This window comes from Micromys minutus (genome assembly GCF_963924665.1).
Source record: "Micromys minutus genome assembly, chromosome: 1".
Lineage (NCBI taxonomy): Eukaryota > Metazoa > Chordata > Mammalia > Rodentia > Muridae > Micromys > Micromys minutus.
The window spans coordinates 143,678,325-143,966,682 of NC_137969.1; the positions used below are offsets into that span (position 1 = coordinate 143,678,325).

At 42.4% G+C, this 288,358-nt stretch overlaps 6 protein-coding genes and 1 pseudogene across 10 annotated transcripts; 6 read left to right on the forward strand and 1 right to left on the reverse strand.

Annotated features, from left to right (window-relative positions):
• Positions 1–11,743: 11,743 nt before the first annotated feature.
• AFP (alpha fetoprotein) lies at positions 11,744–27,575 on the forward strand (the record flags this gene model as incomplete). Its single annotated transcript, XM_080933144.1, has 14 exons — positions 11,744–11,828; positions 12,473–12,524; positions 13,435–13,555; positions 16,721–16,932; positions 17,980–18,112; positions 19,066–19,163; positions 19,675–19,804; positions 21,377–21,591; positions 22,729–22,861; positions 23,459–23,556; positions 24,070–24,208; positions 25,615–25,838; positions 26,899–27,031; positions 27,531–27,575. 14 exons carry the CDS (start codon positions 11,744–11,746, stop codon positions 27,573–27,575), a joined length of 1,818 nt encoding a protein of 605 aa, XP_080789270.1.
• Positions 27,576–36,857: 9,282 nt separating this feature from the next.
• AFM (afamin) lies at positions 36,858–57,242 on the forward strand (the record flags this gene model as incomplete). Its single annotated transcript, XM_080911204.1, has 14 exons — positions 36,858–36,945; positions 38,634–38,682; positions 38,889–39,021; positions 40,323–40,534; positions 41,317–41,449; positions 42,032–42,129; positions 42,811–42,940; positions 47,226–47,440; positions 51,000–51,132; positions 52,639–52,736; positions 53,783–53,915; positions 54,964–55,187; positions 56,024–56,156; positions 57,195–57,242. 14 exons carry the CDS (start codon positions 36,858–36,860, stop codon positions 57,240–57,242), a joined length of 1,827 nt encoding a protein of 608 aa, XP_080767330.1.
• A 4,012-nt stretch (positions 57,243–61,254) lies between these two features.
• On the forward strand, positions 61,255–100,290 carry LOC308416280 (alpha-fetoprotein-like; annotated as a pseudogene). Its single transcript has 14 exons — positions 61,255–61,339; positions 64,748–64,799; positions 65,584–65,714; positions 67,762–67,957; positions 70,880–71,037; positions 73,096–73,193; positions 74,757–74,886; positions 80,660–80,874; positions 83,374–83,439; positions 85,603–85,680; positions 86,198–86,241; positions 87,336–87,564; positions 95,849–95,981; positions 100,222–100,290. The product of its transcript is annotated as an alpha-fetoprotein-like (transcript).
• Positions 100,291–104,866: 4,576 nt separating this feature from the next.
• On the reverse strand, positions 104,867–135,066 carry RASSF6 (Ras association domain family member 6; the record flags this gene model as incomplete). Of its 4 annotated transcripts, none has more annotated exons than XM_080910225.1 (10): positions 104,867–104,942; positions 105,055–105,152; positions 105,244–105,362; positions 108,268–108,319; positions 108,611–108,712; positions 110,068–110,261; positions 110,989–111,083; positions 117,363–117,505; positions 119,801–119,879; positions 135,002–135,066. In XM_080910225.1, the coding sequence occupies 10 exons, from the start codon at positions 135,064–135,066 to the stop codon at positions 104,867–104,869; spliced, it is 1,023 nt and encodes a 340-aa protein (XP_080766351.1). The 4 variants fall into 4 exon arrangements, with proteins under 4 accessions (XP_080766351.1, XP_080766352.1, XP_080766350.1 ...); XM_080910226.1 differs by having other exon boundaries at positions 110,068–110,222; positions 110,989–111,086; XM_080910224.1 differs by having other exon boundaries at positions 110,989–111,086.
• Positions 135,067–256,460: 121,394 nt separating this feature from the next.
• Positions 256,461–257,407, forward strand: LOC308416288 (C-X-C motif chemokine 5-like; the record flags this gene model as incomplete). The annotated part of the gene is made up of 4 exons (XM_080911226.1): positions 256,461–256,569; positions 256,692–256,827; positions 256,966–257,049; positions 257,347–257,407. 4 exons carry the CDS (start codon positions 256,461–256,463, stop codon positions 257,405–257,407), a joined length of 390 nt encoding a protein of 129 aa, XP_080767352.1.
• Positions 257,408–264,847: 7,440 nt separating this feature from the next.
• LOC308415596 (platelet basic protein-like) lies at positions 264,848–265,688 on the forward strand (the record flags this gene model as incomplete). Its single annotated transcript, XM_080910648.1, has 3 exons — positions 264,848–264,968; positions 265,296–265,425; positions 265,557–265,688. 3 exons carry the CDS (start codon positions 264,848–264,850, stop codon positions 265,645–265,647), a joined length of 342 nt encoding a protein of 113 aa, XP_080766774.1. The 3' UTR covers positions 265,648–265,688.
• A 2,948-nt stretch (positions 265,689–268,636) lies between these two features.
• On the forward strand, positions 268,637–269,536 carry LOC308436498 (platelet factor 4). The gene is made up of 3 exons (XM_080937442.1): positions 268,637–268,819; positions 269,056–269,188; positions 269,318–269,536. Exons 1-3 carry the CDS (start codon positions 268,723–268,725, stop codon positions 269,403–269,405), a joined length of 318 nt encoding a protein of 105 aa, XP_080793568.1. The 5' UTR covers positions 268,637–268,722; the 3' UTR covers positions 269,406–269,536.
• Positions 269,537–288,358: the final 18,822 nt, after the last annotated feature.

The following is a 288,358-nucleotide window of genomic DNA, read 5'->3' on the forward strand; positions in this document are numbered from 1 at the left end:
CATCCATCCATCCATCCATCCATCTATCTGTCCATCCAACCACCCACTCTTCCATCCTTCTTTCTTTCTTTCTTTCTTTCTTTCTTTCTTTCTTTCTTTCTTTCTTTCTTTCTTTCTTTCTCTCTCTTCTCTCTCTCTTTCTTTTTTTCTGAGTCACTTATTTATCATCTATCTATCATCTATCTATCATTTATCTATCTATGCACATTAGAGTTTCAACTGATAATTCTAACTCTTTCATAGCCACAAAGCTCAGTCTAACTTTCTTCTTCCTGATATATACATCTCTTTTTGGTAGTGAGGACTTGTGTCCCAAGTAAAAAACTACCTTCAATTTATATATTTGTTTAAACCCATGGATACATGTTAAGGAGCTTCAGAATTATTGGCCTGTATATCCATAAGAACTATTAACAACTAGAACACAGTACTTACATGAAATTTATTTTGTCTTTAACCTTATAGTTTTTAGGTAAAATATTGTTTTCCAAAGTTAGTTGGGCTAATTCTGTGTTTCTTTTCCTCTATGTTCTTCAGTGAGGTATGGGATGGTTTAATTTGAATCACATATGCATTGAATACAAGACAAATTTAGGCTCTGTCTTTTGACTGTGTCTTTGACTTGTACTGAACAGATAGGCCCATTGTGTTTCTCTCCTGTATTTCAGTAGAAAGGCCTCTGTTGAAAGGATTTAAGGTGGCAGAGAGCATAGCAAGCATCCCTTTCCCAGTGCACTCTCTCATTCCCATCTCTCCACAAACTCCACCTTACTTGTCTCTCAGTCACCAGCAATGGCATGCCTACCTATGTTATATATTGATTCTGGAGTTAAATACACATAACAGCCTCACAAGATAAAAACAGCAGTGAAAAAATTCCTTTCACCTAGCAATATAACTGTCACAATGCCATAATATAATCACACAGGCTAAATGTCACAGGATCCTGACTCACCCTAGACTCCCAAAACAGAAAATAGAGCGAATTGTGAACTTACATGAATTTGAGTCATGCAAACTTTCCCTCTATGATGGTAAGAATTCATTTCATTTTAAAATGTGAAATAACAAGAATTATCCCCAAATTAGGTACATCAAAAATGTCATAGTCAACAATGACGAACCTAGTTACTTTTTCATCCGGGTGAGCCACTGTGTCTCAACTTATTTGATCCAGGATTATCTGGCTTGATTTGTCGTGTGACCAACTGATTAGCAAAGGGGTGAATACTTGCGAGCATCAGTATCTTGAGATATGTGGAGAAAGGAAGAATTACGCTTTGGTTAATGGAAGACTTACCATAATGCTACATATCATGGTTGGTGAATAGGTAGATTAATAACTCTTTTGTTCAACTTATTACATTCACAGAAACCTTGTTTAATTTCTTCAATTCTAGATTGTAAACTTTAGACTAGACAATAATTTAAAGATATTATATGCAAGTGATGATCATTTATTCACATTTATTTTATATATTAACTCAGGTAACTACAGTTTCCCTAAATAGAGTTGACTGATTTCTTAAAAAAATTGATCTCAAGAATCTCTAGCAGAGTCTCCAAGTAATGGAGGGTACAGAGGCTGAACCGACCAGCTATCCTTTGTAACCACCAGACAAGTAGAGGGATTAGGGCACCAAACCAGCTGTAGAACCTTCTGACTTATAGTTTGTTCTGCTTGCAGAGTGTTCTGGTGTGGGAGCCTAGCAGAATGGTTCTCAGAGAGACCAGAGAGACTTTCTCCACCCTCTGATGGCAGTACACACAGAGTACCACAGCCAAACATTAGACATTAGGCAGAGCTTGGTGAGTCCTGTGGAGGAAGAGGAGGAAGGTTTAGAACAGTAAATGCTAAAGACATTTGACAAGTTATTAAGCCGCTGGGACTTTGTTCTTTTAATTATTTTACTTATTTTCATTCCAAAGATTGCCTTCCCTTCCTTCCTGCCCTCTGTCCCAGAGTTCTTCACCCCATCCTGCCTCCCCTTTGTTTCTGAGAAGATGCCTCCTCCCTCCGGGCATCCCCCTTCTTCAGGGCATCAAAAGTCTCTACAGGATTAGGCACATCCTCTACCACTTAGGCCAGAGAACACAGTCCTCTGATATATATTACACACTACTCCCTCTCTTTCTGCCCCTCTTCTCTCCTCTCCTCCCCTCCCCTCCCCTCCCCTCCCCTCTCCTCTCCTCCCCTCCCCTCCCCTCCTTTCCCCTCCCCTCCTCTCCCCTCCCCTCCCTTCCCCTCCCCTCCCCTCTTCTCCCCTCCTCTCCTGTTCTCTTCTCTTTTCTTCTCTTCTCTTCTCTTCTCTTCTCTCCTCTCCTCTCCTCTCCTCTCCTCTCCTCTCCTCTCCTCCCCTCCCCTCCCCTCCCCTCCCCTCCCCTCCCCTCCCCTCCCCTCCTCTCCTCTCCTCTTCTCTTCTCTTCTCTTCTCTTCTCTTCTCCCCTTCCCTCCCCTCTCCTCCCCTCCTCTCCCCTCCCTCCCCCCCCCCTCTCTGGGAGCTCCCAGGGGCCTGGGTTAGTTGCCACTGTTGGTCTTCCTTTGGAGTTGGCATTGCCTTCAGTTTCTTCAATCCTCCCCCTAATGTTGGCTGCATCTGCATCTGTCTCAGTCAGCTGCTGGTAAAGCCTCTCAGAGGACAGCCATGCTGGGTCTTGTCTGCAAGCATACTGTATCAGTAATAGTGTTAGGGTTTAGTGCCTGTCCATGGGAAATCCCAGGGTGGGCCACTTACTATTTGGCCATTCCTTTAGTCTGCTCCATTTTTGTCCGTGTGTGTGTGTGTGTGTGTGTGTGTGTGTGTGTGTGTGTGTGTGTTTTAAGATAGGAACAACTCTGGGTCAAAAAATTTGAAGGTGGGTTAATGCCTCCATCCCTCTACTGGGACCCTGTCTGGCTACTGGAGGTATCTCTTCAGGCTCCATCTCCCACTGTTAGACATTTTGACTAAGGTCATCTCCATTGAGTCCTGGGAGCCTCTCATGTCTCCCACATGAAATTCTCTGGGACTTTCTAGAGGTTCCCCCAACCTCCCACCCCACACAGCTTCATATTTCCATTCGTTCTCCTGACCCCTGCAGTGGTCTCCTGTCTACCCCCATACCAGATCCTGCTTCCCTTTTCCTTCCCCCTCCTTTCTCCCACCCAGAGCCCTCCCCCCTTCTGCCTCCTGTGATTATTTTGTTCCCCTTTCTAAGTGGGACTTGAAACATCCTCACTTGGGTCTTTTTCCTTATTAAATTTCTTATGGTCTGGTGGGTTGTATCATGAATATTCTGTAATTTTTGGCTATTATCTACTTATCAGTGAGTGCATACCATGCATGTCCTTTTGGGTCTGGGTTATCTCACCCAGGATGATATTTTCTAGTTACACCCACCTACCTGCAAAATTCATGATGTCCTCAGGTTTTTTTTGTTTGTTTGTTTTTGTTTTTTAATAGCTGAATAGTATTCCATTGTATAAATGAAACAATTTTTTTATATTCATTCTTTGGCTGAGGGACATCTGGGCTCCATCCAGTTTCAGGCTATTATAAATAAGGCTGCTATAAACATGGTTGAGCATGTGTCCTTGTTATATGTTGGAGCATCTTTTGGGTATATACCCAGGAGTGGTATAGCTGAGTACTCAGGTAGGACTATGTCCAGTTTTCTGAGGAACCACCAGACTGATTTCCAGAGTGGTTGTACCAGTTTGCAATCCCACTAGCAATGGAGGAGTGTTCCTCTTTCTCCACATCCTCACCAGCATCTGCTGTCATCTGAGTTTTTGATCTTAGCCATTCTGTCTGGTGTGAGGTGGAGTCTCAGGGTCATGTGATTTGCATTTTTCTGATGGCTAAGGATGTTGAACATTTCTTCTTGTGTTTCTCAGCCCTTTGAGATTTTTCTATTGAGAATTCTCTCTTTAGCTCTCTTCCACATTTTTTAATTGGGTTATTATTTTTTTTTTGTAGTCTGACTTCTTGAGTTCTCTAAATATTTTGGATATTAGCCCTCTATTGGATGAAGGATTGGTGAAGATCTTTCCCCAACCTGTAGGTTGTTGTTTTGTCCTAATGACAGTGTCCTCTGCCTCACAGAAATGTTTTCTTTAAAGACAACAAGTTTTTATTCAAACATACCAAGTATAAAAAAATAAGATCTCTTTTTTCTCCTGTACAGTATTTCACTCAGATAAAACCAACAGGCTACATGCTGCTCAAAGCACAGCCCCAGAGAGGATCCAGAAGGCACACCACACCAGAACTGCCTTTCTGTCTTATGTACACAGTCAGCAGAGCCCAGACCTGCTCCAGCAAGCAGGCCAGGGACCCCACAGAAGGGAGCCACAGCTGTCCCACCAGAGGCCCAACACCCCAGCAAGCATTGCAGCCCTCCCCAAAAAGTCAGGAAGAGGAAAAAGGAAAAAAAAAAAAAACCCTCAGGGCAACAGTGGTTGCTTGGAACAGGAGGGTAACCAAATACATACATACATAAATAAATAAACAAATAAAACATTGACTTCCAGGCTAGAATGTGCTATCTTTCAAAAAACAAAACAAGCAAGAAATAAAAATAAAAAACCCCAAAAAACAAAAACAAAAACAAAAAGCCCCCAAAAACAACAACAACAACAAAAAAAAAAAAAAAAAAAAAAAAAAAAAAAAAAAAGAAGAAAAAGAAAAATGTGGGGAAAAAAAAAAACCCTGAACAACAAACCAGACCCCTAACACATAAAATAACCTACAGGCATTTTTTCTTTAAGATTGTTATCTATAATCTGTTAGTAGGCTACCATGCAGGACTCTACACACATTCATAGCTTGTCTGCTTGTTGCATTGGTTGCGTGTTCTGGGTGACGTCTTGGTTTTGAGATGGTTACATCAAAACCAAAAAGGAAGACCGGTTCACGTGGGAATTTTAGTGAAGGAGGCAGCAAAGGCACAGGTGGGTCAGTGACTCGCCCTGCAGCCTCTCCCATGGCACCCTCTGTAGGAAGTGAGGGGGATGGGAAGAGGGAGGGAGAAGGAGGAAGCAAACCCAGGCAGAATCTGAGAAGCAGCAGGCATGAGGTAAGGTCATGTATCTCTTCCAGCACCGGCGGGGTCCTCACAGCAGGCACTCGGAGGAGCAGCTTATAGAACAGTTAAGTTTCATAAGATCCAGTTTATCAATAGGGGGCGCTGTTCTTATGGGTAGATTTGTACTTCTGTTTTAAGAATCACTCTCAATATATAGCTCAGGTTGGCCTCAAACTTGTGGCTTTCCTCTTGCCTCAGCTTACTGCATTCTGGGATCACAGGCATCTGCTGCCTCGGCCAGTTGATTAGTATCCCAGGACAGAAACTAAGAGACTTTCTTAGTCTTGTTTCAGTTTCTGTCCCTCCTGCTATTTGTGGCATGAAACTTGAGGAATGGGCCTATGTCTGTCAGACATTGAGCCTTGTGATATTGAATCTCTAAGTCTTCAGCACAGAAAAATACATTTATATTATCTGTAAATTTCTCCATCCCTGGCATTGTGTGAGAGCAGAGAAAAGAAAAACACATCAGAAAAGAGTGCCCAGCAGTGAGTCGGGCACAAGGCTGAGAATCTGTTTGCTCTTTCCTACATCTGGCCATTGCTGCTGCAGCTGGGAAGAGGCAGACTGTCTGAAGACATCACCACCACACAAGTATTTAGGCAGTTTTTCTGCGCACGTCATTGTTCCAGACGAGGTGTTTTACTCAAGTGGTTTATAGTTTGACTGTGTGGACCAACTTTCCGTTTTCAGTACCCCTACCCAACCTGTCCACAGCAGCTAATCCAGAGAGAGGGGGAGGGAACTCTGCACGTAGAATGTGCATTTCTGTGGAACTGGTTTTCAGTTGACCCTCCATTGGCATTGTTACTGCCCTGCTTGACCTGCTTGACCTACATCGATGCCCAAGTGCACCTTTATTGACTGTGACATATTTCTATCCTTTTAAGTTCAATAGGCAGCTCGGTTGCCCAATTTGTCTCTGAACTCTCTCACTTTGTTCCTGTGTGGGGGAAGAAAAAAAATATTTTCTCCTCTAAACAACAAAGATCCAAAGATAAAATTCCTTTGATGAAGGAAAACAGCCCCCTTTCCCCATTTTGATTTTTTTTTTTTTTTTTTTTTGAGCAAAATCATGTTCAAAGCAAATGTTGAGGGTAAAGGATTTTCCCCTAGATTAGCTCAAACTAAATAAGAGAGAGGGAGAGGGAGAGGGAGAGGGAGAGAGAGAGAGAGAGAGAGAGAGAGAGAGAGAGAGAGAGACAGAGAGAGAGACAGAGAGACAGAGAGACAGAAACTGAGAGAAAGACAGAAAGAGACAGAGACACAGAGAGAGACAGAGAGAAAGGCAGAGACAGAGAAAGACAGGGAGAGACAGAGACAAAGAGACAGAGAGAGACAGAAACAGAGAGAAAGATAGAGAGGCAGATAGAGACAGAGAGACATAGAGAGACAGAGACAGAGAGAGAGGGAGAGTGAGAGAAACAGAGAGACAGAGACAGAGAGAGAGAGAGGGAGAGTGAGAGAAACAGAGAGACAGAGAGAGAGAGTGTTAGTTGGCAGAAACAAACCAAGGGGACAGTTATGTGACATCTGGGACTAAATGTGATAAGATCAAGGAAGAATGAACAGAGAGGACATTAGTTAGGTTTGTCACATGGTGTTTACATATCTTCACCCACAGCAGGAACATCTTTCCATGTTTGACGTCTGGCTCCTTGATGAAATCATGTTACAGGTTCACTGAGAGAGTGTGCGGAGGGTCTTCATATGCTGGCTGGAGAAACATGTATAAAATAAGTGGAGAGAATTTAACGGCCCCAGGGAATGGAGAGCATATCCAGGCCAAGTGTGAGCTGCCCTTTTAACCAGTGCATTCCAGCCACGTGGAGACTCATAGCCATGAGTCTGTAAGAGGACCAGATAAATGGAACAAAATCTTCAGAGTGAGGAGGGCCATAGTGGTCTGAGGCACTCCCTGTAGTTGGAGTGTGTGTGCTTTGCCGGGTTCACTTTAAAATCTGAAGATGGCAGGCATTGGCTTCCTCTCAGGATGCCAGATTCCACACTGTTCTCACATATGCTCTTGTGCCCGTGGACTCCCAGCCCTAGATGAGATAACATATGAATATTTCACTAACATTCTGTTACCAGAGAGCATGAGAGGTATGTGAGTCATTTGACGGCATACATGCTCACTACCATTTGATTCAATGACATTTGACTTCTGTTTGTGAAGATTGTGCTGAGCACAGTGGGAAATCCGAGAAGTTAATCATCTGGGAAGAGTCACATGGCTCACAGAAGACTGGCATTTAAGGGCATATAGGAAGTTCCAGGAGAAAACAATCTAAAAAGTGTGAGAAGTTGTCAGAGAGGGACCTTTTCTAGCGAGTGCTAGACACTCACCGACAATCATATGGTTTATACCTTGAAAGTGGTGGTAAGTTATTAGAAGCATTGATGGGTAAGGCACTAGAAATGTAAGAACTGTGCTTTTAGGAACACACACACACAGATACAGACCGATAGACACACACAGATACTGAGACACACACACACACACACAGAGATACAGACAGACACACAGACACACACACACATACACACACACACAGATAAAAGGATCCCGAAAGAGTGAAAGTCATTTTTTGCCAACTCACATTTCAGTTTAATTGTGTAGTCTAAATATACCAGTCCTAAGAGCAATGATATTTATTCTCATCTTTTCTAGAAACATTTGTAGCCGTCCAGCACTTAGGATACATCATTCCCCCTCCACACATTCCTCCTCTACACACGAGGAGAAGTATTATTTTTGTGAGATAGAAGATAAAACCCAGAGTCGATCATACTAAATTGTTTGCTGGATGTCATACGGCTAACATGGCTCAGGAAGATTAGCATCCTTTTGATGGCAGAGTGCAGGTTACTGGGTCACATTGCATCTGGGAGGATCCAAGGATTTATGGAAAAAGTCAACAGAACAAGAATCAGAGCATCCAGAAAGCACTGGCTGTGAACTCTGTACTTAGGACTAAGCTTTGAGCAATGGCCCAGCAAGGCTTAGCACTGTTTGCTGTCAGCACACAAACCGTGGTTCAAAGCTCCCCTTTATGTCCTCTTGCGGCATTTGCTGTCTCTGGTTCTGCTTTGCCACACAGTTTCTCACCGACTCCCACGCCTGCACTAACCCCCGAGAAGCTGGAGATATTCCAATATCCATTCTCTCTGTACAGGTCTGGGGATAGGAAGCAGTAAGTCAATGCCTGTCAACTTCATCAAACTGCAAATCAGGGTGTTTTGCCCACAGCATTCCTGGTGTGAAAAACAAGCTTGGCTTACATTAAGTGACCACATACTAACCAGAACCATTAGGGTAAACCAGTCTCTGTCTCTGTCTCCCTCCCTCTTTCCCTCCCTCCCTCCCTCTCTAAGACTCAGTATGTGTGAACTTAGCTTTTAATTATTTTTTTAAATTTTACTTCCTTCACATTCCAGAATTTTATGTGAGCTTCATTTCCTATCAGTAACACTTTCACCCCTGTGGCTTTTTAGATGACACATGGCAGCAGTTTCTTAATTGGTCTTGTCTCCTTCGGCGGCAGCAGAGACAAAGATGATTTTTTAAAATCATCTCCCCTTTGTGGTCCTCCATCTGTGGTCTTCAGATGAAGTGGGAGTATGGTGGGTAAAGATACAGCCTCTGCCAGCCTCATGGAAAACATGCCCCCTACTAGGATGCTGACAGATAAAAGCACTTAGCTTCCTAAGCTCAGCAACCTGAGGTCCATCCCCAGAGCTCACAGAAAAGTGGGAAGAAAGAACAGAGTCTACGGGGTTTGCCTTCTGATGGCCATGTGTACGTGCCAGCCTTTGAGTTGAACCCGGGGTCTCACACACACTCGAGGAGCTACAATTCACTGAGTCCTGCCGTTTCTGAACGCCGTGCTTCACAGACATTGCCTTTTGTCCCATTCCTGAAATATGCTGTTCTTTTCATAAATGAATGGGTTTTCATTGCCTTCTACATTCCTCGAGTTAAGAGTCTTGTTATTCAGCCTACCTTCCACCTTTTCTTCGGGTCTCTTTGAAATGTGACTTCCTCCAAAAATGCCTCACCCGTACAAAGATGCTAGGGGCTCTTTTCTTTCCACATAGCATAACGTCATCATAGAACTTGGGTATAATGGATGCAGACATTTGTCCAGCCTATAAGATATGATCTCAGTCAGTCAGTCTGCCTAATTCCTACTGCTGACTCCTTCCTTCAACATCTCATATACAGATTACATTTTTTTTTGTTGTTGTTGAATGAATAAATAAAACCACCATCTGTTGAGTTCTATTCTGTGGCAGGCCTTATTCCGAGTTACTCTCTTACTAGTTTATCTAACCCTCATTTGTTAAAAAGGTACTAATTTCTCATTACTTTATACATGGATATGTTGAGAGTAAAACCGTTTTGAGCTTTTTGCCTAATGTCACCAGACCGACAGTTTGAGTAGTCAAGGGTAGAGAGCCTTCCATAAGCTAAAGTCCAGTTTGTTTAACCATATTGCTTCTGAGGGGTTTCAAGGGCTCAGGAAGTAACAAATAGAACCAGACATCGAACTATGAAAGGTATGTGGTGTGAGCTCAGCATTTGCGACAAAGCTTTGAGCAACAGCACACGTGGGCTTTGGGTTGTTTGCAGTTGGTATTAGAGACCTCCCACAAAGTCATGTGGCAGATAACCTGGAGGGCAAAATTCAAACCCTGTCGCCATATGCTTGTGTTTAACTGTGACCCTGTGCACCGCTCTGATCACATGCTTTGGAATAGCAGAGATCACCCCACAAGGCAGAGGGCAGGAGGGAATTAGGATGACAGGCCTGTAGCCCTGGGCTGATCTGGGCTCTCCTCCTGGCTTAGGTGCTGAAGCACGTCAATGAATTGGTGGCTGAATTAAGGTGCCTCTATCTTGATGTGTACATATTATCTGTAGTTTGTGTGTGTGTAATGTGTATATATATATATATATATATAATATTTACACGTGATTCATCTAGCCTTTCTGAAAGAATGATGAAACCAGACATTAGCCCTGCAGATTACATACATACTAGCATAAAACTTAAAATAGAATCTGCCAAGGCTGGAAGATCTCAGAATGGTCAAGGAGGGGTGTGGTACACCTGTAACCCAGGACCCAGGAGACTGAGTTAGGAAAATCAACTGTTCACAAACCAACCATCCAAAGGATTGACCGGCCAAACAACCAAACTAAAATGGAAACTCTGATTTTGTTTTAAACCCTTGTCATTGGATAAGTACATTCATTACCCACTCAGCAACAGTTGGGCCCTGTCTCAAAACTCGATATGCTATGCATAGTGTAAAATATACTGTTTTCTATTACTAATATGTTATGAGGATCTTTCCATTACATTAAGTATTACTCCACAAAATCAGTTTGATAACAGCATTGCTCTTCATCTTATGAACATGCTGTATTTATTTCTAGTGTAAGTCATTTGTTTTTATAATCATATCTTTAAAATAGCTGCTCACAAGCTATGCAGATGGCTCAGTAGTTAAGGGAACTTCCGGCTCTTCTAGAGGACCTGGGATCAACTTCTAGAGGACATGGGTGCCCACATGGCAGCTCACAACCATCTGTAACTCCAGTTCCAGGGACCCAATGCCCTCTTCTGACCTCTTCGGGAATCAGGCATGCACACAGTGCACACGTATGTATTCAACCAACACAGCGAAGCACATAAAAACGTTTAAAGAATGAGTTTAAAACATAAAAGATAAACTCAACCGCATATGAAGTCTTAGCAAACATGTCTGGACCTCTAGACCCACAGATTCTGACATGCCAAAGTCTGAGTTATAGTTTAGATATGCACTGGGAATTTTAAGTTTCCCACTCACTCTAGTGTGTAGAGAACTTAAAATGTATCATGGAATCTGTGACATCGAGGGTGAAGGTATGAGACAAGACACTCTTAGGGCCAGAGTGTATCAGTGCCCGTTAGTGTGTTAGCATCACCATCCTGAGGACCTGAAAGGAGGCAGCTGGCCCATGTACCTGTGACATGCATACCTAATTATTCTTAGTCACATAAAATTAGAATGAGAACTCATCCATCAGGTTTCGTGCTGTAAGTTTTCAATGGTAAGCCAGACACGACTAAATAAAATATACCCACTTGACCAATGGTTTTGATCTAAATAATAACTGGATAACTAAAAAATACATCCACCAATGAAGAGTCTGAATTACTCAAACAATACGTTCAGTGGTTAGCATACAATATGCATTTTATTATTTTTAAAAAGAATCAACATATTTGGAATTATATAGTAAGTCTTCTACATTTTCTTTATGACTATATCAATGTTTTATGCTGAAATAAGTTATTCTTCAGCTTAGGAGAAATTATCTGTTTGAACAGTTTGGTTGGTGAAGAACATTTGCAGAAGAACATTTGCAGCATTTGCAAGATTTTGTTTTTTTTTCCACTCTGAAGTGGTCTTTGTCCTTGAACATAAGATACAGGTGACCCCAGGGCTGTTAATTATTGGCAAATTGCCTAACCTCAACATAAGGAACTAGAGTAATGTGTTTGCCCACTGAAGGTTACTAGTTAACAGACATCACTGAAAAAGGATATAAAAGAACTTCTGCAGGGCTGTTCTGGGTATTGCGCTTCCACCACTGCCTGCGATGAAGCAGCCAGCAGCCATGAAGTGGAGTCTATCCGTTTCCTTCCTTCTCCTGCTGAGCTTTGCTGAATCCAAAGTGCTGCACACTAATGAGTTTGGGATAGGTAAGATGCTTTACGGGGCGGGAGCTATTTTCCTATAACAAAATTCTTAACAACTCTTATATTTGCATCTCCAGGTACCTTGATTTAGAGCATTATAGTTACTGTTGTGGACAAGGAAGATATTTAACTGGTAGATGTACTTAGATGAAGGATAAATGTAATTTTGTATAAGGGGCTTACAAAATAACAGCAGTGTTTAACACAATCAATTTTTGGTGCAATCCGTGCTCAATTTTTTTGATATTACTTATTTAGTGGGGCCACATGTCTAGTTCCTTCAGATTGGCAAAAATGACATTTTTATTCTCCATCCTTTTAAAAGCACTAACTGACTCTCCGAAAAGCATAAATGTGAACGGGCTGACTGCAGCATGATTGTGTCAAAGGCAGTTCGAATAGTTTGCTGCTAGGGAGCCGTAGTAAGGGAGACTCAAATATGAGTTTTAGTGTTAAGCCTGCAACTAATCATTGTGGTTAACTTTGTTCCTTAGTTTTTTAGTTTTTCCAAGTATAAAATTAAGACGTCTGGACAGGTGGTTCCTGATAACTTCACAGTTCTAAAATTTATGGCTTGGGTTTAAATTCAACAGTGGTTGCTTCTCAGTTGAAATCATCAATTGTCAAACACCTGTTCTCTTTTCCAGCTTCCACGTTAGATTCTTCCTCGTGCTCGACAGAGAAAAATATAGTTAACACGTAAGTTTTGCTTCCACAAATGTGCCACAGACATGGCATGCAACGATAAGCCTAGATAACTGAATGTAAGTTTTTAAACCACAGGAGCAAAGTGGGCAGTTTTAAGGCTCTGCTGATGTTGAATATCAGACTGATATGCAAAATGTTTAACTTCAGCCAATGCTTAAGATCTTAGCCTTTGCATTGTCTGGAATTCCACGAAGCAAGCCAAATCAGATTTTCAAAATTCTGATCAGTCTCTCTGTCATCAGTAACAGCTCTGTCTGGGCTCAGGAGTGTGTCTTAAAAGAACCAATAGGAAGACATTGCAACATTTTCTATCATGTAAACTGCTGAATATCAAGTCATAGGAAGCAGAATATTCTTATTTTGTTATTTATGGAGACTACTTTATTCCTTTAAATACTGTCTCTTTTCTACCTGCTTGAAGTTTATAGTGAGGAATTTAAACGTGTGTGCTACTGGTGATGTCTGGATTCAGAAAGCCTATCACTCTGTATTAATCTGAGGCTAGCACAATCATTGGGGTTGAGTTAGGCGATGAGCAAACCCAATGGAAGGTTCAAAGACTTCATCTTTGCTTAACTTTAGTAAGAAAAAAATAATGTTAAGAATGTAGGCCTTCCCAGGTATAGATATTCAGTGAGCAGTGATCAAAAAAAAAGAGGAAGTACATTTTGGGGAAATCCATTTATTTTGACTAAGAGTTGCATCTGTGTTTATGGGTGAAGATGCTAGAAAGAAGGCTGACACTCCCCTTTGAGCGATTAGAACCCAGTTTCCCATAGATCTTTAGCAAAGGGCGCAGTCTAAACCGATAAACAGAAAGCCACCCACAGACAGAGCTGTACTTGGAAGGAAAGCCTGACTGGGTCTGGCCCTTAAGCCTCTGCATGTGGTCCTGTTACAGAGCTACAGTCGCCTTTTCCCAGTTCGTTCAGGAAGCCACTGAGGCGGAAGTGAACAAAATGACGAGCGACCTGCTGACGGCACTGAAGAAAAAAACTGGCGATGGCTGTTCAGGAAATCAGGTGAGTGAATAGAAAGAAAGCCACTCGACACTGAACCAAAATCTAGGCTGCAGAAGAGAAGGTGCCAGGAAGAGGTGCGTTCAGTTAATCCCAAACGGTCTTCTGAAAGCAGGGTTCAGTTAGTTCAATTAGCAGAGCAAACGGCCTCTAAAGGAGCGGAGATGAGTATGTTAGATCCATTCGGAGTTGTCATGGAGATTTAGTTGATGATGAATGGCAGTATATTGTCCCTTAGGCAGACAGTGTGGCTGACAGCATTCTAGAGATCAACACATTCATAATCAAAACACTGTGTGGAAGGTGATGTCCACACAAAGTCTGTCCAGTCAACTAAGAGAACTTGGCTGCAGCTTATCAGAATCCTTATCTTATTTATAAATGTTAATTTATTAAATGATGTTATATATTTATGTTTTATACATACATTACATACTATATTATATATCCTATCATATATTATATATGGAGACAAATTACAGTATATTATATTGTATATTATATATTACATGTACAATACATACTTATTTTATAGTTATAATTTTATATCATTATAATATACAATTAATCGACTGATTAATTAAATCTCTATGATAATCCTGCAAGATTGAGGACAATTTTCCCATGAAGGGAACTTAGGCACAGAGAAATCACTCCTTTGGGGAACTATAGTTTGGTATAACTGAGGATTAAATGAAGTTTTCTGGCTCCAGAAATTGGGTTCTTAGCAGGGTGCTCACATTGTTCAGCATAGCACAGTGAGTGTGAGGCTCACAGCGGTTGTTCAGGTTGTTGGACAGAACACATACACAGACAGCATCAATGTCTGATATCCAGCTAAGTCAGAACTTCAGAAAAACAATCAGGTTGAAGTACCCAGTTGTCCTGGTATACACGCTCAATACAAAATAGTCAGTGTTCTTTAGTTTACTCCTGTATAGAAATGAACTTTATACTTGTTGGAGTTACTTAAGTATGGAACAAATACATTGTCACAGTGGAGTTAAAGTGGCCAAAATGTTATGTGTCTGGCCACTGTGAAGAAGATCTCCTTTAAAAAATGATAAAAATGTATTCTTTGAGACTTTCATAAGAGTATTTTAATCTGGACGGCTTCCTCAGACCCTTCCAACTCACCCAGACTGCTACATTGTTACTGCAGACTCTGTTTTTTTAAACTTATGCTAATTAATGCTTGCAATATGTGCATGGGCACAGGGCCTTCCAATGGTGCATGTGCCAAGGGTTGCACCCTAAAGAAAGCCTCCTTTTATCTTCCAACTGCCAGGACCCCCTCTGCCAGGGCTGGGGCGTGGTGAGCTTCTGTCCACCTAGCTGGCTCTTTGGCTATCTTGACTTATGAAGGTCTGTGCAGACCTTCACAGTAGATGACATGTCACATGTGCAACAGCCCTGTCGTGTATGAAAAGGTCTTGCTGCAGACTTCCTGCAATCTCTGGTCCCTAAAATCTTTCCCTGTCTTCTCCGATGGACACTGCCTCTTGTGGAGAGAGCCTCTCCTCTCTGTGGATGTCCTACTTGGGGCTGAGCACATCCCAGCCACCTATCTTCTGTATTTTGGCCAGTTGTACATCTCTGCATTCATTACCGTCTACTGCAAACAGACTCTCCTGGGACAAAGACTAGGGGCCACACGTAGCTCTGCCTCTCTGTGTTTAGAAGGCAATCTGGTACTATGTCCAGGAAAAGAAACAGAAGTAGGTTTGCTCTTAGGGGCCTATACCATACTCAGTCATGGGTTCTTGGCCCAGTTTACAGTGCCAGGCAGGCCTCACAGGGTTTGCAGCTGGGTTAGGCTATACTGTAGATGACTTTTCTCCCCTGGCAGCTTGTGCAGCCCCTTCTGGAATTAGTAAATCTAGACAGTGAGAAGGCAACTTTGGATGCCTCCAACTCTAACATGTGTGAGTTAATAAGAATATCCGGTTTGCATCTTAGTTTTTGGTCGTTCTTTGTTGACCACTTAAAAAGGCGTAAATTATGCCCAATGCACTTCGTATTGTGCCTTTTGTATTCAGTTGGTGTTCAGGGGATTTTGCAGGCGGGGTGACGTGTAATATAAATTCAAAGGTTTCTTTACAAAGAAACATGGTGGGACGCCTCTGTGACCTCAGGCCTTGGGAGGCTGAGGTAAGTGGGTCTGAATTTAGGGCCACTCCTGTCTACATAGTGAGTTTCAGGCTAGCCATGACCCCATCAAGAAGAGAAACTACCTCAACCAGCTAGAGAACGTCACAAGCCAGAGGTGAATATGGAGAATTAGAGGCTTAAGGAGGACTGTCAAGATTTTAAAAATATTAGCAGTTGTAATAGTTAATAAAGATTTTCCTGAGGCAGGTGGCTTCCTTCAAAATACTGGTCTTGTCCAATCTCAGTGGATTTAGGTGCTAAGCAAGAAAGCATTGTGAAATGTTTTAGCTAAATCACCAATTATGACTAACAAAGGGTGGTTCTATATTTAGTGCGTTTAAAGTATTTTTTATTTTTAACTAAAAATAATATCCAGTTTTTTATTATTATAGTGTTGTTTAAAGGACAAAAGGACTGAGTATCTAAACATTACATAACAAAACAATGGTTATGTAAAAGGAAGAAAGTTTCTATTATCTTGGGGCCAAACTTTTCATGAAATAAGAGTGAAATTCACTTAACTTAAAACAAGATACAAAAGGTAAACTATTGCATGACCCCTTTTACTTTTAAAATAAGTATAACTCACACACAGAATGTGTGCTACCCAAAGATATAGGTTTAAAGCCCTTGCTCTAAAAGCTACCAAAGGAAGTCCTCACCTCAGACTGAGAGGAAATATACTGAACATGTATGGGGAGTTTGCTTACTTTACTGGTCTCATTTTGGACATTACAAAACTTTATACACTTGTTCCAGAGGAGTTAGATAGTCACCTTTCTTTTTTCTTTTTAATATTTATTTATTTATTCTATTTATATGAGCACACTGTAGCTGTCTTCAGACACACCAAAAGAGGGCATCTGATCCCATTACAGATGGTCGTGAGCCACCATGTGGTTGCTGGGAATTGAACTCAGGACCTCTGGAAGAGCAGTCAGTGCTCTTAACCACTGAGCCACCTCTCCAGTCCCAATAATCGCCTTTCCCTAACAACCAAAGATTTTCTTTTCCCAGATGTCTGTGTTCCTGGATGAAATTTGCCACGAGACAGAAATCTCTATCAAGTATGGATTCTCAAACTGCTGCAGCCATACCGGGGCAGAAAGACACCAGTGTCTGCTGGCACGCAAGAAGACCGCGCCAGCCTCGGTTCCACCCTTCCGCTTTCCAGAACCTGCAGAGAGCTGCCAAGCATACGAGGAAAACAGGGCGAAGTTCATAAACAGGTAAGGGCCATCCAGTGGCCAGTCAGTGCTTCTGCAGTCTACGCAGTGTACTCCAAACTGCGTACAAGTAAGAAATGAGCCAGAGGACATTTGCTGAGGTCTGTGCAGCTCCTGTTGGACATAGACGGTGAGGTGCAGAGCAGAGCGCATGCAGATTCAGCCTCTGGCCCTCCAGCCTCCGGAAACACAGCTCTTTCTCTCACCTTTGAAGTTTTGATTTTACTTCCCACAAAAATACATCAGGATTTCGGGGAATGACTCCTGAGAGCCAGGCATTCTTGTACACGTAGGAAACTGATAATTAAGATTGTGGAATCAGATGGTGTTGGAATAAATGTGCTTGGCACAAATGGTTGGATAAATGCTCTCAAGCTTTGAGGTCATCCTCTTCCTTTTTCCTTTAAAAGTATTTCATTTTATCTTTGAAACTGGGTCTCAAGAAAGCCATGTTGATCTTGAACTAAGAATGTAGTTAAGGATAGGTTTGAGCTTCTTATCCTCCTAACTCTACCGTACAGGGAGACATATCTACATACACACAAACAATATATATTTATATGTCTGTTTATACTGATCCACACATGCACATGTATGTATATATATACACAGACAGAGAGAGACAAAGAGAGACAGAGACAGGAGACAGAGACAAAGAGACAGAGACAGAGAGGACTCCCTAGGATCTCACCTTCACTTACAGAGCTGTCTTACTTAGAAGCTTTCCCGGCTGATTCCCCAAACATGTCTGACAAGATTTTTACTGAAAAAGACATCTCAGTAAGAACCATAGCATCTTTGTTTTCATAAAAGACTCTGAAACAATTTTTTGGATCTTTTCTTTTATCCTGGGGTTGACATGTAGGAACTTTTCGACAGTGTCTGAGACAAGCATGCACATGTCCCCATAACAGCACAGTAAAGAAATGTCATTGCTTTTGCCCTTACCGATCTTTAAATAAATGCCAGAGCCCAGTTGAGGCAGGCACAGGGCAGTCGCAGCCCGTTCCTCAGACATTTGCAAATCTCCACGCGTTCTCCATCCCACAGCTTCATCTATGACGTGTCCAGGAGGAACCCCTTCATGTACGCCCCTACTATTCTTTCCTTGGCTGCTCAGTATGACAAAGCAGTTTCAGCGTGCTGCAAAGCTGACAACGTGGATGAATGCTTCCAGACAAAGGTGGTATTTTTGTGAAGCTCTTTGAAACCAAATGGGATCTGGCTATGGCTTCTGGGGGTAGAGGGCAGAATTAAAATTGGAAATATTCCTCCCTGTGGAGAATGTCATCTTCAGAAGAGAGCTTAATTCTATCTTCTCCTAAATGAAAGTCCTTTTTACTTGACCTCTCTAATTTTCAATGACATTTCATTTTCTATTTATAGTTAGAAATGATACCCATAATAGATAGGACGGGACAACTTTAGGCTGAAGTAAAAATGTGTGTATTTTGTGGTTTCATGAACCAGCATCTACTGACTTTTTAAGGAGAGCAGAGGCAGGAACAATGGCGGCTTCGTGGCTATAACCTGTCAGAGTGCTGGGATTGTGCTTCTTCTGTAGGGCAGATAACGGTGTTGGTACAATATAACCAGCCCTACAGTAATTGGCACTTGGAGAGTACACTAGTTCAACCAGAGCCAAGGAGGCTGGCAATTGGTGGGTCTGTTCACGTGTGGGCAAAATGGAACATGTTCCAGCTTCCGCCCTTAGTTTGCTCATTTTACTTTGATTTTGAGACAGACTCTTGTTATATGGCCCCAAACTCCTAAGAGTCATGACCATAGTGCAATTTCCCTTTTCTCCCTTTCTTATCTTTTTCTTTTTCTTTTTGTAGCAGAGCAGGAGCTAACAGGCTTTCCTTTGCCTGGAGGCAAGACAGGCCCAGTTGTCCATGTGGCCCCAATATCAAAATTATGACTTACTGTTTCAAAGAATTTTAAATAAATCTTGGCATATATACATAAGAATTAATCTAAAAGTCATAAAAGTAGTATGATATGGTTAAACATCCTGAGCTGTAAGTTTAGTAAGAGCTATTTTATACTTTCATGGGTCACCTGTACTGAGCTTTTCTAGTCCCTAGATCTTAGAATGAATGGGTTTCCTTAATATTTCATTTCTTCTGCATCTAGAGAGCAACAATCACAAAGGAATTAAGAGAAGGAAGCATGCTAAATGAGCATGTATGCTCAGTAATAAGGAAATTTGGATCCCGGAACCTCCAGGCCACGTAAGTATAAGCGTCTAAGGATGTGCTCTGATAGGCTCAACAGTAATCCTCCAGAGTAGAGTCTCCTTTGCAGAGGTAGTCTCTGGTTAGAGTCATGCGATCCCAGGAGCAGACTGGAGCAGCGGGTTCTAAGTGCCGCCCCTGTGAGGCCTGTGTATTGTGCACAGCAGAGGCCCAATACACAGTTTCAGTCCTGCAGTTTCTTCCAAAGACTGGCTGGCCCTTACTCCTGGAAGAGGTCAAACGTATTCTACAATTAACCCCCAATTCTACTAGAAACTTAGCATCAATTCATAAAGAACTCTAAAAATCTGTCTTAATGGTAAAATAGAAATGAAGTCACAATTACAGAGCTTGTGCTTTTGGGGGCTGAAGCTGATGAGACTTAAGAAATGTTTCTTTTGAGACATCTTGTTCTTTCCCATTGGAGCTAGTGCCCCAGATACTCTGTAGATGATTCGATTTTATTCTGATAATCAAGGTGATCTATTTTTTAATCTTCCTCTCCCAGAACCCTTATTAAGCTAAGTCAAAAGTTTCCCAACGCAAATTTTACTGAGATTCGGAAGCTGGCCCTGGATGTGGCCCACATCCACGAGGAGTGTTGCCAAGGAAATGCGCTGGAATGCCTGCAGGATGGGGTAGGAGTCTCCTCTTGCCCTCTCTACTCTGTCTCATTCTCACCATTTTACGGTGCCTGACTTGGCTGAGGCACAGTGAATTTACAGACTTCCTAAGAGTAAAATTTAAGCAACACCAGGATCGCTTTTGGGTCTCACCTCAGGCATTAGCAATACCTGCCGCCTTCTGTGAGACTAAGGACCATTCAATTCTTCATTTGACTGAAATATAGTGAGTCTCTCCTACTAGCTCGCTAGGTGCTGGTTTACAGTGAGTGCCACTTGTCAGGAAAACTTATAAATCAACATCAAAGAATATATAGTTTAACCAGAGAGATAAGACAATAGCCTTCTTGAAGTTACAGACTGTCTTTTGTTTACCATTGTCTCTACTGGACAATGTCTGGCACACTGAAGGATTCTGTCATAGTTTAATGACAGACTTATTAGTAAAAATAATGCAAGAAACTGTTGCATGAGGGAAAAAATGTCCATTTATGGTAAGCAGAGATGTGAATAAAGGGATAGAAAAGAATTAAACTCCTAAGCTTTTAGCAACAGATTATAAAAGAACTGGTAATATAAATGATGTGGCTATTTGAGCTAATCTAAATAGTGAACGTGATGTCTGTATACCAAATCACTCCCCCTTTCATCCCTGTGGCGCCTACGACCACTTTAAAAATGTCTCTGTAGTTACAGGCTCAAATGATTTTGAAAACAGGGGTAGGAAAGACTCACTTCAACAGACTCCAGTGTCATTCTTTGTAGAGGTAGTCAGGGAAGGTGGGAGGATTTCCAGGGGTCAAAGTAGGGCAGTAGGGCAGCTGGCACACTCCTGTGGTGAGGAGTGGATGAACCGTGAAACATTTGATTACTTATTTTGGATTTGATTACTTATTCTCACATTAGGAATTCATCAGACCCTTAGGAATACTGGAAAAAATTGTTTGTTTGTGTTTGAGGTCATATATATATATATATATATATATATATATATATATATATATATATATTAGCTTTAACTTTTGGAGCTCATAACTACTTTTTCATTCATTAAGAGTAGAAAAATAATTTCAGTACTTTACTGGAAGGTTTTAACAAACTGAATAGTAAGTTTCAAGGGTCACCGTTAAGAACGCAGGTCTCTGAGCAAAGACAAAGTTGTCTGTAGCATTTTTGCACAGCCAGTTTGTCTTCTAGACTGCCCTCTGGAGGGCAGAGTGAGTCACTGCATAGCCTTCTGATCAAGATGGAAAGGGCCAGCAAGGTAAGAATGCCAGCCTGCCGCAGCGAATATTGCACACTGGAAAATTTCAGTAACCATCAAAAGCTGCTGTCTTGTTTGAGCAACAGATTTCTGTCTTTTCTTGAAGACTTTTACTAAAATAGGACAGTAGGACTTAGATGGAAGCTGTGCAAAGCGAGGTGAACAAAACAAAAAGAGAAAGGCGATAGGAAGAGGCAGAGGAGAGACGAGGCACCTCTTCCTTTTCATCCTGCCATTTTCTCCTTCCACTTCCTTTAAAGGCTCTAAGTTCCCACCTCAAAGGATAAATCTTTGAGATTTGTTTTTTACTTTACTCATTACAGGAAAAAGTCATGACATATATATGTTCTCGAAAAGATATTCTGTCGAGCAAAACAGCAGAGTGCTGCAAATTACCCATGATGGAGCTTGGCTACTGCATAATTCATGCAGAAAATGACGACAAACCTGAAGGCTTATCTCTAAACCCAAGCGAGTTTTTGGGAGACAGAAATTTTGCCCAATTTTCTTCAGAGGAAAAAATCATGTTCATGGCTAGGTAAGATGCCCTGTAAATGAGCATCTACGGTGATAAAGATGATGTGATTGGGAGTGGGGGCTATAGGTTTTTAGCTCATTGGAGGCTGTCTGTCTAGATGCTGTGACACGTAGGAGCTGTAAGCACAGAACTCATAACTGGGGAGTGAGACCCAGCATGGCGTGATGAAGATCCCACAGTTACTACTAATAATTGGCTTGCTTATGAATCTATATTTTGTTTTTGATATTTTTTTCTGAAATGAGGCAATCCGTCCTGTTTAAATATCTCATATGAAAACCACCATGACCTTGCAAAGATAATTTATATATTTTAGTAATGAGGAGGCTGCCAAGTCAGCTGAGTCAGTGGGTAAACTCCGCACAAGCCTGACTACCTGTGCTCAACTCAACGAAATGGACATGGGGCAGTTGAACAGATTTCTAAAAGTGGTCCTTGACAACATATGCATGCTGTGGCAAACGTGCTCCCCTCCAGTAGTAATAAATAAATACAATTAAATTTGAAAATAAGAAGTGCCCAAGGTCAAGAATAAAATGACCTGCAATACGTGCTTTAAAAATAAAGAACATGGACTGGAGAGATAGCTCAGTGGTTAAAAGCACTGACTCAAAAAGAGTCTGACGGTAATGCAGCAATGAAAGAAATGGCTCAATTTTCTCACCAGTATTCCCCCAACGATGTGGCTCTTCTGTTTCATTAAAATCAGGCAATCACAGCCCGTTTGCACTGCTAAATAAAGTTATGTGAACTGAAACAAAGACTAGATTTAGGAGACACATGTAGGCATCTTATTGCTGGTGGAAGTGAATGCTACCCATGCCGACGACCCTGGAGCACAGTTAATATTAAAAAGCGATCACATGTAAGAGCTAATAGTGTGCTTCATAGAAACAGGCCTCCAGTGGAAAGAACACTACAGGAGACATTTTTCTCAGCTGAGAATGGTCTATACATACATAGCCTGATTTAAGTTTTTTTGGTCATAGATTTCAAATTATGTTTGTTTTTCTGCTTTACTTGCTATTTGATTTTTAATGTCTGTACGCTTTGACTGTTCTATAGGAACCGTCAGGGGATTAATAGTGTAATTTTGTCTTAGTTCTAACAGCTTGATATTTTTCCTATATATTTAAGCTTTCTTCATGAATATTCAAGAACTCACCCCAACCTTCCTGTCTCAGTCATTCTAAGAATTGCTAAGACATACCAGGAAATATTAGAGAAGTGTTTCCAGCCTGAAAGTCCATCTACATGCTGGGATAATCTGGTAGGCTGCACTGGAATTGGGGGGGTGTAATCTGCAAAATTGCATTTGATAGAAGCCTTTGAGAATACTGTTTGTAGGCCAGTGAGTGGAGACTTATTAGGTAAAGGTACTGTTGTGTGAGCTGGATCCTTGGGTACCATGTAAAGAGAGAAGAAAAAGAATTCCACTCTACAAAGTTGGAGTGGCACCCACACACGTCCTTTGGTAATGCTCCCCACCTGATGATCAAAAAAAATACATAAAAATACTAGTTATCTAGCAATTAACTAGTTATACTTATGAACTAGTAATCTAGGAATTAATTAGTTATTCTAAATAGTGACCAATGGCTTGTGTAAGAAATGAAATGTTGGTTAAAAGCGTTACAGTGAATAGAAGAGAGATAATATTCATCTTTGCTGACTGCAGGAAGGCAAAATCCAATGGTTACATTCTCAAGAGTTCATTTGTTTTAATTCTTAAAAGCCACACTTTATCATCTCCAATATTTCATAAAGGCTTCTAAGACTTGTTTTATAATGTAATAAGATACTGGCATATAGAAAATGGTGTGTCTGGGAGGAGAGAAAAATGCATGTAATAATGTCTCTATTTCAGGAAGAAGAATTGAAAAACCACATCCAGGAGAGCCAGGAGCTGGCCAAACAAAGCTGTGGGCTCTTGCAGAAGTTAGGACCCTACCACTTGCAAAACTTGTATGTTTTTTGAAATGTTTTCAGTGACTTAAGATTATTAATAGGTGAAGGAAACATAAATTTAAAGTCTCAAGCCACAGCTTCTCTTAACTTCCGTGCCCAACTGGGTCAAAGTCTGTATAAATGTGATTACATGATTTCTCCCCTGTTAAATATTATCAAGAGCAGCTCATGAAGTCTGATCTTTTAAATTGACTGTGGGTTCTCCAAGCTCTGTAGATTTTTGCAGAAGACATATCAATTCTGCGCTTGGTCAGTCAGGGTTCCAATACCCCAAGTTCACCATTAAAATCTAGGGAAGTGCTGTGGTTGATAAGAAACCAGATTGTGGGGCAATCTGTAACCCGTAGTGACACGTGGGGAAGATGGGGGTATGTGTAGTGACTGACAGAATTAAAAGCTTCTTGGTTGTGGGTAACCACATGCCTACTGTCTTCTGACACCAAAAGTAGGCCCTGGAGAAAGAAGAAGGGCTAAACACTCATGATAACGTGGTAAAAATGCTTCTTCAAGGTTCCTCTTTGGTTACACGAGGAAAGCCCCTCAGCTGACCTCCGCGGAGCTGATCGAACTCACCGAGAAGATGGTGGGCATTGCTTCCGCGTGCTGCCAGCTCAGTGAGGATAAATGGTCCACCTGTGGCGAGGGATGGGTGAGTGCCTACCGCATTCCTGTTCTGTTTGACTCGGAGCTGCTTCGCATCTCCATGTGGGAGAGATAGTGGAGCTGGTGTGGAGGTGCTGCTCCTTGGTTTCTTTAGTAAGTTCAGATGGAGGGTGTGTGGGAGAGCTGTCTCTCAGTGGTCTGCCTTTGGCTTCCTGTCCTTCTTGAATGCTTAGGGTAAGAGCAAAGGCTTTATTCAACAACATAAAGGCAAACTTTATACATAGGAAGGATAATGCCCAATATATTATCCCATTTATTTCTTCTTATTCTTTAAATTCTCACTTTCATATGGGGGGAGGGAGAAGAAGCACAAAATCTCACTTCTAATAGATCAGATTAGTCATTTTATTTTAGACATACTTAAGAGTTCTGCCTTTTGCAGGCCAGTCTCATCATCATAGTGCTATTTGGGGTAGTTTGTTACCAAGCACAGCACAGGATTAAGATCCATGTTCTGGATAGTCACCCCCTTCATCTTCAGGTCACACTGAGAGGGGAGCAAAGCCCCACTAAGCTTGAACTGTTTGCATTTGACATTTGAGAATAATGATAATAAAGGTACCATTTTTTAGGGTGACTGTCTTCGATTAGGCGCCCAGGCTTAGCCCGAGAGTAGTAACCACACAAACATTCTAACAACCATTAAAATTTATATCTTGGTGTTTGATAGATATCTTTACAGTAAGGGGGCTTGTGGGGGATCTATATGAAAGCTTTAAACATACGCACACACATTCACACATTTATTTTCTACTAGTTTTGTGTATGTGTATAGAAAAAAATTTGTAAAGGTAGATTTGCCCTGTTCTAACTTTCAGAAAGGAATTCTCTGTACCAAAATGCAAATGCAGGGCTTGAAGGGTTAAAAGTGTGTACTGCTCTTTGTGAGGAGCCAAGTTTGGTTCTTAGCCTCCACTGAAAATGGCTCTCAGACACCTTTTACTGCAGTTCCATGGAGGGCTGACGTCTTTAGCTTCCACAGGGATCTATGCCCACCTGTGCACACTAGTTACACATAATTTAAAATAAAATAAGCATTAAAAAAAGCAAAAGTCAGCCAGATACGCACAGAAAACAACCTACCAATGGATGTTTCCTTTCTGAAAGTCCTTTCTACAATAAGAAGCATATTTCAAATAGCTAAAGGTCTTTTCTCAAAACTTAGTGTGTCCACATTGTCACTACAAATTGTTTTATCCCAAGCAGATGGCAAATGGCAAAGTCCATAACAAACCATTACTAAGGCAATAACACTGCATAGAAAAATCTCCTGTACTATTATTGACAAACTGCAAGACTTTGAGAACCCCTGCATGAGATTTCTGGAAATGTGAGCCAACTTGGTGGCTAATTCTGTCTCCCTGCTCTCTTCTTTCCTTTTCTTTTAACCAGGCCGACATTTTCATTGGACACTTGTGTATAAGACATGAAACCAACCCGGTGAACTCTGGAATCAACCACTGCTGCAACTCCTCATATTCCAACAGGAGGCCATGTATCACCAACTTCCAGAAGGATGGAACCTATGTCCCCTCACCATTCTCTGAAGACAAGTTCGCCTTCCACAAGGGTCTGTGCCAACCTCAAGGCAAAGCCCTGCAGACCATGAAACAAGAGTAAGACATTGTTATTTTCTGTCATGGAGAACATCAGCATAGAGGGAGGGGCTGAGAATCCTGCCTTACATGTTGAGAGCTACTGGGCTCATTAGAGCGCTCCCAGTCTCAAATTCGTTCTGTCTCAGTTTTCACACAGCCTTATGGGGGAAGTTAGTTTGAAAAAAATCCACTGAGGCAGACAATTTTCTGGTTATGAAAAATTGTCTCTGTCATGAAAATTGCAATATATTGTAATTGGAAGGAAGAAGTAGGAGGAAAATGGGTGATACATTTTGAAAAATTAGGAGAGATCTTTGTTGTGAGTCTGGGCACTTCTAATTATAGGAAATGTGTGACTGTGTCTATAAGCAGTGTAATTACATATGACTCAACCATGTGTTTCAAACAACAACAACAACAACAAAGGAAACAAAAACACCATTCAGGGTGAGACATTCTGGAATGGTAATGGGGTGAAGCCAGGGGGAACTTACATTCTGAAATATTCATGTATTTTAATTTAAATTTAACACTCACTGGCTTTGTACAGGAGCTTCCTACATTGGGAGATCCATTCTCCTGTTTTTCCTCACCCCGGTCAAAGGTGTGTTCAAGAGATAACAGGAAATGTGCTTCCTTCCCACGCTTTCTAACGGCCTTGCCAACTTTAACCCCGATACACAGTCGCCGCTAAGAGAGTATTATAGGCCGCCGGCGCTCCTCAGGTTAAGCTATGATGGTGGCAGGTGTCAGCATCCGGACATCTGGGCTCCTGTGCATGAATAGCCAGATTGCAGAAGAGCAAAGAGGCAGGAATCACAGTCCACTCTCTGTAAAAGCACAGAGAATCCTGAGTTTCTCCTCTGTAACCTGCACCAGGGCGGGGCAGCAGCGTGGCATGCTTCCAATCTACTTCTTTTTGATGAAAAGGGTGAGGACTAACCTTGGCAATGAGCAAACAGAGAGATAGCCGAGGTTGGCTGTTAGAACTCTGAAAGTCTTCTACTAAAAAATGATTTCGGAAAGTGCCTTCTGCATGGCAGACTCTCCAGTATTTTCTTTGGTTTTAAAACCGCAGGCTTCTCATTAACCTGGTGAAGCAAAAGCCCGAAATAACGAAGGAGGAGCATGCCGCTGTCACCGCCGATTTCTCTGGCCTTCTGGAGAAGTGCTGCAAACACCAGAATGAAGAAGTCTGCTTTGCAGAAGAGGTGTGTGCAAACGTCTCATCCCCCAAAGTCCTGGTGTGGCCTGTCCTGCAGTAAGGAACAGAAAGAGTATCCTACAAATCCATCACTTAAAATAATGACAAATTTAAATGTCTTTTGAAAAATCTTATGGGGTTTAAAAGATAATAACGATTTTTTTCTAAGTATTAGGGAGAATTAAAAGTTTATTCTGTATCAAGAGAATTAGCAATTTTGATTTATTTCCTAATAGAGAGAATGACTAAATATAAACATAATTGATAACATAGAAGACTTTCTGAGCTAAAGTTAATCGAGTTTCATGAAGTGGATCAGAGGAGCTCCCTAGTTAGCATATTAATTAAATGATCAAGAGAGTATTTGTAGGAATTACTCCTGACCCCACTTAAGGGTGAGCACACCTCTGCACGCCCACAGTGGGGACAAGGAACTGAGCTGACATCTGACCGGCACAGTCCTTTGTCTCTTCAGCTCAGCATCTCTGTGTGTTCTTCACTTCCAGGGTCCAAAGCTGATTTCCAAAACTCGTGAAGCTTTGGGGGTTTAAACATCTCCAGGTAAGAAAAAGTTAAATGCAGCCCCAGATAAATAATAACGTTGATTCTCTCTGTATATCAATCAATATGAGTTATGGCTGTAAGAAATATTAATTTTTAAAAAATGACTATAATGCAATAGAGGTTTGTTTGTTTTTAAAACACTGAAACAGAACATTTCAAAGGCTTCAGAAAATGTCATCAGAAGGCTTTCCTATGTTCCTATTATCAAAAATAAATAAATAAATAAACAAATGCCTTCTCTTTCTACTTACTAATAAAACTATTTTCTTTTTATATTGCAGAACGAAGAGAGGACAGAAAATGTGTTGACACTTTGGTTTGAGCTGTTCAGTTTAATTGTAACTGACAATACTTTAACAACATGGTGAAGACTTTCATGTGAGATTTCTATGCCTTAAAAATAAAGACTTTTCAACTGTTTCTCTTCTTCTAGACTGCTTATTTATAAAAAAATAAGTTTTTCCATTTATTTTTTCTTAATTCTCTTTACATCTGGAGTGCAGCCCCCGCCAGTTCCTACCTTATGTGGCTCCTCCCCCACATTTCCTTCTACTCCTCTGAGAAGGGAGAGTCCCCCTCTCCTCCGTGCCAACTCACCCTAGCATATCAAGCCCATAGTACTGGGCACATCTTCTCCCACTGAGGCCAGACAAAGCAGCCCAGTTAAAAGAACAGGGTCCACAGGCAGATAACATGGTCAGGGACAGTCCCCACTCCAGTTGTTGAGGGTCCTGTATGAAGACCAAGCTGCACATCTGTTACATATGTGCAGGGACCCTAGGTCCAACCCATGTGTGCTCTTGGTTGGTGGTTCAGTCTCTGGGAGCCCCCAAGGGTCCCTGTTAGTTGACTTTGTTGTCTTCCTCTGGAGTTCCTGTCCACTCCAGGTACCCCAGTCTGTCCCCCAGCTCTTCCACAATACCCCCTGAGTTCTGTCTAAATTTTGGCTATGGGTCTCTGCATATGTTTTGATCAACTGCTTGGTAGAGCCTCTCAGAGAACAGTTCTGATAGTCCTTAATAGTGTCAGGGATTGATGCTTGCCTAATGGAATGGGTCTCAAGTAGGGCCAGTCACTGGTTTGCCATTCCTCAGTCTCTGCTCCATCTTTGTCCCTGTACAAAGATGTGCCTTCTTGTAGGCAGGACACATTTTGGTTGGAGGTTTTGTGGGTGTGTTGGCATCCTTATCCCTGAACTGGGAGTCCCACCTGGCTACAGGAGATGTCTGCGTCGGGTTCCATCATCCCTGCTGCTAGATGTCTCAGCTAGAGTCACCCTCATGGACTCCCTGGAGCCTTCCCCATCCCAGGCCTCTGGTGCATCCTAGGGACCACATCCCTACCCCACCCCCACACCCTGCAAGAGTTTTACATCATTGCCTAAAAGTCATGAGTAGCAGTTAATGTAGAAGTCACCCACAATGGATCTACCACAGTAGAAGTGGGATGCCTTAGTGACCTGTGAAAACATTCTCAGGATATTGTGAGGTTCTGCCTGGTCCTCTTGCTCCTTATGTGTGCTAGTAAGAAATGTAACACAATGAGACACAGAATCACCATTTTTCACAGGATACATGAAAATTCTACATGATTTGCACTCTCTGGCTGGCAGGTCCTGTCCCAGAAATAGTCACACTCTGGTCACTGATTCCCAGTTGCCTTGGCAGAGAATTTGGTAGATGAAATTGCCACCATTGTTGAGGAAGACCCTAGGAGATTTTCTGGTGTCCCTCAGTACCAACCCAGAGAGAAGGAAACCCAGCTCCTGGGTGTGACTCTTACACTGAGAAGCAGGTACTATAAAAATGTCACCTTGTACAAAGTTCGAATCCAAGTGGGTCAAGAACCTCCACATAAAACCTGATGCACTGAAAATAATAGGAGAGAAAGTGGGGAGCCTGATACACTGAAAATAATAGGAGAGAAAGTGGGGAGCCTGATACACTGAAAATAATAGGAGAGAAAGTGGGGAGCCTGATACACTGAAAATAATAGGAGAGAAAGTGGGGGAGCCTCCAACATGTGGGCACAGGGAAAAGCCTCCAACATGTGGGCACAGGGAAAAGCCTCCAACATGTGGGCAGAGGGAAAATTTCCTGAACAGAACACCAATGGCTTATGCTCTAAGATCAAGAGTTGACAAATGGAACCTCATAGAACTGCAAAGCTTCTGCAAGGCAAAGGGCACTGTCAAAAGGACAAAATGCCAACCAACAGATTGGGAAAAAATCTTTACCAATCCTACATCTGATAGAGGGTGGCTAATATCCAATATGTACAAAGAATTCAAGAAGTTAGACTCCAGAAAAATCAAACAGCCCTATTAAAAATGGGGTACATAGGTAAACAAAGAATTCTCAGCTGAAGAATATTGAATGGCTGAAAAGTACCTAAAGAAATGTACATCCATAGTTATCAGGGAAATGCAAATCAAAACAATCCTGAGACTCTATCTCACACAAGTAAGAATGGTTAAGATCAAAAACTCAGGTGACAGCAGATGCTGGTGAGGATGTGGAGAAAGAGGAACACTCCTCCACTGTTGGTAGAATTGCAAACTAGTACGACCACTCTGGGAGTTAGTCTGGTGATTCCTCAGATAATTGGACATAGTACTACCTGAGGACCCAGTTACACCACTCCTGGGCATATACCCAAGAGATGTTCCTAAATATAACAAGGACACATGCTCCACTATGTTTATAGTGACCTTATTCATAATAGCCAGAAGCTGGAAAGAACCCAGATGTCCTGCAGCAGATGAATGGATACAGAAATTGTGGTGCATTTATATAATGGAGTACTACTCAGCTATTAAAAACAATGGCTTCGTGAAACTCATAGGCAAATGGATGGAACTAGGAAATATCATTCTGAGTGAGGTAACCAAATCACAAAAGAACACACATGATATGTACTCACTAATAAGTGGATATTAGCCCCCAAACTCAGAATACCCAATACAAAATTCACAGACCACCTGAAACTCAAGAAGATGGAAGACCAAAATATGGATATTTCAGTCCTTCTTAGAAGGGGGAACAAAATACTCACAGGAGGAAATAAAAAGACAAAGAGTGAAGCAGAGACTGAAGCAAAGTCATCCAGCGGCTGCCCCATTTTTTGATCCACCCCATATACAACCACCAAACTCAGACAACATTGCTGATGCCAAGAAGTACATGCTGACAGGAGCCTGATGTAGCTTCTCCTGAGGGGCTCTGCCAGATCATGACAGATACAGAGGCAGATGCTCCCCACCAACCACTGAACTGAGAATGGGGTCCCCAATAGAGGAGTTAGAAAAAGAACTAAAGGAGCTGAAGGGGTTACCCATGTCCAGATGATATTAACGAACCCTCAAGATCATGAACAAATAAGCAATGCAGTTTAAAAAAAAAAAGAAAAAAAAAGTAACTAAATGACCCCTTCATCCAAGGTTTATCAAGAGGGAATAAGGGTAAAACCAACCAAATAAATATACAAAAGCACCAAACAAACAAACAAACAAAAAACCAAAAACACGTCAAGCATCACTAGTTCAAAGTAAATTGAGACACATGTTAGAATGGTTGTATTAAAATACTATTTATATCAATTGTCAAAAGGCTTAGAATTCACACATTACTAGTGGAAATGTAAAATGGTTCATCTATTTGTGAGACAATTTCGTGCTTGCTTATAAACACACATACATTATATACAGACATTCCGTCCCTAGATATGCATCCCAAAGAAGATGTTTATGTTCATACAAAGACATGCACACAAATGTTCACGCTTCATCTGGAATGACTGAAACCGACAGCAACACAGTTGTACAATAAGTGATCTGTCCACAGAAATGCCACTTAGGAAAGAGGGCTAACATGCATCAGATAGCAGGACTACAACTCTCTAGTACCAGAGTGAACATTTCATTACTCCATTGATACAAAAGTATAGAGAATATAGATCATTGTCTAGCCAAAGGATGCAGATCATGGTTTGTCTGGGGGAGGGAGAAATAGTGAGGTTGGGCAGAGAGATTACAAAAGGGCCTGGGTGCTTTGGGAGGTGCTGGATATAATATTGCCATCTTGACTGTGACAATAGTTTTACATAAACCTTCATCACTTTAAATAATGTGCACATTATTTAAATAAATAAAGTTTCACTATGTGCCGACTACAACGATTCAACCTCACCATGTCCACTTGAAATATTGCATAGTTTAAATTGCATTTTTATTATCTCTTGTAGACTGAACATTATATTACAGAAAGAGAGAATCCTAACCTGGCCGAGTCAGCTCCAGCATCCGGCCCTAGGTCACACCCCAGTGTCCTCTGTGTGAATTACTACAGAGCATGAGGTATTACCACACTCAATCTAGAAATAGAAATGCCAACTTAACTAAGCTCCACAGGCCACTCCAGGGCACGGAAGTGGGCTGCAGATGTGACTTCTGTGGATGGCAGTTTCTGTTCTTCTCTGTCTGATATGGAAGCCAGAATTCAATCCTCCAGATGGACAGAATAGAAACAGCCATCCCAGCTGGCTTGGCATATGACTTACAGCTCTGTGGCAGGACACCTGACAGTAGCGATGGGAGGGAGGATTTGTTTTGGCTCGGGGTACGAGGGCTCAGAGTTTATCCCCCTGGAGAAGGCGTGGCCAAACGTTCACTCTACGGGGCAGGAGCAATAATAGCTACTTGCTGCACAATGTTGACCAGAAATTAAAACTGAAGACCCAGAAGAATGACCAAGCTACAACCCTCAAGACACACACACACACACACACACACACACACACACACTGATGCTAAGAGCTAGAGACCAACTGTTCAAACCTGCGAGCCTGCAGGGCATAAAGACTGCAGTCTGCTAGAGAAGAGAGAATTGTAGTTAGTACCCAGATAGCAGCAAATCTGCTTGGTTTCAGTGACCACCAATGGTCTCCCTAAACAGTGGGCTCAGCCAGCACCTCTACCCGTTTTTACCTGTTCATAGCCCCACTAGAGGACCTGACAGCAAACACTGCTGACTGAAGAAATTACCAAATGCCTCATCCCCAGCCCCAATGCTCCCGATACTGCTCTGGGCTAACAACAAAACTGAAGCTCAATTCATGTACAAGGATACTCAAGAGTCTGGGATGGTGCCTCTCCCTTGAGTACACAGTAACAGTTTGAAAGGAGGAATGATTACATCACTGTAGAAGCAACTTTTAAGTAATTGTAGTCTCCAAGGCTTACTGCCTCTGTGTGCTAACCTTGGCCTCATCCTGGACGCTTGTAGCTTCCGTAAAATATAATCTAGGCCTAGAATATTTTCAACCTCTGATACTTGCTGCTGAATCAGCTCACCCCTTCCTAGTTCTGAACTCTGGCTGGCTGGTTCAACTCAGCTGTGCCGGCTCAAACCCCTCTCCAAGCTGACTGATTCAGTCTGGCTTCTCTCAGCCTCTCCTGAACTACTTGGCCTCAAACTAACACTGGCAATCTGTTCCAATCTTCTGGCTCCTTCTCACTCTGGCTCATTCTGTCTTCACCTGTGTCTAGATTGTTCTCTCTTCAACCTGTCTCTGTAAAACTGTCTAGGTAAAACTGCCTCTTTGTTCTCCTCTCTCCTCCTCCCTCTCCTCTCCAGCCCTCCCCCTCTCTCTCCACTGCTCTCTTAAATACCTTCCCCCTCTCCTCAAGAGAGTTGGGCATATCTTCTGTCAAATCTTTCTCTGATTCATCACTTTTCCACCACTCAATTAGATGCCCACATTCAAATAGGGGTGCTTCCTTCTACATAATAACGTCATCTTCACTGTTTGGGATTAAATGCATGTACTAAGCTCACATCTGTATTCCATCCAAAGGGATTAAAGGTATAAACTAAGGGATGAGCCACACCGCAACTAGAAACAGCTTTTCTCCCCCAGGAAACAACACAATCTCAGTGTGTAATCTGGCAAATTGTGACCAAATATCCCAAAACACATCACCAAAGACAGAAAGATTCAGTTACTGCTGTCTGTTCTTAAAGAGGAGATCATAAACCAGAACTTTTCATTTAGTCGCAAAAGCTAAAACAGATTAAAAAAATAGCATTTCAGAAAGCCATCAGTCTGCAAAGGAAGGCAATCAAATAAGAAAGTATTTCTAAGTGGACCAGCGAGCAGCGAGTGAGACTGCAGTATCTTCTTGCCTTTGAATAATTAATTATGTTTAATGTAAATAGATTCAATTCAACTGAAGGGGTTGGTGATTTAGCTCAGTGGTAGAGCGCTTGCTTAGTAAGCGTAAGGCCCTGGGTTCGGTCCTCGGCTCTGAAAAAAGAAAAAAAAAAAAAAAAAGAATGATAAATTTAAATTTTAAATACAGACTGGCTATCTGGATTTCAAAAGGAGCCGAGTAAACGCTGTTTGTGAGATTCACTTCCGGTATGAGAGCCCAAGAACAGAGGGATGAGAACAGATATTCCACACGGATGGAACCAAGTGAGCAGAGACAGCACTGCAGGGACGGATAGTCTTTAAGTCAAAAGCGAAGAGAGAGCAACCGTACAACGAACAAAGAGATGGGAACAACGTCTCACCCCAGGGAGGGCACTGGTGACAAATCTAAGAGTCTAGCCTTACAAGGCATGGGAGAAAGTTTACTTAGTGGAAATGGCAGATCCCAAACAGCTGCGCCACCACAGACGCACCGTCGGGATGATGTCCCATGGTATCCCTAGAGGGAAGGCATGCAAATTATAAACACACCATAGCAAATTAGTGGGTCTGAGAGAGATGGGCTTCAGCTTCCCACCTTCTGACAGAAAGCATCCTTTTAGCTTTAGAATTAAATTACACTTCAGACTAAACAAACTCAAGAGGAATGCAGGGAACACTCTATTGACCAGCGCTAGGGCACCTGTTGTGCCTGCACAGCTGGATTTTAGCACAGACTAGTGCCAGTCCCTCTCACAGGTCCACAGAACCCATGCAGGGCGAGGACATTTATAACGGGAAGCTCCCAACAAAGAAATTGCCTGAGTTAGAGATGCCGCAAGGCTGACTGATGATCTGAACCATGGCTGTGAGCTGCCCTAGGCATCGACATCCCCTGCGTCAGACCTGACAACACCGGGGTTGACCGGTAAAATTCTTTGGGGAATAGCCAAGCAGAACCCTCACCTCGACCACCCCAAAAGCTAAGTATCTCATCAGTTAAAATCTGAGGCTCATCAAGGACACTGGGACATTTCACTGTAACATGCCTGCCTGCTGTTTCCATCACAAACTTCAAAAAATACCTTTATGAATTATGGCTTTCTTTGGTCTGTTACAATGAAAACTTCATAAAGGCTCTATAACACTGGAATGTGTTTAGGGTAAAATCTATGTGCCCAGACCATTTTCATATTGTGTCTGGAGTCAATCATCTCTGATTCCCTTTGGGATGTAAGCTGTTTTATCATCTGTCTGTCTGTCTATCTGTCTATCTGTCATTAACTCATGTGTGTGTGTGTGTGTGTGTGTGCATGCACATGAGTGTGTGTGTGTGTGCACGCACACGAGTGTGTGTGTGTGTTTGTGTGTGTGAACACTTACAGACTCATTGTATTCTATTTTGCTAAGACAGTCTCAATTATATCGTTGGCTGGAACCCACAGAGAACCTATCTCTGCCTCCCAAGTGCTGTGATTAAAGGTCTGTGCCACCATCATGCATGACTATTTTTTATGTTTTGTAAGACCCACATGAGCCCAGTACCAAAGCCACTGAAGGGCACTGGAAAGAAAAGAAAATTCTGGCCTGGTAATCCTGTGAGGAAAGAAACATCCTCAGTATGGTTCCCGAGGAAGGGGATTTCAACAGCATGTCAAAAGGCTCAGTCACTGTGATCAAGAGAGGTTTTCTTTTTGTTTGTTTGTTTTAAAGATTTATTTATTTATATGTGTACACTGTAGCTGTCCTCAGACACACCATAAGAGGGCATCAGATCCCACTACAGATGGTTGTGAGCCACCATGTGGTTGCTGGGATTTGAACTCAGGACCTCTGCAAGATCAGTCAGTGCTCTTAACCACTGAGCCATCTCTCCAGCCCAAGAGAGGTTTTCTTATAGTGATGAAGAATGTCTGAATACATACACAGTAACTAACATGACAGGCCACATTACAAAATAAAGAACGCAGTCCATGTGATCATCTCAAAAAGTACAGGGAAAGACTTGACGAGTTTAAACATCCATTTCTGACCCAAAACTTCAGATCATTTGTGAGGAGGATACACCTCAGCACATGAAGGCCAGACATGACCATACCACAGGTAGTACTATGCACTGGAAAAGATTTCAGCACGCAGGACTGAGATCTCAATATAGCCCCAGCAGTCAAGGAATTGGTTCACCTGGCACAAATATTTTAAGATTATCAACCCTCACTAAATGCTTCTTTTCTAAAATCTCCAGTTATATAATCACTTATTTCTCTATATATTTCCAGAGGTCAATGTTTCCGGTGTCGTCTTTGTCCTGTTTCTGTAGATTTGGAAAACTTATTTTAATTTTCTTTGATTACAAGCAAGTGACTGTGTTTTGTGCTTGTGAGTTTGCATAGGCACACCCATTTGCGTCCATGTGCATGTGTGTGCACCTGCATGCATGTGTATCCTTGTGGAAGCCAGAGGGCAACTTCTAGTTCTGTTTCTCAGTTGTGCACTGTGTGTGTGTGTGTGTGTGTGTGTGTGTGTGTGTGTGTGTGTGCATGTTAGAGTCTCTCAGTGGCCTGAAAAATCATCAAATGGTGTATACTGGCTAGCCTGAGAGTCACAGGGAATTTCCTAGCTATGTTTCTCAGTACTGGATGAGGGTGTGCCTGTGTTTTGCACAGTTTCTGGAGACCAAACTCAAGTCTTTCTACATACTAGACAAGCATTTAATGTTTTTAGATTGCATTTTCTTTTTGATGTGTTAACTAGTCAATTCTTTTTTAACATTTGGAGTATTATCTGATTTTGGGGGTAGGGTTATTGTTATCCTGTGGACTGTTTTGTTGTTGTTGTTGTTTGTTTTTTCCTTGCAACTCAAGAGATTTTTTTTCTTCCAGTGAAACACAGCATAATTTTTTCCCTAGTTAATAATTACCAAGAAATTTGCACCATGACAAAAAAAGCCTATGTATTTCAGAAATAGATTAATAGGTTACTTTTTAACAAATGTTAGGTCAAAGAAACTATAAAAAAAAAGTTAGTCTTGCCCTAGTCACATTGCTCTCTTGAATGTGGCCTCTTTTTAAAATTTAAACATGAGACACTTAAAACTTACAGGTTTTATTTTTTTCCTGTTGTCTTTGACTGAATCCCTAGCCCTACCCACAAAGCCTCAGGATGTAGGTAAGAAATCTACTTGTATATTACCAGGGACTACTAAGTTAGGGAAATTACTTTTCTTTAGCCTTTTAACACTTTCATTATTTCTGTGGTTTTATTTATTTAGTCTTTCTTTTCTTAGTATGTGTATATGGCTCAGTGATTTCAAACAGCCCAGGGCAGATTTTCACTTTGGCTGTCCTATTGCCCATTCTACAGGGTGCTTGCAGTTAGAAATGGCCAACAATCTGGATAGTGTTGTCTTGAGATGTAATTTGGGCTTCAAAATATTAGATTTTTTGTGGCAGATAGATGTAGTCTAACAGAAGAACATAGATGCAGTATATATAAATATACATACATATATACACACATATGTACACACACAAACACATGTATAAACATTTATGTACAATCTTTAAAAATATGTCTCCCAACTAGATGATAAATACCCTCAGGGTATATGAGACCCTGCTTTCTCCTTCGTAAGGAGTAAGGGGTGTCAACCTGAAGGAAGGAACAATTTTAACATTTATCAAATGAGGAAACGTTGAAATTTTCCTATCCAGAGCAAGGTCTTTTTAAATTCTTCTGGCCAGAAAGCCACATTCTCTGTACATGAATGTAATTTGCTTAATATCAGCCCAGAAAACCTGTGCTCAAGTGATACACAAACCAATAAGGTTGTATCTATGTATCAAGAATATATACGTATTTACAATATATATACAGAAACAATTAGTCAATTAATGAAAAAGGCCATGTATTTGCAGGAGAACAGGTGGGGAATGAAGAGTGAATGTAATGACACTATAATCCTAAAGAATAAATTAATAAGTAATTACAATGTGTACAAGCATACTCAGCATGTGGGCCTGGCCTGTGCTGTATCCTACACATAAAGGCTTGTTGAGAAGCCAACGCTTGAGCTTTTCCTCTGCTTTCCTCATGTATCAGCACATTTCAGATCCTAATGCTCTTTGCCCATTTAATGTGTTGTGCAACTGTGCTTTCTTTCCTTTGTATTACTCCCAGCACAATCCAGATCCTACCATTTTCTTTTCCAATAGAACAGTCACTACGATCCCCTAATGGTCTTTCAACTAATTGCCACGGTCCCCTAATGACCCTCCAACCATATCCTATCTGATCATCCTTCTTTCTACTTGACAAATAGTTCCTATTGCTTTCTATTTCTTTGGCACCGAGGGAGGGCCCAGCACATAGAAACATCATTGCCTGGTGTTTCTTATTGTGTGAGCATGGTCATATTACTATTCCCTATGAAGATCTCAAGGGCTTCCAGCTGAAGCCCACACCTCTTGGTTTTACATGCAAGATTCTCATAAACCAAACTCTAAATGAGGCCCTGTTCTTCATAGGAAATGGGTTGTGCCTCCCCAAATTTGTCTCAAAGTTTCTTGGTTTTGTGCTTTTTCTTACATATTTTCTCTACACATAAGACTGGGCATCTTATTCTCTGAATGGTAAATGGCAAATGTGTGTGTGTGTGTGTGTGTGTGTGTGTGTGTGTGTGTGTGTGTGTGTTTGTGTAGGAGATCGAGAGACTTTCACATTCTTTATTAAATATGTTAAAATATTTCCACCATAAGCTTTTTGTAGTTTCAAACTTGAATGCCATGAAAAGTTACTTATTAGGAAAATGTGAAAATATAAAGGTATATAATAACTCAAATATCCTTGATTTTCAGATCATTTCAACGCTACCCAGAAATTCATAGATGAGAACACTGCATACCTGTGAGTTGTTCTGGATTCCCTTTGATGACAACGCTTATTGTATTGTTATCTGCTATGTTCTGGGAAGGAAAATGCTCCTCAAAGATAACCTAATTCAATAGCAGCTGTAGGGAGAGTAAATATATTAACCGTTTCCATGAGTTATTTTTAGACATAAGTAGAAATTCTGCAGAAGATCACTATGTACCCTCTACGAACCCTTGCAGGACCATCATTGCATTTGCCCAGTATGTTCAGGAAGCATCCTTTGATGAGGCAGAGATGCTGGTGAAAGTCATGCTGGATTACAGGGATAGGTGCTTGGCTGACAGCTCACTTCCGGAGTGTTCAAAGATAGCCGTAAGTAAACTGTGTGCGATTCTCCTCTAAACAATATCTAAAACTGGTGCTCTAGACACACAGGGTTTAGCATGTGTGGCTCAAGAGGGTGTCTATTTCCTGAAGCCATAGTTACAGGCAGTTGTGAGCTGAGAGCTTGGGTGCTGGGAAGCACATGTGGGTTCTCTACAATAATTATTTTGCTTAGTGTCAGTGTTTAGGATAAGGTGCTTTTCTCAAGGGAAATACAGTTCTGTCTTATGATACATAGAAAGACTGAGCTGTGCACTTTTGATCTCTATGTCTATGACTTATTGACACTCGGTCATATCCGCACAGGAAGGGGTGATGTTCCGAGATACAGGGCTCTTACTTCTCTTACTGTCTCATACTGTGCTCTCACATTTTTCTCTTCTGGGCTAATTCCAAATGGAATTCCAATAAAAAAACTGTTGAAAACCATAAGCAAAGCCACATAGAGGTTTCAGCCTTGGGAGATAAGAAGAAAACCCACAGAGTTGTTTGGTACTGAGACTAATCGATAATGGCCACTTTCAGTTTCAAGGGGGAGAGTCTACCAAGCACTTAGCAAGCCATAGCACAAACAAACAATGGAACAAACCAAGTAGCAAGGAGAAGCAGCATAGAGATAGCCAAACATCAAACCAGGCGCTTAACAGCATCTAGTATAAGTGACTGGAACCACCCAGTTGAAGAGAACAAGCAGAGATGACTTCAGGCTGGACACTTAAACTACTCGGTGGAATGGCAGGGGAGGAAGATGCTTTGTCAGCGCTCCCAACTGGAGTTTATCAGGAGGTCAGCGTGCTCTGTCAAGGAACAAGTATGTAGCTACTCAACCCATCGCAGATGTTTTAATATCATGGGTCAAACAATAATAACCTCTATTAGAAGGGGCACGGCGTTGTTAGTACTCTCAGCTGTTTGGTGGTCTCCTCTCTCCCTGTCATGGAATTAGATGGACAGCCTGCCCCAGACAGGGATTTTTGGAAGACACTTAAAATAAACGTCCTTGCGTCTGAGACAAGGGAGAGCTTCCTCATTTCTAGGATCCAGTTTTAAGAGGCTTAAAGAGCATGTGACAAGTAACTGACACAATGTCCCTTACGGAATTGCAAAGTTGGTGTTGCAAAAATATTAACAGGTGAAGGAGGCTTTCTGTTGTTGGATGATGTTTCTCAATGTGGGGGATACTCTCCAAAGGCTTTAGGTAAAGACATTCTGTCGGTAGCTGTGTGGACACGGTAACCCTGTCACCAAAGGTGACAACTATCCCTCACATTGTCTCCTCTGTTGTTCAGAATGACGCCATCCAAGACATGTTCTGTGATATGGAGGGGCTGCCGCAGAAGCCTAACTTTTCTCATTGCTGTGGGAAAGCAGGCTTTCAAAGAAGACTTTGTTTCTTCTTCAACAAGAAAGCTGACGTAGGATTTCTGCCCCCTTTCCCTACTCTGGATCCAGAAGAGAAATGCCAAGCTTATAAAAATAGCAGCGAATCTTTTCTAAACCTGTAAGTTTAATTTTGGTATCAAAGGCTTTGAGGTATTGTTCTTGTTGGGCTAAAAATCTGTTCTTTTCTGAGCTTCATAGTTTTATTTTCCAAACAGCTTCAGGCCCTGTGCTCAGTGAGGCTGTAGCTCGATGGACCCTGCTTTTAAGACTTCCGCATCAGTATGGTGTGCCTTCTCATGTGATAATCTGCAGAACAGAGCTGTGTGCCCATCACTGAATATCTAGGGAACATGGAGATGGGAGTATTTTCTGCCCAAGGGAAGTTGCAAGTTTTACCTTGGGAAGACTTAAATTACTGAGCATGTAGTCTCCAATGTCTTTGTAATAGTGTAGTGAACGCCAAAGGAAAGTTGTTTCCCTTCCACGACACCTCTGGAAGGCTATTGAATGTTGAAACAATCACAAGTTTGCCTAAATTTAATGATGTTCTTGAATCTTGGGTATAATGTTTAGATGACATTTTTCTTTGATATGATGGGGAGAGGGAGACAGGCTTCCTACGTCACAGGAAGGGAAGGAAGAATATACACTGTGTTCAAGATGAGAGCTGCCCTTGTCATCCTTAATATGGAGTTAGCAGCTCTAACTTTAACTGCTGGAAACTGGTTCAGCTTCCCAATGAATGTTGCTGCAATGGAAATCCTTTCTTACCTTCTCCTTCATCTTTGTAACTTGTTTTTCTTGCCATCTTCTTCCCCTTCCCCCTTTCCCTTGTCAACCCTTCTTCTCCGGCTTCCGTTCCCACCTTCTTTCTTTTGAAAAAGACTTAATGTTTTATAGCTATATGTATGAGGTTGCCAGAAGGAACCCCTTTGTCTTCGCCCCTGTTCTTCTAACGGTCGCTGCTCGGTTTGAGGAGGCAGCAGCTACGTGTTGTGAACAGCAACAGAAAGCCACCTGCTTTCAAGCCAAGGTGGGTACCACACTTATTTTACCAAGAGGGACAAGGAATCACGCAATGCCATGGCTCTGGATCTTCGCTTAAAATTAAAAATTACAAAAAGCATGTCTGCCATGTTCAATATCATATTATTAATGCACTCTCTGATAGGCATGCACTGTGTACCTGAAGAGATTTACTAATTATCAGGTTCTCACTTTTGGTTTTGTTTCCAATTGCAAGAAAGCCCAAGCGAGTAGATTATCTAGGGTAAATGCCGGTGTGATGCTTTCTGTCCGTGACAAGCTCTCTCTAGGCATTAGTAAGGAGGTGGAATCATGCCAGTAGTGACAGCCATGTTCAGGGGACATACTGCAACAAACCCTGTCCTACTAAATGCAGTTCTGCCGTGAGGAATACTGGCTCAGCCCTTATAATGTGCCAAGCATATGCACAGTTTTCTCAACACGAAAATTTACTAAGATAAAAATTGTATTTTCTAGTATTTTCTGTAGCTGGAAATTTTCAGAGTAGTTGATATACACGTAACTAAAAACTCAGAAAGAAAGTGAGTTTGGCCTTTTTTTCCAACAGATGTTTTTTCTTTTCTTTCAGGCAGCCCCCATCACACAGTATCTAAAAGCATTATCTTCTTATCAGAGAAATACTTGTGCAGCCTTTATAAAATTCGGACCCAAACTCTTAAACTCTATGTGAGTTTTGTGCTGTTTCTTGTATTTTTTCTTTGCTTGTGACATACATTATTATTGTTGTTGTTGATGATGTTAAATAGCTAGTGATGCTATTTGTAGCCTTCCTGATTCTTCAGGACATAGGGATGGGAGATGCCAAATGAAAAGAGATACATTGCAAAAATGCATGTGATGTTTTTCTCTGTAACTGAAACCAGCTTACACAGTATGTTTGGCTGTAGTAATTACCACAGACAGAGCCGCTACCAAGCCATTTCTACTTGGAATCCAGAACTGGGGAGGTGGGTGTGGCACAGAGGCAATATACAACCCTGTGATTTTTCCAGGAGAACATATAGACTAGCAGTTCTCAACCTGTGGGTCACAACCCTTCTGGACCTAAGGCCATAGTCAATAACTCTACTCATATTATGATTCAGAGCAGTAGCAGATATGTACAGTTGTGAAGGAGTAATGAAAATAATTTGGGGTTCATCACAACATGAAGAACTGTTTTAAAGGGTAGCAGCATCAGGAAGGTTGAGAACCACTGGTATAGATCATGTAACAACACTCTCAGCTATTGATAGGAATTCTGTATAAAAACTCACAGCACCCTTCACTTTGTGTAACATAGGTAAAGACCCTCCCTATCTATTATCTATTTAAATTATTTTAGTGGCCTATCAATCATCTTTTCAGAAACATTGCTGTAGTCAGTAAAAAGTTCCCCAAGATTGGATTTAAGGACCTTACTTCCCTCTTGGAAGACGTCTCTTCCATGTACGATGAATGCTGTGAAGGGGATGTTGTGCAGTGCGTCCGAAGTCAGGTACATTTCCTTTAGAAGGGTTACCTTAAAAAAAAACCTATGGAAAAAAAATCAAAGCAAAAGCCAGTGATTTCTAATATTTACTTTTAACTTTTACCTTCTATGATATGAAATTCCCATAGTTAGGAGATTTGTACAATACTGTGATACGTTCATGTGTGCACTGGGACCTGGTCACCTTGTCAGTTCTTTGTGTAGAGACTTCAAGGTGCTTCTCTTCTGGCTCTTCCTAAAGTGTGTCACAGTAACTGTGGACAGAGACTATACTAGGCTAGACCTCCTGTTCTCTACCATCCCTATCTCTTCCTGTCCATTAGTAATTGTTTCCTTTTGTGTCAGAAGCCCCCAGGAAACCTCAGAAAATGGCGTTATTATTAAGTTTTTAAAAGCTGCTTTCTTTGATTTTTCTAAGGTCTTTTCAAATAATTTCGAGTAATCCCTCTCCCCTCCCATCTTCTCTCCTCCCCTCTCTCTCTTTCTCTCTCCCCTCCATCTTTCTTTCTATCTGGAAAATATATATTATGTGTATGTATATATATTTTGATGGCATGAAGCATATTTTAATATGTATACACTGTAGTACATTAAATCAAATGACTTAATACAGATTTCTGTATTATTCTCACATACTTATGTTTCTGTGGTAAGAGTACTTTCAATTTACTTCCTAACAACTTTCAAATTATATGACATGCTGTTATTAACTATGCTCACCATGACCTGCAGTAGAATTCCTGAAACTATTTCTCCTATAGATCTGAAATTTTGTCTTTGACCAACATCTTCCCACTCCTGGGTTCTATTCCAGCATCTGATAACCCTTAAAGCAATTTTTTTAAAGGAATGTACTGGTAAACATATTGTTGTAGAGTTAAAATTTTCAGGCACTTTAAAGTCAATATGATTTCATTAAAAATACACAGATTTCTTCTTAGTTAAAATTAAGCTTCATGGTGATGGTTTTACATTTGTTTTAATTACAGCAAAGACAGTATATTACTTAACTGACTTGAATTTTAGGTATTGGGAAATATCTGCTTTAAATTAAGCAGTGGACAGAAGATGTCCCTGGAATTATTTTATTCTCAAATGTAACCCAGTAAAGGGATGCCACTCATAATTTATTTCTGTGGTATTTGGTTGTTTATGAGAATGTGGGTTTAATAATGTTAAATTGGATTTACTGACCTAGTGTAATAATTTAAATTCTCTATGGCTTGAAGCTGAAACTAAGGGATCGTATTGTATTTCAAATTTTCCCCCTTTAATGTCTTTACGGAGAAATGCAAGAAATCCAATTGTCATTAACTGAAAATAGGAATGAATTCTTGGGAAATTAGAATGTGCTGGGCCTAGAACAATGCTGGCTTCAGATGAGCTATGAATGCTGGTAACGTGGTAGCAATCCATACCCCATTTCTTACCTCAGCCTTAGTCTCATCCCATCTTTTGCCCCCAGAATTCACCAGAAAAGTCCAGATAGTGGGAATATACTGAATTAAGTTAGGGAGACCTGAAGTACCCAGAGAGTGTGGGGCAGGGTAGGGTGAAGGCACAGGAGAAGCTGGGGAGGGGACTGAGAGCCAGGATGTGGAGGGGGAGGGGCACCTCGGGTCGAGGACAGCGATGGCTGCTCCACAGAAGGCTCTGAGTATGGTCTAACTGCAGGGTGGAAAGATGGATGCATGCATTCATTTCAGACCTCCTGTGTGAGCAATAAGCCTTGTTCCCTCATCCCCAAGCTTTATGTAGAGGTAAGAGGGTGACAAGGTGAGAATGGGGGCAGGGCAGGGGTTTCTCCCTCTATACTGCATCGTTTGACCCTTTGAGTAGCCTCAGATTTATAGTAGCCACATGGAAAAGATTAAATGAATAAGAAAGCATCTTCTTCTTTGGAGAAGTCTTCACTGGTAGTTTCTGCACTGGTTAATTTCCTAATCAGTCTTTGGTTCTCTTGTATTGACATTTCCAGCCCTACAGTCCACTCTGATCACATTCGTTCCCCTCCCCAACCATATCCTCCCCCTCATCTCCCTACCCACTCAACTTCATGTCCTTTATTCCTCTCAGGAAACACACACACACACACACACACACACACACACACACACACACACACACAGAGTTTACTCTGGGTTGGCTAACAACTGCTCAGGGGTATGGTTGACGTAGCCAGTATCAGGGTGCTGGAGAAAACCGGTTGCTCTCTCCCTGCAGGTGTCAATTGTAAACAGCTTCTTGGTTAGGGCTGGAACTGTGTCCACTTTCCTCTGTTGTATCCGGAAGATGCTGTTGCCTTAGAAACATTCGCCACCTCTGGCTCTTAGAGTCTTTCCACATCCTCTTGCACATAGATCCATGATCTCTGAGGGGAAGGGTTTGATTAAAAACATCCCATTCAGGACCCAGCATGTTCCAAAGCCTCTCACTCTCTACACATGGTCCAGTTTTGTGTCTCTGTTACTTACTGTATGAAGAAGGCTCTCTGATGAGGACTGTGCAATGCACTGAGTTTTGGGTGTACAATATGCCATTAAGAGTCATTTTGTTGCCATGTTTATTTTTACCAGAAACATAGTAGAGGTTTCACCCTAGGCCCATGACCTGTCTAGACCTCATCTCGGCCACTTCCTTAGTGTCAAGTGTGAGTTCCATCTCCTGGAGTGGGACTCAAATCCAATCAAAATAGATAAACCAGAAGAGGTTGATGACTCCCATAACATTTGTGCATTATTAAAGAGTATACCTAGGCAGGTTCGTACCATAGATTAGAGGTTTGTAACTGGGTCATATTGGCAAGTGCTTTTCTCCTTTGATAACATGCACAGTACCTACCAGCACTATAAATACCAGTCAGTGGGGGTAAAGCTTCTCGTTGGGCACTAATTAGATCTCTCCATGTTCAGTGACATAAAGAACCGGTGTCTTCAGCAACTGGGCCTGACAAACAGGCTGTGGAGGGTCACTCCTAGAACTGCCAATGGCCTGTGTTTGGGGAGGTCTTTGGGACACCTCTGGCCAACAATTCAACAAGATGTAACCCATTCATATTACTGGGGGGTTTTACTTGTTAGTCTAAGATTTCTAGCTGGGGCATCTTCTCCCTTGTTACATGGCAACACCATTTAAATTCCTTGCATAGCTGTAAATATGTTTAGGGAGCTTCTGCAGCAGTGGGTCTCACATGGCTCTTCAGGGGCCCTTGTGTGAGTCATCCCTTCCCACATTCCTTCCACTCTCTGTTCTGCCCCCTCGTCCTCCTCCTCATTTAAGCCTCTAATTCTAGTTTCTCCTTCGTCTCTTTATAACACTACAGTCTAATTCCCCTTCCTTGGAGGATCCCCTCTTTCCTTTAAAAATGAGATTATATATATATATATATGTGTGTGTGTGTGTGTGTGTGTGTGTGTGTGTGTGTGTGTATGTGTGTGTGTGTGTTTCTGCACCACATCTGTATGAGTGCTTACCGAAGCTGGGGACTTCGAATCTTCTGAACAGAAGTTACATACAGGCAGCCATAGTCCACTATGTGGGTCCTGGGTCCTATTTGAGATCAGTCAGTCAGTGTTTATAACCTTCGAGCCATCGCTCTAGCCCCCAGGCCAGTTTTTCACTCACCAGTCAAATCTTTGTGGTTTTGCCGTGTGCTCGGAGAGACATTTTAGTTCACAGGGGGATCTCGGTTGGCAGAGATGTATTGCTTTATAGTCAGTCACCACCACAGAACGCAGACACAGTTCTCATGGTGTGTAAGGACATTAGAAAATGAGGTGACAGTAACACCAGAGAGAGGGATCCGTGGGTAAAAAGTAGAGACACTCGCTTTCAAAGCTCAGGACCTGGGTTTGGTTCTCAGGACCCTTATGGTGGAAAGAACCAACTCCCACAACTCTGACTGCTACGTATGCATGGCAGGTGTGAGTGGCCACTTCCTTAAAACTCAATGGATAAATACAATTTATTTTTAAAAAGTCAAGATATCAATGTAGGAGAGAACTCGGGGGAAGTAATATTTATTTATGTTTATTTAAATAAACTAATATTTAAAAATGGCTGTAAGTTTGGGTTTTTTTTTTCACAGTTACATAACCTAAAACCCTAAGTGAGAGAAGACAGCTGCAGTAATATGAAATTTCATGAATATTAAGTCAGTGTGAAATGTAAATGAATATATTATCTCTCTAATGAGTTGATGCATGGACACTGAAAGGCCACCCCGTCCTACCTAAATCTGTACGTGACGATAATCTAAAAGTCACAATTTTCTTGTTCTCATTTGATGCAGAGCCAGGTTATGAACCATATCTGTTCCAAACAAGACTCCATCTCAAGTAAAATCAAAGCGTGCTGTGAAAAGATGACACCGGACCGTGAAGACTGTATCATTAACACGAATAAAGATGACCGACCGGAAGACTTACCTCTGAGAACACCCCAATTTACTGACAGAGAAAATGTGTGTCAAGAACGAGACTCTGACCCGGACAAGTTCTTTGCTGAGTACTATAATTCTTCATTAAGAGCTTAGAGGGCAGATGGAAAATCAGACTCCCCTGTGCTGGGTACTTGTGTCAAAGGATAAGGCTTGTGACTCACCAGCTGTAAAGATCATGGCGTGTACATGAGCTAGCCTGTGCATGAGCTAACCTGTGCATGAGCTAACCTGTGCATGAGCTAGCCTGTACATGAGCTAACCTGTACATGAGCTAACCTGTGCATAAGCTAGCCTGTGCATGATCTAATCTGTGCATGAGATAACCTGTTCATGAGCTAGCCTGTGCATGAGTTAACCTGTGCATGAGCTAACCTGTTCATGAGCTAGCCTGTGCATGAGCTAACCTGTACATGAGCTAACCTGTGCATGAGCTAACCTGTACATGAGCTAACCTGTGCATGAGCTAGCCTGTGCATGAGCTAGCTTGTGCACTCTGAAATGAAAGCAGTGCTGGTCATAATTCCGACATTAACTGGATACCTTATATGTGTCAGGCAAGAGGCTGACTATATCATTCCATTTCTCCATTTTGAAATCTAAAACCAAATGCAGAGTAAGTGCCGGTTCCCTCAATACTTTGAGTGATCGGGATGAGAGGTAAAGAAGTTAAGTGACTTGTTCAAGATTCTCAGGTAAAAATGAGAGTTAAGTCACATTCCTGACTCTCCAGCTGTGTCCCGAGGGAACGCTTAAAGGACTGGCAGCCACAGGACTAAACCTGAATCCTAGTTGTCAATGGGACATGTTAAACTATCAGCCTTATTGTTTTTAACGTCAGTGCAAAGCGAAGGGGGTTCATTTCGGTATTTTCCCATTTTCACACCTCCGGAATTTGTTCTTTCTCATTCCATTGTCTCATTGCCTCCTCCTATGCCTCCTGGTTTTCCCAGTTTCTTCCCTACAATTCTTCTCCATCCACTTTAAAGTCATGTGGGTCTCACTGTCCTTTCTTCTCCCCCCTTTCTCCTAAGATCTTCCATGAGTGCTTCTGGTTTTATCACACACACACACACATACACAAAAATACTTGGATTTAGATTTTCAATCCACCCAACTAGTCTCTGTGTCTTTATAGGTGAGCTTACAGTTAGGATTATAGTTGACAGGTTTTTTTTTCTCCAAATTCTTGTAATTTTGTAGGGCTGTTTTGTTGGTTGGTTGGGTTGCAACTTGTCCTTACCTTTCTCTCCAGTTAGTTCTGGAGATTTGCTGTTTCACAGTGTTGGACAGGACAGGTTCTTTCTTAGCTCTTTGCTTATCAGTCTTATGGATTTACTTCTTCCTGTCCTTTAGTACTTGAGGTGTATTTCCTCTTCCATATGTGTAATGTCCCTTTAGATAGGAACTGAATTGACCCTGAAATGCCCCCCATCAATTTAAACGTCGTTTTCCTGTATACAGCAACCGTGTTTGTCAGTTACTTTCATGACTTGGAGTAGATCATCCCATGGTCTCCGGGCTTTTAAGATTTCTGATGAGAGGCCTGGCGTTACAATGAGTTTGTATTCATGAGTGGGGCCTTTTCTTTGTGACACCTGGACTACGCTGTTGTCAAGGTTCTCTGGTCTTGTCTATCTGGGGTTCCAACTACCTCTTGCACTTGAAAGTCTGTTTCTTTTTCTAAACTCGGGGATTGGGAAGCAACTCTTTCTTTTACCCAGGAGTTTCTTGATTATTTACCCAAGTGCTTGGGTATTGTGGTTGTGGTGTTTGTTTGTCCTGTTAGTGTTCTGATGTTGGAGTGTTATATTTTTGCCTGTTTTATTAACTCTATTGGTGGTGCTTTCCACAGGTTTTTAAAAATTTTGATTGACAGTTTTTTTTTTTTTCCATTTCCAACTCTCTTTTTGCTCCTTTGCCTACTTGCTGAATGCACCCTGCTCTCTGCTGTCTTCCCACCTCATGGCTGGCTGGCTGCTCTGTTTTGCTGGCTTCTCCATATCTTTTTCTACTTTCCCTGTCAGTCCTGGGCAAAAGTCATCTGTGCTTGCTTATCTTTTTTTCCTTTTCAAGGCATTGATTGATCTTACCAGAAAACCTTTGAAACCTGCTTTTTATGTAATCCAGCGACTTTGGGTTCATTAGTTGAAAGGTTATGATCTTTTGGAGGACCACAGTGCTCGGCCTCTCACGCTCTTCTCTTTCTGGGCTGTGATTTGTGCCCAGGGAGGAGAAACAAATTGCTCTCGGAAGTGACTTCTGTCAGGCAGGCCTGCGGCTACGCCTGTTTTCATTTTTACATTGTATACATACGTGTGTACCTGTGTGTGGGTATGTGCACATGTGAAGTCAGGTGTCCATAGAGGCCAGAGGTCATCAGCTCCCGGATGAGCACAGGCAGCTGTGAGATTTGACTATGGCAGGAGAAGTACAAGCTCTTCACCACAAGCCGTCTTTCCGGCCCCGTTGCTTACGTTTGATCGGGGCTCCCACCATCGTTTTCTCTGGTCTAGGTGACTCTGCATTTCTTTGTAGATCTCGGACACTCTAGCTCACTTTCCACCCTCGGAATACCATCCTTCCCTATCACCCTGTCTCCTTCCGCAGCTCACATACAGACGGTCTCTCTCCCACCATCTTGCAAAAAAAAAGTCTCTTGAATGTTTTTTTTTAATTCAGATTTAAACAAAATCTGAGATATTTACATTTACACAATGAGATATGTTGAGGATGGGACCCTAGTTTAAACATCAAACTCATTTATCTTCCATATACATTTTATGTGTATAAGTTAAATTAAATAAAAATGTATAGCTGATTTTTAGCATGCCTACATTTTGGTCTTAGCCTGTCATGTGAGATTGATTAGGTGTACAAATTTTCACTTACAATATCATATTGGCATTCAAATAGTTTTGGATTCTGAGGCATTTTTGGCATCCAGATTCCAGAAATGGGGAAATTTAACCTGTGACCGTGTGTGTACCCAACTTAGGGGCTCAGCGCCTTCTGATTGAAGGTGCGAGTAAAGCTCACTGAGGAAGTATGTCCAGGAAGTCTTTATGACTGGTTTGATCCAGCGTACAGCACCTACCACGGCTTCACCAATGTCCCTCCATCCGTCTCCCTCCCCTCCGCCCATCGTGGCCTGCACACCTGCACAGCCTCTGTGTTTTTCTCCGAGAAGGCGGAAACCGCAGTCTCTGATTTGGAGTTAAGGAAACCGTAACTCCCATATTTGGCAAGTGGCAGGAGGGAGCAATGGGCAGAGCCACCCTGTGTCTCACCAGGCATGCGCCGGGAACGAGTCTGAAGTCTGGAGGTGTTTTTCCAAGTGTATCATGTAGTGCCCACGGGGCTTCATATGTGCGGTAGTCTAAGAATTCTTTCTAGATAATTCTAACAGTTCTATACTCTTTGATGAAGAAAGACTGTTAGTCTGCAACAGGATATGGGAAAGGTGTTTTTTAAAAAAGTGCTGTAAAGTGTTCTATGAACAGCCAAACTCCACATCTAGCTTTGACAGTAGACACAGTGTAGGGCCTTACTAGAGCCAATGAACGTGGAGTCTGGGTTTTTTTCTTTGGATGAGTTCTAACGGTGTGAATATTTGGCACACCTCAGGTTTACTTACGAATACTCCAGGAGACACACTGAATTGTCTACACCAGAGCTCCTAAGAATCTCCTCGGTGTATAAAAATCTCTTGGAAGATTGCTGCAGCCGAGAGAACCCGGCAGGGTGTTACCGCCACGCGGTAGGTGCCGTCAACATAGATTCAGAAAACTATAGTTGGTTTTTATTAAAGCTTTCTGAATATAATATGATATAATAATAAAATAATATATTATGTGTAATATATACTTGTTATAATATTACATTACGCATTTTCTTTCATGTTTCTTTCTCTATATTTGCATATGTTTTTAAAAATAAGATTGGAGAGGTACATTTCTTAGAAAATGTTTGGAGCTTCTGTCCTTTATTATAATAGGAAACCGTTCTGTGCTGAGTGGTGTTATATTTGATTCCTATCACAACCACAGAGTCTGACTTAAAAGAACAGAGATTTGTTCTCTCCATATTTCAGGCCAGTGTATGAAATGAACCATACAGGGCTGAGTGGTAAAATGGCTGTGTCCCCCACAGGCTCCTAACAGAGAGAGCCTTCCTGTTCCTGAGCTTTTGCTCTCTCAGAATGTGAAGTCATTTACTTATGAGCTCTCTTACTGTGTGCGCACACTGAGCGTGCTGGTTATGTGTTTATAATTTTGAGTGTGCTTCATAGGTGAGAATCTTCTTCTATACATTAAAAAAAAATATTTGTAGTGTTTTCCTCAGGACAGATTATTGGGGGAGGGGTGATGGGGTCAAAATATGCAGACCTTTTAAAAACACTTGACACGAACTACTAAGTCAACTTCTGGGGGAAAAGTTGCCAGAGCAGTGGGTGTGCTTGGATGAATGGTGGTACTAGGAAATTCTCTTTTATCATGGAGACACATTTGTCTCCCATGGCAACGTGTAGAACGATTCTCTTACATAGCTCCAGAATGTTCAGTTTATGCTCTAAGAACAGCAACAACAAAAAGTCCATCAAAAAATTGAAGACAACTCAGGAGGTTTTAAATTGCAAACCTAAATGATGGGAAAACATACAACTAAAGATAAACACACCACAATATTCTACAATAATGCTTATTGGCCGGGTCACCCTGGGAATTGGCTTAAGTTCAGGATGCTATGTTCCTTTACTAGTTTCTCTGGCCACTTCTAGACAAAAACCAAGTACATGTCTTGTCATGACAAAATTCAAATCATACCTCGTAAGTGCTAATCTCTAAAATGTTATGAGATGTTTTAATTGTTTATTGAAATTGAATACCTCAAATTCTTGCACATACATATAACACTGTACTCAATTTGGAGAAAAATGCATAATCTGTAAACAAGAACAGCAACAACAAAAAGATGCACAGAAAGCTGAATGTGGCCTCATTCAGTTTTCGATAAGATACTCGCAGTGATGGTTTTGTCTCACTTACTGTGAAAGTCAGCTTATAATCATTCACATTTAGGTAATGCGGTAAGAAACCTGCTCCCCCTACAGTCACGTTCTGTTACCGTCTTTAACAAGCCACGAGTTTCTCACCCATGGTTGAATCCAGGGTACTACAAAATTCTCGTTATTTTATGGAGACACATGCCTGTGTGTTGCAGTGTGGTTTCCTCCCAGAGCCTCACGATCACTTTTAACTTCCAGGAGGATAAATTCAATGAGACAACTGAGCGAAGCCTTGCAATGGTCCGGCAAGAATGCAGACACTTCCAGGAGATGGGAAAGGATGCCCTGAAAGGCCAGTAGGTTGTCTGCATTACTTGGGCTAAAACTATGACCAGGAGTAAATCATCTCTCAGATACAGACTATTACTGCATTATTGTAGGCCAGTCTTTCAGTTATGCCAGCTCAACTCCAGGAAGGAACAAAGATATAAAAGTTAAGCATTCACGCCAAGCCTTTCCATGACTCTTTGACTAGAAATGAGGCCACAAATGGGAAGAAATATGGGAGGTCTGGAGAGATGGCTCAGTGGTTAGGAGCACTGGCTGCTCTTCTAAAGGTCCTGAGTTCAAATCCCAGCAACCACATGGTGGCTTACAACCATCTGTAATGAGATCTGATGCCCTCTTCTGGTGTGGCTAAAGATAGCTACAGTATACTTAAGTATTTATATATAGTAAATAAATAAATCTTTAAAAAAAGAAGAAATATGAGGTTCTAGACCCTGTTCCTGTGAGATTTAGTGTCTGTGAAGCTGAGTTTCTGGCCCCCAAAATCAGGACCCTTGTATTCTGTTCTATGTAAGGAGAATGGAGAGAACTTCAGGTGTCCCAGGAGATGGATGAGTGGCCCAGGAGTTCAGTAATAATGACAGAATTGTCACCAGACCTGCTTCACTTTATAGTATCTATTCTTTTGGTGCTTTAATGAGAATTCAAGATTAGTAGACTGTTAATTCACATTGATAAATAGCCATCACTCTAGTGCTGGCTTTATTAAAGCTCAACGTCTTCAAGTCAAACAGCACAGTTCAAACGTGATTTCATTACTCCTGCTGTCAGCCCTGATCTCAACCTCGGTCCCTCTAAGAATTTTGGTTTTTTTCATCTTATTCCTAACATGGCTGCCAAATACTCCTTTTAAACAATTTAGCATCAACACAAAACATTTCAAGAACATTACTTACTGGACAAGGTCATTCCTGCCAAGGCTTTTCTGTCACAGCATGAGGGTCATACTGGGCGCTGACCATTATTCCTGTCTCTCATGGGTTTGGTGGTAGTCGTTTTGGGGACAATGGGTCTCTGCCTTCATCCAGAGACAAACACAATTGTGTTCTCTCAGTTTCCTTGTGAAGTTCACCAAGGCAGCCCCTCAGCTCCCCATGGAAGAACTGGTCTCCCTCAGTAAGGAGATGGTGGCAGCCTTGGCCACCTGCTGCACTCTCAGTGATGAGTTCGCCTGCGTTGACAACTTGGTAAGTATGGCTCTGTGCGCCAGACTACGCTTCTGTTTGTTTTACTTTGTGATTCTTCAAATCGAAATATAATGCTGTCATTACCCTCACCCCTCTCTCGAATCCATGGCCTCTTTTTCTGTGTCTATGATAGCTAAAGGCAGGTGTATTCAGATAATATACAAATTAAACATTATGAGTCAGTTCAGTGTTATTCCTGCGCGGTGCTTTTAGGCCCGCCCCGTTGGTAGCTTTCCTGGGAAGACTAACTATAGCAATTGCCTGCAGCTCAAGAGGTTGGTCGGGTGAGGGCTCCCCGGTCCACACTGTCTGTCAGTGTTCTGTCAGTCATCCGGTGCTCCTGTGTTAGAGACGATCTCCTTGTACAGTCCTAGCTGGCCTAGAACCGTGTAGGTCAGACTGGTTCCACCTCTCCAGTGCTGGGATTGCAGACCTGGTATTTGACTTTTCAGATGCCTTCCCTTGCACTGTTCATTCATACAAATTATCTACTTTCCTCTGTTCTCAACATTTTCCAAGCAAGAAATATTTTATTTTTGGTTGGTCATATAAGTCTGTAAAAACAAAACAACAAAAACAACAACAACAACAACAAAAAACCAGATAGAGTTCAGAAGAGAAATGCTACTTTCTGCCCAGTCTTTTAGGAATGGGTGGAGAGTATGGGTGAGGGGCACACCCAGAAACCCACGTTCCATTGTCACTCTGAGGCCACAAGTCTCTGCACAGAATAGGAACTTTGTGTCTGTAACATGAAACATCAATCCATAGGCATTTACAACTTAGCTTTTACATTTACTCGTTAGCTTTTACAACTCTTGCTACCCAGTATGGCATCAGGGATACCTGTGTTTTCCTAAGCAAGGCTGCTGGTGATCTCACAACTAGCTCTTCGTGTGTGTGTGTGTATGTGAGTGTGTGTGTGTGTGTGTTTGTGTGTGTGTGAATATATATATATATATATATATATATATATATATATATATATATATTAAAGTGTCCTTGGCATTTTAAAGTCATACCAGCATTCCCTTTATCATTGGTATAGGCAGATTTAGTTCTTGGTGAATTATGTGGAATAAACAGGAATCGAACGATCAACCCCGCTGTGGATCACTGCTGCAGGGCAGACTTCGCCTTCAGAAGACACTGCTTTGAGCATCTGAAAGCCGACACAACCTATGCGCTCCCCTCAGTCTCTGCACTTGTGTCGGCTTTGCATGCTGACTGGTGCCAACCTCTGGAGGGGGACCTTCAGAGTAGGAAACACAGGTACGAAGCGCAAAGGCACATCTGTCTCGAGACTCACCGAGATGTCTAGGGACCTCGGCTGAGACGCTTTGTTTAGCTCAACAGCCCTGCTTCCCTGTTGCTGTTGTCTGTAAGCAAACATCTGGTTTATCTTTTTCCTTATTTGTAAAGTTTATTCCCCAAGCTGTGGTTTGAAAAGATGGGCCAGGCAGTTAGCCAGAGTGCATGGCACCCACCGTGGATGTGAGTTGAGAGCTCAGAGAATAACATTTGGCAGTTTTTTTATTTTTTTTATTTTTTTTATTTCTTTTGTCACATGGTCTTGGGGACGGAACTCAGGTCATCAGGAGTGCTGGCAAGGAAGCATCTTCACCCTCTGGGCCGTCCCACCATCTCCAATGACACGTACTTTGCCTTCATATACTACTTTCAGTATTTTAGAGCAGAGATACAAAGAGGCAGAAATTTTCCTTTTATTCTCTTCTGTAATGTTTCAAATGTCAAGAATAAGACAAGAATAAGATTCTGGATCCAGTCCCTTGTCTGTCAGTACCAAGTGGGATAAAAACAGCATTTAGCCACCGAGGGAAGGGAATTATTGATTTGGGAAACGATTCCCTTCTTTTAGAAGGTCTACTATTCTCAACAGGGTCCAATTTTGTCTGTGACTGTATAGTCCTCAAAAAGTCCACTTGGTGAATGAGAAAGTTTGTAAGACCCTTGAGGAAATGGAACATTTAAACTTCTCACACTCACCAAATATGAAACGTAGGGTGTGTGCTTGCATAACAACACGTGGAAGAAAAGGGACTGCAGGGGAGTCAGTCACTGATTCTGTTGGGTGTCTCTGGGCACAGGTTTCTGGTCAACTTAGTGAAGTGGATGCCAGAGATCACGGACGAGGAGCGCCTGTGTTTGTTCACGAAGTTCACCGCTGTTGGGGAGGAGTGCGGAGAAGTGGAGACGCCTGAGGCCTGTCTCAGTCCAGAGGTAATTATTTCTTGTTTCCCCATGGAAGGTCTACTGCAATCTCTGCAAGTAAGAACACAATAGAATTCACTATGAGATTTTCCTCTTCTCTACAAGTCTAATAGTCCTGTGTCTGAGAGCTCAAAGCGAAACATTAGGCATCCACAATATCTTTCCCGTGTGAGAAAAACTGTCAAGCAAATGCTGTTCCAACCTTGCTGTCTTGTCTGAAATTTACACAAAATTACATCCACCGTCCACAAATAAATGAAGGCAATAACTATAACATTACATCATTGCTCCTAACTCCTTGACCTTGACTTTAAGGAACTCACGGTCAGATGACGGGGAGAAGGCAGGAACAAGGGCTAGGAAGGAAGGCATTTAGGTGGCTGTTTCCTCCTTCTGGGTCCTCCCAAGGTCACTCAGAGGACAGAACATGAGGGAGATGAGGGGAAGGGAGAGAGGTCGTGGCAGAGCTGTCCTTGCTCCCTTTACTCCTGTGGCGTCTGTAGTAACCTGTTGTGTGTGACTCCGGAACCATGAGTGTCTGTCTGTCCCGGTGGGTGGCTGTGATGGAAGGCGTGATGAAGTCTCCAGGTTGCCTTCTCATACTTTTTTTCCCCAGCAGTCCATGACGCCCTTTCCTGCTCATACACACACACGTCCACACACGCACAACTCATACGGTTTCCTTCCGCTGGAGAATTCTCTATTTTACTGAGTGACTTAGTCTTTGAAAATACTGAGATAAAAATGATTAGTTTGCTTCAATATACTAATTAAATATACTTTAATCAGAGACATTATCCTCCATCCACCAGCTGTTCAAGTGTGTCCTTAAGGCCTGAAAAAAAGGATAAATGAATTTATTTGTAGTTCATAAAAAGACTTCAGTGTCTTTCCTCAAGATTGTTCCCATCCCCAATTTATATCTTCATTCAATATTCAAATGAGCATCTTTCCCCAAACTTAAACATGATCATCTCAAAATTTTCTTCCTGTGATTGTTTTTTTTTTTTTTTTTTTTTTTTCTCTCTCTCTCTCTCTCTCTTCTAGAGATCAAAAACTGGTAATGAAAGCCAGGCTGAGGAGAAACAAGGATAAATGACCAGAGGTGAATAAACATTTCTGTTTCAATCAAATGTCCAAATGTCATGTGAATGCCTGGCCTACATGGCTCTTTCCTTCATGTGTGTCAGATTCTGCTTCAGATTCAGCCATTCACCTAGGAGCTCAGAGCTTCCCGGCTCAGACCCTCATGTGTGCCTCTGGATGCCAGTCATTATACACGGGGCAGGAACGCTGCATTTGTGCCAGGGCTATCTAATTTCTCAGTAACACAAGGGGACCCATGTCTCTCTGCCTTTCTGTTTTCTTTTGTCTGAATCAGCAAGAGAGATAATTTTGTTTCTGGAGAGGTAAACCTGGTGTGTAGTACATTTCTGGAACCACAGCCCTTGGGGTGCTGGATCAGGAAGAAGGGTGCAAGTTCAAGGCCAGCCTGGGCTACATATTGAGTTCTAGGCCAGTCAGGACTACAGGGTGCAACAGTACCTCAGAGAGCTAAGGTGAGGGAGGAGAAAGAAGTGCTAAGTTCTCAGGGGGGACTAGATAGACACATGACCTCCGGAGAATTCTTCTGAAAGTCTCTTTTGATAATGTCATTGAAAATCACTGTAGTGAGGCATGGTTGACACATGAACAAGGAACCTTGTACACAAAAATATTTTTGTAATTTCAAAAATATTCCTAAGATGCCCAGGGTCGGGGGAGAGAGACCCGGACACAGGAGAGGGCCTATTTGTAACTCAATGTACAACTCACAGGTCACGCTAGTAACATCTTACTACATATATGACTGCTACCTGAGTTCAGGTTCTTCCACTTCATGGTTTGTTTTTTTCCTTTACAGCCAGTACCAGATTACAGGATCGCCTTCCATCCTGTGACAAAATTCAGCTAAAGAAGAATGGAATAGAAGGTCCTTTTGTAACCCTTTCTTGAATCATGTTCCTACAAAAAAAAAAAAAAAAAAAAAAAAAAAGCAATAAAAAGAGAGGGTAAAATTTCTCTGCAGACTAATGGTTGTCTACCAACATGATCACAAAATTAGCTGACTGAGGTGCAGTTGGCAAAGTGCTTGCTGCGTGCCTTCATTTGGATTCTTTTGCTGTGACCGACACCATGGCCAAAAGTGACTTGGGAAGGAAGAGGCTTGTTTTACCTGTGCGTTATAGTACTTCACCGAGGGAAGCCAAGGCAAGAACTAAAGACAGGAACCTGGAGGCAGGAAGGGAAGAGACCAGGCTCGCATTCAGCTACTCTCTAACACAGCCCAGGTCTAGTTGTCCCAGGATGGTAGCACCTGCCCTGTGCTGGGTCCTCCTACACAAATTACCCATCAAGAAAGTGCCCAACATACATGCCCAGCGGCCAATCTGATGAGGGGACAAGTTCTCAATTGAGAGCTCCTCTTCTCAGGTGTGTTAACTTGGCAACCAAGATTAGCCATCATACTGTGTATCACAGGGACCTGAGTTTGATCCCCAGGACCCACATAAAAGTCAGGCAAGCTGGTATACACTTTTAATCCTAAGCCTGGGGAGGCAGCAGAAACAGGAAGATTCCTTGAGCTCCCTGGTTAGTCAACCTGTCTTAAAGAACAATGTTGACAGATCCTGAGGAACTGTACCCAACAGGGTTGACTTGTGGCCTCCACATGCTTAAGCACACAGGTGAAGCTATGCTTTCACACACACACACACACACACACACACACACACACACACACACACACATAGACACAGACACAGGCACAGACACATAGACACACACACAGACACAGACACACACACAGATATACACACACAGACACACACACATAGATACATACACAGACACACACACACATAGACACACACACACATAGACACAGACACAGGCACAGACACATAGACACACACACAGACACACACAGATATACACACATATAGACACACACACATAGATACATAGACAGACACACACACACAGACACACACACATAGACATACACACACAGACACACATACATAGATACATACACAGACACACATACACATAGACACACACACACATAGACACAGACACAGGCACAGACACATAGACACACACACAGACACACACAGACACACACACAGATATACACACACACACACACACATAGATACATACATAGACACACACATACATAGACACACACACACACACACACTCACAACTCAACAGTCTTGATTCAGTTATATTGTCAGAATATTTTTTTTTATACTGTTGAAACTGCCTTACTCTCTGGAGGTCAGAACTCTGTATATCCCTTTGTGGGGAGAAGGATTCTAGGTCCCCTTGTCACTGAGAGAAGGAACCAGGGAGCTGAGGGCTTGAACCTATGTTAGCACCCCATGGATAGTCCTCACAGCCAACTTCTACAAGTTGTATCAAAGCCTGTTTCCAGTACTTTATACCAGCCATTTAGTTCTAACAATTCCCTGAGTATATACTTCTATTCCCATCTTGCAGAGAAGCAACGTTCTGTTCAGTAGTGTATACTGAGTCACTGGAGAAAGGACGGAGACTTTTGTCTTGTAGGATAATATGGTGAATACCATTTCATAGGTTCATCCATGTGGTGTACATTAGAAACCTTCTGTTCAGGGATGGCAAGAAGGCTCAATGGATCACAACATAATGAACGGAGTTCAACCCTGGGACCCAGATGCTGGAAGAAGAGAAACAACACCTGCGAGTTGTTCTCTGACCTCCACACACATGCGCCTATCCATGTAAATAGAACACATTCTTTTGGTAATCTCTTATGCTGAGGTCTGAAGGACGTTTGTGTCAGCAGTATCAGGAAAGCTTGCTCTGTGTTCCACACTGAGACTCCTGCCAGAGGTGTGAATGCTCAGGAAATGAAGACAGCTTCTGAGCCTGCTTGTCCTGACTTTTCTGCCTTGAAAGCCTCATGGCTGCCAGGATTATGTTCGCAAAGTCATTCCGGCACAGTGCTGTGCTGTGGATACAGACTCTCTGGATCGTACTCATCTCGGTGTGTGTCCGACATAGTGGATGTGATTGTGGGTCAGATGTGCGCAGCTCCTGAGTCTTTCTGGAGTGGGGGAAAGACACAAAGTCAGCAGGAGGTGGGGCTACAATGGACAGGGCTGGGCAGGAGACAAGACCCCTCCATCTTCCAGAGCACTGTGATGGCTGATGGTGTGTGTACGGAACCTAAAGGTGCTTCAGATTTCTACTCATGAACTTGATGAGGCCTCAGAGTCAGTCTCTCTCTCTCTCTCTCTCTCTCTCTCTCTCTCTCTCTCTCTCTCTCTCTCTCTCTCTCTCTCTCCTGTTTCCTACATCCTGGTCATCACATGTATCCAATGCTTTCTCTTCTCCTATGGGCTACCTTTTTGCTTGCCCAAGGACTAAATGAACTGCCAAGCAGGCAGCTGTGGGCCCTAAAAGTAAACAGACCTGATGCGCAGTGTGTGAGTCCAGGAGCACATGATAAGCACGGGTCTTAATTTCCATTCAGGCCATGATGAAGTGTGAGTGAAGGTCCTGTGATGATCCTGATGGACAACCAGCACCCAGGGATAGGTGTGTTTCCTTTGCCTTTGTGCTTGCTGGTACCGCCCACCTCTCCTCTCCACAGGGTCTTGGCAATGCCTATGTTTGACAGTAACACCAAGTCCAGACCATTTGCCCAGCCAAGGGTAGAGCATGTTTGCTTTCTCTTTCCCTCCTTAGAACTTTGCACATGTAAACAAGAGTTTCTATGAAATGAGAAACCGTAGACCAGCATTTACCAGTCACGTGGATCAGTTGTTTTCACGAGGCCTGTGTGTTGTAATCTTGAACAAATCATAGGTTGACATTACCTGCTTTAAAATCCTGTTTTCATTAATGAACACGGACATTTCCTCACTGTCCTGAGTTTGTCCAGTTTTGTGAGAGTCCACGGGAGCCTGAAAAAAAAAATTTACTAGAAAAGCTAATGGTTAACCATAATTGCTTCAAAAGAACATACAAATCTTTGTTTCTCTCAAACGGGGGGGGGGGGACTCCATCGGAAACAATGGAGATTGTAAAAACACTGTCTTTCATTGTTCTCTTCAGTTACAGTAAATGTGAGTCTCTCCAAACAAGTTTACCACACGCAGGTAGGAAATCCCATGTGCAGCCTCTATACCAATGTGTAAGGACTATGAGTGTAACCAAGACAACCACTAGCGTGTGGAGAGCCTTATCTTTCTCAGTGGTCATCGCTGTCAAAAGAGCCATTGAAACCTGCTCGGCACCAGTGAGTGGCATGAACACAGCAAAGGGCCTGTAGGCTGAAGCCACTCATCTGGGACCGTCTCAGCTTAGCTTCCCTTCTTTGGCCCCAAGCTACGTGAAAGAACACTACACAGAAACCAGTGTTTGAAATTGGCTAAGTGAACTCAACTAGAGCAAAAATGGGAATGACTCAGGAATAGAAACTCTATCATTTAGTACCTGTTATTACTAGGCAAATGTGCTTACAACTTTACACGTGTTTTTGTGTGATAATCTTTTACATCTGTGCATGTGCATGCATGTTTCTGTGCATACACATTTGTGTACATGAGCATATGTGTGAGCACATGCCCATGTGTATAGACTTGACATAGGGTGTCTTCCTCAATTGCTCCTCAACCCAAACTTTTTGGGACAAGACCTCTTACTGAATCTGGAGCTTGCTGGTTGGCTAGCGTGTCTGACCAGTGAGCTCCAGAGATCGTCCTTCCCCAACACAGGACAACAGATACAAGCCACCGCGCTGGGCTTATAAAGAAGGTTCCTGGGATCCACATGCTTATGACGTACAGCGAGAACTCGACTGACTGAGCCATTTCCCCAGCCCTCATTCAGTCTTAGCACCCACACAGAGCACCAAAACTTACATTTCACACATAAATGCAAAGGGGCCATTTTCTTTCTACTTTTTATAAATAGGAGCCGAATCTAAAGAGCTGTCTTTAAAATATTTACTTTTTGTGTAGCAGTAGTAATTGTTAATGATTGTTTGCTTACTTAACAGAAAACTGCTCAGTTCTTTAGAAACTGTTAGGGTAAGAAGGAAGACACAGCTCCATTGAGGTGTGTGTGTATGTGTGTGTGTGTGTGTGTAGTGAGTGGTTGATAGAGAGGGCCACACAGAGTGTGGGAGACTCATTCTTTGCCAAATCAAGAGCCACCAATTGTTAATGTCTGGGATTTTGTTCCCAAGTGCTGACATTTATTTTTGAATGCGCCAATTGCTTTTAATGAAATGACCAAAGAGCTTAACCGAGTCATTAAGTTTACAGAATTCGGGAACACTGGGTGTTTCTGTGCCATGCAGAGGACAATCTTGTATGTACTTCAGACGCCACCCATCTTGATATTTTTAAAAATGTTTTCCTTTCTTTTTGAGATTATAATGCAATTACATCACTTCCTCTTGCCTTTCTTTTCTTCAGACTCTCCCATGTGAGTCCACTCACCTGCTTTCAAAGGTATGGCCTCTTTTCTTTAATTGGTGTGTGTGTGTGTGTGTGTGTGTGTGTGTGTGTGTGTGTGTGTGTGGTATGGGTGTGGTGTGTGTGTGTAAGGGTGTGTGTGTATGTGTATGTATGTGTGTGTGTATGGGTGTATGTGTGAGTGTATGGGTGTGTGTGTGAGTGTATTTATGTGTGTGTATGGGTGTATGTGTGAGTGTGTGTATATATATATGTGCATGTATATGTATGTGTGTGTATATTTATGTGTGTGTATATATGTGTGTGTATGTGTGTGTGTATGTATGTGTGTATGGGTATATGAGTGTGTATGGGTGTATGTGTGTGTGGGGGGTGTATATGTGTGTATGGGTGCATGTGTTTGTGTGTGTGTGTGTGTGTGTGTGTGTGTGTGTGTGTGTCAATATACTGCTCAGTCAGCATAATGCTACTTATATGTATGTGTTTTCAGAGCTGACCATTTGATGCTGGATAACCAGTTGGTGTGTTCTTCCCTGGGGAAGATCATTTCTTCTACTCTCAGCTTTCCCTAGCTTCTTTATCTAGGGATGAGGCCTCATGATTGTCTCCTTCTTGTGTGGTTTTTTAATTGGATATTTTCTTTATTTACATTTCCAATGTTATCTCCTTTCCAGGTCCCCCTCTGAGAACCCTGTATCCCACCCACTTTCCCTTTGCTTCTATGAGGGTGCTCCCATTCCCTCCCACTCCCTTCTCCCTCCCTGTCCCGGCATTCCCTACACTGGGCAATGAGCCTTCACAGGACCAAGGGCCTCTCCTCCCATTGATGTTGGACAAGGCCATCTCGGCTACATATGTGGCTGGAGCCATGGTTGTTTCAAGTGTACTTTTTGATTTAGTCTCTGGAAGTTATGGGGGGGGGGTGGTTGGCTGGTATTGTTTTTCCTATGGATTGCAAACCCTTTCATCTCCTTCAGTCCTTTCTCTAGCTCCTTCATTGGGGACCCCATGCTCAGTTCAATGGTTGGCTGTGAGCATCCACCTCTGTATTTGTCAGGCTCTGGCAGAGCCTCTCAGGAGACAGCTATATTAGGCTCCTGTCACCAAGCACTTCTTGGCATCTGCAGTAGTGTCTGGGTTTGATGTTTGTATATGGGATGGATCCCCAAGTGGGGCAGTCTCTGGATGGCCTTTTTTCAGTCACTGCTCCACACTTTGTCTCCATGTTTAAAATGTCTGTTGATATCCTCTTGTTTCATTTGGGTTTTGGTTGCCTTGGAGCTTGCCAATAGGGTAGACCAGCTAGCTCGTGAGGCCTAGGGACCACTTACCTCTTCCTCGTCAGCACTGGGATTACAAGCCTTCACCAACATGTCCAGCTCCTTTTAAAGCTTTGAACTCCAGTCTTTATGCTTAACATGCAAGAACTTTACTGACTGAGCCATTTCCCCAGGGCCTCATTCAGAACTTTGAATTCAACTGCATGCAATTTACTTGTAACCAGCGATTGAGTTCAGTTCTATTCTAATAGTAGAAAAATCATTCACAGGAAACAGTTTAAACCCAAAAGAAGATATACCCTGTGAAATTGTTCTAATCACTACAGCTGATGAAAACAACTCTAGAAATCTGTGATTGGGTAAGTGTGGATTGTACAATTTAAAGGGGGTTTTCAAGTTGGGAAATTTCCCCATTCGACAAATGTCTTAGTCCATCTGAGCTTCTGTACCAAGAATTTGGCATGGTGGGAGGGTTATAAACATGAGAGGTTTAGTTCTTGTGGTATCTGAGGCTGCAAAAACGCAAGCAGATTCAGTATCTGGTGAAGGTCCTTGAACTGGGTGTCTCTGTACGAACCTGTTTTCTGGCCAATGACTGATGTCCTTTTGATATATTTACATGTGGCAGAAAGAATGAATGACTGCCCATCAGCCTCTTTCATAAGGACACTAATCCTATGGACGAGGGCTTCTCTCTTAAGACTATTACAAGTTCCTACCTTAGGTTAGGATTTCTACATGTGAAAGTCAGGGGCATAAAAGCATCTAAATCATAGAGCTAAGTGAAAAAATATTTTTTCCCTAGCCAGGCAGCATGTGAATGGATGGAACTACCTGGAGGAGAACTTAGGGGTTAGGTGAGTTTGATTATCCATATTCTTTTCTTTTTTTTTTAATTTGAAAATAAATCATTTTGGGGAGAATAGAGTGATGATGATGATGGTGATGATGGTGAGAATGGTGGTGATGATGGTGATGATGGTGGTGATGATGGTGATGATGGTGGTGATGGTGGTGATGATGGTGAGAATGGTGGTGATGATGGTGATGATGGTCATGGTGATGATGGTGGTGGTGATGATGGTGATGATGATGGTGATGGTGGTGATGATGGTGAGAATGGTGGTGATGATGGTGATGATGATGGTGATGATGGTGGTGATGATGATGATGGTGGTGATGATGGTGAGAATGGTGGTGATGATGGTGGTGATGGTGATGATGATGGTGATGGTGGTGATGATGGTGAGAATGGTGATGATGATGGTGATGATGATGGTGATGGTGATGATGATGGTGATGATGATGGTGGTGATAATGATGATGGTGGTGATAATGGTGATGGTGATGATGGTGGTGATGATGATGATGGTGGTAATGATGGTGATGATGATGGTGGTGATGATGGTGATGGTGGTGATGGTGACGATGATGATGGTGGTGATGATGGTGATGGTGGTGATGGTGATGATGGTGATGATGATGGTGGTGATGATGGTGATGATGGTGATGGTGGTGATGGTGATGGTCATGGTAATGATGATGGTGATGATGATGGTGATGATGATGATGATGATGATACAACCAAGAAATGAGAGGGCAACATCTTTGCACACTCAACACACAAATCTTACATTTCAGTGTCAGCATTATGGTGCCTCAGTTTCTTCAGGATGCAGCTTATGACCATAGCTCAAGAGGTGCTGGATCTTGCTGAGAAGTGCAAGCGTCTCAGACTACATGAGTTGCCCTCGGAGTGCGCTCATCAGCTGGTAGGTGGATCAGGTGCTGTTGCTTTGTCCCCTGTCTGAGCAAACAAAAGGTGTCATTATAACAGAACTGGTTGAATAATTAGGCAGGACATTGCAAAGCAAGAGTATGCATATGAACCACACGCCAGATATAATATCTGTAGACTTCTAAATCCACATGTAACCCAGTTCTCTCTGGAAGTCCAGGTTCTGAGGGTCAAGCACTCGAGAGAATGAATCAATGCGTCACAGCTCTGAAGAGCAACAAGCTTATTGATATTAATCTGTCTGCCAGAGTCACCAAAATGCTGCTGTTTAACATCTTCCTAAGAAGAGATTTAATTTAAAGTTAATTAAAGAAGTATCATTAAGAATGTGAAAAAGAAACAAATATTTTTTACAGAAAATTAGGAGTATTATTATTGCTTCATAAAATAGGAATTCCTTGGAGACATATTTTTACTTTTTTAATTGAGTGTGTGTGTGTGTGTGTGTGTGTGTGTGTCTGTGTTCAGCTTGTGGAAATTAGTTCTCTCATTTAACTATGTGGGTCCCAGGGATTGAACTCAGGTCGACAGACTTAGCAGCAAGTGCCTTTAACCATTGGGCCTTCTCATACCCACCCCCAGAAGCTCTTAATTAAAACCAACATTCTCTTAGGATACAGAGTTTCAGGATCAGATTATTTTCATGCTAAATAATGTAACCTATTCATGAGGAGTAACTTTTCCTCTTTCTTGGTGGAGTTTCCTGCTTCATCTCTTGGGCTAATGCCTGTGCGTATCCTGTGCTATGCTCTGAGCAATGAAGGGATGTCATGGGTCTACATTTTGGATGAAAGTTCTGCCAGTGGTTGTATTGGTTCTTAGAACAATCCTCTTTCAAAAATTCCCATTTCAAAGATGACTTTTTCTGTATTTATTTCTCATGTAGGAAACACACTTGCCAGCCGAGGTTTACCAAACTCCACGTGTTCCCTGCCACCTGAAAACATTTGAAAACATTGAAATGATTCCATTTCCAGTTGTGAGGCTGACAGTAAGCACACACTGACTCAAAGTTCAATTCTTAAAATACGTTCCCATGGAAACAAAACTAAAAACGACTAGGAAATAAACCAAATTAGCAGCTTTTTTTTTTTTTTTTTTTTTTTTTTTTTGATGGACTGTTCCCTTGTTAGAAATATATTACCCTGGGTATTCTGGATTATATCTAGTTATTTTTCAGAAGCTTTTCAATCATTTGTGAATGAAACAGTGCCATAGGAAAGGGAAAATGGTAAATTCTCTGTGATCAACAAGGAGCAGGTATGAATCTAGACTTTAATACCCAAGAGGGGCTGGAGAGATGGCTCAGTAAAGACTGCTAACTCTGACAGCCCGTGTTAGGGGCTGGAGAGATGGCTCAGTAAAGACTGCTAACTCTGACAGCCCGTGTTAGGGGCTGGAGAGATGGCTCAGTAAAGACTGCTAACTCTGACAGCCCGTGTTGGGGCTGGAGAGATGGCTCAGTAAAGACTGCTAACTCTGACAGCCCGTGTTAGGGGCTGGAGAGATGGCTCAGTAAAGACTGCTAACTCTGACAGCCCGTGTTAGGGGCTGGAGAGATGGCTCAGTAAAGACTGCTAACTCTGACAGCCCGTGTTAGGGGCTGGAGAGATGGCTCAGTAAAGACTGCTAACTCTGACAGCCCGTGTTAGAGGACGGGAGTGGGGAAAAGGGGATACATTTGAAATGTAAATACAGGAAATACCACCCCCCAAAAGAGACCTCATCTGAGAACTAAGATGGACAGTGATTGAGAAAGATACTCAGCCTTGGCCTCTGCCTTTGCACATGTGTGTGCACACACTTACAGGCATGCTCACAGATGTATACACAATGTACACTGAATAAACAAAAAAATTTAAAAATATACCTGTACACATGGAATAAATCAACAAATAAACTTGAAGTCTCTGTGTCCAGAGGTTATTAGATCCAACGCTCAGCATAGCATGCCCAGTTTAACTTTCCCACGGTGAGGATTGTTACTGAGTCTTCTCACTTCCCCTGTCTCCCTTCAATAGATGGCTACCTTCCTCACACACGTTTGCAATAACCATGGACGGGTGGCTAACCACGTGTTCGCTGGCTGTTGTAAGATGAAAACTGCAGCGAGACTCAAGTGCTTCCTGTCCTACAAGAAAGACGAGGCAGACAACCGGGATACGCCCTGATTCCAAGGCCTGAAGTGATGTGTGAGCTGGCTAAGAATAACCATGTGTCCCCAAGGGCGAAAGAATACTTCTTACAAAGGATATTCTCCAGTTTTTAAGACAGACCCTTTTGCACATAAAATGCTCTGAAAGCAACATTTTATCATATAGAATTAAAATGGAAAATTGAGCAATGATTCCCACCCCTTCTAAAATGGATGCCAACGGATCTCCTCTTCGATAAGTAAGGCCTGGAGGTGTCTGCTGTGGATGGGGAGAAATGACTAGGCCCTGTATTGGGCTTGCCTCTCTGACTAGAAAGAGCAGTAGACAGCAGTGTTCAGTGTTGCCATGACAAACAATGTTAGTGCTAAACAAACACCGGGGTGAACACAGCACCTGGGAAAGTAAGAAAAGAGACCAGGCGGCTCCGTACCAAACAGCCAACCTGAATGAGTAAGAAGACAGACAAGGCTCTGGGAAGATGGCAAAACCACTCTAGGCAGGCTCTTGCTGACTCCCACAAAGCCCACCTGTCCCCTGTGAGGAACACAGAGGGTGTCCCGTCCTTGCCCCTCATGAACTTCCTAGCACATGGAGAGATACACTTCATACATGTTTTGCATCTAAAGCATCAGATTGTAAAGGGTTTAAACTGGAGCTAAGACTGGCTTCTGAGCAGTGGCTACCTGTTCAGGAAGGAGGCCATCCTGGGCCACCCTAGCGATGACCCAAGGGAGGAGAAATGGTGGACTAAGATGTCAATCCAGATTCTAGGGCTGTGCTTTGCCTGTGCTGCTTGGCTTGGTCCTCCTGTCCTGTGGACGGATGTTTGTGCTTCTGTATCCTTGCATGCTGACATAGCTGTGCTGACGAATTATTGTTCCAGTGAGTGTGAGCTCATCTTCTTTGGAAACATAAGAATCAAGATTGCTTCAGCGTTTGTGTTATGAGGGAATTCAGAAGGCACCATATCCATCTCTCCATGTACAACAAAGGGTCCAGTTGACGAGGCTAACCTAGGGAAGCCATAGAGCACTGGGGATAGAGGTCAGTAACGGGCCTGGTCCTAGTGAGGTGCATCAATAGACAGCAGACAGAGCATCTGTCGTTTGAGCCAAGAAACAGCAATAACTGCAGATTAAACAGAGGTGAATTTCCAGGTAAAAATGGACTGTGTAATCCCAGGGTGAATGATGGTACTGTGGTATTATCAATATCACAGTCTGAAATCCTGATTAGCATGGACTTGCATTGCTGAGAGTCAAGTGCTAACAAGTAGTTAGGGTTCAGAGCCAGGAAAGGACGAGGGGACATGACAGTGGCTCTCAGGGAATCCAGCTAGGGTCCATATTGCTTGAGTCAGACACAGACATGGGGACTAGCTCTTGCTGCTGGGTGTGGAGCCTGGGTGTAATCTGATGACAGATTACACACATGCTAGTCCAGAGCAGGGGCAGTGGGGGAGACTGCAGGACAACCCGTTCAATTCACGCTTATGGGACAGAGCTGACCTCAGAAGGTTCTGAGTGTCATGAAAGAATTGTATGGCTCTAGACTAGGGGGCCGAGTGTCACACAAGTCCCAAAATGCCTGGCATTAAGGACAAAATATAAGCATAGCTACTGGTGTGTTCAGGGTTCTGAGCATGCTGGTGCTTATCACAGGCTTCAGACAGCCCCAGAGCATCCCCACTGCAGACGAGGCACACCGAATTTATTTTCTAATTGAAAAGTTACTGGGTGAGAGTGTGTATATGTATGTGTATATGTGTGTGTATGTATGTGTATGTGCGTGTATGTATATATGTGTGTATGTGTGTGTATTTTTATGTGTGTGTATGTGTTTACATGTGTGTATGTTATGTGTGTATGTGTGTGCATGTATATGTGTGCATGTATGTGTGTATATCTGTGTATGTGTGTGTATGTGTGTGTGTATGTATATGTGTTTGTGTGTCTGAAAGGATAATTTTGTGGGATCATTTTCTCCTCTTCCCTTGACATGAAACTCACCTGTCCAACTGGCCACCAGCTGGAACTGAGCCATCCTGTTAACAGGTTGATCCCTATGACTGTTCACTGGCCTGACTTGAAGACCTGGCCTTCTCCTGTTAGCTCTTCCCTTCCCGACAACTGCAACTTTGAATTTCTTCTTTTGGTTTCCCTCCGTACTTGGCTATTTTGACATCTGGAGGCTCTGGGTTTTTTTGTTTGTTTTTCCCAGCTCAGCACAAATCCTGATGATTCTTCTCTAATGACTAACTGGATCTCAGATGCTCTGCCTTGGGTTACAGCATCAGGAACATGTGTTTATGAAAACAAGATGACTGAGGGTTTTGTAGAGAAATAAATGGTCAAGCCTAGAAGCAAGGCGAAGTATGCCCAGCCATCTTTCATTGGTCAAAGCTGCCAACCTCAGTACCAGAGTTGGGGAAGTAGCGCTCCTCGATACCCAGGAAAAGGACATGGATTCGTGTGAACACTCGAGTTTTGGTCTATAGTGTCCACCTGTGCAGGGTGCATATTCATCTTATACATGAGTCTGGTTTTTTGATGTGCTCTACGGGCAAATGTGAGGAGACATGATTTCAGAGAACTTAGTAACATGCAGAAGTACGGAATGGCAGGTCTCCGTGGACAACGGCACTGACTGTGCCAGCCTAGAAAGAACTTCCGGATGCTGGAAGAGACTTCTGACCACCATCCTGCGTACCAGTGCAGCTTAGACTTGAAACTTCCCACATGCCTGTCTCCCTGAGGAACTGGAGAGATCTAATTACCCCTCATGTTTAACCCACTGAACACAGCCTCTCCATGCACACCTGGAGAATGATCCTGGTGATTTGTTCACAGTGAACATCTGGTGCTTTTAGGCAAAATTCTACCAAATCTCAATCCCTGGAATTTCCAGAAGTCTCAGACAGGCTCAGAATGAACAGATACTATGTGTTTGAAATGATGTTGGTGTGTGAGCCTCAACGGGAAAGCTCACCTTTGCGCTTGTCGAACCACAGGTACAGCTACGAAGTTTCTAGAAGACATCCATTCTTATATGGACCCACTATTTTGGCCATGTCTGCTTGCTACGAAACAGCTGTTTGGTCATGTTGTCAAGGAGAAAATGAAACAGTGCCTGCGGACGACGGTATTGTATACGTAGCTCGGTTGTTTAAGACGTTGTGGTAGAACTGGTGGATTGCAGAGAAACAGTGTGACATCACCCTGCAGTGTGCCAGAGATGCAGAGATGCTCTTCTCTGGACCTAGTATATGGAGTGCATTTTTTAAAAAGAAAAGTCTTGCAATATGAGAAGCATGACAGTTTTGAAAATAAACATTTAATCATTCCAGACACTGTTGCTACTTAATTAAACAATCCAAAATTCAAAAATGTGAAAAATGATTATTTTATTCCCATTAGCATCTGTGAATCAGGATCTCGGGAAGTAACTCACCTGGGGTTTTCTGGTTCATAAACTTTCATGTAATTTTAATAAGATAACATCTGGATCTAGGATTCAGGAGGGGCTGGAGTCCCCAGGCATTAGCACACCATCTTGTCTCTTAGTGTACAATCTCAAGTACATACTTGTAGTATTCTTGCCTGGGTTACTTTGGGCTGTTTCACAGCATGGTGGCCAGGGGGCAACTGGATTATTTACACGTAGCCAAAAGCTTCAGGAAGGAATCTTCTCTTAGACAAAGATGAGGATGTGTAGCCATTTGTAATCTTGCCTCAAGTGATTTCTACCAGGTTCTCCTGTTTGAAACACTGTAAGATCTCACTTCTTGTAGAGGTCTGGTACAAGACCTCACTTCTTGTAGAGGTCCGTACAAGACCTCACTTCTTGTAGAGGTCCATACAAGACCTCACTTCTTGCTGGGACAACAACCAGTCCCTTCTCAGAAAAACATGAACAGGAGATAGTCTTTTGACCATCACTGGATAGATGCAAACCAGTGGTTCGTTGTGTGTGTGTGTGTGTATGTGTGTGTGTGTGTGTGTGTGTGTGTGTGTGTGTGATGGTGTGGTGCTCAGGGGCCACCAGGCAGATTTCTACATGTCATGCCAAAAACTAATGAATATTTGATAATGATTGTGGTAAATAATTCAAGGCTAAGTAAGGCTGATTTTGTCTTGATGTCTTTAATGTTCTGAGTAAGAAACCATTCAATTTTCTCTAAAATTCATAGAACTTTATCTCTTTCTTCTACCTAGTTATTTCTTGTGTATTAAAGATAAGGGTATCTGAAGGGATCCTGCCATAGGCTAAGAACTCTGTGATTACATTATTCTCCTTCAAAGCTGTTTCTTTGTGTCCCTGGCCTCCCATTATTATCCTGGTGGATTCTGGTTCCTTTGGAAGCAGATTCTCAGTTTCTAAGCAGGCGGCCATTTCTCTTTCCTCTTGGTTTCACTTTAATTAAAGCCTGAAAGCCAATGGTTATATACTGATGTCTGTCTCAGTGTCTAGCATTTCAGAATAAAATACAAATAAGTTTTCCCATTTTCCCAGGGCCTCTGAGGCTTCATCATGCTCTGAGCGCAGGCACAGTTAATATGCAGTAGAATTGATTATGTAATTTTCTCCAAGGACAGAAAAGAGGCACTTAGCACAGACACCGCAGCAACACCATGAGTGTCGCAATGGGAAGACCCCTTGTCTGGATCATTGGACCTGCTGACGTTAACACTACAGGAGCTATGTTGCACAGGTAGGAAAAATTCCCAGTGAAGAAACTGAACGTGGAGAAAACATTGTGACTTGTATGTCATCCTTTTCAGGAGAAATCTAGGGTTAAAGAGAAGAAGCATTTGGAGGCAAAAGAAGTTAACGTGCGCTGCAGAATCGAAGCATCTCTTTCAGCTGAGTGGTTCGAGACACGTCCAGGATAAAATGGTTAACGGCTGGACAGAAGGAGGCACAGCCGTTGAGTAGTTTTTGAGCCTCTTCTGGTGGCCCTCCAGGCATTACTTTGGTTATGAAGCCTTGCGACAAGTGATTTCTGGGGAAGAGTGGGGTGTCATTTCTGCAAAAGCCTTGCCATGTGATTTCTGTGCAGTTATCCCCCCTAAAGTCAGTAGGTCGAAGATGTTCAAATGCCGAGGACATCAACAATTTCTAATTTTCTTTCTTTTCCCATGGTGCTGTTAATTTTCCATTACAAAGACATTTCTTTAATGAGTTGTTTTCCATTTGCAGATAGAGCCCATCAGAAAATATATCAGTGGAATATCAGAGAGGCATCATCATTTATGTGAAATTGGCTCCAAATTCAACGCAAAAGTAGCAAGTGTGGTGTGAGTCTCCTGCCTGGATCTGTGTGCTCTGCTGCTATGTTGTCTGCTTTGACCAAACTATCTCGAAAAGTCATTTACTTGTTTGTCAATATAACCCCGGAATCCTTCTGCCTTAGTTTGGGTTCCCATGGCTATGAAGAGACACCATGACCTAGGCAAGTCTCATAAAAAACAACAATTAGTTGGGGCTGGCTTACAGGTTCAGAGATTCAGTCCATTATCATCCTGGCAGAATCCAGGCAAACATGGTGCAGGAGGAGCTGAGAGTTCTACATCTTCATCCAAAGGAAGCCGGGAGCAGAGCTCCTACCAGTCTAGGAGGAAGGTCTCAAAGCCCACCCTATAGTGACACACCTACTCCAACAAGGCCACACCTCCTAATAGTGTCAGTCTCAGGGCCAAAACTAGACAAACCATCAAATCTTTCTATATTTATGCTTTGCATCTGTGCAAACATGGCACAAGAGCTGTGTATGAAACCATGTGGTCCTCAGCTGCTCCCAGTACCTCCTCCACTAATTTATCTCATCTGTGCAAATCCCTCAGTGCTTGAGAGATTTTTGGCTTTAAGGCATTAAGGACTTAACACTGGAGTGATAAGATGTATTCTGTTCTTGCAGAGGACCTAAGTTAGGTTTCCAATAGCCACACTGAATGGGTCATAACAGCTCTGGGGGAACTGCTGCGCTCTTCTGGACTCCTTGGGTACCTGCACTCACACATGCACATTTTTATACACAGGCACACACATCCATATCCTTATAAATAAAAGGTAAGTTTAAAGAGAAGAGTTTGGGAGTTTGGCTGGCTTGGCCCCACATTGTAATTCTATCATTTGAGAGGTAGAGACAGGAGGATTAGGAGTTCAAGGTCATCTTGAGCTACATAGTGTGTTTAAGGCCAACTTGGGTTATAGGGGGTGGTGCTGCCGCTGCTGCTGCTGCTGCTGCTGCTGCTGATGATGATGATGATGATGATGACGATGACAATACAGAGACTAGCTGAGTCTCCCTTTATAGTAAAGAACAGAGAAATAAATACCCTCCTTTCTCTTGGAACTAAGGGATGGCCTTAATACCTTTTCTTCATGTATCTTCCCAAGTGAGTGACAACATCAGGGTTCCTGAAGGGCAGGGCTATTTCATTTCCAGAGACACCCCAGAGGCTTGACAATGGGCACAAAAGAGCCCTGTGGGCCCCGTGACCCTGCGCCTCATTGTTCTCTGGGAGAAGGCCGTATTCCTAAGGCTACCAACGTGCATGTTTCAATGTCTCAGCAACTCGGCTTCTTTACACAATGAGAATGACCGGATTTCATCTGACTGAGATCTGATCTTTGTGTGGGTCTTCGCATCAGCACCAAAGCGCTAGAAAACACATCCCAGTACTTACATAGACACTTTTGGTTCCTTAAAGTGGAAATTCAAAATATGGAAGAAAAGGATAGAGGAGATGTTTTAATTACATTATAATCCCCGAAAGAAAATAATCACTAAAAAACCAGAGTGCTGTGTTCATTCTAAAATAAAAATAATGTTTCAATATTTTTAATTTTCTTTACAGAGAATTGATTCTACTCACTAAAAAGCAACCTAGAGCTAATTTTTCTGAAATCGCCAAATTGACCATGGATGTTAAAAATCTGCATGAGACCTGTTGTGAAGGGAATACATTAGCATGTGCCCTGGGCAGGGTAAGACATCTCTTCTGTCTTGATAATGAAATTTTAAAATTAATTTGTTCTGTGGCAGTCTCATACACATAGAACACATACTGCCTGCTACCATCCTCTCCCATATTAACCTTTAAAGGATTAAGACACCTAAGCAACGATACACTTGTAAATAGTGAAACTAGAAAGGTAATGGGCACTTCTTTCTGTCAGTAGACAGACAAAACCAAAAATCAAAAATCACAGAAAGCCCTCACACGTAAACAGCGCGTACACCCAGCCAGATTTAGTTGTCTTGTCACAGACAAGCTTAAAGTAACTCTAAACTGTTCTGGATTTCCAGATGGTAGTGGGAATAGGGTAGTGGCTTGCCAAAGTCAGTTATCCATCCAAGGGGCTTCTGTTATGCTTAAGGGAGCTTTTGTTCTTCCGTTCTTAGGATGAACTTGGAACTTGGAACTTTGATACGTACAGTATGCACTGTCTTCTTATCTTTGCACAATCATTTTCTTTCTCTCTTTTCCTTTGTCACCAATGGATTTTTATTTTTATTTTTAAAGATCTATTTATTTTATGTCTGTGAGTACACTATGGTGGTCTTCAGACACACCAGAAGAGGCATCAGATCCCATTACAGATGGTTGTGAGTCACCATGTGGTTACTGGGAATTGAACTCAGGACCTCTGGAAGAGCAGTCAGTGCTCTAACCATTGAGCCATCTCTCCAGACCCTCAGGGATGGATCTTATAAATGAAAGTACTTGTCACACAAGTATGAGGACTGGCATTCTGATCTGCAGAGCTCATAACAAGCTGGATGTGATGGTACACATTTGTAATCCTTGTGTGTCTACAGGGAAAAGGGGGTGCCAGAGGCAGAAAACTTCTCAAATGCTCTCGGGTTGGTTAGTCCCTAGTCCCGCTAATATGGTGGCGTGCAACCAGAGAACCTGCTTCATACAAGATGGAAGGCTCAGGACAGGCAGTCAAGGTTGACCTCTGACCCCCACCTGTGCCCCGTGGCATTCATACAGCTGCATTCACAGCCACACTCACACACTCAAGTGTGCACATGCACGTGCTCACACACGCACGCACACTATATACAGCCATCAAAAAGACATAGTAAATGGCTGGAGAGATAGCTCAGTGGTTAAGAACACTCACTGCTCTTCCAGAGGTCCTGAGTTCAAATCCCAGCAACCACATGGTGGCTCACAACCATCTGTAATGAAAACTGATGCCCTCTTCTGGTGTGTCTGAAGACAGCTGCAGTGTGCTCATATACATAAAGTAATTATAAAAAAGCATAGTAAAAATATTTTTTACACTTAAACACTTTTTTGACTGTCATTATGGTGTACTTCGGGATTTTCTCCTTTAAGCTATAACAGTTTTATATGTGCATGTATGAATATATACATATATATGTATATAGTTTGGATAGTTCTTTATGCTCATTTCTAAAAATAATTAAATTTTTTTTTCTTTTAAAATTTCTAACACTGAAAAACTAGATTTATTTTATGTGCTTGTGGGTGTTTTCCCTGTATGTTCCGTGTATATGCAGCATTCAAGAGGGCCAGATGAGGGTCGGACCCCTGGGACTGGAGTTACAGATGATTGTTAGTTGCCAAGCGGGTGCTAGGAAAGGAATCCTGGGTCCCTGGAGGAGAGTGCTCTACCAGTGCGCGCTCCAGCCCCTTTGGCATTTTTCAAATAGGACTGAGGCTATGCATTATTTGAAGTATTTTGAGCTTCTTCATTGAACCTCGGGTTGAGGTGGAGACAGAAAACATATACTGCCTTTCCATTCCACATCTTCCAGTCTTAATGTCTTTCCAGCAAAGCCCCATTGCCTGTGAATTCTGTAATTTTAAACGCATCTGCTTTTCCAGATGCAAAGCCCATATTCACAGCACTTTCAGTGTTGTCCCTGGACTAACACATGCTTATGAGGTCCAACAAGGCTGGTCTGAATCCGGTTCAGCGCTCACACTGTAAACTAACGTTCTTTTTCTTACTCAACAGCAACCTTCTTGTTGGTAATTCTGATGCTCAAGGTTGTTCCAGATACAGCAATGTGCTGCTGTCCTAAGAAGATGGTACGCATCTTGTACAGAAAACGTGCAGATTAGATAATGAGTTTCTGTCCTACAGGGTTGTCTTGCTATTGGCTTTGAGTTCAACGGTTGAGAAAGCAACCGCTCCTCAAACAGCAAGAGACATGCACTGAGCAAAGCTGTATCTCGATTGGTTAGTGGATTGGTTAATGGTGTGGCTCAGGCGAGAGCGGCCTTGACTTTGAATGCACCAACTCAGTGTTTAGACTGGGGATCGACCGTTTACTTTGTCACAAATTTAATGGAATTCTTTTTCAAAACATCTCACTTACTAGCATTTTCTCAGTAAGGGAAACAGCTGTAGAGAGATAAAAACACCATCAGTTACCTACATGCTCCTTTTGTTATGTATTTAATCTCCTTCTTAATTAATTGGCTCTGGAAAAAAAAAAAAAGTGATGGTTTAGTTTATTGGTCTTCACCAAAACAAATTCTTGGACGTACTGGGTTTCTGCTTTTAATTATTTTTAACTATATTGATTCTCTTCTTAGCCCTGTCTGCTGCTTCCTGCCGCAGATGTTTTGGTTGTCTGCTTGGTGGCATTCCCATTCTGTTAAAATAACTGTGTTAATAACTATTTTATTTGAACAATAAGTTACCTTTTTTCCCCTTTCTGGTGCAGGGGGATTGACTTTAGGGTCTTGTATTCCCTAAGCTGCTGCTGCACCACTGATCAAAACTTCTAACCCCATCATTTTTTACATGCCATTTTCCACCATCCGTACCACCTTAATCTCTTTCCCTCTTGACTTCCGTACCGCACGCTGTGGCACTGCATGACCCCGAGCTCTGTCCACTGCTTCCGAGCCCTTATGATGTCTGACTGCACCAGACTGAGTCACAGCTCCATACGCCAGAGGAGTGTTGTTTATCCCCAACATTAATCTTGGACATTGTTGTAATTTAATATTCCCACGCCAATTGCTGGAACTCAGCAAGGTGTTCTCAGCTTCTCTGTCTCTGCAGCCCTGTGGGGACAATAATCTAAGGCTGTGTGGTCACTGCCACCATGCCCAGGCTCCAGTCTGACTCAGTTTTGTCTGACACTGAGAGCATCTACTCCATTATTGATAGATGATTCACTCATTTCCCACAGTCTTAGCAAGGATCGTTTTTAATCACCCATTTTGCAGACTAGAAAGTTGAGGCATGGGAGGTGAGGAAGTTCCCAAAATTGCAGTCAGGAGGTGGCAATCAAGGACGGTACTTGGCACTCCACCATAGCGGTAACTTGTTTCTCTGCAACACCAGATGGTGGAAAACCTTTCACCTTGTAACATCTAGGTCCTTCCAGTTTTGTCATCTTCTCCTCCATTTCCTTTTCTTCTGACCCTCTGAGATTCAGTATTCCAGGCATCTCTGTTCCCGTTCTCTGGCTGTGTGTGCACTGGCAGAGCTGAGGAGACACCCAGTAAGAACTCTCTTTTCTTCCTTCCTGTTTAATCCATCTCTGGTCATGCATTGTATTTCCTGCCGGTTTAAAACCCAGGTGGGACCACTTGTCTGAGTCGGGGTTAAAAGTTACTCAGGCCCTTTGAGTAACTCACATCTGTCTCTCGGGTTCCATCCTGCAGTACACGCGCATAATGTAAGGTATGTTCTCATCCCTCAGTGCCCAAAGTGAGGCAGCCGGGCCATAGTCCCTAGTAAAACTAACGCAGATGGTGTCAATCTGTTCTAATCTCTCAAGCGCTTTCTAACCCTGCCCATCTAGAGGGAATCCTTACAATAGCCCACAGGCAAAAGGAACCAGAGGGTACCTGTTGAGGTAATCTAGATTCCCAGGCCCCATGACAAAGGACACATGGTTAGAAATAGAAATGGACACCATTTATTAAGAACGGAGACAACTCCAGAGCATACGAGTTGGGTAGTGAGCTAAGGGGAAAGCATCCTCTCTACTCCCCCATTCCACCTTCTACCCCCACCTTCCACCTCTCCCACCTTCTACTCCTACCCCAAAGCATCAGGCCTGCAAGACATTTCCACATCACCGCCTCTCCCTCTTTTGCACCGTATGGACTTTTCCTTGGCACGCTCTGTTCACTAGATGAAGTCCAGGTGAAGAAAGACTTCCTGTTTGTCTTTGACAGCAGGTTTCTGTTAGGACAATCAAGTCCCTGTCTCTAATACAAGTTCTCCGGTGGCACTCTCATCCCAGTCACTTGTAATGCTAAAGGCAGTGCCACAGGGGGAGGTAACAAAAATGAACATCCTTCCTGGAACTGCTACCTGGGGGATATTCACCTCTCCTCCCTCACAGGGGGGACATGGGGCATGTGCTGAGCCACTGAGAGCACTCTAGCTCCCCAGAGAGCCAGCACACACGCGCGCAGGCACGCGCGCAGGCACGCGCGCAGGCACGCGAGGAGGCACGCAGGCACGCATGCGCGCAGGCACGCGTGGAAGCGCGCAAGCGCACGCGCAGGCACGCACGAAGGCAAGCACGCGCAGGCACGCAGGCACGCACGCGCGCAGGCAGGCACGCGCGCACGCGCACGCACAGGCACGCACGCGCAGGCACGCGCGCAGGCACGCACGCGCAGGCACGCAGGCACGCACGCAGGCGCGCACGCGCAGGCAGGCCCGCACGCAGGTACGCACGCGCATGCAACCTTTGGAGTCTCAAACTGCCCCATAATTAGCTTTTGCATGCCGTTCTCAGACTTTCAAGTTGATTATTCCCCAATTTTATCAGTTGTGGCTACTGCTGGGGGCACATCTCCCCGTGAGATCCTTACGGATGCTTGAAGCCATTCAGAAATCAACACCCACAGGAAATTCTTCAGTTTCTCTCTTGAGCAGCAAGCCTCATCTCTCTCCCATGAGCACAAGCTTCAGCGAATTCTACTTCCCTCTCTTAATCAAATCCTAGATCCTTTCTCTTCTGCCCTTCACTCCCTTTTGTTAAAAAAAAAAAAAAAAAAAAAATCAGTTCTGTCTTCCAGAAGCCCCGAGTCCAACCAAGTTAACCGATTTTCTCAATAACTTTCCTAACCATGCCCTGCTTTCTTACCTCTAAGATTTTATACACCTATGAGAACAAATCTAGAATTTTATGTGTTTTTCACTTGTTTCAAATTAACTTCTAATTGTCTTTCATCAATCTTTGAAGCCCATCCCTGTGATGGCTTCCTATCTGCACTATAAGTTTCTCTCATTTATTCTTAAGAATCACATTGAGCTTCTAAATATTATAATTTTGTTTTGTTTAGTTATTTGACTCTTTGAGTAGATCATGAGTTCCTTAAGTGTAGAGACTAGCTAATTCACACATATAAATGATTATCAGCGCATCTGAGCAGCTCTGGTGGCAGGGCAGTGACCTTACAAGACAAATGCTTCTCAGTCAGGGATTCTACAGAAAGACCACAAAAAGACAATAGAACCTTGGTTTATAGTTTTGGGGCTAAACGTGGAATCATTAATACAATCTGTCTCCTCCTATATTTTTAATAGGTAGGTAACAGTTTGAGACACTATGTAGGGTCAAATTTCCAAAAGGAGTTAATGATGAATGTCTCTTTGGGATTTTTCAGTCTGCTTCAGGTAAAGCAAGGTGTGTGTGTGTGTGTGTGTGTGTGTGTGTGTGTGTGTGTTGTCAAGTGTTCTGCTGCTAGACCAATGACAGCAAACTTAAGTTGAGGATACAGTAATCTAAAGAATGACTTCCCTTCTTATGAACTATACCTGCTCAAACCAGGCCACCTTATCCAGCAAGTTTGCTGTGTGCTGTGAAGAGCCAGAGCCATTCCGCAGGGAATGCATCATCAACTCAGAAAATGATGACAAACCCGACCTTTCACACCTGCCGCTCTCGAGGTTTACAGAGGACCAGTCTGTGTGTGAACAGTTCAGTGGCAACCGGGATTGCTTTCTACAAGAGTAAGGAAGTGGCACACCCTTCCTTCTAGTAACTTACACATTCATTTTGGGGGAGATGTCGAAAACTTGAACGTAAGTGGTGCTTTGGACGGCCAGTCTGGCCAAGAGGAGTCTGAAGTTATTCAGGTCCACTCATGATGCTGTGTGGGACTGTGAGTTTAGCTGCGTGGGAACAGTACATGAAAGAGAAACTAGAGGGCCCTTTATCCTCAAAGGCTGACAACTAGTGTAAAGGTTTTCTTAAAAAGAGCAAGGTGATAGTTCAGTGTTCCGGGCATTGGGATGAGGGACTTAGAGATAAAGAAGATTGGTTTTCCTGGTTAGCACTTCTGGCTGGTTTAATATGCACTATCAAGTAGAGGTAGCATTTGGGCATGAAGGAGTTGGGACATTAGCATCACAGGTAGTCATTCAGAAATGGACCTTAGTTTGTACATCACAGCAGAGTGATCACAACATGTAATATTAAGAGGGTGACACTGTGCAATTAAATTGCTTCCAGAGTCACGTGTGCAGCCTCGAGAATTGAGTTTTCCTCAAAGGTACATGACCTCACTTACATTTTACAAATTATGTCTGATCCTAGCTGATAAAATCGGATACTACTATCTGAACCGGCACTCATATAAACTCCTAAACTTGCATTTGGTCCTGAAAAGTCAATGGAGTTGTGCTGACTAGATCCAGGCGATGTGAGTGCCTGTCTCACTGCGCACCAGCTTCCCCAGGCAGTGTGTTCCAGTGGTAAACTGAGGCAGTCTGTGAGGAGGTATCAAAGATCTCATCTTCATCCTGTGTTTTGAAAACATTCTAGAATCTACTTTTATTTTCTTCTTAAGAAACTGTATTATTATTATTATTAATTGTGTGTATGTGTGTTTCTGTGTTTCTAAGGTTAGCAATGCCAGGTTCCCTGGACCTGGAGTTACAAGCAGTTGTGTGCTCCTGTGTGTGAAAGCTGGGAACTGAACTCTGGTCTCTGGAAGAACAGTGTGTGCTCCTAACCACTGGGCCACCTCTGCAGCCCCCATTTTATTTTAATTTTTTTGGTGAGCCAGATGAGTGTGTAGATTATGACAGGACTACTTACACTTGATAGCTTATTTGAACGGGGACAGGGGAGATGGTGGTTTAATGCCTCAAAAAGACATTCATAGGAGGTCTTTTTTTCTTTTTTCTTTTTTTAAGAAAAAAAACTCAGCCCCAAAGGTCATTGGAAAATACATCTTTCCATACAAATACTTGAAGCTGATCTCACATGGAAGTCTCAAGGCTCCGAGTAAGAGCCTTCTAGTCAGCCAATGTGTTTCAGGTTCAAATCTGCCATCCAGTACCACATGCCTTTGGGAGATCACAGGACCTTATTGATTTGCTTTTCTTATTTCAATGTACTACAGTGAAGCCTCTCTGACAGCTTACCAAGGTTTCTAAAGTGGGGGGGAGTCACTTCAACTTCATGGTCTTCATGATTTTTCAAAAATAGTGAAACAAACAGCTCCTGAGTGTATCCTGTGGGTAAGAAGGTTCAGAAGGGAGGCAATCTCCCCAATGTTACACCAGCAGTAAAGACAGTGACAAGAATAAAACCCAGGTCAACAGCTCGCAGATCTGAGGGAACTTTCTCTGTGCCAAACACTGCTTATTAGGCCGAGGTACACTGTGTTGGCCTACTAAGGGGGGTGTGCTCCTGTGTAAGAGCTGAGCCCGAAAGGTTACGAATGCCCTCCCATTGGAGCCTATTTCATGGTTGCAGAACACTCTGATTCTACCTTTAGCTCCCAAAACCCCATCTGGCTCTTCTCAGTGTACTTTGTGGCATGTTTTATAACCATGACTGGTATATATTTATATCAAACTGTGACTTCTTAGCACATATACTATCTCTATACATGTATATTTGTGCTTCTGTGTATGTGAGCATGCTGCTAATATAAAAAGTCTAAAATTATTAAATAAACCAATGAATGGACACACACACACACACACACACACACACACACACACCAGCTAAATAGGTATATACCCTTCCTCTTTCTGGCTTGATAAAAGATTTGCCTACTGCTTAGAGAATTCAGCATTTAGGCTCCCAAAATGAGTTATGTCATGATAAAATGGATTCTTAATCTCACTAGTCCCCCATTTTTTCCCAAAAATCATGTGATAATTTCTCTTTCAGAAAAACATGAATTTTTTTCTCTTTGCATTTTCCAACTCACTAACTAAAAAACAAAACAAAACAAAACAAAAAAACAACAAAAAAAAAACCAAACCAACAAACCAAAATAATCAAGCCAAACCAAACAAAACCAACCACAGGAAATAAATGTAGTTATTTCTATTGAGTATTTTGTTAAAAACATAGCAACTATTTTGGTCAAAGGATTAGGGAAAATGGTACTGTAATCCTATTTCAAGGCATATTGCTGTGACCCTGGATAAACACTAATGCCAGCATCCATTTTCTTTAGAAAGAGGTGCTCCAAAGAGTGGGTCTTGAAGCCGAGACCGTGTTAAAACTTACTGTGATTTACACAAGCAGCTGGGTGATGGCAGCTTCCAGGACAGGTATGTCCTCAGATGCCCTCATTCTCCTCAGAGACTGTTGGTTAATCCCTGGTGCTAAGATTTGCTCAGAGTTTTTACTCACTCTTTCGTTTCATATTAACCAGCCCTCTGTGCTGATTCAACAGATATTTATATAATTTTGGGAGCCTCCATCCTGGTCCCAAGGCTGGTCTCCCAGATGCCCCTGGGGCAAGGGAGCAAAGCAGGCTGGCTCTGCAGGGCCATCATGACCTGCATACCTGATTGGGGCTGTGACTTGGAATCTTAACTGCAGTAGAGATGAGAATCCAGGGTCCACCTACCAGTTTGTTTTTTCAGGCAAGGTTAGTATGTCGACCAAAAGCTAGATGGCTATCTTAGTTATCTGTCAGGGGAATGTGAACATGCTGGTTACAGAGAGCCCTGTGCATCCTATTTATGGAGGACTGCGTAATCAGAAAGTAAAGGCTGCTTTGGGAATCTCCAGGGTCTTCTAGAATGGTCTATATATAAGCACTGTATTAAAGGGAAGTTCCGTTTGAAATAACATCTCATAATACCGAGTTTAAATTAAATGTCCAAAGTAATGGATCAGAGTACCCTGGTTCTTTCAGGCAGGGCTTTTGACTTAGTGTTTTCTTTCCGTTTATGTTGTGCTCAGTTGTTAATGCCCATTGTAAGGGTTAGTTTGTGGCTCTCAAACTTTAGACAGAACCTCCCAAGAAGACATTGGAACTCAGGCCCTGAACTCAAGAGTTTCTGAATCAGGCAGAATCTAGGAAAGTCCTGGATATCTAACAAGTACCAGGGAGGGCTGATGCTGATGTAGCTGGTTCATCCCCCTAAGACCTGCTGCCTACCCAGCTGCTGTAGAAACTGCCACCAAAATAGTTTGATGCTTTGCTCCTGTGAATCCCTTCTCAAAGAAGCCAGCACCTGAAAACAATGTAAAACTGGTTTCATATCTACCCTCCATCCAAAACAAACGAACAACACAGTCAGTGACTTCCTAAATCCTCCTAACCTACCTAAACCCTGCCCTTCACCTGGCTTATCCAAAGGCATTGTCCTTTCTCAACTCTAAGGACTTTTCCTCCAGACACCCTGCCAGGCATCCTGAAATGGGCACCGTCCTTGTCTTTTATACCCCGTTAGGGAAATACCACTAAGGACGAAATTTGCCAAGGCAGTGTTGAAATAGACCAGTTTTGTAAAAATGAATAAGCATTAAACCAAAACGTGACGTCATCGCAGGCTGTCCACTAACAGCTTGCAAAAGCAGCAAGAAGTCATGCTCCCTGGTCGAAGGCCCATAGCACGCTGTGCACAATCACTAGTGAACTCATGGTGAACAATTACTAGTCCTCAAGGTGATCTGACTGTGTCATGTGCCAAATGCAGCTCACCCTGGCTTTTCTGTCACTTTACCTAATTTCTGTTAATTGAGTCTCTAGAGGTCAACAGCCCTCACCCTCTCCCCACTCCCCAAAGCCCTTCTTATATTTTTAAGCAAGGAGGTAGTTTTGGAACAGGCAGGAGCTAAGCTTCCTGCAAATTTCCCAAGCCGAGAGAAACAGAAGCTGTTTATGTCCCTGAATCTTTGGGTCCCCAAAAAAGACACTGCCAGCTCACAAAATGGAAGAAAAGCTAGATACATACTATATGCACTTCAAAGCGAGTTGAAATTGTTATAAGGGTTTCTGACGTGAACTCACTAAGAAAGACAGAGGCAATTCCTCCCCTTATTTCCAGCAAGAGACTTGACCTCTTCAAAGGTTCTGCCTTAGCTCCCAGCACCTGCAAGCACTCTGTCCACATACTTCTTGTCCGGCTCTGCTCCCTGGGATGTGAGTCCCTGGAGAACTGTTCCTCGGGGCCACTGGGTCCCTACTCCACACCTGGGAAAAGGTCCCCAGGAGCTTTATCGAGGCTCTGTCCAGAGGAGCTGCCTGATTTTAGCTTTGGCAGTATCCAGGATAAGTCCAGTGAAGCAGGGCTGGGTTGGAGCAGGTTGTAAGTGGGTGACAATGACAATTACGTCCAATTACTGAGCCACTGGGGCAGGGCAAAAGATATCTACCTAATGTTCCTCCTACATCAGAAACAGTGTTAGATATGGTGGGAAAATTAAGATGGATGTTTGCGTGTGTACTCGTTGCCAGGAATAAGAACTTACTCTTTTAGGCTCATGGTGTTTTATACTAAGAAAGCCCCACAGCTGTCTGCCCAGGAGCTGGTGCTGTTGGCAAAGAAGAGGACCAGGTAAGCATACTCCTGATACATCTGCCATCTCTCTCTGGTCCTCGGGAACCAACCCCATTCCTCGGACATATCTAGGGCTTACCAGTGAAGCTAAAGAATCTCAGAGAATACTTCTAGGTAGCTTATGTTAACTGTCTTTACTTAGAAACAAGGGAGGGCTGTCCACTCTCAAACTCACCTCATTAGGGTCACAAGCCTGCCCCCAGGATCATTACCAGGGTCTGCTGCTGGGGTTTTAAAGTTGACCAAACTGATGTTGGCAAGCAGTTGCAAAGGTACTGCGGATGTTTGGCCAACGCTGGTGGATCTCCCAGGAGAATGTGTGGGGACCTCCATGTGACCACTCACAAAGGCAACGGCCTCCCATAGCTACAGAGGACTGGCTGTAGTAACAGACTTCCCTTTCTTAGATCAAAATATTTTAGAGGTTGAAATAAAATAGGATGATCAGTTCACACGAGGTGGGGTTGGCCTTCCGTACGCTTCCTCCAGCCTCTCTTGAGGATTTGCCTTCTAGGTCTTTTGAGCTGCATGGCTTCAACATTTCTGATCTCTTGTTGGGTGAGAATGTCCTTTGTCCTATGTTCGTAGTATATTGTATGCTGCTTTCATTCTAACGTGCTACACGGCAGGCTTTTTTCTAACAAGGTAGAGCCATTTGAATTAAAAATCAAAAGTTATTACCTACCCTGTCTTCACTGTCACTTGAACTTTTTGTTTTTGTTATTATGGAATTGTGCCTTCTTCGCGGAGTTCATATAGTTAGATTTATATGTTCCCAGAGCCTTGCTTTGGGGAAATTGTCTTGGCTACTTCTAAAATAGATAAATTCATAATTAAATGATTATGTTGACTAGTTCAAATAATTTCATCAAAGTTATAGATGTGGGGACCAAAGTGGGAGCCAGGTGGGGAGATATTTTTTTATAAGGGGTCAAGAAAATGGGGGAGACAATTGAAACGTGACTAAGACCAAGATCGGGCATTCAAATGCCCAAGGAGCACCTACTGTGTGCCAGCTCTGTAGTTGGTCTGTGTGTCTGTCATGGAATGATGTAGGACACTGGATCTGAACTTGCTGAGAAGCGCCAGTAGCTGCTTCACATTTGAGTCACACTGGTTGGGGGTAGGGGTGGGGCTTGGAGCTTAATGTTAAGGTAGTGAGTGCTGTTGGGACAGCGTAAGAAGCCGTTAGCTATCTGGGGTTAAAGCTGGTCTGTCTAATGACAGAGAAAGTAACCTAGAGATGATTCACCTGCACCTCAGCCTGACAGTGACATGAAGAAGGAGCACAAGCTGCTCAGTTCACACCGACAACTTCGCTTCCTGTAAAAAATGAAATCTTGGGGCTGGAGAGATGGCTCAGTGGTTAGAGCACTGACTGCTCTTCCAGAGGTCCTGAGTTCAAAGCCCAGCAACCACATGGTGACTCACAACCATCTGTGATGGGATCTGATGCCCTCTTCTGGTGTGTCTGAAGACAGTGACAGCGTACTTATACACAATAAATAAATAAATCTTTAAAAAATGAAATCTTGGTGGTGCTGGACTGAAATCTAACTTGATGATCAAATATAATCTCCTTGTCTGTGGGTAAAATAGAAAACCACCAACAAGAATAACCTCATTCCTCTTACTTTAATTCTCTTCTGGAGAGACAAAGCTTGTCCTCGGAGCTCTGTGCAGAAGACAGGGTGAGCGGCCCGTCCATGCTGGTGTGGGCCACTGCTGCGATGCATCCTATGCCTTCCGGAAGCCCTGCTTTGATGTCCTGCAAGCCGATGAGACTTACATTTCTCCACCTTTGTCTTGTGAACAAGTCATCAGCCTCAAAGAGAACTTGTGCCAAGCTCAGGACAAGGAACTCCAAATTGAAAAGCAAAAGTAAGCCTAGGTTCACTTTGGGTTTTGCTAGCAACAATGTGGCTCTTATGGAAATAGTTAAGCCAGCTACTGAAAGAACTCTTGCATAAAGAATGCAGCAACTAAGCAAAAGAACATAGCTGCTGTGTTGTGACCCCTGCTTGATCAGTTAATGAGAATGAATCTACATTTATAAGGAAATATTGGCAGAGGAAACTTTAATATAGTTTCCAAAGTGTTGCAGCGCAGGCATTCATCTACTAAGGTGCTCTATGCAAAAAGAAATCTGTTAAAGAAGTTTGGAAATGTTACTTTCCTAGAAGAAAAAATAATGACACTAAAATTGAAAGTCAGAGAAATCTTGCAATTAAGTAATCTAGTTTGGTCACATTAAGAATCAGTTATGGGCTAACCCCAGAGGCTCGGACTGCCCCAGAAACAACTCACAGACTGTGTGAAGTTCAAGAAAAAAAGAAAACAAAACAACAACAACAACAACAAAAAGTCATGCTCAATCCTTACACACCAAGAAAACGTTGACTACCTCCGGGTTACCTCCTGTTTTACATGTACTTTTTGCTCATTGTAACTAGTAAGACCTTAATGCAGAGTATCAAACCTTAAAAAAAAGAAGAAAAAAAAAAGCCAAGCACTGACACAATTGTATTTGTATACATTTATGCAAAAATGTTTAAATTTTTTTCTTTTATCTTTGTTTTTAAAATAAAGTTTAAAAAAAAGAAAGAAAAAAAAAGAATCAGTTATGGGGCAAGGTTGCTCAGTGGTTAGGGGCATACACGGGACTTGTAGAAGACCTAGGTGTTATTCCCAGCATTCCTGTCAGATGTCGGTCACAAATACCTGTAACTACAAGGGATCTGATGCCATCTTCTGTACTCACGTGCACTTAATTTTACACACACATGCACATGCACACACTCAATTTAAAAGTAAAATGACTTTTAAATGACTCCAAAGAGTTGTCCTCTGACCTCCACATGCACACCGTGGTACACATGTTCCTGCACAACACACACACACACACACACACACACACACACACACAAACATACACACACAATAGGGATTTTAATAAACTATTAGTTATTTACATGACCCTACCCGGAACCCCCCAATAATTGAGGCAGAGTCCTATGGATTTTTAAACATCAGCTCTAGCACAATTACTAGGCAAGTTACTCCTAATCTTGTTGAGATTTGATCTTGCTGTGTATTGTAGTGTTAAGTGTGCAGCCCCCAAGACCTGGAGTTTGCATGTAGACACAAATGAAGCTATATGACCCTGAGCCCAAGTAATTTCTGATTGGTAAATAAAGATACCAACAGCCAATAGCTGGGCAGAAGAGACATAGGTGGGGTTTAGGCTTTGCAGGCTTGGTGTGGAGAGGAAGCACCAGAAGATTGTAGGAGCGGGGACACGCGGCTCTCCTGGGCTGCCCAGTTGGAGTTAAGAGCAGCTAATCAAGCATAGTAAGTAATAACTTGGGGCTATTGGCAGGAAAGTAGATTATAATGACATAGTGGGTAGGTATCTGCCTAGCTCCTGTGTTAAGATTTATTATAAATATAAAGGCTGTGTGTTGCGGTAAATATTTAAAAGGTGTGACTGTTTCCTATGTGCTACTGCTCCACACGGGTCCCCAGTTCTCTCTGACGATCTGTGAGCCGTCCCAGCATGGCACCTCACCAGGCTGCTCCCACTCTTACCACGCCAGGCCCACACATCCCAGTTCCGTGGCGGGCTTGGTGCATCCTGCCATTACAGCTTCTCTTGAACCCAATTAAGTTGCCACATGAAGGAAAACACCACACAATAGACTCTGATCCAATTGATACAATATGATTTTCCCACCTAGACAGCACTAATCATTCCTTACACTCCCATATGAATAAAATATTCATAAGGACCTGTATCTATGCAGAGATGCGCAGAGAGAAATATCTACGTCTGCCTCCATGTTCTCCCAGTTTCTCTTCTCTCTCTGGCTCCTCCCTCTCTTTCTAAAACCTTTTCCTGCCCATCCTTCCTTCTCGTCCAATGACAGGCCTCGTTTTATCTTGTACTTGCCTTCCTGCATAAAGACATCATCTTACAGTTGTGCATGTGTTTCATCATGGAACTTAAATGATGAAGGCGGGGCAGAGACCTCGGTCGGGATGTGAATCATCACTGCAGCATACTGATTCTCCCCCGACCCCAAGCCAGCAGTACCTAAGGCGGGGCAGAAACCTCGGATCACGATTTCATAATTTTTATAACACAATCTAACTTTTCTAGCACAAGATAGTTAGTTCCCAGCTGTGCTCCCCAGCCCTTGCCGATTGTGTCTCTTCCAGGATATTTTTGCTCCATTAGCCTGTTCAGGGTCCACTTTTGGCGCCGCGTGCTCATGATCCACTCAGCCCCTGGCAGCCTTCCTCTTCCCTCTCTCCTTCTTCCTTCTCCCCTTGTGGTCCTTACCTGTGACACCTCAGCCCAGCCCAGTAACTGAAACCCCGCCTACCTCTGTCCTCCCCAGTAATTGGCTGTAGCTACATTTACTTAACCAATAGCTTTAAGTTGGAGAGCAAACTTTATACAACAAAGACTGGTGTATGTGGAAATTCACTCATCTAGGGGCAACTAGATCTTGAGAGCCAGTATTTAGCATTTGTATATTTGTATACATAGCACCAGACCAACCCCCAACATATGTGTGTGTATATAATATAATATAATGTAATGTAATGTAATATAATATAATATAATATACAATACGTAAAACATAGTATAATATGTAATGTATAATACATGACATATAATACATGATATAACATAATATAAATATGTGATATATAGTATTAATATCTAAGATAATATATAATGTAATATGTAACATAGTATATATTGTACATGTATATTCACATGCATGTTTCATATATAATTACATCATTTTCTCTCCCTTTCCTTCCTCCACAATAAGAATGGACACGTGCTTTCTACTTGATGGTTAAGTGAAGACAAGGCAAAGCAACGGCATTCTTAGTTACAGTCTAACCTCCAGGGATGAGGTCAGGGGGTGAGCACACTTGCCTGTGGCCGTAGAAATGGATCTACTTCTGAGCATTCACACCAGACACCGCAAACGAAATACTGTATCTTTCTGCTAAAGGCCACTGTAACTCAGTGGAAATTAGCCCAGGCTAAGGTAAGAATACAAGAAAGAAGCTAATATTCCCTCTAGAAAGCACGGTTTTCGTTCCTTGAAATTCCCAGGACACAGGGAGGTAGCTCTTTCTGTTATTACGTCATCAAGCCCTCACTGCAAGTTCACGAGGTGGGTAGCACCATTGCAGCGTTTTCATTATGAAGAAACTAGGGGGTAGGAAAGGAGGTCCCACTCTGAGACCACATCCACGGACAGGAAGCAGAAGTCGAGGTCATAGAAAAACTGACCAATGCTGGAAGAAACCTGTAAGCCGAACTATTCAGAGGGAGAGCAGTGAGCTCTGGGTAAGCCTGGCCTGCACAATGATCGTGAGGCCAGCCTGACCTCCACATGTAGTGAGACTGTCTCTAAATCTGAAAAAATAAAAGGTCTGGGGCTATAGCTCAATGTCTACATAGAGTATATAGTATATACCCATTTACGCATGAGTTAGGCTTTGTCTTTATGCCCTAGTACTTGAGTAAAAGTAAAAGAAAATACATAGGAGACCTTCAACAAATATTTGAAAGCAAGTACAAAAATTAGAGGCTTCCAGGGTGAGATGGGGCTGGGAATCAGAAAGGAACAGGAGAGGTAAACAGCCTCAAAAAGACCATCTGGGTGTGACGGGGTGAGCCCTCACACGCACATCGCCCTTATAGAACCGGCAGCTTTTGTGTTCGGAGTGGTCAGAGTTAACGAGTCTCCGATGTTCTGAACCCCATTTCCAGATGTCCTGAATCCGGGCGATAGGAGACCCATTCTTGCCCATTATACACAGGGCCTTCCCCTTTCTCCTTGTTTCAGGGTGCACTTCCATACTCAGCTCTTGTGCTCTTCCTCCCTCTACTGGCCGTTCTGAGAACTGCATCCGTGAACTAGCTAAGGGTCGGGCGGAAAGCAAGCCTCCAGAGGGAAAATACTCGCTATTTCCAGAGACCAGAGTAGAGCATTTGAGAGGCGTAAAGTCACAGAAGAGTTTGGGACTTCGAAGCTGTGAGTCAGAAGAGAGAGGGAGCGTATGTGAGGAAGAATTCATCAGGATAGTGGAGGCCTTCTCTGACTATGTGCTAGTGAATACTTAGGAGAGCTGGAATGAGGTGCCCTTCTTTTTGTAGGTGTCAGGACCCTGATTGAAGAACATAGTTAGAAATGTGTCCAAGTAGACCTACCATCACCACCATCATCACCGTCACTACCGCTGCCATCACGCTTAGGAATAGGGAAGTCCCACGGTGTAGGTTGCCAGCGTTCATTGATTTGGTGTTTCCCAAGGAACACTACATGTATACATTTTTCAGTGATAGGATGACTCAGTTCTAGGTCTGGAGAGATGGCTCGGGTGCCAAGGAAGCAGGAGAACTGAGTTTCACCTCCGGCACCTACGGAGCCTGACTGAGACTTCATGCCGCCGGCAACAACAGAGGCCGAGACAGGAGGATACCAGCCAGTCCAGCTGGACGATGAGCTTCAGATAGAGTCTCTGACAGATATACTCACATTTCTTTAGTAGGAATATGTATGCAAGCATGTTTATATGTGTGTGCATGTATGCATGTATGTATGTATGCATGCATGCTTGTATGTATGCATGTGTGTATGTATGCATGTGTGTATGCATGGGTGCATCATGCATGCATGTGTGTGCACACATGTATGTGTGCATATATGTGTGCTTGTATGTATGTATACATGTATAGCTATGTGTATACACACACACACACACACACACACACACACACACACAAACTCACCCAACTGCAATGGGAACAAGTCTGTGTTCCTCAGTCTGAGCAATCAGTTTGTTAGAATCTGATAATCATTATTGAAAGGTAGTATAGACTGGTTGGACCCACACTATAGATTAAATGGCACAGAGACACAAACTCAGGTCAGGTCTAGTTCAGGATGAAAACTGAATATGACTGAACAGTTGGCAAAAAAGATATGTTATATTATGTTCTGATTTTTAAACAAATATTGATTCTTTTATGATAAAGGTAACTGCGGTTGTTTGTAATATACGGACAAATAGAGAAGAAAATTATCATTTGAGTCCAACAGTGGAGACACACATTGTAAACGCATGTGTGACACAGGAGTCTATGGTGAGCTCACACTTCCAGTCTTTAGGTTCTCTATGATTACTAATGCTTCCCTATGTGGCATTTCTGTGTCAGCGGTCACCTATGGCTCTCGGGAGGGAGTCCTCTGCTTTCACAGTTCCCAGAGGGGGGAGTAGTCCTGGACTGCAGCCACACCATCATCCACAGAGCTGATGTCCCTCTGATGTCCCTCTCCCTCCCAGGATGACATGCTTTCGAGGGGCCACCATGGCGGAGCTGATGTGCCTTAATGATGTGCAGGACTTTCTAGAGAACATTTGCTCAGTACTTTTTCAAAGAGTTAGTTGTCCTCACCTCCTAAAGGAGGGAGACCCAGCAGGCGACTACAGAGCTCTTCCTGCTTCCCCAAACCAAGCCTCTCACAGTAGGTAGATTTCTCACTTAGCTTTCATGATGGAAGCTCATCTCACAGCTTAGTGGGTTATGTCTAAAAGATTATGAAACCCCTGTTGCAAAAGCAAAATGGAGGGCACTTTTCAGATGAAGAGAGAAGTGGAAACACTGAAATCATAAATAAAATTATGGGCACGTGGACTGAGATACAGCAAAGATTAATATATACCGAAAGCTAACGGCTTTTCCTTTAAAATATTACACTGTGCATTTTATACACATCTGTCACTGGTTATTTCTCACAAGGACATTTAAATGGTCTTGAAATGTTCTTTATATGACTCTAACCATTTACTGTCGCTGGGCATGGACACTTCCTATTATAAATTACCAGAAGACTTTCTCATTCATATTCTCTGTCACTACATCTGCTTTTACCTAAATTCCTAGGACCTAGAACCAGGGAAACGTCCGTTCAGGTGAAATGTCTGGATTCCCTTGGTTCTGCCTTGTAACGTCTCAGAAGTAGGCAATGCCATGCTTCAAAGGCCGGCCATGTCTTCTGGAAGTTTCTGAAGATCGTGTGTGCTGTGTTGTCTCACTGATGACAGGCATGCTGCCTCAGCATTGTGTGTCCTCACATGAAGTGACAGTGTGGGTGAGGGGGTGGAGAAGGTAAGAATTTTTGTGTTCTGAGATGGGACCTCACTATATGGGTCCGCTGACTTGGAACTCCCTAAGTAAAGCAGGCTAGCTTTGAACTCAGAGAGATCTGTTTGGCTCTGCCTCCCAGCTGCTGGGATTTGTGGTAATGCACCATCATGTCCAACAGAAGCAGGAGTTTAGAGAAAGTATGCCAGTCGGGCACCACACCAAGATGGACACTTGCTTCTAACATTTCATGTTGAGTCTGTAGTCTGTATCTGCCCAGAGTTTGTAGGACCCATGGGCACCCGTTGAGTTGGTGAGCCAGAGGGCTGCATTCTTCTTACCTTGCTTCTAGAGCCCAATCTGCTCAGCCGGTGACCATGCTGAGAGTTACCCAGGACCTGTTCTGTATCACACATGTGGGACGTGGGAGCAGTAGAAATAGACCATAGCATGATCTCGAGGGGCTTCCTGGTACCCATTTGATGACAACTGTCACAGCCAGTTCTGCCACTTGTCCACCCTTGTCGGTCTAGTGAGTGGGGTAGGTGGGGCCAGGGCTTTCCATCTCTAATGTAATATGCCCAATTTTGTCTCTGAGTCAGAGAATCCTGAACTATTTATTGTCTGAACCCAGGTGTCAGAGAAGTATGGCTTAAAACTTTGATGTATTTGCTTTTATTACCCATTTATGGCATGATATCAGAGCACTGGTGTGTGTGTGTGTGTGTGTGTGTGTGTGTGTGTGTGTGTGTATGTGTGTATGTGTGTGTCTGTGCAGGGGTGTGTGTTTGTATGTATGTGTGTGCAGGTGTGTGCAGGGTGTGTGTGTGCGCAGGGGTGTGTGTATGTATGTGTGTGCAGGGGTGTGTGTGTTTGTGTGTGTGCAGGTGTGTGTGTGTGAGCACCCATACATGAATGTGTGCATGTATGGTATATGCACATCTGTGCAAGCATCACAGAGACTAGAGGAGGGCATTGGGCATCTCTCTATCATGTTCTGTGTAATTCCTCTAAAACAGGGTCTCTCAAGGAACCTGGATCTAGGCTAGCCCTAGTGACTCCCTGATTCTACCAACCCCACAGAGCTGGTGTCATAGACAAGGGTGGGGGGCAAACTGGCTCTCCAGGTAGATGCTGAAACCCAAACTTAGATTCTCATGCTTGCCCGGCAGACTCTTTAACTAGCTGAGCCCTAGCCCTAGCCTCCTGTTTTTTATTCTTCATTCTTATTTTTCTTGTGGTTAATTTTCTCTTGTCCTAAGCAGGAAGAAAAAAGAAAGAGAGGGAGAGAGAGAGAGAGAGAGAGAGAGAGAGAGAGAGAGAGAGAGAGAGGGAGAGGGAGAGGGAGAGGGAGAGGGAGAGGGAGAGGGAGGAAGGAAGGGAAAAAAAAGGAAAGGGAAAATAAAAGGTTGGTAATGTGATTAGTGTTGATTAGAAGGCTTAGATGTGAGTAAGTAGGGGTAGTTCAACCAGATTGACATTCCGAATGCTCCTGGTGACTGAAATGCCCCTGCTTGACGTGGTCAGGTCATCTGCAGGAGAAATCTGAAATGGCAGCCACTGCATCTTCAAATTCATCTATAGATCTTGTCCTTAACAACATGCAGGAGGCTCTCAGTTTCTACCACGTCAGACCGATGCTCACGTGGAAGATGTGGAAGTCAGCTAGTTGCTCAGCATGTAAAGTAAAAGATGGCGGTGGGGAGGCTAAGTGTTTCATCTGTGCAGAAGAGAATGGCAGCTGATGAAGCTGTTGCCCTTCGCAGGAGCTGCGTAGTGATAACTCAAGTGCTCATCGAGCTAAGAAGGAAAAACTGCCCGGAAATGTCCATATGGAATGAAGGTGGAGATGAACGTTGTGTGGGCTGTGAGGTCACAGTCACTTCTCAGTATCCTTAACCTGGAGAGTGTCTCAGTGTGGATCTAAGTCAGTAAGATGGCCTTGCAAACTCAGGAGCTAACACCCCTCCCCCACTTCTGCTTTAGGCTTCTCAGCAACCTCGTGAAGCGGAAGCCACACGCAGCAGAGGAGCTATTCCATTCCATTGGCGAGACTTTCGTGCACCTGGTGGAAAACTGCTGCCATACTCAGGGGAGAGACGTGTGCTTTCAAGAAGAGGTATCTATGTTGTTGGAGCAAACACACGAAGGAGTGTTGGGGTGCTACTGCAAGAAAAAACCCTTTTCCCATTGCAACTGTGAGATTAGAAGATCAGAGACTGGGTGGGGTGGGAGTGTCTGACCTTACCGTGCCTGGGCTTTGGGCATCTTAAAATTTATGTTTGGAGAAACCAGAAGAATCAGACCCAGATAGAAGAATTAGACACAATAACTCTGGTGCCAGATGGGAGGGGATACCAATGAAGCCAGAGCAGAAGGTTGAATTGAAGGTCTGTTCTAAGAGAAGAGAAACAGAGTCATTTAAAAATTAAAAATGAAAAAAAAAATGACAGTTTAAACCTATGCTGGAGAAAATTGTGAGGTTTCCCCCCCCTTAGGAATTTCTAGGGCACAATCAGGAATTGTTGCTCTTGGAAATCCTAAGTTGGGGATCAGGTAAAAAGAATTTTATTTCCTCAGTGGGCAGAACTTCATGAACAGAGGGGCTCAGGAACACAGAAAGGGGCATGCATGCACACACACGCACACACATACACACACACACACACGAATGTACATATGCACATATGTGCACACACATGTACACACAGGAAAGCATAGATGCACATGTGCATACACACAAATGCACATATGCACATGTGTGCACACACACAAATTAACTGCCAGGAAGCCAATTTTCTATAATTAATGATATTGTATGTAGTTAACGAGTAAATGATTTTTCACAGGATGGTAAGGTTGGTGTGGATGTCATAGGGTGTGTCTCAGCAAATCCAGTGAGGAACGGATGTAGTAAAGCCGGAGGGACAGCATGTCTGAGGACTTGACCGGGCAGTGGCCACAGGGGCATGTGACTGTGTGGTTGAGACACGGGCTCCTCTACTTTGGCAAGGCAGGCTGGGGCTGGTCAGAGCTCTGTTTAACAGCGGCTCTCAGGAATACTTCTTTAAAGATAATAGCCTTCACCATAGCTTTAATTACTCGCTCCTTTCTGCTTCTTCTCTGAACTTTATGTTTCCAGTAAAAGTCAAACAGATCCCTCGTCAATAGCGTTACTTCCTGATAGACCCACTGTACGTTGGAATAAAGGCAAATTACATATCTGTTTAGAACAAGCGCCAGGCAGCAGAACTTAGGCACATCTGAGCGTGGCTGTTCACGCTGCCCATGTGTTGGAGTGAGAACGGGGGTTCACTGTGGCTCCCAGCACATTTGTTACAGGCGTGGGAAAATGTTTAATTCAAATTTAACCGTGTATGGCTTTCACATAAAGTAAAAAAAAAAAAAAAATTCTAAGTTGAACCATCATAACTTGGGAGCTTTCCAAACTGGCTGTGTACGGGTTGGCAAGCCGTAGCGTGTGTTTACTTATTAGTTATAATGGCCTCTTCCTGTCCGTGTTCCTTCTGAGATTCCTCCTCACTCGGAAAGGCCACAGAAGTTATCTGAATGGTACGCTGCACTAATTAACAGTTGATAGGATTTATGGATGTTAACTCCTCTCTGCACCGCATCCTCGTTCGGCCACGTTTACCTTTCTGTGCTCCTTTCAGGACAGGCTTCACAGATTTTAGTATGTGTAAGCCGGACGGCAGCCAAGAGTGCGCATGCTCTGCCCACAGGGCTGTTGATTGGGTAGGTCTGGCGACTCCATGTTTTTAGCCAGTTTCCAGGCACTGCTGCTGCTGCTGCTGCTGGTGTGGTGAGGACAACATCCCAGGAACCCCCTTTTCAGTGTGAAGATGGACAGATTACCCTCTACCCCTCCGGTATTTTTTTAGGTCTGGCTTTGGGTGAGAAGCCAGAAGAAAGGATGGTAGTAGAAATTAAAAAAACAAAACAAAACAAACAAACAAACAAACAAAAACACCGGAAAACGACATTGTCATGGAGGGAAAATGAGAGAATTGGGGGATATTAAATATCAGTATTTAAGGCTAGAATGTGTTTTTAAACTGCTGTGTTTATAAAAAGATAAAGAGACAGAGGATATGTTCTGTGGAGGTGTGGTGAAGTGTGGGGGAGGGGTGCCTTTGGCAGGCCCATGTTGATGCATCCCTTCCCCTTGAGGGCCAGACCCATGACAGAATAGTCTAGAATAGAGTTTATTTAGAACATGGGGAGGGAAGTTAAGAGAGCGGTAGAGGCCGAAAGAGAGAGAGAGGGAGGAGGAGGAGGAGGAGGAGGAGCTGACCATGGACACATGGAGAGTGTGGCAGGGAATGGGGAGAGAAGGGACAAAGTGGGCAGAGGCTGAGAGAGCAAGAGAGTGAGGAGGGGGTGAGACCCTTTGTAGGGCCAGGCCTATCTCACTGTTGCCAAGTAACTGTGGGGTGGAGCTTAGACCGAATGCTAACAAAACCCGCGCTGTTTAATGCGCAAAGAGGTTAGCCTAAAAGGCAGGGATTAATGAGAGAATAGTCCAGAGTCTTTTCTTTAGACGTTTGCACCTCTGGTTTCTGTGTTGGCCGACAGTTATATAACCCGCTCTGCCTGCTGAAGGGACTGTGGGTGGGTGAGCTCGAAACCCGCCATTCTCCTGGAGGGCCAGTGAGAGGAGGGAAAGTCTTCTAGACAGACGATACCTTCAATATATATAACAAAGAAAAACTGTAAGAAGGAAACGGAGACAGACCAAAGTCAGTGCCAGAATGCCGGCCAGAATAAGACCGAAACGTGGAGATGAAATAACTGGGCACCCGGTCTATTTTTCCTCACCGGGAGAGGTGCTAGTGTCCAGGCTGAATCTGGACAGTCCAAGGAAGGAGAGGTCACCGTTCAGGAAACAATGGGAGCACAGGAAGAAGCCCTGGCAGGCCCAAGGAAAGCACACTAAACGTGCGGAATCTTCTGTGAGGAAGGATAACCACGGCAGACCTCATCACCTCACAGGCCCTGAGAGAGGAATCAGCAGAAGTCGGGTGCGATTAAATGCGCTTGCTAGGAAGCGTGGAAGGAGCACGAAAGGTTAATTTTTCTCTGAGATGCGGCTCAACACACGTTAACACAGAACGAAGCTGCCTATGATTTTATCTGTCTAGACTCTACACACGATGAGTCGACTCAGCTTAGTGAGTCTACAGGCAAAGCTACTGCAACTGCACGATGCAGTTATGAATTAAAAATGATGATCTAGTTAAGTAGGATGATTAGCTAAGTATATATTGATCACTTCATGCTGAGCTACTGACCTCAGGTTTTTGTTTTGTTTTTCGTTTTGTTCATAAATTCTGTAAGTTGAAAATTAAGGGGCTGGAGAGATGGCTCAGTAACCACTGACTTCCAGAGATCCTGAGTTCAACTCCCAGAAACCACACGGTGGCTCACAACCATCTGTAATAAGATCTGATGCCCTCTTCTGGTGTGTCTGACAGCTACAGTTTGCTCACATAAAATAAATAAATCTTTTTTAAAAAGGAAGAAAATTAAGTAGTACACATTGTGGCTTACAACATTACTGTGTGTTGTACCAAGGACAGTTTACCATGGAACTATGGGTTACATGATGTCAGAAAAGACTTCTGTTACAATTAACTTCGGGGGAAATGAAGAACAAATTAGGTCTTGGTTAAACTAATAAAGTGACTTCCCATGAAAATTTACTTAAAACAGGGCTGGAGAGATGGCTCAATGGTTAAGGGCACTGACTGCTCTTCCAGAGAATCCTGGTTCAAATCCCAGCATCTGCATGGCGGCTCACAGCTGTCTGTAACTCCAAGGTCTGACACTCTCACATACATACACGCTGGCAAAACACCAGTGCACATAAAATACATATTTTTAACAGGAAAAAATTGGCTTTAAAACTGACAGGTTATTGAAGGAGGAAGGACTAAGCAAATGCACTCAGCTTTCTCCCAGGGATGCTAGGGGTACTTAGGAAGGCAAGCCAGCTCATATGTGCTCATACGTATGTGTGTGTGTGTGTGCATGCCATGTGTATTTGTGCATGTGTGTATGTATATGAGACCATCTGTTTGTATGTGTGTACATGTATGCGTGTTATCCTCCAAAAGCCTGGCCATCTTGAGGAGAGATGAAAAGAAGAAAGAATTTACAGTGAACTAAGTCTTTACGTCACCAGGCCTGTGAGGAAGTCTGGCACCCAGAGGAAGGGCACCATGGAGCTACCTCAGGATCCAACATGGAAGCCTGAGTCTTTTCTGTTTAGGGGCCAGGGCCATCCATCGTACTTTTGACTTCATCCTTCTCACAGGTATGCCTGTTCTTTTCCCTAGGTACCTCAACTGATCATGAGGTGCCGGTCCCTCTTAGAGGCTGACTCATCCCAGAACGTGTTGATATAGGATCATAGCCGAGATCAGCGCTGTGGAAGGTGACAGTTGACAGAAAGTTTTCTCAATGGCTCAGTGGTGCAGAACAACACTGCGCAGTCCACACCGTCTTTCCTTTCCCTCAGCAAAGGACATATGGACTCCCAGGCCAGCGTCTCAGAGCTCTCCCACCTTGTGGTCTGACTCTCAAGGGCAGTGGCAGAAACCAAAGAACATTCAAGGCCTCCAGACAATTTAATGCAGAGCCACACCTCACTGGGAACTGCAGGTGGCCCTACAGTGAAGAGTTCCAGGTCTGTTCCATGTCTGAGAACGACTGTTGATGAATGGAGGGAAATGCGGAAATGAAGTTACTTCATGAATGGGTTCTGGCTCCTGGCTCTCCAGATGTATGCAAGGTTGACATTGCCTGCCTCGGCACCCAATATACGTGTATTATTTGAATAGTAAATTGTACTGAAAATGACACGTGTTTATAATTGGGACTTAGAAATTATGCTGATTCTTTTTAATATTAATTATAAAAATTAACAGTGATATAATTAGGATTAATAACATAAACAGTAATAGCTTAGTACTTACTGAATAAGTGATTGAAGGAGCAGAAAGCTTTTAATGATGCTCTTCATTTGATCTTTTTTCTATTCCAGAATTATTAATATGTTTATATACATTAGCAACATTCACATTTGTTGGCCATACCATGCATCAAACACACTATGCAAAATACTGTGGTGGAGACCAGAGAGATAGTTCATCTGTTAAGAACACATGCAACTCCTTTAGAGGGCCCAAAGTTGGTTCCTCACACCCACATCTAGCGGGTCATTGTTGCTTATGACTCCTGTTTGGAGGGTCCTTCCTTCTGGCCTCTATTAGGACCTGTTTTCACATATGTGCTTGCATACACACACACAGACACACACACACAGACACACACACACACAGAGACACAGACACACACAAACAGACACACACACGCACACTTGAAACCACACAAGGAATAAAATAAAGATAAATACGGGGGGCTAAAGCCACTGATGAGCTAATATAAGACACAATTTAAGGCATTATAATAAAGACAGAGTTCACATGTCCAGCAAAGGAGCATGGTGTCCAAGGGTTCAAGATCACCCGGAGACCTAGAAAGGTCACTGAAGTCTGGAGCCTTGCTCAGAACTAAACAGCAAGAACGACTTCCACAGCTGAACAAGCGAGGAAGGTGATTCAGAGAGCGCGAGAGACCCATTTGCCTGTGGTTTTTGTATTTTGTTTCGAAGTGTGTGTGTGTGTGTGTGTGTGTGTGTGTGTGTGTGTGTGTGTGAGTGTGGGCACATGTGTGCCGTGGTAGATGTCTGGCAGTAACAGGAGAAATTCAGTCTTGGCCATCCCCTCCTGCCTCTTTTTGCCATCGGACAACAAGCTTCCTCTGGCCCCCACTTCCTGTTTTGCCCTAGGAGCCCTGGGGTTACAGATGTGCATTGTCACATCTGGCTTTACATTGCATTCTGGGAATTTGAACTCAGGTCCTTGTGTTTGCACAGCAAACACTTTATCCTCAGCCCGGTATGGTTCTCAGTAAAAATGAAGTGGTTGGTGGGCAATGAGGCTCAGGGGAAGAGAAGGCAGCAATGGGGGAGAGGGAGGGGGAGAGAGGGAGGTGCGCGTGTGATGTACGCTGATTTAAATACAGCAGACGCTTCTGCTCAATGCTTCTTCCATGCAAAGCACCAGCCTTTACACACTGCTCTCACAACTGTTCAGTGAAAGAGGTGCAGGCACCTCTCCTGTGTAGTCAGTTGACTGTGGAGAAAAGATACTTAACTATCACTCCGCCAAACAGAGTTTTCCTGTCCTTATCCCCTAAACAATGCAGTGGAACAGCGTTTACACATCACATTGTCCTAGTTATAAGTAAGCTAGAGATGACAGTGTTTCTGGGAGGCTGCAGGTTACATGCAGATTGCTCTTTTTTCCTTAAAGTCCTTTGGTATCCTTAGATGTCTGAGCAGAGTCCTGGAACCAGTCTCCTAAGAATTCAACCCTTAACATTCATATGGCAGCCGTGGGTTCGAATCCTACCCATTTCTTCTCATTATGATCTCAGTCCATCTCCTAGCCTTTCAAGAGTTGCTTTCCTCACATCGTAAATGGAATTCAGAGAATAACCTTCTCATGAGACCGTTATGGCCAGCTCACTGGTATCCATACGAGGCTGTGCAAGGCAGACGGTAAATGGTACAGTTACATGAAATCCTAGGCCGTGTTGCTCAAGCATTGATGTCAGTGACTCGACCCTAACACACACGGTACTATTGAGAGTACAAATACAATATGTTCTTATATTTATAAAGAAAACTTGGCCCTATTATAAAAATATGATTTTAATAACTAGCATCAGCGTAGTAAGCAACTCTGAAGAAAGCTGTTTGTAGTATCTTACAAATAGAATTATAGGATAAATTTAACATCTAACTTGTGTTCATGGAGAAAATACCCATTTTCTGCAGCAAACGTCACTATCTGCCGAATGGTTTAATCTTTGCTAATAGGGATTTTGCTGATACAGCAGCTTCTATTTTCTCTGCCCAAATTCAGTTTGAAAGGAGCCCTGTGCAAACCCAGGTGGTGGGGCTCAGGTTGCTTCCTCCGCAGCTTGCACAATATCGTATTTTGCCAGCAGAGGGCGCACTATAAAAACATAGCGGTTTTAGGTCTGAGGCTTTTTTTTCCTTCTTCACCCTGCATCCAAGGGTTTCTTCATTGCTAGCAGCCTGTGAGGTGCAGCTTTCTGTGGTTCTGTTTACTGATCCGTTTCTCCAGCTTTTTATGTGGGCCGTGGAGGTGAAACCGGAACCCAGTGCAGGCTAGATCTCCAGCCAGAATCCTCTTGTCCGTATTTATTCCTCTTCTCCACCAACACTCGAGACGGCAGTGTGGGGCTGGCTGTGCCAGGTACCCGTCAGAGCTCTACTTGTCTTTACTGCTGCTGCGCTGTCACAGTTAAGAATTCTTCATGCTAAACGTACTTTCTGTTACTGCCCTTTCATGTCTTCGTACCAGTCTGAACTAGCGGATATGGTCACTGTTGGATTCCATACTTCTCATACCCGTGGCAGTGACTCGAGCTTTCTCTCTCGTGGGTTTTCCTGACATCTTTCCTTTCCTGTGCAAGGCCTGTGTGCACTTTGTAGATTCGTATATACAGACATCTCATTTTGAGACAGAATCTTACTTAAGGCATAGGTTGGCCTCGAACTCACTAAGTTTGCGCTGGCCCAAAGGTCCATTTTTAGTAAGACAAAACCATGCCTTTCTTGACCAATAGGCAAAGACACGTAACAGTTTGTTTTAACTGCTGAGGGAGACTTTCTGGACAAAAGGCCAAACTGTTCCTCTTCTGTCTGCCAGAACCTGAGTTCTGGAGATTCTGACAACGATTAGCTTTAGTGTTGATAATCCAACCTTACCTTGGTATGTATGGCTGAACAGCCTAAGACAAACTTCAAATGGAAGTCATTTGAGGGCAGAACAATACTGATTAAAGCTCCATGCTGACAATGAGTTTACAAATAAAACCCCATAGTATTTTTTATTTTTCCAAGTGTGATGAGCAGGCCTGTGAGACCCCGGAGAGCAAGGATGCTGTGGGGTCCCGACTGGCTCAGCCACAGCAGCGTGGCTTGATCCCCAGGTGTCCTCAGCAACAGCGAGGCGTTTGCGGTAAAGTCCTCTTCTAGCAAATATAGTCTATTGTATGTTTGTGGTATATGTTTGTTTACAAGGATAAAGAAAGATGACGAATACACCCAACTGTTAAAGGCATTAAAACAGCGTGGAAACAGTCGCACGGAAGGGTGTGGTAACAGGTGAAGAGCACGGGGCAACCAGAGTTAGGTTTGTTTTTTTAATACATACATACATACATACATATTATATATACACATACCATGTGCCTGCAGTGCCCACATAGGTGGGTATCAGATTCTCTAAAATGGGGGCTGCAGATGGTTGTGAGTTGCCCTGTGGGTGCTGAGAACTGAGCCCAGGTTTCCTGGAAGAGTAGTCAATGCTTTTAACCACTGAGCCACTTCTCCAGCCTCAAGTTTAGGTTTCTTTACAAAGTCCAAACCCATTTTATTGGAAAAGGACAGATGGAATCATCAGCCTTGGTAGATCTATTTCTAAATTTTGTGAAAATGTTGTCCCTTCAGATCCTTGATGGCTTCAGAATGTGTTTCTTGCTGACACTGAGAACTGGGAATGCTTACTCCCCATCGTTCATGGACCACCCAGTATCTCAGCTCTTTTAAGAGGGCTACTAAAACAAGTTTAAACCATGCAACAAGAGCACAGGCCACTTCAGTTGGAGCTCAGTCAAGAATTTGCTGTTGATGATATTTGGAGTATGCAGTATGCAGGCTTCCTTCCATTGCTGAAATGAAGTCCCACCTTGCCTTAGCCCAACTCTGAACTCAGCCTTTCAATGAGGCTGCTTGGCATTCAGTTTTCCAGAGCTTCAAGGTCGTGAGCTAGGATGCAGAGCAGACCGCACATTGAGCGGTGACCAGCAAAAGCTGCTGCGCTTCTAGACTGTGGTCTCCGTTTTTGCTGCCTGTTTACTCTGAAGACACTTCAGTATAAAGGCCCTTTCGGTATTGAACCTGAAAAGAAGAGCAAGAATATATATATATATATAAATATATATAAATCGGGTACCTGGAGGGCACAGGACCTATGAAGGATGAAATACCCAGGGGTCCACTCTGGACTCACTTTGCCACGATTCTCTCAGTCTCCATTTTCTCTTCTTCATCTAATCTTTGAAGGATGGATTCCAAAAAAGAAAAGTGAAAATTAATGTACGGAGCCACCTGAAACAGAAAACAAGAGTTTTATGTAAAAAGCGCTGAGTCGGTGGGAGACGTGCAAGTGCAAACACACGGAAGCCGTGGGTGCGCATACATCTCTGCTAATTTCTTCCGCATCTTTATCCATGAGGAAGATCCGAGCATTGCTTTTGGATGGTCCTTGTAGTAACCTCTGCAGCAGTGGGACATCGGTCTTCTTTAGCTTTCTCTGCTCTGCAAAAGGGAGAGGAATGAGCCACAGTGAGAGTTAATCCTGGGAAAAGAAAAGAAGGCAATTTTGTCTTTTGGTCTTCCTTTGGTTTGTTTTAGAAGCAACTGAATCTGAGAATCCCCTGTCCCGCCAGAAGAAGAGCCAAGTCTCATTACCCATGGTGCATACATTCCCAGACCCCAAGGAACATGTGACACTGTAGATGGTACATAATACAGTACATCTGTTTGTCCTATATGTACATAGCTACAATAAAATTTAATTTAAATTAGTCACAGCGAGAGGGGAGCATCACTAGTAGCAAAACAGAGCAACCACAATATAATCTAATAAAACGGTCAGTGTGATTGCTATTTGGCTTCTTTGTGGCCTTTTAGGTCCCCCGTTGAAGTATTACTTGAAGTCTAACTATGGGGTCTCAGCTGTCGACCTGTTAACTGAGCAGATACTTAGTGACTACTGGGGCGGCTGTGTCTACAGTATGGATACAATGGAAAAATGCATGAATCATCCCAGGAGGGGCAGTGAAGGGGCAGATGAAGAGTTCATCACTATACTCTGATGATATGCAATTTAAAGCTTATGAATTGTTATTTCTGGAAAAGTCCATTTAATAGTCTTGGAATATGTTTGACACTGGCTAGCAGTAGTAACCTTACATTTTAGATAAAAACATTAATATATCAATTGAAATAAAAAGTAAAACCTTTACATAAACTCCAAATAAACTTTATCCTCTCAATATAGGGTCTCAATTACTAGTTCAAATAATTTGACCTTAATTTCAGTTATTTAGACAAAGCTCTAGTCCTACTGAGAGAACAACATGGCTCCATCCATCCATCCATCCATCCGTCCATCCACATATCCATCCATCCATCATCCATCCATTCATCCACACATCCATCTATCCATCCAACCACACATCTATCCATCCATCCATCCATCCATCCACACATCCATCCATCTATCCATCCATTCATCCATCCATTCATCCATCTCTCCATCCATCCATTCATCCATCATCCATCCATCCATCCACACATCCATCCATCCATCCATCTATCCATCCATCCAACCATCCATCCATCCACACATCCATCTGTCTGTCCATCATCTGTCTGTCCATCCATCCATCCATCATCCATCCACCCATCCATCATCCATCCATCCATCCATCCATCCATCCATCCACCCACCCATCCATCCATCCATCCACACATCCATCCATCATCCATCTGTCTGTCCATCATCTGTCCGTGTCCATCCATCCATCCATCCATCCACATATCCATCCACCCATCCATCCATCCACCCATCCATCCATCCATCCATCCATCCACATATCCATCCATCCATCCATCCATCCATCCATCCATCCACCCATCCATCCATCCATCCATCCATCCATCCACATATCCATCCACTCATCCATCCATCCATCCATCCATCCAACCATCCATCCATCCACCCATCCATCCATCCATCCATCCATCCATCCACCCACCCATCCATCCACACATCCATCCATCATCCATCCATCTGTCCATCCATCATCCATCTGTCTGTCCATCATCTGTCCGTGTCCATCCATCCATCCATCCATCCATCCATCCATCATCTGTCCATCCGTCTGTCCATCCATCCATCCACATATCCATCCACCCACCCACCCATCCATCCATCCATCCATCCATCCATCCATCCATCATCCGTTCGTCCATCTGTCCATCCATCCATCCATCCATTCATCCACCCATCCATCCATTCATCCATGCACTGACTCAGCAAACTTTTATTTCCAAGTTCAGTTAATGTAATTCCATTTTTAAAGCTGTTCTTAACTTCTTTTCTTTCTATCTCTCATTCAACTCTTGGGTTTTCCAAGAACTAAAATATAAATGCAGAATTAGAAAGATTAGCTCTTTTCCTTCTCTGTGAGTTTCACCCCTTCAACCATGGAAAGGAGACAAAAGAAAATGGATATAGTTTTAGAATTTCAAATGTAAAAAGTTAGAATAGATGCCCCACCACAAAAGTACCTCCAATATTCCGTCAAAGTGAAATCCCATCTGGGATCTCAAGTGAATAAAAATGAAACATAGAGAAAAGCCCCAAGTCCTCCAACCCCTCTTTTCTCACCCCTTCCTCTGGATGAGCAATTCTGTTTCTTCTCTCCGGATTAGATTTATTCTTGTTTTTGTTCCCATTCACCATGCATTGATTTCTGCCCCCTGCATGTCTGGAGCAACACAGAAAAGGCCCCTCTCTATCTTTAATCTAACGCTAACTTGGTTTCACATCCTCAGCTGTTTCCGGAGCTGACTTTCCCATGCTTCTTGCTTCTTGGTGATCTGGAACCATTACTGAATACATGTCCCCAACCCCAGCTCCCAAATGCTGTACATGTTCCCTTCCGAGGGAGGGCTCATATTCTTATGATGTGTCAGACTCGGTGACAAATGAGGGAGAGCGAGCTGACAGGGTCGGAGAGGTGGCATGGTGTAATGCCCAGCACGCTAGGGATGGGAGACAGGTACAGAGATGACCCCGGGAGCCCAACAGTCCTGGACAGCCCTTTGTGCACAACTTCACATCTGGCAAACAGGCAACATCCTTTGGATCACAAACTCCTGGAAGGTATTTATCCTAAGTTATCTCTCCCGGCAGCTGGAGAAGATATATGTTCCAGAACCATCTCTCTAGATGGGAGTGCAGCTCACTGGTAGACTATATGTTAGGATTACACCCAAACTCTATAATCAACAACCATGACAACGACCCCTTTCCTGTCTCTCCTTTCTTTCCAGTTCTGTTTCTTCCCTTTGTGGGCAGATTCAAGCAGCCTGTCTTCTGCCTTCCTTATGGACAGAAAATTAACATGCCGGGGAGATTGAATTCTCTTACCTCCTGTCCCAAAAATAATATAAAGAGCGAAATCCCGAGGGCTATTCTCAATCTGCCAATGGAAAAAATGTGCAATAAATTAATTGTTTTAGATGATGGTATCACACCCAAAATATTTAGGGGGTCCCATTGCCCCTTCACTGTCAGTCTGAGCTCTTCTCAGCTCCAAGGGGAATGATGTGTGTATTTCCAGGTTGCAGCTGCCCTGAGGAAATCATCAGAGGGAATCCACATCCATCAGAAGGGAACATGGGATGTTGGTTCACAGCCCTCAGCTCTTTTCCAGAAAACTGCATCCGTGTCCCTCCACTAGCTTTTACAGTGATGCTCGGGTCAAGCTTACCTTAAATTTTTGGAGAATTTGCTTTATTACGTCTTCAGTTCTCATGTTACTATTGGCTCTGACCTTAGTCTCCGATCCGAAGGTTGGTGTGAAGATGGAAGTCTAAAAGACAATAGCGAACCACACCAGAGCTCAGACCTCTGTCAACCAAATACCGTCAGGATCCTGAACCCAAGGTGGGGGGAAATGTAACTCTAAGAAGGGAAGACGCAACTCCTTGTGATGTTACAGTGTTCTTAAATAACACGGATTTCATATATCGTAGCAAAAGAGAAATCAGAGTGGGAACTTGTATCTGAATCACAGCACACGTAAACTTGCCTGTAGAAGCTTGACCTAAAGGACAGGACGCCGAACGCGATGCCCATCTGGGGAAATCAGCAGCTTGAATGTCATTAAACTGAAAGCTGCCAAACCGTCTCTGTGGGGCCTTTATGTGACTCTGACATCTGTTGGCCTGCTGGCTTTCCTGGTTAAACTTTGTACCCACACCTCAGGAAGCTCATCTGTATTTCCAAGGCTCTGTTCAGCACCTAGCACCTGACGGAACTCATTTATCACACTGGTTAATAACTTGAGTTCTGGAGTTACACAAACATGGCGGGGCCAAGTTCAGAGTTAAAGAGAAATTGCTTGATGTCTGTGAATTTTGAATATATGTAAAGAAGGAAAAAATGACACCCACCCTCGTGGAAAAGGTTTTATGATTAATGAGACAGTTTATTAAAAATATGTTTGAAGTTAGGCTTGGCAGCTCATGTCTTGGTAGCACTTGAGGCTGCCCTGTGCTCTATAGCAATACCTGCTGAATTAATTACTTTTATTTTAAAAATTTCACACAACATATTTTGAACATGGTTTTTCCCTTTCCCAATTCCTCCCAGACCCTTCTCGACTCTCTAACCACACAGCTTCATGTTTCATCTTACTTTTCTCTCAGATAACAAAGAAAACACACACACACACACACACACACACACACACACACACACACACACACACACAGACACGAAGGTAAAACAATACTGTCCACAAAAACATGGAGTTTGTTTTGTGTTAACCAGCTATTCCTGGGCCCGGGGCCTGCTCTGGACTGTGGTGGATACACACAGTGAGATTTCATTGGAGGAAATAGATTCCCCTCTGCCCCCAGGTATCCATAGCAACAGCCTCAGCTGGGAGTGGGATCTTCCTGGCACAGGGAGCCCAGCTGGCTTGAACCTTCACAGGTCCTATGCATGCTACCTGATTTAAATCTGTGCTTAGCAAAGCTAACCAAGAAAGACGTCAACAAGGCTGTATCTAAATTTAGTTTATTAGTTACTACAGTGAAAAATTGGATAAATGACATTCATCACCCTGCCACCATTGTTATCACTGACTTAAATGCTAGGTTGAACTAAACAGCACTGTCAGGGTGATGAACGTCTTTCCTCACCCATGGAACTGCAGCTCACCTCGTGGTCATAGACATGCCCATTGATAGAGGCTCTGTGGTTCTTTAGCATCCCCGTTCTGTCTTTTCTGTACATCTCTGGGGCCCTCATCTTTTTTCTCACCAAAGCTGCTTCACTCATGGTCCTGTAGAGCAGCGGGGATTCTGGCTCTTCATCTGTGTATGGCTTCAGAGTGCTGTGGTAAGATAAATAGTCTGGGAAGAATAAAGACCACAAGCCCGCATCATTTAGCTGCCTATCTTCTCACATCGTAGGGGCGCTGGCGTGCTTTTATGGACACGAATAACTGCTGTTTCCCTACTGTTTCCAAGCTCTATAGCTCACCGTTTGGCTTGGCTCACACTGACTTACTAGGTGCTGTGTGAACCTGGGCAGGCAGCACTGTTGCTAGTGAGCTCTGTCTCATAGGATTTGTGTGACTGGTGTTTCCAGTCTTTCACTCATACTTTACTGGGGGTGTAAATTACACCGAAATTTAGCATGGAAGAGCGGGACAAACCTGTTTTGCTGTCAGTCTGGACTCAGCCAGGTGGGAGAAAACCATGGCGGGCCCAGTAGCTTCTACATGATGAGACCAGGCCTGCACCTCTGCTTTGTCCTGATGCCATGCCTATCAGACCTTTCCTAAGAAGAAAGACTCTGGGCCTTAGCTTCCCTTCCCAAAAAATCATTCTCACGGAATACAGAGACTTATGAGAATTTTTCCCTAAGTTCCAGGAAAGCAAGGCAGCAGTGTGCTCTAGGCTAGTGACTGCCTGTGGCGTGCCACCTGGGCAACAAACACACATATGCTACCAGGCTCCTCGGGATGCTAAGAAGCATGTGTATGTGAGTTCATCAAGTGCTGTTTTGTAAAAGGTTAGGAGTTGTGTTTTATGCTGTTAATAAAATGCACCACACTGATAAGACCTTGATACTAACCTTCCGGGAAACGCCTGGCTTCAGACTCGAGAACTTGGGCTCTGTCCATTTCACTGATGCGGTAAAGATCATCAAACTCCCCCCAGCGGGTCATCCTCCTGTGAAGTAACAAGTCTTGTAAATGAGACTAATTCCATGATAGACTCAGCTTTATAACGGTGATACTGTAATCATGGGTCTCTGTGGGTAGATGCATCAGCCAAATTTAAAACAAGTTCATTGTATTGCAAAGATTATGGTCATTCTGGGGCGATAAGCGTACGCTTTAAACACTCTTGTATGTTTTGGGACAAAATGATTCAGCTGTGTCCTGAAATGCAACGTTACACAGATTCTGTAAAATGTACATCCCGATACAGAAAGTAGAAACCAATGTGAGCTATTCATGTATGAATAGTTTATGAGATTTGGGGGTTAGATAAAAAACTGTCATTTACACTCATGAATCAAGTACTCACAGCATAAAAACCGTGACTCTAACATGGTAATACATGGTACTTGTCTTTAAGGACTGAACCGCTTTGAAAAATACAGTTTGCAAAATAGAAATGTATGAAAATATTTTTCAGTAGGAAATTATTATCTCATGTGTTAGCAAATTTACAAACAAAGATCCTACTGTCCAGAAGACATGGAGTGTGACAACGGTTTACAGAGATTATCATTCATTTTGATTCTATATCTGGCCTTAAACAAGTTGTTTATATATTCCGTCTTGGCCTTTCTGTCCTCATTTATGAAACAGGAATTGTCATAGTATGAGGTAGATTAGAGATGTTGGCAGGATTTAATGTGTTAATTTATGTAATATTCTTGAAACAATGCCCTGGATGTAGTTAAGCATTTAGCACAAATTTTATCTGAATAATCTCATGTTCAGTGGCATCACAGTAATCATCACCATTACATCACCACCACCATCATCACCATCACCACCATCATCATCATCATTACCACCACCACCACCATCACCACCACCATCATCGCCACCACCATCATCATCATCACCACCACCATCATTACCATCACCACCATCACCATCATCATCACCATCATCACCACCACCACCATCACCACCATCATCACCATTATCACCATTACCACCACTGCCACCATAAGCACTGCAATCATCATCATGTGAACCCATTTCATGATGGATTAGGCACAACTTGTGGCCCAATGCATTCATGGACCTCTAGGCAAATGGACACCACTATTTGTGGGAATAGTTTTTTGCCCTGTTTGAGCCTCTTCCATAAAACCCTTTACATTATGAGCCCCAAGTATTTACACTTGGGTTATCTGTGACATAACTCTACCCAGACTGGTGGTTTGAATGATAATGTTCCCTGGAGGCTCATGTATTTGAAGACTTGACCCCTCCATTGGTTTGGGAAAGTTATGGTAAATTTAGGAAATTGAATTTTGCTGGAGGAAGTATGTCACTGGATAAGCTTTGAAGATTTGTAGTCTCATGTTACTTCCTACTCTATGTCTCTGCCTATCTATCTATCCATCTATCTGTCCTTCTATCTGTCTGTCTGTCTGTCTGTCCATCTGTCCATTCATCATCCATCCATCATATATCATTCATCCTTTCATCTATCCATCCATCCATCATCCAGCTATCATCCATCCATCCATTTATCCATCCATCCATTATCCATCTATCCATCCATCCATACATACATCATCCATCCATCTAATCGTCCATTCATCCATCATCAATCTATCCATCCATCCATCCATCCATACATACATACATACATACATCATCCATCCATCCATCTATTTCTGCTCTCTGTGTGTTCATGACAATGTGACCACCTAGCTTTCTGCTCCCGCAGCCACGCCAGGCTTTCCTTGCCAAGACAGACTCTGTCCCTCTGGGAGAGAGAGTCATGGCACTTTATCACAGCAACAGAAATAACAGCACAGGGATGGAGGACACCTTAACCACCAATATCAGGCATCGACAAAACAAAGCTATTGCTTTACTCTTGCCCTTGGACTTCTCCTGACACCTTTTGTATCTCTTGTTTTATTTGATCTACAACAGACATAAGAAGTAGATAATATGATCCTAATATATTTGCTAATGAATTTTCGGGCAAACTCTACTAGCTGGAAATATTGTCCATCAAAATACATGTCAAAAAGTAGAGGAACTACATGCGCCAGCAGTCCAAGTCTCTATTCTCATTTTATTTATAGAATATGGGATCTATAGATCCATAGAATATCCATGAAGGAAATCAAATGTTTCCTCCAATTTCCATTATTAGAAATCAATATTAGAAATCAAAAGTAGTCATGTTTAATCACCATTCAAAGGGTGTGTGTATGTGGGGGGGATAATGGACCTTAGGTACCAATGAGAAGCTAAAACTGAAAAGTCAAGCAACCAGATGCTGTTTCCTACTGGGGGAGAGGCACCAGAAGTTCCTACAAATGATAACTTATGTTCACCACAGCTACCTGGTGGCCTGCGAATATGACAGTCATCCCCTCGTTTCCTTAGCTTTCTGCTGTGATGTGGTGCCACAAAACACAGGGGCTGAGACATGACTCAATAGATTCATTTTTACTTCTTTCCATGTATGCCCCTCCTTGCTGAAGTTAAGAACAATTTCTTTACAGTTTGGGAGTGTGTAATTCAAGAAGCATCCCATACACTGTGCACATGGCTAAGCTTAAAGGTGGCTGTCTGCATTTCTCAAGCAAGAACTGGTTAGAACTTTGATATCAAACAATTGAGCATGTGCAAACATGGAACAGCTTGCATTGCTCTGGCCAAACACCAGGAAGTATACCGTGGGCAGGTCTAAATGCTGCAGAGGGGTTGTAATGAGTTACAAAGTCAAACAGGTAGAAATTTGATAGGCAAATCAAATGCAGCTACTTCCGTATCTATAACATAAGGGAGGGAGACATTATTGATGCCAAATATATGCACCTGTTCACTTCTTGCTCTTGATTCCATTCTTTCATGGCTTGCATAAAACGTGCCAACACCAGCTTTAGAGAGATATTAAAATAAAAATGCAAACCAGTGAGAGCAAAAATAACCCCAGCAAGACTCTGTCTTGTCTGCTTTGGTTTTAAACACACAATTCCTGTAAGAAAACGTTTGGCCCAGGTATGAGCGATCAAAGTCCCTCCTCCAGAGCCATCCCCATACTTGTGAGTGGTCAAAGCTCAAACGCACCCACACCAGTGTATTTTTAAACCTCCAACATCCCCATTTGGGTAGTACTTCCTTGGTGTGACTCACCGCTAATATGACCAAAACAAACCAAAATAACAAGAGCGACTGTTTCCTCAAAGGAATGGAAAGATGCTCAAACTGGAGTTCTCTTTGCAGCTGAGTACACACTGCCCATGTCCTCCATTGTCTACTAACCCAGGGGGACAGTAAGTCCGAGCAGCGGTGTTACCGTCAGTGCATGGATGCCCAGCACGGACAGAGAATGAGAGAAGCTTTGAGAGAGGGGGACGGACAAATTCCTTATGCAATTTAAATGAGGCCCATAATTGAAATGAGTCACCTGTGAGGAGGTGATCAAGGGAGGGACCTAAGACTGAACGGACGCAGAGATCATCACCCGATGTTTGTGTATCATTACAGAGGCCAGGGCAAAGCCATTCTGTCGGCGTTGTGCCTTTAAGTCTGAAGACCCTGCTGACTGCACCAACTAAATCATGCTATCATGCTTGTGTGTGTGTGTGTGTGTGTGTGTGTGTCTGAGAGAGAGAGAGAGAGAAAGAGAGAGAGAGATAGAGACAAAGACAGACAGAGTCAGTCTGCACTGTGCACATAAGGACGGGGTTTCTTCTAATTCTTACTAGAATGATAAGATTCTTGGCAGACACATACTGACAGTGTTCTAGTGAGTCCTGTTACTGTGCTAAAGGGCCGGGCTAATACCTCCAGTGTTCCAGTGTTCTGGTCCATGTCTGGTTATTCTATTGTCTAGGTGCATTTTCTCCACTTTAAATAATGAGAAATAGCCTTTGCTTGCTTCCAAGCCGTTATAGCTTGAACTTGAAATGTATCCCCCAGGCTCATGGGTCTGAGCACTTGGACCCCCCTGAACTGGTAGTGTTGTGTTGGGGGGTTGTGGAGTCTTTGAGACTGTCACCTACTTGCAGAAGTAGGTCACTGGAGACAGATCTTGTTGATACCTTGGTCAGAGAGTTCCCTGCTTCCTGGTTTGCTATAAGAACACGCTATGGCTTAAGCTCGGACTACCTTGCTGGAGTCCCTTCAGCTAGCAGGCCTTCCCTATCATGGTGTCTGTACATCAGAAACTGTGAGCTGAAGCCATCCTCTCCTCACGCTGCTCTGCCATGCTTGGCCATGCTGAAGAGCTGCCAGCACACCAGCAATGTTCTTTGGGAAAATTGGCCCATCAGAAGACGAGGGCAGGCGATAGTTTATAATCTGCTGTGGCACAGGAAAAAACATCACCAATGTCACCTGTCCCCATTGCTGGCTCCGAAAACTCACCTACCATTTCCAGCAAGTGTGCTGAATTGGAGAAATTATCTTTAAATAGTTGTTAAAATAATAACGGCGTAGCGTGGCTGCAGAAGTGCCCACCTCCTCGACGCATCGCTTTCATGCCTCGTACTCATGAAGTTCTAAGGAGCTGAAAGGAACTGGGATGGAGCAAAAGGGGCCGCTTCTCAGAGAAATCTGCCATGCGTTCTCAGGCAGGTGTGATCTACAGTCACAGTTTGTTTACATATCGGACAGTTCTTTTTGTGAAGGCTTCAGTCGCTTTTATACGCTGCTTCTACTCACTGGGTGATGGGACTTGTCAATCATTTATGTACCTGTGGGTAGCTGGGCTTCAAAGGGTGCCCCGTTGTGGCTCCATTTGTGCTCATGAGCACAAGTCCTGTGCCCACCCACAGCCCCCTGCCTGGCTTGGATGGGAGACTGGTGAGGAGAGGATGGGAAGGTTGTCACACAAAGCCGGTGACATCTCTTTGCAGGTTTCTGGGGGCTTCGTATAACCTTTCCCCACCCCCACTTACACTTTGTTTCTCCGTCTACCATATTTATAAATTCTTCTTTGTCTCTTTCTTCAGCCTTCCCCCCCACCATCTCTCCCCTTCTCCTGCCTCCCTCTTTCCTTCCCTTTCTTCTTCTTTGTGCTGGGCACTGGGATGCAAAGACAATGAAAGATGTGTCCCCTGCTACCTAGAGTCTCCTGCTACCTAGAGTCTCCTGCTACTTAGACTGTCCCACTGTAGATGGGGACAGGATGTGTAAAAGTTCAGTACACTGTATGCTCTGGAGATGAAAGAGAGAAGCTGTTGGCCTGCTCAGTACGGACCGAGGGATCCTGGAAGGCTTTCAGGGGAATGTGTTGAATTTGGTGGAGGCTGTTAGTGACCAGGCTGTCTGTCTGTCAGGCAGGCAGGCAGAGAGGAAAAGAAGAAACTGTGATGTGTTTACGGCATTGGGAAATGTTCAGCCCTGTTCAGGGATGATATCTGAGACATGCTGAGTAGGTAAACATCATGGTGGGACATGGGTGTATTCTCTGAGGTGGTGTGTAAGTTTCCTCAATTGTGGCCAAGGATCCGACTATACAAATGTATCATCCCAGCCACTGTCTCCCCATTTTTTCCTCTCAGAAAACCCCAGTCTTCCAGTAATGGATGGGAAGATGGTAGTTGTAAAAAGATTTTTGGTTGTAGAAGTTAAGATCGGAGGAAAAGATGGAGAAGAAATGAAGCAAGCTCTTTTAAGAGTATAATTTTGAATAATTATGATTTTTTAAATTATAAATTATAACAACAAAACCCCACCCACGCTGATCATTCAAGTTAGAGTTGGATGTAACTCAACTCCCCACCCATGCAGGGAGTTTTTCTGTGCTAGGAACTTCTCTTTGCTGTGCTTTGCTAAACGGCTCTGTTTGTTCTGAACTCGAGCATAATTCAGTCTCCCGTCCAGAAAGCAAGAAGAGTTCTTTCTTCCCAGGACTGGACAAACTGAAGTTTTCCTCTCTGTGTTTGGAGGTCAGATCGGGACTACCCAAATCTTGCCTATCTATCTAGCCTCTTCCAGTGAGCAAATGCAGTCTCCTGGGGGAAGAAATGGAGCAAAAGGGCCCCCAGCTGGGGCTCTGGATCCCATGGAACAAAGGTGCGTTGGTCCTGCCAGGTGGTAACTGGGCATCCTCCATGGTCACCTAACCTCAGAGACATGGTTTTCAAACAACCCATCAATGGAGAAGCTGGCCTTGGTGTGAGACTGTCAATAAGCATCCATGCTGAGGTATGTGAAACCCATGCTAAGAGCACCACAAAAGCAGAGAACAAGATCATTTAAGGAAGTACAAGGAAAGACAGCTCACCCTTTGCTGGAAAAGGTTTCTGGTGACGTCAACAGGTCAAAGGACGAGATTTGTTTTTCATCCTGTATCTTCAGCTGTATGGGCCGTTTCACTCCCCAGAAGATGTCCAGCATCCCCTCAACAACCAGCTCTCCATCCTCCGTCTAAGGAAGAAGCCGGTACACACAGCAGTTGTTTTTGCATTGTTTATAGAAAGCTAAATGCTTTAACTAAAGATGTAGAGAGTCAGTCTGTGGGAGCTATTACTAACTTTAAATATCTCCCAGGTTGGAATGTTTCCCTTCTCAGCTTATCTGCAAAACAATTCTAATTCTGAAAAAGTCTTCTATGTTTTAAAGAGTATACCTGGCAAAATAAGCCCCAGTGTGTTTTGCATGTTAAGCAATGGGTATACTATATTAAAATGCTTTCTCGGCGCTGGTTTTTTGATTAGATGACATTATATTACTTTAGTTCCATTTAATTTAATACCGTGGCAGCTTAAAAAAAAACTAGACTGAACTAGAAATTGGAATAAATAGTTGCAGAGAGGTTTAACAGTTATTTGAATGAGCAGGAACAATTCATCTCATAATGTTACATAGTTCAAAAGAAAGGATGCTTATGAATGGGTGGCGGCGGCATATGGCTTTAATATCAGCACTCAAAGAGGCAGGTGGGTCTCTGAGAGTCCCAGGCCAGCCAGGGCTATATACTGAGATTCCATCTCGATAAAAGAAAGGTAACGTGTATGAAAACATACAGGATAATGCAAAACACAGCGGGAGAACCTGAATTCTGAGCCCCAGCACCTGTGTAAAGAACCGGGCATGCCTGTGTGTGTAACCTCAGCTCTGGGGGCTGGAGACAGTCTGAGCTCCAGAGCTTGCTTTCTGAACAGCCAGGTTAGCCAAAGCTGCAAGCCTCTGCTTCAGTGGGAGACCTTGGTTCAAAGCAAGAAAGAGAGGAATGATAACAGAGACTTCTGCTTATGTGTGACTATGCATGTAACACGCACACACACACACTATATTGAGGTGCATTTGTGAAAAATTAATAGTTTATGAAGTACTCATGCAAAATAAATATACCATAACAAAAGGAGTAAATATATAAGTAAAGAAAAATTAGCAAACAGGTGTTAGCATTCTGTCTGAGCTCCACCCCACAGTTACTTGGCAACAGCCAGGTGTGCCTGACACTGTAAAAGCAGATGCTTGCCCCTCTCTTTTGCTCTCATGTTCTCTTGCTCTCTTGCTCCTCTCTTTCTCTCCCCTGCCTGCCCTCACTCTCTCCCTATTCCTTTTTCCCCTCTCTCTCCACATGCTCATGGGTGGCTTCTCTTCTCTTCTCTTCTCTTCTCTTCTCTTCTCTTCTCTTCCTCTTCTCTTCTCTTCTCTTCTCTTCTCTTCTCTTCTCTTCTCTCCTCTCCTCTCCTCTCCTCTCCTCTCCTCTCCTCTCCTCTCCTCTCCTCTCCTCTCCTCTCCTCTCCTCTCACTCCCCTCCCCGCTCATCCTCTACTACCTTTTAAACTCCTCTCCCATGCCCTGAATCAACTCTATTCTATACTATACTGTCATGTGGCTGGTCCCTCGGTGGGAAGAAATGCCTCAACATGGGCCTGCCAGAGGCACCCCCTTCCCCTACACCTCACCACACCTCCACAGAACAAATCCCCCCTCTCTTTATCTTTTTACAAACACATCAGTGTTCATATATATATATATAAAATATAACAAAACAGTCTTCATGTAATTTATTTTCAAGCTTTTATAGCATCTTTGAAACTATACAGAAACTTTGAGAATATAGAAACTAGAAAGTTATATTATAAATCATTGACCATGGCCACTATGAAAAGCCAGTTGCTAGGCAACATAAACGACTAAAGCCGTTCACGTTCTCTCCCATTCTAGCATTTGTAAGTGTAGGACCCCCTCTGTGGTCCCTATGCAGCCGCACACAGCCGCTGGAGCTCGGCCTACTCATTTCAACAAACAACTCAAGCTTTACATTTACAACATGACTTGTAATAATCCCTCCCTGGTGGACATGAGGCACCATCACGTGACTCTGCCAGCGGTGCCACAGTGCACACCTCCCCCACACGCGTTGCTATGGACGCGAGACAGGACAGGATTCACCGTTCAGGGCATTATCTCATATGTGAGAAATCCTCCATGTATAAGACAGAAAGCAAATGGGTCCTTAAAATTACTTCCTATATGCTTTTCTGCATCGAACAATGCTTAGAAGCTTGCGAGCATCCCAGGCCTATTATTTTGTGACGTAGCCTAAACATGGAAATGAACAAAAGTTAAAGATTTATCTGCAGCTCTGGACCACACGGGTAGCTAGGTCGAGACTTGAGCCCAGCCTGACACATCCAAGTGGCTATAGGATAGAAATATAAATCTGTTCTCTGTGAATCAGCTATTGCATTTCTTAAATGGGCTTACCTGTCCATACAATATATGCAGATTTTTCTGGTTTTCATAGAAGACATTATAAGCTTCCAATAAAGAATTGAGCTGTTCCCTAAGGGGGGAAAAAAGAGAAAAAGGACATTTACAAATCGAAATCGATCTTAGGTCTCAGACTAGTAAAACATAACAACACAGCACTTTTACTGTGTTAAAGTATTAGACAAAATAACGTTTCTGTGGAGTTGTTATTACACTGCCATTTTAATTAAGGTGCCATGGAAAGCAGAAGCATTCTTAGCACGGCTACACATTTTAAATATGCTAATTAGTGATGAAAATATGTGTGCCCCTGTGTGTGTGTGTGTGTGTGTGTGTGTGTGAGAGAGAGAGAGAGAGAGAGAGAGAGAGAGAGAGAGAGAGAGAGAGAGAGAGAGAGAGTGAAGACAGTACTGGTGGGAAGCTTGGTCAAAGGAGGCAGCTATGAAGGAAATATGCTTTACATTTTACTTGTTTTGTTTCACAACAATGTAACCACCTGTTTCACAACAGTTAACTATCCAGACACTAAACACCTGCTGCCAATCTGACATCATGTCTCTCCGTGATGTTAAAACAAAGGTCAGACTTAACTAATGTCTGCTGCTCCAGAGGAATCTTACTCAAGGAACAAGTAGGCCCTGGTGGGGGGGCACAGGTGACAGGTAGGCCCTGTGGGAGAACAAGTGACAGGTGGACTCTGGGGAGGCTACAGGTGACAGGTGGACTCGGGGTGGGGGCACAGGTGACAGGTAAGCCCTGTGGGAGCACAGGTGACAGGTGAACTCTGTGTGTGGGGGGGCACAGGTGACAAGTAGGCTCTGTGGGAGCACAGGTGACAGGTGGACTCTGTGGGGGAGCACAGGTGACAGGTGGACACTGTGAGGGGACACAGGTGACAGGTAGGCCCTGTGGTAGCACACATGACAGGTGGACTCTGGGCGGGCACAGGTGACAGGTAGATTCTGGGGGGCACAGGTGACAGGTAGACTTTGTAGGGGAGCACAGGTGACAGGTGGACACTGTGAGGAGACACTGGTGACAGGTGGACTCTGGGGGCGGGGGGAACAGGTGATAGGTAGGCCCTGCGGGGACTCTGGTATATCATGTCTGGAGAGGCTTACTCGCTCACCTAGACTACAGAAATGGCCTCCTACAAGGCTTCCTGAATCTATTGTGAATTCTTGACCATAGGAATTATTTTAGTGTGAACTTGGCCATCTTTCTTCTTTGCTCAGAACTCCTCATCGTCTTCTCAGAATGGAATTCAACATCCTGTTGCTATGGTGACTTGAGAGATTATGTCTGATCTACTCCTCTGTCACCTTGTTCCATGTTACTCTTTCCTTCACTCACTGCTCGGCTTTCTCCATGTCTCTGGGACACAGCAGGTCCTCAGGCCTTTGGACTTGCTGCTTGCTCCTCTAGAATGGCTTCCTCCTTCACACCACACTGCTGTCTCATTTGTTTATTTTCTGCAATTGTTTAATCAAAAGCCAGCTATGGGCTGGAGAGGTGGCTCAGTGGTTGAGAGCCCTGGCTGCTCTTCCAGAGGACCCGGGTTCTAGTCTCAACTTCCACTTGTGGGCTCACAACTGTTCATGACACTGGACCCAGAGGACCCAACACTTTCTTTGGGGGCCTTCATGTACACTGTACACAAACATACATGTGAGAAAAACACATCAATACACATAAAATAAAACTACCCGCTCCATTAATAAAAGAAGTCACCTATGTAAGGAGTCATTTTTGACCATCTATTCTAAATCTTTACCTCTTCCAATATTTCATATTTTGCTTTCTTCATTCACCTCTGTCTCTACTATATTCTTTAACAATCCATAAACGTGACTTCTGGACTTCCATACCCCTCCATCCCTTTGTCCTTTTTATGAGACAAGTTTTACTATATAGCTTGTCTGGCTGGAAACTTGACTTTTTAGTTGTGTGTTCTGTCTTCCCCACAGGTATGAAGCTCCTTGAGGGTGACGTGTTTGGAAGTTTTGTTCTGATTTTATGTCTCTGGTAGTAGAGTTGTTGGTCCATGGTAGGCAATCAGCTCATTCTAACCAAGTAAACTTATCAGAGTAACCTCTTCCGAAAAGCAAGCCACCCAACACCAAAAAAAACAACAGTAACAAGGGAAAGGAGAAAAATATTCTGTAACATTTTAATTCCAAGTATGTCATTGTTCATATGTCCTTGCTGCTCAAACACATATGTGGTTCTCACACCGGCCATGTGAGCCGATGCTTTAGCTTCACCCACTGACGGTTCCTGTTGCTTGCCATAAGCTGCTCTTGAACAAACATGGGCTGAGTACTGAACAACGGGCTTTATGTATTTTGTTTTTTTACATGTTGGAGTCACAACAACATGATTTTTGTAGTCGCTGTTCTTTACTTGCAATTTCCAGTGTGCACATTTCCAAGGATTCATACCTTCTGGGCAATGACCATAGAAGGAATCCCAGTGAAGGCCTCCAGGCTACGGTTCCTCTTCCCAAATGACTTATTTCAAATTTTAAAGTTTTTCTAATTGGATATTCTCTGTATTTACATTTCAGATGTTATCCCTTTCCCCAATCCCATCCCTCCTCCCCCTCCCATTGCCTCCATGAAGGTGCTCCCTCTCCCAGACACCCTCTCTCGCCTCAGCACCTTGGCATTCCCCTACACTGGGAAAACAAGCCTTCACTGAACCAAAGGCCTCTCCTCCCATTGATGTCAGACACTGCTGTCCTCTGCTGCATATGCACCTGGGGCCATGGGTCTCTCCATGTGTGCTCATTGGTTGGTGTTTTAGCCCCTGGAAGCTATGGTGGGTTTGGTTAGTTGATCATCTTGTTCTTTCCATGGGGTTGCAGACCCTTTCAGCTTCTTTAGTTCTTTCTCTAGCTCCTTCATTGGGGTCCTCATGTTCAGTCCAATGGTTAGCTGCAAGCATCCTCAGCTGTATTTGTAAGACTCTGGCAGAGCCTCTAAGGAGGCATCCCTAACTGGCTCCTGCCAATAAGCACCTCTTGGCATCAGCAATAGTGCTTGGGTTTAGTAGCTGCAGATGGGGTAGATCCCCAGGTGAGGCAGTCTCTGGATGATCTTTTTTTCAATCCTTGCTCCTCTATTTGTCCCTTTACTTCCTCCCATGAGAGTTTTGTTTTTCCTTCTAAGAAGGACTGAGGCATCCACCTTCTGGCCTTTGTTCTCTTTGAGCTTCATAAGTTCTATGAATTGTTTCTTGGGTATTCCGAGCTTTTTGGGCTAGTATCCGATTATAAGTGAATACATACCATGAGTGCTCTTTTGTGACTGGGTTACCTCACTCGGGATGATAGCTTAAAGTTCTACCCATTTGCCTAGGAATTTCATGAAGTCATTGTTTTTAATAGCTGAGTAGTACTCCATTGTGTATATGTACCACAATTTTTGTATCCATTTTAGAATATCTGTTCTAAATTTCACACTGATTTTGTTTCTTTAGGGCCATTACTGTGAGATACTTCCTTTGAAATTGTGCTACCACTGAAATGCATGTTAGCCCTTTTGTAAGCTTTGATGCTTTTATGCCAGAGCAGCACAAAGAAGCTCAGGTTCATTAGGGATGAAAGTCCAGAGATGCTGTGCTCAGAGCATCATTATGAAGGCTCAGGGAGCTTTACGTATTCTCATCCCTCGGCTTCAGCTTCTGGCCAAGCCCCATGCGTGGAGTGGTACAAGTCTTTAAGCATCACACAGGACCCTGCAGTGGAAATGTTCAGTCTCTGAGCAGAGGTGAATGCATTTTACAAATGCCCTTTAACTCCCACCAGAAAGGCAATTTTAGTTTAAGGACCCAATGATGGATGGGTGGACATAACATTGGGAAGAAACATTAACTTGTGAGTATACTAATATACCCGCTTGATTGGCTGAAACTAGGGGCATAAGGGGGGAGTTAGTCCTCTGTCTGTGGTAATTCATATGAAGCATGGTAAGAGAAAGGCTGACCTAATGCTATTTATACATACACGGTGGAAGCAATTATGTGACAACAGTCAAAAAACCCAAGTCATATGAACGGTGAGCACAGACAGTCCCTGTGGTGGACCTGGGTGGGCAATAACTAAACCAGAAGAGCTAACCAGGTCAGGGGAACATTACCAAATGCTTACCAGCATTTCTGCAGTCTGCCTGAGCAGCTCAGACATGAGGTTCCAAACATGTCCTGGGCATTTGTGAGAATGGGCGCCTCACAAAACTTAAATTCATCCTCTGAGCTATGGGAAGCTGAGGAAGTTCTAGGTGAGAGGAAGACGGGCCAACACTAAAGCCAGGAGGCGGAGAGGTAGGTGCAGGTGGATTTAGTCAGAGAGAACATGGGGGCAGCAAGGGAGACTGAGAGCATCATCTGAGGCAGAGGCTCAGCAACAAGGCTGGAAAGATGATTGAATGTTCCACATATATGGAATGATCTAGAATCTAGAAGGTGTCCAAAATAACTACAGTAGAGGCACTTGTGGCCAGGACAGAAAAGGTGCTATCAAGTTTTTTTTTTAATTATTTAATTTTATTATTAATTTATTTAATTTTATTTTAGCAGAATTTTAAGAGCCCACTTAAGTGGACCCCCCTCTTTTTTCTTTTCTTTTCTTTTTCTTTTATTATTATTATTATTATTTTTACCTTTTATGAGCCACATTCTGGTTATATTCAGGGCTTTTAAAGAGTTTTAATGTACAACCACTTGGCATATAGATTTGTGTATTTTGTGGAATGGAGTCGCACACACATTATTCATACATACACATGTATATACACTTAAGCATTTTCACACTGTATGGGCTCAAAGTTCTCTGGTGTCCTTAGTAGCCATGCACTGGGCTTGCAGTCTTACTTCACACTCCTGCCCACCTGCCGGCTTATGCTGAGCTGTGTTAGATGCCCTTGACTACTTGAGATAGTGGACCCATTCTTAATGAATACAAAGAAGTTGTACCTCTTTCTGCCTTGGTTTTCAAATAAGTACAAGTTAGGTACCTACTTACCTAACACAGACTGGGCGCACTCAAATCCTCTGATGAAGGTCTAAAATGGTTGCTTAGAGAACAGTTACACATCCGGTCTTCTTAAATTTAACTTTTTTACTTTTATTTTTTAATGAACCTGGAATGTCTAGAACCCCACGGAGATGGCAAAGAAACAAAAATATGATCCAAACTCATCCAAACTCATTTGAATAAGCCATCAAACCTTGACTTTCTGGGAGTTTTTTTTTTTTTTTTGAACATAAAATATTACCTCACGGCACATACCATGTGTGTTAAGAACATCTTTACAGGCAGGGATCTGGGAGGTGCTTAGGGGAACCTAGAATTCTCTAGCATGGGCTCTGGAGGAAAGCAAGCCAGAACTCTAGGAAGTTCTGGAGAAACTGGGATGGGAAGATGGCTTTAGAGAATTAAAAGCGTGTGTGAAGTGCCAACGCTAACGTACACTTTGTACCTTGTGACTGGAGCTGCAGCTGTTCAGCAGATGGGAAGCACCACATCATGACATAGCAAACCTATCAAGAAGTGAGTGCCTTTCCTTATGGGATGAGTCAGCTGTCTAGAAGAAGCCCTTACTCAGCTTAGTCAGCAGCAACAGGAGCAAGGGAAGAAGAGAGCTATGTCTCATATCTGGAGACACATGGATGCTAAACTTGAGCTCAGAGTACTCATGAAGTGGCTCCTCTATAAACCCAAGGAGCCCTGTTCCATTCTTGATCCTTATAAAATTGGACTCACTATAAACATGTGACAGATATTGTCGCATGCCATAACCCAAGACTACCATGTACCAAGTAACAACCATGGCCACACTTGGGGGTGTCTCCTACATCTGTGCCACTCTCTGGGGGACTTGTTGGAAAATGTTGGCTGTTCAAGTCAGTCACTGAACTGTGGCCTGATGTTGACATTAGGTAATGTTCTCTGTGGATCCTCCCATGTTTTAGAGCAGGGCTGTTTTACTTGGGTCCCTTCAACACCCAGGGTAGATTGTAAACACACCCCACCTTTTTGCTTTTAATATTTAGTTTACTTTGTGGACTTTGTTCATAATATTACATTTTAGCAAATAGATGTTTAACAATTTTATAAGGCTGGTCGAATGTTTGATTTAAAACATTTTGTATGCTTTTATAAAACAACTATTAATTGGAGAGGTGACACAGAGGTTAAGGGTTCAACCAGAGGCCCAAGTTCAGTTCCTGGCATCCATATTAGATGGTTCACAGCTGTCTATAACTGAAGTTTCAGGGGCTCTGGAGCCTCTGGCCCTTGTGCATGTAAGTTAAGTGTATGATGTATTCGTGGTTTTGCACAGTTGACATCCACAATTCACAGTAAAAATGGCTGCCTGCCTCTGGAAAGGTAGAATCAGGAAGTATGATTTATTTCCAGAAAGTCAATCCTCATCAGAAAGCCAGCTAAAGCTGTTGTTCTAAAGTACTGATGTCTCTAAGCACTGGCCAAATGCTCAGAACCCTCTTCACCCTTCCCAGCATCCTGCAATGGAAGTCACACACTTCAGCAGGGCCTCTCCCAGAAGGGACTTTGGGGACCAGGTCTCTTTGCCCTGGGCCTCTTTTTCTGGCTGGAATGTTGAAGGAAGAATGCCTTACCACCTGGCACATAGACTCTGCCAGCAAAGTAGGCTAGCCCACTTCCATTGGAAATGAAGGGTTCCAAAGTCGGAAGGCTGGGAGGCCAAGGAGAAGAGTACCATCTTAACTGAAGTAAACATTGCCTCCCTTGAGGTCAGAGTCCTGTGCAGAGGTATTTGCCCCGAAGCTTCTATCCTTTCCAAAGAGGCGGAGGCCCTGGCTTCCCTAGAAACTATGCTAGAATGTTAAGAATTGCCCCTGCTCAGGGTCAGGGAGGTGGAGGACTAGGGGGTAAACACAAGAAAGGCTCCAGATGTCTTAACTATGCAAACGCCACCAAGTGAGAGTGCTCTTGCTACTTGGAGCGATGCTACTAAACCATACAGGTTGTGGATAGGATAGAAAGATGGGACATTTTTTCTTCTAGTGTTTCAAATGTTAATTCTTTGGTCTTCTTCTTGGCTAGGGTCTCACTATGTAGCCGAGGTTGGTCTAGCCTCCTTCCTGGGCTGACAGGTGAGAATCCGAATGCCTAACGGCCTCGGTGAATCCAGTGCAGCTGAGGGAGGGCCACTTTGGGGTCCACTCTTTTTACATCCACAGTACTGAGAATCCAGGTGATCTCACCCTTTAAGAGGGGGAGGCTCTCTATGGGGAGAATGACAGTTCAGACATGTAGTCATTCTGATTGGGACGACACTGATTGCTTTTGATGTCTCTATTTGTATATACGTCAAAATGGATGTGCCAAGTGGATCATGATTGTACCCCTCGACCAGAAAGCACACGGAGTCATAATAATGCTCGACCAAGGTCTCTGAGGCTGGTTACATCCCCGGATCTATGCAGTGGGGCTCTGGTGAGTATGTCAGATGTGAGAGAAGCAGGGGACAGCCTTGAACAAAACACAGAGGCTTCTGCAGACGAGAATCACTCTCTACCAGCAAGCAAGGAAAGAGAGAAGGCAAAGGAACATCATTATCTGATAGGGATCTGTGAGAAGATGGAATCTACCTTACGGTGCTGGGGAAGAAGGCACGTGAGGAAGGCACGTGAGGGATGGGGCTCAGGAGGTCTGAGAGAGTAAACCGAGACCTCAGTCATGGGACCATCCAGCCGGAGGAAGAATGAGGGAGAGATTCCAGGCAGACACACAAATGTCTCGTAGGGCTACTCAGGCACTTCTGAAGGCAAGGTGATGACTCGTAATGAGGTCCTGGAGATCCTGCCGGCCTCTGAAGCTATATGGAGGGATATGCATTTGCTCTGAGCACAGCAAGAAACCTTCGGAGGATTTAGCCAAGATAATGGGGGATACATAAGAGAGGAACATCCCATAGCTCAAAGAGAATGCGCCTCGGAAGGGAAGTCCGGGGAAAAGGCTTGTTGTAGTTGTTCAGGCCAGAGTTGTTGCTTCGGAGGTGGAATGATTGGCTGAGCCGGGAAGGCAGAGGGCGGGGCGAATGGTTCCAAATGCCTGCTCCTCATTCACCCCAGAGGTACGCTCTCCTTTCAAGTCTTCCACTTCGTTTAAAACAAAGCTTAATGGAAAATTCGGTGTGGGGGGGGGGGAGTCACTTGGAAAGTAAACGTGGCTGTGCCACACATCACTGGTCGTTGTTTGGACAGGCCCAAGTGTTACTGTGAAACACTGTGGTTTGTGTGTGAAAGGTGAGGGACTTTGTGCTTACTAAGAAGGAAGGCCAGCAGTGCCTCACACTCACGGCCCTTCCTGCTCCTTCTGGAGGGGGACTCGATCCTGCTAGCCTATTAAAGAAGTCGTCCATTAGTTTCCTGTAAGCCATCCAGCCTCACCAAGCCTGTGCGATTATTGCTAGAAGTTGACCAGTAATTGTTAGGAAAAAGATAAAGAGAGTGTGTGGGGGGGAGATATACCCAACAGAGGAGTGGTGAGGAATGGAGGCATGGGAGATGCCTCTAGGGACCCATGTTGGGAATCCAGAGGGGGGGAGGGAGGGAGGGAGGGAGGGAGAAAAGGAGAGAGAGAGGTAGAGAGAGGGAGAGAGAGGGAGGGAGAGGGAGGGAGGGGAGGGAAGGAGTAGAGAAGTAGAGGCCTTCCATGAACACATGGAGAGAGTTGGGGGAAGGGAATGGGGGAGAGGAGGGACAAAGTGGGTAAGACAGAAGGAAGAGAGTGAGAGACTAAGAGAGAGAGAGAGAGGAGGGGGCAAGTAGCCCCCTTTATAGTGTCATGTAACTGGGGCAGAGCATACCTGGCTATTGCCAGGTAACTGTGGGGTATTAACAGGATCTCCATGGAGCACAGAACTTGTCTAACGGCATCCTCAAATGTCTTTCTCTCGGTCTTTGCATAAAATCTTCCAATTCTTATCACAGCACACAAGGATCTTGCTTGGTTCCTCTTCCTGCTTTCGTTTTTTAATGTTCCTTTAAGAGATGTGATTGCATCTGGAGAGATGGCTCAGAGGTTAAGAGTACTTTCTGCTCTTCCAGAGGATCCAGGTATGATTCACAGCACCCACAGGGCAGCTCACAATGCCTTTCCCAGAGAAGCTAGTGCTGCCTTCTCCTGGCCTCTGCAGACACCAGGTTTGCACACTGTGCACAAATATGCATGCAGACAGGACATCCATTTAAAGAATAAGTATTTTTAATGTAAAAATAATATATACTTTTGTGTGTCCTGTACCTCGGCTAACCTGGAATGTTTTTGCGTGCTGTAACTCACTGGCCACAGGATTTGGTGACTTCCTGTACCAGATACCTCTTGCCCCTGTGATTAGCTCCCTCCCTCCGTGGTCAGTACAGTCTCTTCCTGAACTCAGTAAGGTGAGGTTCTGCCCCTCTAGAGTGCCCACCTCACTTTTTCTTGCCAGCTTAAACCTGCACTTCAGAGCACAGCAGCTGAGTTACCTGGAACTTAGCCAAGCAGATCCCCACCTCAGGCCGACTGGAGACTCAGGAAGCATGAGGAAAGGTCTGGCCTCTGGGTAATTTTCTGGGCAAGTTGAGAGCTGCAGCCCTAGCCAGCAAGCTCCTTCTAGAAGGGTCCTGCTTTATTCCTGGCAACAGCTAGGTATGCTATGCCCCAGTTATGGGACACTATAAAGGGGACTACTTGCCCCCCTATTTCTTTCTGCCTCTGCTACCCTCTTAACTTTCCCCATGACCTAAATAAGCTCTATTCTGTACAATACCATCCTGTGGCTGGTCCCTCAGGGGGAAGGGATTCCCAGCATGGGTTCCCCCAGAGGCATCCTCCTTGCCCCCAGGCCTTGCCACACCTCCATGGGCCATATCCTCCCTCCCCATGCATCTTTTCCCTAACATTGGTGCTGAAACCCGGGACATCATCTTTTCTTTTTTATATACACATCACTGGTGCCCTGTGTGAGGAGATTAGATTTCCTTTTCTTTCACCTCGATTTTCTTCTGACAACAGCTTCTGGCTCACGGCACACCCTCAGACCTCATTTGTTTAAAGAATACAATATGGAAAATCGAATCCCAGCCTACTCTTGGTGGTAGGGAGGTGGATAGCTTCCTACTAGTGCAATGAAGACATGGGAAATTCAAGTAAATTCTATACAGGTAATAAAAATGGGGGTGGGATGGGGTTGAAGTTTGACTTTCAGACTCTGGGAAAGTCTCTGTGTTATCTTGGAAGACCTTGTCTTTTGAATCCACTGAAGGGATAGAATGGAAGACCATTTGGCAGATAAACTTTACCCGCGGTAGCGGGGCTGCCTTTGGTATCCTCAATGACTACTGAAAAATCCATGCTCTTTGGGAAATATTAGCTATAAAAATTTTTAACAAGTAACATCTTTCCACACATCTGGTGACATCACTGAACTTTCTATGATGTATCCCCACATGTGTCACTCAACTATGAAAACAATCTCTATTTTCACTAGACCACCAGTAGTAATACTGTGAAAATTTAAAAATGTTATCTACATGAAAAAATGTCTATGTTCTAAAGGGGATCCTTCTAAGCACATTTCAACCCCTTTTGCCTCTTGCTCATTTTAAACTCTTAGCTCTTTATTTAAAAAAAAAAAACAAAAAAAACAAACAAACCAAAAACCTTTAGAGAGGCCTTCCACAACCTCGCTAAACCTAGAAGTAGTCTTCCAGAGAGAAATACCATCTGCTTATAGACCTGTCCTCAGGCTGGCTGGTCCTTTGATCAGGAGACTGTGGGCCCCCACTGTAACAATGCCCTTTGGCTCTCTGAAACAGGTAGGAGGCAGCCTCAGGAACCGGTCCCTTTGTGTATAATTTGTGCTTAGAAATGTGGGTGGCTGGTTCTTTGGTCTCAGCAAAGGGTACTAGCTAAAGTGCTTGCAACAAGAAACTGTAAGGAATAATGCACTTTCTGCATAGACTTATGACATCATGCTATTTACTAAGGACAAGAATGCGCATGTGCCTCTTGGCCTCCTAGGGTTGTTTCTAAGCACAGAAAACCTAACAGGTTCTGAAATCCAACCACCATTTGAAACGGGAGTGGACCTTTTGTTTTTGTTTGTTTTAAGTATAGGGCTGGTATTTACACACATCTCAAGTGTCCCGATTTAAAAGGATAAAACGAAGGTGCTTTGAAAGCAACCAAATGGAACCCTATTTAATTTGGAATATTTGCATAAGCACCCAGCACAGTGGTGACTCCAGGGAATGAAGGAGCAACTGAAACCATAGTCACTAGAGTGTGAAGGGAACTGGTACCAACACCTCGGAGTCAGGAGGTCTAGAAACAAACCTTAGTCACCGGATCCTAAGATACAGGCGCTTTACTGGCTGAGGTGCCATGACCCACAGGGCCTCTTGTGATAATTCTCACCCAATGTGCTAAAACCAAATTTCAATTAGGTCGCTACTACTTTATTCATATTTTAAAAATCTACTTTAACAGCAACTAATAATACTTCCTGCATCTCAGTTCAGGCAAATGAAAAACCCTTAAAAAGCTGGTAGTTTTGTTTTTGTTTACTATGATGCCAAATGCAGACAGGGAGCTGAAAAGCATGTAAGCGAGTAAACACGTAGGGACTGTTTGCCAGCTGTGGGCCTGCTGGACACCACAGCTGGCCAGAAGTGGCCGTGTCATTTTCAATGACAGTTCTGCAGAGGTTTCTTATGGTTTCGGGAATTTTGTGAAAGAGAGTTAGAAGCAGGCAGAACTGAATCTCTTCCTCCTCTGATCACCAAGTTCAGCACTCGGGAGAGCCACCTGAACAGTGCCGGGACAGAGCCCAGGTCTGCACTGTTGGATTCCAGTTTAGAATCAGTGCCCTACAGACTGTATATTGAAAAGCTCTATCTGGATGTACAGTGCCTGTGGAATTACTCTGCCTCCTGATAATGCTCGGTCCTTTGGGGCTCCCTGAGCATACAGACAGCCCATGGCCTAAAAGACATCCAGACTACAGAAGATAAACTCTAGGTTCTTCAGTTGACCGATTCAAAGGTAAAAACTAAATCTCACTACAATCTCAGCATCTTTGGACACATCCACACAGTGTGGGGCTTCATTGTGACATATTTAATTGCCAATAACTAATACTTTTTCTATATCATAGCTGAGTATTTGAAAACGCTTGTCAAAATATTTTCAGAGAGGGAAATAGTAATATTATATGTTAGGTGTTAAGGCTGATGTAAGAAGGCAAATGTGTTGGTGGGACAAAGTAAACCCTTCCCTCCCCCACAAAAAAAGAAAGAGGAATATCAGTGCAGTCTGGCTGAGGGTTATGATAATACTAAGCTAAATATGAATTCCTGTTTTAATTATTTAGGCCAATTTAAAGTGTTATCCATTGTCAGTAATTTTATAACTGACTTTGCTTTCCTTTGCTATTTTTCTCTAAGTAATATCTGTAAAACCAAAGATTATGTGTTCTGGCTGGTTTTGTGTCAACTTGACACAAACTGGAGTTAATCACAGAGAAAGGAGCATCAGTTGAGGAAATGTCTCCATGAGATCCAGCTGTAAGGCATTTTCTCAACTAGTGATCAAGGGGGGAGGGCCCAGCCCATTGTGGGTGGTGCCATCCCTGGGCTGGTAGACCTGGGTTCTATAAGAAAGCAGGCTGAGCAAGCCAGGGGAAGCAAGCCAGTAAGTGACATCCCTCCATGGCCTCTGCATCAGCTCCTGCTTCCTGACCTGCTTGGGTTCCAGTCCTGACTTCCTCTGGTGATGAACAGCGATATGGAAGTGTAAGCTGAATAAATCCTTTCCTTTCCAACTTGCTTCTTGGTTATGATGTTTGTGCAGGAATAGAAACCCTGACTAAGACATTATGTATACTTCTATTTTCTCAATACTTTCCATAAGTGTTAAAGATGATCTACATTACACTTAATATGATTCCTACACCAGGCTCACACACCTGCTCACTTTTATGAAACATAAGCAAACAGTCATTAGTTCGTAACTCAAGTAATTTCCATTGTACCTTGTAGAGCCAAGCACTCCTGTTAAAAATAAGAGAGGCCATGAGACCTTCATCTGTTGTCGAGAGAGCAGATGTTTTTAGAGGGCTGATCTGTGGAAGTAACCTTATATTATTTGCACATATTAATCCAGGGCTATTTCTGCCAACCAGCTTTATGTTTCAAAACAAGACTACAGCCATCTTGAAGACAGAAATTGCGGTGGTGTTTCTGTCCCTGAATCCTGCCCTATTATTAAAAACATTTTAGCAAGATTTTCTCAAGTGATACAGGATTAGAAATCACAGATTTCTAATCTAGTGATGGTCCTGTAAGAAAAGATAGTGTGGCCTCAGCTTTGTAAAACAGAATCTGTGTTGGGCGTTGGTCTGGTGCTGCTGTGTATTTAAATGCTGAGTTCTATACCCAACGATCTGGCTGCCCTGAGACAGGTGACGTCCATGTACAGCAGCCTTTGTTGTATAACCCTTGCTCCCCAATCTAAAACTACTGCTTAAATAAAAGTGGCTACAGCCAGTTACAGGAAAGAATAGAAACAGGCAGAGTTTCAGTCACAGGTAGGGGCCATGAGGAATGGATGAAAAGAAGGGGCTTGAGGGAGGAGGAAGACAGAGAGAACAGGAGGTCTCCATTAGATGTGTTGGATCAACAGCATACACCTGAGAGACAGAGGACAGGCTGGTGGAGCAGGACTAGCCTGGGAGAAACACAAACAGTAAGCTTGGGGGACACAGCTGGGGAAGTAGCCAGTCTGGCATTAGAGAATTAGATCAGGGGCCATCAACCAGTAATTGTGCAAAGCTAAGTACATAGATCATAGTCTGAGCCTCACTCATTTGGAAGCTAGGCTGAGATAGAAACAGTTAATTAATTTACAAATCAGCCACCATGTATGTGGTTGCTGGGAATTGAACTCAGGACCTCTGGAAGAGCAGTTAGTGCTCTTAACCACTGGTGTAGTTGGCGAAGAGCTTCTCATCTTCTTTGGTGGAAAGGCCTAGTTTCACAATGGCCTCCAAAACACTGTGTGTTCTGGACCCTCTGCGTCTCTGATCTCACCGTGGCTTCCTCCCTTTCTACATTATTCCTCTACACCGGCCAGGTGAATTAATACTGTGAGCACACATCTGTTTCAGAGGGAGGAATGCCCACGGCCGTTTTCCTGAAGCTTTGCCTTCCGGTCCTGTGTCTTCACTCGGGCCTCCCTTGAGTACCTCCTTGGATTAGAGACTCCCTGCCGGTCTGCCTCCAGATTCTTCATTCCCGTTGCTGTTTTATTTCTGTTTCCTTTATTTGTCATCATATTGCCGGTACCCTCTGTCCTTCAAAAGTAAACAGTGCTCAGTGCTCGGTCCAGTCTTTCTACAGCGAGTGGCCAGCAAGCACCCGAGTGAACGAAACAATGAATGAAGGTAACTTCTCCTTTTAAGTCTGTTTCCACTCTTACACCTCATCTTTATCCTCTCCTGGTGGCTTTTGACCACATTTGTGCCCCTTCGCTTTGCTACTCTGTTTTAGAACACTGGCATTCCTTAGTGGCAGCCAACCCGCATCTCAGTTCCGCTGTGACTTGGGCACGTTCGGGTACCACTTGAGTCTTCATTACCACTTTCTCTTTCTCAACACCTGCCCTGACTCAGCCAGGTTCAACTCTCACCTTTCATGTTCTCAACTTCTATTGTTCCCAAAGCCATAGAATACCTTACTTCCTATTGGTATGGAATTAGGTAAGGATGTTGCCTATATCTTATGTAATCTCACATCAAGAGAAATGTGCAAGAAATGGAAAGACAGAGAGAGAGCTACGGACTAAACATGTGATGAATGGGCCCAGAACACACTCTGAATGTATTGATGTCATCCATGAGGAACTTTATCTCCTCAACTCGGTCCTCCTGAGTGTTTGAATTATTAAAACTGAAACATAATTTTAAGTGAGGTCAGGTAAGTGCTTATGAGGCCTAAGTGGCCATTGTGTGACAGGGTATGGCTTAGCTGTCTTGTCTAGTATCTTACCGAGTGATTCACAGTACTGATCTTGTTGGTCATGGGTCATTCCAAGAAGCTCTGAGTGGCATACTGTGACTTGAGCAAAGTTACGTATCACACAGGTGTATGGTGTATGGTTACCTGGTTATGAATGTCCTCTCATTGACAAAGATCCAAGAAGGGAACTGGTGATCCATCGTTGTCATTCTTTATCCCTTCCCAAGACGATCTGAGGATGCCCTAAAACATTAGAACAGTGTTACTGCTCTGCTGCTGGGTGGCATACTTAAGTTACTACTTGCTTCTTCTGTCTTTAATGTATATGAGAAGATTCTAGATCTGGGTGAAGGGTTATCCTTATGCTGCAGCCAAAATGGCTGGTCCCTGAATCAGGAGAAGATTCCAGGCACTTATGTCAAATCCTGGCTAGAGAGCTGACTATTATAACACAACAGCCTCCAACTCTCCTGCAGGTGCTGGAACCTGAGATCAGATATCACCAATCATTTCTATTATGGCTTCACATATATGGCATTAGGGTGTGAGCCACAAGTATTAAGCATATTTTTCTGCTTAGTCTATTTTACATATATACACATTCAATTATCACTGCTTCGAAATCTCAGGCACTATTTTCAGAATCAAAAGCTGGGCAGAAAAAAACATTCAATTTTCTTAACAAATTGAACCTAGATGGATATTTTTTACTTTCATATCAGATTGTTTGTGTAGGGTAAAAAGAGCAAAAGACATTATACATCCTAATTCCCTGGGATACCAGGAAGGAAAGGAAAAAAGGAGGAAGAGGAGGAGGAGGAAAAAGGGCAAGAAAAACAAGGAGAAGAAGAGGAGAAGGGAAAGAAATGAAGGAGGAGGAGGAGAAGAAGGAGGAGAAGGAAAGGGAGGAGGAGAAGGAAAAGGAGGAGGAGGAGGAGAAGAAGAAGAAAGGTGGAGGACGGGGGAGGGGAAGGAAAGAAAGGAGACTAATAGCAAATGGCTATCCCACTGTTCTTATAAAATCCTTGCTATAACTTTTCCTTCATGCACTTTGCTGATCTCAACAGGCAAGCGTGTCACCATCTAAGCTGAGTTTGCTGTGGTCTTTTTACAAAACCACTCCTACTGTTCTGACCATTCCATCTGTCTCTTGGTGCCAACCTTCCAGGATTTCCTCCTTAGTACACATACATCTCTTAACCTGGCATTTATGTTTTCTTTCCTTGTTCTCAAACCTATCTTTGTGAACTCAGCCCGGAAGCACTTTTCAGTGACAGGCCTCCTGTAATGAAATTTCATGCCATCAAGTTGGCCCCTATCTATTCATCTCAGTTACAAAGCGATCGATCTTCCCGGTAGGTCCGGATGTCTCTCAGTCATACGGGGACCCGGTTCAAGTCTCCCCACTGCTGCTTTGTCTGCACCTCTCTGATTCTGGCTTTCTTCTTCCAAAATTGTCATAACTTGTCTGTGCCTTATGCCCCTTTGTGCTTCCCTTGTTCAAATCATGGTTCTTCTGCTTAAGAATGTCTTTTTGATGGCACACTGTTGCCCAAGCCCTGAGTCATAGAGAACACACACTAGGACAGATCTTAGCTACGATCATCTCAGTGCTATGCTGTCTTCCAAGGGAAGACAGTTCGTCTGTGAGCCCGACAAATTGCCCTCATGCGTTTAGAGGATTTGCTGGGTCTGAATGTCTGGCTACACAGACCTTGCTTCTAGCTTCCAAGCCCCGAGCATTGCTTTGGTATCTTTTCATTCTTAGAACCTACAAGAAAGCACTGCAGGTGTCCCATACCAAGGTCCTCCAGTGATGGGGATGTCACCCAAACACCTCCTTATCCCTCCTGGACCAACTGGTTGGTTATTTACCATCTATTCATTGAATTTACCCCACCCCACGCCTCTCCTCCCACACTTGAATCATCTGGACTTTGCCAAATTGTCCATTTTGTCTGCCTCAAAGAAGCCTTAGATGAGACTGATTTTTCTCTTCCCTCAGTGTATTTTCTTCTCAGGCTTCTGAGATGAAACAGCGAAGGTGACCTCTGGGCTCTCAGCGTCTTAGTCTGTTTTGCTGACTTCCTTCTGTACATTTTAAATACTAGCAGCTTCGAGTATCCTTTCCAGCCTCACTTCTCTAGCTATATTTCTAAGCAAATGATTCTGTGGACCAGTCCACTCAGCTCCTGCCAGAACATGAGTTCTAGACTCACACCTGGTTTCTATGAAGGTGTCTAACAGACTTTCCAGCGACATGGATGTAATAGAAGCAACAGCTTCTCTCAACTGTACTACTTTCTGCTCCAGAATTATTTCCCATTCATCCAGTTAGGCTTCCTTCTACCAGAAGCACATGTACGTTCTCTTTGACTGGACTTTTAATATAGCCTGCCTTCAAGACCTGGCGCTGTCTTTGCCCACTGTTACACAGGATGACCCAGAACCCCTCATCCATGAGTCCGAGGGCACATTCTCATCAAGCACTGAGGACATTTGGAAGTAAAAGCTGCCAGTGGAAGTGCCATGTGAAAATGCAGGGAAAAGAAGTAGTGGCTAAAGAGTCACGGCAGCGGCTTTCCATCAGTCCCGTCTGTCTCTGTGTTCATGAAAACTCTGAAACACCCCTCAGGAGGACAAACATCCATTGTTCAAGCATAGCATCAGATTGTGATCTGAGCTAAAGTAAATCACAGCAGACAGGGTCCTAAGACTCTGGAAGATAGAGCCTTGGTAAAAAAGGTGGCTGAAAAGAATTTACAGACAAGGATGTAAAAAAAAACATGTGATCATTGAATACAAATAATACTGAACATGTATGATCCCCAAACTGCCTAATCAAATATGCAGAGTGTTCCAGTAACTAAAGTGTAAGGGAACGATTTGTAATAACTCAGTCTGTTTACTCAGAGGGAAGCATTCATTCAGTTTATTTTCTCCTCTGAGTCCTCTTCACCATGACTCAGCAAGTGAAATCTTAGGGCATTCTGATGATAATTCTAAATTATTAAGACTTGATAGGTTGAAGGCTGAGTCAGTTATCATGAAAAACTCAGGACGGAAGTAATACTCGAGTCAGAAACTGCAGAGATAAAGAGGATGAAGGAAAACAAGGAAGAACTGTGAGTCTAGAACTTTCTGAGGTCAGACTTCGGGACACAATGCTTTATTACTCGGGAGGAAGACTGTTGCCACAAACATGCGCTTCGCTTCGCTTGGCCAGAGTCACCGCCACTACCAGGCCCAGGGGCGTGAATTAATTGACTTAGATTACGTGCAAAATGAGAGCCCTGGCCTAATAAGTTTGTTTATTTACTCTTCCATTTTGCCCCATAGGATGGATTTCAAGAGACAGAAAGTTTGACAAGGTAATCAAGTCTTAGAGAGCCCTGGGGACAACAGGCAGGTTTAATTAAGGGGAGCTCAGATGGAAGATGCCCAGGGAAGTAGAATCAATTTTAGCTGGCAGGCTGGTGACAGCAGCAGTGTGTGGGCAGCCCTGGGAACTGAGAAAATACTGAAGAGGGCTGTGGGGCTCACTTCCTCCAGCACTGTATTCCTGCTTTTCTAGGCATGCCTGGATTTGCTAGTTACCAGAATGAGGCCAGAGGTGCAGGAAGGAGGAAGGAAGTCAAGTCCCAGTGAATGCAAACAGACTAGTCAAAACACCTTCCATTGCCTAACCATGGTTACCTTCTGTGGCTACTTATTTAAAAATAGATGTTTTGCTTTTCATTCAAATGTCCAACCAAGTGTTTCCTGAGGTTGCTGCCATGCTGGGGATAGCAGTGTAGCCTATCTCTGAATGTATAGCCAGCAGGTCAGGGTCTTTGAAAAAGAGACAAATAAAAAACCAAAACAAAATAATATTGCTAACCCCCAGCCCCAGTATGTTGTTGGCTTCTGAGCTTTTATAATAAATTACCCACCACTTGCTAATCATTTAACTGCTCTCTTTCCTCAATTTTTTTACCCCCAACTTAAGGAATTAAGTTGACTACTAGGTTCTTCTCGGCAGGATTGCTACTACTTCATTTTCATTATTTAGAGTCAGAATATGAAGCGTATGTATAAAAATTCATAAAACATTAAGTATGCTCAACCTATAGGAAACATTAAAGTATTAGTAATAAAAATTAAGGGCTATGATTTTCCTTTCAATTTCATACATGTGCTTTCAAAACATATGCAAGAAACTTACCTTACATATGTGCCTAACAGTAAAATTAACTAAGAAACAAAAATAATCTCAGAAGTATCACATGGGAACTGGAAGTCTGCACTTTAATTATGAGGTAAGATTACATTAAGGCCTATAAACATAGCTTTATTTCTTTTTAAGAGAAAATTGTTCTAGCCTGAAGAAACAATGAGAATGTACAAATACGTATTTTGTTCTAAAGTAAAGATGTTTTAGACAGTTTGCTAACCTGTCTGCAACTCCATGCACTGTCCTGTTTCTGACAGATGGAAAAGACTTCATAGAAATGTGGTTTCCATCTTTTCCTCTTCTGCAGTGGTTGGTTTATAGAGGTGATTGACATTTGCCTTGCAATCCAAGGGCGGCCTTGAACCCCTGATCTCCCTCCACCCCCTAAGTACTGCGATTACAGGTGTGTGTGAAAGCACACCTGGTTTTAAACCTTTTTATTTCAACTCGTGAATTTAAGGCGGTATTGAGTAGGGACGGACCCAAAGACTGGACTTCCATATGAGCACACTCTCAGGTCATACGAATGTCCTCAAAAGCCTACATGACATCTGCGCAATGCACTGTATTCTTCTCGAAGTGCCATGGGACAAGAGGAAACAGGGTTAAAAGAAGAGGCAAACTGATCATCAACTGGGGACTTCAGGCATCTTCCCCTCAGCCAGCAACTGCGGGCCAGGTTCAAGGATTCGTTGCTGCCCCTGAGGTTCCAACAGGACATTCTAAAAGTTGATGTCCTGACTCACTTTTCCTGTTCACTTACTGGCTGTAAAACATCCAACACTTTAACACTTTTTCTTTTGAGCCTCCACTGACCGGGCTCCAAATCACGATGAGTGTCACCTTCCACACAGTCCTGGCATCTTGCAAGAGGAGCCATCCATCCGATGGAATCAGTGCACTGGCTGATGCATTTATAAGATGGGTTTATATCATTTCTACCCCCCCCCATCTAACTCTTCTCATGCTACCCCCACTCAAGTTCACAATTTGTCCTTTTAAAATTATCGTTATCCATGCACATGTGCACAGCCGTAACTATAAACAGTCTCTGCATCCGCTCAGTGTCACTTGCATTTGAAGCTCCTCGGTTGCTAGAGGGTTAATATCCAGAATATAGAGAACTATGTAAAAACCCAAGGAGTCAGGAGAACAAACGAGCCAATAAAACCGGGACACAGGATTGTCCTAGTTTTCTTGCTATTGCTATGATGAACGACATAACTAAAAGCTATGTGGGCAGGAAGGGGTTATTTCTCTTTACAGTTTCTAATCCACCATGAATGGAAGTCGGGGTAGGAACTCAAGGCAGGAGTTTTCAATTTCTGTAGACAGAAATTGAAGCAGAGATTTCTGTAGACAGAAATTGAAGCAGAGATTGAGGAGAAATGGTGCCTACTTGCTTTCTCCCTATAGTTTGCTCAGCCTAATGTATGTATGCATGCATGCATGTATGTATGTATGTATGTATGTATGTATGTATGCATGCATGTATGTATGTATGCATATAAATAATTATAAGTGTATATAATTATATATGTATACATATATATTAAATTATATGTATGTATTAAGTAATTATATAGAATTTATTTATGCTATCCACAGTGGGGTGAGCCTTCCTGCATCAATCGTTAATCAGGAAAAATGCCCCACACTTGGCTTACAGCCCCATCTAAAGCAGGCATCCGCTATTTACATTGTAATCAAAGGGTTTACACAAGAAAATGGACATCTCGCGTTAGAAATTTGGTTTAATCTTACTTATAGTTCTTCACTTTAGGAAACTAAAATAGGAGAGGAGTGTACAACATTTAATGATATGTTATTTGCATTATATTGTACTACTTTAAATATAATTAGAAAAGTTCATTAGTTCTTAAACACCCTCATTATTTTTCTCTCTGGTTGATGAGAACATTCTACATTTTGTAATAGAGGGTTTTATATATATATATATATATATATATATATATATATATATATATATACATACATACATAGAGAGAGAATATAAGTTAACTAGGAAGACAGTTTTTTATGAGGTTAAATAGATTCATTTTGATATTAAAATATTAAATATAGTCAAATAGATTTATCTTAGTTGGGGCACTGTTATTTTTATATTGATATGTTGTTAGGAAATATAAAATCAAATATTTAAACTGTACTCAACAGTTTATACCCAGTAAAGTAGATGAAAAATGTCTAGTTATTACTGAGCTCGTCTAAATAAATCAGATTATTTTATAAGCTAAACTGCACTAGTCACTGCTAGATCCTAGAAGACAATAGAGCAACAAACTTCAGTTGGTTTGGCTTTAGAATTCTACCCAGAATTCTTCAGTCAATATCTCATTAGACATGCATAAGGAAATTCAAAATTTCCAATGAAAAAAAGAACACCCAAGACAATGATGATTTGCATTGTAAACTATTTAGCAACGTTCCTAAAACTCAGAGCAAGAGCCACCAAAGTGCCCTGGACACCATACTGTATAAAAGAAAGCCACTGCGAGTCATTTAAGCTGAAGAGTTAGGCCGACAAAGCATAGGTACCAGACGGTTAGAACATACGAAAGTCACCATCATTCGTAACCATCCAATACATGTTACAACAGAAGGCTTGGCCCAGATGGTCTGATTTGATGAAAGTCATTCAAAATGCAGCCTTTCCTGTGAGACTTTAAGGCCAGGGCTCTACAGCACAAGACAGTAACTCTCCTACTACAGATGGTTTTATTTCCTCCGAAATAAACACGAATTTCACAACGTAAAAGTCAAATAACATTTAAGTTTAAACTAGCCCCCAGGTACGTTAAACACTCGAAGCCAGGCAGTTTGCCTGCCCGAGGCCACCAGTTCTGTCTCACACACACTGTCCTCTTTCCGCATTCCCGGGGTCTGCTGTTGTCTGTCCCCCCTGGCACCCACTTTTACAGATGTGCAGATTTGTGGAAGACCTGCTGCCTGTTTAGTCCCCACTAAAGCCCCCTGTGACACATAGGATCGTGGTTGTTTTTTATAGAAGTCAGACATTTGAGGCTTAGGTATAGGAAGTAACATTTCAAGTGACAAGCTAGTAAGTAACAGACACAAGACTTGATCCCATGACTCTCCAGAATGTCGGTGCTAACTCAAAGATGTCTGTGTGACTACTGCCATCCTAACATTGTCTGGTGAGGTCTTCATTATACTCCAACCCCTTTTCAGTGAGGGTGATCTGCCTTGAATAAATGAATATTTAACTGTTCCCTCGAGTCAAAGGACCTTTCCCTGATGATGTATTACAAACTTCAAATTCACGGAGAGGAAGCTCGGGTAAAGTCAGTGAGCTGGCGCTTTGGGAAAGGGTAGGACACGGTGGCCTTGCTGCTCCAAACTCTCCCCCACTTACTCTCTTCCACCCACCTCTCATGCTTACCTTGTTCAGGGAAGAGTATTCTCAGAAAGTTCTCATTTAAGGCCAACTCACACTAGGGCTGGATCGTCCTGATCCGAGTACAGGTTTACCTTTCCTGACTATAGATTCCACTTTCTCTGGAGCTGCTCTCCAATGTTCCTGGTGTGTGAGTGTGGCGCTCTTCCCTTCCACCTCCAAGTTCACCTGCTATTGTCACGCGGGGCAAAGGAGACTCTTGTGATCAAGCAGCTCTGAGCCTGTGGTGGTGAGTGAGCTTCCCTGGCCTTAGTGGGGAGGCGGAGCTGCCCGCGGGTGTCCAGGCGTCCTTGTCACTCACCTGATCACTCACCTGCTTCTAGCTGAGGCAGGCAGGGTGGAGGACCATTGGCTGGCCCCACAGAGTTGCTCCCGGCAGTTTCGCAGCCCCAGCGGCAGTAAATTATTACTAGGTCTCCCATCGCAGGGGGTGTGAGCAACCTGAGCCACGCCCAGCACCTCAGTGCATGTTGGGAGTGTTTTACTCTATCCTTGCGGCCGGCCCACAGGTACCCTGCTCCCTGACAGGGTTCTGCCTAGTGGACTGAGGGTGGGGACCTTTGCCAGTGACAGGTTGCATGATCTTTGCCAGCTAATCTGTGCTGGATATGCACCAGCTAAGACTCTCTGCGTTCTGTTTTTGAAAAGTTAATTTGTCTTGAAAAATTGAGATTTCTTTATTTTCTTTTCCCTAGTCTTGGCTTCCTGCCAGCACCTTTGTGCCCACGACTTTTTTTTCTGTCCCTTCACACCCTTAGGGTGCGCCAGAACCTTCCAAGCAGCTTGCAACACCAGGGCCTGACCTGACCACCTGACTTAGTGGGTCTTATTTGAAGAGAAGGTGAGGCAGGACTGACTTGTCGTCCTTTGGGGTGGAATGCCGAATGAACCGAATGTCTGACAGGGACGCTAGAATCCAAGTGCTTGTTCCATGTGTCTGTATGGTGCCTTCCACAGGATTCTAAACTCGCACAGAAAAGGTCAGACAGCTGAGTTAGCCTGGGGCCGTTGAAAAAGATGAGGGGCTTTGAGAGTTAAGAGACATTGGTCAAAAGAGCTATCGGTTCCCAGTCCAAGTGTTAAAAGAGCTCTGAGTAAGGCCAGGCCCCAGTGTCACCTGTATTAGTTTGGCCAATGCCATCCTGGTGTGTGGTTGCTAGTGTGGACTGACCTTTGGATGATAAGAAACAGGACCTGCCGTGTTTACAGCTCCTGCTTCTAGAATGTCTTGCTCAGATCCTGGCTGCACCCAGTCTCCAGTGCTCAAAGGGATCGTCTGTTTTCAGTGTCTGGGCAACACTGTGTTCTGCCTTTGTCTACTGCCTTCCAAATGGACCTCTTTGTCCTTTGACTACTTTATCCCCACGTGGATGTATAGTCTTTCTGTATAATGTAAAACCATATAACACGTACAATGTGAAAATTTCAGAAGACACAGAAATGAAACAAAATATTGACAAATCTGCCGCTGAAATAAAATCATGTAAGCAATGGGCTGACTTTTCTGACTGACACATTTACTCTGGGAACATATTTAAAGGAGGCTACATAGTTGCTGTTTAATAACTTACCTTTATCTCATAAAAGGATATTGTGAACAGTTTACCATATGTCAGGTAGGGTTACTTTTCTTCTTCTTACAATGTGTTTTAACTAGCGGCCCTCCAATACACCATATGCATAGACCATTATTTATTTAATCAGTTCCTTACTGGGAGACAGTTTTACTTCTACACAATGCTACAGCGAATGTTTGCGTAGAATTGCACCAAACCGTGGTTACGGCCTTATAAGCTTCAAAGTGAGGTAACAGGGTGCCAAGGAGTGGATTTGTCTAACTTTTATCAATGAGCATGGGTGTTCTGCCCGTGTGTGTGGACCCATCCACCTTTTGTGCCTGCTGGGGTTAGAAGAGGGCGTTGGATTCACAGGCACTGGAGTCACAGACAATAGTTAGTCACCATGTGGGTGCTGGGAACAGACCCTGGGTTCTCTGCCAGAGCAGTAAGCGCTAAGTCCTTAGCCATGTCTCTAGACATCAAATGTTTTCTAATCCAAAGGATGATTTATTGATTTTATAACCCTAGGGCAATATGGTTTCATGAGTTAGTGTACTTCTTTCCAAGTATTGTCAGTTTGAAAGTTTAAAATTCAGATTTTATGAAACAGGGCTCACTTGGTAACCTATGCCAGCCTCCAGCTCCTGGCTCTCCGGCTCATTGCCTGAGTGCTGGGGTGCAGGGTCACACCATCCCCAGCCAGCACCTGCTGTGAACATGTACAGAATTAGTTCCAGAGGGGGAACCGGGAAAGGGGATAACATTTGAAATGCAAGTAAAGAAAATATCCAAAAAAAAAAAAAAAAAAAAATGTTGTCTTCACAGACATACCAACCCTTCATTGGATACGCTGTGGCTTGACTTCCCAGGCTTTTCCTTTATAGCCTAGTCTTGTTTGGGATATTTTTTGACATATGGAAGCGTCAAAAAATAGTCAAACCCCATTTTCTTTGTTATTAATTTTCATTAAAAAAGTTTTCTGTTCCTATGTATATATTTCCTTCTAGGTTTCCCCTCAGATCTTATTCATTCATCAAATTCTACCCGTTTTGATATCTTAAACTAAAAACGACAAAATTTAAATTTAAATCTTACTTCATTTTTCTAAAGCTCCTCGACTTTTAATAAGTCCCATTTATCAAATCATACAAAGTATTGGTTCCAGATGAAGGTGGGGACCCTATGTCTCTAGTTCATTCCCTAAGCTTAGAACGGGGCTCAGCAGGCCCAGCTTTGGTCAACCCTTGCTGCCTTTTTTGTCCTCCCATGCATAGCAAGTTGTGGAGTTGTGATATGGGGTCTCCACTGTTCTCACCCTACATCAGGCCGGCATGGTCCTGGATCGGACACTGCAATGGCCTCCTGATTGTTTCCTCTGCCTTCACTCGGTCCTGCGGCGCCTCATTCTCTACCTCAGCCAGCAGGATCTTTTATAAACTATTCCTGTCATGGCGTACTAACTTCCTTTGCTAAGAGCCTGTCTCGAGGTTGCCTCATACATGTGGAATGAAATCTAATCCTGACCTCCTTCCTAAGACATGAACGACCTCGCTCACCCCGTCTCTGCTTCCCTGTTGCTTCCCTGCAGTGCTCTCCCCGAACAGACCAACCTTGTTCCTGCTTTACCACCTTTGCACTTGGTACTGTGTCTGCCAAGAAATCTTCACTCTGGTCATAGCGTCTTCTCACTGTTCTTGTTTTCCCTGAAATCCTACCTTCTCAGGGAGGCTTTCCCTATGACACTCTTTGGAGGAGTCCGTTCTTTCTCTACCACAGCACCCTTCCTTTCCTGTGTGCATGGCAGTTTTCATTGCCTAAATGCATCTTCCCCTTGCACGGTCTCTCATTAAAACATAAGCCCTAAGACAGCAGGAATGTAGGTTTGACACTGTGATGGCGTGCGTGACATGTCCCCCTAGTCTCAGGCATTGGAACACTTGGTCCCAGTGGGCGGCGCTGTTTGAGGAGTTTAGGTGGGACAGCCCTGATGGAGAAGTGAGTCAGTGAGGCTGGGCTTCCTTATTAAAGTCTTCCCTCCATTAATGATGTGCTCCCTTTGCTTTATGCTTTCAGTGAAGGATGTGAGCTCACAGCGCCTGCCGCCATGTCTGCTGCCATTGCTCCTAAACGAGATGGACTCATCCCTGCAACCATGAGCCCAAAGAAACCCTTCTATAAGTTGCCTTTATCAGGGTGCTTTATCACAGACACAGAGGAGCGGTGAGGGGAATGCGTTTTGGAATAGGCAAATGTATGATTTCTACGTTAAACAAATATAAGGTGAAACCAGAACTTATACATGCTTTTGTGGCCTATCTATCTGCAGTGTTGCCAGTCCACCCCATTGGCAACCTGATTGTCACTTCTAAAGAGTGCTTGATTGTGTTTGCCTTGTAAGACCACGAACAATGGCTCCCTACAGAGTCCTAGGAGTTAACTGTGTGTTTACCCCGTTCACCATAAAGCTTTACCAAAATCTCCCAGGTGCAGAGTGCGGATATTAACAATTTCAGGTTGAAGAGAGAACGGCTTCCAGAGTAGTTTCTTTGGCTATTGAGTTGTTCTTGGTTTTTCCTTAGGTCATTGATGTGGGCGCTGGAGTTTGACTAACGGCTGCAGTACGGGTCTGATCTGGTTATCCTCACCCCCACTTCCACTGTGCCTTCTTTGAATGGATTCACCCACACTGATTTTGGGCTCAGTCATGTTCCCTGTTTTGATCTATGGATCCGTAACAAACAAGGCTTGGATAGTTTTATTTCTTCACTGGGACTTCCTGCTTTTGGTCTTGAAACTCATAAGGGTAATATGAACAAACGTGGGTTAGCACAGAGATGACAGGGGTTCTTGTTCAGTTGCTCAGTTACCCCCAGATCACAGCCTAGACCCAGAGCCCTGAGCCAACCCACCGCTCATTAAAAACTCAAAAACAAATACAGATGCAAGAAAATTGCCCCACTGAGCACAATGTATACATTGTCAATCAATCAGAAATTTGAGCCACACCAAAGTTATTTTAATCCACTAAGTTTGGGATATGCTTTTCATGTCTACATCTATGTGCTCATCAATACTTCAGTAATTAGAAAGGAAGAAAAATACTTGGATTGTAATGCACTCCGACCACATATTAAAAAGGAAGCCAAAAAGAAAAAGAAGAAGGATTTGGGTTTTCATTAGGCTGAGTAATTTCCATAAGCCATGATGAAATGACTTCTGAAAAATATTTAGAAGTCACTATGACATGAAGAAACATCTAGAAACAAATAATTGTCCATTTTAACTATGCGAATCAGAGAACAGGGTTGACCTGTCAGTTTGGTTCATGGCCTTTCTTTCCTACCTGAGGCTAGCTAACTAGAGTTCCAGAGGAAGCCAGATAGCCCTTGATAAAGAGGGGACTTCCATAAAGACCCAACTGGAAACCACCTTGCTTAGGAAGCTTCTTTACAATGAACCAACAGATGTTATTTTTTCAATGAGAAAGTTTAAAATAAATACAGTTTATAATTGGGAATCTTTGCCATAACATTATAATAAATTTTAATAACTACAACAGAGTTAATTCCCATGGGAAAATTCCAGACATTTATACAGAACTTGAAGAATAAACATAACTTTCATCTTTTTCTAAGAACCAGGGATCAGTTTTTCTGTGGAAACAGATTTTAAAACTTTGGTTCAAAAACCTCCTTGTGGGAAAAACCAAAGATATAAAGGAGGAGATCTCCTTTTAGAACTCCTCGCAGCTTTAATTAGGGCAATGCTTTTATTGATGTACAAGTCATGGTGAACTTTTAGGTAGCTGAATGTTTAAAGAGCCTTGCCCTGTTGTGGCTACACTGTAGGAATAAATGGTTCTCCTTGGAGAGCAAGATACTGCACAGCTGCATCTGCAGCCTTGACCACAGAAAACCACTCTGTGGAGGAGTATAAAACAACTTCCATCTTGAAAGCAACACACAGCTTCGTATTTTTATGATGGAATGTTTTCCAACAATGTGTATGCCAGGAGAAAAGTGGCTTACACATTGACTGAGAAGTTAGTCTGTGCCAGGCTGTTAAAGGAGACAAAATACTCAGCACATATTTCACAGTGAACATAGGGGATGTGTGTGTGTGTGTGTGTGTGTGTGTGTGTGAGAGAGAGAGAGAGAGAGAGAGAGAGAGAGAGAGAGAGAGAGAGAGAGAGAGCTCTGTGCTCCATGACAAAGAGCCCAGAAATTCTCCACAAGTCCCAACTGTTAAGGACCTTGAAATGTCATCCAGCCCGGTACTTTGCAATTACAATGGTGTTATTACTGCGTAGTTTTGCATGGTTTTACAGCTTTTAAAGATCTCATTTTCTAAATCAATAGAAATAGACTGTGTTGGAGGCAGCAAGGCACAGCATACAGAGGCTCTGGGCTTAGACAGAATTGGGTTTGGCCCTCGGTTCTGCCAATATGGAGACTCTGTAGTATTGATTTCCTACCTCGTCCCTGGTATTGCACTAGCTTCTCATAATGCAGGAGTCAGCAGAGACATTTATAGACCTTGTTCTTACGAAACTCAATAGAGTGTCAGTTTGGAGGCAGATGTTATTTGAAAATGATTCCCATTGACGAGCAATTACACCCTGAAACACGTCTGAACTGTCTTCTAGGTAGAGTGATAGGAATCAGGGTGTGCTAACAGTGGTGGCAGGAAGGGACAGAAAACCCAACGGCAGGGATTCAGCAAATGTCTGGAATAAAGCAGAAGGAAAGTGCTGGGTATAGAAGGAGGTTAATACTTCCATAGGTGTTAGCAGGAGGACATGGTCGAGCCAGCCCTAGCAACAGTGACTACTCATTAAATGGTGACTACAGTTGGTGTTAGGCAGTTACTACAGCCTTAAAGACAGTTTATGGAGCTACATGAAGTTAGCGCTACATTCTCTTCATGTTTCAAGTAGACCGTTGTTGTTCCGGTGCCGCCTCTCCTCTTGAGGTGGACAGGGCTGAATGGTTCTAGTTCCGGTCAGGTGCACGGTCCACCTTCCCCCACCCCATCCCACATCAGAGGCCATTGCCCACTAGACCAGGAGCGGTCGAAGCAGAGTCTGAGGGTTGTGGGTGGAGGTAGGGGTGGGGTGAGGGCCTTCTCCGACGATCTTTAATGAAGCAGCTCTTTGAGACGATCTTAGCTTGTTCGTATTTTTTTATGGGGAGTGGGTTTAGCAAACACTTTATTCTGGGTGAACCAAGGGTTAGTTTTTGTGGAAGGGCGTGAGAATATCCAGGGAGGGGAGGACATTGGCTGAAGGTTAAGGGTACTGAGATGCCTCATTAGCATGAAGATGTGGTCCAGGGGCTGGATGCATGGCTGACTGCCCTTGAGCACCTGGTTGGGGGTCAGTTTGGGTACGCGCCCTCAGGCAGCGAAACAGGGAAGGAACTGGCTCTACTCCTGCCAGGTTCAAATTCAGAGATTTCCGGGTTTGGGCTTGCTCTATCTACCTCAGCAGTCCCATGCCAGTTTCTCTGGTGGCATGGCCCCGGTCCCCCACAGAATGTCCCTCCATTGACCAGGAGCCCAGCAGTTTAGTGCAGAAAGGGGGCGTGGTTTCTGTTGCCCTTGGTTACACAGAAGCTCAGAGAAAAAACCTGCACAGGTGTAGTGGGGTGGGGGAAGATGTTGAAGAAAGTTGATGTTCTAGGCCTTCTGGAGACGTGTCAGGAAATATGAAATTCCTTCTTCCAGCCTGTCACTTCATCCTGCAGGCAGAAGTTCCTGCTGTCCCGCACTTTGCTGCAAACAGAGGGCTGAACAAGGATGCTACTGTAGAAGCCTGAACTCGGCATCAGTGGACTTGAACTGAATGGCTCTTCCAGGCAGAGTCTCGCCTGTCTGGTGCCTTTTGAATGGACTCCAGGGAGTATCCAGTGGCCCAGAGATCAAACCACACATTCCCCTCAAAGAAATCCCATCTCCAGCCTGATTTTTTGGTGCCTTCATTTTCCAGTCTGAGGAATAAAGCTGGCCACAGCGATCTCTATTTAATAGGAGTGTAAGAGGACTGACTGAATGAGTTCACATGGCACTGTGGTACCTTCAGCTGCTAACAGAGTGTCAGAGTTTCTGTCGCTGTGAAGAGACATTGTGATCAAAAGCAAGGTGGGGAGGGGGTTTATTTCAGCTTACAGTTCCATCGCTGAGGGCAGTCAGGGCAGAAGCTCAAGTGGGTCACGAACGGAGAGACAGAAATGGATGCAGAGGCCACGGAGCATCTTTCTTACTGGCTTTATTCCTCATGGCTTGGTCAGCCTGCTTTCTTGTTGTCCATGACTGGAACTGCTGACAGCGAGCTGAGCCCTCCTTCATTAACCACTAATTAAGAAAATACCCTACAGGTTTGGGGGAGCATCTCAATTCAGACTCCCTCTTCCCCAAATGACTCCAACTGTGTCAAGTTGACATAAAATCAGTCATCATAAAGAGAAAGTGTTACCTTAGCTAGAAAAACAAAAAAAAAAAAACAAAAAAAAAAAAACAGCCAGTCACTTTCCCACATACTTACACGCACTCACACAACACATACTTTTATGTTGCTATCAGGATGTGAACATCCTTTGGATGTTGCACAAAATTAAAGGATTTTGGATTCCAAAAGCCTTCAAACATTGTAGTAATTAAGAGCAAATGGACAAAAAGAAGAGCACTATCTTACTTTCTCCAGCGTCTTCAAAGGGGGCTCGTGCAGAGGGAAGGTAGTTTTGGAAGCATCTCTTCTTTCTGGATTTCATGTGTGGGCACTGATTGGCTGCACCTCATCAATTGCACGGAACTCTGGGTACCCACCTCAGGGAGAGCAAGGCTTACGGTGGGTGAAGAACACAGTAGCCTGTGAGCTGAGAACGGAGTACCGTACTGAGTCGGGAAGTTCAGTCGCCTGTGTCCCGGGTACGCCCTGCAACTATGCTGCCTCGTGGACAGCAGAGCCTTCCCAGACGGGAACTCAAGTCTGATTCCCAGGCTTCCGGTTTCTGCGTACTTTTTCCTTTGGGTGCACAATCGTGGACTAACTGACAGGTAGCTGAACAAACAGAAAAGTCAACCCCACCGGTTGAAGAGAGGTCACAAGGATGACCGTTGTCCCCTTGATTTGTGACTCTGTGTCAGAGCGTTGCAACTTGATTGGGTGGAAATACATGGACAAAAACCATGGTAAGAGTCAGTGCTGGGGGAGGAAGGCCAAACTGTCTCTGACTGATAAACTCTGAAAGCTTAGTGCGGACAAGGCAGAGGGTGACACCCAGCAGAGGGGCCCAGACATACGGAACCCCTAAACCTTTGTGAGTTTGCCTCCAGGGCTCCACTATGTTGTTATAGTGTGGTGATGGTGGTGGTGTGGTGGCAGTGGTGGTAGTTGTGGTGTGGTGGTGTGGTGATGGTGGTGATGGTGGTGATGGTGGTGGTGGTGGTGATGGTGGTAGTGTGTGTGTGTGCGGGTTTCTTTCCTGTTCCAGGCAGGGGGAAGGGAAAGTAACAAAATGAAATAGACCAGTTCATTCCAATATTCTTTAAAGGCCCTGATCTCAAGAGAATTCATTTTTCCAAAGCCAAACCTACAGGGGTTTAATCCAAACTGACCCCAAGGGAAGATGAAATCCCAAACCTAGCTCCCTGAAGCTCTGCTTGCTATGTGAATAATAAACACATTTCCTATAAATCTGAACTCTGCTCATTGTGCAAAGAGCTGCATATTTGAGTGACAGTTCTGTTATTTTAAAGGTATGATAAGAACGCCCCATACTTTTGAGATTATGCAACCAATCGAATGCTGCTGTTGGGTAGGTCCACGGTGTCCTCCATGCGGTGAGCGTGGTGTTTGTCATTTAAAAAATATTAATATGCTATGGGTTGCATTTTAAATGGTGCAGCAGGCACAGTGTCCCTACTGTGTTGACTGTACTATTGCTTTCTTGTTTCAAGTTGAAGTTCAAGTTGAAGGTGGGCTCCCTATTGAAAATATAGAAACCATGCTAAATATCCAGATTTTACATTATACTTAATAAAACTCGAAGTTTTATTTCCTTTTTAGTTGCTACAGTTGCTATTTAGTACGAGGCATATTTTCCTGAATTTTTAAATTTAATGTAAAAGAAGTGTTATTTTGCATTTTGGTAATTTAAAGCTTATTTTTGACATACAACTAATCTTGAATTCTACTTTTAAAAAAAGGTTTCTATTGGGATATTTTAAATTTACCTTTGCCTTCCACAGAAAGCTCTTAGCTGACTGTAGAGTCAGCATCCACTTGATATTACAGCTCATCCCACGGTCACCGTGATACAGTCACAAATTCTACATTCTATTGTTCCTACTAACATTGGGTGGTGTTTTATAGCTGGAGACTGGCAGGAGTTTATAGTTGGAATTTATAGCTTTTACTATACAGGAAGGGAAGGTGCCCTGGTGGACCCTAGTAGCCACAAGAAAGGAAAAACACACACCATAAATACTCAGAACGACTCTTCAACCTTCTCTAAGAGACGGCTTCTGTAACCTGTCCCTCCTGACTTGGTCCTGCGTGTGAGCCCCTTGCCCTACCGCTTTCTTCTAAAGACCCCTCATTTAGAAAGTTAAAGAGTCACTATTCTGCCATAGGAGAGTTCCAGTGTCTAACTTGTAATGCCTTAGCTTTTTTTTCCTTCCTGAGCCAAAAGAAACGTGGTAAGCAACCAAGAAAGTATTTAAATAACTAGTTAATGGTCTCTGGGATTTCCCAAGAGGGACTTCTTGCCAAAGGTCGGCTTGATTTGTGAAAGAGAGGTCTACCTTCATAGAGACTGTACGACCTGTAACCTACAAAGGAAATTAGGGCCAGGAATTTCAGGTTCTCCTGGTTCAGCTGGCTCTGGGCATGGCACACGGGGCTGGCTCTCAGAGTTAGAGATCGCCAGAATGGGAAGGATGTCCTAAAACACCGAGAACCAGGTTTGGAGTCTAGAGTTTCTGACGCAGAAAGTCCAGAGTGAACCGGAGAGCTCGCGTTACTGACACGGTCCCGGGCGTCCTGACTGAAGGAGGGACTAGAAATTGGAACGGGGACTGATCCTTTAATCTCCCTTCTTTTCTCTGTATCTTGGTGCAAACCCCTCCTCACCCTCACTGCTGGCCCCCTACACAGGTGCTGGTCCTCACATCCAGGGACCCCCACTACTGGCTAAACCTAAAGACTACCATCTGTTCTCACAAGAGAGCCCCTTGAGGAAAGTCGAAGGACCCTTCCGAAGCATCTCTGCATGAAAGGGTTGAAGCATTCCGAAGGTGGGAACTACCAGAGAGTCACGAATAGGAGAGCCTCTCGCTACCCCAGGCACTTGCTTCAACAACTTCAATCTTCCACAAGTGCTGACATCAAAGAAACCTTTGCACCGAAGAAATGACTTTTGTTAATTTAGTAATTCCTATATGACAAAATGGGGACAACTGAGCCAGGGCATGAGATGACCTTGTATTCCCGGGACTTAGATCGACACCGAGGGCATTTACAACAAGCGCAGGTCTGGTAGCTGAGAGGTGGCCATCCTGGCTGGTCACAGCACTTGCTGTTCTCCCAGAGGACCCTGGTCTCATTCCTAGGAACAGCCATCTGTAGCCCTAGTTCCACGGGATTTGTATTTGATAAACGTACAGAAAAGCGGGCACATGTACATATAACTAAAAATAATATGCATACACATAACTAAAAAGAAATAAGTTTTAAAAATTGAAGGTGCTGTTCCCACATTGCACCACAGAATTCTGATCTTTAAGTTCCCATTCAGGACGCTTAGATAGTTTGGCTACGGGTAATAAAGGCTCCTGGTGTCTGACATTGGGGACAACTCATGAATTTGTTTGTTTAACCAGAAGAAAGCATACATGCAAAAGAAGTGTGTCTGGTCCTTTCAGATATTTTCCTTGGTGACCGTCATGTGCAAACAAGGTTCTAGGTTCTGAGGAGACAAGTGGAGGGGTCACTGCTACCTTGTAACTGTGACATGCTGTCATTGAAACGCACCTCGGGCTCTTCTTGAGGTGAGCTAGGCTGGGTTTTGCTTCAATTTCATCTCTTGTTATTTCAGCATGCCCAGTCATTTCTTTTATTGATGTATTATAGTTTTTGTGAACATTATTATTAAATGTCTAGACATATTAAAATGGAATAGTATAATAAAAAATATTTTTCTAAGGAAATTAGAGCATTGCCATGTAAGTTCATACCATATGATAAGAAGTAGCACTTCACTAGTACAGCACAGGGAAAGCAACTGGGGGGGGGGGGGGCGCACAGACTGCTCCTTCATCACAGCCGCAGGCAGCCACATTTTAGGGCTTAGACTGTAGCTCCCTCTAGTGACCAAACAAATTTCTTTTATTTTCTTCCTTCTTCTTCTTCTTCTTCTTCTTCTTCTTCTTCTTCTTCTTCTTCTTCTTCTTCTTCTTCTTCTTCTTCTTCTTCTTCTTCTTCTTCTTCTTCTTCTTCTTCTTCTTCTTCCTCTTCCTCTTCCTCCTCTTCCTCCTCCTCCTCCTCCCCTCCCCCTCCTCTTCCTCCTCCTTCTCTTCCTCCTCCTCCTCCTTCTTCTTCCTTCTTCTTCTTTCTTCTTTCTTCTTCTTCTTTTTCCTCCTCCTCCTCCCCCCTCCCCCTCCTTCTTCCTTCTTCTTCTTCCTCCTTCCTTCTTCTTCCTCTTCCTCCTCCCCTTCCTCCTCCTCTCCCTCCTCCTCCTTCTCCTCCTCCTCCTCCTTCTTCTTCTTCTCCTCCTCTTTTCCTTCTCCTTCTCCTCCTCCTTTTTCTTCTTTCCTTCTCCTCCTCCTCTTCCTCCTCCTTCTTCTCTTTCTCCTCTTCCTCCTCCTTTTTTTTTTTTTTTTTTTTTTTTTTTTTTTTTTTTTTTTTTTTTTTGCTGGCACTCTCAGTATTTGAGAGGAAAGGAGCTCAGTCCAGTTGACCATCCTGTAGCACAGCTAGGTCCTGGGGTAAGAGACCCCACACCAGGCTGCGGTGGCATAGTTAATACTGTAGTACCTGCTGTTCACATGATTGATGGTGAAAGACTTGTGTACTAAAAGCTTTAAGACCTTAAAGAAATTGAGGAAGATTCCAGAAAGTGACGAGGGCCCCCATGCTTGGAGATCTGTAGGATTAATGTTGTAAAACTGATCACTCTTTCAAAAGCAATCTACAGATCCCTTGTAACCCCTATCACAATTCCAGCACCATTTTCCACACAATCTTGAAAGGTAAAAATAAAAAAGAACAAAAGAAGACCCAATTTCCAACTTCATTTGGAAACAGAAATTTCAGGATATCTAAAAAAGAAATGCTACGTAGTAAAAGATCTCTTGGAGCTCTGGGCACTACAGCTTCAAGCTGTCCTACAGGAGAAAAGCAACACAGGGTGAAGAGAAAAGCAGACTCGTGAAACTGAAGTGAACACCCAGAAACAATGCTGCCTGGTTTTGCTTTTGTTTTTGACAAAGAGGCCAAAAAATGCACACTGGATACAAGACAGGAACTTAAGGAAATGGTGCTCTTCAAACTCGATGTCATCATGTAGAAGAATGAAAATAGGTTTGTTTCTATCACCCCCGTACAAAACTCAACTCCAAGTGGATCAAGGACCTCAGCTTTAGATCAGATTCCTCAAATCTGTTTTATAAAAACATGGGAAATGTGTTGACCTCATTGGCACAGAAAGGAATTTCTGAACAGGACAATGGGAACGCAGGCACTGAGAGCAAAAATTAATAAATCTGACCTCACGAGACTGCAAAGGTTGCCGCCACTTGAGCACAGTGTCAGCCTCCAGAATGGGAAGAGATAATTACCAACTGCATGTCTGATAGAAGATTAGTACTAGAATATATACATATATACATATACATACACACATTATATATATATATATTTACACACACACACACACACACACACACACACACACACACACACACACACAATCCCCCTCCAAGATCACAAAAACAAACACCCAAGTTAACAATGTGCTATACAACTACACAGAGAGTTCTAAAACTGATAAAACATATATGTCGAAGAAACATGTAAAGAAATGCTCCACAGACTTATCTAGGAGGGAAATACAAACTAAAACAACTCTGAGATTCCATCTCACTTCAGTCAGAATGGCCAAGATCAGTAAAACAATTGGCTGCTTATGCTGGTGAGAAGGTGGGGAAAAGGAGCATCACCCACTGCTGGACGAGAACAAACTGGAAAGCCACTGTGAGAACCAGTGTGTCTGCTCCCCAGGAAGGTCTCAAGGCACACTTTTGTCTTGTGACACATGAAGAAGAGAATAGTTGTCAGGTTAGTTCCACAACCTGCACACCAGAGTCTGGGGAAGCAGATGCAGGGGTGTAAGGAACAATTCAGGAGCGAGGAATTATAAAAAGAAACCGAGGGCTCAGAGTTTAGTAGAAGCAGAAAATTCAGAGGCAGTAACATCTTGCCACCATAGCTCCTTCGCTGTTCAGTGGCACTGTTTTAGGAAATGAGAAGAGTCAATTAGATGTCGAAGGTCATAGGTTGGCGTCAAGTTTGATTCAAATCTACCAGCATTCGGGGATTTTATGAATATTTAGAGGAGCCTTTGTCAATTGTGGCTTCACCTTGAGAATTCATACAATGATCTGCCATTCCTCTTTCCCCCTGCCAAGCTCCCCCCACCCTACTCTCTTCCTTCCAGTCTTCAGAGATAGCTGCTCTGGACCAGTCATGATAAGCAGTCTCCCAGGTGCAAAGACAAAGGTGTAACTTATCGAGATACTTAGCTTCCCCCAAAGAATTCCCGTCTTGGGTTTCTATTTCTTGTGCTCCATTGTTCCAGGAAATCTAGAAAGAAGAAGTCATTAGAGGTACAGTCATTCTGATTTCTGCTTCCATAAAGATAAATGTATTGAGAAGAATCAGATGGGAGGGGAGAAAAAGAGAGCAGAGCTCCATGGTGTGGTAGGGGATGAGAGAAGACATTAGTCTATACTGCAACAGGAAAGTCAATGAATCCCAGAGCAGCCTAACCTCTTTCCCTGACAGCACCCCAGAGGCTTCCCTGACAGTGTTAGGTATGTAGAGCTTCCAGACATGGAGTGTCTAGGCTTGGCAAGACCCCCAAGACTCAGGGACCAAGATGGCTGACTGCCCCATAATAACTAGAAGAAAGAAAGAGAAGAGGATGGTAGGAGAGAGCTAGTTTTGGGCAAGAGAAATAACACATTATTTCCGGGCGTTTCAAGCTACAGCAGTACAGAAGAGGTTCTTCCAAACTCCGCTGAAGTTACAAAGTCCTTCCATGGCTCTGTGTTGACACTGAAGGGGAAGAAGTGGTAATTACTAAAGTACCCTGTAGTATAGATAGGAGCCATAGGGAACAAACCACATACCTAGTGACTTGAATCTGACCTTTTCTGGGAACCCAGAAAGAGTAGCTCTAAGCTTGTGGCACATGCCTTTAATCCCCGCGCTCCATTCAGGAGGCAAAGGCAGGGGGATCTCTGTGAGTTTGAGGCCAGCCTGGTCTATATAATGAGTTCCAGGACATCCAGGGATACACAGAGAAATCCTGTCAGAAAAACAAATCAAAAACCAAAAAAAAAAAAAAAAAACCAAACAAATGGAACAGTAGCTCTTGGGCCTCAAGGGTCCAAGGAGCTGCCACTCTAGGATGATTTCAGATTCCAATCTGCTGAGTTTTCTTCTTGCCAAAGGGGAAATGCAAACTTGTTTACGCACTTTAGTGAAAACACTCACAGCAGCTTTTTTTCACAACACACAAGCCGCAGATGGAAACATTTCAAATGCACAGGCATCTCTGAAGATCTGCGTCAGCTGCAGTGTCTGACGACGCGGTGGAACATCAGAGCCCTGGGACTCAGTCACTCATCAGCGTGAACGGATTGCAAACATCGCTCTGTGCTCAGGAAGCCAGTCGGGACGACTTTTCGATTTCAAAGAATCCTTATGTTCATAAAACTGTAGTAATGGGATTTAGAAAACTGCTTCCTAGAGGCTCAGGATAATGTGGGGGACTGACTGGCGAGAGCACCAGAGAACTTGGGGGAATGAATGACACAAACTGCATTTCTAGTGACTATTTGTCAAAATGACCAAAGAGCATTCACAGTTTTGACAATTTTGTCATGTGGAAGTTACCTTTCGGCTTCTCTGATGTTTCTAAAGGGAGTCAGGAAAGTAGGAATGCTGAGAGCACACCAGTGTGGGACTGAAATGGAATGTCCCGCGGGAAGTCTTGGGACTTTTCCTGATTTGGTGAACCTTCCTTGAGGTCATTTCTCTGTTTCCAGATTTATAACTGGAATACGTTGAGTGCTGCCACATATAACATCAGGCAGTAGCTGCGCTAGTGAAGGCAACCAGTGGATGCACATACACCATCCTCACCAGCTACCCACCCGCCTCCCCTGAGACACTGAAGTGCACAGAATCCTGACGCAGTGACAGTGAGTAACAGTCCCACAGATTTGAGGACATGAGAGTGGTGCTGTTCAGATTTCATGGCTTGGCTCCTGACGAAAGCAGACGAGACTAGTGGATGGCTGCATTTCAGAAATGCAGCTAGGGGATAATCTTACCCCTTATAAGCACTGTGCTTGATAGAGCAAATGAGCCCGGCCTCAATTCAACCATATGGAACCACTGATTTGGTGAGAGTTACCCTTTCTAGTTTCACCCAAGAAAAATTCTCTCTCAAATGGACTGAACAATTACATATATCTATGGCTTTCTCAAGAGTATCCTCTGCCTTCTGGGGATAATATAACCTAAAGTGATTGCCAATGATTGATCTTCTTTGTCAATGACCTCATTCTAAAGTCACTTGAGCAGGAATTATCTGGCACCTTGGAGCATCAAGACACACGTGCTCCACAGGGTTGGGATTGGATTAGATGGATTAGGTTGACAGTATCAGCACATTTCTTCCTGAACACCCGTATCTCTGCTTCCTGTTATTCTGATGGGCTGGGTCACTTTGTTATGGTGATGACTCATTCTTGCTGGTTGGACCATGGACAGATAGATGTTGAAGCACTCTTAGATGCACTGACTTATAAACCTATGGATTAAAAAAAATCATTCATACATTGCCATTCTATGAGCTGCTGTGGTGGTGTGGGGGTTTCCTCTTATTTATTCTTTGGTCCTATGTTTCCTCTGGGGGAAAAGAGTCCTAAGGTCTGGTGAGGGCCACTCTCCCTGTGTGTATCAAGAGTTGGGCCACCGGATCACACTCATTAATCACTGTATAGCTGTTGCCATGGTTCCAATCTCTGCCATTCAGCTTCCAGACCTGTCAGCTATTGTCTGGGAAGCAATTTAATTGATCTTATGCGTTGCTTTGTTTTGAGAGAGGAAGATCTCATGTAGCCCAGGCTGGCCTCAAGCCCCGGGATCACAGGTCAGGCACTCTGCTCAGGCTCTGCTTTGCTTTCTGAGTGCTGGGATCACAGCACTACCAACATGCCTGAGTGATGTTTGTAAGCTTTTTATAAAAGCAGTTAAAATGCTTCATTTTAAAAACCTCTGTTGATAAAAACCTTTCACCTTGGGAAAGGACCATTCAGATTTGCCATGGTGTTGTAACTCAGAACATATGCTCCCACGTATCCAAACTCAGTGAGCATTTCTGGTCAGTATATGAAAAAATTAGTAAATTTAGTGTTAGTTTGTTGAGCTCTGGCTGGCTCTGAACTTACAGGGATCCTTTCAGCCTTTGCTTTCTGAGTGCTGGGATCACAGGTGTCTACCAATATGCCTGAGTGATGTTTGTAAGCTTTTTATAAAAGCAGTTAAAATTTAAAAAACCTCTGTTGATAAAACATCTAAAATTTTATCCAAACTTACATGAAGAAACTGAGAAACATTATCAATGAACACACTGAAAACCGATGTTGACTTGGTAAAAAATAGTTCCCTATTCACCTGTTTATTTCTAAATAATGTTTTAGGCTTTGTAGGCCTTTTCTTTTCCTAGTGAATAAATTTGCTTTACGTGTTTGGACACATAAAGATGTGGTTTTGAGAAAGAGATAGCTGCTTCTCATGTTTCTGTCTGAAACAGTTTCATAGAATGCTCCTTTTAGACAGAACCATGCTGGAGCGTGACAAGCAAGAAGCCCACAGACAAGCCTGAACCCACAAAGCACATGTACAGTTTCAGCTACAGAGATGAGTCTACCTTCCTCCTGATTAGCCAGAATGGTGACTTGTCCTTGGCGCTGATGACATTTTCCATCAAATTTCAGTTTTTCTTGGTTCAGATCTGTTAATACAAGTGCGCCATCCGGACAATATTCAGTCTGGAACAATCCTGCCTCTTAGGCCTCCTTCTATTATGCCAGCCCCAATCTCTCCCTGAGCCCCCCACCCATGGAGCGTTCTTACTTCCTCTCCGCAATGACTTGGTGCTCACTATAAATTCAGCCTCAGGTTTGATCCTTCTGGAGAGCCGTGGCCGCTTGTCTACTCTTCATTTCAACTTGATTCAGGTAAACTAACTGAAGCACAAAACAATTTTTTCCCCTCAAATGTCAAGGGAAAATTCTAGTTTAAAATAATCTCCTTCTTCCAAGTTAACTTTATTAAACAATATCTTTTCTTAATTTTCTAATATATTTTAGACAGTAAACAGGGTAACAAGGATTTTAATAAGCACTTAGTAACTTTCCTCTTCCTTAGATATGTAACTAAATATATATTCCAATATGTAAATTAGCCCTCACATTACGTGATATAATAGAATTGTTCATGAAGTATACGATAACAATTTCTTTTTGTCTAGAATACTCTTACATTTTCTTTTAAATACTTTTGTGTGTGCTGTGAAGGCTGTGGATATGGGCTGCACCTATGGAGGGCCAAGGACAACTTGGAAAGAACCAGCTTTCTCCTTTCACCATATAGGTCCCAGAGCTCCACCTTGGGTTATCAGGCTTGGCGACCACCTTTATCTGCTGAGCTGTGTGCTGTGTGCACTCCTGGGTATGTGCTTGCAGGACTGTGAACTCACGTGTGGTCTATGCACACACACGAGAAAGCCAGAGGCTGATGTCAGGTGCTCTCCACCTTACATACTGGGATGGGGGTCTCTTCCTGAACCCAGATCAGACAGATTTTGCTTGTCTGTCTAGCCTGAGGCTCACACGTCTCTGTCTCCTGAGAGTACAGGCGTGCCACCACGGGAAACCTACATTTACCTTGGTGTTAAAGTTATGCACCTGCACTCCAGTTCAAACATATGTGAGGTGACGGGTTTATTCAGAGTCATCTTTCTGTCCTATGGAAGGACACTGGATACTTGCAAGCTTCCTGCTAACTCACAGACTTGAACAAAGAAAGCATCTTGGAGTTGGAAAGGGATGCTTTTGAAGGTCAGCTCTGGGGCAAGTGTCAGTCCAACACCTCAGGAGCCAGATTCAGCCATCCTTGTAAGTAAGGCCAGTGTAGAAGACTGACTCACACTACATAGAATTTCCTGTGTTGCTTTATGCTTTATATCTTATCTTATTTTACAAGGGCAGGCTTTCCCATCTAGCTTAAGCTGGTGTCAAATTCTTATCCTAACAAGAACAGGGATTGTAGGCATGCGTGTATCACCATGCCCTGGCTAATTTCCTGAATTCTTGTGAAGTGTCATGGGGGGTGGGGGGATGGTTTCCCACAGAGTGCTCATGTTTTATTTCTCAATGTGATTTCCTGTTCTTAGTACTACCTATGACTGTATTTCCACCAAATGTACAGGAAACGAAGCTGCTTTTCCTTGAGTCTGACATAAACTGGATTCCTTGCAATTACGTAATGGGTGAAAGACCCGCGACTGACTCAGCATCTTTCCCCGCTCTACCCTCTCTCGATGGAGACATCTGGACACTCTGTGGACGAGTTATCTGAACACTGGGCTCACCTGGAGATGACTCGGCCCCTTCTGCTGCAGGGAGATCTGCACAATGAGGCCTCCATTTACTGTAGCTCGAGAAAGAACTTCTTCACTTGAAATGACCAATAGTACAATAAAATTGACACAAAGGAAAAAGAGTTTGGTTCCTTCAAACCCAGTGGGATCTAAACAACAAAGTGATTTGGGGGCACCTGAACTGAAAACCAAGGGAAGACCCAACAGCAGACAAGCTTGGTGAAGACCTTGGCCCTGTCTGTCTTCCTTCTGGTCTTGTCTTCAGCCTAGCTATGACGTCACAGCCACACGATGCTTCCCTTGCAGCGGCCCGGGTCACGTGCTTCCTCACACATCCAGGTTAGAAAGTATCCTTTCCCATAATACCCAATCATATTTTACAAATCTTGACTCAGGTTGAGCAGAGTAAACCGGCCGTTATTGGGAAAGTGTACAAGAATGTGCCCACCGACTTCCTGAAGCTAGAATGGATCAGAACCCTCCAGACTTCACGGTATTTCTAATCACAGGTATTTTACTAATCACAGGTACTTCCTTAAAGGAAAAATCAATGTTGTGTTGTGGAGGGGAGTGCAGAGAGAAGCGGACCCCATGTTCAGTATCCCTGGTCAGTTTAGTAAACAGTGATATTCCATCAAGCCTGTAGGTGGCAGTGTCGGGCTAGAATTGGTTGAGACAACAGCTTCCTTAGTTCAACAGTTACAGGAAATCTATGCAAGCAAGCCGCAGCTTCCCATTTGTAAAATGCAACCAGTGAAGAGTTAGCAGAGGGTCGAATGAATAGGCTGGTTGTTCTTGGAACAAAAGGTTTGTGTGTTAAACGGCACCCGTCAAGCCTTCAAGGTACCCCTTTTATCGGCTTGGGCATTTGTGCGCGTCCTCACCATTTTTACTAGCCATTATACTGTAGGCAGACCCTACTTGTTAACCTGCATACTAGTGTGGCAGTCTGAAATTTCAAAGGGATTTCTTAACTTTATTAGAAAGTGTGCAAAACATAACTGTCCTCCGAGAGGCTCCACCCAGCAGCTAGTGGAGAGAGATGCAGAGACCCACAGCCACATGTTACATGGAACTTGGGGAGTCTTATAGAAGAGCTGGTAGGATAGAGGAACATGAAGTGGTCAGGGACTCTACGAGAAGACCAGCAGGATCAACTAACCTGGACTCTTGCAGGCTCCACCAATCAAAGAGCAAGCATGGGCTGGACCTACCCCACCCCCTTCACATCTGTAGCAGATGTGCAGCTTGGTCTTCAGGTGAGTCCCCAACAACCAGAGCGGGGGAAGGGCTGTCCCTTGACTGTGTTGCCTGCCTGTGGGTCCTTCCCCCTAACTGGGCTGCCTTGTCTGGCCTCAGTGGGAGAGGATGTGCCTGGTTCTGCCTTGACTTGATTGACCAGGGTTGAGGAAGGGGTAGTGGAGGGGATAGAGACACAGAGTTGGGGAAGGGTGGGGGACGAGAAGGTGAGGGAGGAACGGGGGAGGATCTGTGTGAGGAGGTACAGAAAGGCTTCTAGATAAATGCAAGCAGTGAATAAGAGATAAATAAAGTCTGAAAAGGAAAAAAGCTCAGAAGAGGCTTTTCCAGTGTGATCAAGTTTCCAAGGCACATCTGAAACCATCTCGGGGTTTCCTGTTATGTGAGACCATAACAAGTAATCATTTATGCAAATAAGCAAATCACTTTGCCCAAAACACAAAGAGGATAAAGCAAAGGGGCAGAATTTCAACCCCAGTCATATCAGATGCTGAAGCCCCTGACAGAGTCCTTTATGCAGGGATTAAAGATTTAAAACAAGACAATGCAGAATAGACTTTCAACACACTGGTTACCTTCTTTGAACATGAATTCAACATTTGGGCGTACCATGAGAGCAACCATCTTTGCCCTGAGTGCCTGTGAGTCCCAGGCAATCGCAGATTTGTCCAGGACTGTCTGTTTCCACACCGAAGCCCAGGTACATGGTGAATAGGAGAATTCGTCACAGTTTGGTTGTAAGACACCTCTGGGATTCAGTTCTAGCTAGCAGAAACACTGAGAGTTCTTGCCACCTGGATGAATGCTGCTTATGTTTGTAGTATAAAATTACTGTCCTTAAAACTTTTCCAGATGAGAATAAAGATGGCGGCTCCTTAAGGAGAGTACTTGGGAGTACTTGCTGCACCGCAGGGGACCTGAGTTCAGATTCCCAGGGACCGAACACACAAACACGCCTTCTCCTCCCAGTACCTCCTCACACAGATCCTCCCCCGTTCCTCCCGCTCATCAGAAAGCCATTTGCGACAACTGGTTCTTTCCTTTGCTTATGCAGCTCCTGGACATTAAGCTACAAGCCACCATTTGCCTACTGAGCCATCTTGCTGGCCCAGACAATGTCATTTGCCATGGATCTGAGATAGCAAGGTGGCTCCAAGTACCACGCCTTTAAGGTGAACAGACACATCTTTATCATATTATAAGAGAAGAAAGTCTTTTCAGGTACCTCACTGTAAATACTCTTGTTATCTTGTTTGCTAACTTCGGCAAAACCCCAAGTCAATCAGCTCGAGGGGTTTTTAGAGGAATGCAGACCAGCCCTGATTTAGGCGGAGGGCTTAGACTCCACTTTCTCACTCCAAGGGATACATGATCAAATCAAGATCCTCCTAGAATGAAGATGGCGGGCTACTCGTCTGCCAATCAGAATCTCTCTTACACAACAGTTCCGATTATTCCCAGATTAAATTATCTCTGAAGTAGACAGTTAATTGTTCATCACGGAGCCCTGGGAACATTTTGCCTGCAAACGGATTCTTAACGTGAGAATGTCTTTAGCTCGTGCCATGCAGATTTCGGTCCTTGTTTTGTTCACCATTTTCTAGAAGTTCTTTTCAACAATAAAGAACACTAATACCCACATTCTTTTTAAAATCTAAAGATTAAGAGAGTGAGCTGTTTATAAACCAGCTTTCTAAGTTATCCTCAAAACAGATTTTTCCCTCAGAGGGGGAAAACCAGATTTGTTCCACTTGAATTAAGATATCACGGATATTGGTCGCTTCAATTGGTGCAGTGTTACCAGTGTTACATTCATGGTGACTATGACTTAAGTTTGTACTCTAAGAAGCTAACATGCTGCTTGGTTCAGTAAATGCTGTGTTGAAAACACTGTCTGGACATGTGGTTTCGCCCAAAGTTAGTTGGCAATATAGTAAGACTATCAACTTTGTCTTAATTTTCTGATTTCTGTATATGACCGTGACCCTCCAGGTTAGCACTGATCTTATGGGTTAGGAGAGATCTTCCAGGTCAGCCATGACCTCACAGAGTGTTTTGAATGCTCCACTTAGCAGCTCATGGATTTATTCTGACACATACTAAGCAGGCATAGGGATTCACCTGTTCTTCATAGCCTTCTTTTTGTCCCAAGCTTGTTTGCAAACCAGTCCCGCCATTTGAGGAGCAGGACATCAGTCCTACAGGGGCCAGCTCATCCTGTTCAAGACCTTGGTGAGGCTGTGTCTGAGTCAGAACATGGGGCGTGGATGGTGACCACTGGATCTTGTTTGGCTGGCTTTCATGGGCTGAGTGATTATGAACAGCTCATCTCAGTTTGAAAATGCAGAAGCAATATGTAATTCTAGAAGTTTCTCAAGAATGAAACACTCCAAAGGTATTTATAAGACCATTGGAGGGGAGAAAAAAATTGAGAATAGCTGAGGATCATAGAAGCTAGAATGTGATTTTTTTCTGGATTGTGGAAGGCTATAATTCCTTCAGTCATCTTGTAGAAGACCTTTCCTTCCTTCCTTCCTTCCTTCCTTCCTTCCTTCCTTCCTTCCTTTCTTTCTTTCTTTTTTTCTTTCTTCCTTCTCTTTTTTTGGTAGTCATAACCCTATTCACATGTGGCAGAGACTTCGGGTCAGAGGGTGGTGTGCATTCATCAGCACCATGCCTCAGTAGGTGGCTGGCCTTTGAGCTCTCCTGATTAGAGCAGCTCCCTGAGGCTCTGTCATGGGGACAGACCCAGGCTAGACCAGTTACATGGAGTCTTTCCAGTCAATCTCAGTCTTCAGAGCCTTTGTCATCTTTCCTGAAAGGAAACAGAGGGCCTGGCTTCCCTCAGAAATGGTTCTTCATGACTGCGGGTTGCCCTGGACTCGAAGCTGACATGCTGGGCGTAGCAGTGAGTCAGAGAGTGGTGACAGAAAACTCAGAGACTGAGGCTACATTTTTCGGGTTCAAGTCTGTCGTCTGCTGTTTACCATGTGTCACCTGGCTCTGCCTTATTGTTTTATTCTTGTCCTAGATCTGTGATGGACATTAAATGCAAACTGTTTCTGCCAGAGAGAAAGCACTCATAATGCACCAGCCCAGTTCAAGTACTTGCCCATATTAACAATTGCAAGTGGATATTTAATACAATTAGCATCAACTTGGAGAACAGCTAGGCTACAAGAGTATTGGACATTATGTAGCTACTTGGAGGGTCACTGTTCTGCACTAATATATTTTTTAATTTTCTTAAATACCTTACTTGTAATTTGTTTATCCTCAAATTAAAATGAAAAATTCAGTTCATGCAAAATAAAATGAATTGTTTTCATAATTAACAACATCAAAAGGCAGGTTATTTCCAATGCCAAGACAAATAGGCATATAATTCAATTACCTACAAAGACCCCAATTGCACCTGAATTCCAGGGTTGATGTAATTTCTCTCAGTTTCATGATCTGGTTAGGATATCATATAATCTCCCCACCCAACATCCCGAGACACTTGAATTTCCTCATTGTCTTGGTTTTAAGAAGGGTTGAATGGTGGGATTATTATTGGTTTGGAAGAAAGTAGAGATTGTGGTATGGAGGAATTATTCTGATTTAGAGATCAGAAAGACTCATGAACAGGTCATATGATTGTAGGATTTCTTTTTATACATAATGACATGCAGTTGGCACTACTCAGAAGTCATCACAGTTTCTGATGTCTTCTATAAGCAAATGTACACAGCAGTGCATTTTGGTCCGAAAGAGTTTTCTGGCTATTCCGGCTCTGAAAAACATAGTTACAGATATGTATGCTCCATGTAGTATGTAGGCACTTACAACAGACCTTCCCAGTATCTATGGATTGACCCGTGTTGGTATTGCAAAAGCAGTAACTCCAGAATTTGAATCTCTCTCTCTCTCTCTCTCTCTCTCTCTCTCTCTCTCTCTCTCTCTCTCTCTCTCTCTCTCTCTCTCTTCCTCTCTCTCTTTCTCTCCTCACACACACATATACTCTCTCTCACATACAATCTCTCTCTCTTTCTCTCTTTCTCTATCTCTGTCTCTCCCTCCCTTCACACACACATAACTCTCACACACAATCTCTCTCTCTCTCTCACTCTCTCTCTCTCTCTCTCTCTCCCTTTCTTACCTCTTTCCCCTTTCTCTTTCTTACACACACACACACATACTCTCTCTCTCTCTTTCTCTCTTTTTCACCTCCCTCCTCTCTTTCTTACACCCCACCTCTCTCCCCTCTCCCACACACCCCTATTTCTCTCTCCTCCCTCCCACCCTCTCTTTTACACACACACACACACACACACACACACACACACACACACACACACACATACACACAGACACCTAGCATGTGACTAAGGTGGTTCTATGATCACAGGGTCTGTTTTCCTGCCCTGAGAACTGGTGTGAAGACATCAATCTACATTCTTGGGTGACTGTGAGCATCGGCTAAGGGATGAAGCACTTTCCCCAGGTACTCTATAGTTAGCACTCGTGTTTCAGTGATTAGTTCTGTCTTTATAGACGATACTTTCCACAAAGACTCGGAACTGATAAACAGCTCGATGACAAGAAGAATTATTTTTAATTAATTGGCTAATCAACTCATTAAGTTTTAAGTTTTCTTTTAAAAATGTATTTATTTACATCCTAAATGTTGCCCTTCCCCCTGGGTACCTGCTGGCAGAGTTCCTTCTTTCATTCTCCCCCTCTTCCTTCACTTCTGAGAGGGCAGCCCCTCCCCCTCAGTATCCACCCACCCTGTCACATCAAGTCTCTGTAGGATGAGACACATCATTTCCCATTGAGGCCTGATGTGACAGTCCTCTGCTACATATGTATCAGGGCTTCAGACCAGCCTGTGTATGCTCTTTGGTTGGTGGCTCAGTCTCTGAAAACTATCAGGGGTCCAGGTTAAATGACACTGTTGGTCTTCCTGTGGGTTGCCATCTCCTTGAGGGCCTTAATTCTTTCCTAACTCTTCTACATGAGGAGTTACCATCCGTTTCCTTACTCAGGTCCCTCCCTCTTCCTCCCATGATGAGAGGAACATAAAAAAATCAATCAATCAATCAATTTATTAATTATTTTTTGAGTTTTTGAGACAGGATTTGTTTCTGTCGCTTTGGCTGTTCTAGAACTCACTCCATAGACCTGGGTGGTCTACAGAGATGAGAAATCTGCCTGTCTCTGCCTCCTGAGTGCTGGGACTAAAAGCATATGCTACCTCTGGCCAGAGACAATTCTTGACTATGCATTGTTAAGTAGCAGACTGATAGAGATTATTCCTTTCCTGGTGAGCAGCAAGCCTTGTTCGGGGAAGTCTACTTTATATTTCTATTAATGGTTTTAAGACAGGTAAGGCTGCAAGGTGCTGGAATTGTATTCCCACCTTGTTTTCTGTCTGAATTTCTGAGTCATAACGAGACAGGCTGTGACCTTATTATGATCTATTCAATGAGTCCAACTTCTTTCAATTGTTTTCTTTGATAGACAAAGCCACTAGAAACTCTAAATGCTTGAGAATTAGCTCTTGGAAGTAAGAAATGACTTGCCAAAGGCCATGTTGAATTCATCTCAGCTTTAGTAATGGCCATCTTTAGTGAGTATTTGCTATGTGCTAACATTGATTTGACTACCCTGGAAGAGAGATTTTATTATCTCACTTTTAAGTGAAAAAAAAAAAACTCATGAAAGGAGAAACCTATCATTTACCCAATTTCACAAAAGACTGTGAGAGTCAGGACGCTCTCTGAATTCTATAATAAATGATGCAAAAACATACATCTGGAGACTGTGGTCCTTCCAGGACTAAAAGTACTAACATATAAATAACTTGTGTTCATTTACCCTTCTTCTGTACTTAGAGACAACATTCAATTCAATGAATTCATTAGTTTAAACGTTCAGTGCTGCCTGCCCTGAGAGACTTTGGGGTCACTGTGATTCTAATCTTTTACTTTTCAGAAATGATAGGGCTACTCTCAGCCCTGGAGAGCACTTTGCCAATGAGCATTGTTTTATCTCTTCTTTTCATTAGCTCTTTGATATTCTGTGCAATGTGCCTTGACTGTACTCACCCCGCACCCAGACTCCTCCTCCCAGATCTGCCCATCTTCTTTATACTTCTGACTTTGTGTCTTTTTAAATAAAATTCATTAAGTCCAGTTTGTGTTGCTCACATGTTTGTGAATGTGTGAGCTACTGAAGCATGGTTGACCCGCCAGTGGTAGTACTCTAAAAGAAAACTGAATTCTCCTTACCTCCTCATTCTCTTATCCCTCTGTCCTTCCTTCCTCTCTCTGTCCTCTCCCTCCCTCATTCTCTCTCTCCCTCACTTTTCCCTCTCTCTCTCTCTCCCTTTGTCCTTCCCTCTCTCCTTCTGTCCTTTCCTCCTTCCGTTCCCACTCCTTCCCTTCATCTCTCTGTCTTTCCCTCTCTCCTTCTGCCCTTTTTTTTCTTCCCTCCCCACTCCCTCCTCCCTCCTTTTTCCCCTCTCCAAAAAAGCTATCAATTTCCAATAGTCCCTCAGCTGGGGGTTGGACTTATGTCTACTTCTCTCTCCATTCTGGATATTGGTCTATCTTGAACGTGCACGAGGCTTGTGCATATTGTTACAACTGCGGACAACTCATATGTGCAGCTGCCCTGTTGTATCTAGAGGACAATACAATACAATCCTGTTGTATCTAGAAGACAATACAATACAATTCTGTTGTATCTAGAGGACAGTGCTTCCAAATCATTTACCATCTCTGGTTCTTTTACTCTCCCTCCTCTTCCATAATGAACCCTGAACATTGGGAGAGGAGCTATGACGTAAACTTCTCATCCAGGGACGTGTGTTCTTCAGTTTTCTATTTTCTGCATATTGGATTGTTGTAGGTCCCCATGTTAATCGCCACCCACTGCCAATAGAAGCTTCTCTGGTGGGGATTTTGAGATGCAGTAATCTAAGGGCGAAACTATAGGTCACAGTGAGTCCATGTAGTGAAATAATGGCAGTAAGTCCTTTCCTGGGGACTGTGACAAGTGCCAGGGATGTTTCTTACCTTGTGAAGTCAGAAGGAAATTTAGTTGATTACTCCCATGGCATTTCAACCACTATTTCACCAGTGAGTATTTCTTGCCAGGCCAGTTGGTATTGTGGCTGACAGTGTTCACAGCCGGGTGATGTCTGCTTTCCTTTCCCAGCAGCTTGCATAGCACCATCTCACACTATGAAAGCCAGCCGTAGGAATACTTCTTGGTTAGTAACAGTTTCATAGCTTTGATTTCTATCATGCAAGTTTATGGGTCAAGTTTTGGGGGGCTAACCAGTAGCATTGGCATTAGCTTGTAATGTTTAGGCTCAGTGGGATCTCATTAGCCAAAGACAATTTTTTTGTTTACATTAAATAGTTAACTTTATTATTTCCCAGAGAGCCAAATTTTACCAAGGAATTCAGACTTTAAAATTAATTACATAAATAACTTGTGTTTATGTTATATTTGTGGCCTAAATGTAAAATAACGATATTTTATCTGATTTTATTATAACACAACTCCAGCCAGTTTTGAAGCTGAAGCTGGTTTATTATTTTTCAATCTGCTTTTATACCAGTTTAATTTCATACAGAATAATAAGATCAGTTCTGAGTCTAGGAACAAGCAAGTCAATAAGCAAAATCCTGTAAACACCTTTCTAGGGGCTAAGCGGGTTGACCAAGACAAAAGGACTGCCACACATGCTCCAATGAGCCTGTTTTGAGCTTTGCATTAACTCAAATGTGAATGTTCTTAATCCGGGCCTATTTCCTGAGTCCTGGCCCAGAGTCAGATTTCTGTCTTGAACTTACTTCTTTTGTCCTGGTAATGTCAAATTCCTGCCAAGTGTCTAGGAGCAAGTGGCCTCAAAAGGGCTCTCCACATCTCCCCTTTACTTTTTTTATACACAAGACTGTGTCTGTCTTAGGTTGTTCTGGCAAAAATGTCCTCCCTAACCATCCTGGAATGCACATTTTCCAAAGCAATGTACGTATGTTTTAGGTTGGTAAGGCACTGTATAGAAACTTACCCATTGTTTACTAACAGCCAGTTAAATCAATAACTCTGTATGGGGTCTATTTTTAGTTTCAAGCCATGCATTTTGGTGGCCAACATATTGATGTTGCTAAAGGAAAGTTTTATCACAATGGACAGGAATAAAAGTATTCCCAGGACAAGAAGTAGCCAAAAATTTCAAAAAAAAAATTTGTTTTAGTTTGTAGTGTCTAGTAGTGGTATGAGGTTTCAATGTAAGATAACTCTTCTCTCTCTCTCTCTCTCTCTCTCTCTCTCTCTCTCTCTCTCTCTCTCTCTCTTTCTCTCTCTCTCTCTCTCTTCACACACACACATACACACACATATTTTTTATAGTGCACACACAAACTTTCTATAATGTACAAACATACTTTCTATAGTTTTAAAGAATTATTTATTTATTTTATGTATATGTGTATGTGTGTGTGTGTGTGTGTGTGTGTGTGTGAGTGTGTGAGTGTGTGTGTGTGAGTACACCGTTGTTATCTTCAGACACACCAGAAGAAGACATTGGATCCCATTACAGGTGCTTGAGAGCCACCATGTGGTTGTTAAGAACTGAACTCAGGACCTGTGGAAGAACAGTCAGTGCTCTTAACTGCTGATCCATCTCTCCAGCACCCCCTTTCTATTTTTGGAAGGTCTTTTAATTAATTACTTATCCCTCCTCATGTTCCCTCCTCTGCTCTATCCTCCATCCTTTATCCCAATTTAACCCTTCTTGTTCTGTTCCATGAATCCTCTTTAAGGTTTTATAGCACAGCTATCTATCTCTCCTCATTCTGAGCATCCTCCAAAAATTCTATGGTCCCTACAAATTTTATAACCTTTACAGCTATTTCAAATAAAACACATAACTAAAGAGTCAAAGCTACTATTCAAAAATAAGAGAAAATGTATAATGAGCTGAATGATATGTTCCCCATTGTATCAGACATTTGAATACTTGCTCTCCAGATGGTGGCACTGTTTGGAGAGGCTTAGGATGCATGTCAGTGTGAGTACATGACTGGTTTGGATTTGAAAGTTTAAAAAGTTGTGGCATTTCTAATTTCCTTTCTGCACTGTGCTTGTTGTTTATGGTGTGTGTTCCTGCCACTCTTCCTCACTTTGATGGTAATGAACCCCTACCCTTTTGGAACCACACCCCCAAATAGACCTTTTCCTTTAGAACTTGCCTTGATCATGGTATGTTTTCAGAGCAATAAAAAAGTAACTGATACAACCCAGAGCCATTTCCTTTCTGGGTGTGTATTACCCCATTCAGAATAATTGTGCACAGCTCCTGTGAATTCAACAATTTTGATTTTATAAATACAAGAATAATATTTCATTATGTATGTGCATCTCATTTTATTATCCATTAATATGTTGATGGACATCTGCGCTATTTTCATCTACTGGCTTTTGTGAACAGAGCAACAGTGGAGATGAAGAAGCATGCATCTCCAGAGTCTTAGAGTGGCATAGCTGGATCCCATATCAGATCTATTTTGAACTTTTTGAGGAACTTCCTCAGTGATTTCCATAGTGAGTGCACCAGTGGGCTCTCCTACCTGTAGTAAATACTGTTCTCCTTTTCCAAATCCATACTGGCATTTATTGTCTTTAGAAAGTTATTGGCTATTTTTATTGTCATAAGATAAAATCACAAAGTAATTTTAATTTACCTTATGGCTAAGGATGTTGAATATTAAAAATTATTTCTCCGTAATTTGTATTTCATCTTTCGAGAACACTCTGTTTAGTTTCATGCTCTGAATTTTAAACTGGTTGCTTGTGTGCTTTGGAGAACTAGCTATGGAATTGCCCAACTTGGTATATTGTCAATTTCGTATTATTATAATGAAATATCTGAGGTAATTAAATTATGAGCAGAAAAGATTTATGTTGGCTTATAGTCCTAGAGTCCTAATCCAAGGGCAGGAGGATCAATTTCTTCGTGCCTCTGGCAAGTGTTTCACACCACAGTTGAGCATGTGGTAGAGCAAACTGTTCCCATCCAAAGTCATGGAGTAAAACACAAAGAGGACTAGAGAGATTCGGATCCGAGAATTCCCTTTGCAGCTACACACCAATGCCTGTGGCTTTCTCACTAGTGCCATGCTGGGGAATCAAACCCTTAACACATTCAGGAGGACATTCATTTAGAGTTCAGAATCAGGACACACTAAAGACCACATGGAAATTGTCCATAGATGCTTAGAGACTTGTGACAAAGGTTTTCTGTTGTGTGACTCACTTGTAAAATATAGAGCAAGCTTCTTTGTAATAGGTGGTTTGGTGCCAGGAAGGCTAGGAAGGGAGTCTGAGGTCTGTCCTCTGCCATCACAGGGGATAGAAATTTCTGCAATAATGTTTCCTTGGGTGTTGGTGGTGGGCGTGGACCAAGATAAAAGGACATAAGCAAAAACAAAACCATGGCCTGCTGCAGTGTGGTTGTGTAATTCCAAGGTTGACAGGTCTCTTTAGAATCTATGACAATATTTGTGGTGAATTATCGTGAATTAAAGTAATAAAAAGTGACAATAGAATTATTTTAATAGTTGAGTTGTGGAGCTGCTTTCCTGTGAAAGCCATTTTTTTCCTATTAAGAATGGTTTAACATGTACGTTTCTGGATAAATCTAGGTTCCATTGCTTACAGGGTGTTTGACTTGGAGGGGAGGCTACTTTTCACATTCTTCATTAGCAAAATTAGTCTAGTAAACGATATCTACTACTTAACAGTTTGTGTGCAATATTAACATTCTATGCATGCTATATACCACAACTTTAGGTTCTGAACACTTAAGTTAATTTCTTCATCCTCATATAACTCAATTGGCTCCAGGCCATTGCCTGTTATTCTTTGTGCTTGATGCTCCACTCACCTACATACATGCTCAGTCCCTTCTTTCAAGCCATACCATACTGGCTGATATTGTGTGTCAACTTGACACAACTGGAGTTATCACAGAGAAAGGAGCCTCAGTTGGAGAAACGCCTCCATGAGATCCAGCTGTGAGGCATTTTCTCAACTAGTGATCAAGGGGGAGGGCCCAGTTCATGGTGGGTGGAGCCATCCCTGAGCTGGTAGACCTGGGTTCTATAAGAAAGCAGGCTGAGCAAGCCAGGGGAAGCAAGCCAGTAAGTGACATCCCTCCATGGTCTCTGCATCAGCTCCTGCCTCCAAGTTCCTGCCCTGTGAGTTCCTGTGGTGACTTCCCTTGGTGATGAACAGCAATGTGGAAGTGTAAGCTGAATAAACCCTTTCCTCCCCAACTTGCTTCTTGGTCATGATGTTTTGTGTAGGAATAAAACCGACTAAGACACATACCTTAAATGTGTCATTGTTGAAAAGGTCTTTTTCTGCTATTGATTTGTTACTGATATAGATGTCACTATGTTTCCCAGATTAGAATCAAGTTCACTGGTTCAAAGGAAGCTCCTTCTACCTCACTCTGCTCTCATTTACTCTAATTAAAATGATACTTCTTGGGGCTGGAGAGATGTCCCTGTGGTTAAAGACACTGTCTTTTATTCATAAGGATTGTTTGATTCTCAGTACCCATATGGAAGTTTACAACCATCCATAACCCCAACTCCAGAGATTTTACAGCCTTTCTGGGCTCTGTGGGCACCAGGCATACACACAGTGTATGAGCATACATAAAGACAAAACAATTCTACACATAAAATAGAATAAAGACATTTGAAAAAATGAAAATATTTGAATTGGTACCTCCCCATGCGTCTATTCACTCAACAGCCTCCTGTCTTTTCCTTAGCCCTGTTTACCATCTGAAATATATATTCATCTAAATATTCTCTTTAACCATGCCAGTATCAAAGCAACAAAGCTGCTTTCCCATGAGCAATTGTTTATCTATAGAACAAAGGACACATCTTAGGTCAATAGAAACCTCTTCTCTCAAAAACAAAAGAAAACTCTTTTGACTCATCAGTTTGGATGGAGTCCTGTGAACACATAGTTGAGTCTTTTTTTGACTCATCAAAAGCAACTATATACTTCAAAGCCAGTTTGTGAAAACCCCTAATCCTGAAGTGGGTCAGGGTCATCCATCTACTTATAATGTATAGTTGTTATATTGTGTGCAAAGTTCCACAGGTGCTTACTTAAACGTTCCTTTCCTAAAGAGCCTCCTTTTAAACCCACAGTTCTTTTGACACCTCAGGACATCGGACAGTGTGACAATAGTCATTGAGAGTCAAACGCTTTACCTTACTTTATCTCACCATGTTAGTTTTCAGTGCGAGGATAAAGTGGCAATACAACTATTACTCGCTTTGCTCTCAATAGAAGATAATGGTGATTAATATAAATCTCAGTGGCTCAGAATTAATGAGCATCTTTATTAGACTCCACCTTGCCATGATTTGTCAGCATCTCATTCAGCAGGAATGTCCACCTTCCCATGTCTCATTTCCTCAGAACCGAAGTACTAGTGAAGATGAGAATTTCTTTCTTACCCTTTTCCCCTTAGATCTTGATGAAAGACAAAGATTGGAGAAACGGACAAAGCAAACCACCTACTATGTGCTACACTGATCTAGGCACCAGGAAATCGATTGTCTTCATTCAGAGTTTACACAAATTGAGAGTAGATAATACATCAGCAAGTACATTAGCCAGGTGAGATAGATCCATGCCTTTAGTCACAGAACAGAGGATGCTGAGGCAGAGGGATTATGAGTTTGAAGTCACATTGAACTACATAGCAAGTTTAAGCCAATCTGGGCTATACAGAAAAACCCTGAAATAAAATAAAACAAGTCCCAACATGGGAATTACTTCATAGAAGGGAAGGTTTACTTTGGTTGTGAAGTCACTGAACTCTGACTTCAAGCTGTATGTCATTCTGAAAACAGAGCCTTAGGGTTGAGATAAGATACCAAGTAAGAATGGAACTGTGATCTGGAATTAGACAGGAGCCAAGCAGCAGAGGCAGTGACATTTGAGAGGTTGGAGGGGCTGTGACAAGGGGGTTGCTTTAAATACAGTGGGAAGTTGTTGGAGTTTATAAGCAAAACAATGGTGTGTCTTCCTTCCTTCCTTCCAACAGGTTGTTCTGGTTGCTGAATAGAAGAGAGGTAAAGTCATTCCTGGAGGTCTGCTGTGGTGACCCAGGAAAGGAATGAGGGTGTTTGGGCTTAGGCAGTAGAGATTCAGAGAAGCAGACAGGTCTGAAATATAGTTTGAATGTAACTGTAAGAGGACTTAGTAGATTAAACTGCCTTGTGGCAGAGGAGAAAAAGGAGCTAGCATGAGTTCTTGGCTTTTGATTGAGAAGACAATGGTACTTTTTGAATGGAAGAAGTCTTGGGTGTGTGTGTGTGTGTGTGTGTGTGTGTGTGTGTGTGTGTGTGTGGTTTGCAGAGGGAACATTAAGAGCTCTCTTTGGGCCTAAAGATTTCTGGAAAGCCCTAGACTCGTGAGTGGGCCTTTATGGGTAATGATATTTTTCATTTACAAATCATACCACACACAGTTAGCTTTTTACCTGTGTGACCAGTATGCCTGTCACATGCTCAGCTCAAAGGACACAAGCAAAGTGACAAGGGCCGAGGAAATGTGGGCAAGAGCACTCTCTCTTGTATGATGGATGTTTCTTATTGAACCAGACTTAGCAATTCCCAATACCCCTGAGAAACCCCCTCCCCCACCTCATATGTTCTGAAAGGCATTTCCTAGGCCTGAAATGAGGCACTTTCTAGGTGAGATTTGCTGGTTTATTTATTCTGTTTGGAATCCTTACTTGTCTTGAGTTATCATATTTGAATTATCACCTTATCTGCCGCCCTACGGTTTGTGAACTGTCTTTGTTAAGTCTAGAAACTAAGAAAGGAAAGTGTTTCCTCTAACAGCCCTATTGTTCTCTCTTTAGTGTTTTTCTTTCAGTAAATGTGACTCAAATGATTCATGTAGAGCACAGCACTGAAGGCAGCTCTGATCATTGATCCATTGTTTGCATATGCACCGTTGACACCTGAACTTCAAGTTCCAGAGTGATGTTACTTAAAGTTACCAGCTAATGTTTATGTCCTCATTTTATTAAAGGTAATATTTTATTCATTCTTTGATAATTTCATGCATGAATACAGTGTATTTGATCACATTCATCACCCCCAGACTTGTTCCCTAAACTTCTCTCAGATCCACTTCTAATTCCCTTTTAGCTTCATGTACACATGAACTCTCGTGCACACACACACACACACACACCTACATATACACACAAACATACACATGCACCCCCACACAGACATATACACACACAACACAAACATAAACAGACATACACATATGCATGCATATACATATACACACACATGCACCCACATATACACACACAGACATACACACACATGCACACACTCATGGACATATACACACAACATACACATACACAGACATACATACATGCATGTATGTACATATACACACACCCACCCACATATACACATGCATATACACACAGACATATACACACACAACACAGACATACACATATGCATGCATACACACACACATGCGCAAACACACACATATAGTAAAATTGTGTTGTCCTTATATTTAGGAGTGTGAGGCCATCCAATGTGGCATGGTAGACCCACTGGCCGTCACACCCTCCATCCACAATAGACATCAACTGTCAGTAACTTGAGGAGCTCATGAGCCTGTCTTCACCCACACTGACATGTTCACTGACTGGATTTTGCACAGTGTCATGCATTCCTGGAAAACTGTCTGTGACAGCGCAGGGAGACCCAGTGTAGCACTTGTCTGGCAGTAGTAATTATTCTAAAGGTCCTAATATGACAGGGTAGAGGAATTCAACTATTCCTCACAACACTTGGCAGGGAATTAAGCAAAGCTTATCACTAAATAAAAAATAAGAATAAAGCTCCGCTAAATGCTAAGAATTTTAGTTTCATGCCAGTTCTTTGAGGTGTGTGTGCCTTGCTGGTTTTTTTTTTTTTCTTTCAATACTTTGAACTATTAGAATAAGTCATCAGTTCAACCTCTTGAGCAGAAGTCATTAGATAGCCTCATGCTTGACTTTCTCAACAGAGCAGCCCCTGGGCATCAGTCATCCTGCCTCCAAGACAACTCATATGTTTTAGGCCCTTCCCCACCATCCTGTGGAACCTTAGCTCAAGGACTGCCACGACTGAGTCTGTGACTTCTGTGTTAGAAGACTTTGACCCATCGATGATGCCTTCAGATAACACAGACCTGCCTGCCTTGAAAGAAATCACTCTTAGATAAGGTTACTCCAGAAGACATTGCATGGTGGGACTGCAGGTGGTAGATGTCCCCCAGGCTCAGCAGAAAACTTGTAATGTATGAAATGGGAGGCTTGTGACCAGTTCTTATGTAAGGCCCATGACTGGTGGATTTGGGATCTGTGCTGTGATTGGTACAAACTATAATGCTACATTTGCATATCACTCTGTGCTGTGTACCTTTCCCTGGCTGTATTATCAACTCAGTTAGGAGATGGACTCACTTGCTTCTTCCCTGGCCATTGCAACAATGTTAGATAAGAACAAAACAGCAACAAGGAAAGAAAAACGTATAAGATGAGAGGAGTCATCTGGAGTAGCCTTGTCTAAGAATGATCTCTTCTTGCCTGCTTGTGACATTTATCCTGGGGACAGTGGGAAGAGCTGGTTAATAGGAAGAAGAACCCCCAACAGTGGCAGTAGTGGCACTAGTCAGCAACAGTGACAGAAGCTGGAGAGGCTGAAAAGGTGGCTGAAGAGCTCTGGGTAATGAGGGGCAGGTGCCGTGGGAGAGATGAGGCACAAGAGACAACGGAAGCCGGTGGGAATGTGCACAAAGTAGAGTCCAGGAAGATCTGAAGATGAGGGAGAGAACTAGGTAGTTCACAGGCTGAGGATGCCTGAGTGAAGGCCCACACTGCTGCTGTAAGGAACATGGGTCCCGATAGCTAAGGCTTTGGAACTATGACACTAACTGTGTGGGTGCAGGTATTGGTAGCCATTGGTAAGCGGCAAGAATTATACTAGCTTAGAGGTGTGGGCTACTCTCAACCAAAAGCTAGAGCAAAAATATCTTAACCTAAGCACCTCAGTCATAAGTCTTTGCTCTCTGGAACCTGGAGCTTAAAATTTCTGGTTCTCAGGGCTTTCAACAGCAACAACAAAAAGCTTCTGAGCCCGTTAGCCTAACCAGTAAAACCTTTAGAATTCAAGGGCTTAGGCCTGTCAACACTAGAAAAAGTTCTTCCTGCTTATTCATAATTATAGAGCAGAGAAAAGTATAGCTAAGTGTATGCACTAATATATTTGTGTTTAGCTAACAGAAATGACAAAAGTTATAATTCATTGAATCTTTCCATAGCAAACTGAATCTCCACTGGCACACAAAGGTGTGCATTTTTATAACTGGCTTTTTGTACTCAAAGGGAAACAAGCTTGTGTAGACAACCAGACGCCTTAGAAGGGACTGATGCTTTAGGAAGTTCCGTGTGATTTGGATCTTGTCATGTAGTAGACCACGTAGTAGAAGATTATGGAGAACATCTAAACCCCTAGCTTAAACCTAGATTTTATTTGAGGACAATTTTAAGATGCAAAAGAAAACATAAACCTGCATTGTTCAGAGTCCTACTAAACCATTATTAGAGCAGTAGTTCTCAACCTGTGGGTCGCTAACCTTTCGGGAATTGAATGGTTCTTACACACACACACACACACACACACACACACACACACACACACACACACACGAGAAACTATTAAAAGGCCCCAGTGTTAGAGAGGTTGGAACCATGGACCTAGTGGACCATGGATAAAAACATATAGCTTTCTTTCAAAATCAGACAATTTCCTCAAAACAAGGTCAGAGGGCCTCATATGTATTCCTTATTTTCAAAACCTAATATTCAGAAGGTACTAAATCTGGTTTTGCTTAGTGGACATATATGTTGCAATGCGTCAGGCACATAGCCAAGTTGTTTAATGCCGAGTGTCCGTGATTCATGTTATGATACTGGCACACATTTTGCTGACAGCATTTGTGGGAAACACTCATCTATCTGAATGTAGACACTACACAATCCACTTGAGGGTAAGCAAATACAATTTCAGGCTCTCAGGAGTTGAAATGCAAAGGTACTCCGAGGTCACCTTACACAAATTATTGTTTGAAACTGTTTTAACATGGCTACCACGTTCATCTATGTGTCAGGCTCTTACCCAGCACAACTTGTTTTTAATAAACAAAGCATATGTCAGTTTTAAGTCTGGCTTTGTTTGTGACTTTTTTTTGGCAGACACTGTCACATTCACCTGTTAAAATTTGAAATGCTGCTGTTTTGCAGCTCTCCCTATGCAATGCTCGATGGTATGAAATCCGTGACATTGGTTAGTCTACAGAAAGTGAAGACATGCCCATCCCATGAGAATTTTGTGTACATTTGATACAGAACTGCATGACACCTTGTTGGGAGACTTAATTGAACAACTAACACAAACTGAATGGTGTAAACTCAACTATGCAGTGATAAAATTGTGCTGTGTCTGGGAGACTATTTTCACAAAGTATCAAGACTTAAGTGGTACACATCTTGAAGAAATAAAGAATAGAAATGATTTCATTCAGGGACCCTACATCAGACTGAAATTTTACTAATGTGTTTTCTGGGAATCCAACTGTGATTCACATTTTTCTTTAGAAGAAAAATTTATGGTCAATGAATGTTTTCTGTTTTTATTCCTATGAATGCGTCAAGACTTTGAATCTATTGTAGGAAACTACTATGGGTAAAGAGGTGTGGATAGAAGGCATTTGATGTCCTTGTCCCTTTCTGCTCCTGCCACCAGCATTGTCATCTTGGAGAGTATCTGCCCCTTCATATTTGATAGAGGGGTTGAATTATATTTATTCTCTACACGCACATGATCTAAGTTCCTCTTTAATATTACAAATATATGTATTATTATTTAGTATCCAATAATTAAATACTGTGTGTGTGCTTAAGTTTTTGAAAGTGAATATAACACCTTAACCGTTCTACACGGCGTGTGCATACCTTGTTCCATGCAACTGTGAAGAGGAATTAAATGACTGACAACTAAATAATATATATCTTGTTATATGAACTGCAGTATAGGTATACTAGAAAATATGATGAATCAGCTAGATACATTTAACCAAGTGCACAAGACTTAATTCATGAGAAAGTAGTAGTTCAGCTGCCACTTCACACAGGAAGTTCAGAATGACAGATGAGAAGTCTGAGTGTGGATCCTCCAAGTAAAGAGTTGGGGTGAATGATAACAGGTCAGGCTGGTTTACAGAAGACAAAAGAAGGGGAGCAAACTCAGCAAGGAAATATGTATTTCTTTGTGCTTTATTTGCTATGTCCTTGTAAAATGTTTATCTTAGTCTTGATGGCTTTATTACTTCATTTTGGAAGAAATAAAGTGTTGACAGAGTGAGACATTGGCATGAGATGTGATATAGGGAGATACAAGACAGAAGAGAGTCTACATGCTGGGGGTGCAGTGTGGCCAGGAGACATCTGCATCCAGGGGGCTAAGGTGAAGTCCCATTACTTGGAGCTGGGCTTTGACAGAAAGCTTTATTCAAAGAAAGGGGAAAAGGAAAGATTGATTTGATGGACTATGGAAATTAAGTGAGGCTGGAGCAGAGCAAGAACATGAAGAAATAGATGGTGGATAAAGGACAAAGGACAGAGAACTGCAGGATATTTAGGTGTCAGAGCAGACAACTCAATTGGTGTTTATGAAGATGGAATTCTAGAGGTTTCATGCTAATGCCAACCACCTACTGATCCAATAACTTTTCTTCCTAAGTTCTGGTTTCTTACTGTAACATTCTAAGGGGATTCTTCTATTTACTTCCATATGGCCAACTCAGGATTGCATGTAGTCGTTTATGAAAACTAACCCAGAAAAACTTTGTCCAGTGATTAAAATATTAAACAATGACAAACTTATGGTTTCTATGGACCATAAAACTGTTGTGTTTGCATTCTGTCTGTCTCTCTGTCTTTTGGTCCATGAATTTTCTGTCTCAGCTTCCTATAGGTCAATTTTTATTGGCTTTTGTTATTATATTTGAAAAAGTCACATGACAACTGTAAAAGTATTTTTTTTAACTCTTTTGAGTTGTCATCTCTGAGGCTTACTGTTTCTGTCTCCTAACCCAGGCCTACTTCTACAAGCTTCTAGCCTTTATATAATCTAATCTAGACTTAGATTGTTTTCAGCCTCTGAGACTTACTTGTTTTCTAGTTCTTTCGCCCTTTCTACTTCTTTCCAAACTCTGGCTGGCTGGTTCAACTCAGCTCTTCAAGCTGACTGATTCAAATTGGTTCCTCTCAGCTTCTGACTGAATTGCTCTGTTTGGCCTAATACTAACCTTTGCACTATGATCTAATCTTCTGGCTCCTTCTCTTTCTCTGGTTCATTCTGTGTTCACCTGTGTCTACCTTGTTCTCTCTTCAACTTGTCTCTGTAAAACTCTTCCAATAGAACTGCCTCTGTTTCTTCTTCTCTGTGAAGCTCTCTTAAGTAGCTTTCCTCTGCTTTTCATTCTCCTGAGATTGGGTATATCCTATTCTGCAAAACCTTTCTCTCTCTGTCTTGTCATTTTACCACTCAATTAGACATCACTTTCAAACACGGGCGATTTCTTTTACAACTAACTTTACTCTCTGTTTGGGATTAACGATGTATGCTAAGGCTGAGCTAACAGCTAGAAACAACTTTTTCCATTAAATAATACAATTTCAGGAATCACAGTGTGATCAAATATCCTGTAACAGAAAACCACATAAGGACCTAAGTCTTTGCTCTGAGTGTTCTGTGGTTCAGAGAGACCTGTGCTGACAGAGAGCAAGCAGAAAGTGCAGTGAGTGTATCCTGAGTTCCCTAAGCCTAGCCTTTTAGGCTGTTATCCTCAGCAGGTGGTGATAGCTCAGCTAGGCAGAGCTTTGCCACCCAGATACTAGTCTCAGACAGCCACACTCACACTTGCTCTTGGTGGAAGGACGAAGTCTACAGGCCTACTCTTTCAGGACTGTGGCCAAATTGACCTACTTCCCTCATGTCCCACTGACCTAAAATCCCACAGGTCTTGTGTACTGTCATATGATCACCTTCAATAACAGTCACTCTGGAGGGAGATTAAGTTCCACAGCAGGAAAGCTCTTCTGCTTCACTGAGCTTCAGAGCTGAGCCTTGACCACAATGCAAAGGTGCTTTCAGGGCAAACAAAGGTGGTTCTGGGAAAGAAACACCTGCCAATTCTAATTTGCAGCATCCACAGGAACAGACATTCTTCATGACCTTGTCAATAGCCTTGATTACCTGCTTGGGACCATGTGACTAAACCTCCAGGACAATCCAGTCAATTCTGGCTCTTTCTGTGTCCTACCCACAGCCTGCAGGCTCTAGAATCCAACGTTGGTCTCAACTTTTCATCTTTCTTCTACCAAAGGAATCTTACTGAAAGTAGGAAAGAAATTTGTGGCTGTGCCACTTTTATTGAATAAATTTCTTTTTGTTGAGCTTACTTTTTTTTGACTGTTATTTGACATGATAAAGTCATATTAAATGATAAACGCATCATCTTCAGAACTTAGGGCAGGGCCAGGGTCAGTGATAAGCTCACCTTCTCCACAGCACCCACAAACAGGGGAGGCAGCATCAATTAAGGGGCCTGTTCCTTTACAAGCTCTCTTAGTGCGTTATACCTAAAATGACCCTGTCATTTGGTCTCATTTGATGATTAGAGCCTTCCCTTACACCTACTCACCAAAAACTCATTCTGGGGTCACCACAGGCCAATAGTCACACATGCCCATTGTTGCGACAGCCAGGGTTTGGATTTCTTGTTGGTTAACATGAAAAAAAAATCAAAAGCAAAACAAATCCAGTTATATTTCTCGATGTCTTGTGCCTGGAAATGGATCAAAGGATTATTTTAAAACTATTAGCCCTCCCCTCCCCCTTTTTGTGAACTTGGGTAAAGAAAGCAAATTTTTCATCATTATATAGATTTGTTATTCTGAAGGATGATCACTTTAGACAGTTGACTTTATTTCTGATGATTGTTTGCTTTTGGAGGAGAAATACTCCACAGCTTTGAGCCTGCACAGTGCTGTGGTCAGGCACAGCCTTTCCTTCTTACCAACCTCCCCATCTCTCCTTTTACCTCTCATCCTCATTTTCTTCCTCCCCTTTTCTTCCCTTCTTCTTCTTCTTTAATCCCCCTTCCCCCTTCCTCCCTTCCTATTTTCCTCCTTTTTCCTTCCTTCCTTCCTTTGATCTTTCTCTTCTTCCTCCTCTTTCAGCTAGTCCATTTTCCATATATTACAGCAAAAACTGAGATTCCGTGTAAAGGGTGAGGGTTTTGGACTTAGGAAATCCTTGCCAGCTTTGTGGTTTCGAGTTGTTCCTGCCCTGGATTTAGCCATCAGTGCACTCTCCCCTTTGAAACTTATCCTCCTGTATTCATCTTGGACTCAGGATAAAACCATGTTGTAGACCTAGACAATGGGAATGCAAAAGTGAGACCATGGCCCTACTGGAGAAGTTAGGTTTTAGAATAGAAAATAAAAACATAATAAGCACTTTAGGTTGAGCTTTGATAAATAGTCACAAGGATTTTAAAGCATGTAGTTAAGTACATAGTAAACTAAGGTCCATACTGGTAGGAGTTGCCTCAGGGTGTGAACATATAGCATGTTATGAACCAGGCTTTTAAGTTCTGAGGAATTACTATAAAAAAAAAACCCAAACAACTAAACTGTCCTAAATTTGTGGTCGCTGGTCCAAATTTCCCACTCAGAAAAGTGACGCTAATTCATCTTGCTGAAACATTGATGCTGGCTTCTTCAGGGATTGCTCTTGGCCTACAAAAGCTGCTTTGCTTGAGGCTCCACCCTCTTTGAGACAATGCATACCCCCAAAATGGTTGATGCAAGTGTGTAAGTTTCAGGACTTTGAGGCAACTTGGGACGGCTCTTCTGGAGCCGGCTCTCCACATGGCGACAGTGGTGGCCTTCTCTCTGTGTGTCTCGGCATTCTCGTCTTTGTCTGCTCAGACCTCTTGGTCCTGTTCTTTTCAGCTGTTGTTCCTACACCCATTTTCCAATAAGCACTAAGCATACAGATTGCAAGCTGAGAGACTGTATCCCCAGGAGGTCCACGTAAAACCATCCCAGCTTACGCTGCGCCTCAACAGTACTTCTGGATGAAGATCAGGGAAGCACAGAGAGGTGAAGCAGTCTGTACAAGCTTTCACAGCCAAGTGCCAACAAATCTGAGACTTAAACCTAGGGCTTAAGACACATTTAGAGCAGTTTAATTTGGTTTTCGTATATGGAATTGTACATGATCTTCCCAGCACCCCATCGGTATCCAATACCTTCTCTTGTGTTAGATCTGGCTTTACAGTGCCCACTTCTAGCCACTAATAGAAAAGAAAACAAACCGATTACAGCTGCATTAACGTCCTTGGTGAATCACACAGACACAACGTGGAGTGAACAAACCCTGGCCCAGCAATGCAAAAACTGCCATTCCACTTATACGAAGCACCAAGTCAGACAAATGAGTTCTGTTGATTAGGAATGCACACATGGAGGGTAAAGATGTAAAGAAAGGCAGGAAATGATTACCAAAAATACCCCAACAAAACAAAAACCAAAAACCAAAACCCAAACGTGTCTACCAGATGGGAGGGGGTTGCAGTGACTCCAGGAATATGTAATTTCTTACTTAGTCTGGTAATGTTTACACACACCAGTTCATGGTTATAATAATATTTACAAACTTATTTTCACTTTTTATGTGAATGAAAGCTCATAACTATTAAAAAACCCCAAACAACAACAACAACAATAACAAACAAATGGAGAAAATGAATCCACTGCAGGAGAACCTGAGGAAGATTCTACAATGCCAGGACATTAGGTCTTTATTTCTTTCCTCTGTAACCACACTCCATGGCATTTTGTTTTGGAAATTGTTCTACTGTGCACATGGCGTTAAAGTTGACTTTGCTTTTTCTCACTATGGGGGAGGTAGGCTCTGAATGGCCTCTGTTCCTAGGAACTTTCTGACCCATACAGCTCTCCTCCTGCAGTAAACTTCATCAATTCGCACATCAGTGTTTAAAGGTCTTTCTTTTTCCTTTTAGGGTTAACCTTAGAAAGCTTGAGGGGGTGGGAGGGGCAGGCGTTTCTTAACACAAAGATACTGTCAGTCTGGGCAGACAATCTTGTAACAGTGCAGGCAGCCAGTTCTCAGCAGTATGGCTCCCTCTTTTTCTTTTCTTTAATCTACATTTGATTTGGCCAGAAGAGAGTTAAGAGATGAAGAGAAGAAAACAGAAAGAGGAGCTGTTTGTGGGGAGGACAGAGACAGCAGGGTGGGAGAAAGAGAACAATATAAGGGCAAGTAAGGAGAACTATATATATATATGAAAATATCATAGTGAAATTCAGCTCCTTGTCTGTCAACCAAAATGATAATTAAAATAAAATTTAAAGGCTGAGAAATGGTTAAGAGGACATTTTGTTCTTGCAGGAGACACAAATTTGGTTCCCAGTGCTCACACCGGCTGTCCAGGGGTCATCCAGGGGTCATTTGAACCAGTTCCTTCTATCAGGGTCTCATCATGTGGTGCAGAAGGCTAACAAGAAATAATAACAATATAGAAAATGAGGTATAGCCAGGAAAAGTAAAGATCATTGTCATGTCTCTGTTGGCTCTTTGTTGGATAAACAGCCAAGTCATGAGGCTAAGCCATGGTGTGATGATCCAGAAACCCACCCAACCTGTGTATTAAGACATTTCAGATGATTAGTTTTATGAAATATTTTTTGCCTTACTAATACTGTAAAGAATAAACTTTTATTTCTTCACCAAAACATTCCCAAAGGATTGGTATTTCAGCAGCAGGTAATCCTTTTCTCAGCTTGCACCACCGTGCAAAAAGCATCAAATTGCTCATGAATTAATAGACTAAGTGATCTTGTCACTTCCTGGTGGGGCCACTTTCACAGAGCAGGAGAAGGGCCAGTTTCTGTGCATCGTGTTTCTTGGGATATGGCCGTGGTCTCAGGTGGACGTGCAGAGGGCACCATGCTGAAGAAAGGCTTAGCCACACTTCCCTCTCAAGCTTGGACTCAGGAAATGCTACCTCATGGGTTGTAGCTACTTGTCAGACTCATGACTCAACAGACTGAAATGTTTGCTAAGTGAGTTTTGGTTGCTCAATCAAGGCTGCTCACTCGTGGCACACACGATGCTGAACAACCATGGGCAGGTCAGCTCTACCGTTGTTAGGCAGCTAGGAGGAGCAGACATGAGGCAAGAGGAGAAACAGACTGACCCTGGCTGCAAAGGTCAACAGGATGCCACCGGATACTGGTCATGCTCTTTTCCTTCTCTGGAAAGTCAGAGCCATGTTCAGTTAATGCCAATGCAACTTGGGAAATGATTCTTGAAGGCTACTTCTTAGTGCCAAACATTTCCTGGTTTCCTTTATGACAAACACACGGAGAGTGTTAACTTATGTTGTAGCCCATCTCTGAACATCATGTGAAGCAGTGAATGGGAATTCATTTCACAGAAAAGCCAAGGTCTGAGACATGAGGCAGGAAGTCAGGACCTACAGCTAGGTTGGGGACACCAGGTTCTGTCACTGATGCTCTGTTAGTCTTGCTCATCCACCCAAGAATTGTCTAATCCTGGGAACAAAGGGTCTGCTACTTGAGGGCTGCTCCAATTTTCTTTGGCCAAGCTTTCAATAGGAGAGAACAAACAAACAAACCACAAAAGCAAAACAGACAAACAAAAACCCATTGCCTTTCAACCAATAAAAACAGTAAAGTGAGAAGGTGGTAGCCATTAATATTTCAGATGTAAGTTCTACTAAAATAGAATGTCCATAGGAAAGTCTTTTGCAAGAGGCAGCTAGAGTTCTGCTTTCCTGCAGAAGCCCATAACTGGCCACCAGGTGTCTTGAGTTCCACAGCTGCTCTGTATGAATTTATGGACTGGGGATCTGCCCTCACCCTTGCAGTGTCCCATGCTGGGCAGCTCCCCTTTCCCAGTTAACCCTTTGTCCCCACCCAGGATGCTTCTTGGCAGAGAGCTATTGTCTAAAGTTTATTCTGAGTGGACTCTTTGGATAGAAGCCATGCTGTGAGAAATGAGGTGTGAAAGACCTAGATTTTATTCCCAGTGAAACTGGCCGTTCCTTTCTGAATGTCCTGGATTAGTGTAGCATTAACTTTCCAAAAAGCAGTTCTCAGTGACTGGCTTGAAGGCTGTGTTTACTGCTTCCACCTCCATCTTTCTGAACTCACCAAACCCAAATCTATGGTCAAAGTCTGCATCCTGTGACACAGGGCTTATTGAAAGGTTCCGAGTGAGAAAGGAAACCCCTTTCAAAGCAGACAATACCCCAAATCAGTCAACTCTTTCTTCATTTTTCCAATGGGAAACTTCCAGTTTATTCATTCATAATGTATTGTTGGGGCTGGTTATGGCCTTAATTTCTACTTTGGGCCATTATTAACTGTACCTGATTTATTATTATTATATTAAGATTATTAACGAGTGTTCAAAACTATTCTGAAAATAGTTGATGATTTTTCTGTAGCTTACTATATATGCTAGACATGGACTTAGATACTGGGGTTCCCCCACAGAATCCTTGCTTTCCTAGAATTACATTTTTAGTTGCAGAATAGATTTTGAGAAAAGTGACCTGCCTTATGGTGAAGACTTTGAGTTGTCTCACAAAACAATGAGATAATTTTCACCCGGGGTTACTTGCCATTTGGCTGTTCAAAAATGTGGTGAGGGCAATTTCCTTTGTCATCTGTAACATTTCTTACTTAAAGCCCTCAAGGATTATGTGCACCTGGAGCCAGGCATTCCACTTTTCTGGTGTGGTCACAGCTGTCATGGCAGGTACTAGGCTGGGCTGGATGAGACACGACAGAAAGGCAGTCACTGGGAAAATAGTACTCAATAGCCAGAGCAGAAATTCACTTAAAATCAGCACCAAAAACTTCACAAGTTTTTTTTATAATATAATTTTTTATATAATTTTTTCTCTTAGGAGTTAGAATTAGAAATTAGAGTTTTATACAAATATGTTTAATAAAGTCATTATATAGTAAACAAAGAAGGGCCTTGGGGAGTCAGGGAAGACATTCCAATAGTCGGGGAGCCTGAAGGTGGATTCTTTGTAGAGATAACTCTCCCTGCCTCTGATAAAGCAGCCTGCAAACCCTCCACTTTGTTTGCTTTTTCGTTGTCTTTCTTTTTTTAAACCAGCATTATGTTATCTAGATTTTAGGCCAGGATGCTGGTGGCATTCTGGGTTTTTTAAGGAAGGTGTTACTTATGCCACTATGTGTACATTCCCTTTGATAGCACATTTTACCTGTGACAACGGCTTGTTGTGACTCAGAGAAACAGTGACCTAGAGGAAGTGATTTCTCTAAGGGAAGTTATTCACACACTCTGCATGTGCCATGGTGGTTCTTCTTTCCAGAACCCAGGCTCAGTAGTAGATGCTTCACAGTGTAAGAGACAATGGGAGACAGACAGCTCTTGGTCCACTATTATTAGCAGTCACAGCCAGCCTCCTACTCATGCTGAATAGCTTGTCTCTATTAAAACAATCCCTTTTGGTAATCTCCTTTGTGACAAGTCCTGCCAACACCTGGGCCTCACCTGTAAATAAAACAGACAGCATCTCTCCTTTTAAAAAGCTCTGTTTGAACAATGGCATGGGTAAATGTTGGCAGTCTGCAGAGGGCTTGCCTCCTGAGATGCTGAACAGCACTCAGGATGAACAAGGTGTCCACAGCAAAGGACTTGATACCAGAACTAGGAGGAGACATGCTGAGAAAATAGAGGAAGGACCAGGGCAAGAGAGAGAGCACAAGCAGCTTTCTTCTGCAAATGAACACTTTGACGATTTCTGCTGAAGTGTTCATTTTCCTTTCTATTTGGTCATAAAGAGTTACACTGAGAAAGCTGGACCTAGAAGGACTGTGTAAGAAGAATGCCACTTGCTTCATCTAGGGAGTTTCATTTGGGCATTTGCAAGAGAGTCAGTCAGCCAGGCACCTTTTAGGATAAACACCCTTTACTGTGGTTTTTTTATCCATCCCACTGGGTGACAAGTCCTTTGAGGATATTCTCCTATGTGTCTGGCTTCTATGACTTATCACTATGGTTGCACAGTGAACAGAGTGTCTAGCAATGTACCATGTAAATCTTCCATTCAGCAGCATTGAGAAACAATGACACAAACCTCAAGTCGCTAACTTTCATAATTGATTTTAGCCAAACCTTTCCAGAGAGTGCATAATATGGTGCAACTACATATAACACGAAGCACGCTTCCTATGTCAGCTACGCGCCTCAGCTACACTGCAAGTGACAAACTCCCAGAGCTCTAGTGTCCACAAAAATAAGTGCCAACGTTGAGAAGCATTTCGCTGATGCACTTCACAGATCTGCACAGCATGTGGATAGTTGTGTTTTGAGATTGTAGTAGAGCAGACTGCAAAGAGGGTATTCAAACATCCATTGAAGACTTCCTTTGGGGCAGGCAATGTGCTGCCTTTCTGTGAATCGTTATTTATGCAATTTCTGGCTGATGCTGAAAGGACAGACACTTAGACATACTTTATAGAAGACAGACAGGGATGCACTGGGATTTGCCGTCCGTGTCAGAACTCCCTGACTTCATCTATCAGCTGGACCAGGGCCTGCCCAGATATCATAAGTTACCAGAGATTTGTTTAGAACTACAAAAATAAACAGAAAATAAATATCATATTTCTCCCCCTTTCTTTTCTTTTCCTTTCTCCTCCTCTTATTAAAAAAAGGGTGGGGTTCTTTTGGCTTCAAATCTTTCGGAAAATAGAAAACTAATGTTTCCTCAAGGATCATTTGTATACTTCAAAGAAAAAACTATAATAGAAAGGTGTAGTGAAGATGTAAGGATTTGTCTTAAAACAACATATGTACATAAAATACTGTTCAGCAAAAAGATTAGGTTATTTATTTATTTACTTATTGATTGGCTGCTTGTAAAATTGGTTGATTGATTCCAGAGCTTCCGCACACTACTTCTGAATTAACTCCCAGCCTGACTTGCAACCTTTCTTTTGGTTATCTTGTCATGCAGCCCAGCCTAATCTTGAAGTTGAGGCAATCCTCCTGCTTCAGCCTCCCAAGTTACACGTATGTGCTACCATGCCCAGCAGCACCATTCATTCACGAAGGAGACTAACTTTTTTAACTCTCATAATCTTAACTACCCATGTTAATATTGGCCCAGGGCTTTCCTATACCCAGTCTCTCTGCTCTGGCCTGAATCTGGGCTGCTAACAGTTCCCCACTTAGAGAAGAAGAAAAGGAAACTGAAGAGATCACAGAGGTGTAGTTCAGATCTAGGAAGGCTGCCTTCACAGATGGATGGCCCTCTAGCATCTTTGCTACAAGTCAAGACAGTCACAGTGGGATGTATTCACCAAATTTCTGATGAAAACCGTGGAAAGGTGAGGCAGGATTTCACCATATCATGTCCTTCCTGATAAGATGTGACTCAGTTGTTCCGACATTCACATCTTACCTTAGGTGAATAACCCTGAGTCCAGCAGCAGAGGGAAGAACATTTTGTCCTCTTGCCAGGACATGGAATGGTGTTGGCGTCACAATGAAAAGGGAAATGAGTTCTCTGACTAAATTTGAGGAACAAGCCTGCCAGACTACCAAGAATTCTTGAATTCTAGTCGTGATCTGAGTCCTGACTCACTGGAATCGTCCCGGAGCAGATGACAAAACATAGTGCTCCCAAGTGGGACGAACCATTTGAAGCCTTTAGAACTTTCTACAGAACTTTTTTATTTTGTTATGTTTTAGTTTGAGGGTAGCATATAAGGACATTCACACACACACACACACACACACACACACACACACACACACACAAACACACACACACACAAATGAATTATAAAAATGTTCACATCTTAACTTAGTTTTGTTTGCTCATGATAACAATGAAAGTTCCTGGGTATCATGAATTGTACATCTTAACTTACATCAACTTAATTATTGTTATTATTATTTTGGAGACATGGTTTTCCTGTGTAACGGTCAACCTCACTGTTCTGGATGTCACTTTGTAGACCAGAGTGAGTTTGAACTCACAAAGATCCACCTACCTCTGCCTCCTGAGTGCTGGGATTAAAGGAATGAGCCACCATGCTTGGCAACTCAGTTCTTTGGAGAGCTGGGGTCGGGAAGTATACTCTGAGGTAGGTCTGAGCAGCCACTCCACAGACTGGCAAAGATGTGGGAAGGGGAAGCTGATGCCAAGGTTTGAAAATGGGATAGCTGTCGGCCCAGGTATACCTGACGGAAGTGTTTCTCAGGGCCATGCTGTAACTTTCAAGGAGGGAGTTAAAACTGCAAATGCAATGGTCCGACAGTTCTGGGGAAGGAGAAGGAGACGTGCAGGAGAAGACTGTGCCAATGGCGGCAGGAGCTCGGGTCATGAAAACAAGAGCAGATGGTCCATTCCCCATCACTCTTACTTGATCCGCAATCAGGATCAGCATAGCCTCTAAGATGTTTAAAATGCAGAGTGAGCTACTGTTGTTTTTACTATTTTTATACTTATTTATTTATTGTTTATTTCTTGTACTGTGGGATGGGGATTCATGCCAGCCACAGTATGCCCATGGAGGTCAGAGGACAACTTGCAGGAGTTATTTCTCTCCTAATGCCTGATTCCTGGGATGGTGCTTGGGTCTTCAGGCTTGGAGGGAAGAGCCTTTTTTGCTGAATTATCTTGCCGAGTTTGGAGATAAAATAAGATGCATGGTTTTAAAGAAAATGTTGAAGTTTAAAAAATAAAGGCAAAAACAAAAACAGAAATCTGGAGCTGTATCTTCATTAATAGCATGCTTCCACAAAGTCCTGGATTTGATCCTAGCTTAGTTCTTCAATCGTTAGCCCTTCAGTAAAAAAAAATAAAAATAAAAATAAAAATAAAATAAAATAAACAAATCAAGACAAAAAACAAAATCAAAAGCAGGCATGGTGGTGTAGGTCTTTGGAACCAGGCTAATGAATTCAAGGTCAGCCTGGGCTGCAGAGCTTGAGTACCCATGACTCTATGTTTGAAAAGAAATGTCTTCCCAAACAATGACAACGCACACACACACACACAAAGCACATGAACTTAAGAGAGGGATGAAAACTTTAAAAAGGAACTAAACACTTGCTGTTTGTCAACCTTTACAGTTTGAGGCATGAAGTCAAAAAGAGAAGTCATCGCGGTTTTGTTTTTTGCACTATCTAGGACAGAATCCTGGCACAACCGTTGACACATAGAATTCGAAGTGCTCACGTCTTTGTACGCAGAACCAGCTTCTAAATCATCGCAACAAGTGCTGCCTCAAGATGGGGCCAATGGCGTGCGAGAGAAGAGGATGTTGTTTTCATGTCCGGCTGTTTCTGTAGCAACTTCCTGGATTACCAATATTCATACTTACAAATGAGTAGCAGGAGTGATAGTGCTCATTGCTTCTCTGAACCTACTGTAAGCTGACTTAGGAGTAACTCTCTTGTGGGCATCTTGGGGACACGCTAGAAGCCTAGTGCAATGGAAATTCCCAGTAATCTAAGACTCCTAGTAACAGAGGATACAGAGTCTAAACTGGCCATCTTGTGTAACTAGGCAAGACTTCCACTGAAGGGATTGGGAAACTAATCCAGTCATGAAACCTTTGACCTACAGTTTGTCCTTTCTACACGATATGCTGGTCAGGGTAAAGGTGGCATAGAAATGTGAGAGTGGCCAACCAGTAACTTGTTCAGCTTGAGACCCATGCAGCTGAGCAAGCCCACCTCTCATATTGTCTGGAGGACCAGGACCCAGAGGTTATATAACCCAGAGACCTAGAACAGAACCAAACATAGTGGCAAAAAAAAAAAAAAAAAAAAAAAAAAAAAAAAAAAGGTAACAAAAATGACTCCTAATGATTCTTCGTACTCACAGATTGGTACCTACCCAGTTGTTTATTAGAGAGGCTTCACCCAGCAATGGATGGAAACAGATGCAGAGATCCATAGCCCAACATTAGTTGGAGCTTGGGGAATCTTGCTGAAGGAGGGGAGGAAGGAATATAGGAGACACAGGGTCATGGACACCACAAGAAAACCCATAGAATTAACTAACCTGGGCTCACTGGGGCTCCCAGAGAAGGAACTGGCAACCGGGGAGCCTGCATGGGCCTGGCCTAGGTCCTCTGCATGTATGTAGATTGCAATTACATTGCTTGGTCTTCTTGTGGGACTCCTAACAGTGGGAGAAGGGCTGCCTCTTACTCTTCTGCAGGCTTTTGGGAACCTTTCCCTCATCCTCAGTTGTCTTGTCCATCCTTAAAAAAATGAGGGGAGGTGCTTAGTTTTATTGTAACTTAATTTGCCATGTTTGGTTGCTCTCCCCGGAAGGCCTTTTATGAACAGAAATGGAGGAGAAATGGGTTGGGAGGAGGGAAGAGAGGAGGTGTGAGGGGCTGGGAAGAGAGGAGGGAGGAGAAACTGTGGTTGGGACATCAATAATAATAATAATGATAATGATGATGATGATGATGATGATGATGATGATAATTTAAAACATTTAAAAATAACTAAATAAATGATACTGGCAATAATTATAATTTATTAAATGCCTACTGTATACTGGTCACACCACACACATATCCACAATCACTTACTGTATACATCCATTTTTCAATATTGATTCTTTCCACACAAGAAACCAGAGACTCCATAATGAAAAGAATAAATCCTGAAAGTTGCTCTGCTGATGAATGTGTCACACTCAGAGTTGTAAGTCAGAGTGACCTAATTACCCAGTGTACGCTCTAGTTGTGTGCTCAAAGACACACTGGGCCGCAGTTTTATTTTTAAGTATGTCTATCTCTCACACATAGCTTCACATGCTTTCCTTTCCCCTTCCTTGGCCTACAAGTATGTTTAACCCCTCCTCTGTTTGAATGTAGAAGGAGGTTACCAACACTCAGTAAAGGAGACACTGAAGGGTTGGTCTTCAGGCTGTGTCTCTGGTTTCCATATCTGTACTTGGAAACATCACTACATGTGACTGCAGGGAACTGTGATTTTCTGATCCTGCTTCTTAGAGCCATCACTGCGGTGGGTGGTTTGTTGGTTTTGTGTTAATTTTTTACTTTTTCCAGTTCCATTCTCAGTACAGCCCTGTGAAGCGGTGACCCATAGCCTCATTGCGCATCTGAGAAGCTTTTGGGGAAGACAGATTAAAAATTTTGGTCAATGTCACACAGATGATGTCAGATCTGTGAGTTTTATTCTATTGCATCTGCCTGCAAAGCCTATGTCATTTTTATTACATATTACTGCATGCGGCCTATTATCGGAATTAAATCCCACTTCGCTTCCAGCTTGAGAGACAGCTTCCTGCCTGTTGAGGCCTCCCAGCTGAGCTGATATATGTGAGACAGCTTCCTGTCTGTTCAGGCCTCCCAGCTGAGATGACAAAGAAGAAGCAATAGGAAAACTATGCCTCAGAAAACCTGATGTGGAAAGTGTCCAAACTAGTCTACTGTGCATGTGTGTTTGCCTTCTAAAGAGAGAAGTCTGACACTTCAGTCATAGTGCAAACAGAAATGACGTGTGTAAGGACAGGTTTGGCAGATCTCGTGCCTGCTGAAGAGAATCCCAAGGAGTCAATGCTAGACCCGGGGCAACCCGAGCTGGGAAAATGAGTGGCTAACCTACGATGTGTCTGGCATTATTTCTCTTTTGGATGAATGCTTTCCCAATTTAGTTGTTATATGTGGTACGTTGATGCTTTACTCTTTCAGCAATACCATGCCTGCTAATAGGAATTTTCCCTGAGAACACAGTTCAGAAACACTAATAGATGGCCCACAAATGTTCTCCTTGGAGTCACACTCAGTTTCTTTCTTAAGAACTTATAAAACTGACGGCACTGACAATGACCACTTTCTGCTTGAAGTATACCTAGTCTATGGATTGTCTCAACCAACTCTTGCTGGATAAAGGATCATGTGTGTGGGAGATTTGAGCTGCTGTTAGGGTACTGAGCAGATGAAATGTGGAGATGCTAGACTACATTTACCCTGCTTTGGAGCTGTCGGATGCTGGGCTTGAGCAAACCACCAAGACAGTGCTCAGGGGGTGGGAAAATGTAGCTTAGGGTGTAGGAAGTCAAAGCTGGGGTGTCTTGACTCCTGAGAATCCAGTCCTAGCCGGAAAACCACACAGAGGAGTCAGAAATGAAGAGTTAGAGATCTGTGGTCCTGTGATGAGGGACTCAGGACTGGGGGCTCCCAGAGTCCTGGACATTCAGGCATCACTGCATCATGGGGACTTGGGGATGGAGTTGGGGGCCTGTGGGCTGAGGATAATGATGAGCCTGGGCAGTGGAATGGGAACTCTCCTTAATGAATTGTGACAGTCCTTAGCTTAGTGGCAGCTGTCTGGGAGTACAGAGGGGCCTTCTGAGGCAGGCTAGGGCAGCAGAGTTTGGTAGTTGAAGACTTTCTCCATGCTTTCCCCAACAGTTCTTGATGAAAGAGACAGTCCTTTGTTCCAAACTGTTTATTGACTGTTCATCATGGAAAATGAGTGCATACCTAACCTTCTCAGGGTGGATCAGAGATCAAATACATTTTGTAGGAATGTCCGGAAAGGGAAGCATATTGACTAAAACCTAGGGCCTCTAGATACCTCATTAACATGGAGAACTCTGTTATGGGCTACCTGACAAATGGGGTCAGGAATCCGGCCAGGAATCCAGTAAGGAGTGGGGAGACACTCAGGTGGGTACCCAAGTGCCAGGATCTCAGACCCACTCAATTGTACCAAGTTTTCTGCACAGTCCACTGTTCCACAATCCTTCCTTTACTCTTTATAAAGAAGAGGTGTCATCAGAGTGACTGTCTCTTATGGTATTTGTAGCGAAAATTTTGGTTGGGGTAGGGTGTAAGCATCAAAATAAAACACAACACAAGCCAGAGGGGTAACAAGAGGTGGGGGCTGGGAAGACAATGGGTTATTGAATCGATTAATGGTTCAGTGGATTGTATAGTTTGTGAGGATATTAACTTCAGTTTTACATAGACAAACGTGTAATTTCCCCAGGTTTGGTAGCCATTAGCCTCAGGCAACAGAGTTTATCTGTTGCTGGGAGATCCCAAGTCTGTCATCTGTGGGTCTCAGCGTCTGTTTGTCTGGAAACTGTTCAGGCTGATGATGTGTCTGTACAAAGTCAGCTTTACTGCCCCAGGTAGATGCAAGAAGATGGCAGTCGGTCTCCGGTCTCCAGTCTGTCTGAGCCTCTGTTTGGCCTGTGGTGCTGCCCTTTGGCCTTTTGTAGAGATAAACTTACAGAATAATCACAACAGGGGAGCAGAACTCCAGCAGGGGGATGTCTGTACAGGGTCAGTAATGTGTCATAAGCCTGTAACAGTTTGCTTGGGAGCACATTGGTGCTCTGTTGTTATGGTCCTAGAGAAAAGGCAAGGTTGCTTGAGGAATTTAGTCCTGGAGGGCATCCTTTAAGTGGGGAGTTACCTGTGTTGTATTAAGGAAAGCAGAGGGAAGGGATGAAGATTTATCTGTTTAGATGGATGAGGAAGAAAATAAGATGTTAATTAAGTATCTGGGACAGGCTTGTCTGTAAGAGGAAACTGGTTGTTAATTAATGGTTATTAACGTGGTTCATTTGACCTGTAGTAGTAGATTAAATATGATTTTTGACTTTTAAAAGAAATTTTAAACAAGTTGAAAAGTTTTAGGGCAGTATTAGATTGGATGGCATGAACATTGTTTAAGGTTTTCCGGTTAGGGAGAACAGTAAACGTTTAAATAAAGAAGCTTGGGAATTTAGATTAAAAGGGAAGAGCATTGCTTTAGGGAGAAAAAGCAGTTAAATGAAGTCTGAACATTTCGTGGTTGAGGGTTTTAGGTTTTTTTTTTTGTTTGTTTTTTGTTTTTTTTTTTTTTTTTTTTTGTTTTTTCTGAATTCTCAGCCTTGAGGCTGTGGTTTTCTATTTTAGTAGGTGGGTCTCCCCCCCCCCCCTTGTTTTCTCTTGGCTGGTATTGCTAGAAGGCAAGAATGTGTTGCTTTTTGTATACCTTAAAAACAGAAAAGATCATCCAGAGACTGCCTCACCTGGGGATTCATCACATATGCAGCCACTAAACCCAGTCACTATTGCTGATGCAAGGTAGTGCTCACTGGCAGAGCCATACTGACACAGAGGAGGAAGCTTGCAGCTAACCATCAGACTGAATATGAGGACCCCAATGAAGGAGCTAGAGAAAGGACTGAAGGAGCTGAAAGGGTCTGCAACCCCATGGGAAGAGCAAAATGATCAACTATCCAAACCTTCCAGAGCTCCCAGGGACTAACACACTGATCAATGAGTTCGCACTCATTGAGACTCATGGCTCCAGGTGCATATGCAGCAGAGGATGGCAGTGTCTGGCATCAGTGGGAGGAGAGGCCTTTGGTCCAGTGAAGGATTGTTTTCCCAGTGTAGGGGGAATGCCAAGGTGCTGAGGTAGGAGAGGGAGGTTGGGAGAGGGAGCACCTTCATGAAGGCAATGGGAGGGGGATGGGATTGAGGAAAAGGAGATAACATCTGAAATGTAAATACAGAGAATATTCAATTTTTAAAATGTAGAGCAGAAAAACAAGAAGCATAGGGACTTGGTGGCACTGTATAGGAAGGGCCCGGGAGGGTGAGGGGCAGGACCCGTAGCTGCTCTCTATGCCTCTCTAGCGGAGGAGCTACGGGGTGCATGCGGTGGTTCAGGAGGATGAGCACTCCGGCCCTATCCTGCACTTTAGAATCTTTTAAATGTTTTTATTTGTCTTTGGACTGGCCAAATTCTTTGGGACCATGAAGCAAAATGTGAGAATAACACACGAGCAGGCAGGTATCCAGAAGGCCGACTTGAGCTGAAGTGAACACCACCAAGTTCACGTGGAAGGCAGTGAGAGTCACTTATAACCCTCACCAGTGACATGTCGCCATCCTCAAGAGCAACGTGTTCCGCTTAGCTCAGCAAAGGCTAAGGTAACACACACCAGAAGTTCAACTGCAAATATGCAAAATGTAACTGTTTTTCTCTCTAAGGGAAGATGTGGCACAGAGATCATGGCTAATACTTTGGGAAACCTCATCTTTCCACACAAGATTTGATTGAGGAACTTTACGAATGAAGTCATTGACCTAGACCATTTCTCCTAATAAGACTAGTTTGGAGGTTCCTCGTGTAATTAGTCACTGGGGTCATATAAGGATCAGACCACCTATTTTAGTAGATGGGAATCGGGTGGTATTTTGCAAAGTCATGGACCAGTTGAGCAAGTCAGTGCTCTCTAGTGTGGCTAATTTACATTCAGGGAGAGAAGTTGGATGAAATCATTTTATTTCATTCTCAACTTTTCCTACCAAACAGACTTTATTATTTAAGATTTACTTGGTCTTCTGGGCATGCACATGTATTTTAACAGTTCCGAAGTTTATCATCACCTAAGTTCTCAGTCACAGAGAAGTGGCCCATTATAAATGGAAGGAAGTTCATAGATAACGTGAGAAATCCACAACAGGTTTCAAGCTAAGGTTTCCTCCAGAGGTCCTGACACACAGCTCTGGTGCTAATAATGCCCATTTTGTGTGTAGAGACTTTGTGACTTGATAGGTAGCAATCCCCTATCCCAGGAATATTCCTAAATCCTTGAAAGGTGCTTGGAATATGCCAGGAAAGCCCAACCTGAGGGGAAACTGAGGAATTCAATAATTTAAGATAAAGCTGTTAGCCTCGGCGTGGTACTGAGTAGTTTAGAGGCAGTTGCTGCTTATGTGGAATTAAATTGCATGCAGTGGATAAGCCTTTTGTTGGGGTTCCTGAGAAGGAGAAAGAAACAGTCAACACTGATGATTATTTGTTAGTTATCTTAATGTTCCAGGAGCTAAATATGATAGAACTTTAAAATAGTCTAAAAAAAAAAAAAAAAAAAAAAAAAAAAGAAGTTTCAAAAAGCATTTCCAAATGTTCATCCAGTGGAAGCCAGAGAAACTGCACACATAACCTTTGGGCAGGTTTTCCCACTGTGTGAGCCTGGCTCACTATGCAGTTTCTTTATGAAGCTTCCCTGTTCACCCACACTGTCACATTGGCAGGCAGCTTGGGTGAGTGACAGAGACCTGGTTCTTGTCTTGGGAGAGCCTTGCAGGGTGTGGCTTGTCGCTCAAATGGCAGCCTCTGGAAACAGGTCTCTGTTCAGGTTCTGCCTCTGGCTCCTTGTGGGGCTGCTGAGAAACGGTGCAGCCTCTCTGCTTTAGATCCTTCTTTTGTAAGAGGGGATGACGACGGTGCCAACTCCATAGGCAACAATTTAACAATTTAAGACACGAAAAGTGCTCAGGATAATTTTGGGCAAGGTGGAAATATGCTTTACTATAATTGTCCAAACATTCTTCTCCTTTGATAGCCCACAAAAGTAAAAAAATCTCAGGATCTGGTAGAATTTTTATAGTGTGAAGAAGAACAGAACTTTCCCTAGTATGCGTCCATGTAAATGTCAGTGAATTCCTCAGTGTGTGTAATATTTTAAACTTTGGGGAGAAATTAGCAATTTAAAAAAAAACTATGATTTTAGTCTGACTTATGATCTAAGGTTGATTTAGGGCTAGATTTAGAAGCCAGATGCACATGTAATGTCTGTGTGGTGTGGTGTTAGGGGAACTGGGAATGCCTCAATATGTAATGTCTGTGCAGTGTGCTGTTGGAGGAACTGGGAATGCCCCATGACTACATTATCCACCCCCAGACTGATGTATGCAATTCTCATTTTTCTTTTGAGAAACATATTTTGTTTGTGTATTAAAGAGAAAAGGGGATATTTTCTTTACCTTTCAAAGGCTATTTATATTATAAAGGTCAAAAGGAAGAAGAGAAACTGTGGGTCCTAGCAAGCACTCTAGAGACAGCACTGGACAGTGTGCAGGAATCTACAGCAGGCCTTCCCACCAACGCTCTTCTTGAACAGCCCCAGCCTAACAGTTGTGATGGAATGTAATGTATGAGTCTCCCTGCTTCTACAGGGTACCTAACCACACACTGGAGCCAATGGAAAAGACACAATACTAAAGTAACACAGCTCTGTCTTTACAGGAAGACAGAAAGTTAGCACAGGTTAACTGCAGCAAGCTGTCAGGCCCAGCAGAGGTGAGGAGAGTGAGGGTTATGTGAGAGACCATCATGGTTGGCTATTTCTTCTCTGCCACACAGAAGAGCTCCTCCAACAGCCCAGGGGGGAGCTGCTGGTTGAAAGCTCGTCTGCACATAGAGGAGTGAAATTCTTGCCAGATCAATTGTCTTCCCTGAAAAGTTTAAGAAACATTTTTATACTTGATAATGGTTTTTTCCTGCTTATTTTTACACACCAGGAAAGATTCTTGTATATGCTGATATAATATCTTACACCTACTGAGGTCAGAATGCCACTTTCTGGAGCTGAGGTGCACGGGAGAATGAAATCACACACCTACAGTTGTTACATGTTGTCTTTGTCCATCACTGCCTTGGTCCCATTCAAGGCTATGATTTACACCTGCAGGGAAACAGTGATGTCTGCTATCCCTCCATTGGTTGGCAACTAATCCCATTGAGATCAATGGCTGGCAGAAAAAGGGATGGGTTAGGAAAATTTAAGACCAAGTAGGAGTTCCATGGTGGTCAAAACCTTGCAGGGGACCCAGGTCTTTCACGTGTCCTCAAAAGATGTGTCTTCCAAATTTGAGACCCCATGTTTACAGGTATTTTTTTTTCTGATATTTGCAACATAATAAACCTAACATGTCTTTAATCACCCTGGAAACAAATACGTTAAACTTCACTAAGGAAAAACACCTGTTCTCCTTCCACATTGCTTCTTAGATACATAAGAGGCACCAAATAACCACAAAAGAATAAAGGAAAGAAGGAATGACAGGAAGGGGGACGCTATGGGTCATTGCTACCCTGAGATGTCGAGATGAGACCCGTTGTCCACCCTTCATTGTCAGTTTTGTTGGCAGCCTCATTATGCATCTAAAAAAAGGGGGAAAACAGACTTGAAGGGGAAGAGAGAAAGAAAAAAAAGCAGGTGAAGCTGAGTGTGAGAAACTAGATGTGCTAGAAGAAAACTGTGGGCGGTCTGTCCTTGCTCTACAAGGCACACAACAAGAGAGTACACTGGATGGTCAAATGTTAGAGTTTTATATGATAGTGGTTACTTTGGTTATTTTCCCTTTGGCCACATGAAAAGTGTAATTTTTTATGAGCTTTGGGTGAAATAATGTTTATGAATTGTGGAATAGAAATGCTGACTAAGACACCAATATTGTGTGATCAGATCACCAAAACTTCAAAGATAGTGTTTTGTCACTTTTAGAGAAATTGTTTATTTTTGATCTCATATAATTATGGCCAATTATCAATATAAAATACGTGTATGTTTTATATACAGCTGCTTTTTTTTTTGTCTCTGGGCTCCAAGCCGTGTAGGACAGTGCCAAGGCTAATGAGAGTGGTTTGGGGCTGATACTCAGATGGCCTACTTTCTGCCGCAGAGATAGGATACTGCTCCTGAGGTTTGCCTTGCTGTTTCTGATGATCATCATATGTTTAGTGAAAGGCTAGAATTCAAGAAAGGACCACCAGGGCGATTCTTGGTAGGCCATCTCCTGCTAGTTCATCTGGAAAAGAAAAACTTTTATCATTTTATCTTTGTAGCTGGTACGGTTTATAGATTAAAAACTAAACTTAAATGTGTCTGTGGTCGTATCTGTGTTTGTCTCCAGTGGCATGAGTATTTTTAAATCACCTTTGAGTTGTTGGTAATCCAAGAGGCAAGTCCCTCTTAGCATCAGGTTTTAGTTTATCTTCTGACATAATCTGTAAGTTTTAAGTCATTTGTGCCTTGCTAGTCAAGGAAAAATACATTTAAAATTGGGTAGCTGCAGTGAAGGTAGAAAATACTCATTAAAATGTATGGGTAAGTCTGTGGCTCTTTTTTTGGGTACTGGGAAGAAAATTCAGTTCCTAATGTGAAAAATCACCTAAATGACTAGAAATTTCTTTTATAGGGCTCTTCAAAAACACAGGCCAGCATGAATTTTTTATTTGCATATACTGTAAAAATTACTAAAAAATGCATTGAGATCACTAATCACTACTATATAGTTTCTAAAAGATTTACTTTATTTTTAATTATGCGTATGTGTATGTTTGCCTGGGTACAAATATACCCACAGAACTGAGAAGAGAGTAGCTCTTGTGGAGTCTCAGGTGGTTGTGAGCCACATGACACAGGTGCTGGGAACTAAACCTGGGTCCTCTGAAAGAGTAATCCATCTGCTTAATCATGAAGCCCATTGTCTGGTTGCTAATATACAATTGCTATTAAATTTACAAGTCTGTTTTAATACACAATAGTTCAACATGTGACGATGAAGTCAGGCTACTTCAGAGAAACAAGACTTTGGTTTTTGGCTTTATGCTTTAGTAGAGTGAACAGCCATTTTTCTAAATTTGGTAGTTTAGAGTGGAAAGTAGACGTGGCCAGTAGAGTAACTGATAGACTAGAATTTCTCCCATAAGAAGCTTCTGTTAGGTTATATTCAAAGGGGCCCTTTTCTGTCGATGACATTGTGGTTTTATTTTTCAACCTTCTATTCTGCTTTTCTTCTGTTCCACAGCTCCACTAAACACAAATAACTTTCACTGAAAGATACTTTAACAGAATGTTGAGCTAAAGCTCAAAGAAGTCTCCTCTCCCTTCTTCACCACGTTTTTTGGTGACTCCTGATAGCTAATGAGAAACCTTTAGGGAGGTGGAAATTACCTTAGGCAAGCAAGGCCTTCTAGTTGCTGTCCTTGAGACATCTTCAATGGAAAATTCATTGAAGAAAAGGGGACTTAAAGGGAGATTTCTCAAGTCTTTGGGAAATTCCACTTGTGGTCAAGGGAGTTCATCCCCGTGACTCCTGGGTATGACAGCAAATGATATTTCCCAGGACTTCACACTGATTCATGCTGCAGGAATCCGGGACTGGATGGAGCCTTTGGAAGAAGGCCCACCATCAATCGTTTCTGGGCTAGAGAATTGAGGAGGGAGCTCTTCTCTTCAGGATGTTTACAGTTGTTATTTTTATTATTTATTTATGTAGTGCAACGCCAGGCATAGAACCCAGGCTCTCAGATGTGCTGTGGAAGTGCCCTCCAACTGAACTACTTCCCCAGACGTAGAGCCTTGTATGTACTTACCTTGTGTGAAGACTTTGGGGACGAACTGAGACACTGCTACACAGTCGTTGCTATCCAGAATTCAGGGAGAGACACCAGGCATCATTTATGAAGGAGCACATGGGGCTAAAGCCGAGGCTCTTGAAGCTTGTCCCAGGACATTGATCATCAGGTGACTTAAAGTTTTCTAGAAGGGTTGATTCTGGAGGGCTCTGGACCTCTGTAGCAGACTGTAGGAGCAGAGCTCAGAGATTAGCCTGTGTCTCATGAGCTCATGAGCCTGCCAGCTGCTTCTGATGCACATCTGAGCCTGACATAGCGCTGGCCTGAGGGATGGTTTGCCGACCTCAGCCTACCCGAGCCAGGTGGAGAAAGTAGAGCTGTGTTGAGAAAGGGCGTGTGTCTTGGCCATTTTTAAAGCATCCATATTGAACATTAGAGATGGGAAGAAGTATCTCTCAAGAAAGAGTACACATGTATTGAACAGGCACAGGGAGAAGGGAGGAGCCCGAGGAGAGGGAAAAGGTCTATAGGGAGAAGGATGTTTGACTAGGCAAGGAACATAAATGATGTTCTAAAGACCATGGCTATGATTAGACCGCAGGCTAAAGTTGGGAGGAGACAAAGCTGGGATCTGCAGCTCAGGGAGGTCTCTTGACAGGAGGTCCGGGGAAGCTGGAGTCTGGAGCTCCGAGGAGGCAGGGATAGCTTTAGCACAGTGCTGCTATGCAGATGAAGACCCCTGGATAAGAAGACATTATGAAAACGACTAATAATCATAGAAATCAAAAAATTATAATTAGAAATACGGGATAGTGACAAATGCTGTCGAGAGTAGAGCCACAATAAGCCGAAGGCCTCACTGAATGTCTGCTACCCCAATCTTGATATGTAAACCAAATACACAGTTCTGGAAAACATGCCAACCTATTTCTCTAGGTGCTGAGGCTACAGATAATACCCCCCTTCTTACATTTTTGTTACTTCCTTGATGCCCTGTACCAAAGGGGCTTTACATTTTAATTAGAGATTCAAAGTTGTGGAATAAAAGGGCAAGAAAGTAAAGAAAAAAGTAGAGAGAGGTGGGTGAAGAGTCACAGCTGAAAGCAAATTGGGATAATAAATAGGAAAACAAGACGGTTCCAGAGGCTGAAACTAGGAGGAGGCCGACTGTGAGACCCCTGCCTGACCACTGGTTCGACCACTACGTTGACCGGAACTGGACATGTTGGGCTGGAGTGATGACTCAGCAGTTAGAGCTCACACTGCCCTTCACACTGTTCTCAAAGAGGATCTGAGTTCAGTTCCCAGAAAGCACATTGGTTAGCTTACAAGTGCCTATAGCTACAGCTCCCTAGGACTGGATGTCTGCTTCTGCCTTCCATAAACATCCTTATACATGCACACATGTGAACACATGCACACACATATGCATGCACACACACACACACACACACACACACACACACACACCTAAACTAAAATAATTAAAAATAAAAATTTGGAGTATTTTAAAAAACCATCAATGACAGGACACATGTAACATCTCTGAATATTCCATGTTAGGTAGACGGACAATTCTTTCGTCAAAACTGTGCTCACGTCTGACTCCCAGACCTTATCAGAAGCTAGGCTCCTCCGCACTCACTCAGATTTTGAAGATATGGTTCTAAAGGTGCACTGTCAGCTTGAATGCTTTGGCACAAAGAGGTGATAAAAACCCCATTCCATGGTCGCTGAGCCAGTCCTCTGTCTCCCCATTTCTCTGCCACATAATACAGCAAAACATCCTCTCCAGACCTAATAAATGACAACCCTGTAATCTGAAGGGTAATGAGACACACTTGTCAGGCATTTGAGAAGGGACTCTGTATAGTGGCTAGTAAGGACGGGGGATCCTGATGCTCATGGGAGGGAGCAGTGGCCAGAATTCCAGGAGATTATAATGATAATAATAAGCAATGTAATTTATCACTGTACTGACTTTACAAGGGTTATGTAGCCCCTGTAGTAATAATATCCACCTTTAGTTTAAAAGTAGAAGAAACGGAGGCTTCAGACATTGAGTCTCCTGAGTCAGAGGAAGAAAGTAATTTATATTCTGAAGTTGGTGCTAAGCGTGCCGGAGACGGATGATGGTGGTGGTTGTTGCTGGGTTTACAACAGTGCCTGTACACTTACAAAAGTATGTACTTTTAAGGTGGTTAAGATGAGAGATCCTTGTTGCTTATCTTTATATATTTGTGTGTGTGTGTGTGTGTGTGTGTGTGTGTGTGTGTGCACATACATGTGGAGGTTTGCAGTCAAATTTAGGAGTCATTGCTTAGTAGACAGCTGTCGTGTTTTCTGAGACAGAATCTCTCTTTTTCTTTAGTTTATCAGTTAGGCTAGCTTGGCTTCCATCCCACGGTGTGCGGTGCAGTGGCGGAGTCTGGTGGTCACTGTCCCATCCTCCAACCCCTCACTCCAGCCTTCCTTTTTCTTAAGCCCACACCCTCCTCTCAGCATTAAGACCTTTCTCAACAGCATTTAAGGATAAATACAAATCTCCCAAAAGCTTTGGGGGAATCTGAGTGTTGGGGGAAATCCCTGTCATATAGGGAGTTCTGTTCATTGCCCGCTGAGGGGGCAGAATACCTTTCCAGAACACATGAGAAGCTTGAGGCCTCACCATGAGGCAGGGTTGGTCCTTCTGCTGCACGTGATGTCCCTGTCTCTGTGCTGCACATGGAGCTCCCTTTCAGCTTTCTAAATCTTCTTGGATAGGTTGCGGGGAAGGAAAAGACCTGTAGTTTGTGAGATTGGTAGATCAAAGAGAGAAACCTATTTGCTTCCTATTTTGTGAATAAACTTCAAGTGGTTTAGTCCCTCAAATTTTGTTTTCTTACTTAGAAAAATAAAAGAATAATGAATACCAAAATGTAGGGTTGCTGTAAATGGTACCAGAAATAAACGATGCTTAGCAACAGCATCCGGTCTACCCAGTTACTTTTAAGTGGCAACTCTGTACCTGTTGCTAAAGTCCAAATAGGTCAAACCAAGAAAAAAGTGACATTTCAATCCATTTCTGACTCTCTCGAACCTGCTTCATTTCTTTTTGAGCTCCTGACAGTGTTTCCATGGTTTTGTTTTCCTGGGTGAGTATATATTATTTCTTGTCTACCTTCTCCCCACCCATCTCTCCAACTTTTCAGGTTATGGTGCAATGCCACTATTTTCCAAACCTCCCCTTCCCCTCAGGGAGAGGAAGTCCACAGAAAGTTCATCCACCACAGGCTGGGACCAAATAGCTTTTATTTCTTTTAGAACTTCACTAGGTCTTGTGGGCAGTGGTTTCCGCCTTCCTGGTTTAGGAACCACAAAGAGCAACTTCATTTAGTAAGTAGTGTGGGAGCCAAGGTTGTACTGCAGATGATTGTTGTGATGAATAAGAATTCATTCCGCATGGGACAATCAGCTCCCTAAACAGCAGGTGTTCAGCCTGAGAGTCTTATTTGGGACCCCAAGTTAAAGGAGAAAGGTTAAGGTTTTCATTCGTATCCCTGTCATAAATTTGGGGAACAACTCACCCTGTGTCTAAAGCGATGCACAATGTGAGCTGTTCTTTTGTGTGTGTGTGTGTGTGTCTCTTTTGTGTAAAATGATGATGTAGGTTTCTCTTGAATCACTTTTCTGTTTGGATGAACCCTGAACCCCGTCTTCCGGGGCTTCCCATGACTCTGACTTTCTGAGGATTCCCAAGAGGCTGCAGCCATCAGTTGGCAGTGTGACTCCCTTTTAATTTTTAAAGACTAGGTTTGGCTTTGCTACTTTGAAAAATGAGAAATTAATCATTATCCACACACTGATTTTTATGCAATATGAATTTTCTCTTTTTCCATCTTATTCAGCTCCGTATTCACTTCCACTTCCTTTCCTGAGACCCTCAGAAATATTTTTCTGGACTTTACATCCACAAGAGAGACGCAGAGACAGAGAAAGGAAGTGAGATCTAGGCATGGATTGTCATTATCTGTCAGTTAAGCTTTAGGGAAAAATCCTCCACTTTATTAAGCTAAATTAACTCTCTCTCTCTCTCTCTCTCTCTGTCTCTGTCTCTGTCTCTCTCTCATACACACACACACACACACACACAGAAAGACACCTATATCTATCTCTTTAACATCTCTATCTATCTATCTATCTATCTATCTATCTATCTATCTATCTATCTATATTATTTTGAAGCAGGTTCTCTTTACATAGCCTTGGCTGTCCTAGAATCAGCTCTGTAGACCAGCCCAGTCTTGAATTCACAGAGATCCACCTGCCTTTGCCTCTTAAGGGCTGGAATTAAGGGCATGCTCTCCCACACCAGGCTACACTGTCACAGTATTAAACCGCCCCTAATGGCTTACTGTGGTGTACTTAGATCAGTGTATCTCCATCCTCAGGAGCACAGAACAGACAGCTATGGCTGGAATACATTGGGAAGGCAGTGGACAGGAAGAAAAAAATTTTAATTTGTTTTATATTTAGAGACAGAGAAAGAGAGAGAGGGAGAGAGAGAGAGAGAGAGAGAGAGAGAGAGAGAGAGAGAGAGAGAGAGAGATAGGGAGGGAGAGAGAGAGGGGGGTGGGAGGGAAAGAGAGAGAGAGGGAGAGGAAGAGGAGACTAGAACTCATCAACTTGTCAGTAAACTGCTTTGTTCACTGAGCCAAGACCCGAGTAATGAAAAAAATGTAGCAACAAACCAGGATTATTAATTTTCAAGGTAGCGTTCAATGGAGGACAGTGGTTTTAGATGGTTAAGCAAGGCAGTTACGGGGTGTGTTACGGCAGCTGCCATTGTCTCTGTGTGCCAACGTATGTGGGGTGGAGAAAAGTTCATTCAGAAATTCTCACTACACATGAACTACAGGAGTTTATATAAAATAGTGGAGTTATTAAAGATATACAAATGAAACAGAAACCAGCCAGAAATTCAGTCTGGCATTCATATTTGAGAAACAATTTTCTTGTTGAGGTTTCTTCCCATCTATATGAGCAATTCAAACATGTCTTAATTTTCTTGTTAAGTTGTACCTAAAATGTATTTCTACACTCGTATGTCTCTTTCCCTCCCTCCTTCCTTCCCTTCTTTCTCATTTTTTACAAAGTCTTATTTAGCCTAGGCGGTTCTTGAACTTGCTACTTCGCTGAGGATGACCCTGTACATTGATTTTCTGCCCTCATTCCTTAGTTCTTGAGATTACAGGCCTGAGGCTCCCTGTCTAGTTTTCTAAGATGCTGCAGACTGAAGCCGGAGCTTGGTGCGCACTAGGCAAGCACTCCAGTAGCTCGGTTATCTGCCCATGTTCTTCATGTTCATCTACTTCAATCGAAGGTCTCATACCCTTTGCAGTGCGTCATCCTGTGAACAGAGACACGCGCCGTGAGATATCGCCAAGCACCTACACTTACTCTGTTCTGACTGCGTCTAAAATGTTCGCACTTTCACATTTAGTACCCAGGTGGAGGCACTATTTGGGACATTATGGCAACTTGGAGAAGAGGCTCAGATGGAGGAAGTGGGCTCCTGAGGAAGGGGTGTGGCTCCTTGATGATGTGGTGTTCCTGGATCCTGTCTTTCTCACTCTTCCCACTTCCTCGTTTATCTCGATGAGAAAAACGTGTATCAGATGCTCCTGCTGCTCAGACCCGAAACCCTGAGCCGAAAGGAACCTCCGTCCCTTAAATGACTTCCAGCAAGTATTTTCCTGACAGCAAGCAACACGAGGTGTTCCAAGAAGAAAACGAGAAGAGTAGTTTTGTTTTGTTTTGTTTTGTTTTTTTTTTTTTTTTGAAATGTAGCAACTCTTTGCTTCTGGCAAACTTCGGGGAGAGGCCTGTTGCCTTCTTGCGGAGTTTGGCTTACTGAGGTTGAGAGGGTGAATAAATCCATGGCCATACCCTGGTGATAACTGGCAGCAGTACAGATTCTGGGGAGCGACCGTGCGGGCAGTACCGTGGCAGGGATGTGAGGAGCCTTGTCCAACCAGAAAGGACTGCTGGAAAGAGCAGCTCTAAAGCAAGCGACGCCTTGGTGTCTTCCGTCATCAGCATGAAAAATGCACTGAACGTGCTGAAAAATGAACTTTAGTCAAGTTCTGAAGTCACAGGAACGAAACACCATCCTGATACAGAGAGCCTGCTTAGTCCCAGCAGGGTAACCCCGAAACACCACCACTCTCTAGTAACTGAACAGGAAATACATTTTCTGACTAAAAATTGTGGCCCCTTGAATAAATATGCTAATATATCAATATTTCAGTATAGCTGTGGGTAACATTCTCTAGTTTAGCTAACCTAGTCACTGTAACAGAGTCAAATGATATTATCTTAAGAAAGGGAAAATAAATATATCAATAAAGTGATCGCATAGAATAATCTAAAGCACACATATAAAATATGTGATTTAACAAAATTATAAACAAGTTAAATGGCATTAAAATAAATTAAAATGTCTCATTTTATTTTTATTATTAAATAATAATAAATATATTATTAAAATACATTTAAAATTTAAAATTTAAATTTCTAAATAAATAAATAAAATATTAAAAATATTAAAAAATTATTTTATCAATCATTTATAAAAATATTACATAAGTATTAAAAATATTATTACATAAGTAATACTAAAAATAAGTGGTCTTAGATATGTATTCAGTCTTGAATTAGTGCTATCAATTGGGTATATCTGGTCAGTGTTACATTAAAGTCTGTTCTATTCAGAATATTTACAGAGTGCATTTTCAGTTCTGTTTAGTATCTGTTTAGAAACAGATTCATCAGTGAAATTTACCCTAAAGATAAAATACTGTACTCTCAAAATATTGGTTGATAATTTTTTTTAACCTCAAAATAAGTGTTTTATTATGTGGGCCATTTTTTTTTATTTTGAAGGAAAAAAATGAAAGGGCAGTTCATTTAATGTAGAAATATGGTAAATGAAAAGTCCTTAAGATGTACCAACCCTCCAAGAAAAAAAACCTGACAATGAGTCAAGGTTGGTTGTATAGTTGGTGTTGGCAGGAACTGCGCACGTCAGTCAGGGACTTTTCAGAGTGTCAGAATAGGGGCCAACCTAGGAGGGACAGTCAGGAATTCTCCATGAAGTCATGAGTAAAGAACCACTGAGCTATGTGTTTTCAAATAATCAACTTGAAAAGAAAAAAAACTTTAATGGAAAATAAATACTGTCTTACCAGTCATTAAAGTTTCCATGTTGAGCATCTCTAATGGTGTACTTCACAGTGTTCTTTAATTAACTCATAGGACATATTAACAACATATGGTAAAAATACTAAATAAAGTGCTACCATTGATGTACAAAGATAAGACAATGCAAGAAGTTTATACCCAAATTTCAGCCATGTCTATAGGAATATTTAAGTACCTTTAAAAAGAATCTCAGTGTGTGGTAGTTTGAATGTATCTAGAAGTTCTGTTTCGTGGTGTGTATTTAGCTTTGTTGGTGGTGTAATTTGACTGCATCCAAGGGAGGACATGGTTAGTACTCAGGCATTCACAGGTCTGTAGCAACCTCATTTGGTGTGTGGTGCACCATCTCCAGACACGTTGTAAACATTCTTTACAGCTGCCAGTCAAGTTTGTGAGGAGCTCAGTTCTAAGCTTTCTTCAATCTGGGAAGTCTTGCTATCAGTTCAACTGACAGGAATAGTCCTACTGAGAAATCCAGATTTTAAGATCCTTCTGAACCTTCTTAGTTAAAGACATCATGAATTGGAAATGTCTGTGATTGTTTTATCATCTTTATTTTCCACTAAAAACAAATTCTTTTGTTTAGCATCTTACCAATAACATTGAGACGTCATGTGATGGTGGTTTTTTTTTGCCTTTTAGTTTGATGTGCACAGGGGGATGCTAGTCAGCACACAATTGGGCACATGAGGGTCCTAGGAAGCTCACATATGCACACAGACAGATGCATTTCTTAGTTTGCTCTTCTAATGAGATGATTCTTGGATTTGGTGCTTTTGAAGAACTCCAGATCATCCCTTTCATAAATTTTTGTGTGTGTTAGAATCAAGTGGGTGTTTACTCTGGTATCTGGATAGGGAAGAAAACCTCCTCACTTTCTGTTTTCCTCTGTTTTCTTTTCTATCTTATTCCTTTTACATTGGGTATGATTGTCACAGGCCTCTGCCGACAGGACAAAGGCTCTGTATCTATTTGTTTCCTCTTCTAATACCATTTGTTTCTGAAAGAGTTTTTAAAAAAAATCTCCCAGTTGCAGAAAACCAAACCAAAAGGCAGGATGGGTGACATGTGAAGAAAGAGAAAGATGGTTTGGTATATGCAGAGAATAAAATATTAAGAATAAACCTGATCAGTGGGGCTCCATGTGGACTGTCTTACAACCCCACACCACCTGTCTGGTATTCAGCCAAAGCAAAGATGCCCTTTACTTGACCCGTGACTTTGTCCTAGGATCGTACACTTTCCCTGGTTGTATTGTTTTGGCATCTCTGGTTCTGGATCACTTCCTTTGTCCTCTAGCTATGTCCTTTCCTTGTGCTTTAGAGGTAATAATGGAGAAGGCTTTCAGGTCTGCCGCACCCTTCCCTTACCTGCCCTTGGTGTTCCAGGTGCTTCTGCCTGGCTAGAATGGCCTCCGGTTAGATTCTAACTCCAGGTTGCTTTCTTTTCTTTAGCCCTTGGAAATCAGAAAAAGATATTCTAGAAAGGCTCTATCTTAAGAAGACAAAGGTGAGAAATATACAGGTGTTTTTTAATTTAGACTGACTATATTGAATTTCCAGGGCAAGCACAGGCCTGTCTGTGTTTCCTTTGCCCCTTTGATTTAAGTAAATGTTTATGCAGTTATAAATTCTCTTTCCATCCTTTTTCCTTCCCACCCAACCTTTGACTCCCACTGTTCTCCTCTCTCACTCCCAGTGGAACAAGTCATCCTGAGATCTTTAAAATTTCAATAGGTTCAAAAAAAATGTCCAAGCCATTGGGGAAATGCAAATTCATACTATGTTGAGATTCCATTTCATTTCAGTCAGGATGACTCTGACTAAGAAGACTAATGAAGGTAAATGCTGGCAAGGCTGTGGCAAAGGGGGAATCCTGTGTGCTGTCACTCACCATGGAAACCAAAGGATAAACACAGAACTGTCATATGACCCAGCTATGTCATGCCTGGATATATACGCAACAAACCATCTTCCAACACAGCATCTTTCATATCCTTATTCACTGCCGCTCTACTCAGAACAGCTTAGGAAGCAGAATGAGCCTAGATACCCATCCACTTGTGGCTAGATAATGAAAATAGGCTACACAGCCACAATGAGATTTTGCTCATATATATAAAAAAATAATAAACATCAGGGAAATGGGTGGAATTGGAAATGCCAGTGAAGTAAGCCAGGCTCAGCAAGACAAATGCCACATGCCCCCTCTCAAATGTGGAACCCACCTTTAAATTTTAGACTTGTGTGCTTGATTCAGAATGCCAGTCCAGGAAGGGTCACTGAGGAGAGAAGGAGACCTCCAGGAGGGGTATAATAGTCAAAAACACGTGATATGAAAGTACCAGGAGCCAGACTGGGGGAGTGGACAGGTTTAAGGGGAGGTGGTAATGAGACCTGGGGGAGAGAAGCAGACAGCTAGATTAGATGAAATCTAGGATGTATTAAAAACCCCAGTGCACTAACTTGTCACTAATTATAAATATAATGAAAAACTAAGAGTTGGAATGGAGACCTGATTGCTGAAGACACTTTATACTTTAGTTGCAGGGAAGAGAGATACCAAGCTGACTGGAGGTTTCCTGCTTGTTGGCTTTCAAAGTGCCAGGAGGCTACACAGCCTGTTGGGGAAGGAAGGTTGTCAATGGTCTTGAGTCCTGCGCACTCCATGGTTGACCTGCCAGTCAGAATGTGCCTACTGGGGCAATGGTGGGATGGTGGTTATGGGGGATACCCAGCTGCCTTGTGCTAGTAGTCTAGGCATAGAACTCTGGCCTAGTACCATCAACTTCCTGGTCAAAAGCCCATGGCTGCGAAATCATAGGCCACAGTGGGGAGTCCCACAGTGTTAAGTGTCTTCTTAGTGTTTATGCTTATACTTGTTGGTAAATGATGCTTTCAGCTTCACTAAGGAAGAGACTCAGAATTGGCCAAAGTGCTAAGAATAAGCGACTGTTGAGTCTTCATCCCTGAATAGGTCAACTGTCACCGCCCCCAGGCTCTGAGGACACTGAAGAAAGGTGGTGGAAAGAACACAAAAGCCAGAGGAAGGAAGATGGAGAGGAACAGGGTATGGCACATACTGTGACCTCACAGCAGCTATAGCTACCGCATGAAACCTTCCCATGTTGAGATGTGTCACCATTCCATGGTGGATGGAGGAGGGGCTTATGAGGTCTCTCTTCTCTCCGAGGAGCTGTAGACAGGTAGTAGTTGCTTGGGTGTGTTGCCCTTGTTCAGCTGGCTGTGTTCTCATAAGAACCCTCGTCTATTCCTGCTTGTGCTGGGAACCCTAGTTCAACTCAGTGAGTCACAAGGAAGCAAAGCCAGCTAACAAAAGGCATGGAAATAGCTGGGAGATTTGTCGGAAGGAAAAAGAGTTCAGTTGTAGTGTGGGGGGTTGAGAGGAAGTAATGCGGATAGAAATGACCAAAACACATGTGTGAAATTGTCAAAAATATATTATGGCTTCCAGGTTAGTGTTTTCATGGGATTTCTGAATGTGCGAGCAACTGGGTCTCTGATTTTTACACCTCTTGGGTTCTTTTTTGTCTGTTGGTTTGTCCTGTCCAACTTTGATGTGATAGTTTTATCTTATTATGTTTTATTTTTTTATATTCTTAGGAAGAAAGAAAGGAAGGGAAGAAAGGAAGGAAGGAAACCTAGCGACTTAAGTAGAAGTTAACAACTGATTTATCATCACTTCTGCCTGTTAGGAGAGGGAATCCATTTCCTCCAGTAGGATGTGTGATATTGGTTCTATCAGCAACTCCATGACAGGCCTCAGTTCAGGAGGAGTTGACCAAATATATAGTGTGCTCCACAGTGTTTGGTCTACTTTTTATTTGGTTATACTTTAATGGTTTTTTTTGGGGGGGGTATTTTACTTTAATTTCTTAGTTTTGTTGTAGGATTGGCATTGGGTTTTGTCTTGTTCTGCTTTGTGTTTGAGAAAGAACTTGAAGTTGGGTGTGTAGAGAAAATGGTCTGGAAAAACTTGGGCGAGAGGAAGAATATGATATTTAAATTTGTTTCAAATAATAAAATATTGCAAACCAATAACACAATTAAAAGGGAGAAACATACACATGGGGAAAGACAGAGACAGACAGACAGTCAGTCAGTCAGTCAGTCAGTCAGTCAGACAGACAGACAGACAGACTAAGAGACAGAGAGGCTGAGAGACTGAGAGACTGAAAGAATTCCTAGGTTTCGGTAGTGCTGACCTATATCCTAAGGAGCCACTGAGCGAGTCCCTGCTGAATATAATCACAAGATTAGTTTTGAATTTCTAGGATGATGTAAGCAGTGCATGTTTTATGCTAGTAGCACACCACTGCAAAGAGTAGGAATAAATATGTTCTGTGTAAAAGTTCCTTTCCTGAGGTGCCAACATTTCTGAACAGGAGCTGTGTGCATTGACTGCTCCTTCACAGTTTGATGTGACGAGGCCAGTAAAATCTGTTTATACCCATGCTCTATACGTGATAGCGTCTCATAAAGGCTTTCAGGAAGCCCTTTCAGAGGGGAAATTGGGAAAACTTTAACAATACCTCATTCTAGGTGCAAAAAACAGACAAAGCAAACAACGATCTCAGTCTTACTGAATGTCAACGTTAAAGACTCACAAGAATGAAATGGATGTTACCCACCCAGGACATTCCTGTATCCGCTCTTGACTGTTGTTGTGAGTGCTTTTGTTTTAATACATTGAATTCATGTGTTCATATGTGCAATGTAGATGCAGGTGCACATGTCTGTTGGCTGTGTGTACATGTATGTGTGAGCATACGGAGGGCAGAGGAGAATCTAGGTGACATTTTTCAGATACCATCCAATTTTCTTTGGATACAGGGTTTCTTACTGACCTGGAACTCCTTAAGTGGCTGTCTGGCTAGTGAGCCCCAAGAATCTGCTTATCTCTGTCGTCTTGGGGCTAGGATTATGAGTGTGCACGTGCCACAATATCTCTTTAACTGTGGGATCTGGGGACTCAAACTTATTACCTCAGGTTTGCAAGGTAAGCATATTACTGAGCTATTTCTTAGTACAATAATTGAGAAAGTAATATTATCTAGCCTAATAGTTGAGATTAAAATTTAGATAATTTATTGGACTTGTTCAAGATTACCTCAAGTCATAACTTGGTACTGGATTCTCTGGATCAAGTCTCTCTTTATTATTAGGCAACAGGATTCTGCGACTTCATTCGAACCAGTTTCATAAGAATTAATTATCAAATATCTCTTAGTCTTTCTGCTGGAAAGCTTAGGTAACATATGTAAGCCACAGTTTTGTTTCTTAAGTACTGAGTGAAAAGTAGTCATCAATGTTAATATTTGCTGTAGTCAAAACAAAATACTCTATATCCCACAGGCATGGCCAAGTGCTGTGTAAGTTGAGATTTTCACAAAGGCACAAAAGAGTCTGGGCATTAACCACATCTACCATATTGTGTTAAGCATGGCTAGATGCCACCCATCGCCTTCCTGCCCCCGGGACTCTGATGAAGCTGCACCTAAGCACCATGTTCAGGGTCCATCCCACAGAAACCACCAGAACTGTAGATTACTCATTCATGTGACATAATGGAAATCTCCCATCTTCTGTAGATTTCATCTGTGAGCATTGGCTAACTGTGGACAGACAGTCTCCACGTACATGAGCCATTTTGTCAGTGTTCGGTAGGGTGTACAAAGCTGAGGGTCCATCACAAACCGTTTGTCTCTTCGTCCCACACACTCGTATTTTCTGCTCTCTTTCAGTTCTCATTTGTCTTGTATTTCTTCAAAAGTAATAGTTTCTCATATACTATGGATCCTTAAGAAACTCATTTTGGACTAGTGAGATGATTTCAGCAGGAAAATAATGCTTTGCTTGACACATAAGCCCGACAGTTGAGTTTGATTCCTAGGAGCTATGGTTGAAGCAGAGAAACAACTCTAAAAGTTGTCCTCTTACCTTCTTATGCTTGCTGTGGTACACCCATACATACCTATCATACACACACACACACACACACACACACACACACACAAACACACACACACACACAAATACACATGCACACATACACATGCATGCATGCGCTAAATAAAATTCATTAAACTCTATACAATAAGCAAGCTTCGTTTCTATCTTATAAAGATTTTTCAAAGCACTAGATTATGAAAACCAAGATCTAGAAAGTAACTAATTATGTAGTCACTTCTTGGAAAAGTGTTCTGAGGAAGTGAAAATCCCAATGTTCTACCTCATTTGCATGTCTCTTGGGAGAAGTGACTTGTGTCAACGTGCTAACATATTTTCCTATGTGGTGACACAAACATTTTCCATGCATGTAGCCTAGACTGACTCAGTGATGGTTACAGGTAACAGGTAACTCACTGAGATCAGTGTAGAGGTTCATCTGCAGTAGACTCAATTTTAGTATGTCTTGTCTCCTTGGGGCTGAAAAATCATACTGTACTACTATGAAGTACAGTGACCCTCAAATTCAGTTTTTTTTTTTTTTTTTTTTTTTTTTTTTTTTTTTTTTATAACTCAGGCCTAAGTGTAGAATCTCTTTGGGTCCCCCTGGGAGGCATACAGAAGTATCGATCAGTTGGGTGCCAAAAGAAAAGAACAACCCAAGCCATATACCTCCAAGAAGCCAAAATTATCAGAATTATCACAAGTAGTCATTTACAAAATTAGAAAAAGCCATGTTTGACTTTCTCAATCCTGGAGACTATTTTTTAATTCGGCGCATAATGGTTTTCATGCTACCAAGTTGTATTGCTTTCTGAGAGAGAAAATTTCCAAAGATTTTGGCTTCATTTTCGCAGTGTCCACATTCTATAGTGTCAGATAAAGACATGTGTGGAAGTCAAAGAAAACAAAACCGAAACCAGTTATCTTTACCAAATTAACAGACCGGGGAAACCCCGGGAACAATCTCTTATCGCATATGGCCTGGGGCCAGAAGAGTAGGAATTGTGTCACCTTTAACTACCCTTTTCTTGGTTGCTTTAGTAACAAAACCAAACCTTGTCATAGCCGATCAGATCATAAAGAACACATTCCTGAAACTGGGGAGATGGCTTGGTGGTAGGTGACATTGTTTACGGCGATAGCCCTTGGCTCTGAGCTTGAATCTCCAGCTCCCGTACAATGCTGGGCTTGTGCATAAGTGTCTAATCTCAGCATCGGAGAAGGGAGACAGGAGGGTCTCAGCATCTTACTGGCCTGTCAGCCTACCTGAAATACCAGCTTTTCGGCTCAACGAGAACCGTTGAACCTTGTGTCATAGATAGACAGGGCAGATAATGATAGAAAAAGTCATCAGACATTCTCTTCCAGCTTCTGCATGCCTGCATGTGAATCTGTACATATAAGCACACGAACATTCATGCAAGCACACACACACAAACACGCAGGGAGACATAGACAGAGATATAGAGATGACAAAATCAGAGAGAGACAGAGACATCGGTAAAGGACACTTACGTCACTATGAAATACCCCCGCTTAGCAACAATAAATGCCATTTCTGTAAGGCTGCGCACACACAGGGCGGGCCAGGTCAGGGACCAAGGTGGCCAAACAGGTCGGTGGGCAGCCAGCTTGCAACAGACAGAAAACAGAAAGCACCCAAATAAACCCAAGGCAACTGCTCTCAGATAAGCCCTATAAGGCAGCTGCTCTCAGAAGAGCCCAAAGCAGCTATCCTTGAAAGCTGCAGCCCCGGCTGGTACCAGGAGTTGTGTCCTTGGAGCCATGTCCTTGGGCTCACTCCCTGGCCACATTTAAACTAACCAATTAGAACCCTGTTGCTATGCTTCTGCTTCTGTACCTTGCTTCTGCCCCCCAAGCCCTATAAAAAGAGGACTGTCCCTTTGTCCGGCGTGCAAGTCCTCCGAGAGACTGTGTGCCCACAGGTACCTGTGTACTTTGATCAAATAAACCCTCATGCTGATTGCAGCCAGTGGTCTCGGCTGATTCTTGGGTCCTGGGGTCCCCTCAGATAAAGGTCCTCTGGACGAGGGTCTTTCAACTATACTTCTTGATCTAGAAATGTACTGCTCTGATGAGTGGTCAGAACCTACACCGATGTGTCCTACAACAAGGAGGGGGATGGGTTGAGGACAATTATACTTTTGTGCATTCTGGGAGGATGGAAAAGGTAGCACCACCTTGACTCAAAGGTAGAGTAAAACTTAATGAAACAGTCTAGTTCAAACCATTGACACCAAGCATATTCACATACCCACACACAGGTGCACACCCATGTGAACACATACATCTACACATGTATACACACATATACACACACCACATACACATCAATACACATCACACATGCAAATACACACATGTAAAAATTTATGTGTATACACGAATGCACACATACATACATACATACATACAAACACACCATAAATACACACACACACACACACACACACACCTTAATAAGCAAATTTTTAAATGAATGGTAATCACTATTTATGGTATGAAATTCATAGGTAAAGCAATTAGATGTCCTTTGAAGTATCAATGCAGTATAGTTGAACGACTATCATCAAAGCAGGTAAATTAAAAATAAACCAGCTTCAGTATTTGATGTGACTCTCGAGCAAGCGGGGCTAGCAAATACTCCTGGTGGGAGAAGAGATGCTGCCGCTGGGAGAGCTGGTCCTATGTGCTGAAGGGAAGGCACACAATCCTCATGACTTAGTGCTGTGGCTCGAATGTGTCCTCTAAGGGCCAGTGTACTAAACCTTAAGTGATTGTCAGTCTATATCTACTGGGTAACAGATCTTTAGAATGGGGTTAATGGGAGAAAATTAGGTAACCAGGGCTCTAACCTTTCCTTCTCTTTCTTCTTTGCCACCACGAGGTGAGTACCTTTCTCCACATTTCATTCCAGCTATGATGTGCTGCCTTCACACAGGTCCCCAAACAATGCAGCTCATGGAGCAAATGCTAAAAACAGGAACCAGGGCAGAGCGCTATACTTATTATATTAAAAGAAAACACACACACACACACACACACACACACACACACACACACACACACAATAATGTATGATTTTAGAAGGCAGAATCTTCGTAAGCCTTGGAGTACAGGTATCACCAGAAAGGAATATGGAAATATTTAGATGTATTGGAAATGCTCTGCATCGCGAAGTTGAAGCTGATTCCGTTTTGTGAAGATTCTCGAGTTTGAAATTTGTGCGTCTTTCGGTGCCCATTTCACATGGAATTATAAACGGAAGTGAGTAATGAGGGTCTGGAGGGAGTAGAACGCAGAGAGACAGATGGAAGCCCATCCTGGAAGACAGAGCCAGGAGCCGGAATGAGGATGAAGTGTATCTGAAGAAGAAATCGGAGCGGTGAAACCCGGGGCGGTCTTATAATCCCACGATACCGATCTAGGTGCAGACGACTTGGTGTACATATGAGTTAGTCTGAATTCTTCAAGAACAAGTTAGATATGCAGGAGTTTTACAAGGGAAAATGTGTGTGGGACATGGAGAGGGGCGTGGGAGAGGCTGCGTGAGCTGCCCGCTGGTGACGTAGTTCCTGTTCCCGATGAATGAGCAGGTTGTGTGGAAACATTGGAAGGAACTCTTAGCAACACCATTCGGGAACCTTAGAGCCAGTCAGCACTCACAAAAAGCTTACCTGTTCTAGGAAGAGGTCTGCATGAGTCTTCCTGCTTGGCTTCCTTGTTAGCTAAGAGCCAAGGTCAGGAAAGCTGGGCTTTAAGCAAAAGTAGTGATGGTTGTCTACGGCCATGCACAGCCGTTGGTTTCTGTCTGCCACAGAGTAGTCCTCAGCTGTCTCCTAAAGGAAGCTCTGATTTTTAACACTTGCCAGTTTCTAATATAAATGCTAAGGTTTCTGAATGTCTGATAATTGGCTCTCATGAGCTAGGGTCAGCCAGTTCCTGTGGGTCATTGCTAGTGACATCAGGCTATATAAAGATTAAGCTAAAGTTTATAGGACGGAAAACCTTCAACGGCTTTCAGAACAGAAAGTCTTACACTTGCTCCTTTTGTTCTCCCAGAAGTCAGGTGATTGTCTGAGATGCCAGAGCTTCTACTCTATTGGCAATTGAAAAACCCCTGTCAAGATGAGACAGCAATTCTAAAGATATATGCACCAGGTTTCATAAAATAAACACTACAGTACATAAAGGCACAAGTTGACTTCAACGTAAGAGTGGATAACGTTCTTAACCCATTCTCAACAGTTGCAAGGTCACCCACAGGAAGAGTTGTCAAAGAAACATCAAAGTTAATGACATCTTAGACCAGATGTCCATAACAGGAACATTCTATCCAGGAGCATGGAATATATATTATATTCAATAAACCATGGAACTTTCTCCAAAAATCAGCCATATTTTAGGATAGAGAGCAAGTAAATAGGTTTTTTAAAAAGATATGTACTTTTTAAAATTCTATTTGATTATACTGGATTAAAAATAAAAATGGGCCTCTAGAGAAACTACAGAAAATATATACTATTGAATTATAAATGGACATTGAATAAATATGGAGAGAAATAAAAATAATTCTGGAAGAAAGCAAAAGTAAAAAGCAGAGCATAACAGAATCTGTGGGGCGTGTGCTTTTGAGAGGAAAAAATGTGATAAATGTGTACATTAAAAATTGTGTATGTCTCAAATTAATAGCTTAACACTTTACCTCAAAGTGCTAGAAAACAAGAACAATGCAAACCAAAAATAGATGGAAAGAAATAATATCAGGGCATGGTTAGTGAAATAGAAATGAAAAACAAAACAGTTAATAAAATAAAATTTGGCTCTTTTAATAGATACAGATCGACAAACCATTAACTATAATAAGCAAAAGACAGTGAGAGAAGACCCAAATTAATAAGTGAAAGAAAGCCATCACTACATAACAGTGAAGTTTAGAGTATTATTAACATGTACTTAAAAAAAAAAAAAAAAAAAAAAAAAACAGTGTTTCAGGCACCGATGGGGAAGACGGGATGGAAAGGCTGTCAGAAAACTCAGAACTGTCAAACACTTTCAGCAAAATAGCATATTCAAAATTAGGAGCTTTCTTCCATGTCTGCAAGAGAGATGCTGAGAGGAAATAAGAATACGACCACACCAATAGCTCTGAATATCTATAGATAAACCTATCCAAGAAGGTAAAGTGTCTTCTGCAATAAAAACATTTTAGAACTCTGAAGAAGCAGAAGACACTAAAAAGTGGAAATATGTTCCATGCTCATGGATTTGCAAAATTAATATTGTGAAATGTCTATATCAACAAAAGCAATCTATTCAACATTATCCCCAACAAAATTCTAAATATGTTATTCACAAAACTGGGAAAAGCAACTCAAATACTTGTATAAACACAAATGCTTCTCAACAGAGGAAGAGATAGGGACAAAAAGACTGAAGGTAGAGGCATCCTTACATCTAATTAAAATTATACCACAGAAGTGTTGTAAGAGAAAGCATAATATGGGCTCAAAACAGGCACATAGACCAATGACATAGAAAAATTTCCCAGAAATAAATTCATACAGCTACGTCCACCCCCAGGGGCACATGGGCAGAAGGTATTTTAATGGAGGAACAGTCTCCCTTGTGTTATCCTCTGGGCATGTCTGTGGGGGTTTCTTGATTGTTAATTGATGTAGGAGGCCCACGTTGGCGGCGCTACTCCTCTGGCTGAGAAAAGAAAGCTGGCTGAGCAGGAAGCAAACAAGGGAGCAGTTTTCTGCCACGGGTTCTGTTCTAAGCTCCTGCCCTGAGGTTCTTTTTTGGATTCCCTCAGCAATGGAAGTGTAAACAGAAATAAACCTCCTCTCTCCGAGTTTCTTCATGGTGTTCATCACCGCAGACACTAAGACAGTCACCCAAAGAGAACCAGATGTAAGCCATAATGAGGGAACATTGGATGTGCACTTAACCTTGTAACAGAAGAATACCTAGGCAGAGCTATGCACAACTGTCCCAAGTATGAATGCTTCCAAGTGTCATCCTAGAGACAGTCTGAACCATGTCTACATGGTGTCATCTAAAGATGCTTATGAGAGAGTCACGGTTGGTAATGCAAGTACGTGACAACAACTGTGATCCGCTCCTAACCAGACCAGTAAACATGCAGTGATAGAGCTGAAATGGAACGGTCTAATTTGACTTGTATGGATGTCTTTTTTGTGGAAAAGCAGACACGCTGTTCTATCTTCAGCACAACGTTCTCTTTTGTAAGAAAACTGATCTGCTGGACTGAAACAAGCACAGACAATGGCATCTGTGGATGCAGGATTTGGACAGTGATGGAGGAAACTGACCTGTTGAGCGGGGCTTTAGTGACTGTATATAAAGAAATACTTGGCCCAATTATAATGGAACATTACTACAGTTGAATCTAAGACGTTAGTATTTCTTTTATATATATTGCCTTTTGTTTCAAAGTTTTACAAATTGTGTGAAGAGGTTTAATCTGTAGGATGTTTTTCTCTTAACGGGGAAAATAAGGGAATTTTAAGATTTCTCCATCTACATTCTTTTGAACTGTTTTTTCTCTGCCAAGCTTCCTTCTTCCTTGTTACTGGTATTAGAAACTACAAGCCATATTTACTTCTGTGGTTTTGTTCTGGAAAAAAAAACCTGGCATATTTACATAAAACACAATATTAACCTAGATTCTGATCTGGGGGGTCTAAGAGGAAGTTTCTGTTTGCTTTGGCACAGATGAAGGGAGAAGGCACGCATTCGGTGTTGGCACAGCTTTTGGAAAAATGCCATGGAGGTCAGCGGGTCACGTTCTCTTCCCGGCTGCCTGCACTGTGGACCTTGGAGCGGATCTTTAGCCCACAGGGCTCAGTGCAGGGTTTTGCAGAACATGGGAGCAGTCTGAGAAGGTGCATGCTCTCCACCCTAGATTGTTTAATTTGTAGTACTTAAAACACTGTTTATTTGTTTTAAACTTTGCTCCCAAATGTAGACTTTAAATAATGACCCCAATGTTTATGAGCCAAGAAAGTCAGCTTTGCTCACTGCTCTTGGGATTCTCTGTGCTATTATTATTATTATTGGCTTATGTAATATGTTTATGTTTTATATTTTTTCCTATAGCCCATGATTGTCAAAACACAATAGTGAGTAAAAATTAAGGCTTTCTCTATATGCAAGTCTTACAAGAACACTAAGTTGGGGCTGGCTTACAGGTTTAGAGATTCAGTCCACTATCATCAAGGCAGGGACGTGGCAGCATCCTGGCAGGGATGGTGCAGGAGGAGCTGAGAGTTCTACATCGTCAACTGAAGGTTACTAGCAGAATACTGACTTCCAGGTATTTAGGACAGGGTCTTGAAGCCCAGAGTTACAGTGACACCAACAAGGCCACACATCTAAATCGTGCCACTCACTTGGTCGAGCATATTCAAATATGCCACTTCCTGGCTCCCATAGGCTTGATTACGCATATGAGTCTATGGAGGTCATACCTAAACATAGCATAATGCAAAATACATTTAGTCCAACTTCCAAAGTCCCCATAGTCTATAGCAGCCTCAACAATGTTAAAAGTCCAAAAATAAAAGTTTCTTCTGAGATTCATTGAATCACTTAACTGTAATCTCCAAAGCTAGGCAGACAACCAGCTGGGCAATCTCCAAACTCTGCAGCTCCATGTCTGATGTCAAAGCAGTCTTCTGATGTCCAACACTTTTTCATCTTTGTTGACTGCAACAAACTTCTTTCTCCTGGGCTGGTACCACTTCCTGTTAGCAGCTTTCCTCAGCCAATAGCCCATGGCTTTGACATTTCAAACATCTTTGGGTCTCCAAGGCATATTCAATGTTATAGCTTCTTTTTTCATTCCTAAGACAGAAAATGTTACTGGGAGTGGGGTATTCCTGTGGTACCCTGACCATGTTTTGGGGACAACTGTGGAAGGTCTTTGGAACTTTGAGCTAGAAGAGCCACTGGAATGTTAAGAGCTCCCTGGGATGTTTTGTAGGAGCTTGGAAGATAATGCTGAGAAAGGTGTAGAAGATAAAGAACTGGCTTGTGGAATTTCAGAGGGAAGATTAAAGACTCTTATCAGGGCTGTTGCTGTTTTGATTGTGAAGATTCTGTAGTTTTGGTTAGCTGGGGCTGAAGAATCATGTGTAATTAACAAGATACCAGAACTACTAAAGCAAAACCTTTGCATTACTGGAACTATTGATGCTGGACAGCTGGAGCTAATAAATTAGTGGTGATTAAGAAGAGACCAGCATCACTTAGGTGAAATATTCTGGGAAGAGTTTTCTGAGAGCACAAAGAGGCTGTGTTCCAGTGACAGCCAAAATTGTACCTTGTGCTGCACCTGTATTTGGTAATGTGTAAGAATCACCCAGGTGGTACTAGTTTTGAAGGCATGAAGGGGTCATGAAAATCGTTGAGGCTCTGCACTGTGAGAGGCCACAGAAGGCCACTGTTAAAAGTGCAGCCTTAGCTGCAGTTGACAGCCCAGGAATGAAGGGGTCATGAGGAATTGAGGCTTGGCATCATGAAGGGAACCTATGAGAGGCCATTGGTGGAGCCTAGTTGCAGTGGAAGACAGCAGAGTTTTGGAGATGCCAGTGCCATGAGATGACCACCAAGAACAACAATGACAGTGGAATGCAGGCAGCTGGAGCCTAGAAGACAAGGTGTGTGCTACAAAGGGCAGAGCTGGAGAAGTGACTCAAGCCCTTGGAGGAGCCCAGAAGATCATGAGTAGATACCAGACACTGCACAGTTAGAGTTTGATTTTACCTTTGATTGTGACTGTGGCCTGATATTATTTCCTCTTAAAGGAAGAAAGTATTTTAGTGGAGTCCTCAGTTAAGAGACTTTGAAATGTAAAAAGACTGATCAGTTTTAGACTTTGATTTTGTGTTTATGTCATTTTTTAAAATTTTTATTTATTAGATGTGCAGATATTGTAGAATCAAGCACATTCTAAAGGAGATGAGAGCAAACAGTGGCCAAAGAAATCACTGACAATCATTCTTTTTTTCTCATTTTTTATTAGATACTCTGTATTTACATTTGAGATGTTATCCCTTTTCCCTGCCTTGCTCCCATTCTCCCCCTCCATTTGGTTTCACAAAGGTGCACTCCCTCCTAACCACCCTCTCCACCCCATTGCCTTGGCAATTCTCTACATTGGGAAAAATGCCCTCCCTAGACCAAAAACCCCATCTCACATTGATGCCAGACACTGGTATCTTCAACTACATATGCAACTGGATCAATAGGTCTCTCTTTATGTGTGCATAAATGTTGGTGTTTTATTTCATGGGAATTTTGGAGGGTTTGGTTGATTGGTAATGTTGTTCTTTCTATGAGGTGGCAACTCCTTTCAGCTCCTTCAATCCTTTCTTTAGCACCCTCATTGGGGTCCCTGTGTTCAGTCTGATGGTCAACTGCAGGTATGTTCAGCTGTATCTATATGACTCTAACATAGTCCCCGAGGAGGAATCCATATCTGGTTTATGCCAGTAAGTACTTCTTGGCATCAGCTATAGTGCTTGGATTTGGTGGCTGCATATGTGGTGGATCCCTGAGTGAGGCAGCTTCTAAATGATCTTTTCTTCAATCCCTGTTCCTCTATTTGATCTTGCATTTCCTCCTGTGAGTGTTTTGTTCTCCTTTCTAAGAAGGAATGAGGCATCATCATTTTGACCTTCCTTGTTGTTGAGCTTCATAATGTCTGTGAATTGTTTCTTGGGTATTCAGAGCTTTCTGAGACTAGTATTTACTTCTCAGTGAGTGCATACTATGGGTATTCTTTTGTGACTGGGTTACCTCACTCAGGATGATTGCCTCTAGTTCCAGCCATTTGCCTAGGAATTTCATGAAGTCATTGCTTCTAATAGCTGAGTAGTACTCCATTGTGTAAATGTACCACATTTTCTGTATTCATTCCTCTGTTGAAGGACATCTGGGTTCTTTCCAGCTTCTGGCTATTATAAATAGGCTGCTATAAACATGGTAGAACATGTGTCTTTTTGAAACATCTTTGGGGTATATGCCTGGGAGTGGAATGGTAGTACTATGTTCAATTTTCTTAGGAACCACCAGACTGATTTCCAGCATGGTTGTAACAGCTTACAACCCCACCAAGAGTGTAGGAGTGTTCTTCTTTCTCCACATCCTCACCACTATCTGCTGTTACCTGAGGTTTTGATCTTAGCTATTCTAACTGGTGTGAGGTGAATCTCAGGGTTGTTTTGACTTGCATTTCCCTGATGACTAGGGTGTTGAGCATTTCTTTAGGTGTTCCTCAGGCATTCAATGTTCCTCAGTTGAGAATTAGTTGTTTAGCTCTGCACTCCATTTTTAATAGGATTAGTTGATTCTCTAGAGTCTAGCTTCTTGAGTTCTTAGTATATATTGGATCCTAGTCCTCTATCAGGTGTAGAATTGGTAAGGACCTTTTCCCAATCTGTTGGCTGCTGTTTTGTCTTATTAATCCTGTCCTTAGCCTTACAAAAGCTTGCAATTTCATTAGGTCCCATTAGTTGATTCTTGATCGTAGACCATAAGCCATTGGTGTTCTGTTCAGGAAAATTTCCCCTGTGTCTATGTGTTCTAAGCTTTCCCCCAATCTCTCTTCTAATAGTTTCAGTGTACCTGGTTTAATGTGGAGGTCTTTGGTCCACTTGGACTTGAGCTTTGTACAAGGAGATAGGAAAGGATCGATTCGCATTCTTCTGCATGCTGACTGTCAGTTGAGCCAACACCATTTGTTGAAGAGGCTGTTCTTTTTCCATTGAATGTTTTTAGCTCCTTTGTCAATCATCAAGTGGCCATATATATGTGGGTTCATTTCTAGGTCATTGTTTCTATTCCATTGATCTACCTGCCTGGCTCTATACCAATATCATGCAATTTTTATCACAATTTCTTTAATATAGCTTGAGGTCAAGGATAGTGATTCCCCTAGAAATGTTTTTATTCTTGAAAATAGATTTCACTATTCTAGGTTTTTTTCTTATTCCAGATGAATTTGCAAATTTTTCTTCTCAACTCTATGAAGAATTGAGTTAGAATTTTAATGGAGTTTGCATTGAATCTGTAGATTGCTTTTGGCAAGATGATGATTTTTACAATGTTGATTCTTCTAATCCATGTCCATGGGAGATTTTTCCCCTTTCTGAAGTTTTCTTCAGTTTCCTTCTTCAGAGGCTTGAAGCTCTTGTCATACAGATACTTCACTTGCTTGGTTAGGATCACCCTGAGGTATTTTATATTCTTTGTGACTATTGTGAAGGGTGTAGACTCTCTAATTTCTTTCTCGGCTTGTTTATTCTTTGAGTAGAGGAAGATGGTTGATTTGTTGGAGTTAATTTTATATCCAGCCCTTTGCTGAAGTTGTTTATTAGTTGTAAAAATTCTCTGGTGGAATTTTTGGGGTCAGTTAAGTATACTATTATATCATTTGCAAATAGTGATATTTTGACTTCTTCCTTTCCAATGTTTATCCCTTTGACTTCTTTTTGTTGTCTAATTGCTCTGGCCAGGACTTCTAGTACTATATTGAATAGGTAGGGAGAAAGTGGGCAGCCTTGTCTAGTTCCAAATTTTCATGGGATTGCTTTAAGTTTCTCTCCATTTAGTTTGATGTTGGCTACTGGTTTGCTGTATATTGCTTTTACAATGTTTAGGTATGGGCCTTGGATTTTTGATCTTTCCAAGACTTTTATCATGAAGGGGTGTTGAATTTTGTCAAATGCGTTCTCAGCATCTAAAGAGATGATCATGTTTTTTTTTTTTTTTTGAGTTTGTTTATATGGTGGATTATGTTGATGGATTTCTCTATATTGGACCATCCCCGCATACCTAGAATAAAGCCTACTTGATCATGATGGATGATTGTTTTGATCTGTTCTTGGATTCTGTTTGCAAGAATTTTATTGAGTATTTTTGCATTGATGTTCATGAGGGAGATTGGTCTTATGGTCTCTTTCTTTTTAATGTCTTTGTGTGGTTTAGGTATGAATGTAATTGTGCCTTTGAAGAATGAGTTGGGTAGTATTTCTTCTGTTTTTATTTTGTAAAATAGTTTGTAGAATATTGGTATTGGATCTTCGATAAAAGTCTGATAGAATTTTCCACTAAACCTATCTGGTCCTAGGCTTTTTTTGGTTGGGAGGCTTTTGATGACTGGCTCTATTTATTTAGGTGTTATGGGACTGTTTAGATGGTTCACCTGATCATGATTTTTACCTTGGTGTCTGGTATCTATCTAGAAATTTTTTCTATTTCCTCCAGATTTTCCAGTTTTGTTGAGAATAGGCTTTTGTAGTAGGATGTGATGATTTCTTGAATTTCCTCAATTTCTGTTGTTATGTCTCCCTTTTCATTTCTGATTTTGCTAATTTGTACTCTCTATGTGCCCTCTAGTTAGTCTGGCTAAGGGTTTATAAATCTTGTTAATTTTCTCAATGTACCAGCTCTTGGTTTTGTTGATTTTTTTGTATATTTTTTGTCTCTATTTGGTTGATTTCTGCTCTGAGTTTGATTATTTCCTGCTGTCTACTCTTCTTGGGTGTATCTGCTTCTTTTTGTTCTAGAACTTTCAGGTGTGCTGTAAAACTGTTGTGTACATGCTCTCTAGTTTTTTGTTTTCTGTTTTGTTTTGTTTTGTTGGAGGTGCTCAGATCTATGAGTTTTCCTCTTAGTACTGCTTTCATTGCATCCCATAAGTTTGGGTATATTGTGCTTTCATTTTCATTAAATTCTAAAAAATTCTTAATTTTGTTCTTTATTTCTTCCTTGACCATTTTATCATTGAGCATAGCATTGTTCAGTTTCCATGTGTATGTGGGCTTTTTGTCTTTTTGTTGTTATTAAAGACAAGCCTTAGTCCATGGTGATCTGATAGGATGCATGGGCGTATTTCGATCTTCTTGTATCTGTTAAGGACTGTTCTGTGACCAAGAATATGGTCAGTTTTGGAGAAGGTACTGTGATGTGCTGAGAAGAAAGTACATTCGTTTGTTGTAAGATGAAATATCCTGTAGATTTATGTTAATTCCAATTGGTTCATAACCTCTGCTAGTTTCTCTGTGCAGCTCTGTTCAGTTTCCTCCTCCATGATCTGTCCATTGATGAGAGTAGGGTGTTGAAGTCTCCCACTATTATTGTGTGTTGTACAATATATGCTTTGAACTTTTATGAATGTGGTGCCCTTGTGTTTGGAGCATAGATGTTCAGGATTGAGAGTTCATCTTGATAGATTTTTCCTTTAATGAGTAAAAGTGTCCTTCTTTATCTTTTTTTGATGACTTTTGGCTGAAAATCTATTTTATTCAATATTAGGATGGATACTCCAACTTGTTTTTTGGGATCATTTTCTTGGAATGTTTTTTCCCACCCTTTTACCCTGAGATAGTGCCTGTCTTTGTCTCTGAGATGAGTTTCCCGTATGCAGCAAAATTCTGGAACCTGTTTATGTATCTAGTCTGATAGTCTATGTTTTTTTAATTGGGGAATTGAGTCCATTGATGTTAAATTAATAAACAGTGATTGTTGTTTCCTGTTATTTTTGTTGTTAAAAGTAGACTTATTTTTGTGTGCTTTTCTTTTTTCTTTTTCTTTCTTTCTTTTGGTTTTCTTGCATGACTATTTTTTTGCTTTGATTTCTGTGGTAATTAATAAAAACAAAGAAATGCTGTGCCCACTAAAATTTAGAAAAATAAAAGGATTTTTGTTCTTTTTTTTCCTTAGATACACTCTATTAACATTTGAAAGATCATCCTCTTCCCTCACTCTGTTCCCATCCTCTCTCTCCCTCCACTTGTCTTCAGGAAGGCATACTTGCTCCCAATCACCCTCCCCACCTCAGTGTCTTGGCTTCCCCTACACTGGGAAAATGTGCCCTCATTGGACCAAAGGTCTCTTTTCACATTGATGCCAAACACTGCCATCCTCTGCTATATATGCAACTGGGGCCATGGGTCTCTCCATGTGTGCTCAATGCTGGGAGTTGTGGAGGGTTTGGTTGGTTAATACTGTTGTTCTTCCCATGGGGTAGCGACCCCTTCCAGCTCCTTCAGTTCTTTCTTTAGCACATTCATTGTGATTTTCGTGTTCAGTCCGGTGGTTATCTGCAAGCAAGTTCAGTTGTATCTATATGACTCGGGCAGAGCCCTGAGGAAGCATCCATATCTAGTTCTTGCCAATAAGTACTTCTTGGCATCAGCAATAGTGACTGGGTTTGGTGGCTGCATATGGGGTGGATCCCAAGGTGAGGAAGCTTCTGAATGGTATGTAAAATATTTTTTTTAAGTTTCATAAAATTAAAGAAGGGAAAATACCTAGAACAAACAGGTCACATGAGATAAAACTCACATTTCTAAATCAATGGGATATATAAATGGAATAAATAAATAAATATTAAAAATTAAAAGTAAATGTCTGTGGACAATTTAAAGCCCATTTACAAGTTGTTTGTAAGAGTCATAGATAAACCATTCAAATAATAATTAGGCTAACAGTTTAACTTTACAGTATGGAAAACTCAAGACAAAGAAACCAGTGTAGCTACATCAATACTGGACGAAGTATACTACGTTTCATCATTTATGAAATATGAACCCTTTACATAAACAAAACTTTTAATTTACTAAGAATGTAATTGAAGATTCACAGATGTTGAATACTATTATATATTTATATAAATATATTTTACATATATATTGCTAAAGTTAAACAAATTTGCACAAAAGAAAATTCATATAAAAGAAGATTTTAACATTTCTCTCAAAAGCTGATAAATCCAGCTCCACATCAGAAAGAAAATACAGAATAAATTTAAATAAAGCAACTCATAGAAATAAAAATAAAATGGATATATTTGGTAGGTTTTTGTGAAGTTTTTAGAAGTCTGATGTAGTTGGAGTTATTTGATGTAGTACAGTTTGAGATATTCAAAAGATAGTGTCTGTGATTACATATGAGAATTTGTCTCTAATCTTAGGGGGCACATCAAAAGCATAGTATTAGTCTTATAAAATAAGCCACAGTTTAACTAAATAATGCATGCTTAGTCAAAACAAAAGATCTTTTGCCATGTAAGAATATTTTAAGACTAAGAAAAAACATAAACGAGTAACTTGTTTCTCATATGTTTTCCATATTAAGTGTTCCCCACATTTTAAATTTATGAATATTTGGTTATAATCATGTGTACCCATAACCATTTCAAAAATCATCTCTTCTTTCTGCCTAATGCTTATAAACTCTGTCATCATCAAGTCAGGGCAAAGGAACATCACTTTAAATTATTTTGTTAAGATGTTATTTTCTATAGTAATTATCTTTAACATTTTTTGTTCAACCTCACTTAACAAAATGAAAATTCCCAATGACTGAGGGTTCATGTTGCCTCAGAGACACCAGATGATGGAACATACTGGCCCATATTTTATGGATCATTGAGATATCGCATCAGCTGAGGATACCAGAGGAAAATATTCAAAATCATTTGTCTAATCTGTTTTGTCAAATATGTAATATGTCTTTACCAAAGTTATTCTCCTGTGTAAAGGAACCAGAACTTATTTCTTCAGTGTGACCACAACATAGTAGGCATTGACCGGTCATAGATCCCACACATACTCCTCAGTCTCTGCGATCACCATTCAACCGACCTCTGCGAGATCAGCTTTTTCAGGTTCGACATCAGTGAGATTTTGTCATGGTTGTCTTTCTGTGTCTACTTGTATCTTGTCACCAAGGGCAAGTTTGCATTTTGTGTATCTGAATATGACTTTGTAGAGGACTAGAGTTGTGATATGCTCTTGTGTTTGGTTTCAGCCAGCATCACATGTGGGAAATGTGTTTATATTTGTGCAGCGGCCCATTCCTCTTAGGTGCTCAGTGGTCTTTCATATCGCAAAGGTATAATTCACTCTCCCCCATGTGACTGATGCCCGCTCTTGGTTATCGTAAGTCTTGTATTGGGCACACACTTTTATTCCTTTTGGACTAACATTTAGGAGGCGAGCACTGAGTCAATGAGAAATTGAGAAGCTGGTTTCTAAAGTGGGCGTGTCCTTTTATGTTTGCTCCATCGACAGATGAGAATTCCATGTTTCACATCCTTTCTGGGACTTATCCACATTTCAAGGTTTAATTATTGTTGTTTTTTAAATCTCACTGAGGTTTTAGCTTGTGATTTTTCTCCTGATAAGTAATGTTGAAAATAAGCTGGTGAACATATTTATCCATTTATATACGTTCCATGACCCCTGTCATTAGATTCCCTGAGATTAAATGTGGGCTTGACCATTTATTGGACGGTAATCTTGGGTAATTTAGATAACTCCCAGAAACTCCAGATTGCTCACTCTAGCTCAAACATAAGCAACTTGAGAAGCTAATGTAAATGCCTGAATGGTATGACTGGCCTATGGTGGCACACACGTGGCACACATGCGGCACACACATGGAACACACAGGTCAGTGGTGTAGCCGACACTGAAACTCAGGTCCTTTGTCTTTTTACACGTAATTCATTGTACTCAAGTGTATTTACAGTTTTAAAAAGTTATGACTCTGAAATCTTTCCAAACCTTTGGGGCATGTTTTCATTCTATTGAGACGTATCCGAGAAAAGCACTGTTCTTATCAATGTATTTATAAGTTAATAGAAGTGATATTATTTCTTGTGACTCCCGCACAAGAACTTGAGTCAGGCACCATAGCAGATGCCTGTAATTCTTGCACTTGGGACACTGAGGTGAGAGGACAGTTTGAGCAAAGTCAGTCTAGAGATGCAATACCCTGTCTCACAAAGAAGTCTTCCAGCAAATGCGGCCCCTCCTCCCTCTGGGATTATGACCAAATCAAAAATTAAAAGCCAGAGAAGGCCACACCACGACAAGAGACAGACTCGTTCTCCCTGGGATTTATCTCTTTCCGAAGTTTCACTTGCAGTTTTAGTAAAATGTGCCATTAAAGCTGAAGTTCAGAGCTGTCACATCATTGTCATCAAAAACAGATGTCCTGGGCATTGCTGTCCCTCAAGCACGTTTGGTTTGTATGAGACTGCAGCTTAAGCTATGTTGCATTTCAAGTCTTCCCTTCTCTTCCTGTTGGAAAGTACAAATTCAGAGCTGGAATAGGAGTCCGGCATACCTTACGATGCCTCACTTCCAAGACGTGATGTCATAGGAGAGATCATCTGCCTCTATTCGCACAACAAAATGAGTCATCTGTTAAATGTGAGCACGTTCTTACGAGGCTCGAAGTTCCTGACCAGTATCTGCCCTTGTGGGCCCCTCTCTGTAATTCGCTGCTGATGCTGTGGGACGGACTCCCTCCATCAGCATTGGCTGTTCCCTTTTCCACTGCCGCCTCTAGTGCGCAAACTGCCTGCACTGTTTTCCTTCATGTATTTGAAGCACAGTGAGACAGCTTTTAATCAAAATCCTTTCTCTCACTGCTAAATCGTGGACCAGAAAAGCATATTAGTCTCTCTCTCTCTCTCTCTCTCTCTCTCTCTCTCTCTATCTATCTATCTATCTATATATATATATATATATATATATATATATATATATATATATATCAACCCATGCTGTATCAGGAGAAGAAAATAATATACATTTCAAAAGACAAACTAACTTCCCACAGACATTGTCCTGGGTGGGGTAAGGCTATGATCAGCCTGTATAAACAGGTGTGCCTTTGCATTTGGAGCATACAGGAAAATTTGTTCCCTAAGTAACAATGCCTTCCTTTATTGGAAATTCCCAGAATCGAGTTCCGGAAAATATCTCTTGGAGGACTTCTTTCATTTTCTCCCTGACTACTCAGGACTTTCAGCTGTCATTTCTTGAGGGTTTGTGGGTGGCTTCTCTGGCATTGTCACCTCTTGAGCAGATGACATTGCCGGTTAGAGAGGAAACCTCATTATTGGAAGGACACAGACGAAAGAGGAAACGTTTTGTGGAAATCCCTAGGGTATCTTAGACACCCTTCATTCATCTGTGTTCCTAGAGGTGAAACCAGAGTGTGCTTCTTCAAAATCAAGACTGGTTTTTATTTTTGTTTTTGTTTTTGTAGGATGAACATTGTAAATTAAAAGCTGAGGATAATCCCAAGGAACGAGGCAGATCGAGCTGAAGAAATGCCCGTTCTTGTTCCTGTAATGAAACGAGGTAATCTAAACTGAACACTTGATATGTGGGGTAAATAAAATCAAGATCATTCATTTTCACTTTATCCTGTGCTGTTGCTTTAACACCAAGGAGTTTTGAAAACAAGCTTATATTTTCACAATTTCAGACCCAGTCTGATCCCTGTGCGGTCCAGGAAAATCAGCTACACAACTCCTCATTTCCAAAAGGCACCAGGACTTGACAAGAATTTCCTGACCCCGGATGCGTTTAACGAAGCCTCGGGATCTGCGTGTCTCAGCTTTGCATTCTCTCTGTTTTAAGAATGGACTGTGAGGACACAGGTAAGTGGAAGGAAGCGGGTTTGGCACATGAAGTGTGACGACGGTTACCTCAGCTGCCAACAATAACATCCGGGGTCACGTCTCTGCTGGAGTAAAGTCCCTGAGGAGGTATCAACCCTCCTTTTTGCAAAGAAGGGCAGCTAAGGCCGTCAACAGATCGAGAAGCAAGTTAGCAGGGCAGAAAGGCATTACCACGAGAGAGCACATAGTTTCCAACTAGAAGGAAGCAGGAGCCCCAGCTGCGAACCTTCTGGAATTCCCAGAGGAGTGTGGGTCATGATTGACAGGATGCTGCAAACTGAGGAGATCACGGAAGGAGGGACTTTCCTCCCTGCCTCTGACTGTCACTCAACTGTCCTGATCCAGCACATCTTCACTTCAGAAATAAAAAGAATCGAACAGAACAGAAAAGACTAGAAGCAATGATTTTAGGAGAAGATTTTTTTAAAAAAGCTTCAACGGGGGAGAGAAAGAAGTATCCACATACAGAGATAAAACGTCACCCTATTCATTTTGATGCCATCTAAATTTTCAGAGGATTAAAAAGAAATAGATTCTTGTCCCATAGTTCTTAGGGATATTTTTGAATTCTGAAGTCCTTCTCCAGAAAGAATTCAATTTAGCATAACAACTGCTTTCCAGAGTTTAACGTTTTGTTAGCACTTATAAATGAAGACATCTCATTATCTACTAAAGTATTATAAAAGTTAATAAAATTATGCAAAGCCTTGTGTTTTCAAATCTGCAGTTTAAAATCCCACACATTTTGCACTGTGTGTGACAGTGCAGACCGCCTTACTTCTTGCCCTGTTGTCCCCTCCCCGCTGCTGCCCCCAGCAGGGCTCTGGGCTTGAGCTGACTTGGGTGATGGAAAGGAAGGAATGACAGACATGTGGACAGACAAGTTTGGATCTGGTGGACTGTCTGCTCTGATGGAGGTACACCAGCAACCTGGAAACTCCGCAAAGATCTGCTTCTACCTTTTGAGATGCCAGTCATTTCTCTCTTCCCTTTTCTCCTTCCAAAGCCGTTCATATTCCCCTCCTTGCTCTCTTTTGGATCTGTGGCCTCATTAATTGTTGCTACATACATATGTATATATGTATAAGTGTATGTATGTATATTTCTAAATATATAGGCTCACTCAGCCTAGTCTGTATAATATTGCTATGTTTTCAGGGCTGACCATTCAGTATTGGATAACCAGTTAGGGTGCTCTTCCCCAGGGAATACTATATGTCCTTCTCAGAAGTTTAGTTGCCTGTAGTGGCAAGCTCATGTCTCTGTTGTCTGGGAGGAGGGAGCTGTGGCTGACCATTTCTGCACCCACCATCAACATCTGTACTCCGACTAGGGGAAGGTCTTTCTGTTCCCATGGATCTGAGGTACTGGCATCCTGGTACAGCTGTGCTCATGGTAACAACATATGTTTACCCAACTGCAGTCAACATACAATCACATCGTACATCAACAATGCCCGTCACCCACTCCCCACACTCTGCTCTTCACAAACTAGGGTTTCAGTGCTGAGAAGACGTCCAGACAGTTGATAAAGTTCTAAGGGATAAAGTGGGAAGCAAGTAACACACCCCTTCTCAGTTCCCTGTCTCCCTCCCTCCTTCCCCCCTCCCTGTCTTCTCTCTCTCTCTTCCTCTCTCTCCCTATCATTTACACACACACACACATACACACAAACAGACACACACACAGAGTGGGGGATGGGGGAGAGAGAGAGAGACTGAGAGAGAGAAGAAAAAGTACAAGGTAAATGTGTAACTATGTTATCTCTCTGGTAAGTATAGAAATAGGAGGTTCTGATGTATTTATTATGTATATAATGCAATTCACTCTGATATTTTTCTATATACTTCTTTTATGTTTATTCCTCTAAGTGACCTACTTAAACTCTCAGAATATAAAATCATCTATATAAAGGTGACACTTAAGTTTATACAGTGCCAGCCTAGACTTCTGAATTGCTCATTCGAGTATTAAGATATTTGTGTTGTAACTTTGATCGGGTGTTCTAAAAGGGATTCCTCTCCTTGATAGGACCAACATCCCCAACCTTTCCCATCCACTAATTTCTTGGGTTTCCTTGTCTAAGTGATTGCAACTTCATGCTTCTGTCTATTCTGGTTAATCTCTGTCACTCAGACTGCACCGTGAGTGTTATGCCTCACACCCAAGTTATCAGAAAATGCTGTCAGCTACTCCTTAGGATATTCTATATCCCCACTTCTCACCTGTACCACAGATGATGGAGACCACAGAATGATTATCTCTCATAGATCTCCATGATTTCTTCTTTGCATATTTTAGATTTATATTCAAGGATCATTGTATTAAGAGTCCCTCTCAGAGTACTACATACAAACATGTACACACACAGACACACACAGATATACACACACACACACAGACACACAAATACACACAGACACACACACAGACACACAGATACACACAGATACACACACAGACACACACACAGACATACACAGAGACACACAGACACATACAGATACACACACACAGACACACACACAGACACAAACACACATACACACACAGACACACACAGAGACATACACACACAGACACATACACACATATACACACACAAATACACACACAGATACACACACAGATATACACACAGATACACACAAACACACACACAGACACACACAGACACATACACAGATACACACAGATACACACAAACACACACACAGACACACACAGACACATACACAGATACACACAGATATACACAAACACACACACAGACACACACAGACACATACACAGATACACACACACACACACACACACACACACACACACACACACATACCCCTACCACCTTTCATCTCTCATCAACAATAACCTCATCCCTTAAATATTCCTGGAAAGAAACGATGCTCTGCTGATTGCTGTACCTTCAGGTATTTAATATAGATTTGTAATTAGAGAATAGAATACCTCATGAATAAAGGAGGGTATACAGGAAGAAGGAAGATGGTGGGACATGCCTGGTGTAGCGGGCAGAGTGATTGGTGGGATCATAAAAAGTATCCCCAGGTGCTAGTGGGAAGTCAGATCTTGCTCCTTTTATGAGGGAGAGCTGCACAGAGCAAAGTGGATGTTAGGAGAGGCAGAGCATTGGTTACCTGTATTGATCTGACTTTAAATTCCAAATCCACCACCCGTTGTAACTTTGATCAAATCAACCAATGTGCCTAAATCCTGAACCCTTATCCAGACATGGGATGAGATAGATTTGGGGAGCATCAATTAGGGTAATTGGTAAAATGGCACTTGACACAAAGTCATCATTGGCTGTTAGTGTTGTTACTCTCTGGTGGGCTGCGAATGACCAGAGTTGGAATAAGGAAGGAAAGATACAAAACAGAGTAAAAATGGAGACAAAACATTGGGACTTCTCTGCTTTTTACTTGTTAAAGTGTGAGTGTGGAGTAAGTGGGCAGCAAACAGTGGTCTAGTGTTGGCACACTTAGTTTTTTTTCATGAATGGAGGTTAGGTACCACCAGATCATGTGCCAGGTGAAAAGAGGAAGTCGGCTGAGAAAAACTAAAGTCCTGACTCAGCAGAGGAGTTAATGTGTCATGTTAGACCACATCCTGTTTTCCTTTTAGGTCACTGCCCACTCTCCTGTGTCCCAGCAACATGGGGATCAAACAGATCAACTTTATGTGATATCAGCAATGGTTGGCAGAGGCAACCAACTGTTGATTCATGCAATATGGCTATCTCATGATGAAAAATGCACCAGAACCTTACCCGTGCACACATAATGAATAAGTTATAGCATATCATGAGTTTGCACCCCTAGTCATGGGAGTTGGGGTGAAGAAGTCACACACACTGTTGAAGTGGGTCTTTATTATACTTGTTTTCTACTTTGCAAAATGGGACATGGAAACGTGTGTGTGTGTGTGTGTGTGTGTGTGTGTGTGTGTGTGTGTGTGTCTCGGAGATTAGTAAACCTAAATATAGGCCTGCATGCTGTCACACCACAGATAATTAGATTCGGAACACTGCATAAGAGTGCTTGAATGGATTTGGACTCAATCAACAATTTCAGAATTTAGCAAAGTGTTAAATACTAATATTTGGGTTGCAGGTATCAACTTGATTAAAGCAACCAGATTGTCAAAATCTTCCGCAGAGGCATCAGTCTTAGGTATAGAAGTATGCAACTGGGACAGATGTTTTTATTACAGAGCTTTTGTATGGCACTCTTCATGTTTCAGAACACTAGCTCATGTGGGTGGCTCCTCATTTTCTCTGTCATTGAGTGTCAGACGCAGTTCCACATCTGTTAGATGAAGAATTTGTTATGCTTTTACAGGAAACCAATAGCTTTATATAAAAGTGGTTATTTAAATCACATCTGCTATTGGAGTCTGAGAACAACAGTCTCCTCAGAAAGAGGGAAGATGAACATCTGAGAACAGTGCCTGAGAATGTTCATCTGGAAGGAAAAGAGGCTGAGATCCAATTGTCTGTGGTGGTGGGAAACCATCTTACGCACAAAGAATCATCATCAAAACAGCTTCAATGGCAGGGTGAGTTCTGGCTCCACACTTGCAGCCGATAGGATCCATTTCTCTGGGAAACTTTCCTCTAATAAAAAGAGGGCAAGTAATGAAATGGGCGAGACTTCCTGGGAATGGAGAACAAGGAGCTGGTGATGTTTAAGCATGAACAAGAGCAGTATTTATCTGAAAACTGAGGCAGGGGCAATGTCAGAGCAGCAAGAAAAAGTAAGATGGCAGCTAAGAACCCAGCTGGTGAGTGCCGGGAATAGCTTGTTCTTGAATCTGATGTTAGACATGGTTCTGTCTACTTGGTTTTAACCTCCAAAGACTAAGGCACCTGAACAGGAGAAAAGGACGAGGGAACACAGTTAGAAGACGTTTCGAGAAATCCACGACTTTGTCACGACCTCTGCGTCACTTTGCTTTTCTGTTGCTATGATAAAATACTGTAATTAAGAACAACTTAGGGAAGACAAACTTTTATTTCCTTTTCTGCTTCCAGATCACAGGCCATCATTGAAGGAAGCCAAGCAGGAATCCTGAACAAGAACCCACAGCGGAATTCTACTTATTGGCTTGCTCGCTGGCTTATATTCAGCCAACTTTCTTGTTCTGCACAGATTCAACTGCCTAGGAATTGTGCCGCCCACAATGGGTTTGTGCTGTCCTACACTGATCAAGACAATCTCTCACAGACATGATGACAGGCCCATTTCATTAAGATGGTCTCCAGTTGAGTCTCCCACTTCTCAAGTAAACTCTAGGATGTGTCAAGTTGACAACAAAACCAGCCAGCATAGCATCACATGTGTTGAATACCTGCCTCACTTAGAGTCTGGTGAAATGCCACTGTGTCATAGGTAGAGAGAGGAGTCCAAAAATTCTCAGTAACTACTATGCTCAGATAGAATCAATGGGTTTCCTTTGCATATATGCCAAATAGTGAACTGAGCAGTCCTAAGAAGATGTGTCTACCCTGACTCACCTTCTGCTTGCTAATATTGATAACACCACCTAAGAGTGATGTAAGCTCTATGAAGTGCCTTTCTTCCCATAGGGAGCCTTGTGGTGAGTGGTAATCATAGTAAGATCTGAAAGGTCAGCAGATACTTGGGAGCTTGTTTACAAGTCTGCTTCTATGGCCTCTAGGTTTACAAACTAACCCAAAAGCAGTAATTTTCCTCTAGTTTAGACCCTCCAGTGTTCCCTTAGTTCTCAGGGCTGACCATTTTGAAGTTTATGCTGCAGCTGAAAGAGTGGTTATTGGAGAAGCCTTAATTACTACAAAAATGTCCCTAGTTCATTAAAACTGTGACTCCAGGTCTACTATTTTCTGAGGAGAGGCTACACAATCCTAGGGAAATGGAGTTGGAACAATCATTTTAAAGAAAGTGATAGAAATCTGTGGAAAATATCTGGCTTGGGTGGTTGTTCAGTGATTCCTAATATGTTCAAGATTTATGCCTAATGCCTTACTGCTACACACTTGTGCACAGATATTTAGAACACGGAGAAGCAGAAGGAAACAAGAGGGAAAGTGAATTGTGAGTCCCTAAAGGTTCCTCAAGGGCCAGTAGTATAATGGAAGACACTGCTCTACTGGTGCTGAGAACGTGTTTTCTGATGAGAGCAGAGGGGGGAGAGGAAGAAGGAGAGGGATTGAGGAATGGAGAGAATGGGAGAAGAGGGAGAGGGAGAGGCAATGGGGCTGATTCTGGCAGGTCAGGTCCATTTCGAGAACAGGAGAGCAGATGATTAGCACAGTAGATGCTTCTGTGAAGACCTGCATGAGGCTGAGACCATATCACTCTCATTAACTTTGGTTATAATTGAAACGTAGCAAAGTCTAGAGGCTTAACCTGTGGGTAAAAGAACTGTCACAGCAGCCCTGCAGCCTCACCTCTCCTATTGACTATAGAAACTGATGTGGTCTTGACAGCACACCCAAGCTATGACCTCATAGTAAAAGCTTTGTGAGTTATGGGAAGTCAGAGTTCCTAAGTGAAGTCCGAATACCTTCAACTCATGTTTACTCAAGGTGAAGTAATTTACTTAGGTTTCTGCCTCCACGGCGAGGCAATTGGTTATCCACAAGGGAGACCACTGCTTGAAACCAAGAGAAAATAACCACAAAGAATTAGTCAGAGAGGGGTCAAAATGCACCCAGATTCTGACGCTTAGTCATGAGCCAGGCTCAGAATTTACTAAAGATTCTTGCTAAGTGATACGTGTTTATTAGAGAACCGAGGACAAAAGGAAGGACCCTTAAAGCCTTTTCTGGTTATTGACTGTGTCTACTACAGCTTAACATTGTAGACTTGCTACTCATTATCCAGTTGATGACAGTGATGTCTGGGTAGTAAATGCAGTAATGTATTACTCAACAGAAATAACCTCTCAAGATCAGCCCCAGTAACCAGGGTGAAAGTCCCTGAAGAAACTATAAAATTGTGGCATCAAAAAACAGGTAGATGTGGGGGAAGGGTCTAAGATTCAGCATGGACTATGGGGAACAAAGCATCCATGGGTTGATTGATTCCCTCTAAAATTCTAGTACCTTATCACAAGCATACCCTAGTCAAAGCGAGTCTCTTTGACTACCAGGAGCTAAAAGTGGGAGAAAATTGAAATATTCACTCATCTCTTTTTGTCTTGACAAATTTTACAAGACTGCAAGTGCTATTAGTTTTTAGTTGAGTAAAGAACCATTTCAATTTCTCCTCCTTTCCTCATCAAATTTTTTTCAGTAGAATAGATGAAAGCAGAGTTCATCACTGGAGTTATTCTAATTCTTATGTGAAACCAGAACTGGGCACGTCCAAGGCAAAAGCTGTGAAGATTAACCGACTGTAGAAGAGTTACCATGAGCCTGTCCTATCACAGACGTCTGAGCTGAGTGCATCTGTTATACAACTATGGGCTAACACTGGCTAGAGCTGTGAGTATGTCTTACTCCAAGATTACTGTTTCATAACTATGACCTTAGCATATACCAATGCATAACAAAAAATAAGCAAAACGACAAATTTGTCTTTCTTCCACCCATAAATAAATGCCACTAGGGACCTATCAAGGCCCCATGTAGTCCAGTAAGGAAGGTGGTATATGGGATGATTCACCAGGAGGGGAAGGTTACCTTGAGCAATGGATACTTGTAGTGATAGCAGATTTATTAGCAGCTATAGCGTTTCTATCAACAGGACCCAGTGCTCACCACATTATTGTGACTATGAAGAGACATGTCACTTTCTGTAGCCCAAGTGGGGTTTGGGCAGTGTTACTCAGGTATGTGTTCTGATATTGACTCTGACTCTTCTTTGAAGTTCCGTGAGTCTCCCAGAATCTTTAAAATTCATTTTTGTTCCACTAAAAATCACCGATCTTTGCCACCAAAGCATCATTGATCTTAGCAAGGTATTAGGGTCATGCTGAGCCTTTAAGACACATCTTTGGCCATCTTTTGGGAGAGGCTCAGTTTTGTGGCTTTTGTATGCAGTATGGAGAAGATCATAAATAGTAGAATAACAAATGAGAAATGACCCTTGCTGTCCGCCAGCAACCAGTCTGAAGATACATTTGGGGAAGAAAAGTGGCAAAATGAAAACATGAAGATGGGTTCTAATTTCAGAAAGTCTTACCTGAAAGATCTGTAGCAAACCATGTGATTTTTCTAGAACATTTGTTCTCTTGCATGTGGGCAACCAATCCAATCCCTATTTTGCAAGGTTCTTATAAGATTTATGGAAGATGGTTGTGAAATGCCAATTCAGATCCCGGAGAAGATGGAAAAATGCTGACTTACACAAACCAGACTGATTCAGGCATCCTCACTTGGGGGTGGAGCTTGAGGACTCTCATGAAAGAGTTGGAGGAAGGGGACAGGAACTCCACAGGGAGACCCTTGGGGTTCTCAGAGACTGAACCACCAACCAAAGTGCACACAGGCTAGACCTATTTCCCCCTCCTTACATGTGTAACAAATGTACAGCTTGGTCTTTATGTGGATTTCCCAACAACTGGAGCAGAAACTTCCCCTAAAACTGTTGCCTGTCTGTGGAATATGTTCCCCTAACTGGGCTACCTGGTCTGGCCTCCAGGGGAAAGGATGCACCTAGCACTGAAGAAACTTGATGTGTCTGGGGTAGGGGGAATGCAAAGTGGGCTATCTACCCTCTCAGAGGAGAAGGGGAATGGAGAGAGAGAGACTTGGAAGGGGGACAAGGAGTGAGGAGTGATTGGCATGTGAAGTGAATTTAAATATGATTGTAAAAGAAGGTAGTGACTGAGCATGGAAACTCTGTTGGAGTCCTCAGCCTCCTTCTAGAAGGCTGTGGTCCCTTTTGCTTGCTGTCTCAAGATGAAGAGTCTATATAATTTTCATCTTATATAGTTACAGACAATATCTTTTCTGAGTCCAGGACATCATAAATAACCTTTTCCATGAAAGCAAACTAGATTATTTCATAGACATTTCAATCTTTTATATCTAATAATTCTCAATCCTACTGAACATAAGCACATCTCTCTTTGGTCTTTCATATTTCAATGACTTCCATTAATATATGTTCAATTGTATACATCAAACCAAGGAATGGCTTTTAATATTTCTTTTTTGGTATCCAACCTATCAGCATGTGTGCTCTAAGGGTGAAATTTACTAAACACATAATCTTTCAACATTTCTAAATATTCATCTATACAATTCTAAATCATTTTACCCTTACTTCTCAGTGATTTGGGATTGATGGACTTTTCAATGTAAAAGATCATATAGTAAATGTTTTTGCTTTGTGGTATACCATATCTGTTACAACCATTCAAGAAGACTTTGAAGGCAGAATGAATAAATTGAGAAGGTTTCTGAGATAGGGGTAGGACTGACTTTAGGAAGAGCTGAATTTATTGCTGAAGGGAACAAGAAGAACTTACCAAGACCAAAGAAGAGTTTATATGCCATCCAGTCAGCAGAAAGGAACCCAGAAACACAAAGTGCTGTTACCTAAGTGGTTGAATTGCTTAAAAATCTGTTTAATATCTATGATCATTGCTGTTAGAGAATGACAAGAAAGATCATTAATATGAAAGTTTGTGCTCATCTTTCTGAAGACAGTGTGAGGAAAGAATATTGTAAGTCACAATAAGACAGTTTATGTTTTTTCCCTTAATGTTTGAAAGAACTGCTTCCGAAATAAATTCTTGTAAGGTTTTCTGTTGTAAGTAAAAGACATGAACTCTGTATAGTTACATGTGCTAAATATATGTTCTTTCATTAAGTTATATCCCTAACTACCAGATTTTCATTTAGAAATATATACTCTATAATGTCTTGGTTTGGGTAAGGATGTTCCTATTGATGCATTGTAAGAATTTTTTCTATATTTAAGATTTGCAAATATGTAGGCTGCTTTGTTCTTTTAAAGTTTTGAAATCATGGTTATTATATGTTCTTGGGCATTTTGTTTGTATGTAAATCTGTTCATCAAGTGCCTGCAGTGCCATTGATCTCCTTAAATTAGAGTTACAGATGGTTGTGAATCAGAATGTGGATGCTAGGATATGAACACGGGTTCTTTTGGAAGAGCAGCCAGAGTGCTCTTAACTGCTGAAACATTACTCCAGCCCTTATTTAGGATTCTTTTGACAATTCCCTTTAGAAGTTTAAAAACTTTTTATTGATTGGATGTGGTTTTGATTCATGGTTACTGAACCATTGCCTAATCGACTGTCCTGAAGACCAAGACTTATATTTTCTTGTAGGATGCTAAAGAATGAAATTGGTTTCTAATCCCATGTGGTTAGTCTGCAAGGGTCATTGTGGTGCCCTCGCTAAAGGCTGGCCTATGGAGTCTGGGTTGTAGCTTGGGGCTATGGGATTTTTCTGGAATGGGTTGTGTGTGACTCTAAGCAACATGGTAAGGCCCAAGTTCACATAGCAGTGAGAATGCCTCAAACTCATGCCCACACAATTAATAAGAACAAACAACTTCATCTAGATTCTTGTCAATACTCAGTGTGTGATTTTTTAATATAAGCTAATATTACTATATATATATATGATCATGACAAAATAAAAAAAAACAAGTTCTTAAAATTGAGCTAATATTAAATGAAATGTTAGGATTGGCAGATAATGACTTTAGAGTAGCATCTGTAAATATGTTCAAGGACTTTAAAGGGAATTATAATCACAACAAGTGGTTATAATTTAATATACATTAAATGATGGAAAATTTAAAAGTTCTTGAGTTGAGAAGTATGTAGGAAATGATGGATTCACTGAATAAGCACTTGAATTTGAACACATGTACAAAGAGCAGAAGGTATCATCAGAACAAAAAGGGAATGTAAAAACATCAGGGGAAGGGTCTGCTGGTGAGCTGCAGTTGGTAGGGACATAGAATTGCCATCAAATGATGGTGTTTGAAAAAAAATGTCTGGGTAGCTGTGCAGTCTAATAAAACTTCCTTGGACATATAATTTCCCATACTTCTGGGAATGGTTGAAAACATTGTTTAATAAAGTGGTTATGAATGTGTCAGGAATGTTGGCCCTGATTGGACAGAATCTGAATGGTTTTTTCAGTGTGGGATCAAAGTACATTCTCATTACTAGAAGAAGAACTGTAACAATCTTCCTGGACAGACACAGGATTCTAGCAATCAATGCTGGTGAACTTTGTGTCATGAACATTGGATTATGTCATACTATGGGACCATAATGTCCCAGGGCTACAGAGGAAGAGCTGAAGGAGATTCAACCCTGGCTGCTTTAAACATAAGGACTACAGTATAGATTGTCCTGAAGCTGTTTGCATTTTAATGTTAATTCCACTTTCCCAAGAAGGGCTGCCTAGTCACATGACTCCAACTGAACCTTCCCATTTTAATTAGTAAAATAAAAGAAAGCCAGTGACTGGGCGGTGAGAGGGAGGTAGAGGGGGCTGAGAGGTCAGAGGAGGTCAGAGGACAGAAGGTGAAAGTTGTGGTGACATGGAGCTTCCCAAGGACCAGATAGACCCAGGTGATATTGATTGGTGTTAAAAAGCTATGACTATTAAGGATTTTACTGGTCTAATATCTCATATAGAAGGGCAGTTTATATCTTTGTCTATTTGATGCAATCTTGTGTAGAGAGTTTGTGGATTAAGAGTTGAATATATAAACCTGTATAAAAAGCTATCAGGCTGTAGAACTGTGTTTGTGGAATTTTGGGGTAGAGAAACACCCTGGGACAGAGGCGGAGAACAGGTGGTAGTAAACTGCCAACGGAAGGGAGTTGCGTGTATAGTTGGGCCGTGGTGGCGGATCAGACTGGGTGCTAGAGGTACGCAAGGCTCTGTATCAGGGTTGGGCCTGAGGAGTAAGATCACAGGGCCAATAAAGAGATAAACTGATTTATATTTTTTAATATTTACTGCAACACTACAGAGTTGCCTACTCTCCTCCCAACCCGGCTCCATAAAGCTGGCTACCCCACCATCAACTCTAGTTAGAATTTATTACCTTGAGAGTTATGAGGCTTCACTCCTTGTTTGACCTTAGAAGATGTCAATTAATACATAACTAACTTCAATATAATTATCAAACAATATTACTTACTCAGTGGAGAATAAGACAATTACTTCCACTTCATTATCTAAACCCAAATCACTAATGCAATAAATAAATAAATAACAAGAAGGAAGGTGTTCATATATCTTTATTTGAATAGAAAATAATGTTTTATATAAAAAATTTAAATGTACAAAGTTAATTAAACTATAGATCAAGTTATAAAATTCCAAGATATAAAGCTAATATATTAGAATCTATTACTTGATATATTTTAGTGACAAATAATTGGAAATTAAAGCTTAAATATTTGCCATTTATTAGAACACAAAAATCATGATATACTTCATGATATTTCCAAAATGTGAAAAATAATTTGGCCCTGTAAGTTACACAACCCTTGAGAAGGAAACAAAGGGTTTTAAATAAATGAGCAGAAATTTACACCATATTCATAGGTTAGGAAACTTAATCATAAGATGATGACTCTTTGAAGATTGGATTGTGCATTTAATAGATCTGAAACAGAATTATAATGAGGTGAAAGGTTTTTGTAAAATGGACCCATCACAGTATTTATTTGGATATGAATAAATCTTAACAACTCAATTCTGAAATAAGAAAAAATTAGTGGAAACACTGGGTGATTTTAAGACTCATTATCAAAGTACAATTGTAGGGAGACTGGTATAAAGAAAAATAAGGTCTTGATATCAAATAAAGTCTAGGAATAGATACACATGGATTGAACCACTTGAATTTTGATTATTGATCACAAGAAAAGTCAATGGGAAAAAGAAAAAAAATCTTACTAGGATCAATAAGTATCTGTATGGAGACAAAAGAAGAGTGAAGCGCAACCAATCATTTGAACCGTTCATGAAGTTTTAATTATACATAAAAGGTAAGAATGAGGATAAAAAGTTTCAAGAAGGACATTTGGAGAGTAATTGATTTTTTATATAGTACATTCAGAAATTTGAATGATCATAACATAAAAAGATACTATTTAGAACAGAAAATTCATGTGTGGAGGCACACAACTGCAACCCCAGCTTTTGGAAAACTCTGATGAGAGACTGTTTGGTTCATGACCAGCTTGAGTTGCATACAGCAACACTGACTCCATATGTAAGTAAGTAAGTAAAACAATGAAATTTTAATCTGAACATAGGGATAAAGGGTAACAATAAATTTATGTATCAATCAAAATGTATTTAAACGATACAATGAACCCAAAAAAATGTTAAAATACTAAAAAATTGAAACAAAACAGACAAGATTACAAATGTACTTCACAAAAAGATTCATGCGTGACAAATGAACACATGAACATGTGTGGAGCATCAGCAGTCAACACAAAGTACCAACTAAAAGCTGGTCAATTACCATTAGTCGCAAGCTACTAAAGTTTTTACAGGAACAATGGTAAGCTAGGCTATTTTATAAACCCCTTAGAGGTCTTCTCCATTAAACATATACATATCTTGATTAAATACATATATACTTTAGGCTTTACTAGTTTGACTACTATATATATTTATAAATAAAACAATGCCATGTGTGAAAAATCTATCTCTAAGCTCAGCGGCTTCATTGGAATAGACTCACCTGGCTGATCTTCTTCTCCATTGGCTTGTATCGTAGTCATGTGTGAAACTGGAACTACTTACAATAAAAATGCAGGGAGTTCTAATAGAGCTTTAGCTGGAGTACCCTGGTGCTTGTCTATGTGGGCTCCGTGCAGAACATTATCTAAACACAGGAATGCGAACTGCAGATCCTCTTTCGGATTATACGGTAGCATTTCTGTGGAAATCTTTTGGTCCACAGAGACTATTCAAATTTTAAAAATCTTGCCATCTCATGACAGAGAGTGGCAATAACTTTGGACTGATATTTTTCCTACACATCTAAGACATTTTATGATCATGAGCAGAAACCACACGCTGTGGAAGCAAGAGAATGACTTGTGATTGGTTTTCTTCTATCATGTAGGTCCTAGAGGCTTGAATTCAGATCATCAGTTTTGGTCGTAGACACCTTGATCCACTGAGTCATCTTATCGGCTCAGTGATAGCCAACTTTCTAACTCTAAGGGAGAAAATTATTCAAATCTATACACATAGATGGACACACATAAAATAAATGATAAATAAAAATAAATATTAACACACTTGTATAATTCAACACTTTGTTGAATTATCCATTGAGTACTCAGTAGAAAAGAAATATACTCCAAATATTCATTATGACATTGATGAATCTCAAGACATTAAGTTGAACAAAAAGAGTCCAACACAAAAGACCCCATAGAAGTTATGAATGGGCAAAACAAAAACTGAAAATAGTGGTTTCTTCTTCAGAAGAGAGAGTTCATGGAAATAACACTTACTTTACCAGAGAATAAAAATGTTCTGTCTTGAGTAATTGTTGACAGGTTTTAAAATTCATTGCACTGTCCCCTGAAGATGTGTGCATTTCCCTACGGAAATTTTAACCTTAATTTAAATGTACTATACAATTATTTTAACAGTACTCATAGTTGCCCCACCTGTTCCTCTCAGCAGCATTATAGGGGCCAAGACTAGTGTTAATAGTTTCATTTGTTAAACCTGTACAGTGCTCACAATAATATAGAATGTCAAGGGCATGATGAGAATGTGGCTAATGCTATCAAGCACAAGGCTTTTCTATTTTTTCCAGTAATAAGGAAAACAGACTTGTGACTATAGAGAAAATATGTAGATCATGCACATAAACACATAATATGCACAAATATACATAGTATGCATCATGGCTGAAGGCAGACTATTTTCTATATAGAATCTCAATGTGAGTAATTATTTTTAAATTACCATAGAAACCTGACTATATACATTGACACCAAACTCTTTTACCTGTTCATTTATGTATCATTACTAAGAGCTATCTTGTATAGCCCCAAGGTGACAACTTCCAGTCTTTTTGGCCCATTCTAATATACCAACCACTAACATATTTCTCTTCTCTATGATATATTACCTTGTCATAACATTTATTGGTCTACTCTTAAATTTAAATTAAGCAATGAATAAGAGCTTTCCCCCAAAGTACATTCTGTTCCAGAGCAGATGATTTAAAAGTCTAATTTACTAACAGAGAACTTTTTGGAAGCCAATGAGTCAAAGTCAAACATTGAAGCCAGTTAGTCAATTTATTCTTTAGAGAGAAGCATTCCCTAAAGTCCCAGTGGCTAACAAGGTATTCATAATTTGACATTAGCTAGAATTTCTAGGATTTTGTGTTTGGGGTGGGTATTGCAACACATTTTATGTCAGTGAGAGCAATTTCCTAATTCCAGGTTCCTGTAAAATAATATTTGAATGTGCATGAAAGTAGTTATTCACCATGAATTCATAACCAGATTATGAAAAGATTAGTGGTCATGACTCGTCCATTAAACATGTTTAAGGCATACATTCACTGCCTTGAACACGTTCAATCACAAGGTGATTTTCTTTTTCAGTAGTAAGGAAAGCAGACTTGTGTAAAGAAAATATATAGATTGTGTGTTTATACAAATATACATAATGAGTAAATTATAAAAATACATAAATTCACCTCAGTTCCTCCTGGGAGACATATATTGAGGTACACTGTGAGGCTCTGCAGAGGTGAAGGTGCTGCTGAAAGAAAAAGAAAAAAATCCTAGGCATGAAGGTACTGGTGGTTAGGCGCTGCATTTGCCTAGTCAAGAGGCTGAGGAGTCATGGCAGTGGTGCTTAGACTCCAGGCAGCCCACAGCCATTACTAAGCAGTGTTAACAGTCTAGTTTTCTTATAAAGAACTTTTACAGCATCATAAAATTCTTCCTCAAAACTCGTTAATAAAAAAAATTATTTCGTATGTGGTAAGTATGTGTATCCAGTATATACAAGTCGTTGGAGACCAGATGACATTGGGTCTCCTAGAATTAGAATTATGGGAATTGTGAGCTGCTTGATACGGGTTCTAGGAATTGAACTTGGGTTCTCTGTAATAGCAGCAAATGTTCCTGGCTCCCGAGGCCCCATCATCGGCCTTTAAAATTAGCTAGAACAGCTACTGCTGAAAAAATGTTTTCTTTTATTTATATAATTTTTTTTGGCTTGGCATAGACAGAATTTTTGAAGCAAGCTATAACTTCTTTCTCTTGAGAGCCCAAGGCTTTTGGAAATATTTAAAACTTTAATTCCTATCTTTTCTCCCATCTTTATCATATGGTATTGTTCACTAAAAGGTTTTAGGTTTAGACATCTCCACAAACAAGAAGCAGTGTGCTAGTGAGCCTAGCTACACAGAAGCTGGCAAGGCTCCGACAAGCCTCAATTTACTGCAAACTTCAATCTGTGTGGACTCATTCGACATTCATTGATTTACTCCTTTCTCAAGTAGAATTGATCAGAAATGGATAGCAAGGGAATGGAGGATAATGGACCAAAAGAAGCAGGAAGAGGAGGAGAAGGAAGAGGAGGAGCTCGAAAAGGAGGAGAAGGAGGAGAAGCACCAACCTTGACTACAGAACACATGTGGACCTAGAGAAGGCAGAGGCTGCATCAATGAGGGACTATGAACTTCCTGAAGCAGCTATAGTCAGAATAGATGTTCTGTGAGCAGATGACTTTGTTAGAAAAGCATTTCTGGCTGACCTTAAAAGGGGCAATGTCTGAGGTTACTTAGAAGTTTTGGGGGGACCTTTGATACTGTTGAGCCCTTCAAAAACACGCATATGTAGACTGAGGAATCCAGTGGTTTTAAATGTACCATTTGGCAGCGCAAGGTAATGCCTAGCCAGATTGTGTAGCTCCCCCCTCCCAAAAGTGTGCCAAAAGAAAAAAAATGTAGTTTGGAACCTGGATACCCTTAAAGCATTCTGGTAACTGATTGGCTAAGTGGCTCAACCTCCAACTCTGCATTTAATTATTTTTGGCTGGCCTTGATTCCTGTAACTAATTAAGAGTGAAGAAAGTTTCTCTCATTTGTCTCAAAGAATCAGTGTGAGGTATGAATGTGGTTTGATGCTGCAAGCCATTTCAAGTGTTTTCATTCATATTAAATAACTGTGGCATTAAACTAAAATGATATCATAATAGAAAACATTCAGGGCTATAAGGCTTACAGTAAGTTTCTTGATGGCTTTTTTATTGTTGGGAATAAGTCACACAGCTTTCTTCTACTACTTAGATGCACTGGGATTAAGACAACTGACTTCCCTTTAAATTGGCAACAGAAAGGTCATTATCATAAAGCACTTTGTACCCACTGAGTGTTGACGCTGTCCTCAAACTGAAAGAATCTTTTACCATCTACATTCCTACATGTCCTTCCACAAGTCAACATCAAAGATACCCACACAGGAGCCAAGCATTCCAGTGGACTGGAACAATTTCAGTGCAAGGCCAGCTTAGGTGACACACTGCTTCCTGATTAAGTTTGGCAACACAACTTCTAGAGCAGACTTTCTATTAGCAGAGTGCCAGCCACAGCTGCCTTTTCCTTTGCTTTCTCTGTTTTATCTGTAACCCAGGACAGATGGATACAGGGAGCAACCCCTGTGGAAGATCCACACCGGGAAAAGTGTTGGGAGAGCTGATGGTCTCATTTTGTTGCCTTTACCCAACCTTATCACTGCATGCCAAAACTAATTTGTATGCTCTGTTATATTTAAAGTACCCCATTTGGAACTGACCTGGGTACATGCGTGTGTATGTGCCCATGAATACTCACAACCTAAGTTCTCAATAGCCTGTGTCACTAAACTATATTTTTAATGAGGTCTTTGCATAATGTGGTTTATTCTCTGTGGTTGAGCTTAATTGCCCAATGTCTTTATAGCCCACCTTTTAAAAATTTTGAAATTAAGCTTATCTTTTGTCTGTTGATATGTCCCAATCTCTAAACAACCAATTTAATAAAGCTACAGGCTGCTTGTTACAGATTGCAACTCCCCAGAAAGATGAAGGATTACATTTACTGAGTCAGGGATGATGTTGATGGTATCAGGAAACAGGTGGGTGCAGAACTTCCCATTAGCTTCTTACAGTACGATCACCAAACCTCCCAACTTCCTTCAACTAGACTGTTTCCTTCCAGAATATAAGTTCAAAAGTCTAACACCACTTCCTGCTCAGCAATAGAGGTGTTTTTATTAAAAAGAAAAAAAAAGTATAGTTGATGGGCGGTTCCCACGGTTACGGTTACAGGGAAAAAGAAAAACAATTTTCTTCAAAGACTATATTCCTCAATCTGTCATGTTTACAAACTTCCTCTGGCAGCTTACTGCATGACCAAAGGTTTTGAGAAGCATCCAGAGGAGATGTGTTAAATGTCTATGAAGAAAGCCAGTGTACCGGCTAATGTTATAGCCGTGACTGCCTTGGTATGGGAAATCATCTCATCTTTCATCATCAGGTGGTCCCTCCAGGCTCTCGAACATCCTTAACTTCCACTGATCAGCTGAAAATTCCCAGAAGTCTTTGGGCAAAGCATCCCTCCCTCCATACTCCTAGCTTTGACGGAGTCAGAATAGGTGCCATCTTGCTGGCAAATTCAATCAAACTCATGTACCAAACTCACAGATAAGTCCCACGGACAGAGTCGTTCAGCTGCGCTGACCTCCTTTAGCTTCTACAAACTGTCAACTTCCCATCTGGCCGAGGAGTCACGTTTGAAAGCAGAGCAAGGAACCCCTGGTATTGCTTCAGTCCCCTAGTACCTTACTCAGATGAAGGACAGGACCACTCCTAACTGAGTAGCAAAGGGAGCTGCTGGGTATAAAGTATTTCTCTTCCTCCCAAAGCAGTTTACCGGGTCACCTGTGAAGTTGTTCATTAAGCCAGACAGTGCCGAGCACAGGGCTTCCCGTAAGCAGGGTTTATTTTGAAGACCATTCCTGCAACTGGTTTAAGTGGAAGTAAAAGCACTTTCCTAGTTTCTTGGCTTTCAAATCTGGCAGAACCCCAAAGAATCATTAAGTAACCCACATACAAGGACAGGGAAAGACTTTTCTTTTCCTGTTCAGTTCTAGGCAGGGATTACATTTCCTGATTAAAAATAATCTTCATTTTTTAAGCACACATTTAAAATGTTATTTTTATTTATGAGCATGTGTGTATGCTTGCTTATCTGTATGTGTACCAAGTAGTTGCAGATGCCCCAAGGAAGCCAAAAGATGATGTGGTATCCCCTAGAACTAGAGGCAGAAGTACTGGGGGGAACAATGTGGTACTGGGGGGGCAAACACTGGTCTCTGCAACAGCAACCAATCCTCTTAACTGCTGAGCCATCTCCCGGGTGCCAATGAGTGTTTGTAGTAATAACAGTTAAAGACCCCATGAGAGGTTTTCTAAAGTCAAAACTCCTTCCCTTGGCTCCAGTCTTCCCACAACAAGAAGAAGCGCATTTTGGGAGCTCTGTCCTTGCCATGCAAGCCTGCCTAGCCCTAACACAGGAGGAGAGGGAAAAGTCTCCTGAAGGACTCCGACCTGACCAGAAGCAAAAGCCTTCTGCTCCTGTGGCAGGACTGCAGCATTCTCCTCTTTGGCAAAGGGCCACTCCTCCTAGCCATCCTCCCGCCCCAACCCCATTGCCCAGCCCCTCCGAGCCCCCACCCCCCACTAACTCCAAGTCCAGGGAATTTCCCCAGCATCTTCAAGCTCCAGTTTCCTCCCTGAAGGAAGAGACAAGCATAAATAAAAGGGGTGCAGCGGGTTTGCGAACACCATAGTGCTCTATAGAGCCTATCTCCTCCACATCTCCTCCAGCTTATCCTGAACTTGTTCTCCCTGGTCCCGGATCTCGATCACAATGAGCCGCCAGCTCCGCAGCTCCGCAGGCATCCCTAGCCGTCCCTGCTCGCCTTTCACGCTGCTGGCGTTTCTGTTGCTGCTCACACTGCCGCAGCATTTAGCACAAGGTGAGGGCGCAGCACCACACACTCCAGAGGGCCATCGCATTCAGCTGGCCCCAGGAGCTGGGAAGGGGCTCTCCAGTCACCCTCCTATAATCTTGTCTCCTCTGCAGATGCTCCTTTGTTAGCCAGAGCCTCCTCCGCCGCCGCCACATCAGAGCTGCGATGTGTTTGCGTAAGCGTAACTGCAAGAATTAGTCCCAGAATGATCGCTAATTTGCAGGTGATCCCTGCAGGTCCACAGTGCCCCACGGTGGAAGTCATGTGAGTTCTGACTGTGCTCTGGGTGCAGGTGATTTTGGGAGATAGAAGTCCAGGACACCCCTCCTTCCCTCCCATCTACGCCAGGGTCTTCAGTCACCCTGGGTCATCTGTGCATTCTCTTCTTTCCCTTCTCCGCAGAGTTAAGCTAAAGAACAAGAAGGATGTCTGTCTTGACCCAGAAGCTCCATTGATAAAGAAAATCATTCAGAAAATATTGGACAGGTACTTGGGATCTTGGTCTTTGAGGTTTCTTAGTCTCTGCAGCGGGAACGGTCGTTATTCTCTCTGTATGAGCTGAGGATCTGGTACCACATTCTAAACTGGGCTTAGAATAAAAGAATTCGGAAGGGAAAGTGGTTATTCGGGGATGTTGCAATAACCCAGAATTCATTACTCAGCGTGTGTGTGTGTGTGTGTGTGTGTGTGTGTGTGTGTGTGTGTGTGTGTGTGTGTGCGCGCGCGCGCGCGTTAGGCTAAACTGAAGAATTTCTGTTAGTGACACGATTCTTTTCTCAACAGTGAAAATAAGAAAACTAAGAGGAACGCACTTGCACTGACAAGATCAGCCAGTATTCAGTAGAAAGATTTCTGAGGACTCTGTCCCCAGTGAAGACAAGAAGGAAGGGGCTGATTCTCCCCACCTACGGACTTTCTTTATGAACTCCTGGCTTTGAAGAGGAAAGGAAAACCATTGTCTCTGAAGATTCCTGCTCATCTTTTGAGTGTATTTTAGAAAAAAATATTTTCTATTTTTTTCTATCTGTTACAGTTTTGGAAACTGTAGTATGTTATTGTGTAAGCTAAAAATTATTGATTGTTTACCTTTCAAAATGTCTTGAATTGAAGGTGACTATTGCATTGTGTCTCATATATATAGTGCCTTTGCAATGTTCATGAGAAGGCAGTGGCTTTAACAGACCAGTGAAATTCTTTTCCTGTTGTTTCTTGGGTGTGTTAGGAGCCTGAGGTGGCATACAAGGTTCATGGTCTTAGAAAGCTGTACTGTCAAGCAGAAACCTGTGTAGAATACATTTCCTTACTCAGAACTGTGAAATGTGTTAAGTTCTAAAGGGATTAATGTGTTCACATCTCACAATTTTAGACATTTGATGTCTTCTTAGTATGGCATAATGTCATGACTTACTCATCAAACTGTACACTATTTATTAACTAGTTTATTAATATTCCTATTTGGGCCACTAAGTATATATTTTAGATAGATGAAGAATGTAAGAAGCAAGTAAGTTCCTTGCCTGGTTTTCATTTTAAAAAAAGGTTTAAAAGTTGTTTCTAGTGAGAGAAACTTCAGCAAATATCTATACTCTTAGAGTTTTGAAAACATACTTAACATGTTTGCATACACATTGCTGAGATATTTAGATGTAATGTGTCTTTTTAAAGGGTTTGCTTTGTCATAAGGAAATTAACGAATGCATTATATCCATTATTTTAAGACTGTACATCTTAAAGTCTCACTTGTTTATATTACTCTTTTGAGAAAAATAAAGTATCTCTTTCATTCACATTGTTTCTGATTTCTTGTGATGGTGAATCTCATTACCCTGCGTTCTGCATTATTTACAAAGTTAGCATTGCAGTTGCTGGGTTTGAAGAAAGATCTGTTCCCCTAATTCCTTATACCATTTCAATCTCTAAACTCATCTCCATTTCGGCTACTCTTCCATGGCATCAGTAGCTTCTGGGACCTTAGGGAAAATATGCTAAGATGTCCCCATCTTGAATCTTTGATCAGCTCTCAGGTGAGTTCCAGACGTTCATACATGAAAGGCTGAGGCCCCAACTTGATGCCTTAGGAGGCAGTGGGAACTCTGGGAGCTGGGGCCCAGATGGGGATATGCATCATAATGGGCACAGCTTTCAAGGGGAGGTGGGGACCCCAGCCCCTTAACTTCTTTTTTCCCACAAACCCCCCATGGGTGGAAAGGACTGTGTCCTCTGCTCTCCTGCCAGAGATAAAGTGTTCAGACTGATTCATCGTTAAGCAAACCTCAAGCCTTCAAAACGAGGCACCAAGTAGACTTTCCCTCCTTTTCCCCCTTTCAAGTTCATTGTAGAAGACATTATTTCAGTGACAGCCAATTAGCACACTCCACATTTCCTAGACATAAAAAGTGTTACAAAATCTGGGCAAGTAAGGCTGTGTCTCCTGTGTTGGTCTTCCCAGGCTTTGTGTACACTGTGGTGTTGGGCATTGGGTTCTCTAAGGATGGCTTCTTCTGTCTCATTTCCTGTGGGTCTGCCTGCCAAGGGCTTGCTTCCATTATGAGCACAAGAGCAAATTCACAATTTGGCACTATCAATACCTCTCTCGTGACATTTTTTTCCCTGGCCATTCCCAGTTCAGCATCTTTCGGATAGTTTAGACTGAGGTACAACAAATGTTGCTTTGCTATTGTTTGTGCTTGGGTTTCTGCATCCTACTCTCCTAAAGCAGCTACCGAATTCTACCTTTCTCTGTATCCCTGATGCCCAGCACAGACTCACTAAATGAACTAATATCATCCTAACCCAAGTTATTGGATACTGTCCTAAAGTCAATAATCTGGTTCATGGTGGGTACCTGCCTCTTTTCTCCCTGACTACAGGAAAGGTCCCCTCTAGAATTTAACTGGCAGCCTTCAGTGTTTTCTCTCACTTCCTCAAAACAAACAAGAAAAAACATCTCTCCGGCATCTCCCACCAGATTAGGGCTTCTTTTTGTTTTCTCATAGGGTTTAGCATTTTTCCTTTGTAACATTTTGTATGCAAAAGTGTTTAGTGTTTGTTTATTTCAACATCATTGTGATCTTCATGATTAGGGCACAGTATATATTTAAATAGACCTATGATCTAGGCCAAAGAAGCTTCATTCTTTCTCCAATAATTTGTATAAGTAGCCCATTTTTAGTAGCAGCAAAATACACTAATCTAACTCATACACAAATACATATCTGTTATAATTAAAGTATTATGTACACTAACATTGTATATATTTTCATATATTGTGTAGCGATATATTAGTAGCCATATAAAATCCTTGCTTTTCTTTACATTTAATATCTCTCACTGCATATAAAATATCAGCTCAACTGATATATTTTCTACTATCATTTGCTGATGTATCTGTGTAAAAGATAGAGAGGAAGACAGAGAAGGAAATCCAAAGACAAGAGACAGCTTATGAGAATGCCTTTCCTTACAAGCTTTTTAGTGATGTAGGAAAGTAAAAAATATCTCTAAGTTACAAACAAACAAACAAAAACATAAACAAAATTAAAGAAACCACATTGAACTGGAACACTAGCTTCTTTAATCTCTCCAATAACACAGGTCATTTTCCCACAAGTTGAGGGAAACACCAATAAACAAACAGGACAGCTAGGAATGCTTGAACTCTAAATCCCTGTGTTTTGAAGTCTTTTGTGAGAATGAGCTCATCTTGATTGAGTGCTCAAGGGTGATGAACGGAAACACAGCAAGCACCATTGGATGAGGAAATACAAGTCTTCGAACAAAGAAAAAGTTCTGATTATTTTTTCCTTTGTCACCCACCTTTGTCATTTTGTTTTTTCTCCAGATGTGAAAGTTTAAGGGTTTCATTTGTTTCTAGACCACAGACTCACTGGAATTCATACTGTCCTTGAAATTCTGGGCACCATGGCCCTTCTCCAACTGGTCACTCTGTGGGGAACAGATGGGCTTTGGTATGGTACCAAGGTGGACTCTCTATAGAAGCTTCGGTGACAGCGCTCCCACTACATTGCCGCTTGATCCTTCCACTTAAAAACATCAGGACGCAGAAACCTGACATCCATTTTCTAAGGATGTATTATATATGCCGGTCTCCCTGATGCCTCATACTGACCTCTTAGTCCTGTTTCCTTCCCTTAACTCTCTGCCTGAAGCATGTGGTTGGTTAACATTGTCTGTGTACCACCTTGGCTCAGTCGCTTTTTAGTGTGTACCGTTCCTCGTTCAGCATGCCAGACTTTCCGCTTGCCTCTGGGTGTGTCACGTTTAATTCCTGAAGGTATGACAGATGTATGGTAAAATATGACTAGTGGTTTTGTATTTCTATCTATCATTGTTTTTAATGCTTGCATGGGGAAAAGAATTTTTGTGGGTGAACTCTCTCACACTTAACTTGAAAATCCTTCCCGGATGTCACGGAATGAGAACCTTGCCACACAGAAGGAGCACCTGGGGAATTCTAGTTACATCTGTGACTAAGCCAAGGAAGAGAAGCAGAATGTGTGTCTGCCTGGGGGGTGGGGCAGGCACTCAATTGCCTCTTAGTCAGAAGAATCAAGACTAATGTCCTGAGAGGGGCTTTTCATATCTTGGATGGGAAGAGAGAAGTAATGACAGACGGAGACCTACTTGAAACTGTAGGGTGCTTTTAGTACTTTAAGGACATATCTCCAAATATATTTCAAAAGACTTGAGAAAGTCTATATTCTCTACAGACACATTTGTCTGTCACTTACCAAATGTAGGAAGGTTTTTCTGCCTAAACCACTTGTCAATTCCTTGCCATCACACAGCAGATCAAACATTGTGCAGGGTCCTTGTGGTTCAGGGATGGTAATGATGAAGGAGGTACCCAGCCTCTCCACATCTTTCATAAAAAACACACTGTTGTACCAGGAAGCAATGGTTTAATTTATTTTTTAAATATATGACATTTATTCATTCTGGGAAGAGGCACACGTGTCCCACAAAAATGGGGGTCAGAAGACAATTTGGGTGAGTTGGTGTCTCCTGCCAAATGAGTTCTAGGGATCAAATGTGGGCTATTTGACTTTAGGGCAAGTGTTTTTATCTGCAAAACAATCTTGTCAGCACAGAACCATGTTTTTCTTGAGAGGACACAGGCATTGAGTAGAGAGAGGGAAGAGAAAAAGAACGAAAGGATCATATTAGAGAGAAGTTCCAGCAGCCAGCACCAGCCAGCCAATTAGAGGTAGCCATTTTGAGTTTTCAGTGATATCTGTGGCTGGCCAAACAGACCCACCCCTACTAAAGAGAAAGCGGGGACAACACCAAAAACTTCAAATGCAATAATAAAGCCAACCTTCAAACGAAGAAGAATTATTCCAAGCTACGAAATTAAAACTGGAGTTGGTGTACGACAAGAAAAGTTAGTGCTACCGGCTTCTCGGGTTCTAAAGCAACGTTAGTTACAATATCCTCAATGGCCACATAGTGAAAGTGTGTCACACCCATGCACTTGATGCTCACCAAATGCAGATGTCGCAGTGCTCCTGGGTAGCACTATCTGGGATGATACTCCATCCTGCATGAGGCCTCCTCATCTGCACTTTCCTCTGGGCAGAAAGAAGAAATTCCCAGGAATGTGAGCATCCATGCTGGTGAGATCTGCACAGTTTTCAGGAGCTCAGCAGTTGGCCAAAAACATTTGCTTCCAGCTCACACAGAGACTCTTTTGTCACCTCCTTTCTCGGTGCACTAGGGGACTTTAACAAATGGAAATTTTTACTGATTTAGCCTCTTCTGTGCCAGTTGCTCTTACACCCGATTTTCAGATGATTGTTCATTGCTTTAGTACTGAGAAGGGATATCTGAAAGACCACAGTCCAGAACAACGTGTTGAGCAGAGCTAATGTGTCTTTATTTTAAAGAATAAATAATCTTCCAGTAGCCATTAAAAAAAAGATAGGTTTTATTTAGAGTCATAGAAACTTGCTTGTTTCCGGAGTGATTGCTATTTATAAGGTGGCTTAAGGAGGAAATAGATAAAATAACTTACCACACATTAAAAAAAATGGCCGTGGCAATGAAAGGTTAATGCAAAAGGCTATAAGGTTATTTTAAAGCTAAGAACCTCTACTATCTCTTCATTTTCTATTATGCATAAAATTATAATTTTACACAAACCAGCTGCTTTTAATTGAATAGCTGTTATAAAATACCTTTTACACATTGTTCAGAATGAATCAACATTGCTTTTTATACTTTATATACCATCCAAACAGGCATTTATATGAATGATATGTTTAGCAATGAATAGTAGTCTGACCACTAGTGACTATAGAGTATTATTACATCCCAATGCCTTTGGCAAATATTTAGTGCTTTCTTGAGAAAGAAAAAGTTAAATGAGTAAGTCACATAAGAATTTTATAATGTCTCACACATAATAGTTATTTAACATTTTTTTGAGCAAACAGAAACTGCCAAATAGATGTTTTATCTCAAGTCTGACTAATAAAGCTTGTAGATTTTACATGGCAATTAATTTGTTGCTATCTCCTTTTGAACCTTGCTGACAATGTCTTTTTTGTGACAAGATGAATTTGTTGATTGACTTAAAGCAGGTCATCATGGGGTATGTCTGCAGTCTTCGGACTTGGGAGACAGGAGGAGAAGAAGAAGGAAGATGAAATGAAGAGGCTGGTCAGGAGGATGAGGAGAAGGAGGAGAATGAGTAGAAGGAGGAGGATGAGGAGAAGGAGGAGGAGGAGGAGGAGGAGGAGGAGGAGGAGAAGGAGGAGGAGGATATATTCAAGCTATCCTAGGCTATAGAGCAGTGGTTCTCAACCTTATTAATGCTGTGACCCTTTAACTCAGTTCCTCATGTTGTGGTGACCTCCAATGATAAAATTATTTTCATTGCAACTAACTTTATAGCTGTAATTTTGCCACTTTTATGATTACAATGTAAGTATATATTATGCAGGATATCTGATACTTGACCCTTGAATGAGTTGTTTGACCCTCAGAAGGTCAAAACCCATAAATTGAGGACCATTGTGAGTTTGAAGCCAGCTTGGTCTACACTGAGTGTTCCTTGTATCTAAGAAGATACTTCATAGAGTTTCCCTCAAAAAATTGGAGCAATCTTAACAATTGAACTGGGAAAACATGTTTACATAGTGTTAAACATGGAGAAAAATGTACAGAAGCCAATAAATACTGTCAAAAATGTGGAGAGCTGTTTGTGGTGGCCAGAAAACAAAAGTTTATGAATAATGTTAAACATCCTTTCTATTTCGCTCTGAGCTTTGGAAGATGAGTAAATCTGTAAAGACCTCTCTAGAATCATGCTTGTGTATAAAGCAATCTTTCTGTGCATGTGTATGTAATGTGTGTCTCCATAAATATATACATATAAATGTATGTAGAACAGAAATGGCAAATTTCTATCTCGTAATAGTAGCTACAGACGTCTATCGTTGGAAAGCAGTAGTGAGAGTAACTGTGAAGGGCAGAGACATATTTAATTTTCATATGCCTGAGTGTATGACTATTTCATTAAACATAAAAGAGAACAAGTGTGTTGGTCTTGATATCCATGCACACTTACACAGTAGAAACAAGTAATTTCTTATGTAAGAAAATTCTTATTTATACCATTTGGATGAAATTGAAAAAGATAACTTACTTAGAAGACAGAGAGAAGCCCATAAACTCCCACCCAAAGTGATTCCTTTATATTAAGTGACTCAATATTTTTATCCCACGTGCCTTACAAATTCTGATACCCACCAAGAAGCAATCCAGGAACTCCTCTTAGTCACTTATGATAGTAGGGCAGCTCCTTCTCAAAGACCACATGCTTGTGACTGAAAGTATTCATGGAGTCTTCTGCTCCCCAAAACTACGTTGTGGAAAAGGTGTGGTCCATGACTACTTGCTCACGCAGAGAGAATGCTTACAGCGTTCTGGCCTAGGTCTTACTTCTAATTCGGGGGCTTATGCATTTGTAAGAGTCAGACACTGAGAGCAACAGTAGGAATGTGGACAAACCGATGCTCAACTTGTAGCTAATTCTGTAGGATTTTTAACTGGTCTGGTCGATATGGGCTGGACACAGTTGACCATCCTTTTATGGTTATGAACCACATACACTCACTCCCCCCTTCCCCACTTCTTCAGAGGTATAAAGAGAAGTTCTGGAGGCATATAAAGCCACACAGTAGCAGCGTCCTGGCAAGCCGCTCATCCTCATATTCAGTATCCTGCCTCTGGAAACGGTTCTGGCTCAGTCTTCTTCACTATGGGCCCCAGACTCAGACCTACATCCTCCTGCACCGGGGCCAGCCCACTCCATAACCTACAGGTGCTGCTGCTGCTCGGCCTGCTTCTCGTTGCACTGGCTCCCCTTACAGTTGGAAAAGGTAAGAGGAATTATGGGAAAGAAGAGCATGGAAGACTGCTTCCCCCCATCTTGTATCCGAGAGGCTTGTGGTGCTGATGGTGGGGCTTGGGTGTATGCGATGCACAGAGATTGTATCAGTGCTGGGTTTGGAGGATGTAATGACTACGAATTATAAGGCATACTTAATGGGCATTTCATATGTGGAAAACAAGCAGCTAGGCTTGTTGTTTGAAGTTTACAGATTATATTCAGTGTTTTCGGGAAGGAGGGACCATTGCTTTCAATTTGCAAATTAGGAAAGGGAGAAAAATAACGCATAGTCACTAAGTCTTGTGCTTAGATGTAGCTAAAGACGTGGACCCATATATCGAGTTGCGCTGCAGATGCCCAAACAGAGTCTCTGGGATCCCACTCAATTCTATCTCCTTCGTGAATGTGCTCAGGCCAGGAGCTCACTGTGCCGACGTGGAAGTGATGTAAGTCCCAGACTCTTTGCTCTGCTATTGTCATTATGGAAACCTCTCCATCCTTCTCGCCTACCCATCCCCCATGGATCTGTTCTGACAGAGAGGCTGTTACACACAGACAATCATTTTCTCCTTTGCAGAGCCACACTGAAGACTGGAGAGAAAAAGTGTCTGGACCCAACTGCCCCTGCCATCAAAAGAATCGTGAAGAAAATATTGGAAGGTTATTGAGCAGCTGGTTCTTCTGTGCAAACCTTTTTACTGTGCAGGAGAGACCGAGGGTTTGAAACCTGAACTTTGTGGACTTATTTTCCACTTTGAAATTGGGATACTCTCATTCTGTCTCAGAAATCACACTGGATCCTGGGAAGGCGTGTTAAAGAATAGCACAACAAACAAAGTGATGCAAACAAGAAAGCCAAGCTGTAACCTGCCATTTACAGTATATTTCTGCAGCTCTTGGCTAAGCGTTGTGCTGTGTTCTGCATGTCTTTATTTGAGCTTTACTTTCCAAATGTACTATGTCATGTTTTCATTCTGTATTTTTAAAGATTATTTTAGTTTTGAGTTTATAATCACATCACTTCTCCCTTCTTTTTTCTCCTTCTAAACCCTTCCATATAATTTCATGTGTAAGAGAAATCACCTAGAGATAAGAAGAGCATCTTTTCTCCGGCCATGACCATGGTGCTTGATAATAAGAGTTTTTCCAGTGTCTTATTCCTAGAATGTCTTGTTTCCAAGTAACCTCTGCAACGTTTTACAACGTGTTTTAACCTTCAGACTGAACACAATAAAGTCACAGAAAGTAAAGTCTGCAAGCCGTAATCATTTCTTTATATGAATATGTTTAACACCAGTAGCATCAGAAGAGTGAGGTGAAAAAGGGTTTGCCACAAACTCCCCTATTGTCTGCAACAAAGAAACGTGATGGGTCTGACCTCCTAGTAAATGTTTTACTATATACATTCTCTCTCTCCTTCCCCCTCTTCCCCCTCCCTCCATCCCCCCTTCATTCCCCCTCCCTCTCCCCAGCTCTCCCCCTTCTTCCTCCCTCTACCTCCCTTCCTCCCTCTATCTCCTCCCCCTCCCTCCATCCTCCTCTCCCCTTCCCCCGTGACTGAACTCTGGGGCACCAAGTATCCTAAGCAAGTTTGCTGCCACTGGGCCTCTATTTTTGTTTTTAATTCTAGTTCTCAATATTGCCAGGTAAAGTCACTAAGTTGTGCCATTTTTAATTCCCTTCACTATCAAGAATTGAAAGATGCGAGGCATACCCCCCCCCCGCCGCCCCACAGAGCCATAGTAACTCTGCCCAGTAGCCCTTTCAGTCTGGTCAGGCTACTGACCTGCTCTGTGGCTTAGTTTCTTCATCTCTAAAATGGAAATGATCCCTCACTGTTGATAAGAGAAAGAAAAGGACTGAATTAAAATTGCTTTAAATACATTGTGCCACACAGCAACTCACAGATGAACAGGAGGAACTGGCCATTAGCAGAAGTGCCCTCCGAAAGGGAGGAAACTTGAAGTTTAGGAAATCACAAGCCTTGTCTTGCATTAGAAGTGTAGCTCAGTGGTAGAGTGCTTGCCCAGCATGTGAGAGGCCCTGGGTTTGATTCCCAACAGAGTCCAAAGAAACCTGCCTTAGACAAGTTAATGATCTGAGGGCAGAAACCCTGCTCTTAAACCAATGGAGTTGGTTGAATTTCCACCCTTTTGCTGACCCTTTCTTCCCTAAGAAGATGCCATTACAGGTCACATCATTCAGAGGTACACAGGATGCTGCAGGATTTAGAACTCCCCTGAATGCTAGTCATGGAGGAAGATGTAATTTCACCTCCTCCAACCTGTACATGGACCGTGGGGCACACTTTGATGCTAAGCTTGTAGTTCACTCAAACTCAGCATGATGGAGGGTTCTCTGTTGTCTCTTTATCCCCAGAGGCTCGGGTCTGCAGAGATGTGGTCTGTAAAATGAACACTTAATTCAGCAATGAAGACACACACGTCCATAAACATGAGATAGAGGCGTGAGCGGAGGCTCGGGCCGGTTTTATTAGCTTTGCTCCAATTATTACACACAGTGCGGCTCTCTGAAAGCTCTCAAGACCTGCACTGTTTGCACTGTGCTGATTGTCTTTGACTGTTGTGCACCTAAACTGGATTATTTTCTTTAAACGTAGAGAAAGGCTGCCTTACCATTGCCCTAATTGTTTTATTCTGCAGATGCTGACATCTTTGGCTAAGATGTTACAGAAGAGTTTCTTTGCTGTGCAGATTCAAATCCTCTTATCCATATTTTTTTAAATGCTGACCCAGCCAGGCCTTGGGTTTCAGTTCCCTAAAGGCACAGGAATTATGGCGTGTTTGGCAGTAGCCATTGTAGTCTATGCTGAGTGCTCAGAAATGTATGTCCCTGGGAATTATGCTTGACTATGGCCCTATGCATGAGGGGCTGATTAATAATTAGAGCCATATATGGCATAGATTAATGTAGAGATCTCCAACTGTCCCAGAAAAGTCTCTTAGCCAGGGTAGAGCTGATCAGAGGAAAAGCTAATCTCAAAGATTTTTATCAAAGAAACATATGCAAATACTACCTTGGTGATTTTTGTCCTAAAGAGTCATGAGGTCAGCAGACCCTGATTCCTGCAGTAGATTGGATAATAATTAGAAGGGCTTCCAGAATTTCATCCAGGATACTCAGGATATGGGCTTCTGTATGAGGAGGATGAAAGTCAGAAGTCATTGCCTAGACATTATAACTCTAGCCCTTTTGGTGGCAGAAAATAAATTTCCAACCACATATCTCTAACCACGCAGCAGTCAAACCCGCCGCAATCATCAGGAAGAATGACAAGGCTGTTTGGGCAAATGCAACTGGAAGTTGGGAAGGTAAAACAGTGGCACTGAAGGTGTATGTTTGCAAACCGTATGGCGACCGCAGAAGAATGTCTGCCACATACAGCGTACCTTTAGCAAAATTCCAAGTCCTACTCTTTCTATCTCTGAAATTGTTCAAATAAATTCACCTTGGAGAATGCCAGAAACTAGTCAAGACAGCTGGCCTCAGCTTTTTTTTCTTTCCCCTGCTCTATTTTGTTTTAATCTTGGCTGGCCAGATCTCAATTACTGTTCCACAAGTGTCATTGCTTCCGAAGAGCACTTCCTCATACTCTATCCCAGGTTTCCGGACTGGGCTGGCAGTGAAGATAAAAAGTCCCTGGAGAGTCCCAGGCCTGCACTTAGAAACCCAGACCCCAGTTTCCGCGAGGTTGTCCTTGGATCTAGGGGCACCCTCTTGACATGAGTACCGCTGCAGTGTTTCGAGGCCTCCGGCTCAGCCCTGGGCTGCTGCTTCTGGGCCTGTTGTTTCTTCCAGCTGTGGTTGCTGTCCCAAGTGGTGAGTTTGGGTGAAGGGATCCCAGGGGCAGGAAGGCAGTTCAAAAGCCTCAGGCTCGGGGAGGTAAACTGATAACAGCAGTCATACTGTATGGGCTCGCCCGCTGCACTGTACCTCCACTGCTTCCGAGGGAAGGGGATGCTCCAGCCAAGCGTGTGCAGAGACCCAGAGGTGGCACTTCTCGACGAGAGGGTCACCACTATCTTTTCTACTCCCCTCTCCCCTTTTGCTGTCAGCTAGTCCTGAAGAGAGCGATGGAGGTCTTAGCTGTGTGTGTGTGAAGACCATCTCCTCGGGGATCCATCCCAAACACATCACCAGCCTGGAGGTGATCAAAGCAGGACGCCACTGTGCGGTTCCGCAGCTCATGTGAGTCCTGCCCACATCCTCCCAGGCCTGTCCTCTCCTCCTCTGCTCCTTCTTTCCCATCTCTTCACTTCTTCCAGCCACGGGTCTGAAAAGTAATTCCTCCCCCCTTTCCCCTTTTTCTTCTGACAGAGCTACCCTGAAGAATGGGAGGAAAATTTGCCTGGACCGGCAAGCACCCCTGTATAAGAAAGTAATCAAGAAACTCCTGGAGAGTTAAGTACCAGCTGCCTAAATGTGCGACGTGTTACGTTGGATACCTGGAGTTTTGTCTACTTTTAATGTAACTGCAGCCTTCTGATGTTTATATTATCCTTCGAGATTTAAATAAATGCATTGAACCAAGTTGTCATAAAGTCAAGCTATTTTTGTAATAAGGATAAAAAAATATGTTGGCAGATCACGAGTGAGAAAACATCTCCAAAACTTCAAACAAAAATATTTTGAAGGAAGGTTTGGTCTAAGAACTGAATTTGCTTGGCTTTATGGGTTGTATGGCAGCCGATCAATATTTTCAGTTTTACTCAGTTACTTTGTCTCCCAATTACACTTTAGTTTTGTGTTGTAATTAGCTTTGTCAAAAATAAAATTAATAGGACTTAGCATGGTAAGTTGCCTTTGAGAATAAGAACATTAATAAAACTTAGATTCAATTTTCTTAAGATTATCATAAAAATAAAAGAGATAAAAAGATTAGAATGAACACATAATGACAATATGTTGATATTTTCAAGAAATCATATGAAAATATCTTTCTTTTTGTGAGTTCTTGAGAAATGTTTATGTCTCAAACATGAACTATTAAAAATAGCTCTTAGCCTCATACTATTGTCTATAGGGGTGTCTTTATGTGGCAAACTTGAGTTCTACAAGAGTCTCCTCACTATTGCTCTAATCCTATAGATATCTTAGCTAGACTTTCTGCAGGAATCTTTGGCTCAGACGAACCTTATTTATCATTCAACTTCTTTAACATCCCCTTCTAATATGGTTTGCTATGCAAACCCAGGGAGCAGGAGTGGGACCAGATGGTTTTACGCTCACACTTGAGAAGACAAATGCCACCCATTGAGGGAAGAGGGAGGGGCCGTGATATGTGTCTGCTGGTCAGATATCACTTCCTCCCTCCTTCATCTGCTCTCATCAAACCCTCTGCAGATTCTTAGCACCCTGCTGGGTAATCTATAATGAACATTTTAGCTCAATAGCCTTCATACATCTGTGTAGCCTCTTTGTCACTGAAATAATGTGGAGTTACAGCAACCAAAGCTGTTGGGTTATGGACATGTGGCAGGTAAAATTATTGTTCACATTACTTTAATGAGCAGGAAGGCCAACTCTACTTGACCCAAGAAGATATAGATGTTAACTTATGGGTGGACACAACCTAGCTTGAATGTCGTGTTCAACCGAACACGATAGCATAGAGCTGTTGGCTTAAAGTCCTGAGAGAAAATAGAACTCATGTAATTGAGTCCTTTAAGGACAGGGATAGCTCTAGCATGACGAATACATGAAAACAGTCATAGTGTGTCAACCCTTCCAAGGTGCACAGGTATCCAAGGAGAAAGTGGGGAACACAATTAGTGTTCTTGGTGATCTCACAATTCCTTTTTTGGCAATTTTCACTTTCCTTGGCACTTTTAAGGAGGGCTCTCTAATTATTTTTCCAAAGCACAGAACAAGTGTGGCACTTACCTTCACTGGGTATTCAAAACTGAAGTCCTCAGCATGGCACCTATGGCCTCACCACTGTCACTTTGCCCTTGTGCCTCAGTGTCCTCATCTATGAAATGGGTTATTGGGTGGTGTATGCAAAACACGTGCTGTGCTTCCTCACACATAGTCTGGGTTGGAAAATGAGGAAGGCTCAACTTTGATTGCTATCAATGGTGGTCTCAAAACACCATGCAAGTTAATTTAAAGTGGTAAGGCATTCACTTGGGCAGTTTTGAGTGGGAGAAAATATTACAGTCACAGTAGAAGTTCCATAAAAGGAGTGAAGTAAGGGAGAGAGTTCACAGGAAACGAGATGGAGGCAAAATGACATTGTTCATTTTCCTTTCTGCTTCCCACCTCTGACACCCTTAGCGACAGGACTCAGTGTGTCAAAGGGACCAAACCAACTTTATAGCATGAAGTAGTGGTGGGTGCTGGGGCGCCGGGTCTCATAAACCCTCGATTCACGCATCCTGAGAGCATTTTCAAGTAGCTCACTTAAAGAGCAAAAGCATTGGAACTGGATTTTGCCACCTGGGAGATCCCACAGCAGCCTGCCTTTGAACATTTCTGGAGTGACAGAGCTAAATTGCCCTGAATCCCCGTTTCCAGCGTTGCAATCTAAGTGGCACAAGCTCTGCCCTCACAGTACAGTCACAGACCCTATCAACCAAGCAAAGTCACAAGAGTGTGTGTCGCTGTCCTCAGACCTTTGCTTTTGTGATCTCTACTTTTCCCCTTATAAGGCGGTAGAAACCAACTTCCCTTGCAATGCGCGGTGCACTGAGGGGTGAGTTTGTTTTAAAGGTATGCATTCTTATTAGTCTCCTGTCCGTTAGGGGTAAAAGGAATCAGACAACAAAGGCAAAAATTTTAAACCTGAAATTTCCACAGAAAGCCTGGTGCTGACAATTCCTTGGCCCGGGGCTGGAGGAATGGTTGACAGTGATCAACATTGGTGGTGTTTTCACTCTTGGTAACAACAGGAACATTCGAATAACAAAGCTGTAATGTTTTTCTACCATTTTATAAAATACCCATGATGCCCAGTGACTGTGAGGTGAATCACCTCTCTTGTAAAGAACAAGGCAGGGGAAATAGCAAACTTTTAATGTGGTAAGTTCGGGCCATCATATGCTACTGTAACAAAATGCTGTAGAATCATAATTTAAAATAAGTGAAATGTATTTGGCATCTGATCGTGGAAGTTTCTGGTTCTGGGATGGAGAGGCTGTGTCTGCTGAGGGTCTTTTTGAAGCATCATGGCATTCTGCAAGGTAAAAGAAGAAGGAGAAGAGGAAGAATAAAGGAGGAAGAGGAAGAGGGAGAGGAGGAGGAGAGAGAGGATGAGGAAGAAAAAGACACCACTCCCAAAGAGACAGAGACCAGGCTGAACGCATCCTTCCCAACTTCTGTGATAACAGCACTGACCCACTGGGAGACACAGGCCTCACAGTGTGATCAGCTTCTAAGCCCTGCCCCCTCGGCACTGTTGCCCAGGGGATTAAGTTTCCGGTATAGAAGGAGGGTGAAGAGACTTGTCCAAACATAGTAAAACAAACTTCCTTCCTGAGTGGATATGACATGAGGACTATTCTATCAATACTCGGGTTGTCACCCAGCTTGTGTAGTAAAAGTAATGCAACCTAAAGGCAGTACAGTCATCAGCAGGGTTAGAACAATCAACTTTGCCAGCTGCGGTCAGGAATCAGTACCTGTTTCCCAGACATTCTGGAGAAAACGATAGGAAAGGAATAATGAGGCTGTGGGTGAATTCCTGTACCCCAGAACAGCTGCATCGGAATCCATTTCCACTTTAAGTCAGTCCGTGGGCATCTGGTCTCTTCCCCACCGTCCTCTTCATTGGTGCAGATGAACACCTAACAAGCATACTCCACCAAGTAAATACCCACCGACTGATTAAGTACCGGCACACAGCTGCGGGTTGGAGACAAAACACTACAGACAGAAAGTTGACGCGACATAGTGACAGTGTTCTCAACTGCCGGCATTGTTATGTTCCGAGGGCGCCCGGAACACGCCCTTCCCCCTGGCACTGCCCTGGTTCCTTTGGTGCTTCCGTTCCTGTCACATGGGTTAGTAAGAATCTACCACCAGTTCGGCATTCACCCTTTTGTCCAGCCACGTCCTTCAAGCACACGCCAGGATGGTAACTTGCACTCAGAAGACCACATCTGGAAAACCAAGCCAGGCCACCTTTTCTTGACTTCTGGGTAGTTCCCACCATGTGTAACTGAATCTTAAACGTCTATAGGGTCTGTAACTATTCAGAAAAGCTTATTGAAGAGCTAGTTCGGTAGCAAATCAACAAACTCCAGTCCTTTGAAACCAGTACAGACAAGTTTCAAAACTAGCCTGGGGGTTTGCCTCCACTGGAACCCCTCCCACTGTTTCCCCATTCCTTTTCTTTTTACCTCAACAAATATGTAGCTGTTTGAGACTCACATTCCCCACCCCCAGCCCTGGGGTACAGCCTAGAAACAAACAAACAAAAAAATCAAAGATATTTCTGATCGGAAGTTAGAAGATAATAAACATTTTTAAAAGTGCTGTAAAAATACATATTTAAAAAATCCAGTTTTTAGAGTGATTCATACTTTGAACGGTTACAAGGTAGACCTTCACGTGACACATGCAAGTTTCATTTGAGGTTTTTATATTCAGCTTTTGAGTTCCTTAATTTTATTTCTGAAATATCAGTCACAGCGCTATCTCTATTTTTAAGAAAAATCTCTTATGTAATATTTCCCCCAGAGAAATTTTCTCATTTCTGGCGATCCTCTGTTTCTTCTTTTCCTCCTATAATGTCCTGGTCTCATCTATCCAGAGATCCAGGTTAGGAGACACGTGTAAGGATTGGGGTTCATATGGGTTTAGAGGCTGCACAGCAGTCTGGAATTCAATTCTTGCCAAGTGCCCAGCTCACGAAGCACATGTTTAAATAGGAGGTGAATTTGCTTATTGAATCACACGACATCATTTCTGTGTTTTAAAACACTTCAATTTTGTGATCTATGGAGATTTCCTTGATTCGAGTGGCATGTTATTGAGAAAAGAAATGATGATGATGATGATACCAAAACCAAGTTTTCTTTTGGGTTTTCTTCATTTACAAAACCAAGTGATTCTGATTCAGTTATTCCCACAAGTCTACTGCTATTAAGCTGTAAGTGTTGGGCTGTTGGCAGGACTCTTCTTTCTTCTGTCAGTCTCTGCAGATGAGCCAGACTCTGACTGTCTGCTGAGAACTTGCATTTACGTCAGTGTTGAGCTGGGTTTGGAGAATATCACAGCAATTTTTCATTTCTTTTTCATCCAGTTACAAGAAAGACACAAGAGGTTCAGACAGCGTGATTAATGCTGAAAGCAAACCGTTTAATCCTGTGAAACATGATGAAGTGTCCCAACTAAGGCAAAAGATATTTTGGATATTTGCATTTGAGTAAGTATCTACTCAACAACAACAAAGTCCAACTTCCTTTCTTGAAAACTAGGTGGTAGGGTATTCAGGTCCCTTAATTTCATCTGGGTGCTCATCTAAGTAGACTTAGGAGCTTGCAATTTTAAATTTATAAAAGTTGCCAAGCAATACATAGGGTCTATGAACTTTCCTACGGTTTCTCCACTGTGGACATTGAGTGTTATTATAGGTACCACTGTGGTCTAATTAAAGACACACCATGTATGCACAGATTTTAGCTGAGCTCTCCACTTGACTTGGACTTTATCCCTTTGTTTTCAGTGTCTTCTTTCTAGATCAGAAGCCCATCCACAAGGTACTGTATTGCAATAACTTAGAGCATCTTCAGAGTTTCTCAGTTTTTCCTTATTTTTTTTTTATGATTTTAGAGGTGTTGAAGGACATTACTGGGCTTTTAATATTATTCTGATCGCATCTGGACAGAGACAGAGACAGAGAGATAGAGAGGCAGAGAGACAGAGACACAGAAACAGAGAAAGGGAGAGTGAAACAGGGAAACAGAAACACACACACTGACAGAGAGAGAGGGACTGAGAGACTGAGAGACAAACACACAGACAGACAAACACACATAGAGACAGACAGATTAGATTCAGCTATAACTTGTAGAGGATCATGCATGTCCTTTTCTGGAGGTCCTAACAGTGAACACAGGGTGTCTCACTGATGAGGGCCACTTCACCAGCTGGTGAAGGTGTATGCCTCCAAGTTTCTCTACAGAAAAGTCTCTGACAGACCTGGGCAACTTGAGACAATATGAGAGGCTGCATCATTGTTGCAGGAGAAAAGTTACGCAGTTACTGGATCCCAACTATGAAATGTACAGCCATTTGCTGTTCTTCCCTTTAGAATACAGAAGATTGTATCACTGAACTGAGTTTTTAAATTACCATTCTCCTGAAATTGTGAACTCTATGTCACTGAGCTTTTTGTCTTTGGGTTTGAGTCCCAGGCTCAGTGACACATGTTAACAAAGTAACCTAACCACTTGACTTTGGTTTCTTGTTTAAAATTCCATAAAGATCACAATAATATTTGCTTTAGAGTGTTGTTTTTATGGCTGAATATGCTAACATTTGTAAAGGGCTTAGAAGAACATAAAATAAACCATGTGAGCCTAGGGTTGGGTATAAGTATTTGCTAACACATCGTGTGTGTGTGTGTGTGTGTGTGTGTGTGTGTGTGTGTGCATGAGTGGCAACTAACTCAGTAACAGAAATTGCCTGCTTCATGTTTTCTAGAATCCTGTAAGCTGTTACAGCTTTTAATTTATCAAAGGGTGGAAAATTTAAAGACCTAATCATGTTTGTTCCATATACAGGAGTTAAAATATCAAACCCATTGACTGACAATTGTCTTGCCTGCAAGATGTGCTAGTGTAGTTGTGACAAAGGCCAACCAATATCTGATTTGATTTAAGGCCCACTCCAAGAGATGGAACTCGTACCTGACACTGCTTGGGTAACCAAGAAACTGAGACTAGATGGCTCAGGGACATACTCAAGCAAATACTACTTTACATACACATACAAACACACATACACATACACAAACATACACACACATACACATATATACACACATACATACATACACATACATAGATATACATACACACACATACATACACATACACACATACATGCACACACAGTAGTAAAATGTCTCTTTAGGGCATGCTGCTCTATTCACAGATCAGTGCCTTGCTCAGACATCATCAGACAAGCTTCCTCCCACAGCAGATGGGAACAAATATAGAGACCCCAGCCTTATATTAATTATGCAGAGAATGAGAAACCTTGAAACCCATACCCCTAAAGAGCCAGAGGGACAGAGGACACTAAGAAAACAAGGCTGTCTTTATCAGTGTGATCACAGCTCCTGTGAACTCACAGAGACTGAGGCAGCATATGCCCAGGACCTGCACATGTCTGTACCAGTCATTTGGGCGTAAGTTATGACTTTTAGTTCCATGTTCTCGTCAGATTCCTGAGTTTGTGGATGAGTGGGGTTCTATTTGCTGTACTTTCTGTTTATTTTTCTTCAATTCCTATGTGTTAGTTTTTGTTCTGTCTTTGTATGTTATATGTTATGATTATCCCTTAGGAGTCTGTTTGTTTTTAATAAGATACAGAAAAAAAGTAGATCCCAGATGAGAGGGAAGGGGGTTGGGAATAGATAGAGGGAAACTGTAATCAGAATATATTAGGTGAGAAAAAAAAATCTATATTTCAATATAAACATAAGTAATATAAATAAATATACTCTATTTTAATAATAGAAAAGAATTTTAAAAATCTATTTCAGTGACAGAATGTAATTATAAATTAAATCAGATTAGAAAGAAATAGCATGTAGAAGTGTGAACACAGAGATGACCCCCCCCCCCCGTGGAAGGTGAGCGAACTGGCCCTGCCTCTTGCTGGGGAAGTTCTGGAAATCTGGCCCTGGTGGTGTGGGTGTGGAGCAGATGCTGGACAGACCATCTCCGCTACATCTCAGGCCCAGTTTGAGGACTTTGAGCGGCCCACCCCAGCATCGACCCTACCTATGAACTGCTGGAGGACGTGGAGGGGCTGGTCCAGAAGAGCCAAAGCTGCAGGGTCTCCATGACAACAAGGCCCCAACAGGATATCCAAGAGGAGTCCTGGTGAGGGTCCAGCACTGATGGTGGAGCAGAAGCCCAAAGTCTCTAACCAGACCAGTGACTCACTGCAGTGAACACTCACAAGTGAAACTTTTTGGATAACTGTGGGAAAAGGGCATCGTGTGCGACACACCTTGATACACCACAGCTTCCGTGGTGAGGTTTTTTTTTTTAATTTCCTTTAGGGGGAGGTCAGATATGGAGGGATGGGGAGACGAGTGGGGTTGTGGTGTGCGATGACGATATGAACTTTGAAAAGAATCTGTTAAAAACATAATAAAAATACCTGATCGAAAATACTATAGATGCCGAAAATTCGGTGATCCAGCCCGAGGCGACACGACATTTTCGGTAGTGGGACAGAAAGGCAAGATGACCAGGCACTCACCACTGAACAATGGCCCCTGTTCCTGTGGACACCTGCTTTGAGACAACACATGTGCTACTGTTTTAGCTGTCGTCCTTGTCATTTAACACATAATCTTGCTATGCACCGGAAGCCAGCCTGGAACTGGGAATGTAGCTGGAACTGATCCTTGAGCTTGCGCTCCACCTCAGCTTCCAGAGTGCTGGGCTGACAGGCGCCCAGGAGCCAACACCCCACACTTCCCTGTTCTTTAGACGGCATACTACAAGCCTTGTCTTCTTCCCTGTACTTCATAAACTTCTCTAATTAATGCGCCATGAGTATATACTACTAAACAAATATGACTAGAAATAAATATATAGGGGGAATAGACAGATGATCTAGAGATAGAAATTATATGTACATATGTATATATACATATATATGTATATAGAGAGAAAAAGAAAGAGGGATAGTTAAGTTATAGATATTGGAAAGACATAGAATAATAGAAAACCTGAAATGAAACAAAAAACTCACACTAAAATGAGCATCAGGAGAAGAATGAAGAGAACCTGAGTCTAGTACTCTCTCTTTAGGATATGAGGTGTGTAATTAAACAAGGTGCTTGACTTTACCTCTTAGAGTCCTTACCTAAAAATGGAGTGCAATGACCCCAGAATTTTCCCGAGGACTAAATATAATGACACAAATTACATGGAAATGTGAGGGGGAGTTAAGAGATAGAGAAACATGTGCTATGCCTTCCTGACTTCATAAGCTTTATAAAAACCAGCATGTGTCACATCTACAAGTAGAAAACAATGTGCCCTATCTTTCAAGTTTCAAAGAACTACTTTTGTATTCTTGGGAAATCTTTGGCTCAATTGCAAAAAAAATTCATGATGCTAGCAGCCCACGGTGGCTATTGTTCATGGACAAGTCAGACATTCACAGCCTGCACACTTCGTCTTTATTCCCTCTCCCTGATACAGCGCTTCAACACCCACTCATCATTCTAGTCACTCTCGTAGGGTCTCACTGAATGACCTGTGGGGCAGGGGTTGCCTAAGGACGGAGGGAATATGGGTAAGACAGAGGAGAGAGGGTGGGAAAGAGAACACTCGGATGCATTTATGCATGTCTTATATTGCCAAAGAACTAAATTGATTAATAAAAAGATTGTTGATTTTGAGCCAGGCAGTGGTAGTGCACACTTTGAATATGGCTCTTGAGAGGCAGCGGTAAGTGGTTCTCTGTAAGTTTGAAGCCAGCCTGTCCTGCAGAGTGAGTTCCAGGACAGCCAGGGCTAGTACACAAAGGGGAGGATGTCTGACCAACCCCTGCAAATTAATGTTTGTACATTTTTCCAAAGAAGTGAAACTATTATTCACTCAAATTTTCATTTTATAGACAAACGAAATGTGATGACAAAATAATTCAATGCCACATCTCTCTCACCACACACACACACACACACACACACACACACACACACACACATCCACATAAAAACACACAGACAAACACATACATACATTTACACACACACACACATACACACATTTACACACAGACAAGCATACACAAGACATATCCACATAAAAACACACATTTACACACACACACACAGACACATCCACATAAAAACACACAAGACACACACAGACACACAAACACATACACACATTTACACACACAAACACACACAGACACACAGATGCCAATCCCTCTAAGTGTACCTTCTAGTAGGATATACATGGCCATTTTTTTTAGAAAGCCCTAAACACAATATATTTTACTGTTTTAGTAAACCTTTGATTACCTGTTTTAATTTCAACATCGTTAAGTAGGGTGTTGCACACCTGTATGTAATACCAGCACTTGAATGGGTGTCCAACAATTCTACCACAAGTTCAAGGTCATCCTAAACTGCATAGTAAGTTTCAAGCCAGGTTGGGATACAAACAGAGATCCTGTCTCAATCATCCAATCAATCAATCAGCCAGTCAGCCAACCAACCAATCAATCATTTAATCATCGAGAATGCCATGTTTGCACCTCCTTTAGTAGCAGGTGTTGTTTGGGTGTGCTTCCTGCAGGGAACCTGGGTGCTGGGGACAGGTAGGAAAGGACAGGAGAGGCAGAAATTGCTAGGGTACACATGCCAGTGTCACAGTGCACACCTTCTCAGCTCAGTGTCTAGTGCAACACTGCTCTACGGCACACCACCCCACTCTTGACCAAGGTTCCGGTTTGGTGCTGTTCTCTGAGCAGTCACAGTCAGAAATGTCCAACGCCGAGGTTTGGGCCTTGATATGAACTGTCTGCTTTAGGGTGTGCATCTCTGTCTTAAAGGCAGTTACTAATAGCTTGGGTCAATGAATAATAGAAAGAAACCGGTGTGAAAGAAAACCCAGAGAACGCACCTTTCTGCTAGAAATTTATTTTTCTTTCACAGAAGGAATTATGACATAGAAGCTGAATCTCTCTCTCTCTCTCTCTCTCTCTCTCTCTGTGTGTGTGTGTGTGTGTGTGTGTGTGTGTGTGTGTGTGTGTGTGTGAAAATGTCAAAATCAATCAAATCAATAGGTATCTAACTAAGATTCTGGCTTTGAAACCTCACCTGAAAAACAAACAGTTAAGGGCAGAGGCGGAAAGGCACACAGAGGACTAGGTGGACACCTGAGTCTCCCAGCCCTTTCTGAACTGCAAATCCTTCAGCACCAACCATCAATTACTTTTCTCTATTGGCCTCTCGCCACCCAGTGGCGGATTTCTACCTTCAATCTCAGCTCTTCCTTCCCTCTTGCTCCAGTGCTTTGGAGTCCAAAGGTCACCCCACGAGGGCTCACTCCAGCGCGGGCACACTCGCTGTCCTTGGGTGGGGCTGGGGGACTTGAGGCAGGACTCATCTCAGGGTCCCACAGTGAGCAAGCCGCGAAGGAGGGAGAGCTAGTAGCCTGCATGTGCCCTCAACACACTCATCCCACGAGCTCAGGGGTGGGGCCCTATCTTTCTTCTGACACAGGGACCTGGAGCTGGGGAAATTCCCCCAGCCTGGGGCTCCTGCTCTTCCAGCCATCACGCATAAAAGGGACTGTCGAGGCCCTGGAGCCCCAGATCTGTGCACAGCACTTCTCACCAGCTCCTGAGCTCCAGACTCCAGCCACACTCCAGCCCAGCGCCATGGCCCCTCCCACCTGCCGGCTCCTCACTGCTGCGCTGGTCCTGCTGCTCCTGCTGCTGGCCACCAACCACCAGGGTACACTTGGGACCCAAGGCTGATGTTCCTGGAGGAACCTCTGGTGGGCACAGCCACCCCCAGCCCTCTGACCCAGTGTTTTCTCCTACAGGGGCTGTTGTGGCCAGTGAGCTGCGCTGTCAATGCCTGAACACCCTACCAAGGGTTGATTTCGAGAACATCCAGAGCTTGAAGGTGACGCCCCCGGGACCCCACTGCACCCAGACAGAAGTCATGTGAGTGTCTCCCTGGGTAGCCTCTGCCATTGCCAGAGATGCCCAGACCCTCCTGCCGCCCCATGCTCACTCCAGCTGAACCTCAAACCTCATGCCTTATAATGATCCCCGCATCTCTGCAGAGCCACTCTGAAGGATGGTCAACAAGTTTGTCTCAACCCCCAAGGTCCCAGGCTTCAGAAAATCATCCAGAAGATACTGAAGAGGTGAGTGGGGCTTGGCTTGCACGTTGCAACCCTCATCAGCGTCTTGGCTTCTATTTCTCAAAAGTCCTATCAGGGGAAGTCACAGAACTACAATCATGATTATTATCTTCACAGTTATAATAACTGTTCTGATAATTAACTAGTCTACTGTGGTGCCTGACATACATATAACTCCACAAAAACTTATTATCTATGTCTTTTGAGAAATTTTATTTTGTAATACTAACAACAACAACAACAAAAAATAGTACTTCATGAGTTACGTGAGACCTGGTGTGACAGACAAGCTGCTTCAAGCAACAACTATAGTTTTTTTGAGACTCCAGATCCTGACTCCATCTCCTTTCTGTAGAGGCAGATCTGCAGGCTTGGGGTGTTCACTCTGTGGCACAGCCGTCACAGGCCAAGGTCACTTAGGCCAGGCTGTCCTCAGAAAACCCAGGAGAAGGAAGAATACTGTGCTCCCGGTAAAGACATCTTACTTTCTCCTGACAGTGGGAAGTCCAGCTAAGCCGGCGGAGGAAGCCCCTTGCACAGTGATGGAGGACCTGCCTTCTGAAGCGGAGAACGATCCTTGCCACTGATGCCTGCGCGGGGTCTCACCTGATTGCTTTGCACACCGCCTGAGCGTTCATACTTATTTATTTTCCCCAAACTCCATGTTAATGTTTTACATGTAAAACACCCTAAGGGTATAATTGTATCTACTTGCAAGATTGCATCTTATTTAACCTTTATTTAATATTAAGTCTAAGTTTAACCTATCCTTATCCTTAATTTGAAGGTTGAGGGTTTTCAAATTCAGGAAATTCTATGAATATTTCTGAGGTAATTTTCCTCAGCTGATCATTTTGATGGCAGCTGGGGTAGTCAGGAAACAGACAAACCAGGTCATTTCAGTGTAGGAAAAATGTATGTGCACATCTGGTTTTTAACTGTACAAAATTAGTAGTTGTTATTTATTGAAATAGAATCACGTGAATGATTGACTTAGTGTTGAAGCTCTAAGAATTGCAATGTACTATATTTCTTAGACATTTTACGTAATTTTTGTAAGGCACGATGACTATGTAATGCCTGTGTCTTAGAACAGAGAGGTTTAAATATTTATTGGTATTTTTACAAGTAACTAGAAAATAAAATATTTTAAAAAGAATGCTTGTTCCATTTCCTTGGAAGTTGTTGCTAAAGGGTTGATCCAGTGATCTACCTCACTGTTTCTCAAGTTTTCTTCCACTTCCCCAGGCATTAGCTGGCTAGAAAAATACATCACAGTCTAAGTTCAAGGCTCTGTTCACGTGGTGGTGGCTCTGGCTCCCCACGGAAAAATGTACTTTTCTCAGGGCTGACTCAGGAGAGTCCCCACCTTTCACTCTAGTTCCAGGGCATCTGCTGCCCTCTTCTGGCCACCAAGGGGAGCAGGAACTCACATGGCACACAGACATATATGCAGCCTAATCATCCATGTACACACACATACAAATATATATAACAGCTTCCCTAGTACATTGCCACCCAACTTTGTTCCTTTAAATATGCACATTCCTGTAGACAACTAGATTTGCTATGTAATTTTTCTAGCAGCCATTGGCAATTTAATAAATTTGACACTTTTTTAAAACTCAACTTGTGTCACCAGAAGCAGAAAAAGCAAGTAGCCAAATACTTCACTTACAGAAGGGTCTGATAGTTGGCTTCACCTTTCGACCTTATTTTGTATGAAGTCACTACCCATGCTAATTATCTAAATCTTTCTATAAATTTGAAAAAAATCTGCTATACACATAGGCTTTGGCTCTGTTGGTCTCACTGTTCTTAGTGACACTTTATAAACCTTGAAAGAAGGCCTTTGAGTAGCCCGGGTACAGTCTAAGGCTGTACCACCCTGAACATGCGCAATCTCGTCTGAAGTCTTTGTACAGAGATGCTCAGGAGTGAGCTATACTATAGTTTGTAAGGACAAATCTGTGTGAAAAAGAGCATGCCGGTAATTGAAAGTTCCAAATCTGGAAATGAGCGTTGCTTGTGTGTGTACCTACAAAGTGCATGTGCATTTCCTATTTAGGGATTTAGGACTCATTAGGAAATCCTGAATTTGGGTGGGGAAAAAGGGGAAGGATAGGAAGCCTGAGTACTTGACATCTTTCAACTTGTTCCCAGCATCCAAATGAATCAGGCTGTGAGAAGCAAGAAACAAGCTCTGTGGGCTGTTTCCTACCCCGAGACTCATACCTAAGAGTTGAAAGCTATACTACTCTCTTTACCTCCAAAAATATTGGTTACAAATAGTTTCAGAAGGAAGAAAAGTTTATAAACTAAACAGAAAGAAATGTGCTGGAACCTGTACAGAAGCGCCACAATGTTAGCTCCCTCCAGGACTCTAATGGCTGAATACAGGCTGAATACGGGAAAACATGTAGAAGAGGGACCGTAAGGTTTCAGTGAAGGCCCACTCCATGAGATGGAATCCAGACATGCCACACATAGCACTACTAACATGACCACAAACCCTCGGCTACATAAATCATAGGCCTAGGAGATAATCTACAATTATTCTAAAGAAACATAGCATTAAAATAACATTCAGTGACATCATCACAGGAGCTTCTTCTTGCAGAAGGTGGGAACAAAACAGAGACCCACAGCTGGACAATGTGCAGAGTTAGAAACTTTGGAACACTCCATCCTAAGTAAGATGGTTTTATGAAAGCCTTTCCCTCAAGGCTCATAGATCTATGTGGAAAAGAGGCATAAAGGTTGTAGAAGCCAGGGCTGATGATTGACCCCAAGCAAATGGTGTCTTCCAGACACAACAGAACTGATGTGCCTGTGAGCCCACAGAGTGTGTAGATACACACATAGGGCCTGCAGAGGTTCAAGCCAGACAGGGTTCCAGCACTGAGAAAAGAGTGGACAGGAGCTCCCACCCCTAGCCAAGAAGCTATTTGCAATTGATACACTCTGGCAACAGAAAAAAAAATGAATATCATCTTTCTCCAATGTCTTCTAATAGGACGTTAGCCATACTTTAGGGTAGGTCCCATGCCCAAAAGCAGTTGGCCAACACAGACACACTTGATGGTATTTTGTACCCTTATATCTCCACTTTGTTAGGAAACTATTTTGTTTTATTAATCTCTTGTTTATTTATTTTGATTTCTGCTGTGTGTGTTGTTGTTGATTGGGTTTGTTTCCTGGTTTGGCTTTTAAGGCAGACAGAAAAATGGAACATAAAGTTGGTTTAGTAGGGAGATAGGGAAGATCCCTGAGGAACTGGGGAAACCGAAAAACATGATCAAAATATGTTGTGTAAACTTTTTTCTTTTTTTATTGGGTATTCTCTGTGTTTACATTTCAGATGTTATCTCCTTTCCCCCAATTCCATCGACCCCTCCTCCTCCCATTGCCTCCATGAAGGTGCTCCCTCTCCCAACCACCCTCTCCCACCTGAATACCTTGGCATTCCCCTACACTGGGAAAACGAGCCTTTAAGCCTTCGCTGGCCCAAAGGCCTCTCCTCCCATTGATGCCAGACACTGCTATCATCTGCTGCTTATGCATGGGATATGACCTGGAGCCATGGGTCCCTCCATGTGAACTCATTGGTTGGTGTTTTAGTCTCTGGGAGCTCTCGAGGATTTGGTTGGTTGATAGTGTTGTTCTTCACATTGGGTTGCAAACTCTTTCAGCTTCTTCTGTCCTTTCTCTAGCTCTTTCATTGGGGTCCCTGTGTTCAGTCTGATGGTTAGCTGCAAGCATCCTCCTCTGTATCAGTATGGTTCTGGCAAAGCCTCTGAGGAGGCATCCATATCATGTTCCTGCCAGTAAGCACTTCTTGGCATCAGCAAAGTGCTTGGGTTTAGTGGCTGCATATGGAATGGATCCCCAGGTGAGGCAGTCTCTGGGTGATCTTTTCTCCAATTCCTGTTCCTCTATTTGTCCCTTTATTTCCTCCTATGAGTGTCTTGTTATCTCTTTTAAGACGTACTGAGGCATTCTCACAATGGCTTTCCTTCTTTTTGAGCTTTATAAATTCTGTGAATTATTTCTTGGGTATTCCCAGCTTTTTAGGCTAGTATCTGCTTATCAGTGAGTTCATACCATGAGTGTTCTTTTGTGAATGAGTTACATCACTCAGAATGATAGCTTCAAGTTTCATCCACTTGCCTAGGAATTTAATGAAGTCATTGATTGTAATAGTTGAGTAGTACTTTATTATGTAAGTGTACCACAATTCTGTATCCATTCTTCTGTTGAAGTACATCTGGGCTTTTTCCACCTTCTGGTTTTTATAAATAAGGCTGCTATGAACATGGTGGAGCATGTGTCCTTGTTAGATGTTGGAACATCTTTTGGGATATGCTCAGAAGTGGTATAGCTGGGTCTTCAGGTATGTTCAATTTTCTGAGGAACTGCCAGACTGATTTCTAGAGAGGTTATACCAGTTTACAATCTCACCAACAGTGGAGAAGTGTTCCTCTTTCTCCACATCCTCGCCAGCATCTAATGTCACCTGAGGTTTTTATCATAACCACTCTGACTGGTATGGGGTGGAATCATAGGCTTGTTTTGATTTGCATTTACCTGATGACTAGGGATGTTGAGTATTTTTTTTAGGTGCTTCTCAGCCATTAAGTATTCCTCAGTTGAAATTTTTTTGTTTAGTTCTGTCCCCTATTTTTAATAGGGTTGTTTGATTCTCTGGAGTCTAATTTCTTCAGTTCTTTGTATATATTGGATACTGGCTCTCTATCAGATGTAGGATTGGTAAAGATCTTTCCCCAATTTGTTGGTTGAAATTTGGTTCTTTTGACAGTGTCCTTTGCCTGACAGAAGCTTTGCAATTTGATGAGGTCCCATTTGTCAATTTTTGATCTTAGAGCATAAGCCATTAGTGTTCTGTTCAGGAAAATTTCCCCTGTACCTATGTGTTCTAAGCTTTACCCCACTTTCTCTTCTATTAGTTTTAGAGTACCTGGTTTTATGTGGAGGTCTTTGATCCACTTGCACTTGAGCTTTGTACAAGGAGATAAGAAAGGGTCTATTTGCATTCTTCTGCATGCTGACTGCCAGTTGAACCAGCACCATTTGTTGAAGATGCTGTCTTTTTCCATTGAATGTTTTTAGCTCCTTTGTTAAAAATCAAGTGACCATAGGTGTGTGGGTTCATTTCTGGGTCTTCAATTCTATTACATTGCTCTATCTGTTTGTCTCTGTATGAATACCATGCAGTTTTTATCACAATTGATCTGTAATACAGCTTGAGGTCAGGGATGGTGATTCCTCTGGAAGTTCTTATATTGTTGATAATAGTTTTTGCTATCCTGGATTTTTTTTATTATTTCAAATGAATTAGCAAATTGCTCTTTCTAACTCTATGAAGAATTGAGTTGAAATTTTGATGGGGATTGCATTGAATCTGTAGATTGCTTTAGGCAATATGGCCATTTTTACAACATTGATCCTGCCAATCCTTAAGCATGGGAGATCTTTTCACCTTCTGAGATCTTCTTCAATTTCCTTCTTCAGAGAATTTAAGTTCTTCTCATATAGATCCTTCACTTGCTTGGTTAGGGTCACACCAAGGCTATTGTGAAGGGTGTTAATTCTCTAATTTCTTTCTCAGCCTGTTTATCTATTTAGTAGAGGAAGCCTACTGATTTTTTTTTTTTTTTTTTGGAGTTAATTTTATATCCAGCCACTTTGCTGAAGATATTTATCAGCTGTAAAAGTTCTCTGGTGGAATTTTTGGGGTCCCTTAGGTGTACTATCATATCATCTGCAAATAGTGACATTTTGACTTCTTCTTTTCTGATTTGTATCTCTTTGATTTCCTTTTGCTGTCTAATTGCTCTGACCAGGACTTCCAGTACTATACTGAATAGGTAGAGAAAGTCTGGGCAACCTTGTCTAGTCCCTGATTTTAGTGGGATTTTTTTTTCAAGTTTCTCACCATTTAGTTTGATTTGGCTACTGGTATGCTGTATATTGCTTTTACTATGTTTAAGTATGGGCCTTGAATTCCTGACCTTTCCAAGACTTTTATTATGAAGTGGTGTTGAATTTTCTCAAAAGTTTTCTCAGAATCTAAAGAAATCATCATGTGGTTTTTTTCTTTGAGTTTGTTTATATAGTTGATGACATTGATGGATTTCTGTATATTGAACCATCCTTGCATCCCTGGGATGAAACCCACCTGATTATGGTGACTGATCACTTTGATGTGTTCTTGGATTCAATTTGGAAGAATCTTATTGAGTATTTTAGCATCAATATTCACTGATGAGGGAAATTGGTCTAAACGTCTCTTTCTTTGTAGAGCCTTTGTGAGGTTTAGGAATGAGCAAAATTTTGGCTTTGAAGAATGAGTTCCCTAGTGTTCTTTCTGTTTTTATTTTGTGGAATAGTTTAGAGAGTATTGGTGTTAGGTCTTCTATGAAAGTCTGATAGAATTCTGCACTAAACCCACCTAGCCCTGGGATTTTTTTTTTTTTTTTTGATTGGGAGGCTTTTGATGACTGCTTCTATTTTTTTAGGGGTTATGGGACTGTTTAGGTGATTTATCTTATCCTGATTTAACTTTGGTACCTGATATCTGTCGAGAAAACTGTACATTTCCTCTAGATTTTCCAGTTTTGTTGAGTATTAGGATCTAATGACTTTTTGAATTTTCTCGATTTCTGTTGGTATGCCTTTCCATTTATTTCTGATTTTGTTAATTTGGATAATCTCTCTGTGCTCTATAATTAGTCTGGTTAAGGGTTTATCAATCTTGTTGATTTTTTTCAAAGAACCAGCTCCCAGTTTTGTTGATTCCTTTTTGCCTCTATTTGGTTAAATTCATCTCTGAGTTTGATTATTTCCTGCTGTATGCTCCTCTTGAGTGTATGTGCTTCTTTTTGTTCTAGAACTTTCAGGTGTGCTGTCAAGTTGTTGTGTGTGTTCTCTCCAGTTTCTTATTGGAGGTGCTCAAAGTTATGAGTTTTCCTCTTAGCATTGTTTTCATTGTATCCCATAAGTTGGGTATTTGTGCCTTCGTTTTCATTAAATTCTAAAAAGTCTTTGATTTATTTCTTTATTTCTTCCTTGACCAAGTTACTGTTGAGGTGAGCATTGTTCAGCTTCCATGTGTATGTGGGCCTTTTGTTCTTTTTGTTGTTATTGAAGACCAGACTTAGTCCATGGTAATCTGATAGGATGCATGGGAGTATTTTGATGTTCTTGTACCTGTTCAGGACTGTTTTGTGACTGACTATATGGTCAGTTTTGGAGA

Bases quoted from the DNA above. Each gene is read 5' to 3' on its own strand.
- LOC308436498 (XM_080937442.1), top strand. From the start codon at position 268,723: ATGAGTACCGCTGCAGTGTTTCGAGGCCTCCGGCTCAGCCCTGGGCTG. The intron at 268,820-269,055 runs GTGAGTTTGGGT...TTTTGCTGTCAG, and splicing joins TGTGGTTGCTGTCCCAAGTG to CTAGTCCTGAAGAGAGCGAT. The intron at 269,189-269,317 runs GTGAGTCCTGCC...TTCTTCTGACAG, and splicing joins TGTGCGGTTCCGCAGCTCAT to AGCTACCCTGAAGAATGGGA.